The sequence below is a fragment of the Botrytis sinoallii genome, assembly GCF_014898435.1.
Source record: "Botrytis sinoallii strain Bc 23 chromosome Unknown BSIN_011, whole genome shotgun sequence".
Lineage (NCBI taxonomy): Eukaryota > Fungi > Ascomycota > Leotiomycetes > Helotiales > Sclerotiniaceae > Botrytis > Botrytis sinoallii.
The window spans coordinates 1-202,007 of record NW_024066038.1 but is presented as its reverse complement, the minus strand read 5'-3'; the positions used below and the strand labels follow the sequence as shown (position 1 = coordinate 202,007).

The window sequence follows — 202,007 nt, the reverse complement described above, 5'->3', positions numbered from 1 at the left end:
GGAAGTCCGAAGAAGGAGTTTTATAGTGGTGTGCACGTGCTACATACGTGCTACACATGTGATTTCCAATATCCTCTTTATAGTAGGAATCTATTATCTAAATCATATAAACTCTTTATATATATATATTTGTGAAAAGCCTCATTAACTCTTGTGATAATGCTAACGTTCCAGAGTTGCCTATGGTGTTTATATCTCCAATGGAGTTCGATAGCCCTACAATTTAATATCATATCGCAGTACAAGAGTACTCTTTGTTTGAATTCTGTTTTCCCTGTCTATATCAGATTGGATTCAATCTATTTAGCAGTTCGAATATCAATCTGCTTTTGTAAAATCCTTTTTGTGTGTATACCAACGGATTGCTTCGGATTCGTTATCTTCGGATCGTAGAGTCACCTTTTTAGTATAATAAACGACCCAAATCCAATCTCATGTGAACAGATCTTCAGTTTATCTGTTACTCTATATGGTTTTCTTAAAATGGTTAATTTGGTCAATTTGGTTAATTTGGTCAATTTGGTCAATTTGGTCAATTTGAATTAAATCAATCAAATCGACTAGAGTAACTGATTTGATCAAATACAACTATTGACTCTTTTTAATACATTCGTATTCAGCATTCCAAATCCAATCCTAAACCTTTTTTATAAGTTATAAAACCAGAGTATATAAACTGTTTTGTAAGGATATCGACTATCTGTTTAGTTTCTGGAATCTATATAATATATAGTCTTTTGGTATCAACCATATCTTTTCAAATATAATACTATCAAATATCGATATGCTTTGCCTTACTATGAAACTTATTCTCTTGCATTCAATTAATTCCACTAGCATTATTGTAATATAAAGTTGGGATAAAGAGCTCTTTCTCAAAGTATTCTCTTAAGTTTTTTATTAGCTTTTTTATCTAAGCTAATTCTTTTGCATCCTCGTTTGCTGTTATAATCTCAGCTTCTATTGTATAGAGAGATATTGATTTCTATTTCGTTAAAGATTATACTATAGCTCCTCTATATTTAATAAAAACTATTCCTTAAACAGATTTTCTATTGACTATAGATCTCCAAGTCGAATCTGTATAAGCTCAATATTTGTATACAAGCATATTTAATCGATTTGAATAGACTGTGCCTACTGAGTATGTGCCAGCAAGATATTAAAATAAGTATTTCGTAAATATTAGATAACTTTCCCCTGGTATATATATAATACGAGCAAGCTAGCCAATGGTATATGCTATATTAGATTGAGTACAATTTGAGAGATAAATAATGCTACCAATAATCTGAAAATATAATGTTGTATTGTCTTAACAAAGGAATTCATTTTCATTCGCATCTTGTATAACTGTACCAAGAGGTAAGGGCAAATTTTTTGTGTTGGTGAGGTTGATCCTAAATCTTTGCAAGATCTTTTTCGTATAATTCGATTGGTATATCTTAAATAATCGATTTTGTTGATATTGTTTTATTTGAATATCTAGAAACATATTGATTTCGCCTAAGTCTTTGCATTTCTATTAACTTCCGATTATCTTTTTTATCGAATTCATATTGATGTGATTTCTTATTATTAGCAGATTATCTATATATAGTAGGATATATATTCCCTTTTCTGTAAAGAGATTTGGATTCACTGTCGATTCTTCAAGTCCAATCTCTTTAAAGAATTTTCGAACTATAATCCACCAAACTCTTAGCACTTGTTTTAAGCTATAAAGTGACTTTTTCAGTTTGAGGTATGGTTTGCTTTTGAGTTTGATCTCAAAAAAGATTTTTTCGAAAAATTCTAATACTTTTATAAGGATTTCTGTATCCATTAGCTTATTATTCAAGAAAGTAATATCAATATCTATATTATCAATCTCTAGATCTTCTACTACAGCTTTTGTTAGTAAAGTGTGTAATGTCGAGTACCTTGTTATATCAGCGAAAGTCTCTTGATAGTTTATTCTATATTCTTAAAGATACCCCTTGATTATTAATCTTACTTTTCTTCTAGTCAACTTGCTAAAGCGATTTAGTTTATTTTCAAAATGTATCTATTACTTAATAGTTTTCGGCCTGCGGATATAGCTCCATTTATAATTTCGAAGGTGTCACGGTGTGAGCTCACGTGATATGCTGGTCCTATCGGAGAGAACCGAAAGGAGCGCTCGCATTGGAGCGCAAGCGAGCTAGGGCCTGATCGGGCTAGCTCACTATAAGAATTCCGTATATCTTTAATTCAGAAGATTCTATATTGTAGCTCTTTGAGCTATATCTTAATTCTCAATCTGAATCTATTACCCGAATCAGTATAACCTTACCAGATTAGAGCAAAGTTATTAGAACCCTATCCAGCCCGTTTGCCCCGTAATACTATGTAGCTCCTACCCATTAAAATATCGCTTTTGCAATAACTGCTCTGCACTCGCTTGATTGGCCTGGGGATTCCTCGGAATTTGGCGTTTTTATATTAAAGGACCCCCAGGTTTAGTACTAATATCTTCAATCGGCATTTGTATATTATATTGAGCTGGAGGAGACCAATAAATCGCTCGAACACGAAATTTCTGAATCCCTAATCCGCGAATATATTCAAGCTGCTTTATATAAGCAGATTATTATTCAAAATGTTTATCTACTCGATTGTCTTATCAAATCTATATCTACTATATCTACTTGTTTGGAAATTGTATTTTCTGAAACTCCTGTTGACTCTATTCCCGAATCCATTATATCTGCTTTGATCATTCGATTAAATAAGTATATTCCTAATTCGAAAAAGTTTGATAATATTCGTTCCGATCTGTACAGATTTGTTTAACAAATATACAGAAAATTGAATACAAATAATAATAGATTTTCAACGATTTCTGCCCATTTGATTTATACTATTGAAAGACTTATTAGAAAGGTATACAAACTTATACTATCTAAGATCTCCTATAGGATTTTTTAGTTCACTGATTATACCGTACTTCTCGAATATCTTGAAAATGCTTTTGGGGATCCTAATCGAATACAAAATGTATAGAATAAACTATATATATTGAAATAAAGATATTTCGATTTTAGCACTTTCTTCACGAAATTCCAGAGATTTGTTCTAAAAGAAGAAATGCTTGATAATATTCTAACCCCACTCTTATTTCAAGAAATCTTTTGTGAATTATAAGATATGCTATTGTATAACCCTATTTTGATCTATGAATTTCGTTAATATGCTAATTATTTATAATAATTTGATAATCGATTTTGTTAATATCAATAATAAGTCTATTGTATTCGTTCTATTGCTTTTGAAATTTCATTCTGAAGAATAATCGCTGCTCTGCCTTTACAACTCGCTAATCCAAAGTCTACTCCTGAAGACCCAATAAACCTGAGCTTAGGAAAAAAGGAATACATTACTAGAAATCTAGGTTTGCGATAGGAATATAACGAATACTATTATTGCGGTTCTGCCAACCACCTGATACGAGATTATCTATACTCCGATACCTGTTCTGTTCAACTCCAAGTTATTATTATTACAACCAGCCCTACGAGAATCAGCCCTATACCAAACAATCCTTTAAGAGGCTGAGTCTCTATCCATTCTTTACCTCGTTTTTCTCCCCGCTCGCCAACTAGCTCAATCAATTCGGGAAACGGGATACACCTGACCTAAACCGCGATCAGAATGATCCTCCGTGTACCCTCCATTTATTTATTGCTATTATTCATAGCCTTCCTTTGAAAAATAAATTAAATAATTATACAGATCTAATAATTCTACCTATTATCTTGTTTTTGGAAAAAGATACCCTCCCGACATACGCTATGGTCGATAGTGGATATGAAGGAATTGTCTTCGCAAATCGAAGTTGGGTGTCTTCCCAGAAAATATTAGTATACCAATTATCTACAGTGTTCGAAATTATAGGATTCGATGAAAACATTCTGTCCGATAATCGAGTTACCTTTTATATTCAAATAGAACTCAGAATCAATGATTATATCGAGAAGAAGATCGTTTTGTATATAACTAAGCTAGCTTACTATCCTATTGTACTGAAGATAGCTTAGCTTAAGAAACACAACCCCTATATCGACTTCACAACAAACTCGTTCTAATTCGATAGCTCGTTTTGCTACAAATTTTGTAACACTCCATCCCACCCGTTCCATATAAAAGCTCTATCAGATATTCCTCCAAAAGCCCAACTTATATATCTATCTACCTATCTCAAAGAATTAAAGAATAAGGATATAGCCACAATCTCCCTAAAAGCCTATTCAGCTTATACCCATCGGAAATATGAAATATTCTAGATATCGATTAAATAAATCGATAATATTCTAAATAAGAAAAAGAAGATATTCAATCCCAAAAACCTATTACTCGAATTCCGAAATTGGAAAGATATCTTTTTCTCAAAGAATACAGAGAAGCTATTTCTTTATCAACCATATAATTATGAAATCCGTTTTAAAAAAAAAGCTGTTTTTCTTTTTGACACCTTGTATTCTATATCCTGCTCTGAATTAAAAGCTCTGAAAGAATAGCTGGAAAAGAATCTTAGAAAAAGATTTATCCAACCGAACTCCTTCCCTACTGCTTTCCCTATTTTATTTGTTAAGAAGGCTAATAAAGATCTTCGATTTTGTATAGATTATTACACTTTAAATAACTTATTGGTTAAGGATTGATATCTCTTGTTATTAACAAAAAAATCTCTAAATAATCTAAAAGAAATGAAGTATTTCAATAAGATTGATATTATCTCTGCTTTTAACAATATAAAAGTAAAAGAAGGGTAGGAATATCTAATTGTATTCCATATCCAATTCGGATTATTCAAATTCTTAGTTATACTGTTCAGGCTGATAGAGATTTCCATAACCTTTCAAAGATTTATCAATAATTCTCTACAGGAATACCTGAATATATTTTGTATTGCTTATCTAAACGATATTCTAATATACAATCAAACTCAAAAGGAATATATCCGTTATATCCAGAAGATCCTGTAAGTATTAAGAAAAACCAGCTTGTTTACTAAATTCGAAAAATATGAATTCCTGAAATCCGAAACCAAGTTTCTAAGCCTTATTATAGAAAACAATAATATCCAAATGGATTTAGAGAAAATCCGAATAATTGTAGATTAGAAATTACCTGCTAATGTAACCGACATTCAAATATTCATTAGGTTTTCGAACTTTTATTAATGGTTTATTAGAGATTTTTCGAAGATTATCAATCTGATGGTAGATCTAACCAGAAAGAATATTCTGTTCTTATAGAGCCTTGCCTGTTAAGAAGCATTCAACCAATTGAAGCAAGTGTTTATTGAAGCATTTATCCTGACTTTCTTTGATTGGGAAAAGGAAATGATTATAGAAACCGATATCTCCAATTATGTATTTGTTAGAATACTCTTCTAATATAACGATAATGGAGTACTTAGACCTATTATATTCTTCTCTAAAAAACACTCGGCAGCTAAATGCAATTATAAGATTTACGATAAAGAACTATTAGTTATTATTTATTACTTTAAAGAATGGTGTTTCGAGTTGGAAGGTGTTGCATTACTAATTCAAGTGATTACCGATTATAGGAATCTGGAATACTTTATTATAATAAAGCTATTGAACTGCTATCAAGCCTGTTAATCCGAATTTCTATTTTGATTTAATTTTCGAATCATTTATTATCCCAGAAAGCTAGGTGCCAAACCCGATGTGTTAATCAGAAGGTCAGAAGATCTCTCTAAGAAAAAGAATAAATGTTTTCTGTACCAAAACTGTACTATCCTGAAACGAGAGAATCTGAATCCCGACCTGTTTTTCGCTGCTGTTACCCTAATCGAATCCAAGATTGTCAAGAGAGTATACTTCGCTATAACTACCTATAGCTAGAGAAACCCCGACTCTACCAATACTACCAACCACTTGGATTCCAATAATACTATAACTTTATCAGAAAATAGCAAAGTTATAAAGTCTGCAATCCTATATACCATATCTGTACCTAATCCTACGATACAATTAAAGAATCCAGAAAACCCTCTAAACCTTTCTGCTGATCTACTTATCTTATTTCACGAAGGCTATTAAGCTGACTCTGTACCCGAATCTATTCTGAAATCCCTATGAGAGGGATTCCTGAAACACCCGAAAATCATTCTTGCCAAATATACCAAAAACAATAATCTACTATACTACCAAGGGAAACTATATGTTTCCGATCACAACCCCCTGAAAACCTATCTGTTTTGTTTATACTACAAATCGCCCGTTATTGATTATTTGCATTGTATCCGAACCTTCAAATTACTGTTCCGAAATTATTATTAGTCTGGATACTATAATTATATTATGTAGTGGGTCTGTAACTACTATAGTTGCTATTGTGTTACCCCGAATTGCAAAGGCCAGAAGGGAATTCTCTATCCGCTTCCGATCCTGTAAAGAACTTGGCAAAATATCTTAATAGATTTTATTACACACCTACCCGAAAGTACTGGTTTCGATATTATTATAGTAATAGTCAATCGATTAATAAAAATAAAACATTTCTTGCTTTGCTATAATACCTGCAACTCTAAAGAGATCGCCTGCCTATTCCAGAAGAATATCTGGAAGCTCCATAACTTATCCCTAACCATTATATCTAATTGTAAAGCTCAATTCGTCTCTGAATTCTGGAAATATATCTGTAAGCGTTTAGGCATAACTATCAAACTTTCAATCACTTATCATCCTGAAACTAATGGACAAACCGAGAGGGCTAATGCAATACTGGAATAATACTTTTGGTTGTATGTAGCCTATCTACAAGACAACTGGGCAGAATAGCTCCCACTTGTTGAATTTTCTATTAATAATACTTAGTCCGAAAGTACCCGAATAACCCTATTCTTCTCAAACTACAGATTCCACCCCCACCTGGGCTTTGAGCCTATACCATCCCAGAGTAACTGTTCTGCTGTATAAGATGCTAAAGAATTCGTCATTAAAATGAAAGCTATCTCCTTATACCTATAAATCGAATTAACTATTAGTTAAGCCTGATATTCGAAGAATGCTGATATCCACCGTTCCCCTGTTTATAGATATTTGCTCGGTAACCTGATCTGACTGAATACCAGAAACATCAAGACTCTGTGTTTACAGAAGAAACTCGATTGAAAGAATCTTGGATTTTTCAAAATCCTGAACCCGATAGGCCTCTATGCTTATAAACTAGAGTTCCCAACTTCAATAAAGATTCATTCTGTTTTTTATATCAACCTACTATATCCTGTATACAATAATTCTATTCCTAAATAGTGTAATCTATTACCACTTCTTGTAGAAATAAACAGCCTCGAGTGTTTTGAGATTACCGAAATTCTGAACTTCTGTTGGGAAAGAAGAGGTTGTAGAGGACTTTGCCTGAAATATACTATCCATTAAATCAGTTATGATACACCAATCGAAGAACCTGTAAGCTATCTAGAAAATGCACAAGAACTGATCCGCAACTTCCACTATAGATATCCTAACAAATCCGGTCCTGCTTGATCGAGCCCTGCCTGCTTGTAGATTGTAAATCGTAATATATCACCTCAACGGAGTTCGATTTTTAGAAGAGGGATAATATCATAATATAAGCTTATATAATATACTGGTTCTATTGGAAAGAATCGAAAGAAGTGTTTACACCAGAGTACAAGCAAGCTAGGGCCTGATCAGGCTAGCTTGCTATGAGAATTCCGTATATCTTCAACTCAGAAGATTCTATATTATAGCTCTTTGAGCTATGTCTTAATCCTCAATCTGAACCTATTACCCGAATCAGTATAGCCTTGCCAGATTAGGGCAAAGTTATTAGAACCCTATCCAGCCCGCCTGCCCCGTGATAGAAGGTACCATTATCCTTGAGACTCTGTAATTCATTTCTGATTGTTTCTATTTATACTTAGGTATCCCCTTGTATAATATCTTCAAGCTCTACTGATTCCTCAAATATTGAATTATAGTTACTAATTGGAAGATTTTTAAAATATGCAGAGGTAGTGTACAGTATAATTATATACTGAACAATCTGATTACTAAAGATCTTTCTTAGTTGTTTTTTGCAACTTTCATTTAGAGCATCTTGAATTAGAGTAGTTGTCGGAATAGGTTTAGCTTTTGGAATCTCTATAACTATTTGTACTTTTTGTTTTGAAGATAGAGATACTTGTACATTTTGTGCTGGATATCCAATTCCCTATAGTTGTTGTTATTGTAGTATTCGTGAAGGATAGTGTTGAACCTTAATGCCTTGTATTTAAGGTTACTAGGAATGAGGGGTAATCAGGATTGACAGAGGCTTATAGAAGATTCTAGTCTTATAGCGATAACGATATTGATTAGAAATACAAGAGATAAAATAGAAGGTTCTAGATAGTCCTGAAAAGCCTATATATACAGATCCTCTATTATTGTAAATAAATAATCAAATTGAAATCAATATTCAAGAAAGAATAATATTAAATCTGAATCACTATTTGTGTATATATTATATATCATTTATATATATATATATAATAAACCTCTGAACAAAAGATTATAAACCCAGAATAGCGCCAGGACTCAGATATTTCAATTCGATCAATCCGAAGAGGAGCTTATAAAATCGACTTATAAAGCTCAGTACACTTAGACTACAAGCTAGAATGAAGGAAGATTACGGTTTCGAGAAACCGAAGATCAGTAAACTCACTGATACGAATTATAGACCATAGAGTATCCAAGTAAAACAACTTCTTAAAGGCCAGAGCCTTTAGAATATAATAGAGAAAGGTACAGATATCGGAAAAGAGGTTTTAGAATCAAGGATCCAAAAGTTATAGACATAAAGACTAGTATAATCATTATAAGCCTTTATAGAAGAAAAGCTTTAAGCTTTATATTACTCTACTCAACTGTTAAGAAATAATAGAAAGTATTGAAAGATATATATCAATTATTAAAATAATAACAATTAAGCTTTAAGATATAAGCTTTTATAGGATATAAGATATTAGAAGGAAGTTCAGCTAAAATAGTAGAGATAGCTAATTATCTTAATACCTTGTAAGCTGAAATAAGTGAAATATTATTAATAGAAAAGCTATCGGATATATTAAAGATATCGATCTTTTATAAGATAGTTAGGAATATGGATTTGCGGTTTGATCTTTTGATTTTTTAATTAGAGGTTAGAGATGAATCATTAAGCTTTAATATTATAGTAACTAAATTCATGGAATTCGAGTGTCGAATAAGCCCTAGAGAAAGTATAAAAGAAAATGCTCTAAATGCAAAAACAGATTCAAAAGGATTTAAAGGAAAATATTTTAATTGCAAAAAGGGAGGGTATAGAAAGGCTGATTATAGAAAGGCTAAAAAGGATCTGGATAGTTCTAATTCGAATAATTCAATTATTAGATTATTATCGATACTCAGTAATAATAAAAGTCTATTACCAAAAGCGGAATAAGCAAAATCAGCTGAGATTAGTTGAATAGCTAATATAAGCTAAAAGTGTTCTTAAGAATCTATATGGATAGTGGATTTAGGGTACTTAAGGTATATAATATATACTAAGAAGGAATTTAGTGATTATAAACTATTAAATGAATTTATCGATATTATTATAGTATCGGGAACTGTAATTAAGGTTATTGGTGAAAGGACTATAGTTTTAAAGATTAAGATTGAAGGGGAAATTAGGCTTATATTCTTAACTCGAGTTTTATATATTCCAGAACTAACAGAATTGTTAATCTCGGTTTTATAGTTTCAAGATAAAGGACTGATTATAACAATTATAATTAGTTCTGAAAAGAAGCTACTGATATAATATCAAGGAGTAACTGTAAGTACTACCTATCGAATAGGGCATGCCTATATCCTTGAAGGATCTAATCAATATAGGATTAATAGTCTAAAAGCTTTTAAATTGATAAAAGCCCCTAAACAAAAGGAAACGGTATTGTAACATCGAAGATTAGGCCATTTGAGCCCAGAAAGCCTTATTTATTTATTTATTTATTTATTTATATTAATTAACGTCTGTTTTGGACCTCCCTAAGGGTATTTAGACGTGCTAAGATAAGGAACTATTTGAGCGGCGTGATCGTCGCGACCGAATTTAGCAATTTAACTTCAATGCCAGGGGCTATTCGCTCCTCTGCGGGTGCGATCCGCTTCTGTTTCCAGAAGGGAACGTCTGATCCGGGTTGTTGTTGAGGCAGAGCTTGGTTCCCGGGTGGATAGGCTCGTTGTGGGCTTCGATCCCTATGGTAGAGGAGAAGAAGCGAGAGTGGGTTGCTATTTGTTTAGCCGAGCAGCAGGGCTCTTGTGTTATATATTGGGTTTGCGGTTTTTAGGGTGTAGTGTATTCGAGTGATCAGTTGAGTGATGAGTTTATAAGGGATGGGCAGCAAGCCAGAAAGCCTTAGTATGTTGTATAAAGCTATTAAAGGCTTGAAAGAATTAATTAAAGGCTTAACAAAGCTATGCGAAGTTTGTATTACCTCGAAATCAGTAAGGATAATAAATCGGAAAGCTTCAGAACGTTGTAAAAGTCTATTAGAGAGAGTTTATAATGACTTTTGGGATCCTTATAAGATATCAGGCTTATTCGGAGAGCTTTATATACTTACTTTTACAGATGATTATATTTGCAAATCATAGGTTTATTTCATTAAAGATAGGAAATCATTGTGAAGTATATTTCAGGTTTTTAAGATTAGAGTAGAGAATGAGATAGGTTTAAAGTTCAAGATTTTTAGAGCTGATAATGTTCCTGAATATAAGGCATTAGAGTCTCAAATAGCTACTACTGGTATAGTATTCGAATATATTATGCTATATACACCTGAACAGAATGGAGTAGCGGAAAGGCTAAATAGAAGCCTAATATTGCTAGTTAGAGTTATGCTTCAAGACGCAGAACTATTATCGAAGTTTTGGCCAGAAGCAGCTGCTATAGTCTGTTATGTAAGGAATAGAATTTCTATTGGCTCTGATGGCAAAACACCCGAAGAAGTATATAGTGGCAAAAAGCCATATATCGGATATTTTGAGAGTATTTGGCTGTGTAGTTTATGCTTATATTCTAAAGGAAAAGTGTTCTAAATTGGAATCGAATGTTAGGAAAACGGTATTTATAGGTTATATATTTATAAGTAGATAATATAAATTATATAATATTGAAAAGGGGAATATTATAATATCAACAAAGCCTAAATTCTTGGAAAACAAGTATTTGAGATAGCTAGAAGATTTAAAAGATGAAGGAGAAGTATTAATGCTTTTCGATTTAATAGAGTTTGTATTATTTATTAATAATAATAATAAGGGATTTACAGAATTTTAATTAGAAGAAGAAGATATTAGTGATACAATAGTGGTAGATATAGGAAATTGAATAGCTGGATCTAGATCTCCTGAGAACCTTAGATTTAGAGAGATAAAAGCTTTTAAAAAAGAAAAAGAGCCTAAAAGCGAATTTGAAGATACTTAATAAGAATTGGAAATCTAGGATCCTCAAGATATATTAAGCAAAGAAAGGCTTATAGGATATACACTCAGAGAGCGAAAGCCAATAAATTATGTTTTGTCGATTATATCGAAAATCAAAACACTTGAAAGTTATAAAGAAGCTATAAACAATCCTGTATATAGTATATATTGGAAAGAAGCTATTCAAGAAGAGCTAAATAAGTTATAAGCTTTTGGAACTTAAGAATATACGAAATTGTTTAAAGAAAAGAAAGCAATAGGGTGTAAATGGGTATTTACAGTCAAATATACCCCTACTGGCTTGATTGACAAATTCAAGGCTAGGCTAGTAGCTCAAGGATTTAAGCAGATTCCAGGGGATGATTTTCTAGAAACATTCAGTTCTACAATCAGATAAGAAAGCTTAAAAGTTTTATTGGCTATAGGAGCCTATGAGGACCTGGAAATACACTAAATAGATGTAGTCAGTATTTATTTAAGAGCTGAACTATATGCTACGATATACCTTAAGCTTTCAGAAGCATTAATAGAATGCCTAAAAGATAAAGCTTTACTTCTGAAAAGACTATTATATGATTTAAAGTAATCAGAAAGAGAATAGTATATTGAGGCTTGTAAAGGATTAAATAAGCTAAGGTTTAATTCAACTTATAGCGACCCAAGTGTATTCAGAAATCCGGAAACAGGTATATTAATAGGATTATATGTAGATGATATAATTCTATTAGGATTCAACTTAAAGGATATTCAAGAAGTCATAAAAGGAATATCGAAGATTTGGGAAATAAAAGATTTAGGGGACATAAATAAGATATTAGGTCTACAAGTCATTAGAGATCGACAAAAGAAGACCCTGAATATAAACCAGAAACAATATATTGAAGATCTAATCGAGCGATTCAGAATGGATAGAGCTAAACCTGAGAAACTACCAGCAAATAATCGAAATACATTGGTTATAGGGCTTCCCGATAAAGCTCAAGCAGATCAAGCTTTATATTAGAGTGCTATAGGAGATATATTATGGGCAGCTAAAGGTACCCGTATTGATATAGCTTATATATCGGAACAAATCAGCCAATATTGTAGTAGGCCTACAATAAAGCATTGGAATGCTACAATGAGGGTATTGCGATACCTTAAAGGAACTATTGATTATAGTTTAGAATACGGCCAAACAGATAAAGCTACAAAACTATAAGGATATTGTGATGCCGACTATGCTGGGGATATAATGGATCGAAAATCGATATCAGGATATCTATATTTACTATTAGGAGAATCTATAAGTTGGAGCTCAATTAAACAATACTGTATCAGTATTTCAACAACTGAAGCTGAATATATAGCTTTATCGAAAGCTAGCAAACAAGGATAATGGTTGAAAGGGCTATTGAAAGAGCTTTATAAGGAACAATATCTAGGCAAGAGCTTAGAAGTGCTAGTCTATAGTGATAATCAAGGATGTATAGCACTAGCTAAGGATCCTATAGCTCACAATCGCACTAAGCATATTGATATCAGATATCACTATATTAGGGATCTAGTAGCTTATGGAAAGACTATAATTGAATATTGCCCAACTAAGGATATGCTAGCAGATTTACTTACAAAGCCATTGCCAGCACCAGCATATATGAATTGTATCAAAGGGCTATTAAAGATCTAATAAGGATAGGAATATTTATAAGATATAGGAAGGGGACTGTTGAACCTTAATGTCTTGTATTTAAGGTTACTAGAAATAAAGAATAATCAGAATCAACAAAGGCTTATAGAAGATTCTAGTCTTATAGCAACAACAACATTGATTAGAAATACAAGAAATAAAACAGAAGGTTCTAAATAATCCTGAAAAACCTATATATACAGATCCTCTATCATTATAAATAAATAATCAAATTGAAATCAATATTCAAGAAAGAACAATATTAAATCTGAGTCACCACTCGCGTATATATTATATATCATTTATATATATATATATGATAAACCTCTGAACAAGAGATAGATCCAAGCTTTCTCTTACTTATTTTGAATCTGAACTTCCTTTTGTTTATTAATGTATATATTTTCTTATATATTTTTTTGTACTGTTAATTGCATTTTTTTTTTGTAGCCTTTTGCTTGTTATATAAATGAGATTTCCTTTTCCTCTTTATCCCAGGCAGTTTTGGAATACTCTTTTCTTTGAATTCTTTAAATGAGTATCTGTATTTATTGAAGTTAGTATCTGCTATTCTAATAATAGTTTTGGTATAAAGATTGAGGAGGCAATAGATTTTATTTCTATTCATTCCAATTATAATATACTTTTCTTTGAGTACTCTAAACTCGAATTTCTTAGTTATCAGATCTGATTGCTAGGGATTCCTGGTTTATACTTTATAATCAAATATCCTGAGCTTTTTAAAGTTAGGCTATCTACTGTATATAGCCTTATATAGCATTATCGATATAAAGAGCATTTCTGTCTTTCCAAAAGATAATGCTTTGATAGGTAATCTGTTCTTTAGATATATAGCATATTTGATGGTGAGTTTCCATATATTAGGTTTAATATCTAATTCGCTTAACAGCGATCTTACTATAGTATTAATATCTTGAATCTTCTTTTTGGCTATTTCATTTATAAAATGCTTTTCAGGGGGTGAGGGTTCGAATATCAATTTTCTTTTTTCAATCTTTATTTGAAAGGATGTTTCAAATTTACCTTTCCTGTTGTTTACTCTAATAATAGCAACCTTGTAATTAAACTCTTTTTCAATCTGATTAATAAGATCCATTAGTATGGGTATAATAATCTCTGCAGATTTATCTTTTGTGAATCTAAGCTAAGTTCCTCTTATTACATTATCAATAACTGTAATAAAGTATCTATTTCTATTTTCAGAAGGTTCTTGAATTCCTGATAGATCTATATGCAAGTGTTATAGTTTTGTAGGTATATGGATAGCTATATGTTTGTTGAAATGCTTATTTATTCTCTTTGTAAGGCAAGGCTTGTAAGCTTTTCAATCAGTACTTTTCTTTCTTTTAGTGTAGTATAACCCATTTGAAGCTTTCTTTAGCTTATCCATCTGGTTGTAGTTGAGATGACCTAAGTGTCAATATATAATCTCAGCTTTGTTGTTATTCATATCAATCTCTTCTGTTTCTAAGTCTATATCCGCTATATATACTTATTGAATAAATGGTTGTTGAATGATATAACTGCTATTGATGCGTTTTGTAGCTATCTCTAGCTGACCATTTTTCCAGTATGACGCTGAATCCCCTTCGAAGATGACTTTTCGATCTGTTTCGGCAAGTATTCCAATTAAAATGAGTTGATTATTCCGAAAGTCCTTGATATACCAAACATCTCTCAGTGTAAAGTTTCCAATAGTAGCTATTCCATATACAGTGCTTATAGAATATACATTATTCACAGTTTTGACTCTTCGTAGAATACCCCATTGTACAACATTAAAGAGATTTTCAATAGAACCAGTGAAGTGATAAAAGGCTCCCGAATCAAGAATCCATATATCATTTTGGACTTTAGCATACATTGCAGTATTAGGATATAGGGAACCAGTATATTCGTCTGCTATAGCTATTTGCACAAAACCATCATTCTCAGTATTTTTATTTGAATACCAGGCTTCTCTGACTTTATTGTATTCCCAATAAGCATTTTGCCAGTGTCCTTTCTTTTTACAGAATTTGTAAGTGTAAGATCCAGCCTTGGTAGCTTTGTCAGAACTTGGTGAAGTATTGTTGCCTTTCTCAAGTGTATATTTTCTTCCATTTCTATAATATTCTCTACATCCTTTTCCACCCCTTCCTCGAGCTCTCTTATTACCTCTTCCTCTTATATTTCCTTGTACAGTATTAGCTATTACTGAATGATTTGTTATACCTTAAGGAATTCTCTTAGCTTGTTATAGAGCATATAGTGTATCTCGTGTATTCATATTTAATGATGTGATAAAGTTTTGCTATATCTACCAGACTTTTATATCTAGTAATACATTCAAAAGATAAGAATAAACCTTTATTTCAAATAGAGATTATATTGTTACAGATAATTTATATTGATAATCAAGGAATCGATCAAAAAAGAATTGAATTATCTTTATTTTAGAATCGAATTGCTTGCGGATGAACTATTACCAGAGATTCTGAGTATATTGAAGATTCGTATTATTATTGAATATTAAGAGTTTCGTTCAGATTCCTGTAATATCTTTTGTATCGATTATATATATAAGTTGAGAGCGGTATATAGGAATAATACAGAAATTGATAATAAAGAATACAATTCCTACTTTTCTATTCCATTCAGCAATATCGGCTTGATTATTCGCTAATCTTACACTTCTCCCCGTACATAGGGACAGTATAGATGCTGTTATTATAGTAGTTCGAATAGCTTTATAGAAGTCTATCTAGTTATAACCATTAAAAGTAACTAGTATTCCCTATTTTGTTTGGACTATATCGACAGTGGTCTTGCTTGCTATAATATCAAAAGTGGGGGTAGCTGTAGGGGAATGAGAACTCGAGATTCAGGGGATACAAAGGTATAAAATGAAGCTTATAATGACGCGGCGCTCATAACCTATCAGAAATAGACAGTAAGTTACGCATAAGGAGTGATATATTGAAAAATGTATATCAGATCTATATATCCGGGAAGTCCGAAGAAGGAGTTTTATAGTGGTGTGCACGTGCCACACACGTGCTACACATGTGATTTCCAACAAAAATATATGCGAAATCATAATTAATAGTTTAGGCATATCAAGATACAGGCAAAACTACTATTTTGATATAATCACTAATTATTCAATATATTAGCCAGTATATTATACTTGTACTTACTGTTATTTTGTAAGTGTTAAACAAGTATATTCAGGTCTATTTACGGGATATCATATAGGTATACATTCAATCAACCACAACTTTGAACAGATCTATTTATATGGAAACATCAGAAGAGATTGGACTTGATTTCGGATATGTGCTATATGTCATAAAGTCCTTGTATGGTGTACTAGAAGCAGGAAATCACTAATTTGGAATCTACTACAATCACCATAGGGATAGGCTAAATATAACGCAATCTATATATAATCCCTGTTTACTTTATTCCAATAACAACATCAGCATCGTAGGATTACAAACCGATAATATTCTTATAGTTGCAGACAAAAGATTTGTATAATTAGAACAAGAGTAGTTGGAGAAAGCTGGATTTATGGCTAAAAATAGAGAGCAATTCACTGAAGATTATTTATTTAAGTTTAATGGTAGTTTAATCACTTTTAAGGGTAATAGAATCTATCTGAATCAGAAAAAACAGTGTGATAATCTCCGAATGGTTATGCTAGGGAGTGTTGATATACGGGGAATGAGGGGAAAAATTCAAAAGAATATCACTTCGAAGAACCAATATGTTGCTCAACGTGCAAGAGGTGCGTATATCGCAACAGTATGTCAACCAGAGGCATTATACCATCTTTCAGTTGCTGCTCAGGTAGTAAATCCGAAGGAAGAAGATGCTATTAAGCTCAATAAGGTTATCAAATGGCAGATGGATAATCCAAAAAGAGGATTAACCTTTATACCTCTCGACATGGATTCTATCGATTTAGTCATCTTTACCGATGTATTCTTTGCTAACAATACTGATCTATTATCGCAAATCGGCTATATTATATGCCTTGTAGACAAGCACAGCAATACTAATATCATTTATTGGACATCGATCAAATGCAAGAGAATCACTAGGAGTGTACTAGCTTCTGAGCTATATACATTAATTCTAGGTTTTGATATCGGAGCTGCTATTAAGGGTACTATCAATACTATTCTCAAACCTAAAAAGCGAATACCACTCATGCTTTGTACGGATTCTAAATCACTATATGACCTATTAACTAAGCTCGGTACAAGCACGGAAAAACAACTCCTGATCGACATTATGGCTCTACGACAATGCTACGAAAATAGGGAGATCACAAAGATTAAATAGATTGACAGGAAGTCGAATCCTGCGGACGCCATAACTAAAAACGGTGTATGTCAAGCTTTAAAAGACTTGATTGATACTAATAAAATAGTCATTAAAGTAATGTATTAGGTGGAAAGAGAATAGTGAAAGGGGAGCTAAGGGAGTAGGAGTAGAACACTGTGCTTAAGATTGAATAATAGACTTAGGCTTAAAGCACATAATCCATTCAACTTAAGAGTTGCCAGTGTCAAGATATCGATCATGTGATCTAAAAGGGCACTATATTGCACTAACGTATGTACTAACGTATGCACTAACACTAGCACTTCTACTATATTAAATACTAGCTTCCCATAGTTAATAATGATCAAGACAAATAATACAATCAATCATATTGATAAGACTGAAGTACTTTACACTTTAATCAACACCAAGTTGATACCAATACAATAACATCATACCTCGTACAAGCACCCACCCAGATCATTGCAGCTATAGGCACGGCTTATCGCACACTTTTAAGCTTTCGAAATGGCCGACATTACGGCATTGAAAACATATTACGCAACCACCAATTATGAATCTCGACCTCTCTTTCCTCATTTCATTGGGTCGAGACCAGAGCAAAACTTCACATGATACATGTTGATCAAAAAAGTTTCGCGTGCACGCTTCAGCAATCTCGCTCGCTTAACCACATCCAACTCGCGTAAATTACCCCAAAAAAGGCCATGGTGTCGGAGATGTATTGAGTCTGTAACTTCGGCGTCTATCATGTAAGGAATCAAATCTGCACAAACAATACATGTATATCGAGGTTATTGATTCATAATTTGAATCCCATGTACATATTTTAGCTTGCAATACAAAAACTTCGAGGAATTACATAAGATTTTCATTGGCTACATCAAAGTTTGGTGGGGTAGCTAAGCAATCGCGGGGTTGATACCATGAAACTGAATGCCCTGAAAATAAGATCTTACAATTATAAATGAATTTATGGGTTTCGAAAGTACTGTAGGAATTTTGATATGATAATGTGCGTGAGATTCGTGCAATAAACAAGCACGATGATTTCAATACTTCAATGATTGCAAGAAAACATTTGTGGATGGATCGAGGTACTTGTGAAATGACGTGAAAAATGATCTTCTACTGTGACTAGTGCTTAAAATCAGAAGTAGTAGACAGACCAAGAAGTTCCAAGCTGTCTAGTGAAATTTCTTAGCACAATAGGAAGTCCAAATAGAAATCTCAAGCTATATATATGAGAGATTTTAACCTTAACCCTTTTTCTTTCTTAATCCGCAATACCACCGCATACCCACTCGACTTTAGATATCAGTATCATAACTATTTATCTTCACTTGAAATAAACAGATTATACTATCAATTTAACCACCATCACGACAAGAATACGGACAACAATGACAACTCCAAGTCCAACAGTAGAAGCAAAGGCTAAAGTTCCAGCCACACTCTCTTCTTTAATCGAAACAGGAGCAATGTTTCCAATCCAAAAATCAACAAAAATAAAGCTCCAGTTTAAAAACAAGAAGCCTGCCTTGCCTAACCTTCTGAAGATCCACCAATTAGCGCTATTTCTTCAGGAACAATGTCATCGACCGAGAGATCGACGGAGGTAGAGAATCTGCTCAAGAAAACTGCCTCTACCCGCCCTTTTACATCGCCACCAGAAAGTCAGCGTGTGCATGATCAGCCTTCTTTGAAGTCTTCTTCGAAGCCTACCTCTTCTTCCTCGGACCTTGCCTCCTCTACAATCAATGCCCCTCTCTACCCATCGCCGTCGACCCAGAACCTATTCGTTCAAGGTGGGGACGAGAGTTACGCCAGACGGAGAAGGCAAAACAGGGGAATCCCGGAAACAATGCAGTAGCACAGAATGCAGTTGCAAACATTGCAGGCCAAAAGAGAAAGGCTACTAAAGCTGCTACCTCCCGAAGAAGCGAGTTAAGTTTGCGGATACCGACAATCACGAGTCCGCAGAGACCACTAGGCCACACAGCGCTACAGTGGCTCAACGAACACGCATCAGAATTGGAACGCGCTTCCCACCCCTACGACGCAGGGCTCGAGTGCAAGCAGTACTTGAAGCATCGAGAGAAGCTCAACACAGGGCCCAGATGTTAGTATGGCAAGAAGAGCAAGAAGCAGAGAACCGTAAATTAAGAACTAAGATGGGGAATGCTCTCCGGGCCTGGGAAGCTCTCGAGAGACAGAGAGAACTTGAAGCCCAACAAGCAAACATAGGAGCTTTCTAGACACTGAATACGACGAACGCCAAAGGTACTGCCTCCAAAATGACGTACAACAAAACTGCTCTTTCTCAATTGGCCATCGGTTTCATGCACCTAGTATGACCGGCAGGTATGATTCATAGCCACAGAAAAGGAAAGCGCTAGCTGGTTTAGCATGTACGACTGCAATTTGTCATTGAGGTGGCCTACAAATACTCGAAATTGTTGGGGAAATAGTAACGTGTTTTCGTTGCCCCCGAAAAATTTGTTTTCATGATTTATTGCGTTGATTATTTTTGAATTTTTATGGAGGTTTTGGTAAGGGCATACCTTCCTGATTAATTTGGATCTGGAACATGTGGACCCCATGTTACCTGACCTTCACAGCGCCCAAGTTGGGAATGGTTTTGTTTGATATTTTCGGCCGTATCTATGAATACTCGGTTCTCAATGGGTTTTCTGGTACATATATTGTAATTTGTCGAATCATATCAGCGAAGGACTCTTTTTAGCGGAATTGTCTACAAAGCGGGAGTGTATAAATGGAAGGATGAGCGTACAAATGTAGTTTTGCATGTTATATAAAATGGGACAATTGGAATGAGCGTACACATGTAGTTATGCATGTTATATAGAATGGAAAAATTGGAATTATACAAATGAATCCCGTGAAGTTAACCCAAATATAAGTGACTGGTGAGTTCCAATCATAGCCCATATTGATATCAGAGCACCTGTGAAAGAAGTGGAATCTTATGCGTCTGAAGATGGAAGGCACAACTTGAATCGTATGAATAGTTGTATTTACATCAGAGGATTGAAAATAAAAATCTGGCAAATTCGCATAGTGCGTTTTGGCATATGTGCTTTACCGAAATTGAGTGCAGAGCTTCAGCAATTATCTCTATCTAGTGGGCAAAAATGCAATGAAATATAGGAAATTTGTATGAAATTTTACGATTGAACTTGCGACTCCAATATCACCATTTCATACATCATATCTCTCATTTTCGTTCCCATTGTTGTATTCACAGTCATCTGAGCTCAAATAGGCCTTAGTTCGAGACGACGTCAAAGAACTCTTAAATATTACATAAGCAGATAAGATAAGCAAGCGAGGCTGAGGAACCTCATGGAAAGGACAGCTTTTGGACTTGGGTAATTATTTTAAGGACACACATACAACCCATCATAATTGCGACCAGCAAAGTCCTGTCGACAACTTCTCAACTCAAGAATCTTGACTATCAATCAGACCATCGCAATCGACAACATGGAGGAAACTGAGACTTTTACCCTTTTACCATTACATATCGATTATCAATCGAAAGCCCTGTCCACCTCCTCCAATTCCAAAGCCCTCAATGAAGAGTTAGAAGAAATCAATACACTCTGTCGCACTCTCCTTGCGATAGAATCACCAATCCCTCCTCCACCTGTTCCCGTAAACCCAAAACGTTCCGCCGGAATCACCAAATTGCGAGAAGCAGGCAATGGCGAGTTTCGAAAGGGTAGACATGGAGAAGCTATAAAAATGTATACTCTAGGCTTGGAAATGGCATTAAAAAGACCACTTTGGGAACCATGTGGCTTGGTTAGAGATGAGGTGTCAGGATTGTATGCGAATAGAGCGCAGGCGCATATGGCGTTGCAAAATTGGGTTGAGGGGGCTTTGGATGCGGAGAGCAGTGTGGAGGCTAAGAGGGGTGGAAATGCGAAAGCCTGGTGGAGGAGAGGAAAGTGTTTGATGGAGATGGGTAGGTTAGATGAGGCGAAGGAGTGGCTTGGACGGGGATTGGAAATGGAGAATAATGAAGGCGATCTGGTGGCTTTGTTGAGGGAGATTGAGGCGAGGGAAAAGAAGACGTTACATGTTTAATTTGAATGGTATGTGGATGGAAATGGTATGGGGATATCTATGGCATAGAGATATGGAGTCGAGGCGTTCTTTTGCTGGGTTCAGGGACTCATTTACTTCTAGCATGTATATGAATTAAAGATCGGGTTGACTTGGCTGGGAGTCCAGTATGCAATACTCGCAGAGATTTATGCTATATGCTTCCGAAAGTTTGAGAGTGAAGAACGGCATTGAAATATCACTCTGTCTGGCCATTGATTACTTGAGCAAATTTAGTTTTGAATCTTTACACTTACACACAAAGAAGTCATTCTTGCTTCATATCTAGGAGATGAGCCTGAGCGAGTCGGGGTTGTATCAAAATTGTAGTGACATTCTATATCCTATTAATTTATATGTACTTCCGATTCAACAAATCCCAATAATCATTATTATTTCAAGTCGCCACTCAAATTTGCCAAATATCAAGCATCTCCAGACTCCCGTAAACACATTCTACACTGCCTCTGAGATTCATATTTCAGCCTACACCCCCAAAAGCACGAGTAACCTCTCAATGCCCAGCCCCATTTCCGTCCCTACCTCTGTCTTGATCTCGTAAGACTCTCCACCGAAGCCCCTCCATCGAACGCTTGAAACATCTGTTCTCGTTCCTCGGGCACCAAATCCCATTTCAACATATATTCCACCAACACACGTTCAACACTCGATCCATCCGTTGAGAGTGCTTGGTGCTCCCGTGCACTCAGTAACCCATGTTGGTCCGCAAGTGCTATTTCTTCCAACTTCAGTCTATGGAATATATCCTTGCGTTGGGCATTATTCGATTCGTCATATGGTGGCTTGAGATCGATAGTATCCAGCTTGGCGATTCCTCTCGCAATATTCTTAGCTAGGTGAAGAATCCGTGCTGTAGAATATCGGTTGTCTTTCAACGCAGCAAGCATATCCCATTTTTCATCGAGAAAACTGATCTCCGAACCGAAATATTCTCGAAGAGTCTGTGATGTGACATCTCCAAAAGTGGATGCCGCATCGATCGTTTCCGCAGACGGAAATGGATAATAACTCGTTCTCGTAACAAGATACTTGACACACTCTACATCACACCTCACACTCATTTTCCAGTCTCCAAACCCCCGACTCAATCCCTGGATGATCACATGCATGAAAATATCCATCGGACACAATCCTAACGCTTCGTGATACTCATCAATCGGCGACTCCGACAAGTAATCTTTCCACAGCAACACGTAATGCCACGCCTCTCTCGCATCCAACCCATCTTCTCTCATCAGTCTCAAAATCTCCCGGAATCCATACGATGTATTCGCAGAATAAGCAGCCAGGATCTCCTCGTCGGATCGGGGACTTCCACTTACATCTCCAATGGAACGCGCGCTGGTAGATGCGGGGATTAATGTGTAGTTTCCCAGGCGAGAACTCCATTCTTCTGGAATCCGGGAATCGATTCTCGTAGCTGAATTTTCGAGGTATAGCTGCCATTTGCCTAGATGATCGAAAACCGAAATGGCAGGCTTCTGGGGCATCTCTATTCTATTGGCATTCGCAGCATCTAATTCTCGCTGCGCCCGCGGCAAGAGATTGCTTCGATGGGCGGGAATCGTATCTCGCGCAGCCCCAGTAGATAGCGCAGCGAGTTGTCGCTCCAAACGCAGATTCTCATAACTGGTACTTGGTCGTAAGCGCGGTGCACGCGAGAGAGTATTCGCGTTCTCTAGAATGTAGGGCGATATATCTCTGCTTTCTATCGGGAGCCCAGCGCGGATTCTCGTTTCAATTAGTCGTAGCTCGGCTCTGCGTCTGGCGAGTTGGGTTCGCGTAGTGATGTTTGACATGTCGTCTTGATATCCGGCTAGGATTTGAGAAAGATCTGGGAGTTCACTATTGTCGTGCGGCGAGATGTCTCGTGGGATGTCACGATTTACGATGGTCGACTCGGGATTCGGATGATTCCTTGATATTTGATAGGCGGCGAGTTGTTCTGCCATTGATGGTTCGGCATCTCCATAGTTTTCAATACTGCTCTGTCGTGATAGTGGTCTTGTTAAATCCAGGTCAAGATCGATATCTACGTCCTCCACTTCGGCATTGACTCCACCATTCGATGGAATCTCAGGTCTCGTCAAATCAGTACCCATAATTTGATCTCGCACCCTACCGACTTGTGACTCTAAGTCAATGAGTAGATCCTGTACAGAAGGACGAACATTCTGTGCTTCAATTACAGATGGTACTTCTGGAGATAAAGAAGCCAATTCTCTTCGTTCTTGAAGCTCAAAAAGATATCTTTGACGGACATTTCGCACCGACATCTCCATCCGAAATAAGCTACGATTAATTTCCGATCGATTGGGTGCTGGTGAATCGGCCGTGTAATATGCATTGGCCGGCTCAAGACTGGGTAAAGCTGGGAGTCCGCTTCGAGCTCTCCTAGCTGCAGCTTCTGCATTGATATCCTCCTGAACTGATGAATCTGAGTTGTTCACAGGATTGAGAAGTGCCCGGCGTTGAGGAAACGAAATAGTGCCGTCTTGATTAAAGGCAACAACTGGTGGTCTTGAAGTGGCATTCCCAGAACTTAGATCTCTGGCTTCAGAATTAGCGGCCTGAGATATCGATGAATTGGCAGCTTCGACTCTATCATCTGTGATGACACCTCTCACCGGCTCCCGCACTTGATTCTCCCAGGTTTGAGTCACCAAAATTGTCAAAATATCACGTATTCCTGCACGCGAGTCGGGACTGGCTTCACGAAGTCGCTGGCTTTGAAATCGAATCTGAGCCTGGAGATCGCTGTCCGAATCTATACCTGTCGAGCCTCTATTCTCAGGCTCGACTACAGATGATGGGGCATTCCTGAGCGATCGAAGCGAGGTTTCCTGTTCTACTCTTTCTCTAGCCATATTATCCTGGCCTCCCGTCAGAGTAATAAGCCGATCATCGCCGCTTACCCGATTTCCGTATGGTGATGGTGAAGGCAATCCTGGACCTGGTCGCCCTGTTGTTGGGCTTGGGCTCAGAGGTGCTAGTATCGGGTGTCGCCAATGGGGACTGGTGAATTGTCCTACAGAGTCTTGATAGCGATAATGTCTTCGTTCAGGACCTGGTGCTGGTGCTGGCATCGACCGCGTTGTGGACGTGGATGAAGAACTGAAATCGGAGTCTTCGTCTGCGTTATTTAAAGTATGCCTCTGAGATTCTGGCGCAACCGTCTGGGATTGAGCATGTAATGGGTGAACGTGCTCTTCAAATGAGCGTTGACGCGCAAGACGGTATGCAGATATATAGTTGAGGATCGTACTTTGAGGAAGAGATGTGATGTGAGCTAGAGTTAGATTAGGCTCTAGGTTAGGATTGAGATGGAGGGGTTCGAGAGATTGCGTGGATGCTGATGTTGAATCTGGTGTGTATGATCTCGTGTGTGGAATGTTCGTGACAGTTGAAGCGGATGATGAAGCTACAGTTCTTGGTGTTCGTGTGCGTCCCCTTTGCTTATCCTCGCTCTCGTCATCTGCATTTTCATCAACTGGATTTCTATCCATCGTCGCATCCATACTAGCCAGGCCCGCAGATTCTGAAACTGTGTGTTGTTCTTCCTCGTCGAAGGAGGTAGAAGGATGGAGTATTGGTGTAGATGGGAGATCAAGAAGATCCTGAGAGTCGAGACCTTCTGGGTGGAGACTTAGTGATGACATTCTAAGTTACGAATAAGTTGTATATTGATTCTGCTAGAAAATGGTAAATATTGAGACTTTGTAATAACTTGATAGTTGATACTTTTCGTGTAAGCTACAATGTCAAAGTATTGATTGATGTTTTTAATGAAGAAGAAGAGCAGACCCAAGAGATGCTTTTAAGCAAAGAGATATTGTATCTGGTAAGATCTGGATACGGTGATTAACACTAGTGTTATTCGAAATTGATATTCACTCTGAGGTTCGGGCACGAGAGTGAATTGGCTGTGTATTTCGAAGGCCGTATTTGTTAGGCGGCAGTATTCACATCTTAGTATTCGGTTGGATTGGATGACTGATCCACTGTATATATATATTCTTTTCAGATGCTACAATGGCTCGTTATCCCACGGTCAAGCTCCGTCATATGACAATAGCATAAATATAGAAATTACTTTCATTCCAGGAAATCTAGCTACAAGTTTTTTCTTTTCGGAGATAGATACAGACATACATGCAAATATCCAATAAAGTTGATTTCCGGCACAGCGCATCTCCAAAACTCCCAGGATTAAAAGCGCTGCAATTTTATTGCTAGACGATTAAATGCAATGAAATACAACGCAACAAAACACAGTAGGTATAAAATACATACATCTCAAATGCTTGGTATATGGAGTACACAAAAAAGAACAACCACATTCATCGTTTTCATTTTAATCGTTTCCATTTCATAGCATGGCTTTAAATACCAAACGTTTCGTCCCCCAAATCCGTATCATTTCTAACCAGTAGAACATTTCGACTCCTAGAACCCGCTAGTAAGCCACTTGCTTAATCTGACACACAAAATCTCTCTCGCACCCACTCCAAAATTTCTCATTATCTGTTTATCCACTACCCAAGATCAGCGGAGTCTCCGTACTTCTCCTACTAATTCTTGTTCTACTACTTTCTCCTCTTTCCCTATTCCTATTGTCGTCCCCGGGAACTTCAATCTCATCTTTGATCCTACTAGTAAGATATGCAGCGAATAAAGTACTGATACCACCCGCAGCCATAACAACCGCAAAACTTCTGTCTCCTGGGGTCCCACGTGGCTTTTGCATGAATTTGAAAATGATACTGCTGCCCAGTGTAGCGAGAATTTGAGGGGCTGCAACGGACATGTTGTGAATACCGAGGATGATGCCTGAGAACATTGTTAGCAATTGACAACAAAGAAGAAACATGCACGGAATGACAATGTAAGAGCAACTTACCAGCTTGATCTTCATCCAAATCATCCTCGCCAACTATCGATTGCTGGCGTGCTCTACGTACAGCATCACGTTTACTAACTTCAGCGCTGATGATAGCAAATGGTGCCCATAACGTCATAGCCCATGATACACCAACTAATGCTATTAAAATAGTGGCTGCTGTAATAGATCGTACAATGAGAGTTGAAAACATGCATGCTGCAAAAAGAAGATGGCTTATGAGCCATGCACGACGAAGGGTCAGGCCAGGGATGGCGAGATTATCCATAAATCGTGAGAAACGTGTTGTGTAACTTTTATGAGAGTATGTTGATGCGGCTGATGAGTGTGCATCGTAGGACGGAGTAATGAAGAATGGTAAGACGACATTGACAGTCAACGATGTAATAGCGTACATCAAAAGAGCGAAAGTTCCAACACGAGTAGCTTGCTCGTAGAGCTTATCGATTTCTGCTGGAGTCATGTCGGGATTTTCTCTTAGATATGGCTGAACATAAATATCACCGACATAGGAGCTCGAATAAAAAAGTTGAGGGAAAAAGCCAATCCAAGCGAAGAACTCCACTTCACAGACTTGACGAGTCAAAGGAGGTAAACGCCTGATGGAGGTAAAAACTTGTTTGAAGAACGGGATAAGTCCTGATTTTGCTTCAGGTGGAATTGGCTCGTTACTTGGATCACGTTCTTTGATGGTAACACTGCTTATGGTGACAGTGGTAGAAAGAGCCACGCAAGCCATTAGAGAAAGTATCTTGAATTGGGTATTTCCGAAAAACCATAGATACTTTGGTAGATCAATATAACCAGCGAGGTAAGCAACAATGTTACCAATACCTATGACACGGCTAGCGAATGAGTTCGCAGTTTCTAAAGATAGGAGTTAGCTCTTTTCAGGAAACATTACACGAGTGTTTCTAGTAACAAATACCTTGTTGGTGACTAGGGGCGCAATCAAGAATATAAGCTCTGATAGCAGCTTGTACTAAGAGATGTCAGTGAGTTCTCTACTATTAGTATATTGGCACAAACCTGTAGCTATAGCAAAATCTAAAATATAAACTAAGAGAACAGCGACAACGATGATTGAAACTTTGACGCCTTGAGATTCTTTGTCCGCACCGAATAACCCTAGAAATCCACCAACTATTTCTCTTACCCAAGCTAAGAAAACTAAAGACAGGACTGTAGCGACAGTACCTATGGCCATAAAGGGTCGTCTTTTACCCCATGGTGATCGACATCTATCACTTAGTATACCAATATATGGCTGGACTAAAGCTCCTGACATTGGTCCTGCGATCCATACTAAAGCCATTAATGACTTGCTCAGACCGAGTGATAGAAGATATGGTGTTCCATTGGACAACTCCACTCCCCAAGCCACTTGTAAACCGCCTATGCTGAGGGTCAAAAGTATCATGTACCATATCCCCTTTGTTTCTGAGAAAGTATCATTGTCATGATTTAATATGTTGCTGCCGTTAATGAGACCTTCTTCCTCTTCTTCCGATTCAGATGCAGACAAAAGCGGTGACTGTTCGTTTGCAGGTTTGTGGTCCTCCATTCGAGTATCTTGATCCTTCTTCGAGTCGGCACTCTGCATTTCATCATTCTCCTCCCCTCGAACATTACGTGTGTCACCTTCTGCCATATTCTTCGTTGTAAGAAAAGAGTACGAGACCCAAGTCGAGGATTCTGTTCAACAACTCTCAAATCCACTTTCGAGTTGACCGCAAGTCCGTGGAATCACTGCAGTTGTCGTTTGCTTTTGGAATTTGTTTGGAGTTTGCGGTCTGTTATAGTATGAATCAACAAAGTTGTCAATGGAGACGCAAGGCGCAATGACAACAAGGGGTCTCAGACATGAGTTGGTTCCTATGGGTTCTGGGCATCACGAGGCTGGAGTGGGCTGCTGTGCACGCGGATCAGCTTCGTCTGCTGGGATGGTCTGGTGGATCAGTGCGCAAAATCAAATAGGTATGAGGTGCATCGGAAAATTCGAGATCTGTACATGTGCGTGGTCAATACGATGTAACACAGCTTGACATGTTAGGATGATTGGAGATTGCGGAGATGAGTTGAACGAATTGTATTTTCTAGAACGAGGCTGCGAAATTCAAATATGAACAGTATGTAATGATTCAAGGTCCCTTGTCAACTGATGTGATGTGATGTGACGTGAAGGTTGATGACTAGGTGAGATGCTGTACCACTGCAAGTGACATAATTATGTAATCAGATCAGATATCTCAGCCTCACCAATCAAAGTAAGGCTGTGATGTACGTAACCAACCAATCAAAAGAAGAGACAGGAAACCTTCATAAGATCCGGAGCCTCTCAGACGTTATATGTACGATGTACATGTACAGAGGAAATGGCTGTGGATTCGTGGAGATGGACAAATCATACGAAGTATCAGGGAGACAGACGATGGGCCATAGCTCATGGTATACGCAATGAGAAACAAACGCGACATGACAATTTTATATCAATTTCATATGTAACCGCCCCCACTATCCATGAGTGTGAGTGCGAGTGAGAAGAACATCTCTACAAAGTATAACTGCCCGGTATGAGGGAATCCGGAGTTGAAGACGGTACAATGTGAACAATTGAACAGGAGCAAACATCAGACTCCTGGTATTTCAGTATAGAAGGAATTCGAATACAATGAATTATGTCTTCCTTTGTGAATGATACATTTTTTAAACAAACAATACGATATTTTATTCTGCACCATTCGCAAATTTGGATGCTTTGTCGTAATTGTAATATGATAATAAAAATGACAACCTGGCCAGAGAGATACTGCGTGCTAATCATAATAATATCATGTGCCTAGTAGGAAGTAGCTTCATCCAAGTAACACGGAACCGAATGTTTGACAATCTACCTACCTACTTCGTACTACCCAGTATCCATCTGCCTTTCCCTACCTACTCCACCAACTATCACCACCACGAAACCCACATACTTCAGAATTACTTCGTACATCCAGAACACCCCTCTTCACTCTCAAACTAATAGATATACATGCGTCGTTCTCTCGCTATTCGCTGCTCGTCTCTGAGCGACTGTACAGTCTTTCGCAATTCTTCCACATAACTTCGATAAAGTTCGCGATATCGCAATAGCTATCTAGATACCACTCCATCATGTCTGCGGCGATCGCCGGCTCCGTCTTTGAGCTTCTGAGTAAGTTTGCGATTCTGTCCATCAGGTTCGTTTGTGCGTCAGCTAATGAGTGTGGTTTAATAGAAAGACAATCCGAGGAAGAAGATCCCGACGGTATGCTATAGTGTTTCCAACATCAGAAGACAATCCCCAAATGACAACTGATCCCATTTCCATAGCACCCGATTCATCACAGAAGGAAATATTCTCATCATGGGCTCTCTTCATCTTGATTATGCTACTCATTGTAGCCCTCTTCACAAGTTACTTGCTTCAAATCAAGAAAGTTGAAGCTGTTCATGAAACTTCCATTTCGATCTTTGCTGGTAAGTTATGTTGATCGGGCGGTTCATAAGGTATATATTAACCAATTAGGTATGACCATTGGCTTAATACTTCGAGTCAGCGCTGGAAATTCTATACAAAGTCTTGTGAGCTTCGATGAACAGATATTCTTCAATCTTCTCCTGCCACCGATTATCCTGGCTTCCGGATACGAATTACACCAAGCGAATTTCTTTCGCAACATTGGTACTATTCTTACATTTGCGTTCGCCGGGACTTTTATATCGGCAATTGTGCTAGGATTGGTATTATGGTTGTACACGAGAATTCCCCTCGATGGGGTCAGTATGACATTCGTTGATGCTATATCTGTTGGAGCAACACTTTCTGCCACCGATCCTGTTACGATTCTAGCGATTTTCAACACCTATAAAGTCGACCCGAAACTTTATACAGTAATTTTCGGAGAATCGATCTTGAACGATGCTATCGCAATTGTCTTGTTTGAGACAGCGCAAAGATACAAAGAAGGTGGTAACGCAGGAACTTTGGGTCTCCTCAGTTTATTCGAAGGTATCGGCATTTTCTTGGCAGTGTTCTTCGGAAGCTTGATTATTGGAATCATCATAGGAATTGCTACAGCCTTGGGATTGAAGTACACATACGTCAGGAGATTTCCAAAGATTGAAAGCTGTCTGATTGTGTTGATTGCCTATGCCAGCTACTTCTTCTCTAATGGTCTTCATATGTCTGGTTTGTATTCCAGCAAATCCCTCATCCAAAGATCAACACTAATATGAAGTAGGAATCGTCACACTTTTATTTTGTGGAATCACCCTAAAGCATTATGCATATTATAACATGTCTCGCCGCACGCAACTTACTACTAAATACTTGTTTCAAGTACTTGCGCAATTATCGGAGAATTTTATCTTCATCTACCTCGGATTATCTTTGTTCACTGAGAAGGACTTACAATTTAAGCCGCTCTTCATTATAGTTACCGTCATTGGCATTTGCGTAGCCCGATATGCCGCCGTGTTTCCTCTCTCGAGACTCATCAATTGGTTCCTCAGATACCGTGCAAAGAAAAGAGGGCAGGAAGTCGCAGATGAACTACCCTACAATTATCAAGCAATGCTGTTTTGGGCTGGATTGCGTGGGGCTGTAGGTGTCGCCTTGGCAGCCGGAATGACTGGCGAGAATTCATGGGCATTAAAGGCAACTGTACTTGTGGTTGTAGTGCTTACTGTCATTATTTTCGGTGGTACAACAGCACGCATGTTAGAAATTCTCGGCATTCGTACTGGAGTGATCGAAGAAATCGATAGTGATGACGAATTCGATATTGAAGCTATTTCGGGCGGAAATTATTACAAACATTCCGGATCAGGAATTGGAAACGATCCACGACGAAGCAATGGAGCAATGCAGCTTGATGGTCTTGCTAGGCCAGGACATCGTAGAGAAGCAGAGCGTGGAAGCTATGCAAGCGGCAACGCTAGTCCAAATGTTAGATCAGCAAGTATGAATCGGAAGGGTTCCAATGCAAATGGGAGAAAGGAAAACGAGAGTGAACAGGATCTTCTTGGTAGGACCGGTAGCACAAGCGATGAAGGCTTTGATAGCGATTCATCTGATCTTCCACCACCAGCCAATCGACCACCGAAGAGAAGGCCATCGCCACCTCAGGATAGCGGTGATCTGGGATCACCTTACCCAACTTCAGGCAGTACAAGTCGTCCTGAAGCACCACATATTACTGCATCAGGCGCAATCAGTCAATTGCTGCATGGAACGGCCGAGGATCATGCAGCATGGTTCAAACAGTTGGATGAAGGATTTATCAAACCAAAGTTACTTCTTGATGGTGGTAAAGGTCCTCATGGTGGGCCAAGCGGAAGCTAAGGTCCAGTCTCATTACAGTGAACAACAATTTATTCAAAAGGCAGGATAGGGCAAGAATGGCGTTCTTTGGTGTACAAGAGGAGTTGGAATTTTGGCAGTCAGCGATTGCGTATGCATGTATGAGAATTAGATAGAATTTCCGCCCGATACTTCTTATGATATAATCATCAGGGAAGAAATAGAATAGTATTTGTATCGCAATGAGTTTTTGGTTTGTGTCATTTTTACATGCAAACTTGGAGACCGGGGTTGGATTCTGTTGCCAAGAGTTTGGCTCATCTTGATATACGTATGGATTGTAGTCCAACATCATTGCGTCAAACAACAGGATAAATCTGGTGATATATGCGTCCAGCCGTACCGATATTCAATCAACAGCCAACAATCCCTCAATTACACTTCATGCATGTTACACAATGAGAATGACTGTTGAAAATAGGAGTATGGTGTAGGTGTGGCTTATTTACTTATTCGCCTGGATAAATACACTACCGGGATTAGTAGTCTCGAAAGTCTGCATAATGCACTTCAAGGAGAGGTGGATGATTGGGAAAGCGAAGAAAAGGGGTAATAGCGAGGTACCTACATAGGTGGCTTGGGGAAGATTAAGTGGTGGTATTGATACGAGGGAGAGGGAATAGGATGCTCTTGTTTTATACTTTTAGGATCTAGCTTGCTATATGCAAACTCGGGTACAACTATCTTAGATGATATATACATTATTACTAATTGATTGGATAGCTGGTCAGACTGTGAGTTTCTGTGCGGGGTGGTCAAATGATTTTTTTTTTCTTTCAATATTCTTTGCGTACTCGTTGTGTGAAGGCAACAGTGTCTTTACCTGATAAGTAAGAATTTGATCACATTCATAGGATAGAGGTTCGTTTTTTAATCTTAATCTTTTAATTCATTACTACTCGAGGTTCTAACTAAAATCTGAACTAATGTACAAAAATAAAGTTCTCTAATTGTGACTAATAATACTCAAGCCGTTCTAAACTTTCTATCCTCTATTCCTAGTACCATCCAGTGATGCTTCCAAAATTCCATTATTCATTTCTCATTCCATTTACAATGCATTATGTCTCCTCCTGCTCTCAGAATCCTCAACTTCCAAGTGATGAGCATCAGCGCCGGTTGTACCCTTCTCCTCCCAAACCATACTGTCCTCTCTCTTCTCAGCTGACAAATCTGCTCCTTCATATCCAATCTTGGTGGCACTGAATCCATCAAGTTCCTTTGCGCAGACAGTGTTGAGGTAGATTGGGAATGCGAAAGCGACGAAGAAACCGATCAATGGAACAGTCATGGCAATATGATAGCCCTTCTTATCGGCAAGAAGACCAGTGAGAGCGGGGAAGAGAGCACCACCTGAGACGGCGGCGACAATCCAAGAAGAACCTCTCTTAGTGTGGCGACCAAGACCACGAATCGCAAGGGTGAAAATTGTGGGGAAGATGCAAGATTCGAAGAAACTGATTAAATTAGTCGCTGATTTCATAATGGGGGAAAACGAGGGAACTTACAGAACAATAGATAACATAGCAACACCAGCCTCGCCCTTAACACCAATAGCAACTGAGATGAAAACCATAATGGCAGTCATGAATATCATGAGTACATAACGGGGTTTGACAATCATCATCATACCAGCGGCGGCAAATCTACCAATTGCAAAGAGACCTTGAGCAATAGCAAATCTATCGGTAGCAACTGCCGAAGAAAGTGAAGCACTCTCCTCAGCATACTTGATGAAGTTGGCTGCAACACCTACTTGAGCACCGACATAACAGAATTGAGCTGCAACACCGAAGAAGAGCTTGTATTGTCTGCGCATGGGTTTCTCTTCGAATCCAGTAAGACCGGCGGATTGTTCGCCTTGGAGTGCCATATCAGCATCTGTGATTTCTGGAAGCTTGCTGAAGAAGAATACAACAGCGAGGAGGAAGACGAAAGCGGCGATACCGAGATAGGTCCATTGAACTTTCGATAAATCTTCACCTTCACCCTCTTTGAAGAAGACTCTGGAAGCCAAAAGAGGGGCGACAACTGAACCGACCGCCTGGAACGCTTGAGAGAGTTCGAGACGGAACTCTGAAAGACGAGGAGGTCCGCAAGTGGCGATGAATGGATTTGCAGAGGTCTCAAGAGTACTGAGTCCGGAGCCGACAATGAACAAACTTCCACAGAAACCGGGGAAGGATCTGTAGACTGCGGAGGGCCAGAACATCAATGCTCCTACACCGTAGATGCAGAGACCGACGATGAAGGTCCATCTGTATCCGAATCTTCGTACGATCCATCCGGAATATGTTAGGGGACCGATGAAGTAAGCACCAAAGTATGCTCCTTGCAAACCTCCGGCCTTGGCAGCAGTAATGTTGAGTGCGGTCTGGAACTTTGCGTTCAAGACATCGAGTAATCCGTAGGCGAAACCCCAGAGAAAGAATAGGATTGTGACAAGGGTGATGGGGTAGATAGATTGTCTGACAGTTAAGGCTGCAGCGCCAGTCAAGCCGGTATTACCAACCGATCGATTGTCCATTACTTCGGCATTGGAAGGACGACGCTGTTCCAAGACATCTTGAACTTCGGGTTCTGTTTTCCTTCCGAACATGATTACGTCGTGAGTTGGTTTGAGGATGATATTGAAGAGTTGATACAAGTGATTGTATATGAGTTTGGATGTGGCGAGAAAGATGGGACAATGAAAGAGAAGAGAGCAAGAAGTATCAGTCAGATGAGACTTGTCGAACTGTCTGGTCTTCCAAAAAAGAGGATATTCTCTTTCCTATTTATCACCATCTGGAGATATCCCCAATGCCCACAATATCCCCAACATTGAAATTTTCGGTGAAATGCTCCTTGGCCCTTCTAGTCGCGCACAACCCGCACTTTCTTGCCTGCGCTAATTGATCAAGAGTTTCCAGGAAGTATCCGTACATAGATGGCGTGTGCTACTACCCGACTACACCAATTGCAGTTACAAATCCAAGACATTTCCTACCCTTAACGCAAAATGAAGACGCGAAAGGGGTTCTTCCCGATTCCCATTGTTGTGATTGGGTCACTAACCCAAAAGCGGGTCATAGATGTCTCTAGAGTTCGAAGGACTCGCCGCACCGCAAACACCAAGGGATTCGCGTCAATACACCCCCATGTCTGGAGTAACTACCACAAGTCGAGCATAATTCCCTCGAGCATCCTTGTAGGAGAAAAGTTATATCCATATTTGAGGCTGTGCTATTGGCCAAGTCTTGCATTTCAGCGAATTTCCCCCGCACCCCGTGGTGCCCCGCGTTCTTTTAGACGCTTGGCGCAAAGTCTGTTTCCACTTTTTTTTCCATCATCACCATGAACATGGCATTTAAATTCCAAATGAACGAATTTCAGAAAGTTTGAGGAGATCGAGAATCTGCGCATCGGATTGATCTCTACCGAACCGCGTGATTTGATTGGTCTCCATGTTCCCCACGGCGAGACCGGTGCCACGCATGAGGCTCTCTGTCGAAGAATATCTTGGCCCGGACTCGCCAGGGCCAAGAGCTTTACTTACTTGCTTGGCTGGAAATAGTTTAAAATTTTCGGCGAAATTATGGATTCGTTGCTTCACCAAACATCATTAGGCTTGTTAGGAGAGAATTGGCATGCATCAATTGAGCGATAGAAAATGATCTCGAACAATTACCTTTCGATAGATATCGACAACACGGTACGCATTGACACTTTGTTCTTGAGGAGAAAGTTAGAGTTTCCAAATCAGCATTCCAATCTGTTATCTCACGAGCTAGAACACACTAAGAAGAATGTCATTTAAGAAGGCCAAGTAATTGCTTAAAAGTGGTGGTAGATATTGTATTTCGTTCTAGCCTCTGACCTAGCGATGAGGTCAATATTGCCCAGAGATGTGGCCACCACAATCTCATATCTAGAGTCAACAGATTCTTGTTTGTCAGTCAGTTGACATACTACATGACAAGAAGGCGACAAAGCTTTCATTTTCGTTCGATAACATACAAAACCTTCTCTCAAGCTCCAGTGCCATGCTACTCATTACCCAGTGATTTGATACAGTTTTTCGTCTCAAATGGCTTTCTTCTAGCTCCATGTGCATGTCCAAGTCCAAGTCCCCCAAACCCCATCCAGTTCCCCAGATTACCTCCTCATTTTGACCAAAGCTTCGCGACAAATCCTTCGAGACCTTTCTTTCCATCTCTCCTCACAAAATCGCGATACTTCTCCAATTCTATCTCGTATTCGTCTTTCATGTCTTGGTATGCGCATTCTCCGTCCTCATCTGTTCTGAAGTATCTTTCAAACTCCTCTCCAGACCATCTTCTCAGCTTATCCTTCATCTTCAGGCTCTGGCGCGCAAAGACTGTGTATTGAAACTTTTCTTTCTCATAATACGGCTGCTCATAAAAGAAAGCCATAGTTCGACGCCAACTAAGTATGTCGAGAAAGCGAGTGCAGTGCTTGCTGGCTAGGACGAAATCGGGATGAAAACCAGCGTACATGCGTTTATAAACTTCCACGTCCGTCCGCTTATACTTCCCAGCAATATCTTGGTATAAAAGCGCGTCTGCGATGGCGTTGCCAATGTTGAGTAGTTCCTCTCCAGACCCTGCGATCCTGATCTGCAGCGTCGAATCCATCTTCATCTTTTCCGTCGATACTTTGTGAGTTCGTATCTGGGCGCCGATTTTGAGGAATGGTTTTCATGAGGTTTGCCTCTCTCGTCAGGGTTTCGACTTGGTCTTCTAACTCGCGGACTTTTTTTTCAGCTTCGCGCAACTTTTGCTCTTTGTCGCGCAATTTTTGGTTGTGGATATTGTGGAAGATTCTATCTGATGCGACAAGTCGATCTGTGACTGTACTGCATCCTATACAAGGTCCAATGGGTAACTGGCCAGGAGTATTCATACTGAGGATAGATAAAGGTGGAAGTGTCGTTGGTTGGTAGAGTGGTTGGTTGGATCAAATTTGCTGAAGATATGTGTCAGAGACTTTGATGCAGCACAACGGCAGACGTGACGCGACTCAGGTATTGTGAAAATAGAAGAACTTACGTATTGAATTTGACGCGCCTCCGAAAAAGGTGAATCGATAAATGCGAGAAGGCCAAAAAATATATTGAGGTGATTGGGCCAAAAGTGAATTTGAGTGAATTGATCAAATTATCTCTGGCTGAGCTGTTTTATTTGTAAGTTAACTTGAGATTATAGTCCGGACAACAATATTGGATGATATAGTTTCCAATGTAGAAGCTATCCAGAAACATTCTGATGACTTCGAAGAGTATCAGACGCGAATACAATCAAGTCGCCATGATATTGCTTTCATACTCGATTTTGTAATCTTGCTATGCGTATCTTCCAAAATTCTCGCAGTATTGAAGTCAAGGAGGTTGGAGAGAGACACACGGTTGTCTTGAAAGTCACAGGTCTGTCGATAAAAGAAAGTAATATGAATGGAATCAAAGACAGATAAAAGATTGTCGCTAACAGGAGAAGCTAATAAGTAATGTTCAAATGGATTGCTTCATAGGAAAAGAGGAGTACTATCTTCAACAAGATAGATGAGTATGAATGACTAAGATGATACACGTTGTTCATTCCTTCCTCGGGAGTTTAAAATTCAAACTTAGATCTAAATTGATCTCTCATTCAGCTCTATCAGACCTCAGCATACAAATCGTTCTTCAAGAAAGGCTCAGGATGTATAGATACATCAGTGGCTATCGTATCTTGTGATTTAATTGTTTCTGAGGTTTCCTTGATGCTTTTGAAACTCTCTTAACCTCAGCTCTGTCTTTGTCATTTGTTGGGAACTGTCAATATCAACAGTAAACGCTTTTTCCTGAATCAGACAAATGTCTGAACTTTCCTGTCTATCTCTGAATTTCAAATCAGAAGCATGCTATCCTCCAATTTATTGGATCTCTAGATGGTATTTTGTATGACCGAGTGGTCATTCTTCCTCTGTTTACACATACCTAGTCGGCGTAAATATCATGATTGTAGGATTAGAAATTCTGACTCGCCATCTATTTTATCCGCTGCAGAAATATCGCAACACTTCATCTACCACTTAAGCTTCCTTCGGATAGTCCATTATTTCATCTCCGTGGTATATCACCCGCTTGAAGAGGCGTATTTGTCGACCCAAACTCTTTTCATGGCCGCACTTCTCCCCTGGTAATTCCGTATTGCTTCGCAAATCCTAAGGAATCTATACTTATAAACCAGGGAAGATGAAGTCTCAGTATGTCAGATTGAGTGGCCAAGAGCTTGAGTGCTCAAAGCTCTTTCTCTTGTTTAACTTGGAACTTCTTCACCTTCAAAACCTCTCTAGAAATTAGATGCACCAGCTAGTTTCGTCAAATGCGCTTGGAAACATATTGACAATGTAGACTGTGAACCTTATTCTATTTCTAATTATGCTTGGTTCTATCATTCTAATAAATTGTTCGGTCCACGATCGAATCCCCCATGTTTTGACCGTTATGTCCGAGTTTCATATAACTAATTAGCATTAAGTGTGTGAAGATAATGAAATTCTGACTTACCAATCCGATTTTCGGCGCCTTTTCTCGTATTCTGCAGTTTCATTGTACTCAGAACATATCGACAAGAAGATAGGATCCGAGGTAGATTCTAAACTTTCATCTCCATCGACATGACTTTGAGATGACGTAAGTAGTTGGCGCTCTTCCATTCCTTCGATAGTCCACATGGTCTTCTGAAAATTCCGCTCAAAAGCTGTACCGAAAAGGTGGACAGTCTTGAACTTCTTCATTTCATATCGCATGTCAAGAAGCTTTTGTATTCTTGGAGAGTCCTTGTGCTTGGCGAAGGTCTCAATGCTAATACCGTACCAGAGCCTAAACCATTCGTCGTCTCCATCAGTTGGACTTAATTCTGTCCTTCTCAATACAGCAAGACAGCTGATTACACAGAATTATTAGCCGACATTCTCATATGGCTGATGCTAGAATAGAAGATACAAACTTACTTTCCACCATGTGCAGCAAGATTTCCCTGATCTATGATCTCCTCGTTGCGTGCTCTGGGATGCTTACACCACTCAAACTCGCGAGCCAGGACACTTTCAGCAAGATCGCGATACGGAAGATGCTCCTTCTCGACTTCCATGATTCGAGTTTCGCAGTTTTTATTCAGAGCGTTGATATCTGTCTCGAGTTTCATGATTTGAGCTTTGTAACTCGCATGCAGGGACTCAATAGCCTTCTGGTGAGCGTCTTTGAGCTTGTCTTGCTTGATTTTTTCTTCCGTGCGCTTTATATTCGCTTCTTCTTTCATACCATCTATTAACTTGCCATGAGATGCTATCAACTTTTCCTGGCAGTTTATCGTTTCTATTTTCGGTGCCGATAATTCGTTCCTGAGACTTGTAATCTCTTCGTGCTTCTTACAGCCCATCTTATATTGATACTCAGACTGGCAGTAAGTTGCTTGCAAGATTTCGATGGTTTCCAGATATGAATACGAAGTCTGCCACTTTCTGACAAGAACTCTGTAGTCCTATAGAATGATATCAGCATTTGGTACACGGTCCACTACATTCTTTCAACATATTGGAAGACTCACCGAAGGACCGTTTTTTTAACTTAACATGCTGGTTCGCACCATCTTGGGTAGAGAATATTGCCAACCCCTTTTTCTTTCAACCTGCATTGTGTTGTATTCTACCCCCACTGACGTCACGCCGTTATCTGTATTGAAGTAAAACCCTGTCAGAATGCCGACATCGTTTTGGGTGAGTGACAGAGAGAGAACGGCTAGATCTATTTTCATATATTTTATCTGAGCTGATTGTAATACACAGTGCTCACAATCGGCATTCGCCTTGTCTGTAGAAGCACTAGGAATACTTTTTTCGATGTTTGAAGGCTCTGGTTTTACTTCAATATCTTTAGACATGTTCTTTCGCTGCAGTTCGAGTATCGTTGCTGTTAGCCTTTCCACCTCGCTTAGATGGGTCAATCGTTCCTTGTCGAAATCTTGCTTCAATACTTCCGTAGTGATACATCCAGTTTGTATGACAGACTTGAGCTCCTTTACTGTTGCTTGTAGCTTCTCCTTCTCTATCTTCGAGACCCTGATCCCACCCTCATAATTCAACACATCATCTCCATATTCTCCCTAAAGCTCTGCATAAGCATGATTTTTGGTCTTTAGTTCTTCTCGTGTATTCTCTAAATTTGACTCGAATTCTTTGATGACAAGGTTTAATCCAGAGATTTCGACTTTTGATTGTTCACGTGTATTTCTGAGTGCATCCTGTGTATCCTTGAGCTTATCCTCTAGACGTCGCATTTCACTTCGCAATGCATTCGAATCCGTTTCTTGACTCTGGAAACAAGTTTGCAGTTTCTGGATCAATTCCATTTAATTATCAATGACGGGTGTCTCCTGGGTAGTTATGCCCTCTGCAATTGTCTCCATGACAGGTGTCTCCTCGGTAGTTGCGCTCCCTGCAGTTGTCCCCTTGACAGGTGTCTCCTGGGTGAAAGCTAATTTTGCATCGTTGCTGGTATCATTGCCAGCCTTTTTCTGGCTGCCATTCTTGTTGTTTCGTTTTCCCATTTTGAGTTTTTCAAAAGATTTATGGAATGAAGATGGTTTCTGAGTTGTTGATGATATCGAAAATAATGGAAAATATGGAAAAACCAGATTATCAAAAGATATTGTTAAGAAGTTAATTAATATTCCAGAGAAAGCATCTCCTAATTGATGTGCTCCTACTGCAGTTGATGATCTTGATACAGCTCCTGTTAACCGAGAATGTGCCTAGACCTTTGGTCCACATTAGTTTCAATAAGCGATGCTCATTCACAAATGTGGGTACTGTAGATATACAAATAATTGAAGTATCAAGTGTAATAATTATGATATCCTGAGATGTTAATTTGTAAGAAATAATAAACACTAGTCATTTCAGATTACACTACAGACTCTTGAGAGATTGAACAATAGCTCATTTGTAATTGATATAGATCTAGAGCTGTGGTTATAGAGATACATAAATAGTGACATTATATAAACCCGACGTTTCTTCTAATTGTTGTAAATCTTCCTTTGGTATCAGTATACTGAGTTAATCTAAGCTAGTTCATTATCAATCTTCGTTATTGACCAATCTAATACAGTTGATATACCTATGCTTTCAGGGATGAACTTGGAGTGAAACATAAAGAAGTTATGGTCAGAAAGCTACAATTATCAGTAAAGTTAAACTAGAATCTGAGCAATATCATCTGAACTCCCTAGTGAGTCTTCCATCCAAAGGTTATCTCTTAAGATTCATTGGAGCATTTTGTGGAATACAATGATCATTATGGGTAAACCCCACATTTAGGTCAGGCTGTATGCAAGTCTTAGCAAACAACTACGACAGCGGAGGAATCTACCCAGACCTTACGTGTTATTTGATCGTTATTTGTCTCCCTTCCTCTCTTAAATAGTGACTGCCGTTTCTTGGTTTTTTGCCAATTGATGAGTTATATTTGATTTAATTACAGTGCCATTGATCCAAGATTTTAATTCATAAAAGTGACAGACCTTTAATTACTACCTATTCCCTTCATAAAGATTAGCTATACTATATAGAGAAGACATTAGATTGAGCATGTAGGTCTATTAATAACGTCACTTCACTCCGTTCATATTATAGATGAGCGAAATTGAATGCAAAGATAGGTAGTTGAAGTATTTTATTCAATTAACAAGTTTCCAGAAATAAAGTAGTAGAGACAGAAATGCGTAGATGCATTGTGATATGGCCCCTCTGAAGATGGCCGTTATGCTAGTAACAGAACAGATATACCAAAGACATGTAAAACCAATAGTTCGCGAATTGAGTCTGCATTGTTGAGATCCTCTTTTGCGCCTGGTATTTAATCTTAATGCTTAGTCCAGGGTAAAGCATCTTTCGCAGAGGAGAAGAATTCTTTGCCATATTCCTCGATTTGGTCGAGTTTGCTTCTTCTCTGAGTCTCTGCCGTCCAAACCGAGGCATTAGATTTCACGCTTCTGAAGCTTCCTCCGAAGATAGATTTCTTTTTCCTGCAATGAATTAGTAAAATATTTGATGTGTAAATATCAGGGTACTTACGGATCTCTACTCTCTCGGAACTGCTTTCTTTGGCAGACTCTTGCAATATCCCAGATACTACATAGTTTCTGGAACATTTCTCTTCCGCTCTTACTTTCTAACAGAAACCTATCAATCGACTCCGGTGTTACTTTTGAATGTTTTTCCAGGCTTCCAGCGAGTAGTTTCTGAAATCCCTCTTCAAATTCTGTATCAACAGCCCGGTTTTCTGCGCCGCATCTGTACAATTCATAACGCATGTTTATAAGCTTCACAAACGCTGCGCTTTTTCCATATCTCTCCACCGTGTCTATAGATACACCATATATCTCTTGGAACCATGCTTGCTCGTTGATATCAGGATTGGATTTGATTCGAAAAACGTCGGCCAGAGAACTACACGAATATTAGCAAGTGAGTCCATGAGGAATAAGAGTAGATTTCACTTACGTTCCACCATGTGCTGAGATATTTCCTGTCTCAATAATGTAGTCGTCCCGAATCTCATGTGGCTTCGTCAGCTCTCTCTTTCGGTTCAAGATGCTGACAGAAACTTCACGATGGGCAGCTAGTTCCTGACCGACTCTCTGCATCTCAGCGGCTGAAGCTAACTTTTCTTCTTCGAGTTTGGCGATTATGCTTTCTTGTTCCTTTAGCTTCTGCTCATATTCTATCTTCTTCTCGGCTGCCAAAGATTTTTTGTTCTCTTCAAGGTTGGCAATAACCATGCTCTGTTCTGTCAACTTCATTTCATAGGTGTTTTTGACTGCAGCTACCGAGTTCTTGGCTTTCTGTTCGATATCGGCGACAATAACTTTCAGTTCGTTCAACTTTGCCTCATACTTCCTAGTTTTCTCGGCCACTGATAATTTCTCCTTTTCCTTCAAGCTTGCGATAACTTTATTTTGTTCCTTCATCTCTTTCTCATGCTTACTTTTCATTTCAAGAATCGAAATCACTTGGGTTTTCTCTCTCTCCTGAACGCTAGAAAGAACGCTAGCTTGCACCTTCAACTTTTTTCTTGCTCAATGCTGTTTACACTTTAGCTTTGTGTTCTCAGCCGAAATCTCGGAATGCTCAGAACTGATTTCAGTGCTGCTTTTTGCTAAGCGTCTGATTGTTTTATCGAGCTTCATAAATTGATCTTCGAGCCCCTTGTTGCTAATAATTATCTCAAGGTCATCCCGTCTAGTGTGCGTCATCTGCCATGATGCAACTGCCGATTCGTAATCCTAAAGAGACTATTAGATTTTCTCACACAACTGTTCACAGGGGGTGGAAGTTACCTCGCGATCTTTCCATAAGCGTGTTGTATCGAAAGTTTGTCTCTTTTGAATGATATCGCGAATGAGAGGTGCCCAAGTCTCTCTAGCTTTAAGCTGAGCGTCGCTGTAAACTATATTTGATTCGGCGTCGATTTTCTCAAATATGCCGGTCCTGATTTTAGTCAACCTTTTCTCTGCTCCAGCTATCTCATTGGCTATACCCAATTCCCTGATTGCTACTCGAAGCCATCTGTTTTCCGTTTTCAATTTGAGATTAGCTTGTTTCAGTTTATCGATCTCTGAGATTTGGGGCTGTTCAACGGGCAGGTTCGGGACGTCATTCCGAAACGTGAGTTGGGTGCTGGTCGGAGCGTTTATAGGCGGCATTTTAGACTATGTCGAGTTTGAAGTAAGAAATCGTAAGGCTTGGTTGACTATTGTAGGGTCGCGACCATAGTTTTATCAGTCGTAGTTAAATATCAAAATATATGGAGAGTGTGTCGTGGAAACTTTATGGGTATGTTTTCTGAAAGACTGGAGTGACCGCTTTTTACTACCAAGTTAAGCGAAAATTATAAGTTTCACTACTGCTAATTCATAAGGATGTTTCAATTCACTCGAGATACTGTCTGCCAAGCATCAATACAGACTTGTACCTAGGAGTAATAGCAATCTAGCTAGGTATTTTCAATAATCACATACAGGCAGATACTGCAACACATAAGACCTAAGCTATGTCGTTTGTTTTGAGCTATCTGGGTGATAAAGAGGACTAGAATGATTTTCAGAGAATATTGTTAGAGCATACAATGATCATATTCAAATCATCTTGGATTAAAGTATTGTAACCCTTGATGGATGTATGACTAGAGCACAGCCACATGCGCATCTTTGATTACCTATACTGCGGTCACTTGGTACATCCATACATATAGTGAAAGTCTAATCGTGTTGATCCTTGCTTGTAATTTTCGACAATTCTGTTCTCTTGCCGTCTGCATTCACTCTCTGGGCCTTTCAGGCAGGAGAGTTAGAGTAATGTGACCGATAGATTACAAGTATTTGAGAATTACATTATACGCTTGCTGAATTCACAAAGATTTATGAAATTTTGAACCAGATAATTTTAGCATGTACATAATTAGGTAGTGGCTAATCTAATGAAGCAAATTGCTTTTTGGGGATAAAACAAATGAATCTGTACAATGAAAAAATAAGGTTTCGTCAAAAACCAAGAATACGTATGCGTAGATTCATACTAAATGACCTTGTCATAATTACAGTTCTAGAAAACCAAAATATGCACATACTATATATTATATGAGTGAGGTTGAGTACATCAAATATAAACATTATCGGATTACCCAATTGTTCCTATTAAGGTACAGATATTTCTTGCGGTATTTCGTCCTCCCACAGAATGCAGAGGTCGAAATAGGCGCGTCTGGGTTCCGTATCCGTATTTCCCACAAGGATGCTTTGCATTGATTCGGTTCCCCGAGCCTTGACCAAAATCTTCTCCAACAGCTTTTGAAAACCCTCTTCAAAAACATCAGCAATATTCCAATGTTGTATTTATAGCGATAAACCTCGTATCTCATATTAATGAGTCTTCTGAATGCCGTGCTGCTTTCGAACTGCAATACAATATCGGGAGTTGTACCGTAATATTCCTTATACCATTCCAAATCGTGTCGCAAGTGGACTTGATCCGGTAAGCATCTGCGAGACACCTTCTAAATGTTAGCAATTAGATCTTCAATTTGTTGAGAAAGAAAGAGATTAACTCACGTTCCTCCATGCGCAACCTTGTTGCCTTTTCAATGATTTTGATGTCGCGTCGATGAGATGATTTGCTCCATTCGCTTTTTCTCTTCAGAATACCTTCAACTACTTCACTGTAAAACTTCAAGCACATGATCCAGGTCCATAAGCTCATTATTCCGATTCTGAAGAGTACTTCGTAGTTCCTCCCTTTCTTTCTTAAGACTGGTAATGATATGATCCTTTCTGCTCAATTCCTCGCATGAATGTTTCAATTGAGTACGTGCTAATTTGGCAAACTTGTCACTTTGCTCCTTGGCTTTGTCAGCAGCCGATGTCCGCGCTGACAATCCTTTGCACTGGATTTCTTAAACCATCCAAGCGATTGGTGAGCAGGTGGGTCAATTTGTTCTCTTCAGACAACTTCTGCTTTATACTGTCTAGCATCTTATCTACAAGTGAAAATTCCTCTCAGCCAACACCTTCGAGGCGTTGCAACGGGACTGGGTCAACGCGGACTGAAGGAGTCTGTTACCCCTACGAAGTGCTAACTTCTCCTTGATAAGTCTGTCTCGTTCTTGTTGATGCTGAGATCGAATTTTCATACTCTGGCGTCTGGATTTCAAGTAAAGATTTTTCCAGTCAGTTGTATCTTCGCCTAAATAACAGTCTTCCTTTTTCTCAAGCATTGAAGTATTCAATTTCATGGGATTACCGCTCATACTTTCATGACTAGTAAGCTGGGATATATTCGGTAGTGATGCTGGCAGGGAATTTTGAGATCTTGGGGTGGGAATCGGAGTCTTTCGGTCCGTCATTGTTGATTCGTTAGCCAACAAGTTTATATAGTTGTAGTGTTGATTTGTTTGTGTGATCGAAAACTTTTGAGACAAGAGACCGAAAAAAAATCAAAAGGAAGTGGTTATGGTCGCAGATTTGGAAGACTAGTCCGTGAAATGATGATCAATAATGAACGAAAAGAATGGAATCAGTCTTGTAAATGTTTGAAGATTTTATACTAAGATTTAGATGTTGGCACAGTCATGTGGTTGTACTGACGATAGCGCTAGCGACTCGAAACTACTGTAGCAACAGTTTTATGTACTTAGATACGTTCAATTACATATAGACTGGTTTCATTCCAGTAACATAAACATCGTGAGCTGCAGTATTATATCGACCGCAACACATCTTTGGTAGATGGCCTGTCTGTGTCTTAGCTGCTTTATACATGAGGAGTCGCATGTCCGCGAAAACTTTCGATTAAATTATACGTCACCATGGCTACGAACACACTTCCTAGCTTGGTTTCAAATTCCGACCCTTCCCATCGTGTATGTAACACCCAAAGACATGTAATATAGCAGTACGTAGGTACTATTCGTAAGTCCAGGGGCATCCATATAAGGAATTAAGCGAGATTCACGTGTTCTGTTCAGGTACGGTAGGTGGAAAAAAAAGATTAGGCTAGTGATTTCCTCTGATAGTTGAAGGCTGAGCGAAGATATTATCATCAATTATTAATTTTAGAGAAGAATCGAGTCCAAACTCTTAAGTTTGAGTTTTCCTACTCACTAGCGATAGCGGGCGCATTATCTGTATAAGTGTTATCTTCACTTATTGGTTTCAATTCGTGTGTGTAAATTTGACTTGTGAAATAAGTTGAGAATTTTTATAGATACAGTAATCTATTATTTTGCCAGTATGACCCATTTGTATCGTGTAAATTGTCCTTATACAATCGTAAGTTATCAAAAACAAGTAATCTCCCTCATCACAGGCCAGCTTTTTCCACACCAAACTAACCGTCCAGGCTCCAGCCTAGAGAATCTTCTCTATTGCACTCTTCACGCCCTCACTGATAGTTCCCATGATACTGCTACCTTGTTTCCATCTAGAACGATTTGTTCTTCCAGAGAAGTTAGATCTTCGTCCGAAAGACATCGTTTTGCTGTTTTGTGTCTAGTTAGCATAATAGAAGAACAAGATTGGAAGTCTCTTTGCTTACGGATCCTTCCTGATCTCCTTGCGAGTGGTCTGATCTTTATCAATTGCTGCGACCCAATTGCTACAAACTTCCTGAAATAATGCCTTAACAACTGGGTCTTTCAACAGCAGCGCCTCCATGATATATGCATCATCTTTATCAGTTTGGCCTTCCGCGGGTAGACTTTCGTTGATCTGCGTCTTTATTTTCTGGAACGTAGTCTCAAACTCGCTGATAATCTGCTGATCGATGTATTCGAGATTTCGCAAGTCGAATCGCATATTAATGAGTTTTCGAAACGCAGAACTCCCCTTGAACCTCTGAGCACCTTTGTCTGTTACGCCATACCCCTTTTCAAACCAGTCTGAGTCGCCATCCATAGGCTTGATTTCCATTCTTTGCAAGTCTGCTAAGCATCTATTAGTTTGATTAGTAAGTTTACAATTGTCTTTCATCAATTGAAATCACTGACCTTCCACCATGAGCAGCAGAATTACCTTCCTCAATCAGGGGTGAGTTTCTCAGATTGCCAGGTTTGGAAAGCTCTCTCTTACGGCCAAGTATCTGAACTGCAACTTCGATTAGTGGCTCGTGTTTTTTATCAAGAGTCGCAACATCTGCGAGGAAGATGTCTGAAGATTGGCGATCTCCACATTTTTTGTCTGGAGAGATGTCGCATGTTCTTTTGCCATATTCTCAACAAGAAAGCTGTTTTGGTTCTTCCATGCACGTAGCTGGGCAATTTTGGTGTCCTGTCTCTGGATAATCCTGTCCGCTTCTATTAACTCTTTGCGAGCTATCTTTAATTCTGTTTCCTTCGAGTTATCTAAGATAGGACTGGTGACTGGCACGGTCGTCTCCTTGGCATGGTGATTTTTATGCCCAGAGAGTGGTTCAGAATCGACATCACGAGCTTCGTTGGTCACTTTTGTTCCGCGTTTTTGAAGTTCCTCCCAAGTCATTTTCTCTACCCCATGGTTCATTGAGAACTGGGGTAGTACTCGTAGTAGGCTGTGCTGTACATGGCTCGAATACATCTATGATTGTAGGAAGCTCGGTAGTGTTGGGTTGTTCGTTTGTTTCATCCACGGTACTCCCCTTTGTGTTGAACGCTACCTTTAGCCTACGAATGACTCCTTCTTTCATGTGTTCAGGGGACTAAACTCAAGTTAAAGAACCCATGTGCGAGATCTATCAGGAATATTTTTCGGTCTGCTTCGGGGATGTCCATAAAATTGATGACGTTGTCATTGACCGAGACTCCGTTGTTTCGGGAAGAGGACATCGTAGCAATTGCGGAAATGCGGACTATATTTGGAAGTAATTGTTGAATAGTGGAGAGTTGAGGCTATCACCACGTCGGAGAAATACTTGAGGTAGTGTGAAAGAAACAGCTTTCAAGACTTGATAGGAAATTTTGTTCGTATTATTGAAATCAAAGTTAATGTTGTAGTCTTAAACAAAAGGAAGTAATAAAAGTGTCAATATCACTCGAGTATGGTTCTTTCAGTATCTATTTCAGAAGTTCTTGTTTCCTGAATATACAACTGTAGTCATACAGGGTTATATTTCCCGGAGATTATCCCTTTGCCTCACTAAAGCATGCAATCTCGGGTGCTTGATAAGCTTGTGACTCTTTTCAAGTAGTGAATTTAGTGGAAACTATTGCATTTTCCAATGTAATAAAGATTCAACAAAATTGAGGGGTGGAGGACATGAATGTCAAGAATCATGAATAATAGAGAATAACAAGGCAGCCAAACAAAAAAATTCATAAGGAACCATGCAACAATGCACTGGTAAGGTCGAGTTAACTATTTAAAGGCTACAATATATATATATATATGTGTGTGTGTGTGTGTGTGTGTATATTTAAAATCAAAACTTGCAACAGCATATTTGATGCCCTCTTTTCTGCGGAGTTAAGTCTCAGCTTGTGTCTTTCATCAATGATGTATTTCACAACTAGGCGAGGTTGTCAGGGGGTAAAAGCATGCGGAAAATGTCGAGAGTAAATAATGTCACATTGTAAACCAGAGATCTCAATGAAGAGACAAACTCGGCGAGAGTCATTCTGATTCAACTTCTATCTCGCAGGATAAAGTTGTCATGGTGGAACTGTTCTGTCAAATTTGGCATGGGTGACTTGTCGTTCCGGGTGGTTTCATTACAATTTGGGATGTTTTTTACATACTCAGACCATTAGCTATTGACTACGTAGCCGTCAGATTGTTTGTCAATATTAGACGCATGGTAGTTGACAAGTCATTATCAGATTTAAGGTAGATTGGATGATGTGGATTGTTCGACCAAAATGCTAAGGCGAACTGAATGCTGATTCTATCTTAATACCTTCGTATGAATTTTCTCCAAACCCCACCAGTTAGCAGATACCCAAATTGCTCTCGAGGGGGCTCCAAGTCATCTTCAGTTCGGCTTTCGAAATCATCCTTTTCCTTTTCACTTTATCTATGGTGCCGATTAAGTTTTCTTTTATCAGCGTAAAGTTGACATTTGATCTCGTTCAACTCTTCAAGCTCCTTGCATACTTTAGCATCCGCAGCCCACTCAACATCATTCTTAAGCTTTTTCTGCGGGTGTACCTTAAAAATAAGTAAAGCCACTCGACATTGCAGCTGCTCATGGTTCAAGTTCCTCGCAGACTTCAAGTCTAGAGGCAAATAAAGTCTGAAGCTGCCATGTATGTTGACCAGTCGAACAAAACTGTAAAATGATGACTTGGCAATGATGACGCTAGGTTCAATACCATAGATATCCTTGTAGTGTTCCGAGAAGCTTTCCCTGTACTCGAGCAGGGACGGATGAAGAACAGCAAATGCATCTGCAACTGGGTTTGGACCATGTGCAGCAAAATTGCCATGCTCTTTGAAACGTTTCTTAGGGATTGAAGGATTTTGGACAGATCCTGGCAAGCTGGAAGTTATCAATCGATGCCGGATTAAGAGACCGATCATAGACAGTGCACTCATTTCTTCCTTCTGCCTCTTGAAATCATTAAGTTTAACTTTCATATTCTTAATGATCTCCCTCAATGTGTGCCGTCCTGCCTCATTTTTTATTTCTATTTCATGCTCGGAATCTTTCAAGTCGGTCGATTCAGAGTCGTCAGAGATGTCGGAGTCCTCATTTTCGTCGGAGTCGTAGGAATCCTCTGAGTCGCTGGAATTATCGGAGTCATCGGAGCCGTCAGAGTCGTCGATATTATTGGAGACTATTGGGTCATTTCTGTTGATAGATGCTTGTTCTTGCAGCTTGATGACTTCCCTGAGGCTTTCGATGCTGGCATTTTTCTCCCTAATGGTCTGTCGCAGTCCATCGATGATGCTTCTGTTGACTTCGCTTTCCGTCTTTTGTGCCGCGAGTTCGCATCGAAGGGTGGCAGTAATGCTCTAGGGCGGAGGATATTAGCTCATGTCAAGCAATCAAAATCTGAAAACATACCTTGAACTGCATAAACAGTTCTTCTTCCTCCACCTTGGCACGCTCTGGATTCCCTTGATGTTATAGGACTCTCGATGCCACAGGGCAAATTGCGGCGTTGTTGGTGACAAGAGAAGCTTGAAGGGACACCGATCTGAGAAAGGTTCGATTGTTTTTCTCGATTTTTCTCTCAAAAGATTTACGCGATCTAGTCGCGGGTTTGAACAACAAGTGAATTTACATCTAAGGTCGGGAACGCGGCGCAATCAACTATACCGTTTCAATGAAGAAGATCTCACAGTCATTTCAATACTTGATTCTTATGTTTGCTACCTACGCTCAAAACTCGGGAGCAAATACTAAGAATTCAAAAGAATGCATGTAAACGAAATAATTAGTGAGAGGTTTTTGTCTTTTCCAAGCGAGTTATTTACCATACATCACGGTATCTCCAATAAAAGAATCGTATATTTTTATTACATCCACTCGTGATGCTCGCAAGCCTTTGTGACTGAGCACTATGTTTGCGCGGTATTGCTTATGCTGTTTTTGAAATTCTTCTCGAACGCTCCAAAGCTTATGGCATTCTCTAGACAAGGCCTCACATTGGCGAGGATTGTCGTTCATATTATATCTCTCCCTAGACTTAAAAAAAACGAGTTTTTAGAATGTTCTAATTGCCCCCTATATTCTCGGCGTTCATAGTATGTCAAGCTTCTACAGTACCATGATTTTAATTTCCAATAAAAGTTGACCATATTTAAAATATGCGGCCTGTTACTACCGGGATATGCGAGCCCAAGAACAATTTCGGGTGTAAGAGATTTATCTAGTCATACTAGCTCCTAAAAGCAGGATCTGGGCAGCTTCCGAAATTATGCTGCGGGTTTGACATCATCGCCATATGCACATCACAGCATGCATGAGCATCGGGTGCTGCATCATTGTCAGATTGTATGATGCCCTCCCTACGGACAGCGCCAACCAATTCTGAGTTCAGATTCCAGTTCTATCCTTCAGGCCCTAGCCTTGAGGTTAATGCGATCTGTTGCATCTATTCGGGCTCCGTCATCTCTCGACTCGATATTCAAGTGCTCAAGTACTTACTTCCAGTAGATAACTTCCGGAATCTATTGCTGAGCTATTTCATCTCATAGCTTCTTCCGTCCTTTGCTAAGCATCTTCCTTTGTTTAGACACTGTTTTAACATCTTGATCTGGAAGGAGTAAATTCTCCTTCCGCAATCTTTTTATTTTTCTCTGCGATGAATTTCTGGAACCCCCTGATATTGGTTCTATGATAATGATTCAAGGAGATCAAGTCCTGGAAATAAAGTATTCTACAGGTCTCTAGCTCCATCTTCTTTTCGGCCAACTTCCGCATTATATTGAAAATGCTAACCTAAAGGCAAGATTAGCATAAACGAAACCGAAAGAATGTTTCACTGAGTTTTTTAACATATTATTCTTTCATTGTTTGGCTGTCGTCAAAATATGTGAAGTTGGGGGTTCTTGTTTGGGAGGAAAATCAGATGCCCAAGAGAACTGGAAGAAGAAACTGAGTTGAAGGGTATCGGTGGCTGAAATTCTGTAAAATATCGATATTACAAGTACGTAGAAAAGTAGCTAATTGAAAGCTAGCCAGCGTACACACTATGTACCCTCCCTCATCTGAAGTGTTACATTTATAGATAGAATGAGCATCATGTTTCTCTCAACTTTGCTTTGACCTTTTGCGGGAGAGACTTAGATTTGCACGGAAACTTCTATGTGCAGCTTTCAGCTTGGACATTATACGTTGTAGATCTCCAAATTCCTTCACCACTTCTTCGTCCTCCTCAAAATCATCATCATTTACAAACTCTTCTAGAGTAGAAATCCTATCGACAAGATCTTTGATGCGCTTTCTGAGCATACAGTATGTATTACCTACCATACCGTCAAGATTCCACAGCCTGAGATTCTCATACCAGTTGATCAAGTAAACCAGGTAAGAGAATCCTGTATCCTGGGATGAATGCGGTTTTGATGACTTGAATACAAGCTCAGGAGAGACAATATAATTCAACAGGAATTGCTCCCTAAGTCCAGGGCACCGATTCAAAGTCGCATTCCCGCTTTCGGTGCCAACTTCAACGGTGGGGTCAAATTTACCAATCATATGAGCATCGGAAATTGCATCTGCGCCATGTGCAGCAAAGTTTCCGGGGTTTAAGATATTATCTCTAGCTGTAGAGCCGGTTCTGGCTGCGAAATCAAGCTCCAACTTGCGAGCTCGAATCTTAAGACCTATCTCGGATAATGGCTTTCTGAACGATTCTGTCTCTTCGAGAAACTTGTGGCCGGAACTTGCACTGCTTTCCTTTTCGCAGATATACGTAAGTTGACTGGACAAGTGTTCAATGACATTCTCATTAATTGCCTTTCCCTCGGCATCCAGCTGCACCACCTTGTCTACGTGATGGAGTTTTTTCTCTGCGACACATCACATTAGTATCAGTAGATATTGATCCAAACTGTAAGCTTTCTTACCTCGATTCAATCCGTCTGCCAGTTCGAGGACTTCCAAACTACCAAAAACTGGTCCAGAATTTGGTTGCGCACTTGAAGGGAGTAGAGCTTCCTGCGCTATGGTTCTATCTTTGTCTGCCAAGATTTGATTTACGCTCGAGATGATACGATCCTTTCCTGCGATAACTCGGTCATTGTTATCGACGTTTCTCTTGAGGGCCTCGTTTTCTTCGCAAATGTTCTTGAGAGCGTCGGTCTGCTTAGGCGCTTTAAGTTCTTTGGTTTGATTCTCGTAGACAGAGTGTAGTATCATATATCCTTTTTGCCAGTGTTCTAATCTAGAGCCAGCATCAGAGACTTCCTGCTTGGGGCTTTCATTAGAGGTCTTATGAAGATAATATCCCTCTTCGCAACTCTTTTCTTGCCATGCAACAACTTTTTGAAGTTTCTCGATGGTGATGTTTCGGTCCTTGATAGTTTGATCTTTTTCTGATATAGTCGTGTGAAGTTCTTTGATCTTTCGATGAGTTTTGGGGGCGTCGATCAAAGCTGATCTAAAAGAGCGAAGAATGTAGTCATTATCTTCTTTCGCCTTTTTCAAAAGAGCATCCTTCTCCTCGAGCTGCTTTTTCAAATCGCATATCAGAGCCTGTCAAGTAGTCAGTCACACGCAGCTTCACAGCAAATTTAAAATGCAAACAAACCTTAATGGGCTGAAAAATCTCATCTTCTTCCATCTTATGAGATCGCCGACGAACTTCCAAATGCAAGGTTGCGAATTTTGTTCTCTTGGTTATGAATACGGGGCAAAATAACGTCAAGCAAATCCGCCGCCAAACCCGAATTTGTAAAGATCGAAGTGCGAATCAAATTGGTAAACCAAGTAAAAGCACAGTATTGAAGAGTGTCGTCAATATTGTACATCAATTGAGCCAAAGACACCGATAAACAAATTGTCGTGGCGCGATTCCTGAGCGCGACAGCAAAAGAAAGTGAAATTGAGAAATTATGCGACCAAGATCGAAGTCGCAGAAATCAATCCGCGCCTCTGATAAATTGATCTAGAGATAGCGCACTCGCGGTTGCTGTCGTCAGTTCCTATCCATCAAACGAATTTTGGTGTCGTCGAAATGTTTCGTGTATTGGGGCAAAGTGGACAGAAGAGACGAGACGAGAGATTTTGGATTAGACGAAAAGTTGCGGAGAATTTTTATACCGGATTGAGAATTGAGGGATGTGAAAAGTAAATTACTTGCCATTCCTGACATCTCGATGGCATAGAATATATTGATTTAAACTTGGGAGACTTCATTTTGATGCTGGTTGAGTGTTAACTTTGTTAAATTCAAGGATAATTTTGTGGGCTGCTCATCGTGGACTGGACAGAGGAAGAGTTACTCTTATAAATGGGGGATGGACATGTTAGAGAATCGCTTGCACACATTATTAGTCTGACAAAGCAATCAAACGCTGTTTGTAGATCGCCAATAAGCAAGCTAGAGCAACATCTCCAGCTTTGTGATGGATTCTGGAGAATCATGTTTGTGTATTGAGTATTTTGATTCTTGTCTATGATCTAACTACACTGTTTTGTGACAGCTCAGGGCAAGAAAAACTGTAATGTAACGTTCCACTCCATCGCCGTTTGATATATGTCAATTCCAGCCATCATGATAATAATCCGAAGTTGGCCAAGGCTCGATGTAATATTCCTGTAAATCTGCAGCTCTGATGTTTCCAGGACTTTCAGATTGTGCTGATATGGATCATTCTTACTTACCTTACTCCTAGTTTCTCTGTTTCCCCTAGATGCCCTACCTCCTCTAGTTGTCCTCCCTCCTCTAGCCGTTCTACCTTTCCAACCTCTCATCGTCCTGTTCCAGTCTTCATGCATTGACTTTTGATATGGAACAGGAAGAGTAGCGGGACTAGTACCCCGCATATCTTCCAGCGAACTTTCTTTGGTAGTTACGGTACACGGTCCCCAACCATCATCTATCGGATTCTGACTTTCATCAGATGCTAATCTGACGCTGGATACCGATGGAAGTCCATTCCAATCAAGAGGAACCGGCTGGAGAGGGAGACCAGAATTCATATGGGGAGGAGTATCAATTCGATCCTCAAAATATTGACTTTGACTCATACCAGGCTTCGAACTTTCTTCCGTTGGACTCTTGTTGTTGATGGGAGACTCTGCTCTATGAGTAACCTTGATTGCCCAATCCTGTCCACCGACTTGGACGTGGTCGACTTCTAAGAAAACAGGTTGATCGACTCGTTGATATTTTATCTTGTTCATATTTTCCTCCTTTAGGTACAGGCTTTCTAGTTCTCGGAGGATAGAGTCCCACTTGATTAGTTTCAGCCAATCTTGCTTGTGAGCTGTAAACGGGTATATGCCAAATTTTGTACTCTCTGTAACGAAATCCGTCCTAAGATAATCTCGGTTGGTGCGCCATTGTTTGATGCGAGCGAACCAGTTGATAACTCTGATCAATGGCTTTGAGTGATCATAGCTAGCCATTGAAATAATCTCGATTGGAGAATGGTAGTAAGTTTGTTGGTATAGCTCGTCATCATGAGGCTTTTCGCACTTGTTATCAAACAGTTCAGGGACAAACATTACAGCGTCAAGTAAAGCGTCAGCATAATGTGCGACCTCGCCTCCCTTCTCAATGACAGTCATATCCCTTCCTTGCGGAGTCTTCAGCCATTCTAAATGACGACTTCGGATTGCAAAGCCGGCTTGTTGTGGAAGTGCGCGTAATGTGGCACAGAACTCTTTCTTTTCCAGTATTGCCTCTAGTCTCATGCGATCCAATGTATGCCGCCTTGTCAATTTTTCATGGGCTTGAGTGCTATCACTATTATGCGTTCTTTCGATCTCAGTGAGGGCAAGATTCAGATCGACAGTCGTCTTGAAAGTTTTCCGGACGTTTCTCAGCCATGCAGTAACTTCTTCAAAGTCTGTCTCATCGAAAGAGACACCCATGCGCGACCAAACTTTGAAGAAAGTCGTGGAATCAAATGTTTGCGGACTGTAGCTCTTTGCTAAAGCATATTGGTTTACCAAATCTGCAAAGTTAGGAAATTTTTCAAATCTTTTGGCAGTAGTCCATTTGATACCATATATTCGAGTAAATGTTTCGCCGTCGGCACGATGTCCTGGTATTTGAGGATCAAGGTATAGAGTCATGTCGGCAAGAATATCAAAATCATGAGTCGATTTAGATCCATATGGAACAAGTGCTTGGGTAGGGGCGAAAGAACCTGGGTTACGCAACCGATGACTCTCAACGAAAGTCGTTCGCACCTCTAGCCCAACGGTGTCAAACTCTGTGCTTTTGCAGCTTAATGCTTTTTCCACAGCGTCCTTCATAACAGTTTCAAACTCTGTTCTCTGACGACTCAACGCTTTATCCACGGCCTCCTTCACAGCAGCAGCAACGTGTTTCTTCGCTTCCAAATCTTTGTTTCGGTTTTGGTTCTCCCAGGACCACTTACAACTTTGATGCTCAAGCTTCAGGTTGTTGATATCTTTTTTCAGCTTTTCAACCTCGCTATTATAGTAATCGCAATGGTCCTTTGCGAGTTGCCTGAGAGACTCCACTTCCTCCTTCAACTTCCCATTTTCTCTGACTAAACATTGCTCCCATGTCCATTGTCGCTGCTGAAAATGTTTGGCTTGCCGAATTGTCTCCAGGTAATGATCCTGCGACAAAATTTCTCCAACAAGTGTATCGTGCGCACTCTTTGCAGTTATCAACGACGCTCTTTCCTCCGCCAATTGAGCGCCCGCTGTGTTCATTTCCAACTTCTTGCGGTCGAAATCCTCTGCGCAACTGCGAATCTTCTCTTCTTTGGCTTCGACTTCTTCTCTCAAGCTAAGTAGTTCGGTTTTCTTTGTGGATAGTTTCTCTTTGATTGCGGTCGTTGGATCTGGAAATTGGTAATTATGGAGGGATGATATGAAATCGCCTTGATCTTCCAAGTCATTGTCTTTAGAATTCATACTTGAAGCTTGATTATGAGGAGATAAATAGGAATCATCAATTCCCCATCCGCCGCCGTCATTGGGGGGTGACCACGACATGGTGCTTTGTGTTTTGAAAAGCTTATCTTGATTTGTATTGTGACTCAAGAGGGTTGAAATCAAGACGAAACCGGGAAGCGGGAAATATATATCTTCGCCAGGCTACCAGTATTTCCAAAGTGAAAATACGCTAAGCCAAATGGATTTTCAAGCTTCACTTACTGAAGCGAAGTTTGAAAATTAAGGATGTTGGCGATGGCGATCATCTCGTGAGCTCATGTGAAGAGACGTAACAGTGTAACCAATAAAAACGAAATCGTCAACGTCAATGACTGAATGTTTATCTTATACATCTTGCGAATTCGCATTTGTGATATCAAAATCTCACAATTATATAAGCGTAATTGACAGTGAAAGGTCATCAATAAACTGCTCTCGATCACATGATTTACCTACGGAGCTCACTTAAATGGCAGATACACTTGTACCAAGCACTTGATCCTCTCCTGGTTTCGTGAACACTCTTCAGCGTTGTTTTCACTCGGAAATATGTATTTAAAACACGCAATCCTATATCGTTGCGTTTGTAGTTCACACTCATATTTTTCACACTGGGTAATTATCTTGTGTTTGACTTGAGTGAAGGTACTTCCATTCGTCATCGCACTCCTACACTCCCACGTTCTACCCGAGAGGCACACTTCAAAGCACATAGAAGTCTCCAATTCCAAGCAAATCATAAAGCACTCATCTATCTCTGGACTTAAATGTCATTATCATTTATCTGAACCGTCCAATCTTCAGTGTCATCAAACTATATACAAAAGAGAACTAAAACTCCTAGTCCATTGGGTATTTTCTGTTGCTTTCTAAAGGAAATTCGTATGCAAGCGTTATGCAGGTGTATCTGTTCGGTCCGTCTAATATAAGTTTCGTGTAGCCAAATTCGTTATCATAAATGTCGTAAAATCCGTCCATATCATATTCCATCTCATTCTCGTTTCCATGTTTCAAATTGATGCTTCGTCATGCGTCATGCCTTCAAGCCAGCGAAATCTTTCTCATGCTTCACGCCAACACTATTTTCTCCGCTCATTTCCAAAAGCACAAACTGCGTAAGGATCTTTCAACGCGTGGGGAATTCCAGTTCCAATTCCAACCTCGACGCTGTGCAGTAAGCGCTGCACACTCACCCGCCAACCACCCCAACATCAACCCAGTTCTCACACACACCAAAATATCTTCCATCTCCAAATCCAATATTCCCATTCCACACCATTCGAGATCAATCTCAAAATCCACGTCCAGCAAATCTTCCAAACCGGAACTAATCCAGTCATTTTGCTCCACCCACCACACTATCCAGAGCATGAATTGACAAAGCATAATCAACGCCAACATGGTCCACCTAATCACACTCTTCACGATACCTCCTTCCATTCTCATCCCCATCCCGTCTGCAAAAAATTCCATCCCGCTTCCAAAAAACACACCCACTTTTCGCACATTCAGTATATAATATGACATCTTTAAAAATAATTTATGATACAGTATCTCTTCTGCCGAACGGCAATCTCGATACCCGAGTGGACTTTGCTACTTTCGCAACAATAGTTTCAAGTGGAACCTGAAGCTGTTCTCCACAATCACAAGCACAAGGAAGATAATCAGACTTACCATTGCCTGATCCCAATCCCACGCTGCGTCTAACCTTCATGTTTCTTCTTTTCTCATCGAGATAACATGCCTTGAGCTTCTTACGGGTAATGTTTCCGCAATATTCGCGCACGGCGTCAAGATCCATGTCCTCGAATGTTGTGTCGATGTTCTTGGTCCAGGTTTTGAAAAATTCGGTTTCCATGTAGTCTGATTTGCGCCAGGCCTTGACAGATGAATGCCAGCGGAGCATTTCAATAAATTCGGCGCAATCTTGGAGACGAAGGACGGTTTGCCAGCTTGCCCAGTACAATTCCTTGAAAGTTTCCTCATCTGTACGTTTCTCGAATGCAATACCCGGAACATGAGAGAAGAGAGTGGCATCAGTAATAGGTCGTCCATTGTAAACACTCGAATTACCCAGTTCGTAGATAGCGTTGCGTTCCTTGGCTTTGGGATCGTATGCGGAGTTTCTCTCGAGGAAACGGTTACGGACACGTTGGCCGACAAAGAAAAGATGCTTCATCGATTTTCGCTGTTGGCTAAGAGCAGAGCGAACAGTTTCGGCGATGTATTCTTGAATCTTGGGATTTTCTTTCCACTCTGAAACTTGGCCTTCGGGATTGACAAAGGTGGTTTCACTTTGAAGTTCTTCGTGTGGAGGTGCACCATAGTCGAAATCTGGGTGAGTTGTATTTTCAAGCTTGCGCTTCAATTCAGAATTTTCGACTAGCAAGGCACCAACGTCGATTTTGCCTTTGTGGTTCACGGCTTCTTCGTAAAGTCTGACTTTCTCTGCCAATTTTTGATTCTCCTCGGACAATTGCTCGCATTCTAGTGTTTTCATACCGAGTGATGACTCCAGATTGAAGAATTTGATGTTGGTCTCTTCTTCCCGAATCTCAGTTGATAATTGTCCATTTCTCTTGATGAAGTATTGAACAATTTCATTCTTCTCTAGTAACTTGGAGTTGACTTCCTTGAGCCCTGATTCGATTTTCTTTGCCAATGCAGCAAGAGCCACAGCTTCAGAATGTTCAGAAACCATGTCTTCAGCGCACTTCTTGAGATCTAATTTCTTCACTGCGAGGCGGTCTTCTGGCGTTTCTACTGGAGTGCTCTCTTCCTCTTCGAAGACTATTTCAGTCTCATCATGAGCGTTTTCGTCATCTTCAAAGATAGCGCCGAGACGTTCTCCAGGAGTTTCATCTGGGTAATTATCTTCATCCTCGAAAACGACTCCAGAGTCTTCCATGAGGTCATATTCGGGAGCTGACGAGGTGGGTTCGGCCATGTTAAAATATCCAGATTCTGACATGGTGAATTGATATACTGTACGAAAAAGAGTGTCGTGATATTTTTATTTAAAGATTGAAATATTTAATAATGAAATGAGAAAAGTATAGACAAGATCAACAACAAAGCTCCCACAATTGGTTTGGTGTTGTGTGCGAGGTTGGATCAAATGTGGAAGCTGTGACCGAAACTAGATATGTGGAAAAACCGGTGTAGAAAAAAAGAAAGAAAAAATTCAAGAAACAACTAAATGACTTGAAGAGTTGGAAGATAAATAAGTTATCTACGAAATGAATCGCAGAGTGATGATGGATGGGGGTGGGTTGTGAAGAGAATAATAAACCAGCGGAACCCAAAGTACATGTATAAAAAATAATGCAGGTACGAACGGTACAGTCAGTCATAGAGTCATCACAAAAAACTTGGTCACCAAGCCGACCCGACAACAAAGCAGCAAACAATGTGAGGGTGTATTGGGCGATAAAGAAACACTTCACTTCTCTAGGTAAAGTTTCAAGGTTTCATGTACCTACTGTTGCGATGCCACGTGTTTCATCTCATTCGTGGTTAAAAACGAGGCGGTGGATACGATCGACCAGATTCTTTCGCAACCGCTGGGCCAACAGATTTTTCGACATACTCCGATGCATATCAAAGGTGGTAAGGGTGCTAACGGGTTCTTCTCAGGCCTCGAGCTGAATCGGACCATCGACGATTGGAGCCTCATTGTTTTTCACACCCGCGATGTTTAGAACTTGGCGGTTTATTGGAAAAGAGAAGCAGTAAGCTGGAAAGTTGGAGGGAAAGTTGGAAGGAAAGGGCTGGGAGGGGGCGGGTTATCCTACGAAGGACGAAGTCGATAAGCTGGCTGGCTGGCTGGGCATCTGCTGGTGGTGGGGCCAAATGCTGTACGTTCCGTGCTTCACTCCTAAGGCCGCCAAATGATATTGAAGAATCGCGGTGTGATTCCCCACACACCTCATGCAGCAAAAAAAGTCCTTTGAATGAACCAAACGTAAGAAGTGCAGTTAGCAAGATTAAATCGAATAGGAATAAGCGAACATTCTGGGTCGTCGTTTATGCAGAGAATCGAGTGGAAGACGATGCAATATAACGGGTCAAAAGTGGTCAAAATCACGAAGGTTTAGTATGTAGATCACAAATTTAGGAAGGAGACGCGAAAGACCATCCACACATGCAAGAATGGGTGACGAATCTGACGATATCTCCAGCTTGTACTCGGGAAACGATAGTAAAAAGATATTGGGACACCCCATTTTGCATCTGCATTTATGCATTTTATGACGAAGCAACTTGCTTCTGGTTCCATTGTACACATTCATCAAATGTGACACCGGAGCCTCCGAAGACATCCAGAGCACTTCCGATTGTAAGATCAACCTTCCCATCACTAAGTCTCTTGACATTATCAAGATCTTGAAGGTTTCTTCCGCCACCAGCATAAGTGACCGGGATACTACACCATTGTGCTAGTTTCTCGACGAGTTGTTCATCGATGCCTTTTTGCAACCCCTCATTGTCGGCTGCATGGATTAAGAACTCGGAGCAATATGGCTCTAAAGATTTTATTGATGCTAGAAGATGTATGAGTTTTCAATGACGAAGAGAGGAAAGAAATGAAATACTCACCCTCATTCACCTCCATATCTGTGATGGTTTGCCATTTATTCATAGCCACAAACCAAGTATCATCTCTCTTTCGACAACTCAGATCAATGACAAGTTTTTCTTTATCACCACCAAGAGATTCCAATACGGAGTTTAGTCGTTCTTGGGAGAACTTCCCATTAGGAAAGAGGAAAGAAGTAATGATGACCTACTATTCCCATCAATATCGAACCTTCCACCTCTAAAAACACGATATAAACATACCCTCTCAGCACCCCATTCAATCCACTGCCTAGCATTTTCATCCGTAATACCACCTCCAACCTGAAGACCATTCTTCCACTCTCCTACAGCTTGTTTCGCAGCCTCCTCATTGCCAGGTCCAAGCATAATGACATGAGCACCTGTAAGATCATTGTCCTTGTACAGTTTTGCAAAATGACCAGCCGGTAATTTCGATACATAGTTGGTCTTCAAGTCAGATGAAGCAGTTGTTAATGTACCGCCTACAATCTGCTTCACCTGACCTGAATGCAAGTCTATACAGGGACGAAATTTAGTCATTGTGAGAAGTTTCTCGACGTGATATCTTGCTGTGTGAAGATATTGACCGACAAATTTCTATGTCGAATAATCCCAGGAGAAAGAAAAGAGAGAATCAACTAATTCCGAGATGTATTGTTGACCCTCTGCCTGTGTAACTAAAATCGTGTTTCGTCTTCCACCAAAATCATATCGGCAGAATCCCGGCACATCACCATAATTTTTTCTTATCCAGAACATTTAATATTCTGGGAAGCTACAAACATCAAATTTGCGAAAATTACCAAATCCCAGACAAACAATCTTCAAGATGCCTGCCTCACTCGGAAAACGAAAGCGCTCATCCGCGACTAATCCTACCAGCTCGAAACTTTCAAAAGTGCCTAAGACTACCCCAATTATACCAGAACCAGTATCTGAACCCCAATCGGAAGAAGAAGCTTCAGATAGCTCTTCAGAAGGCGACGCAGAGGGGGAGGAAGATGATACTGAGGTTCTCGACCCCCAAGAAATATTCCGTCGTCATTTCGAAGCACAGTTCAAACAGCTTCCTCCTACAACCAAAAAGCCTAAAATCACTCCAATAATCGAGAATCCCGACAATGAAGACGAAGATTGGGATGGCTTATCAGACAATTCCGCCGAAGACGACGAGCAGGAAGAAAACGGCGTACAAGTAGTCGAACATGTAAAGAAAATCGATTCCCGGATCGCGGGGATGAGTAAAGGGGAATTGAGGGCTTTCATGGTATGTAATATGTACAACCATTATTTTCCCTCTACTATGTTTCATCCATCTCCCAAAAATCTAACACACTTTATCTAGTCCTCCAAAATCCCCAAATCACGCCCTACACCCTCCCTTTCCAAACTTGCCGAACTACCAGCCGGCTCCGCAGACGACCCAGGCGCAACCGAAGCACTCAATCTCAAAAACGATCTCGCGCTCCAACGACTCCTCGATGAATCGCACCTCTTGACATCGTCCTCCTCTTCCTCAGCGGCAAACTCCCATGCCGTTCATACTTTACAAGGAAAGAATCGATTGAAAGCCCTGGATATGCGTGTCCAAGCATTGGGCGGGAAAACTAGTATACATACACAAGAAAGTATGCCGATGAATATGCGAAAGGGGATAATCAGGAAAGCGGAGGAGAAGGAGGAGAAGCGAAGGAGAGAGGCGAAAGAGAATGGGATTGTGCTTGAGACGAAAGGAAGAGGAGGAGGAATTAGCGGGGGAAGGGAAAGAAGGAAGGAGAGGAGTGGGACAGGAGGGACTTTTGATTCTGGTCCTGGGGTTGGAAGGATGAGGGGTGCGACGTTGAGTTTAAGTGAAAGGGATGTGGTGGGAATTGAGGGGAGTAAAAGGGGTGGAGGTAGGATGGGTAGGAATGGGAAGAGGGGGGGGAGGGGGAGAGGAAGGGGGAATAGGAGTTAGTGGATTGGTTGTTTGAAACCAATAGGTTTCTATGCAAGAAGTAAAGGGGTGCTGCATGAATACATATTCTACAAAGCAAATAAAGAATTGATACCCAACCCAAGCAAACTACATCAAATGTCACATCCGAGATCACAAACAGACATCACGAGCACTTCGGATTGCATCCATCCACATACAAACGCAAACGAGGTATGAGTCAATTTCATAATGTACAAATTTCCATTCTCACCAAACCCGACGCTCCAGAATTCACCAATATTGATTCACAAAGGTAAAAGTAAGTGCCATACAACCCATCCTTTCAGGTGATTTGCAGTTGCGTTCATTTAAACAAACAGTTCAGTTCAGCCAAATAACGCGCCCAAGCCCTACCCCTCATGAACTCCGTCCTTCAGTCCCTTCAAATACCAAGGAAGCCTAGGAAATGTATGTTTTTATAATTTCTCCTGCCAATAGCTAGAAAATGCTGGGTTTTGCTAAACTCTTCTTTACTGCTTATTTGCATATTGAAAATGTCCGAACGCACCTCCACCATTACTTGGTGTTAGCGGGCCTAAACCATTTCCTCCATTATTATTATGCGCAGGTGTAGTTGCTAAATTGGCATTTCCATTATTCGGAGTACTGGGTGCGCCATTTGCAAACGACGATCCTGAACCATTTTGGTTCGGAGTAGTATTTTCTTGGTATTGATTGTAATGTTGTGGGGTGGTTTGCTGGGTAGCAGCTGTATTGGCTTCTTGGAGATTGATACCGAAGACACGACCTAAATGCTCATCTCCAATCTCGCCGTCAAAAAGACGTTCGCGGAGTTTGAAAAAGACTCGACCGTTGACGAGGGAATCGGAACCAGCTTGGTGGACAGCACCTACACGTTTAACTTTGAGGACGTCGATCATGGTTTCAATGTTGGGATGTCGCTCGGTGCGTTGAAGGAGTTCTGCGGTGACGGCGTCGACATGAGAAAGCTGGCCTAACTTGTTCATAATTGTTCCTTGTTGCATGAGATATTTGATATCATATACACTTGGAAAGAACTTTTTCATGAGCATATCGAATTCTCTTTCGTCATCCGGTAAGGGTCTCTGAAGCAGAATCTTTGTAAGATATCCAAAATCGTAGCCGGCGTGCCCTGAGATCCAACGTTTCTCCTCATCACATACAAGTCCGGAACTAATCAATACCGCACCAAACTCGAATGGATCGATGCCTTCTTCCTTTAATCTGTTGAAATCCGTACCGGCAATCTTCCTTTCGTCAATGCCCTTTTCTGCATACATATCATCCGATAGCGAGAATTTAAAGTTGAACTGCCATGTACAAGGTATCTGTCCCATGCCGTTGCCAATTCTTCGTCCTGTTGAGTTCCGATCTAGTCCCGAGTCCGAGGGAGGAGTCGCAGGTAATGATTCTCCATCCTCCGAATATAATGTTATGCCCAGTTGTATAAGTTTCAGTAAGTCTACGTTGCATCGTAAGCATTGATAGTGATAATCTCCTTTGCCATTAAATGATCCCATAGGCCGAGCAACGATTCCAGGAAATTTCGCGTCCTAGCAATGTTAACTCTGGCGTCAACAATCACTATTGGAGTATCTTACCATAGAAATGTAAGGGTATTTGTCCACTAGTTGCCGCAGAATCGCCATCTCCTCGTGTAAATTCCCCTTCCAAACATCTCGTATTCTACCCTTATCACGTATACCCCGCGTCCCTGAATCTGCCATTCCGTTGTGCCCTTGTTGTTGCAACGGTGCTGCAGCGAAGCTCATTTGTGCAGCTTGACTTGCTAATCCACCGCCTTGCAGCGGAATACCAGGTGCAGAAAATCCTCCTGGTATACCCATACTAGCTCCATTTGCGAATGCATTGCTCATGGAGTTCGCACTCATAAATTGATTTCCGATCGAGCCAGGCGGAGGAAGTCCTGCAGTATGTGGTTGTGTATGAGGTGGATATTGTTGATAATGAGATGCCATACTATTTGGGGCAGCCCCATAGGCTTGCATTCGTGGAGGCATTTTGTTTTCGTCGAGTATGTATGTTGGGTATAGAAGGTGGGTTGATGGCTTTCATGGACGCAAATTGCGCAAGGAGGGGAAGGGTTTCTTTTTCGCAGTCGAAAGCAACAACAATTCTGGACAAGAAAATAAGATGATTATCACTTTGTAAATTTTTATTTGCTTTAAAATTCAAAAACTCTCAACACCAAGTCTTGTGTTTCTTAAAGTTCAAGCTGGCTGCTTTGATCAAGCATGAACAATTACTGTAGCTAAGGATGGCGCTTAATATTAGACGCCCTAATCGTACCCGAACTATACCCGAGCTCGACCTCCATGTTCAATACATTGTTTACCACTTGCCAATAAATCATTAGGTGAAAGTTGTAATTCTCACAATGCAGTGCACAAGGTATGTGTTTCACTGAAGATAGATAATGGTAATTTCTATGTCTCAATCGCTGACTTTTTTGAATAGAATTCTTAGAGCTGCACAACGTGCAAATCTTACTGGTTTCGACCCAAAAGCATTAGCTGCCGCTTCTGGTAAAAATGCAGGCGACCCATGGGCACGACGGTGAGCTCGGAAGCGCATATCCCCAAATTTCGGACTCACCATACTGATAACTTTTATTAGTGAAGCTTGGAGATATCAAGGACAATACTCAAGGCGGAATCGATTTTCAAACACCTTCCCTGGATTAGGCATTGCGACGGTAGCTTTTGCAGCATATTGCGGATACGAATACTTGTTTTTGGCGGACGAACATCACGGACATGCAGAGGGCCATGGCGATGGACATCACTAAAGAACGAATTGATGGAAAGTTGTTGTACATATGGGTTAAATTTTATCCTTGAGACTGATCCCCTCATTCTCAACAAGCACTGCGCACGCTCCATGTATATGGATATGATTTGAATTCTCTATTTCTCTGTGAGGAGGCAAAACATTGACGACTCACTTTCCATACAAAGGGCAATATATTGGTAAGCAGGGACGAGAACAAGCACCCTATATTTTCAAAATTCATTGTGCGAGTGTGCAATGATCAGTTTGTCAATATTATGATTCTCCATGGCTCAATCACTGCCAGAGTTCGGATTCCGTTGATTTGAATGGGAGAAATAGGGTAATTTTCCTACATTGAATAGGAAAGGATGGAAGATGTTCACGAAATGATGTTGGAGATTGCTAAACACATTTGTCGATTATATGTTAAAATAACAAGATCATGTCTACTGTGAGAAGCCGAAGTCAAAAATTTAAGGATCCGGTTCGGATGATGCAAAGATTAACCGGGGATGGCAGGAAAGTGAATCGAGCTGGATCGAAAGTGTTGATTGAATAACGAAGGGTTCTCTGTTCCCGGAATGAATCTGCTATTTATTACCCAGAAAGTTCAAGAAAAGAACATACAAAGTGAACCAACTCGATCTCTTCGGCTTGGAACAATCTCCCAACTTTGGTCGATCGTCTTCATGATCACCTCTCTCAATACACCATATAGGGCCACAAAAAGATGCCAGAAATCATCACACGATATACGAAATGACTTGCATACTAAAGATGCCGTCTCTTTGGAACTTGGAAAACCAATTGAATGTATGTTTTGAGTTTTGTGTGTGATTCTTTCCATACATAACATCACCATCTCCCAGGCCAAGAGATCCTTTGTAAACAGAATTCCGCCAAATCTACTTGGAGTGTTCTCATCGGTGCGCTGTCAGTGATATATTGAAAGTAGATTCTGAGACTTCCTCCTCAGCACGCTCTGCCGTGTTTTTGACTATGAGGATCAGAAGGTTAAAATTAACTATTAGTACCTACCTAGTACATCCTTATATCCAATTTGCCGGCCCCAACTACCCCGTGCCTTCCTCGGGGATATGTGATCCAGCCTTATCCATCCGAGGTCTACCCATTTTCACAGGCCGGCGCCGCGCCTAGTACTAATTAATCCGCCGCCGAAAGCCAAAGCATTTCGATATGTCAGCCCGAGCATGACTCGAGGTTAGAATACCCGACATGCATATGGAATAGCCTCGTCAAAATCTGTCCAAATTTGAATGTTTCAATGTGATGCACAAAGTTTATTTAGGGAGACGAGATGAATCTGCGTGATTAAAGGTTAGGTACGTCTACTATATTTACCAAGTAGATACTAATAATAAGATTACTTGCCTCGTATCTAAGGTTACTCGATGCTTTTTTGTATGAAATAAAGAACTCTTGGCTCGTTATGTGCCCTCGTATTCTCGTACCTACATTCCATATACCATTCGTACGGTAGATGATTAGTAACCTTACCGATCAAGTATCAATTATCAACCTTTCATCCATGCAATAAATGACGTCGACCCAGTCAGCCACATTAATCAAAATCTCAGCCTCGTCCAAGGGTAAAAGCAAGCCACAAAAGACTGGACTATTCTACGAAGTAATGCCATAGGTAAAACCCAATTTCTAAGGTTTAAGCTTGTTTGATCAAACCCTGAATCTTTTTTTCTTCATTTGATTCTCTCAATTGATGTTAATTCGTTTTTGCCTCAGCAAGATATTATTTTTCCCCTATCTTGTTGGTAATACTAATATTGAAGTAACATTTGTTTGTTTCCTCGGAATCCTCAGGAATGAGAACGTCTTTTGGTATTCTTCTTCACACTAATACCTATCCGTCACCACATGGAATCCATGAATGTTTGTTCCAATGGCGATTTCCTCGGGGCTATTGAGGAAACCTCAATATTAACACAGAAAACCAAAGACATGTATGCTTCGCAGCGTGCACTCGAACTGAGAAAGTAAGTCTGATCCTTTTTAATTGGCTTAAAGGTGTGACCCTTTCATGGGTGTCTATTGGCCGTGTCTCACGTGCATCATGAAAGCGAATACTCGTGATTTCTTGACTAACTGCTTCATTCCTGTCTTTTAGATTTTATGATCCTTATCAAGCGGATATTAATCCTCATTCTTCTGAGGATACTCTAAATGGTCGACTCAATTCTGATGGAGCCCTCGACAATTATGCCGAGGTTGCCATATGGCGTTTCGGGGGCGTTCATTCTATGATCAGGTATGAGAAATGCCAACTCATTGACAAACCGATAAAGCTAATACACACTAGTATTATTGATGGCTCTACTCAATACTTCATTGCAGGAGCACGGCGCGATAAATCTCTACCCGAGGAAGATATCGTCAATGATTCATGGTTTGGTTGTTTTCAAGTGCCAACACCAGGTGGACTTTGTGAAGTCAGGACAAACCAACCACAATCCTAAATATATACTAACCGAGAATTTCAGAATACCTTGGCCATCAATGATGACGAAGATGATCCTTACCCTTGTTTTATTATCGATGACTTAAAGAAAGACCCACGATTTGCCAGTTTATCCATAGTTGATGGTACTTTAGCTTCATACGTTTGGTATGCTGGGGCTCCAATTACTACCAAAAATGGTATCAACATTGGTGTTTTGTGTGTCTTCGGTGATCGCCCTAACACTGGGTTTAATTTAGAAAGAAGAAGATGTAGGTTTGGGCCGCAGCTTACCTCACTAAGATCTGTGTTGATACTAACCCAACATCCAGTTTTATATCATCAAGCGAACAATATCATGAAGTACATGGAAACGCAACGAGAGGCTATCGAAAGACATCGAGTTGCGCTCATGTCGAAAGGAATTGCTACCTTCATAGAAAGAACTTCTCGTTACACTAACATTGTCTCTGACAGCCCATACTCCTCAACCATGTCTGTATCAAATACGACCAATGGGTCCGGTACTCAATCCGATAATGATACCAGAATAGACCTTTCTCAGGATGGACATTCTGACACATCAAATCAACCACACCAGTCTTCCGAATCTGTACTTGATCAGATACGAATCACTTTGGATCATGCGGCCGAAATCCTTCGGGAATCGCTTGAACTCAACGTTGGAGGTGTTGTCTTCTTAGACACAACTAATGGTCATACTGAAGTGGGGAATATGGATGCTTACATGGATACAAGCACTGATATAGGTACAGAGGTGAAGGAGGCTGAATTGAGGAGATCGCTCGTACAAAATGAAGAAAGACCAAAGTATGAAGAGTACCGAAGGAAACTATCTCAAGGCACCATACGAACTTCCACGGATAGACATAAAGTGGCAAAGGTCCTTTCTATGTCAGCGGCAAAAGTTGCAACCTGGGACTCAGAAGCTCATGTCCTGGATGGCAAAACCCTTCGGTCGCTAATGAATTCTTACCCCAAGGGAAATGTCTGGTATGGTTTGGACTACGTTCGATCTCTATAGGACCATTTAACTGACCCTAATAAAGGTATATTGACGACAATGGCTATTTCTCAAGCCTGGAACAAGTTAACGATCGGAAACGCGCGCCCTCGACCGATACTAGTCCTACTGAAAGGCCTAAAACATCTGGCTCTTTCGATGCTATGAAGCAAGAAGCGGAAGCAACTATGCTTGGCAAAGTATTCCATAAAGCAAGACAAATCATATTCCTTCCTCTTTGGGATTCTGCTGGCGGTATGTCATGCTTCTATCACGTCGCAATAGCCCCCTTCTATTCTCGGCTAATCAATTCACTACAGAGAGATGGTACTCAGGCCTATTTGTATGGAGTCAATCAGCAGTTCCTGTTTTTACCGTAAATAATGAGATATCTTACCTGTCTGCATTTACAAACTCGGTCATGATGGAGATTAGTCGATTAGATGCTCTGATTTCTAACAAGATGAAATCTGATTTTATTAGTAGCATTTCTCGTAAGTATTGGCCATTGCAAGTATTCACTTGAAAGCGCTAATGATGAGCAAAGATGAATTTAGAAGTCCGTTACATGGCATTTTGGCTTCAGCAGACTTCTTACGGGAATCGAACCTTGATATTTCACAAACAGAGTTTGTCTCAACAATCCAGAATTGCAGTGGTACTCTCCTGGTACGTGCAACAAATATTATAACATTTTATCAAGGTTTCCAATAGTTCGGACTACAGTCCGACGATCAGAAGCTGTCAGTTTCTGAAACTAGTTAGACGATCCAAAAGGTCTGAAATACTGAATTCACTTCAGATATTTTACCCTTTCTTAGCATTGAGATATGAAATCCCATCTGCGAGTCCGGGCTATTGGATTACCTTTTGCATTTGATCCCACTTGCCTCTTGAATTGTTGCCCCTAGAAACTTAAACTGACACCACATCATAGGATACAATCAATCACGTTCTTGACTACAGCAAAATCAACTCTTTCGAGAAAAGAGAAGGTTCTCTACAAGGTAGGTTTTTTGTTGTATGCTAGGCTAGATCATTCTTGAATTAACAATGTATCAGGGTCTTTCTCGAGCGAGCTTCATCAAGTAACCAACGTAGCTTTGCTATGCGAGGATACCATCAATGGTATGATTGCTGCTAACCACTTTAGAAGTGTTGCTCCCATGTATAATTTAGCACTTTCAAATGGTTCACCAAAAAAGAAAACTGGTCTCTCGCCAGACGTAACGGCACAACCATTGCAAATCATTCTAGATTTCGAAATGCGGGATTGGTCTTATAAGGTTCACGCTGGTATGTATTGGAAATCTGGCAGGAGTGGCACACTGCTAATATCCTTGATAGGTGCAATTCAACGTATTCTGATGAACATATTTGGCAATTCGCAAAAATATACAGATCATGGCTATATTCAAGTACAGTTGCAACTGCGACAACAAAAAACAGCCATCGACGTGCCACCTTCAGATTCTCATCCTACCGGGGACTTCATGTGTCTGCGTATTACAGATTCTGGCAAAGGAATGTCAACTGAATACATGGATCGCAAACTTTACCACCCATTTGCCCAAGAAAATAGCTTTACACCTGGTGTTGGCTTGGGTCTTTCTATTGTGTGAGTTCTTCCATCTATTTCACATGAATGAGCTAATGAGGAATCTAGCTGGAGCATTGTGAAACAATTAGGTGGAACTATACTCATCCGCAGTGAGGTAGGGATAGGGACCGACGTCGAGGTTCTCATTCCTGTGGAAAAATCTGAACCCCCTTCACACGATGAAGTAATGAGCGGGGATACTGTCGATACAACTGATGTCAGAATTGCTGCCGAAAAAGCAATGAGATCGCTCCGTGATAGAGCAGCAGGAAGAGTAATTTCTTTTGATCGTGGCCAACTCACATCTTCACAAACTAATGCATGGGATTGTATTCAAAAATACTGCTCCGAGTGGTATGGTTTTGATGTCCGAAAGTCTGATGGAAATTCACAGAGTGAAGATCTACTTCTCATTAATGAGACATGTAAATTTCCAGAATGTTCTCCTTGTCAGAGGATATTAGTGATACATGCCGCAATGAGCTATCCAACTATCAATAGGCCAGATGATCAGCATTTTATTGCCAATATTTCTCAACCAATAGGACCCTACAGACTTGCCCGATCAATTCTTGCTCTGTTGGATCAAACTATTTGCGAATCACGCAATAAGCACGCTACCACACAGACTCCTCTTGGATCACCAGAGGAATCACACCGCACTGAAACAAAGGAATATAGCTTTTTACCAGTGCAAGAGCCGGAGCCCAACAAAATAAATGATATAACACTTACTTTAGCAAAACAAAAAGTCCGCGAAGAATTCGCTGAATCTCTTCAAAACTTTGAACAGCTTCAACTCCAAGCACCTCTTGCTACTCCTCTGGAACCAATACCCAAACCGCAAATTCCCGAACGCAAATCATCAAAACATCCTTCGCCTCCGCCTCCGCCTCCGCCTCCTCAAGTCGCCCAAGTCGCCCCAGAAAAAACCCCCCTCCATATTCTCGCCGTCGACGACAACGCACTTAATCTCCAATTGATACATCGTTATCTTCAAAAACGCAAAATAGACACAATAGTGAGTGCGGCTGATGGTTTGGAAGCAGTAGCAGCCGTAAAGGCGTCAAAAAATGGATTTGATGTAATTTTCATGGATATTTCAATGCCAAACATGGATGGATTCGAAGCTACTCGACTTATCAGAGATTGGGAGAGCGAGTTATGTGTAGGGTTGGATGGTCTAATCGCTTGGGGGCATGGCAGAGAGAAAGAGAAGGAAATGGAGATTGAAGGAAAGACGTATGATGAACTACCAAGGGGCAAGGCTTATGTAGTTGCTATGACTGGTTTGGGAAGTCAAAAAGCAAGAGACGAGGCGGATAGAAGTGGATTTGATGATTTTATGACTAAACCGGTTAAATTACCGAAAGTTGGAGAGTTGTTGAAGAGATTGAGTTGTGAGAAGGCTGCTAGGTTGGAAGCTAGTAAGCGTAATACAGATTGGAATTAAATGGAAATGGATGGGCGATTGGACAGGCTCGGCCGGCTGGATGAGAGGGAGAGAGATACGGTACGGAGTTGATATGAAATATATGAAATGCAATATACGGATAATTGGGTCAACATGGGAAGGGAAATGGAATGAATTGTATAATAATCGATGATACCTAATAGCGAAAAGAGACGAGAATACTAATAGCTTTTTTACGGTTTGGGCATTAATTTCATAGCATATTCATATGTTTAGCGATTTCGCTAAATGGTTAGGGGAGCACATATAATAAAGACATCCTCGTGGTATGTACTTGATGGGATGGCGTAATGTCTCCAGATCAATGGTATAGATAATCTCAAATCGCTCGCTTTTCTCACATATACGTACATGCGTCCAAACATCGCAGAGTTTCCATAACGGGGTGCACAAACACTTCCAATTGTCGTCCCTTCAATTACAATTTCTCAATCGCGATTGCCTCACACATAAATCTAGGGATTCCATGTCGATATAGTAGATTCTTTGGTCAAAAATAAGTTGTGAAACCGTCTGAAATGCCAAATTAACATTTTGCAATTTACCATGCTACATGGTGCTTTTTCACCCCTAGATGATGAAGAAATCAAAGGGGGCCAATTTTTGACGCCATCATTTCGTCACTTGTTCCTGCCTAACTGTCTCATCTCAACAAACCTCAAACACCATCCAATAAACCCATCACGTGTATGCCAAGCTTCTGCCCCACCACTATCAAACCCCGCCATGCCTCAAGCTCTGGTGCTCTCCTGCTGTTTACACAGTCAATTCTGTATATAAAACTCGGGTCTTATATCTTTCTTGTTTTTCTGATCGCAGAATAATATTACTTGAAAATGGAATTTGATACCAAGACTCGTAAGTTCATTTTCTATCATGTGTGATTGAGGGGAGAGGGGAGAGGAGGGGAGGGAAAGATCTTATGAAAGAGGGAGGAGGAAAGACTAACGGTTAGTGAGCAATTAGCTCTCTATTCTACTCAGGATAAAACATCTTTCGCGTATATTTCTGCGAGAGATCGTTGGCCTGTTATTCTTGTAAGTGGCACTGTTTTTTCCTTGGAGATCGTCTATTTCATGGATGATGTTGGGAATCGATATGGAAAACCCCCAACCCCTTTGCTCGCTGCGCTTGAGGCTTTTCTACTCGCCTAGTCTGCCTCCACGGCAGTGGCCCCCGGAGGGCTAGCGGAGCGTCATTCACCTGTACCAAGATCTTTGCTAATACTGACTCTGATAGACTGGAGCTATTGATGATGTTCACAGAGCAGTATCCGAATCGACGGGTAGCAAACATGAGGAAGGAAAACGCATAGTCGAGACTCTCGCAAAGCTAAAATATGAGCTTCAACACGACAGGAAATTAACGTATGGAATTTTGTCTTCGCAGGCGATGAGAAGCTAATCCGAGATGTAGCCCTCTTCTTGATGATGGACAGCCGGATATTGAGGGCTATAATAAGGAATTGGAAAAATTGGGTTACCCATCATGGTTCAATATTCCATGGTTATTTGCGGAATGTTATCTCTACAGTACGAATTTGCCCTTTCGCCTCCACTCCTTTCGAATCATAACTAATAACTAGTCTGCAGACGTATAGCAACCTCTTTCTCCCTATCCAAAGAATGGAAATCCCACGATGTGTTTGCGCGCCAAAAGATGTCGACTTTCCGTTCTTCCCGTCCTGCTGTTCTCGAGCTCGCAAGTCGCTACCACGAACTCATAAACCAGATGTCAAATGACAAAACCCAAGACGAGGAGGCTGAAAAGATACTTTTCATGGAAATGTGCGAGATTTGCTTATGGGAAATGCAACGATCTTTCGCTTCTCACATCTCTCACCTACGAAGACATTCAAAAATTACAAGGATCCGAAGCACGAAAAAATTCAGAGAAGAATATCCTTATCAATGATTTGGGCAAAGCATATGATGTCCTTAAGACTGCCAAAAAGGAAGGAAGAAACCGTCAAGTCGATATTGTTCTCGATAATGCCGGATTTGAACTTTATGTCGATTTAATTCTTGCTGGATTCCTTCTCAGCGCAGGTCTTGCTACAAATATCGTTTTGCATTCTAAAGCCATCCCATGGTTCGTATCAGATGTTGTACCAAAAGATTTCTCCGATTTATTAAACGCATTGAATAATGCTCAATCTTTCTATTCCACACCTTCCGAAGACGAGCAAAGAGATGGAAAAACACCAGAACCACTTTCCAAAAAGGAAGAAGAGGAATTGGATTTCTTGTTCAGCACTTGGAGCGAATTCCATGCAGAAGGTCAATTGACTTTAAGAGCTAATAGATTCTGGACTGAAGGAGGTAGTTATTGGAGATTACCAGGCACGGCACCTCGACTATATGAAGATCTCAAGGAAAGTGATTTGGTCATTTTCAAGGGAGATTTGAATTATCGAAAGTTGACAGGGGATGCTACTTGGGATCCTACAACCCCATTTACAAAGGCCGTTGGACCATTAGGTCCAGGGTACGGTGTTAACGTACTGGCATTGCGGACTTGCAAGGCGGATGTGGTGGTTGGGTTGGAACCAGGACTGGATGAGAAGTTGAGGGCTATGGAGGGAGGGGGCGGAGATTCTGGACAGAGAAAATGGGGATGGAGTGGGAAGTGGGCGGTGGTCAGTTTTTCGGGAGGGAAATAGAGATGCTTTGTAGAAGGTGGATGATTACCAGATGGATGCATGGGAATGAGATGGATAGATTATTCGTACCTGGAGAGTAGCTATAGATAGGTAGATTAAGAGGAGTGGGGTTATGAGCTCTGGTACTAGGTAGGTAGCTACATGGTAGAGATATACCTAGATTCGATTACGAAAATATATTGTTTTTAACGTTTTATACTACGAATAGGGTATCTAATTATACATTATACATTGTGAAACGTGGAAATGATTTATTTGTTGGTTTGGAAGATATCGAGTTTCAACTCCCTAGACAAATTACTACTTCAAAGTCTGAAACTTCTTCCTTACCTACTGATTCTTATATCGTTTCGTTGAGGGGAGGGGGGAAGAAGTGTGTAAAACCATAATAGTAATAATAGTAGTATTAATAATATATAAATTAATAATAATAAATAAGTATAAAAGTATAAAAATATAAAAAGCCCCACGCCACCGCTAAATATATGTGAGTATCTACTCGTACCTACCTAGGTACCCGTGGACATAGATAAATACCCAGCCATAAACATAAACATGTAATAAAAAAAAAGAATTTTGCGTGACCGACCATCCTCAATCCATCTGATCCATTTCCATTTCCATTTCCGTTTCCGTTTCCATTTCCGTTTCCGAGAGTGTCATATCTTATATCCTGTTTCGCTGCGGTTTCATTCCTCGGTTTCGGTTCTGTTTCTTGAGTCTGGGTATAGTGTATAATGTATAATTGTGAGATGCTGTGATTCTGTAATTCCGATTGATTCCTCGTGTGGTTGCGATTTGGTGAGGTGTGCTCGTGCGGGGAGGTGGTAAGGTGGTGAGGTAGAAATTTGGTGAGGTAGGTAGGTACTCTTTGAGTTGGGAGGTGGGACGGGAAATTTGGGACTCGAGGAGATTTTTGGACCGATGGGGTCAGAAGAATGGATGGATGGAAGGTATCCTGTCCTATCCTATCCTATCCGGTGATTGTGTCTGATGTAATTAATGGGTATACGAGTTATTCCGTTGATTATTAATTTATATATGTGAAGCCTCCTCTTGACATCGAGGTTTTGGGCCGGCGTGGCCTGATTGTTGTTGTTCTTGGTTCGGGTATCCCATTCTCTTTTCTCCCCATCTTCTACTTTCGAATTCATATCCGTATCCATATTCACATCTAGTTTCGTATCCATCTTCCCTCATATTAACCATCTAAAGATCGCAATCCACAGCACCAGCAAACTACTCAAACCCATTCCTCCGCCCAACCCATCCATTCGTGATCCTGCACCGCCCGTCACCACTGCCGCAGCAGGTAAACTCGCATTCACAAATCCCGGCCCGCATTGTACATTCACCATTCCAGCGGCTTGGGCATACGTACCCGCTATCGCGCTCGTTCTGACCGCGCCCGCAGATTCAAAGATCGCCATTGTGTTTTTCAGACACTGATTGCAGGTGGGTTGGGAGCCGCCGGGGAGACTCGTGTTCAGAGGGAGATAGTATATGTAGCTATCTGTTGGAGAGGAAGAATTTGTGACGGCTTGCGCGTAGCAGTATGCGCCATTGGAGGGATCTTTGAGACAGGATGCGGTGAAGAGGGTGGAATAGGCGAGGAGACCCAGACGAGCTTGTGTGACGAGTGGATTGGCGGCGAGGAGATCGACGGAGCAGGCGGTGGTGGAGGTGATGTTGGAGGCGATGGAGGACATCAGGGTTGAGCATGATTGCGCGTTGGCGGAGCAGGAGGCATCGAGGGTTTGGGTGATGCGAACGAGGGATTTGGAGGCTTGAAAGAAAGAGTTGGAGTTCTGTGGGAAAGGGAGTTAGTTTTGGATTGGGTCTTGGTTGATTGTATGCATCAATTGGGTTTATTGAGCTCTGAGAATTAATTTGAGGGGGAATGAGATTCGAGGAACAAATAATGCCATTGTTTGAGCTTGCATACAATGACCAATCTTCAATTCCCCAATCCCTCCCCCTTTATCTCATACCCTCTTCCGAAAATGAAAATCACATACCTGCAATAACAATGAAAAAGGCAAACAAGCTTTAAAAGTCTCGTTTGCCAAAAAGTCCATCATAAAACTCGAACATGTTGAAGTAATATTACTCGTAAACCCACTATCGAACGGCGTGGGTAAATTGGTTGTTCCCGTAGCAGCGGACACCAGGCCGCTACTCGTTTGCGATTCCGCCAGTGTTGACGACGATGAGGCGGAATCGGTCGCGGTTGCTGTACTTGTACTTCTGGGAGGTGTGATTGTGGCTGTGGAAGTTATCGCCGCTACGTTTCTCTTTTTAATAAGATCGGATTCGCAGTCGGAGTCGAGATCTAGATTTGACGATTGAGGTTCAATTGGAATGTTGGTTGCTTTTTCTTGGTCTCCTTCAAGTTCTCCTTCGTCACTAGAGGTCCTCGATGTAATTTCCCAAGTCTTAAGTTCCGGAAGCGATTGCGTGGGAGCGAGGATCGGGTCGTTTGATCAACTAAAATAGTGCCAGATCTAGCTAGACGTGCGAGTGTGGATGCAAATAGTTCAGGAATCTCTTCTCGAACTTCAACCATTCGTTCTTCAATATAAAATTCGGCCGAACATGTGGTGATGAGGAAGGAGGAAAATATTGTCAATAGTATTATAAAATTAGTTGAAGAAAGAAATGTATGAAGATTACGAGTTTTGTAACTTTTGGAAGAAGAAGACGTCGATGGTAATGATGACGACGATGTGGTGAGAGAAGCTTGATTGCTTGAAACCCGTTTGGTGACGGTAGGGATGCGGATAGGGAGAGTTGGTGCCGCGACCGTTGGATAGTGCGACATGAATTGTTGCGAAGGAAAGGAAGGCGAATAAGATGGCGACTTTGATATCGACACCTCATACATCGTTTCCATATCTATATTCGTATCCATATCCATATCCATTTCCATTTCCAGATTCAGATCTAGATCTAGATCCATATCCATATCGTTCAAAGATGATAGGTAGTATATACAATGCGGTATATCTCTACAATCGTGGTTCCAGCATCACTTTTCGAAATTCAAATCGACAACCAGTATAGTCGTCGGTGGCAGAGAAGTTAACAATTATCGAACGTTCGTTCAAGAGGGTCGGTGGTATTGTATGAATTGTTATGAAACGAAAGAACAATCGATGATTCTTCTTCCTTCAATCCTTCCCGTCCCGATTGTTTCTTTTCAAGCCGGATCGATTGCGTCGAAGAATGATTGTTTGATGTAGTACCTAGGTATGATGTATTTTCGTCTGATGTCTACTCGATTGATTTCCTTGCTTGGATTTCTTTTCCTTTCTTCCGTCGTCGCTATCCAACTTATCGTACCGTGCCGTCTCGAATTTGAAGTTTATTTAGAAGTTAGACCAGAATGGAAGAAGGAATTATCGTAAAAAGGTGAAGACCTCAATATGCAATGCAGATAAAATCTGCCAACGACCCAAAAAGTAATTGATAAAAAAGAATGACTGTAGTTGGAAAGGAAATCTTCTGTTGGAAAATAAAAATCCCTTGTATGTTATCAAAATCTTGAAGTCGTTGATGATTCTTCCGCAGAAGGAGAAAAGTGGTATGCGGAGGGTGCTCTCGAATGATATTTGATCTTTCTTTCAATCCTTCACTTCCACATCCAGATCAATATCCACTTTCCAACTCTCCACTCTTGAATTTTCCCTTCAAGAGGCGTATGCCGGGCGCAGTCCAGGTAGGTAGGTAGGTAGGTAGGTACTAGGTAGTCCAAGCAGAGAGACTGATTTGATATCTTTTTAATATAGGCAAAATACCTTTTGAGTTTCCAGTCCGTAATTCAACCAGGCCAACCACAACGCAAGCAAGGTTTCTAGTTTCGTTTCGTTTGAACTTTTAGACAATGGATAGGTAATAGATGAACTTGACTAGAAGGAAGAACCATACAAGACGGCGAATATGTTATATGATCACCAAGTAAAGTAGACTCGAAGGAAAATCATTTAGATTGGAGATTGGTTCATGGAGAAAGATTTACATGGGAGTTCTGGATCCAATATCCGTTATTATGCCTCCATTCATCCAAGTACAAAGTATCACTATCACCATCGATGCAGACTCCCCTCTATCTCCTCCTCCATTGAGAGAATCATTTTGGGGGAGAATGATTAATATTCCGAAGATACTATACCCAGGTCCTGGGCAGTCACCACCTAGGACATACCCGTTCTGTATGGAAACATCCATCCCATGTGGCATCCAACCAGTCAGAATTCCATCTGGATGCGACTAGATGCTAAGATCATCCCTTTGGGAAACGCTGCAAGCCATCGTAAGCCATCATCTGCGCCATATGGGTTGGAGACTGCTTGGAGTAACCATATGGGCGAGACGAGCAAGCCTAATATTGAATTTTGAGGTGAAGCGTGGTGGGTGATACGATGTGCGTACTCCATACTACTGATGATTGGGATAACAGTTGGAATGGTCGAGCTAGTGAGATTATTGAACTTATAACATGGTTCTTTATACCTTTATGAAGTATACATATACATATAACTTTATAACTTTACATATATATATATATATAATTTTACACGTAAATTTATATCTCCATTCAACATCCAAACATTCCCCCATGCCTCCCCTCCCTCCTTCATCCTCTCGCCAACCAAAAGTAGTCCATCAGTCAGATCTCGACCACGGCCACCACCCAAACTTCACTCTCCACTAATTTGGCCCAGACCATACCCGACCAATTCTAGATCTCACTCCCGATGCCCCTCGCGATACCCCTGCATAAGTGGCATCTGAGCCCACATCCCACCCCCAACCTAGTAATATGCCCGACGCGCACGACCAATGCCCACCAGGATTTTCTCATCCTACCGAAATGAGAGTTGTGCGTTTATGGATTGGGAAGCTGGATCCATCATGGAGATGGCATGTTTGGAGTTTAGGATTCGTATCTAGGGAAATGGCCCAATGCAAGCACGTTTCTGAAGATATACCAGTTGCAAGCCACGGGTGCGGATCATGAATAGTTGGAAGGAAAAAAGTGAAGAGGGCTAAGATCTGGTGATCTCTCTCGACTGTACGATACGGAATGTGCAATCAACAATATCATGCATGGTATTATGTCATGTGGTGAACGGTTTGTCCTGAAAATAGCACTGAACGGTGCGTGAGATGCTGATGCCGATGCTGAGATGCAGATAAGATGCCATACTTCGTAGTAGGTATGTGGTAGACTTGTGGAAAGATCAACATGTCTGTCTCGGTAGTCTAGAACCTTTTCCTACCTCAGAGTAAATATCGTAAATATCGTATATACCTACATAGTAGCTTTCACAGGTACACAAATATAAAAACCAACGGTTCGGCTCCTCGCATCTATCGATCCCGAATTTCCTTACAATCAATCCATCAATGCCACGCGGGTTCGGAAGCCAATCCCGTAGATTAATATCGAAAAGACAAAAAAACAAATGATCGATCCAACAGTCAGTTATCCCATAAAACGCCCACGCCGTACGAAAGGCGTACTCCAGGCCTCCGAGGCGTTGGGGGCGTGGTGTAGCGGTAAGCAGACAAGCACAGAATGGCACTCTGTACATGAATCCTCATGTATTCCCCTTTTACTTACAGGACCAAGAAGGGTACGAGCCTAAGCATGTAAGCCTCTCTGCAGCACCACTTCGAAAGAGAGGCTTTGGGGTTATCTGCATTGCATGTGGAATAAGCAAATGAGCAAGCAGGTCTCTCGTATGTAGGTACGCGAGTGAGATCTCGATATCCAGATATACAATGAATGTCCGGCATCGATCGATGTATCTTACAATTACAATAAACAAAATCAACAAACTCTCATTTCCCCATCCAACCCTCAGCCAACACAATCAATAATACAATCCAGCCTTATCAAAAAACCAATCTCGCTATCTTGTATACTTTTTCCAGTCGATCCATTCAACCCATTCCATTTACACCGTTGAGAACACAACTAATGCAAGCGTCCGGAAAATTTCACCTACCCTTACCTTGTTTCCCTTACTTGCTTCTTCTAAGCGTTGTACGAGCCGGTGTCATAAACTATAGGGCGCCACCAATATTTTCGTGCAGCCATTGAGTCTATCTGGTCTGGACTCCTGGAACAGAAAATTGGTGGAGCAGATATATGGCAGTTTTTGCGACGAGAGAGAAGAATGAGTACAGTTGGAGGAATACCTACCTCGTAGTTAGAAGTAAAAGGTACGTGGAGATACGGGAGGATTCTTCGTACTGCGCCAGACGGCAGATTCAAATCCTCAAGGTTCACCCCATCTCCTCATCAAGAATCAACTCTTTCGTCAGTCAATCAATCAATCAATATTCGTACAACATATAGATAAGAAACTCCGATACACAATACAATAGCATCTCGATCGCGGATTTGAGATCTACCTATTCCTCAGATACAGTCGTAGTGGGCTGGTATGGTGTACACTTCTAGAAACGAAGTATTGATTCTGAAGTGAAGGCTGTACTGTAACCCTAATGAGATGTGATGTGATGTTACCTTCTTATCCGGAAATCGGGGAGAATTGATTGGGAAGATGATGGGTGTAGATGAATCAGCGAGAATGTCATGTGAATATGGGAAGAAGAAGAAAGTTTGAAATATATTGTAGATACCTCGTAGTATGTCCTCTCCATTCTCTCTCACCAAAACAGTCTTCGGGTTAGGGTTAGGAATTATCTGAGACAGGCACATAGGATTAGGGTTAGGAGACATGCAACAAAATATTATCGTTGCAGATCAATGCACGTGAGAAACAAGGGACTTGTCCAATGAGATTGTTGCACGCACAGACACGGGGTAAGAGAATCAGGTGAGTGCGAACAGAATGTGAGGGTTGAGCAAACAGTACCTAGGTATGTATAATAAATATTTGAGTACGATATGGGAGTCTATAATTATATTGCCAAATAAATAAATGGAATTCTGATGAATCGGGGTCATGATACACTGATAGTATCAAGGTAAGAACACATTAAGTATTGTCACGTTTCTCATTGAAAGCTTAAGCGATGTTGTGCCGACAGAGCTTGAGGAGGGGAGGGGTAGTATGATCTTTCCAATATCTAACACTAACATTCATCATACTCAACTTGAGCGCATCACTTCATTCGCTTGAAAATCATTCATCTTTGGAATGGCAAAGCAGAAAGGATACATGATCTCACAACGACTTATATAACTCATCCATCCATGAACACAATTTTATTCTACCTCAAAATCAAAACTGAAACAAATATTTCAAGACCACCGCCATTATCAAGCCAGTGTCCATCCTACTGGGAATCTAAGCTTTCGATTTGGAATATGATGAGAAGAAAACAGACGCCGCCAATTGAATAAGTCCGTCCGATTTAAGATATAACACCCAGCGTGACAAGGTGAAGTAGTACAAGACCTAGCATAATCTTCATCGACAGTCATTGAGCTCAAAGTCGAAGAACTGAGCACTTAGCATTATTCATTCCCTCTCTTCATGCTCCATCGATCCCTCTTTCAACTTTGGGAATTAGGAGACATATCAAACTCTAATTGACCCATGAATGCGAAGACAATTGGAAATTCATGTCAATTTCATATGGAGGCATTGCAATGCGTGGGAGAGATTTGGTGAATGGGAAATAGCACTAAAACTGGAAAGGTCATTAGCAATTCTGAGATCAACCTTGCGGGAGCAAGTTCGTGTGCGTATGACATATCAAATGGCTTCACGGAGTATTTCATCGAATTGGTCGATCTTGGTATCGTTTCTTTTCAATATTTTTAAAGAAAATTTCTAACTATTGAGGCATATAATGCTCCCTTGATACGCCAAGAGCTATCAGTAGTTTGAGCAGCTGCTGAGCGTTCTCGAAGGCGATTGATATCAGTCTAACCGGGAAGAGAAACCGCCATCTCCACAGGTATGATTGTTCTTGTGGGTAGTTGACCATGGACATCTGGCCGCGGATATCATAGGTCAAATCCCACTTCGGCTCTTTCTTCCATCAACCACAGCATTGAAAATATCACCACCAAACACAAAGACCCCATATTAACCCATTCATATATTTCCCCACACCTTACTCCTCGAAACTCTCCATCTCCGGGTCACGGGAGAAGGTCAACCACTTCCAACTATATCATCAAGGATGAAATCACTTAGTCGAGTCACCCACAAACATCAAAGGCTTGTGCATCCCGCGCCACCCTTCAATCTCATAACCTCCTCTTTTCTTTGATTCGCTCGTTCATTTCATTCCTTGCGTCATTTTTTCGCTCCATCTTTTGTTTGTTCAAATCGACGCGAGTTGTCGTGAAGAAAGGAAGGAGGAGCAGATTTGACGTTGGCTGAAGAGTCCAATAAGCATGCTTTGATCCGGATGTTGAGCCGACCATTAGCAAGGTACGGCCTTCAGACAGTCTTTGATGCTTGAGGCTGAAATATAGCGGCCAGACTGAATACTCTGCTGTGCTTCGACTAGCGCTTGAATTGATTGTAGATGGCGCATGCTTCGTTCAAGACACTCCGCTTGTTGACGCTTCTTCTATGCTCTGCCCTGCTTTGCAATGACTTCTAATGCGGCAATGGCTTCATCGAAAGCACAAGTCTGTGGCTTCCTGGTGATTCATAACAACCTAACAAATTCCATGGTCTTATGCCGGCCATGGTTCATTCAGATTTCTGGCCTATCAACTTTCATAGGTAGAATAGTGGTCTACCATGATGTCGACGGGTAAAGGTGTAGGCCGAAGTAAATTTAAGATAATAGTTTAACGACTTTCCGGTCGGCCGAGAGTAGAACACGGTGGTAAATACACGATCTTGTTCAACAATTCTAGGAGCTAGAAATGCGGAACAGTCTGTGCCAACTCTAAGAGAAAAAAAAGTTTGGATCCTTTTCAATTTGAGCATCGTTCACTTTCAAGAAAGTTTGTCGGCAATGGTGCTGTGGAATCGCGCATTGACAGTGTGTTATTGGGTGAAGAAAGAGTGCTTATGACTTGTGCTTGTTAAAAGGCTCCGCAATGGAGTTCCAAAGAGGGCAAGCAAGTGGTTGATAGCAAGCAAGCACCGTTTTGGCAGGAGAATCTAGAGCTCAGACCACTGTACCAGCGCCGAAAGACCATGGGAACACCAAGGTCAAAATGCCACACGAACAAGTTGCTCGGGATGAGAAATGAAGTTTTGCTGGCCGAGAAAGCACATGACTTCCCATTAACCGTCTAGAAGAACAAAGTCCGATTAGAGTTTCAAGTGCCAGGACATGCGATTGTGTTGAAAGATATATTGGTCCCAGAGAGAGAACGAGTCGACATCCTATTTGAGATTTAGAAAAACACTATCACAGGTCGGTTATGGTAATGCTCAGAGAAAACTAGCACGTACCTGAATGATTGTAATATTAAAATAGTGGAATGAACGACCTTAGTCAACAATCACGACATTGAGAGGGGTGGGAGCACGCCGAAGCGGCTAGAGGAAAGAATAGTTTATTTTGATATGAGACTAATAATACAACTTGAGTAACACAGCAATCTCCGGCCTATACCTATATCATCAGAGCGGTACCAATATTGTTTAATCTTTCCATCAGACAATCCTGAGCCGAAGCAAAGATCATGAAAACCTCTGCTTGCCTGCCCTTCAATTGCAGTCTCGCCTCAATCAGTATTTGAGACGGTTAGCTTCTTGTCCCCGTCTTCTTTGGAGGGAAATCTGATGTTGGATGAAAGAAGGGCCCCCAGGAAGATCCTCTTTTTCTTCTTAACAGCCTATCACCCTGAAATCGGTTTTGCCTAGAGCTAGGACTTAACGAACAAATGGTATAGCTCCCAGTCTATCTCGTATTCGATGCGCTCTTTACGTCCCTTGAAGATCCGTGGGCAAGTTTTGTCTCCCTACAACTCCCAATGTATGCCAGAGCTCAAGATCAAGTAAAGATCGACACCTGCCATTACAAGTTATATTACTCGAAGGAACCGAATTTGATGCCGCTTTGGCGGAAGATGAGGAGACCTCAATGAACTCTGCAGCAGTCTTGACAGTTGGTACCAGTAATTAAAACTCCTTCCAGTCCAGTTTTCGCCGCTTCGATGAGTAAGGGATGTTCCTGTAGGTGACAGCGCAGAGTAGGATCCGTCTGGGAGGCTGTTCGAGAGTGTGGAAGTGGGTGCATCACCTGACCCAGCGAGCTTGGGTGTATGAAGAGTTGGTTCCGAATGGTATACGTAGACCGCAGCTTAGATCAACGAAAAGGGACCGGTGACTGAATTTGCACGCATGGTATGCCGCGATAACTTTGTTGGTACGTGTTGAAGTACCACTGGCATCCGAGACAGGCGAGAAGCACATCATCGCTGGTAGTCGGAGCCGAAAGGCCGATTGTTGTTATTTTGACTTGGAATGATCAGCAATCAGCTGAACCACTGAAGAATCTTCATGTTGGCAATTTGATGACTCTTGAAGAACGAATTGCTCACATCTCTTGGGGAGACCTGTTTACCACAACGCGGATGCTGTTAGACGGGGTTGAAGTATACTACCCAACAACTTATGGGAGTGCTAGGAAAGTTGGGTGCATAGTTGCTGTAGCCTTGATGGTGAATATCCCACGATTTTTCTGTTGTCTGAAGTCCTGGTTTTGCGGGTTGAGGGACTTCCAGATGAACTTTTAAACGCCGAAAAACTGTCTTTGGCTTAGATCCAGCTTCCAAAAACCTACGGAGTTGGAAATCACAGGTCTTGGAGGCATTGACAGTAAATTCCATCAAGACCTGAACACTGCTTGCATCCACAAGAGATCCGGGTCTTGACTCCAATGGTGACTTGAGCACAGGAGTGAAAGTACTACTAAGAGATTGAGCAAAAGCATGGAAGCTCCAGAGTTCCAGATGGCGAATGCTCGCGCTTCAAAATCGTCAGCAAGATTCATCATTACTGATGTAAAATTCAGTTCTGGATGGTGGAAGGACTTACAATATCTTCAGACACCAGTTTCTCTAACCCATATTCACCATACGTTTGGTAAATTTTATCACCATCACCATCGAAAAGGCACGCCCGGAGGCGGCTACAGGAAATAATATGAATTTTTTCTCTATTGTACATGGCTGCGTTCTCCATAGAGTTTTTGCTCATATCCACAGTTCTCCAACTCGATCAGCCACACGTCGCTCTCCTTCAACCGGTAGCAGTCATCTCCCACATCCTCTCAGATACACATTGGCGAATGAAGCAACGCAATCGAAGTGTTCGGCGTGTTGAAGCTAAATTCAAGCCACGAAGGCAACAGTAATCTGTTGATATCATGATATTATTAAAGGTTCAAGAAAGTAAGGGGGCGGTTCGAAGGAATGTGACGCAATTGGCTCGTTCAGAAAACTAAGAAATTGGATATCTACTAACCTTATTGACTGAATGGACCGACTCTTCTGATTTCATCGAGCAGCTGGGGCATGGTTTGAATGAATCGCCATGAGGTATTCTTTCTCTGCTCGGTCTAAGCTGGACGAACAAGAACTGATCATTGAAAGGCGATAGGCTGGGGACTCGAGGCCAATGTAGGAGCTGTTTTAGTGGGCGAACAAGAATCTAGAGGGATCATCAACTTGCGGCAGCATTAGTAAATGTTTTGTGGTCAGAAAGTGTTGAAGGTCCGAAGCCTACTAAGACTGCGGCACAAATGCAATTTTACATTTGAGGGAAGACTCCATGAGCTCTTCAACACAGACTCACTTTTATTCGATCGCCGAGCTGCTACGTGTGATTTCGGCAGCGGTCAAAAAGCTATACTAATGGCCTGTGCATCGGCCAACGGAATCCCACCAGCCATAAAATGACCATTATGGTCATCTCAGAGCGTGGGGGTCCCATCAAGGCATGCTTGTCTAGTATAAGCAACTATACTGCGAGACTGCGAATGGCTCATTAAATCAGTTATCATTTATCTGATAGTGCCTTGTCACATGGGTGACTATCAATCCAGGCATATTTGGTGGCTAGAGTGGCCGTTAGCATACAAATAAATAAGGAGCTTGAGCGACTTACTTTCTTAAAGTAGTAAAACATCCATCGGTATTCAAACATGGACATGTCACTATCCTCGAGTTGCACGCCGAAGCGGGCTGCGGGTAACTTTGTGGATTATTATCTATCTAATGGGTACTCTAACATGTACCAGTGTGTAAAGATAAAACGGTCTTTGGTAAGCCTGTTCAAAGCTGACTTTGGTGGCAGGAATTGGCATCCAGTGGGCTAGAACAACCTATCCACCTCAGAAGAAGTGAGCGACATGCTTCCCTGACTTGCTCAAGAGCTTCTATCCTCTCCCCCGTCTTGATAGCACATCCATCGTATCATACCCAAAGATTGTACTGGCCCGCTCTTGATGCCGGACAACTTCTGCCCAGACTTTATCGTTTTCAATCTCTTTTTGATTGAGAGCATCAGTAATGATCAAGAAGCCCCTTCTCTTCGAAGAAGAGATGTTGCTCGCGAGTGACCGCGTGGATCATCTGCTACTTTCAACAATGGTAGTTAGCAAGTGACAGCAAAAATGGCACGCAAACTGTATTATCTCTTGCTCATTCACTCTCTCCTCAGTTTCAATTGCTTACTTTTGTTCGGCCATTCGCTTTGGGCTTCGCGAATGCTTACGCCCAGTTTTCTTTCGAGGTTGGCACACTTCAGCACAAATTGGCCGAAGCCTGGCTCTTGTAATTGACGCGTCCAAGTCTCTAGAAAGAGCCATCAGTGAATGTTGAGTCAAGAAAGATCATAGTTAGCTGACCTTGGTTTGATGAATTCTAGTTGGCTCTGTGTCTGATTTTGTGCGAAAGATCTACCGAGATTGATTTCTTTGTTGGCCAGACACAGAGCCCGTAAATTGAGAATCGTCTTGAGACTGTGAGGTTGCAAGAATGAAGCGGCGAGGGAATGGCAACCGCATCATCTCTGACGAAAGGTATTTGCTCTTTCGAGTTTTTCGTTTGTGTTTGGCTGGTTTTTGTCGTTTGTTATTGATGTTGATGGGTTTGTGGGAATAATTGAGTATACCTTCTGGAAAAAGATCGGAAGTGTCAGCTAACGCTCGCAAGAAAAGAGAATTGGATGAATTAGAAAGTTCAAATTGCAAGACGAAGAATTGAAAGATAGTTTTTCTCGATCCTCTTGATGAAATGAGATGGTAGAAGACTTACTTTGATAGTTTGGTTCTGTGAAGAAGAGTGAAGTCATCAGCTCAAGCTCCAAAACGGAGATATTTTGATGGATTGAAGACTGCAGAATAGAGAAATGGGTCGGGAAGGAGGGTGATCTATCTCTTCTCAGAGAAAGCATGGCGGAATGCTTACTTGAATTGAATTATTTCTATTTGAGAAGATCGAAGGTGTCAGCTCAAGCTTGACGGTTTGGATTTTGATCAAACTGAGAAAGCGGAAAGGATTTGAAGGTACGAAAAGCCTTTCGATAAATCATGAAGAAAGAATCGATAGATTACTCACTTTGAACGGATATATTTCTTTTTGTTTATCTTTGCTTCTGTGTTGAAGAAAGAAGGATTATTGATTCATGTAATGGTTTGTGGGAAAGAAAATTCACAAGAAGGTAGACTTTCCAATGACTAGAATGGGATTAGTGCCTAAGCCTTGCCGACTAAGCAATTTAACTTATTATTACTGGACAAGTTGGAATATCTAGAAGGTAGGTATCCAGAGCAATCAAATAATTATTGAGATCTTGATATGCACTGTTCGAGTTGAGTTGTTACTTCAAAAGGAAAGAGGTTTGTTCTCCTTATAGCCGATCATGTGACTGTGTGTTGACAACTTTTGGGGGAAGTTGGGAGAGGATTGGGGATGGGATAGGTTTTTTTAGATTTGATTTCAACTTTTTGATGGATGTTTTGATTTTTTGGAGGTGGAGTGGGTGGTGATGTTTAGATTGTGTCAATGATGTATCTTTAGGAAGTACTGTATATATATTGGGTTTCTTGATGTGATGAGATTGTTTTCATGATTTATTTTGTGTTTTGATGTCAAAGTAATCTCCTACATATGTCTGAAAGGCTATGTTAGTACAAAGTACAAAGTATATTAAGTACTAGTAAAAGGGTTTCAACATACAGTTCTCAACTATTCAACAACTTGATTGAGTCTCAAAATAGCATGAAATGATTTAAACCCAAGCAAATCAATCATGTATTATAGCAATTTTGAATAACTAAAGTTTCGATTACATAATTCAAGGTTATATGATCAAAAACTAATAACGAAAAAGATATTAAGTAAAAGGAAAAACGAGAGAGAGTATGTCAAGTATATCCTCTTATCTTCAAGGGACTCCTCTACTTCCGACTCTAGATATATTATATATCTCAAAATTGAGAATAACAAGAAGAATTTCCTATATCCATATACTACGAAGATATGTTATTTCAAGTAAAAGAATTCTATTTTGAGGGATTAATCTAGAAGTAATTTTTTTATATTGAAATATCATATTGATTTTTACATCTAGAATCAAATATCATATTAATATTTTATAATATATTTCACATCATCAGGGAAACGAATTATACAACCCGAGGGAAACCATTCAGTATCAAGAGACATTACTTGCTCCATCTGGGACCTATAGGAAGGAATGTATTTATACACATGCCGTATCATTCTCCATATAGTGTACCTTTAGTGTAGGTAAGGCTTAGACTCGATCCACAGATCATAAACTTTACATTCGAGCTATTCACTAGTCCCTAGCAGATTCCACAATCAAAATGCTTAATACTCCCCTCTATTTTCAATTTCTTTCCATGTAGTAGTATCATAAGAAGGAAAATTCCTTCAACATGGTCTGCGTAGATACTGCCATCCTTTTAATTTCTCTCAAGGGAATAACTTTCGCTATTTAACAACCTTTCGTCACTTTATTGCTGACGTTTCAACTAAGAGTTCGGTGAGCAATGTATTTGTAGGGACTATTTCTCCTCTGATTTACGCAACATCGTCCTTTACAAATCCAGTCGTCCCAACTTCTAACACTTGTCGATAAGACATGTGGTACTCAGATGATAAACTGTACATGTGCCACGGGTCGAACGTACTTGGTATCAGACTAGTGCCTCTAGATGTGAGTGGCGAGCGCACTTTTACTACTATCTACTGATCCGGAATCATCGTCGTATTTTGATATCCTATAATCCATTCACTTCTCTTCTTTACTTTTCATCAACTAGTAACAACAATCGTTCAACGAAAGGTGACAGCAAACTATGTCAACCAAGTACAAAGCTAAGATGAGATTTTCCAGGTAAATATGTAATTCATCCCTCTATACATGCTACGTATAACACCGGCGAGGAATCAGCATGCTTAGGACTGAATCTGTTTTAGCGTCAGAGATAATTTGAATTCGTAGCTCTCTTGTATATCCATTGGAGTGGCATGGGTATATTAAGTAGGACTCTATGTGTGCGCTATTCACTCATTTTCATCTTTTTATTGTTTGACTACCTAGGTATGGGGAATGATGTGTTTACCCCTGTTTACACGAAGTGTTATTGGTACCTATTCTTGGAACAAGATCGAGGTGCGGGGAAGGGCCAACAGTCCATGAGACAGAAGTGAAACTTGACACATTTCCACCAGGTAGTTACTTATACCTCGATGTTGACCTCGTAAGTGCAATTGCAGTGCTACCGCGTAGGCAGAGCCCATACTTTCATGTAGGATAATCCTTCTCCTAATGCCAATTTGGTGCTAAATCTATTTACTTTGCCGCATAATCGTCTATTAGAAGCCGTGTTTCATCTCATACCACTTGGTATCACCGTCGCTTGACTTCTCGCTGTCGTTAAATTTGCTTCTTCATCAGATGAATACTCTATCGTCAATACAAGTTGTACTCGCAGCGCCTCTTTACTTCTCAATTATCACCTTACTTACCCAAGATTATCAGAATGAATTCGCTCTACATTTAAACACATGGTGCTCTTCAGGTACTTACCTGAGCTATGGCCTTTGTTGTTAAATTCACAAACCATCTACCTAAGTACAGTATATAGAAGTCATTTATAAGGACCACCAGGACTTGATTGTGGATCTAAGAAGAAATCTGCTCAGCCTTCGCACTTCTCGCCCCACCTAAATTGTTTCTGTCGGTGTTACCTCATGCTAATTCACTCGCTAAGTCTACCAATTGAGCCGATTAGTTGTACTTACCCCCCTCATAGAGTGCATAGGATAGAATAGTAAGTTCACCTGCTTAATATTCACCTACCACTAGCGCTCTCTATTCGCAGTTCCTACAATACATAGGTACCCACTGGACTTCCACCTATCGATTCAAAAGTCTACAACAATATTCCGCCAAGAGACGAGTACGAAAAACCCCTAGAATCCATCATGACAGCTGCACATAGCTCGCTTAAAAGCCCAATAAGAAGCGTTTTAACTCGAGAAAATCAATCCTGTGCTACTATTTAATCTCCTGAGTTCCTTTACTGTTTGATGTTAAAGATCTTAGAATACTACAATAAGATAGTTAAGGATTCAGCCAACGATGCAACAGCGTGAAGGATTTCTCTAGAAACGAAAAAAATAGATAAAGAATGATTACAATTCTGGACTGTATCAAAATAATTCGAAGACAATATGAATATATTCTTTCTTATGAAAGTGCGTGAGATAAACCATAACACCCGAAATTTTAGTGACAGGAGACGAGACATTCCACTCGACAATAACTCAACTTAAAAAAGCCCCTTTCGGCGTCCCTCCCTCCCGCTTTTCTCCAAAGCTTCGCCGGTCTTTTTCAGACTACATCTGACCTATTCTAAAAATGTGCCAGCTAGTTGTATTCAAGAGTCTCTTGTCGTTCTTAAGCAATGTATGGAAGAAATATATATGCAGGTGCTGGTTTTTTGAAGTGCTATCCTCGAGCTACCCACGCATACGAAATTCCCACTTAAAACTCCTAAACATTCACTCTTTAGTGTCCCCCTTCTCTCTTGAACACCATCACAACTCTGCAAATCCATCGAATAGCCAAGAACCAAGTCAACCGCTCTCCTCTCCGGTATGGCACGTGAATTTATATTCACAAACCCAGTTCCAAGTTCCAACTCTCTAATCAAGACTAGAAAGAAAAAATCATATGCTATAAAAGCGGAATAGGTATTCTCCCCAGATACGATATCCCATTCACAGAAAAAACTTCTTTGGAGCAGAGATGTGAGGACCTTGCCAGATGATAATACTGTTATGCCTTTGAGGTCAATATCAATATACCATAAACACCACCCTAAGAAATAGTAATAAAAAAAAGAAACACGGAACGACAACATTTCATTAACCTTAAAAATCAATGACGAATAACCAACCAGCCGCGATAACATAACAAGAAACCCACACATATCCATACCAATACACCTCTCTGCAACATAACATAACACAACCCAAGAAAAATACTATATTAATAAACCTCCTCAAATCACCTAGTATCTATTTGATTTAATCTCACCACCACAATTTGAATTATAGATTAGTGAAAGAGGAATATAGAGTGCATAATCTACTTTACTCTGTTCTTGTGAAAATATCTATAGTTTAGGGATAGAGTGGATGGTTTTTATGTTATAGGTAGGTATGTGAAATGAAGATTTATTGGATAATGTTTTCACTATATACCTACCTTTGTAGATTACATAATGTATGAATCGCTTCTCTCCTCCCCCTCCTCCTCATCCTTCTCCTTTTCCTCATAACCACCCGAAGATAAAAACTTAAGCGAATAAAAAAGTACTCAAGTATTCAAATACTTAAAATATATAAACACATATAAAGACCCCCCTTCCCCCTCCCCGTCTCCCTTTTCAAAATCAAAAATTACCAAAACAAGAAATCAAAAAACTTGTTCTATGTCTTTTTCTGGATACTTTATATATTGAGAAAGAAGAGAAGGGAAGAATGTATGAGGGAGGATATAGCGAACGGGGGGGGGGGGGGGCGGTGTTGATATTTTGAGGGTATTTTGAGGGCATTTTAGGGGTATTTTGGGGTATTTTGGGGGGTTTGATGGGTTGAATTAATGGGTTGGAATTGATGAGTTGGAATTGGATGTTATAGGGAGGGGAGGGAGAGAAGGGTGACGGTAATGGTAATCATAACAATAGTAATGAAAAAAACAGCAATAAAACTATTCATCGCCATCACTCCTCGTCATCATTATCACCTTCTCACATTCCCAACTCCTCACTCAAACCCCAGATCTATCCATCCATCACCCTTTAAACAAATAACAAACAACAAACAAATAAAAACACACCCAACCCCAACCCCAAACCCACCGAGACTACAAAAACACTTCTTCTTCTTTCCTTTCTCTACTTATGTACTCCTCACACATCAACCACATTGCTTAATACCGGTACCGGTACTTGACCGAGCTATCCATAGATAAGGTATGTTTTCAAAAGTCTCAGATTAAATTATTTGCTATAGAGAAAGAAGGATGGATAGTTGAGTAATATATATACATTTATATATTAGGTAAGAGCAAATTATTGAATGTGTACACTTCATCCGACTTCGGGTTGTATCTTGGCCAAAGAATTGAATACTTTAGCTACGAGTATCAATCATCTCGTCGGGGGCACTTTTCAACTTCGCTTATACCCGAAATTTGATGAGTAGGTAGGAGAAATATATAAATCTAACTCTACATCTAAATATATACACATACACATATATAAACATAAACCCCACCACCCTCAAGCCCCCTTCAAACCCTTCGCTAAAGTTTGCGACCTCACAGCTTTCCGCTGCGCCTCCTCCGTACCCAAACCCCAACCCCTCAAAAACGCCATGCGCATCGCCGCCGCCACATAGACAAACCCAACATTTCCCCAGGCCATTTTATTCCAGGCGGCCACATTCCAATAGATGCTCCAACCGAGGTCCTTGACACTATACAGATGACCGAAATCGGCGACGAGCAGACCCAGCAGGAAGACTTTCCAGACGCGGAGATCCGAGGTGCAGCGGAGAACGAGGGCTTCGTTGAGGGCGAGCAGGAGATACAGATTGGCGAGTTGGGTGAGCGCGATGTGGGCCGAGAGCGGGATGTCGTTGGGCGTGGGGTAGGGTGATGATGCGGCGTGTGTGAGATGCAGATATTTGTCGGGTTGGAAGTGCGCGTAGTAGGCTCCGGCTAGGGTGGAGAGAGGCTCGATGATGAGGAAGAACCAGCTGTAGGCCAGGGGGAGACGGAATTCGGGTGCAGCCATGATGATGAAATGTTTATTTCTTGGGGTTGGAGATTGAGAACGTGGGGTTTCTCCGTTTTGAGGGTGAAGGCTTGAGCGTGCCAGAAGGCTTGGGTTTTTTGGGGGGGGTTTTGCTGTTTGGAGGGGAATGATAGATGACGATTTGGAGTCGATTGATGACTCGGGCTGATTTCGATCGATGAATGCCGATTTGATGGCAATTGACTCGGTTGATTCTTCTCTGCTAGTCTTTTGATCAGCTTGGAAGTTGTATGTGTGTATGTACTCGAGGAACTAACTATAGTAGGTAGGGCAGCTGTATGTACTCGAGTAACTCACGAACGATACGTAGACAGAGCTAGTACTCGTAAAGCATGAACAATGAACAATGACAAACTCGATTGGGGTAAGAAAGCACGAAATCAATATCTAGGTAAGCAGCCAGACAGAACGGTACCTTCCATTCATCCCACTCACGGATAAAAAATTTGCATCAAGGCAGTCAAAGTTGCAGTCAAAGTTCCCACGCTAATGAGCATTTAAGTCTGGGGGATCAGCGCATTAGGGTTCATGGTAACCCCTTTGATCAATTTTTAATCCCGAACCTGAGTATGCCATGCTGCTTTTGGGTGTTGGCATGTCGATTCTGACCCGAGTGTCGATGAGATGGGAAGATTGATGTGTGGGACCATTTGGAGGTTTACGTGGTCATTAAAGCAGCGATGGATGAGAATCGATTGGGGAGTTTGATCCGAGATGTACACATGTGAGTGATTGCGATAGCGTACGCAGGTGTGCAGGGCAGGCAATAATTAATTTTACCTCCTGGGATGGAATTCATAGACACGGACTAATCCGTTTGATACTGATGAAAGAATGTGAGAGATGTTTGTTTGTTTGTCTGTTGGTTCATTGATAGATTAATGTGAAAGGAAATCTTCAGATATATATAGTCATATATATATAGACACGTATAAGTATGTATACATATACTACCTAGTCAGATAGTAAAGAATGAAGAGATCTAGCTAATATTGTCCTTACTTACTTTGTATACCTACCTAGTAGATATATCCAAAGATTTCTACCTCTACCGATCTAGTCACCATCTCTTTGTCCTCCCTACCTCTCTTTCTCCTTTCCTCCCTTTTTTCTTCTTTTCAAGGCGGCGAAGAGAAAAGATCTACAAACGACTTTCGAAACTTTATTCCGTAGAATCAACGGCTGGTCCGAAGTTTGATGGAGATGCATGTATGCTCCTCGAATAATTATTAGTAGATGCTACCTAGGTGAAGCTATCAAGATAATAATACGGGAGTATTTGACTATTCTATCTATTCTATGAGTCTATCTCTACATTCTTCTACATTTCACATTCTCCTCTTCTAGAACAGATAGAACAGATACACAAAGCGCTTCGGATCAAACTTAATCTCTCCTAACCTCTCTCGAGCCACTCTCGAGCCTCTACCTAGACTGTACGAGTATGGTAATGTAATATAAGTAAGAAGAATAGAAGAATCATGCTCCCAATTCCCCTCCTCTCTCACCCAAATCTGGGAGAAGAATAAGATTTGCCTCTCCCTTGATAAGGTTTATCCCTCCTTCCCAAGCCCTTAGCTACTTTCTGAAATTTCCTTATCCGACGGAATATGAGCTGAAAAGAGAAATATCAAACAACGGCATTTCGCTTTTGATTAAAAAACGGATTCCTGATTGATTATTTATTACTTATTACTTATCGTTTATCATTTACTATTTATTATCATTCCTCTAACTATTTATATTTATTATATTGTGAATTGCAACGTTTTATCGATCCACAATTGAATTTGTTTCCTCTAGTGTCTAACCATCCGTCTTTCTCACATTTTCACACTATTCCTCTCCAATTCCTTCATCTTCTCCAATTCCTCCATCATCAACACATTCATTTAATTTTATAAACCGGTCAATCTATCAATTCTTCCTCATTTCACTCTAATTCTTTTCGTTTCTTTTCTTTCTTTCTGAAATCCAAAAACTTGACCCGAAAATCTTCATTCACACCGCCCATTGTCTCCTCAGACTATTACGCTGTTCCTTTCCCCGGACAACAAATTCATCCTGCAGGGACCATAAGTTTTGGCCCAATTATTTGAATACTTCAAGACCACTCAGCTATCTGCCAATTTTTTCAAGTCCCTACATACCCACCATAATTTCTCGATCCGCAAGCGACGACAATGACTCGAATCCTTCCAAATGACGAATATTCTCCTGTTCAGCAGGCACGAGTCACCCTCATAAGTCCTGCTACTGCGAGAGGATGGGATGTTCCAGCAGAGACAGCGAGCACAAACCGCACTCCCTTTCGCAGAGCGCGTCTTGGATCGGTCCCCTTAGAAGCTGATGTGTTGGAGCGAATGTCAGACCTGTCCGTGAATGAAGATTTGGAAGAACCGCTAGATGCGCGGCGGACAGGTGGCATAAGAGATTTGATTCGACGTGCTTCAGTATCCATAAAGAACAGAAAGAGGAGACATTCGCATGCTACAGAAGAACGTCCATCCTCTTCATCCTCCCCTTGGCACAGACTACGACAAGCTACAAGTTTCAACAGAAATTCGAGGATGATACCATCTCACTTCAATTTTGAGGGCCCTGTGGATTCTTGCTCAGAATTGGCTTCCCCGACACCTGGACATGGCGGCGCACCTCCAGTTATACCGATTGGGACTGGTGGGGCCACGAGAGCTACTGCAGCTGCCCAAAATCTCTTCAAGAATCGAAACTTTTTGAGATCTGAAGACACACAACAGAATGATAGGGAAAGTGCTATTGGCATAGCGGTCAGTACGTTAATCGACTCGATACACGCCCAAGACACGTCAATTAGTCGGGTTGATTTTATAGGAAGCCTTCCAATGGAACTCGCTACTCAAATACTATCTTATCTGGATCATAAGTCTCTACGGAGAGTGGAACAGGTTTCTCGCAAGTGGGCATTTATGGCAGGATCAAAACACGTTTGGCGGGAGACTTTCTTGAGAGAGAAATCAAGAGCTTATGCTATGCCCCATCCAGTTATTCCAGGAGTGGGAGATGGTGTCCCAGCTTTGGATCCTGAAACGGATTGGAAAGAAATTTATCGCATTAGGCAAAAGTTGGACGACAGATGGATTCTTGGCGAATCGACACCAACTTATCTCCTTGGGCATACGGACAGTATTTATTGCACCCAATTCGATGAGTAAGTTAATACTGCCCATTTCTTCACCCGAGGACAATTATTAATATTTTCATAGGCACAAAATCATCACTGGTTCTAGAGATAGAACGATTCGTGTGTGGGATATCAAAACTTACAAGTGTGTCTTGGTCATTGGACCTCCAGCTATTGTGAACAATCCGGCTCTCTTGACCGCTCCTGACGGAAGTCTTGCACATTATGCGACAGGTCCAGTCGAACGAGGTCCAGATGAATTACGACAACCTGGTAGTAAACCACGAACTGTCTCTTTCCCAATGCATCACAATGCATCGATCTTGTGTCTTCAGTACGACGATGATATCCTTGTAACTGGTTCATCAGACGGTACATGTATCATGTACGACATTAGGAAAGGATACGAACCAATTATGCGTCTGGAACACCACACTGCAGCTGTACTTGATCTCGCATTCGATGAACGATACATTGTTACATGTTCTAAAGATGTCAGTATCTGTATTTGGGATCGTCGCTCGGGTCAGTTGATAAAACAAGTTCGTGGTCATTCAGGTCCAGTCAATGCAGTACAATTGAGGGGAAATTCTATTGTAAGCTGCAGTGGAGATTTCCGAGTCAAGTTATGGAACATCGATACGGGGAAGAATATTCGAGAATTCTCGCGTCATACCAAAGGTCTCGCTTGCAGTCAATTTTCCGAAGATTCAAAATATATCGCGTCGGCTGGTAACGATAAAACTATTCGTATTTGGAATGCCAATACTGGGGAGTGCTTAAAATTAATCAATGCTCATGAGAATCTGGTCCGATCTTTACATATCGATTCAATTAGTGGAAGGTTGATTTCTGGAAGTTATGATCAGGATATTAAGGTCTGGGATATGGAAACGGGAGGTTTGTTACTAGACTTTCCAAAGTGGCATGCCAGTTGGGTGTTGGGGGCCAAGAGTGATTATAGAAGAATTGTTAGTACTGGGCAGGATCCCAAGATTCTGGTTATGGATTTTGGAGCTGGATTGAAGGGCATTGAGAAGTTGGAGAGTGGGCCCAGAACTGGGATTTGAGTGAAGTGAGAGATCGAAAGACGGAGTGTGGTGTTGTGCTGGGGAATGGACTTTGATTTTGGGGTTCTTTTTGGGCGTTGAAAAACTGGGAATTTTTTTGAGGGGGCGGTCAATTCGTTGCTTCGTCATTCGTTACATGATTAGAAAGAAGGGGATGAATGGACTTGCTTTTGAAGTTGGACATGGATAGATCTTCTCTAGAGGGAGATGGTTAGGTGCTTTGGGATAGGACATGGATTTGGCATGCATGGTAGGTTTTAATATGGAGGCGTTCATACACACACATGGGGGTATGAATATCTAGAGCAAAAGGGTATGCCAAGGATTCTCGACATGATTGGGGAATTGGTTTATGGATGGATGGGGATTGCACCACTTGAAACCTTTTGGGCTGTATGCGGTGCATGCATTTATTATCAGACACATTTTTGGGTTGAATTTTTTGTGTATAGAATTACCTTTTCGTTTTATAGATGTTAAAGATGTCTAGAGATTAAGCAAAATATGAGATATTTATGTATCTTTTGCATTGGCAAAGTTGAAGCATTGGTGTGATGTCTTGTGGTATATTTAAGATGTGTATTAATCATGTCCTGGATGAGGAATGCAATGATGGGATATTCTATTTCGTCAATCTTTTCTCTAAAGATTCTAGAGTTTTCTGAGATTGTTTTGTGGTTGCTTGTGTGAATGTTCCTGATATATATATAGATATATAGGTATGTCAGGTACATCCATATGTATAGGGACCGTTGAGAATGTTTGTGTAGATACCTACCTAGCACCTACCTACTATTCTGTACTAATCCTGTCCTTCCGTTTCACAAAATATTACCCCACATTGTAATCAATTCAATTGGACACAAATTATACCCACTAACCTAAATTATACTAGCTCTTCGCTTCACAATTCGCACAATCAATCTCAAAACTCTCCATCCAAAACTTTTGAAATTCGTCTCTCTCCATTCCCATCCATCGACAATCGACAACCGCAAGCATGTCTGCCATCAACAAGATCGTGGCCACCAGCCCTTCCCACGCCAACCCATCTGAGCTTGAGAACAGCATCGCTACTGCTCTCTATGACCTCGAGTCCAACACCCCAGACTTGAAGGCTGCTTTGAGACCTCTTCAATTCTCTTCTGCTAAGGAGGTTAGTTAACCATTTTTCTTTTGTCCGTGTGATTAACTCGCAGATGTACTTTCGCTGTGCTCTGTGTATGCTTGCTATTCTCGCAACATTTTCGCACTTCGCAAAATGGGAATGCAGCTTTTATCGACCTTCGATAATTTTACGATTGATGCCGACATTTCGAATTATCACTTTCGTATACCGTATACTAGACGACATTTCATCAACAATTAAACATTGGGTATCGATATCACTTTTTCTTCGAAAGTTTCGAAATATAAACATACGATGGAAAAGGGATATTCTTTGGTCAATTGGAAAAAACAAGATGAAATGAACTTGATGACGATACATTATACAAATTGAGAGTTGGGGATGTCGGTGTTGATGGTGGAATCGAACGGGCTGCGGACCATGTCTTGAGACTGGAGATCGCGAGCTGACTTTAATCAAATTTTAGATTGAAGTTGGCCACGGCAAGAAGGCTATTGCCATCTTTGTCCCCGTTCCTTCCCTCGTTGCTTTCCACAAGGTTCAACAACGGTATGTGTTTCTCCAACTCCATGAGATGTTGGTAACTCTAATAATTGAATAGTCTCACCCGTGAGCTCGAGAAGAAGTTCTCTGACCGTCACGTCTTGATCCTTGCTGGTCGTCGTATCCTTCCCCGCCCAAAGAGATCCAACAGATCCAGAACCTCCCTCACCCAAAAGCGTCCTCGTTCCAGAACTTTGACTGCTGTCCACGACGCTATCCTTACCGATATCGTCTACCCAGTTGAGATTGTCGGAAAGCGTCTCCGCACTAAGGAGGATGGAAGCAAGATCTTGAAGGTTATTCTCGATGAGAAGGAGAAGGGAGGTGTTGATCACAGACTCGATACCTACTCTGATGTTTACAAGAGATTGACTGGTCGTACCGTCACTTTCGAGTTCCCACAAGGAAGCTCCGCTGAATACTAAATTATTCATGCTTTGTTGAAATGGGTTCTCTTTGGAGGGTTACAAAAATGGGAGGCGCAATAGTTAGGCTTTATGAATGAATATCAAAAGCTTTCTGTGTCATACTGATATACCAATTTGTTTTACAATGGAGTTCAAGGATTTTTAGAACTTTATTGTTTGATTGATGTTGTTTGATTTTCGTGTCTGGTGCTTTATACATGTGATGTGATTTGAAGTTCACCTTGACATTGCAGATATTGAAGACATTACCAAGTGCCCACCGCAACGTTCATTAGTATCACCCTACTCTCCCATTCCATTCAGAGCTGTCCCTCGAACAAGAGATACTACGCATCAATCTACATGCATGCATCCCTTTCGCCCTTCTCTTCATCCTCTCATCCTTCATTCCCAACCTCCAGTATTCTCATAACGTACATACACATATATACCCACTCTATTCTATCCTACACATAAACATACACATACACATACACATACAGACACACACACGCATCACAAAAACGAAAAAAAAAAAAAAAAAAAAAGTCAAGAGCTGCATGTAGAGAAAAATCAATCACAAAGATAAAGTCACCACAAGTAAACTCTCGCGCTCGAGAAACATAGTCTATTGATTTCCTTTCCTTTCATCGCCTTCCTTTCTCCAAAGCCATGTAGCCACCATGTATGTAGATATCCCTATCCCTATCCATCTGACCTTTACCAACAATACCACCCATCCATTCCCCTTCCATCCCCCAGCAAACCACTGGCCCCCAGAGAAAGAGATAATAAAAAAGTATTACAAAAAATCAAAGAAATTATATCAAAAAGAAAGAAGAAGAAGAAAAAACAAACGCCCCTGACATGAGAATCCTCGTCTTCTTTTACCTATAACCCTAGTGTAGCCTAATGCCCCTTGAGTAGTATATCCCAAAATCGATCCGATTTCTATGGTATCCAAACATTCCTACCCCGTATCGCCTCAAAACCACCGTCGCCATCGCCATCCATATGATATCCAAAAATGCCTTCCAAAAAGACTCCATACATCGCCCGAAACGAAGAATGAACGCCCGACTACCTCCAGCCTATCACAAACATGTCGTATGACATCGCCCAAGCGTCTACATCCCCAACATAATAACTCAACGAATATAAATATCGCCTCCCTCACCGTCCACCCACCTCCTCCATGCAATCTCATACGCCTCCTCTAAATCCCTCACCCACCTTCTCGTATCAAAAAGTGCACAATCATATCGACTTTCATAGAGTAATCTCCTGAGATCTCCCAATCTCCCTCTGCCTACACCATACCCCGTAGCCGTATCATAGTAAAAGGTTCTGGCGAGTCTTATCGCAAATTCTTCATACTGTGCTTCATCCTTTGAAATGAGCTCCGAAGCGGCCCTTTCACCTTCTTCACTTCGAGGTAATGCGCCTTTGAGAATTGATGCTGCCATGCGAGAGCACATCTTATATTTGTAGCGTGGTAAGGTGAGAAGAGGTGTGCTTGACCAAAGAACATCTGCAGCTGTTGTATGCGCATTACATTCTGGAGTATCGAGGAACAGATCGCAAACTCGTGCTCGGGAAATATGCAAATGTTTGGGCGCTACATCTGTAAACCAAATTCTGGAAGCCACACTCTCTCCTGCCCACTCTCGTGCCGTTGCTTTCAAATTACTTTCACCGAGGTCAGGAAAGCGCAACAGCCAAAGAATTGCTTTTGGTACTTTATCCAAAATCCTCAGCCAAGTACGGAAGGTAGTGGGTTCAATCTGAGAACAATTAGCAGAAGCATCAAGCAAAAGAGGCTGGAAACTGTTTGACATACCTTGTAAAGTTGATTGAAATTCCCAAGAATGATAGCATCGTCAGACAAACTTGGAAAAAGTTCCTTTCTCATCTTCCATCGTGTTGTTTGTTCTTCTTCCCAGGATGCTTGCTGATCCCTTGGTTCCGATTGAGCATGATCACAGCAGAAGAAAGTATCCCTGCAGAATATAATATTCTCCGAATAAACCCAACGATCATCATTGATAGACTGCTCATCCTCAACTTGATCCTCCAAGTCAATATTTCGTCTCCAGGGTCGCAACGTTTCATGTGGAATAGCAGTCTCATCTGCCAGAAGATAATCACACCACTCAGCCCCTAAAGTTCCAGCGAAGCCCATGAAAGACATTTGAATAGGAGCTGGACGTGCAGCAAATACTTCATTACGAGCGCCTCGAGTGTATCCGTTGAGATTCACGAGAATGTGAATATTATCTTGAACAATTTGATTCACTAAGCGATCAGCAGACCATGAGCTGACATCACGAAAAACAGGGGCCTCGCGTTCGATTTGTTGCCTATGAATGGAAGTATCGCTAGCAGTTGTGGCATAGCAAAAGGCTTTTGCTCGTGACGGATTGTGGAATCCAAAGACAGATTGCATCCTAAAAATTTATGAGCATGGTGGTGCAAAGGGAGGTCGGAAAAGAAACTTACAAGTGTGCTAATGGATGATTGTTGAAGTCAGAAGAAACATATCCAATATTGAGGTGAGGTCTTGGAGGAGAGGGGGGAGGAAAGACAGAGCCTTGCATCCAAGGAGATCGCAGCGTAGAGGCTGAAATTCTGAGAGCGTTTCGTTGAGAAATTTGCCGTATATCTTTCGCAGACAATGGGCAAGTGAAAGTATGGAACGGTAACACGGTAGGTGCCGATGGTACCGACAGGCTGCTTGGAAATTGAGGCCGAGGATAAAAACTAGGAGGATATTCCCTTTTCTTGACATATCTGTCTTGAAACCATCGACGAGTGGCACGTTTCGTGGCACGTTCAACCAAACGAACAATTCGAGCCCCTTCCCAGCGATGTCCAGTCCAGGCGCCAAGCGCAGTCTGAATACTTTCTCTCTTCTCCCGCGGCCATTCCCCACCACAATCAGCGGCTTCGAGTTGTCGAAGAAAATGGTTAAATGCTTGGCCCTGCAAAGTTCCACGACCCCAAATCGATCCTTCCTTCAATTGTTTGGCAACAATATCAACAACTCGTTTCATCAGTCCTCCACCATGTTTATTCGGATTTGCTTCCGATATCATTCCATCATCGTCTACATGCCAACGATCTCGTTTACCGCCATCAAGGATAACGCCCCCTCTTCCTTTCCAGTCACATACTGAGTTCAAAGCGTTGGAAAGACCGCAAACTGCTTCCGCGAAATCAGGACTTGCTTTTACCGCTCTCTTGTAGTACACAATCGCATCGCTTGTACGTCCTTGATCTTTGACAGCATTTGCTAAATTTGCTAAAGCAATGTCAAATGTTCCATCGCAATGCACTGCTTTCTCGTACATCTTAATCGCAGCTGGAAGCTGACCGATATCCTTGAGTAGACTCCCCAAATTGGTGTAGAGGTGTGCATGTCTTGAATCCAAGAGCAACCCATAATTATAGTAAGCAAGTGCTAAAGCAACACCGCTACCAGCAACAACTCCAGGTATCGCAGTATTATTTGCGGTGTCTCGAGATGGAATTGGTCGATGAGCTGCGGGTTGTTGTACGCTTGCCAGAAGAATACCAACATTATTAGCTGTTGATGGACTGGGTTGCAACGATAAAGATAAATAATACAGTGCGAGGATGTCTCCGACACCTGTAGGCATTCTTGAAATCCGTTGTGATGTATTATTGGACATGGCATCTTGGAAGATCTTGGCTAAGGACAACAGAGAATTACTGGTAGTTGATATGGCAGCCTTTTGGGCTAATCCTTCGGGGATATATCGAAGACCAGGGAGTTCACCGTTTCTTGCAAATACCAGTGATTTTGACTCCAATGCCTTTTCAGGGGGTAAGAGCAAGGGTGCTGAGCTTGGCGTTGAGGCAGGGTCGGTACGCATTCCAGGAAAACAGTCAAGAGTCAGGCTATGGATTATCCTGCGAATGAGTCCTTGAATTCCGCCAATTCCTTTCCCTGCACTTATGACAACGGCATCCTCAAAAGCTTTAGATGCTGCACTGACATCACCAAGAGCATACAGCATATTTCCTTTAGCATGTATGAGAGCTAGCAGTCGACCATTTTCAGCTCCAGGTATTGCGAATCCACTTGAACCAAACCCAGCCTTTTCAGAACTATCTTCAAGCCTTTCACTCAAAATTGAGCGACGGTCCCTATCGTCGTAGTCAACAACTGTATCAGAAGTGGTACTCGCGAAATCGTGAAACTCTCGGTCAGTACTACTCGAGGTCTCGCTGTAATGATCATAATGATCATCCGGTTTAGGAATCCGTAAAGACCGCTCTACAAATTCAATGATAGCAACCGCTTCCTGACCGCGATGATCACCACATAGAAGACCTATCAGATGTTCAACAGCCTCAAAATAATTAGGACGAAGGTTGACAGATTTTCGCCAGTTTGCCTCTGCTTCATCGCGTCTCTGCAGGCACAAAAGTGTTGCCGCCAGGTTTGAAATTGCTTCCACATGCCTGAGATTAAAGTTAGCTAGGGTGTCATTTCAATGGCGTCTTGTAACGTACCTTGGATCTATAACGATTATCTTCTCATACCAATCTCGCGCTCTATTGTAGTCTTCTAAACCGTATGCAAGACACCCTCCCAATAACATGCCATCGACCCAAGTCCAGTGACTTTCCTCGCAAAGACTAGCAAGAAGATCCAGTGCTTCTTGAGCGTTAGATGTGGGAGATGCTATGCTGTGCTGCGACAGTTGGAAAGAAGGCACGTAGTGACCTGCTCCCATCACTTGATTCATAGACCGCGAGTATCTACCGTCCGATGGTTCCGTGAAGCCATAGGAATTACGGTGACTGAGACTTGGACGATGGCCTCTCAAAGGTGTACCGTCTTGGGAGGGCCCTGGTGAAGAGAAAGTTGAGCTCGGCTGCCTTGGTGGTTTGGGGTATATAACACTTTTGGCATAGGGTTTAGAGCCATTAGATAGCCGATTCTGTCGATTCTCCTTTTTCGTCTGATGCAAATAGGCCAACAGATCTACATAGATAGCATGCGCCCAGGAAAGCGTCTTTTCCTTAAATTGGGCATTTCCAGCCCTACTCAGTGGTTGGATCAGGGTACTCGAAGGATCAGAGAAAACTGCATTGCTGCTGCCACCAATTTGATACAGATTTTGTTGCATAGAATCATATGATTGTGAGTGATCACGCATCCGTGGAAATGATAAATCTCTATGAAGTGGTGGGTTAACGTTGTCGAATTCCGATTGCCGTAAAGGGTGGACCCCTCCAAAGTACTCCGATCCAAGCTTTACATGTTGACAGTCATGGCCTCCATATGTGTGGTCCCTATAAGCCGCGGGCCGGTAGGGAGTGTAACTTCCATCTGGCCAGTACGGGCCGTATAGACCTCCATCGTTTGATGCAGTAGGGCCAGGTCCGGGTTGGTAAGCCGGCTGTCGCGCAGTTGGAACGGAAACCCCAGCCGGTGAGAAATAAGAAGGGATCTGGTGCATAGGTGATACATGGCCCGGGGAACTATAAAAATTGTTTTGAAGAGGGGTAAATGGTGTCCAATTCTGCGACGATAAATTATTTACTCGCTGATCAAGATTATTGAAATTATTTGGCGAATTGAAATTCCACCCAGACCCTGCCATACCATTCGACCCATCTGAGTATGCTGAACCTCCCGAGGCATCAAGTACAACGTGCTTCAAAGCCGGTGCCTTGCTAGACCACTGCACAGGAGTTCCATCATACCCCGCGGCTAGTGTCCCATTTGGAGTTTTCCGCCTCAGCATGTGCTCTCCACCAAAGTCTTGATCTGATATACTGCGACTAACCGCTAGAGGTCTTTGATATTCATTGCTATCGACTGGGTAGGGGCGATGGAGAGGGGTAAGGGTGGAGGAACTGAGATTTCTAGAATTTCGAAATGGTAACGGCGCAGGTCGATCTGCTCTCCCATTCTGAGGGGGAGGTTCGAATGGAGGGTTTCCATATCCAGGAGTCGCGCCCAGGTGCTGCGAAAGATAACGTCGAGCAATTTGAGGATTCATATTTCATTACTTGTAAGTTTAGTTTAGTATTGGGAAAAACAACAAATGGGTATATATTGCAAAAACTTGGGTCATCAAATGAAGTAGGTCGTTGATTCATGAAAACCAAGGTGTGCCAATGCCTGCACGAAGGAGGGGAATTGTTTCTCTGCTGCTCATTTCTGCTTGTCATATGCAGTAGCCCGAGGGCGTAGGTCGTCTTGACGTCGCGGCAATACCGGGTTTCTCTTTGGGGGGCCTTTCCTCGAAGAATCGAAGTAGGGTGGTAATAAGAATAGGAATAGGAATAGGAATTGGAATGGTAAAAATTATTGATGGGAAGCTCTAAGAGTCTTAGGGTCCTACCAAACGGTCGAAGTGGAGCATTCCTTGGGTGCGTAGTGGGTGCGTAGTGGGTGCGTAGTGGGTGTAAGTGGTGCAGTGGGTGCAGTGCGTAAAATGATGCGGATGCGTTGCAAGGCTTATCGTAAGTAAAAACCTTTTGTGTAAAAAATCAATGCAGATGCCAGGGACTGGAGGACGACGAACAGTGGGGAAAGCAGATGCATTCAATAGAGGTCGGTCGGTCGTGAAGCGATAGGCAAAGGTCAGGGCAGAAAAGGGTAATCAGTAAGGTAAAGGTAAAGGGAAAAGGGAAAAGGTCGAATGAGAGCGGGATGAGGATTAATGAAGAATGGCTGATGATAAGTAGGTGGGTAGTTGGAGTCTCTAGTCTCTAGTGCAAAAGAATGTTTCCTTTGAGGGGAAAAGATCTATGATAATGAAATCATTTATTTCTTTTGGGAGAGAGGGGGAGAAAGGGAGCGTTCTGATTTGAAGATTGCAAATTGAAGAGAGAAGACTGAAACTCAAGAGTGAAGATTAAAGTTGTAAGAAGTAAGTTTCGGTTCGGGTGATGATACAAGGTAGGTGGTGGGTAGTAGATAGTAGATAGTAGATGGTGTAGATATATGTTGAGTTTGGGTGGAGGCTTGGATTAATAAAATTGTCAAGGTATAGATGTGGGTTGAGGTAGGTATAGATGAAGGTGTAGGTATAGATGAAGGTGTAGGTATAGATGAAGGTGTAGGTATAGATGAAGGTGTAGGTATAGATGAAGGTGTAGGTATAGATGAAGAATGAATTGTAACAGAGAGATGGGCGGAGAGAGAGGGAGCACCGATGGACGGAGGCAATAAAGAGAGAGGATAGAATAATAAGAATAAGAAGAAGAATGAAAACGATGTGATTACCATACAGATAAATCCCAGGTAGATGGAGATAGAATTTGGTTTGCATAGGTACATACATATAACTTGTTGCCTATCCCATATGGGTAGGTACATAATACATATGTATGAATTAAATCATCTACTCGATCTGTACAGATGTATACTAGGTAGGTAGGTAGGTAGGTAGGTACCTAATATCCAGTTATCCAGTTATCCAGTTATCCAGTTATCCAGATAGTTAAGCCTTGATTGTTGAAATGTTGAAATCTCAAATGCTTCTTTCGGTCAAAAAATAGATGACGGGTATGTAGGGTAAGGAAGGTACTATGTCACTACTACCTACCGGTACATATTACTACAGTACCATATTACCATATTACCATCTCATATATCCATCCCCATTACACGGATAATCAAAAAAAACCCAGACAGGCTTTCAAATCGTATTAACTTCATTAACTCGGATCCAATCCTGCAGGAAATGGGAAAAGAAGGCAAAGCACAGATAAAGAACAAGGTTTAATTTCAAGGAATTGATCCAATCATGCTCAAGAGAACAAGGGCCATGATGGCTGAAGCGCCTCTCAGCTTCTTTTGGCTTGGGGTACCACAAGTTCACGACGAAAAAAAACCCCTTCATGTCTTTCTTCGTGCGTCAGCAGGAGTCAGCGTAACATACAAACGATTCTTCATCCAAGGACGAAATATCTAGGTAGCAACTTTAGAATTCAAAGCAAGAAATGTGATAATGAAGCAAAAACATTGAAATGAAAGCTTTGATATCAAATTCCAAAAGGTGGAATCGATTTACTCTATGAATTCTAATTCTTTCAAAGGTTTGCATCTACTGTTTACACCACAATTTCAATAAAATAAAACTGCATCTACTCGGTCAAAATCAAAATAATGGCACCTCGGCGCCGTAGACTGCCATTCCACCCCCTCCACCCATCATCAACCATTTTATGCACTACCCCTGTTGTGATCATCGCTGCGCAAACCAATGAGTTGATATTACAGCCCAATTGGCACCAGTACGCCGAAGCGTATAACTACTATCTGTCAAGATGAGTGAGTATGCAGTCACAAACATGAAGCGAACTTTGAAATAGCCGGACAAATCAATTCATATGTGAATCAAAAATTCATAAACAGTTACAACCATTTCGGAAGAACGATATGCTGTGGTGACTAGCCGGACAATTGCTTTCTTGGTTTCCAAAGCTTGCTAAAACCACGAATCGAACCATCCAATAAAGGGGAGGAAATTATCGACTCGAAGCCTTGACAAGTATTGCCGGTCTCGTCGTTAGGGGGTGTAAAGATGATTTGCTGGGGCGTTTGACAAATACTGCCAGCTAGTGCCAGTATCGAAGCGTCCCTGTCGAGGATATATATAAATATTCTCGAATACTTTCTTGGCATCCTCTTGGGCATTCTCATATATTGGGACATTCACATCAATTCACGCGTAAGTTAACTGTAAATCGAGGAATCACCATGTATGAGATAGCAGATTGGTTTGTTGAATCATTGACATTGCTCCCCCAGCCTATTGTGAAGTATGTAGCCCGTGAAACATTGCGATTAATGAAGTAAATTTTGATTTATTCCTCAGGAACTAATTTACAGGGTTAGCAAAAGAACGGAAAAAGAATTCCTCTGAAAAAAATACTTACTCTCGATCTCTCCAGACTCGATATCGTCGCTAACATCCTTTGGACTTCTTCCATCAACTTGGCAACCAACGGAGTAAGCGGTACCCAAGATCTCCTTGACGGTACCCTTCAACTCCTTTGCGAGAGACTTGAATCTCATAGTTCTGGCGATCTCGATAACCTCATCAAGAGCAATTGACTTGCTGTGCTTGATGTTCTTCTCCTTCTTGCGGTCACGGGGAGGCTCCTTAAGGGCCTTGATGACGAGGGAGGAGGCGGATGGGACAACGGAAACAGCGGCTTGACGGTTTTGGATGGTGAGTCTGACGGTGACTCTCAATCCTTTCTACACAACACATATTCATCAGTTCTCGCTCCCGATTGCTATTCGTTTCTGCGGATTGTGCATACCCAGTCTCCAGTGGCCTTTGCGATATCTTCTCCGACTTTCTTTGGTGACAAACCAAGAGGACCGATCTTGGGAGCCAATGCTGAGGAAGCACCGACTTCACCACCAGTGGCTCTCAGGTGGCTATTAAATTATCGTTAGCATGACTTCGGCTGTGAGATGATACATCGAGGTTCGCAATTCGTATGTTGATCGTGGTGAGGAATTTTGATGTATTTTTCTCGTGTAGGTTACATACATGATCTTGATCTCATTGGGGTCCAACTTTGGAGCTAAATTTAACTTGTTAGTTACAATGAATTATCGTATCGATGATATGTGGTGGGCTCTTACGCATGGTGACTGTGGAATGGAATCGGTTTGGTGGGAATGGTGTCGACGATTGATTCTGTTGAGATCAAAATTCACAATCTGTAGAAATTCTTCAAATTGGTATGTGTGGAAAACTTTCGGTTAACTAGGCTAGTCCGGTTTAAGGCAAGGTTGACGTTGTTGATCCAGATGTATGTGTGCCTAATATACAAGGTCACAAAAATACAAGGATATGGATTACATCAACTACGACAAACCGCAGGGTTCATGGCCAGGCGTAAGGCTGACTACTCAGATATGTTATGCTTGAGTTACCTATAGCTAGGTAGGTAGTAGAAGATGAATGTTACAATATTGTTAATAACAATCAATCACCTCAATCAAAAATCACACAACTGAACCATTATTTAGATGATCTAATAGCTATTATTGTATACCTAATCAACATCGCAATCAAGTCAACGAAATTCTTGGATCAAATCTCATCGCGAAACTGCGCCACCAACGCTTCAAATGCCCCCCAGTTCTTTTTGGTAGAAATACTCCTCATCAATTCGTTCCGCTTACAGCCAATCTGTGAAAGAAAAAAGATGGGTTAGTTTTGTGCACTTTAGGATACAGCTTAGAGTGGAATAACTTACTTCATGAGATGATCCATGAAAGTTTGTAAAGAGACGTCGTCAGTAAAGATCGTTTGTGCTGTTTGAGCTCCCACTCCGCCATATGCACCCGTAGTATGTGTAGTAGATGGATTCAGTTTTGATAACAAGAAACGTGCTTGAGAACCACCGGCATCACAAACGATGAAACGCGGCAAGGGAAATCGGTCGGTAATCAAATCCTACTTGAGTCAGTATACTGTGTATCCAAATTCGTGTGACTTATAGCACTTACTCTGGCATCCTCCTTTGGTTGTTCCAGAAGTGATGCAAAATTCTCATATCCTTCTTGATCCTGATAGCCTGCTTTCCTCCATTCTGCAACGGTCTCTCCGTGGAATATCAGGATGTGGAAGAAAGTATCCAAAAGAAGAATATGAGTTGGTTGGATGGATGTAGAATCGAGTAGTACAGGTTGGCTACCATCTTGGTCGAATGTGTACGAGTCCAAAGTGGGCTGTATCATGATCAAGGAGTTACTAACATCCTCATGGTTGAGTACATGTCTATAGAATGCAGTCTCATCAGGTGAGTTGTTGAACACTTGCAAGAACTGACTTCTCCTAAGATGAAACATGAATTGAGGGTAAAGTGTAAAGTTCTTCTCGAGTCTGAAAGACGATGGGTCATCCTTTCGATAATCGGCAAATCGCGAACACAGACGGATAAGCATTCTATCCACCCATCGTAAAACGTCTGGTCCATCGTCAACTTCGGCTTTAAATACAGCAATTCTGGACATCAAAACCGCAGCAGCTTCTTGATCGAAAGACTGAGCAATCGCAGGATCTCCAGCTGGTCCACTCAAGTTGCGAGAAATTGTTGTCACACGGAGGTGGAATTGGCCTGAGGAATGCTGATAGTATGTAAGGAATTGCATCATTCCCTTTGCTTGGGCTTGGTGTTGAGCAGGACCAGCTTGACCAGCAATTTCGAAGTATATTCCGTAGCTAGAATTGGGGTCAATACCGCACATCTTCCATGAACAAGTATTGCCAATACCGCATTCTGTTTCTCCAACAGAAGTCGATTTCTTGTTCAATGAAACCGCGTGACCGATCAAACCAGTTACTTTCAATTCTTTGGTAGTCAAAACTTCTAAAGAAGCATTGAAACCCATCAGCAGGTTATCATCACCATCTTTCTCGAATACACGGACGAATGATTGTTTGAACATAGACGATGTGAAACTATCTGTCAAGATCATATGACCACCAGTCGAGTTTGAGAGGCCCTTCATTTCAAGGAGACCGACTTGATCTAGACATCCAGCAAATATGTCTATTATGTGACCATTATGTGCTGTTCTCTTGGCCAGGTTGTCATAGAACTGTATTCGTTAAAACTGACCATGGAAATTAATCGAGAAACATACCTTGAGAGCCTTCTTATAATACTTGATATTATCTCTGTCGATATCATGATGAGATCTAATTGGCTCCCTCAGTTCAGGACCAACCACTAAACCTGGACCTTCGGTAGCAGGTCCTCCTGCGAATAGCATAATACGGCCACCAGCATTCTGGAACGAATTCTCTAACAGTCCAACTGCTACGCTCAAAGCCACACCGGTACATCTTAGGTTTCTTCTGTCATTTGCGACGGGCCATGGATCCTTTTGTAGTTGCTCGAGAGCTTTGGTGAGCTGGAATTCGCATTGTTGGACAGGTAGCAGGAATCGAGCGGCGGGTCCCATTGGCGGCATTGGTTTACCAGGTTGCGGCTGTTGCATTCCAGGCCTCAATCCAGCCGCCGAAAGTCCAAGCATCTCCTGAATTTGCTTGGCAGTGTAGTCCTTGCTACCTCTAAACACATATGATTTTGGACATTCTGTGTAACCAATTTCGTGTACTTGCGCCTAAATTCAGAGGGTTAGTATAGAGCTGCAAAGTTGGGGATGCGAAAATATTCATACCATGGTTCCAAATGTAACTAAGCCAACCAATGCGTTTTCTGGCAGAAGACTCAAGCTCATCACAAGAGATTCCTTGAGCGCAGATAGACTATCCTCCTCTTGACAAGTGTCCACGACATATAGGAAAATGGGAGGACTTGGAGCTGGCCGTGAAAGTCTGTACTCTATCGTGGTATTTGCAGGATGAAGTTCGGGAGGAATTTGGTTGGGATTTATATCTTTATAATGAGGTGGGAGAGGATTTCGAGATAAGCAGAATGGGCAGATCCAAAGACGTGCTCTGACATCCACTTGACTATTGACAATGAGCTCAATTCGGAATTGTACTTCCAGTGTAAGACTTACCAGAAGGGGTTCAACACTGATCTACATGGCTGCTTGCAGATAACTGGCTCAAATTGTAAGAGTGGTGTATCCGGCTTCTCTTTAAGAGGTGTATAGAGTGCGCCGATGGGGACAACAAGCCTCGAGGCTTCCTATAATATATAAGCTCTTGTACCCCGCGGAGTAGAATCTGTTTGACGAACCATGCGAGAGCTTGGGAAAACATTCCAACTAAGTCGAACTCCATCACGATCCTCCACTTCACTCCATTGCTCCTTCAAAGCTTCAATATCCATCGTGCGCAACCCTTGAAGCTGGATATTATGTATTTGATAATCGACTGGTAGGAATGTGGGACGAACGAGAGCGGTCTGGGACAAAGTGGCAAATACCCAGATGCTGTGCGATCCCCAATCAGTAGAAAATCAGGAAGTGAAACGAATCAAAAGATTCTACTTTTGTTGCAGGAGAATGTGTTTTTGAGGTTTTGTTGTAAGTATCGAGGCCTCGTGGGAGATAATGCCAGGTAGTTGTTGACTTACCTAATCACGGTCCTTTCACAGGAAATAGCCGAATGACAGGTAGCCTCGCCGGGAATGTATCAGACAAATATCATCCATCACTGACAGTAGAAACTCCTATGAGATGATATTGCACATACATACATTCTTACCCCAAATTTGATGATCCTAGAATCAAATGATTTTGGGAAGATATAAATTTCCTTATGGATAACATTTTGGGTCACAGCTTGGTTCTGAAGAGCAAAGTATAACATTTCATTTCTATTCTCATGCTTGAAGAAAATTGGGCAGCCAGGAAGGAGCGTGCCAAAAATAATGTTCATCATCCTAGGTATGTACCATCAAAGAGGTAGATGTTGTTATTTAAGACAAAAATGCAAGTCACTGCACTCTTACCTAGGCATCGATCCATTTAGGCCTTATGATTATGGTAAAGATTCATATTTGTGTGAGCAACGAGCGTGCATTACATAAATTCATAGGTAGGTTACAGCAAACCGATGCAGTTTAATTCAATACATATCGCTAAGACAGCTGGAGAATTCGGATGTAATTCGGGTATTATCTCAGTTACAGTATTAACTTTTGTAGATGATTCTAGGTAAACAAATCTCTGAAAATTAATACAAATATCTGGCCTCCACATCCTTCAAGCTTTAGATCAAATTCAACGTTACATGTTCAATTCTATAAAGCCAGATGCACCTCTGCCGAGCCACACATTAATCCTTCTTTCCGCCAATTGGGAGACCTTCTGTGAGACCTTCAAAACCTGAGAAGCCTGGGAGACCTTTCGAAGAACCTTCGAGACCTTCGAGACCTTCCGAGAAACCTTCTGAAAGATCTGAGAACTCTGAGAAATCCGGCAAATCGAAACGCTTCTCAAGATCTTCACGTTTCTCATTATCCAATCCAGATTCAAGAGATTTTCGGGCCTTAGATTTGCTGGCAAGTTCCTTCTTTACAATCTCGAACTGCGCATCTACTTCACTCCCGAGCGCCTTGATCTTCGGTTGGTGGGGAGATGTGACCTTTTTCTGGCAAGTATTGTATAAACCGTCTACATTCTTTTGCAGTTTCTTAATTTCCGACGCAAAGTAAGTTGCATATCGGGTATTTTGAATCATGCTTTTCTATTCAAATTTGTCAGTACTGCATTCTAGTAATCATCTCAATCCACTGTCCGACAGAGCTGTCGTAGTGAAAAAAAGAGAGTATATGACAAAAGTGTTCAAGAGAAACTTACACGTTCTTTAAGAGCTTTTGAGATTTCTAAGAATTCGGGAGTGAGGTGTTCCAAAGCAGCTTCAACATTCGCGCTTTCATCCTCACTCATAGGTCCCGATTGGCTCGCAGCCTTTTCGGCCGACTGAACTGAACTGTAACAAGTCTTAAATTGCCTATAGAGTTTGATGGATTCGAAGACTCCGCCCTTGTAGTTTTGGCACATCTCTGTGACTTTGTGACCCTCGTCAACAACATTTTTGATCTTTTGACTGACATATTGAGTTCTAGATTCAAGGGGGACAGAGACATCACGCTGGTTGATTGAGATGGCATTTGGGCTTGGGGTAGGACTCGCAAGTGCAAGAGGTGCCAATAGCAGAGTGGAAATGTATGAAAAACGCATCTCGTTTGTTATGGGCGGAGTTATAGATGGAGAATTGGAGTGTGATGGAAAAGTGACCAAGAAGAGTTCTTACAGGAGAATCAGTCATGGATATAAATACCTACAGAAACAGCCAAGCCGCTTAGCTGGGCATGACATATACGATAAATTTAACCATGATCGAGTATCCAGATATCATACGGGTACATCTTCCAAGGGCAGTGGCAGCCGCTGGTACACGTTTTCATACGCATCTAGATTACAATGGCTCGAGAAGCTAACGATCTAGCTTTCCGAGAACCGGATAGAAGGAGCGACTCTACCTCATCGAATAAGAATTGCGCAAAGTTGAAGTTTATTAGAGAGAGATATCAAAGTAGGTAACGTTAGTTTTATCCAAATCTTGTTGATATTCTTCATGTTGATGTCCAAGTATCTATGTAAACAAAGTCCCCACATGCCAAGAGATGCAACCGCACTATCACTCGAAATCAATCGATGACCTACTAGGTAGGCTGCTGCAAACTCAAAACGTACCGATCCTGCCGGTAGTCACTATTAGGGCATCTTTAGGATGGAACCATTTTCAAGAACAGGCACCAAGATCATCTCAAGTCCTATATTGATCGACAATTGGCATTATAGCTGACAACTAAATTCCTCACAGAAGAATGATGCGTCATACAGTTTTGGATCTACCAAAAGATATGTGGGTAACAGTTTTCCCTCACTCATCTGTTGCCATGCATCTCAAAATGCAACATTGGCATTGAAGACATGAATAACTGAAATTAATTTCCCATAGCGCCCACGAAATTCACAAATACCTTCTGACCCTCTTCGATGATCATCGCTGGGTCTTGGAATTGTTTCACGCCTGCAAAGTTTGGAGCTTGGGCATTCACCGGTAGAATCTGGGTGATGTTTGATACCGATGGGGTTGCATTTGGATCATAGGTCTCAAATGAAGGGGAAGCCAACGTTCCAGTGCCTCGAGGCAAAGATGCTGTTCCTGTAGAAGATGCAACATTGACACCATTGATGGTCATCCGTTGATCTTGCTGAACCATAACAAATTGTGTATCCTGGGCTTGGTTATCTGCTTGGATTTGATGTGTCATATAGCGAACGTTTTTGTTTGATCTATCCCGAGCATCGACAATTTGTGTGACAACAATGATGATAATGTTCTGGGAGTCATATTAATTTCTGTACTTTTGGGTTCCGCTTGAAAAGAAGAAAATACCTGCTGCGAGTTCAAATTCTTGAAGTGATTTCTCCTAATGTTATCTCTAGCGATTTGTGTTCGATCGATGATGATGAGTCGCTCTTGAACAAGCTTGGTAAGTTGAATCTCGCGGTTTCGTGAGATTTCCGTTAACTGCTCTTCTTCTGTCTTTGTGATAATGATCACATTGTTTGAATTCGCCTTCGATTGCTGTCTTGAGTCCCTAGGAGCATAGACCAAGCCTCTTGCAATATTCTTATCAGTCTCCGGGACTGGGTGAGGATATGGGCCTGAGTTATGTTATTAAACGGGAACCATGCCATCAGCGTATTCAAAAGTCTCTAGTGTTGATCAAAAAATTGGACATCGTTTTATTCCTGAATTCAATCAAAACATTCATCTCCTCCAGAATGTTTAGACCGCTTCGAATGTCCACCTTATTTTAGACATTGATCTTCTTGCAGATATTGACTCGTTTCCAAACATTGACAAGCCAAATATGATCATCTAGTCCGGAGCACTGAATAATCTGGATGAAGTATAGACTGGTACTCACTTGCGATGATTAAGGTAGCCAGGCTCAAGATCAATGATGCCACCAGAGTGAAACGCATGATTTATATTATTAGGAAAGAATGTAATTAAAGATTGATATTACTTAAAAGGTAAGGCAGCCGCTGGGGCGCTCGACGAAAGAATAATAAAGTATGTGGTAAGAGAATGAGTACTGGTGAATGAGTGACAAAGTTTACGATATGTGCAGGACTTGCTGTCATGATGGGAGAGCCAGCTACTATTATACTACAATTCTCCCCTTCGTGATAAACCGCATTCAGAGCGGAATAGCATATACCCATCACGTTGTCAGACTGAATCGGTTACATTGAGGCTTATTGCACTCCTTGGAACACCAGACTCCTCTGGTAATCTTGATGTGATTAAAAATGCCTTGGCCAAATTTTATGATACTCATTGAACGGATGTGGATACATCCGGAAGGCTCCCAGTAAGTGAAGACAGAGCCAAGAGCATTTGACAGCTAAAACCACATACTGACACCATGTTAAAAACATGAGATGATAGAAGCGTTCATCGAAAGAATTTTTTGGGACATGATTGGATCAATCAACGAAAATCCTGAGAGTATTGACTTCCTGATGTAGTCAAATTAACATGGGATGCTTGGACCCCCCAGTCGTTGTGAGATCAGACAAAACGAAGCTTGTTTGATCACAGTATAATTGTGAGATATTGTCTTATAAGCATAAAAAGTGCTATGCATAATACGATATGATAAGGAATTAAGTTTGGGATTGTGAGGGTATATTCCAAATAGACTAGATGAAGATCAAATGCGCGGTCAGCACGTCATTTAGAAATGTACGGGCACATCTCATGATCGTAACATATTGCACCGGCCAGTGGAATGCCAAAGATAGAGAACACTTGTTCGGTCATGATCTTACAACAACGTATTAAGAGGACTATGCACCAGGAAATATCCAGCTGTATTCGCGAATGATGGCTGTTGGAATCTCCCTGATAATGCGATGAAGTATCCCCGAATTCAGGAATGCCACGGATCGTATTTCTTCAACTGTGAAGATAAACGATTGCGTCGCAACTTTACTTGACGAGTAATAAAGAGAGGCATACACGGAGAGAAATATGTAGACTCTCGAGAATCTTGTCAGTCCAAAATAACTCGCCTTGTGAAGGGAATCCCACCTAGCTTTTTCTTTCTAATTCTTCAACTCACTGTAGTCTCACTTCCTTTCAAATGTAGCAAATCTTGCTTATAAAAAAATCTAAACTCCCTGGCAGCTTTCATCGATGAGAGAGAAAAGGATGAATGCTGGCGATAGCTGCAGAAAATTCATCCAAAAAGTTACTGGCAAGGTGCGAAAGGTTCCCGGTGAGCCTCTTTGTGAAAAGCATAATGTTCCAACTCGAACACAATACAAGTCATAACAGGATGGTAAAAACACAGATGTATTCCCAAAAGTCATCCAAAACCAACCTGACACAGGTATAACATACATTACCAGCCGTTGATGATAATTTTTTATCCATTTCCCTTATCGACAAAAGGGTTTGCCTCCTCCAATAACATGCTAACGATAGTCCTAAAATGCTCTCGTGCATCAAGCCTAGCATACACACGTGATAAGTTGCAGGAGCTTTGACCTTTTCGCCTAAAAAAAAATCCCAAAATTTCACCTCCAGAATTTTTATTGCATCCAATTGACCCGTCGCCCAAGAATCTCGAATCGTCCGACAAGTATTTTTTCGGCCTCAATTACACTTTTTTCTGCACTTTCAATTCCTAAACTTTAAAGCAGAAATGGCATACACACCAAGAGGAGGTGCTCGTGGCGGCGACCGTGGAGGACGTGGAGGTTTCGGCGGGGGAAGAGGTGGTGATCGTGGTGGTCGCGGAGGCTTTGGAGGAAGAGGTGGTGGAAGAGGTTCGTATTTTTATATTTCCAATGCGATTTGAATCTTAATGGCTCAATGCGCATGCGCCAATGTTTTGATTGAATCCCGCTGACTTTGTAAAAAGGTGGTGGAGACCGTGGAGGACGTGGAGGCGGACGTGGTGGTGGAAGAGGAGCTCCTCGTGGAGGACGTGGTGCTCCAAGAGGTCGTGGAGGTGCTGGTGCCAGAGGAGGTGCTAAGACCATTGTCGTAAGTATTTGCAGTTGAATTGGACTTCAATTGAGTTCTAACAATTTTTTCAGGAGCCCCATCGTCATGAAGGAATTTTCGTCGCTCGTGGCAAGGAAGATATGTTGGTCACCAAGAACCTTAGCCCAGGTGAATCTGTATACGGCGAGAAGCGCATCAGTGTCGAGGGCGCCGGCCCAGCCAACGAAGATGGCACTCCAAGCACCACCAAGACCGAATACCGTGTCTGGAATCCTTTCAGAAGTAAGATTGCAGCAGGTGTTCTCGGTGGTATGGATGAGATTTTCATCAAGCCCGGTGCTAAGGTTCTTTACCTTGGTTCCGCTTCTGGAACTTCAGTTTCCCACGTTGCCGATATCGTTGGACCCACAGGAACTGTTTTCGCCGTCGAATTCTCCCACAGATCTGGCCGTGATCTTATCAACATGGCTACCCACCGCACAAACGTCATCCCAATTATTGAGGACGCTCGTCACCCACTTAAGTACAGAATGTTGGTCTCTATGGTCGATGTTATCTTCGCCGATGTTGCACAACCTGATCAAGCCCGTATTGTTGGATTGAACGCACATTTGTTCTTGAAGGTTGGTGGTGGTATTTTGGTTTCCATCAAGGCATCTTGTATCGACTCCACAGCCGCACCAGAAGCTGTTTTCGCTAGAGAAGTCCAAAAATTGAGAGAGGAGAGAATTAAGCCTTTGGAGCAATTGACTCTGGGTAAGCTTTTCCCCATGTCAACCCACTTGTTTTTCCACAACTAACCATGATCTACTACAGAACCTTTCGAGAGAGATCATTGTATGGTTTCTGGACGTTACGTCCGATCCTTGTAAACCTCATCTATTTCCTCATCTATTTACCACCATACTACCCGCGCATCAAGTCGCTCTTCAGCATAAACTCAATTGAAGTTTATTTCTTCGAAGAAATTCGAATGACTCTGAACACACGCTTCTTTGGCATGCTTCATCACAAATTACTACGGATTCTCTCTTGTTAGGTTATGGAAGGTTGTCGTTTTTCTCGTTTTAGTACTTTTTTCTATTAGGTGTACATTCAGGTCCTGGCGTACAGGTCTTCATTATTCATCGCATTACTCAGTAGCTTGTTAGAGAATGAGAATAAGAGGAGAAAATAAGAAAGTAAAAATTGTCCAAGAATTATAGTCTAGTTTATGAGTTCAACTGATGTCATGTTTGAATCTATAATGTGGTATCATATTTCTTCTAATTCTATTTTGTTCGCTAGATCAGAATGGAATGGCAATTGGGTATAAATTTCCATCCTTAAAATCAATGGTCTTACGCCTCCTTGTTGCTCACTTCATATCCACGCGCTGGCTCGCACTCTCTTCAAGTTATCATATTCCCTATACCAGTAGTACCCGCAGTATTCGGATTCAGTCGTTGGCCAGGATTTTAAAGGATTGCGGTCATTGTGCCCATTCTTGCTAAACCCAGCGCTGAAGCTTCAATGCCTAGGATTTCCTGTCTCTTCGATGCCAAGGTACTTGATACTAGACTGGTATTCTCAAGCGCGAAGTCTTCCAATCTAGGTGTCTTTCGGGTCTTTGGTCTGACAAAAACCAGGAAAACACTCGAAATTAAGATTGAAAGTCTTCCTACCCTCCAACTCCCACACTCAATTTTTCATTTACCGATCCTCCCCACGCCCACCACACACCAATAAGCCAGCTCCCTTTTTTCCCTCCCATCCCTATCCACCAATCCCCCCAATTTCCCAGCCCCATCTCCATCACCAGCCGCATCCGCCTCCCATTCCACTCTTACGAAAACCGCGATTTCGCACACGTCGGCGTCTTCTTCCACTCTTTCCTTTTGCACTTCTTCTTCCAATCTCCTCTGTTGCTCTAGTCCAGGCAATTTCGCCTTAAGTTTCCCGGGTGTGACTTCGACGACTACGCTTGTCCAATTGCGACCTTTGTCCCAGGGTTTTCCGTGCGCTTCGTTGCTGAGATCAATGCTCGCCATGCTGCCATGGGTAGCGGTCGAATGTTTCCGATCGTGGGCGGAAGACGAGGAATCCTGGAGGGCTTCGTCCCACATATCTGTGTTGGCGCCGACTTCAAATTGGGGACAAAGAAGGATGACTTTGGAGGCGTGCCGGTCGGTCGTGAGACCTTTTGTTGCGAGAGATATTTTGACGGGTTCGAACAGGGGGTTTTTGAAAGTTAGGAGGAATTGAGTTGGCTTGAGGGGGGTGAGGGTTATTTGAGCGGGAGTCGGACTGGGGGCGGGTTGAAGGGGGGAGAGGCTGATGGATGGTATGTAGGAGAGAGCGACGAGGCGAATGCGGAAGCGTGTGGTTGGGACCTTGGATTCAGGTTTGGACAGAATATGACGACAGGTACGGCAACGTTTGGAACGTTTGGTGCGGAGGAGGCAAGGAATTGGGCGAAGAGAGTCGAGGAATCGGGTCGAAGGTGATGTCTGATTTGTTCTTTGCTCGGTCGCAATTGTACCTTCCCAGCCGTCTTTGAGAAGTTGTGAGACGGCCACAGACTCAGCTTCAGGATCGTAGACTTGGAGTCCTTCGGTTGAATCACACGCTTCTCGCATACTTGCAGTTTTAGATTTCGCTTTTCGGTCGCCAAAACTTCCACCTGTGTAAAGGCCCATTATTCTAGTTAATGCTCCGGGGGATCCATATCCATAATCATTTGAAAATCCTAGCGCACTGCTTGGATTTGAATCTGCCAATTGGCCCTGATAAAATGATTTTAGGTTCGCATATTGACTTTCTGTATCGAGTCTCTCGTTTGGGTCTACATGTTTTTCTATGACCTCATCCGCCTCTTCCAGGATCGTTTCTGTAGCCAAAGATGACCGCCTTTCATCTCTATCTCGACGGCGTTCTTTTGCACTTATCAGTGGATCACCACCATTTTTTATCTTGGACAACTGTGAATATACGGAGTTCGGCTTCTCAAATCGTATGCCAATTTCGGTCGAACTCCACATACAGTAGGCGCAGTGAAGAATATAGGGTGCTGTCGGAGATGGCGAAACATTGGGTACTTCTGGAATTGGCGCCTCATTGACTGAGAGAGGCGATATACATATTGGGCATTGGAAACAAGATCGTGTGCATCTAAGTGATTGGTAGTAGCACATTAGGATCTAGACCTTTCTCTCAGGGAGTTGACACCGAAACAATAAATCGTAAGGCCATGTTTACTAACCTGTTACCTTCACTCTTCACTGTACTACTCGGTACCTCAAATAAACAGCTCGGGCAATACCAAGTGACTATCTCGTCTAATACACATCTCGAGCATCGAATTTGGTGACAATCCTCACAATATAGAAGATGTTCCAGTGGATATAAGCTATAGTTCGCGCGTGGAGCTCTTGGATCAAACGTGCGTTCTTCTTCGTGAGTTGGGGAATCCGGAGGTGTAGAAGAATTTGCAGGAATGGATGTATCAGAACAAGGACATTGAAAATAAGTATACGGCTTAAACGTCGACATGATGGAGTCTCAGTATTGGGATTTCCCAGTATCAATAGGTGGGATTTTTGGAGAGGGGATGAATAATATTTGACAGGGGTACGCGGAATAATAGTTAGTCCGAATAAAGCTTATTTTCGAGCTAAGAACCAATCAAGGAAAGCTTCGAGGTACACCAGCAAGACTTCCTGGTAATACTTCGAGACGACCAACTTTCTGTACGTTGAGCAACAATCGTACTATAATAATAAACCTCATACTCAAGCATCCTCGTTGAATGAAACGGGTTCTCTCATAATTCATTGCCGCCATCCATTACCATTGTTTATTTGACTAGGAGGGACTTGAATCTACCTAATATCCACAAAAATGTTGTTGCTATCACACTTTATCACACTCACTCTCACGTGATTGTGAAACTTTCTGTTGTCCGTACCTGCTTTTAGCGTTCGTAATACATACCCAGTATCTAATAATAATCTTCTTCAAGCGGGCGGCTGCTCTAGGCTCCATCTCCATTTTTGGTGGGCATGAATGGATGTTGATCCATCCTTTCCTTTCCTTTCCTTTCCTGCCATTCCAATTTGTTGGTTTGTATCGAATCATCCGAGTTATCTCCTTATCTAGAGCAGAGTTTACCCAGAACCTAATGCCTTGATGTGATGAACCCAGGTTGGGCGACGAAGAAAAAGCAAACTTCTCAAACGACACCTGCTGGGGATTCTTCTTGATTTTATTCAGCTTGTGTATCGAAATGCATGAATCCCACCTCAACTGCCCATCCCACGGACGATAATAAAGGACAATAAAGGACAATAAAGGTTACCATGTCCTTGCACCGCCACTAATAAGGTTCTCGTCAACAAATCAAGCTCCAGCCATACATACAGTTCAAGATCCAAAGCGAAATAAACAACAATAACACACAACCGTGCGGGACAATACAACTAATGATAAACAAACTTTGGTCCCATAATGCAAACAATATCATTGTGAGATTAGGACAGAGAATCATTCGTTTTTGATATTACCACTGTTCTCAACCTCAGACAGATTCTTGAATCTACGTTAATTGGCAATTGGCAATTGGCAATTGACAATTGACAATTGACATCGAGTAGCGATATTTCATCTTCGTCTCATCTCATCACTCGGGTTGCCCTATCAACTGACAGCACATTTCAGCGCCCAATTGCCTGGGGGAAGTTCTCACAAAGTCACATTCTGCCATTCCTCGTGGGTCAATGAACATTGGCGCAAATCAATAATTTTACAACGGCCTTCATGTACGTCAACACAAGAACCTGCTTCGATGGTTTGCTACAATATACGACTACCATTTGAGTCGCCGCATGTTAGAGTTGGGAATTGGTCTTAATCAAGGTACGCATCTAGCGTTTTTTTCAAAGTTGAATATTGTTTCCAAACCCAGCTTTGCGCAAAATATTATGTTATCTATGCTCCGAAGAGCCACTGACGCTATGGAACTTGTTAGACCATGCCTTCCCCCGAACCCGAAAAAGATGAGACAGCCCCGGCCCAACCCAAGTCTCCAACTGCCCCGCAGAAGACATCACCCGCCAGGAGCACCCCCAATGGTACAGCTATACGAAAACCGGGTGTCAAGCCGCGGACTCCTGCCAATGCGCCCATACACAAGCGACCACCATCCAAGAAATCGGAGCCGACATTGCTTACTGATTTTCTGCTGGGCAGACCATCAGCAAGTCGCCAAAGACGAAAAAGTCTTGACGCAGTCAAGGCGGAGATGCGGGAAAGCACTGTGAATAGGATTCAAAAGCCAGGAGGAGTACACGATCGGGTTAAGCAATGGCAAAAAGCTAGTGCAGCAGCTGCCATTGAAGAAGCTGATGATCCAGAGTCGGAACTGGATGAGATAATAGTGGAGGTGGAGGAAGAGAGTGTGGTTGGGCCCAGTGTTGTCACCGAGGATAACAGGCTTCATGTCAGAAATCAAAACACTCGACCTGGACGGCGGAAAAATAGAGACCCTGAAGATTGGGCCGCAGAAGTAAGGAGCAAAAGTGCGCCCCGAAAAAGAGTTATAAGCGATGATCATTGGGTGATGAATAAGACCAAGACCTCTCCAAAGAAAAAGGATATCAAAGTCACAATGCGAGCTATACCTAAAGACTTTCTTCAACAGACGGCTGCTAATCCCAAGTTGGAAAGCAAAATCGCTGATTGGGTCAAGCGTACGGAGGCTGAGTCGGGGAAGCATGGAGCGGCCCAATCTACTTCACGAGCGGGCAAGAACCCACAGCAAAACCCCCGTGGGGAAAATAAGGGCAAAATGAGGGCCAAGTCTTTAGGAGAAATTATAGTTGAAATAGAGGAGGAGGAGGAGGAAGAACCGACCCGGAAACCCTCAAAGAACAGAATGAAAGTCGAGTCAAGGAGTACCCCAAGCTCGCGAAAGAATTCGAACAATGGATCCAAGGAAAGCCTTGTTAGTTCGTCGAAAGGAAAACACACCCCTAAATCGGAACCATCTCGAACTCCAGCGAATGATGGCATTCGAGTCAAGGCATGTGGACCGAATGGTCGGTGGGAAGATGGCATTAGAGTAAAGCCTGTTCAAGCGAGATGGAGGGCTCCCGAGGCTAAGAAACAGAGTTCCGGAGGCAACCCTTTTCTCGATGGTATCAGCCTGAAACCTACACCTGTTCATAAGGACGGCAAGCAAACCCCTATGAAACCAGAGATCTCAGATGAGCATTCTCATAAGCGTAAATCATCAGAGAAGCATATCAAGCCACTGAAGGAGACTGAAAGGAAAGATATGAACGGTCACTCCGATGGCGACTTTGACGACACAAATGCAGAAACTCCCACTCGTCGTTCTCCAAGCTCCCGGAAACAAAGAAGGAAATCCCGTTCACCATCTCCATCGGTTGATGGGATTCCCTTTGGCGACTCTGCTTTCAGTACCTTGGATTTGCCTATTGGTGCCGAGGCGGGGAACACTGGAAATAAACCTAAGCCCCAAAGGAATCCTAGTCACCTAGTGCCCAAAGTTCTCAAGCGCGTCTACAATGAAGGGAAAAAGATTATGCATGATACGCATGATGCCCCTGAAATGCCTCCTAGAGGTGGTGTAAATCGGCCTCCAACAATTGAGTCTTGGCTCAATAGTACCCCAGATCCTTTCCTTGATGTACCAAGTCCTGTTTCGACTCCAGCATTAACAGAAGTATCTACAGAGATAGATGGTAGTGAGAGACATACTCCCACGCCTGACCAAGACCAGAAACAAGCACTTGAAGAAGAGCGCAGAGGAACCGGGAGTAGACAGAAGCGCGTTCGGAAAACTTCAGATACCAGCTTCAGAGGCCACAACGACAAATCTCCTCTGGGACGTGTTCTGGATGATCCAATCGAGTTCAAGAAGCCCCCAACTCCACCTGCAGCTGGTCTTAGACGCAGTCCAGCTTTACGTACTGCTTCTCCTCCCGTGATCAAGGCAGCTAAGAAATCGCCTTTCAAAGATGCTTTACTAGATGCTTTCCGAGGCGAGTCTACATTTGAGGGTATCCTAGACGCAGAAGATGATGAATACCACGAGAAAGAAAACCATGATGTAGACGATCTCAAGAATTCTGGTCGTAGTTTACAAACACCTGAAAATACCAATTCTCAGCGTAGTCGCTCTTCTGGTACTCACCTTCAAGTGCCAGACGGACACCGAGACATTTCCGACAGACCGAGGCGGAAGAGAAGAGGTGGAAGCTCTGGCAACCATCATTTATCAAAAATTGCATCTGTGGAAACTTTTAGCACTCTTTCGTCCGTAGACACTTCATCTAACCTCACTAAAACTACTCTCACTCAAGCCACTACCGAGACCGGGCGGACTGATTCCAACGTCTCACGCAGGAGAAGCAATAGATCGGGACTTAAAAGACGACTTACAAAGCACTCTGACTTGGTGTCTATGTTGTCATTACCCGATGCCCCACCAGCTGGTCGTACAAAAAGTATTAGATCGGCTCGAAGTGTGCGTACGGCTCGAAGCAGCCTAGAGACTGCTACTGAGATGGATCTGATGCGTGAATTAGCGGGCGACGAAGCTAAGTACATGAGAGAATTGAAAACTCTGGTTGATGGCGTGATACCAGTTCTCTTAACTTGCGTTCTGTCTAAATCAGACTCTGCAATTGCCGCTGGCCTCTTCAATCCCGACTCTACAGACATGAACGAAACATTTCTTACCAAGCCAATTGTCGATATGGGTGTTGCTCTCGAGCGTTTAAAGAGTCTACATAGACGCATACCACTCCAAGATCCAGACGCCCTCATAGTCTGGCTCCAGCGAGCCCATCGAACTTACCAAGACTACACTCGTGCGTGGAGATTAGGCTTTCAGGATGTTGTTGTCAATTTAGCACCAGCTTCGCGCAAATCGTCTGCTGAAGAGAAAGAATCACCTCTTGACAGTGTCCCGCGCAATGCTGATGGAGATATTGTGAACTCAAATGGAGAACGTGTTGATGTCGCTTTTTTGCTCAAGAGGCCACTTGTCAGGATAAAATATCTTGCAAAAACTAACAAAGGTGCGTATTTTAGTCTTCTTATCACCTCTATTCAACAAATTATCCATTGGCTAGGTTCTAACTTATCATAGGGTCTTGATAAACTCAACCATTCTGAACTCTCAGGTAAAGCGTTGAAAATATTTGAGGATTTGCAAGAAACGGCTCGTCGTCGTGTTAAAGAAGAACACGCTAGACTCGAAGATCTATATGCAAACAATACTGATGCGACTCGAGCCCGCAATCCGCAGACGCTTGCTCCAGTTGAAGATGCTCACATTGACCGTACTAGACAAGTCTCGGCTAAAGATTTCTTTGATCTCGACTTTCCTCATTCTAACGGCCAACGAATTGAGTGTCGTGTAGAATTGATACTCCGGGATAATCTTTCAGACGAAATTGACCCTGGAGATGTTCTGATCTGTGCATCAGAAATCACACCAGAAGCCACGCATCGTTACTTGCTATTTCCACCAATCGATAGAGATTTCATATCCGCTTGCGCTGGTGAGAAGCCTGATGAGCTAATAATCATGATCCGTGGGATACAAAAACCTATAGAATGGCGAGAGAGTTTACTTCTGAAAGGTGCTGAGCCTGAGACTGCTGCCGAGTGGATAGAAATGTTAGGGTCTATCCCAATGCCTCAACCAGTCTTGAGCTCGATACCAGACAACGCAGATACAGTATCAATGATGTCTATGGATCCGTCAGAAATAAGCGAGGCCGGCGATCCTGATGATAACGAGCTGCCAATTGGTGCTCGTCGAAGAAGAAGAAAGCACCATTCAAAAGAAAGACCGCGATCTTCAACCTTCTCTACTATGTCATCTGTAGAAATTCCAGCCCCCCTAAAGATAGACCGAAAAGAAACATCATCCCCGCCACGGAGACATCGAGATGTTTCTCATGATGAAATTACTGGTCAACCATCTAGAAGACATTCTAAATCTTCAAGGTACCATTCTCACACTCGTACTCGATCTACGCCAAGTTCACCTCTGTCAAGCCAACTTGTTCTTAACGATTCGGATGAAGAAAGCAGAGATAATGATGATTTTGAGGAATCTGAGAGTCGTGCATCTACACCAGGCAGAACATCTCGCCGACCCCTCACACCCTCTGAAGAATTACCTCAATACCTAAAGTTCGCAAAACAAGCTCTGCTGCCTCAATCGATAGCGAATCCACTACAAAAGATTGCATTCGCCGTACCTCGTATGATCCAGTAGATCCAGATGATACGTCTGAACGGTCTCGTAGCCCTGATTTTGCAGAGGAAGAGAGTGCTCCACCACCACCGCCAGCTCATCGTTCAATGTCTCCTAGTGGTCTCAAACAACCAATAATCATTGAGCCTCCAGCGCCAAGATCAAGGTCTCGACGTACTTCCTCTCCACTGAAACATGAATACCGACCTTCTGATATATCTGATATATCGGAGAGATCAGAGAGATCTGAGGTTTCTGTTTCCGAGGTTTCTGAAATGTCATGTTCATCATCTGAAGAATCCGACACGGAACAAGAAGAGTCATCATCTAGTTCGGATGAAGATGAACTAGATGAGCTCGACGAACTTGAAGCTGCTGATCTTCCCGAAGCTGAACCTGCTCCAACCATATATGGCAGACGTGCCATTTCACCTACAACCTCTCTGTACAGTCTGCCTAATGTTACTTTGCCACCTGTGAATTCTACGCCTCGAATTCCAATCGTACCAAAGGTCGACAATTCAGATATTAGAAGGCACGTTGCTACTGTTACAACCTGGAACAATGCCAAGGGTCGTTGGGACGATGTTCATTCGAAATCTTGTTCCATTATCATTCGTCCAGGATTAATCGAAGTACATGAAATGTCCTCCAGGCATTCCTCCCCTGCAGTTCTTTCAACCATTCAAGAGTCCGTTGTAGGAGGTCCAGAAGATACAAGCTCGAACGAGGACAAGCGACCATTACTTGGTCAGGTACTCACACCTGTTGTGACACTCAGGCAAAGTAATTCACTCGATATTGAAATCCATTCTCCCCCAACAAGTGATTCTCGAGTCAAATGCAGCCCTACCATCCGATATCACAGTCTACACAACCGTGCATGCGTTGATCTGTACAACTCAATTCATCAGGCTCGCATGAACAACCCAACATATAAGAAGCTAGAAGAAGAACGACTACTCAATTCCTATGGTGGTGCAACTTACGAAACTGCGGTTGCCAGTAAAAAACGAAGCTTCTTGAGCTTTGGACGAAAGAAGAGCTATCGTGCATCAACACGCGCACCATCCGTTGTCAACTCTGAGCAAAGTAGCTCTCCGTCTATTTCTCGTCTTTCCGAATCCTTTAAAAGATTAACAGGAAGTTCCTTTTTTAATATTGCAAAGTCTTCCATCGAATCAGGACGTGGATCTAGTCCATCAAGTCTGTACACTAGTTCCTCCGGTCTTGCTCCACCTCAAACACCCCATCCTGCAAGTTTGGCAGGTACTTCGACATCATATGGTGGTGTGAATCTTACCTCTGAGAATATCAAAATCCGCCTGTATTACCTAGAAACAAGATCCAAGTGGCGGGATTGCGGGAATGCAAGATTAACTGTTACAGCACCACCACCTGGTATGCGTCAAGCTTGTGCTGTAGACCAGGGTATTGAACGCCGTATTCTCGTTACTAGAAAACCCATGAAAGCTGAGGACCCAGATGAAAAGGTGGAGGTGCTGTTAGACGTTGTGCTAGGTGCTAATTGCTTTAGCATGATCGGCAATAAGGGAGTCACGTGTAATGTATGGGAGGATGTTGTGGGACCTAATGGCGAGGTAGGAATGGTAGGACCTATAGGGAGAGTGAGTGGGAGGACGAGGAAGTGGTGTCTGCAGGCGGGAAGTGTACCTGAGGCAAGCTGGATATATAGTTTGGTTGGCGTGGGGAGATGATGTTCCAAAGGGAGAGGAAGAGAGTGCATTTTGTTTTTGGTTCTTTTCTTTATTGTAAGAGTGGTTAGGAGGGATAATATATCTGTCCGATAATTCTGTATGTATGTATGTATGTATATAGGGGGGTGGACAAACGAAGTTGAGCGAGCGATGCATTAGAGGGGCTACATCCGGCGGTACACATATAAAGGGATGGAAAGGGTATGGATAGGCGGATGGAAGGAAGGATACCACTTGGAAATCGGGTCTCGGCGTTTATTGGATGAGATGAATGGAAATTTTTGGTATATCATTTGTGGTAGGGGGTTCTTGATACCTTTTTGACTTGGACAGATGGGTGGGTGTAATCTTGGAGATGGGAATAGGAGTGCTGAGGCAATCGGAATGTGGACGACGGAATAGGTGATTATAGGGAAATCAAGGCAAGCACACAACACAACACAAACGATGCCCTCATTGAATCGAAAAACGCATATACATTTTATGCGGAAACCCTCATCTCTACTGGAATCTTTGTTGGAATATAACTAAGGCTGTGACCTGGATCCAGAGGGCATACGAGGGTTTTGAGAGATTTCGTTTGGGGAAAAGTATTGTGTTGGGTGGAGAGGAAAAAGGAGGAGGAGGAGTAGATAGAAGTCAAAGGGAGGGGATGAGGTGATGTTTAGAGGTGTATGAATGATAATGGAATGGATTCTTTAATCGACCATTGTGCTTATTACGAAGTGAAATTATTGTGTTTGAATCATAATTTATATGAATTCCTAGAGCGTTCGATGGTCTGGTCTTACTTGATCAATACAATATTGATATATACCTATATACAGTACAATATATGAAAGCGGTATAAATCCTAAAGCGTTAGACTTATAATACTTCAAAGTGAATTTGATATGTGTTTCGAAATTTTAGGGTGCCCGAAAGCATAGCTATCCAATTATCTATCTATCTTCTCGTCGCCCTGTCTTCATACGTGTCCAATATTGAGATCTGAAATGACTTTCACGAAACACCTAGCAACTCAGTTATTGGTTAGTTCAATGCCTAGGTAGGTAGGTAGAGAGAAAAGATGCAGATAAAAGAATAATAAAAGTAGGTATACGACGAGTACAATTAATTTATCACTGTCACTTTCTTTATAACTTCAAAAATCATCTCATATTCCCAGATGGTATGAATAAATGATGTCAGCAAGATCTTTCAAGAAAGACATCCGATCTATTTGAATTGATTGACGATATCAAGACGGAACAAAAGTAAAAGAGATGCGTTCGCCGGGAATCGAACCCGGGGCCCATCGATGTTGTTTCGCGCTCTTCTGATGAAAGAAGAGTTTGATGGCAACGATGGATTTTACCACTAAACCACAAACGCTGATACGTGTTGATTTATGTTGAGGAGACGGCGCTGTTTTAAAATATAAAGTATAAATAATGGGTGGGGTATGTGGAGTCTTGATGACTTTGAAATACTACGGAGTATGGAAATGGTAAGTTGTGGGGCGGTGGATCATCTAGTCTGGTGCGGTTTAGCGATGGGGAACTCGTTATTCTATGTTTCAACTTCAAGAATCTGATCAAGAATAGATAACTATATTAAAATGAAGCCTTAACCTTTAGGTCCTTTTGATTAAATGTAAAATATTCATGAGATTAGTTGATTATTAAAGCTTTTACATTCGATAGATTATTATGTTATATTTCGAACAATATACAGCTATGGCTAGATATCCATCGTTTAGCTTCTAAAGGAGGGCCTTGCTTCAAACCTGTACTACGCCGCAAATAACAACAAGTTCTTTGAAAACCACAAGTCGTTATTAAAACTAAATTGCTTGAACTTGTCTGTATCAGGTCAAACGTAGCAGTCAACGGTGTAGCACTGGTTACAGGGGTAAAATCTGTCAAATCTACAATCATCGATTGATTACTGACACACTTGCTCATAGGGAGCAGCAGGCATCGGCGAAGAGACTGGCTTCGCATTCGCCGAAGCAGGTGCTTCAGGCGTTATCTTTGCCGACCTCAACATTGAGGGGGCCAAAGCGAGCGCAGAAAAGAGTAAAGAATTCGCTACCAACCCTCAACACCGAACCTTGGCCTTGGAGGTAAACACCACCGAGCCAGAGAGTGTTCAGGCAATGGTCGATCTCACAATTAAGGAGTTTGATCGAATTGATTACTTTGTCAATAGTGCTGGAGTAAGTGAAGCAAAAACTATGTTCGTGTGAATATGCTGACCGATATTGAAGGTTGGAGCTACATCTCTCGCACCAACGTCCGATATCGATATTGACAACTTCGATAAAACATTCGCTGTGAATGCTCGTGGAACAATGTTATGCCTTAGAGCTGTGACGAAAGCTATGACCGCACAAGAACCGAGAAAGGTCAAGGGCCGCCATGGGTATGAGCGTTCGCTGGGTCGGGGGTGCATCGTGAATCTTGGCTCTGGATTGTCATATGGTGCAAGTCCGGGAATGATGGCTTACGTTGCATCGAAACACGCAGTGATGGGAATTACTAAAGTAGCTGGTGAGTTCTCATATTGAGCTTCTTGAGTATAGCGACTGATGTCTTTGATAGCGCTGGATAACGCAGAGCACGAAATTCGTGTGAATGCGCTTTGCCCCTCATGGGTGAAGACCCCCATGTTAGAACGAAGTTTGGCTCGTTGGGCGGGACTCGAAAAAGTCATCCAGGCTGTCTCACCAGCAAGAAGAGCCGCAACGCCAGAAGAAGTAGCTAATGTTGCCGTTTTTCTTTGCAGCCCTTCGGCTACCTATGTCAATGGAACTGGCTTGTTGATTGATGCTGGAATGATGGTTACTGCGCACGCAACTTAAGAAATGCTTCGCTGCTGGTAGTAAATTACATACGATATCTGCGTATCAGAGTTAGAATAAGTAATCATGACAATTAGAACGAACTTACCATCAATACGACTGACTACCAGCCCAGACTACTAGTGGGTACACAGACTCTTGGGAAATTCCAAAATCGTAAAGATTGAGAGACATAACCATTCAAAGATATAAACGATTAAGTCAATCTCAAAACACCACTTAATACGAAAGCTAGTTATTCTGAAACTGTTTCTTCTAATGGAACTTTATGAAGACAATATGAATCATAAAGAAAAGCTGTGTTCTCCAAAACTAGTTCCATTCCGAGACAATTAGTCTTAATTTTCAGGGTTAATTTTGATCTTATGCACGAAAGTATATAACTTCTTTTAGAATGAACCAGATATTACAATGAAGATTGTGATATACTCTAACGCATTTCAAACGAACTCTAGTAACTTTAATAACTTCAACTTTCATAGGAATAAACATCAAGGTCTTTACTCCTTCGACACACTTTTAACCCTTTTTCTTTTTCTTTCTCTACAATCGGACGTCACGTATTGCCGGTTAAACCAAACTACCGGGAGGACTGCGCCTCATATGTGGACTTCATAGCGGCCAAGTCTGACATGCATTTACTTCATATTTCATATATAACTAATCTCAACAATACGTCCAGCGTCTTCAAGTCACGTGTCACTCGTACTGTGTCAAACGAGTCCTCGCGTAATGGTTTACGATGGTCATGAGATGCTATAATGAGAAGTTGCAGAGATCGATAAAATTGCAGAGAATAACGACTATGCTCACATCCGCCAGGCACTATCATGAAATGAGATACTTCTCGGATGTGCTTGCCTTCAGCTCCTAGCTCGCACGGCTTCGAGAATGCTATACTCTAGCTCTGTGTCATATTGATAGACTTTTGCGAGCTCAAGCCCTACGTCTCCGAGTAACTCTCGCCAACGTGTTATTGTACGCTCAGTCGAGCCGAGGAAAGCCATCATGGTGAAATCCAGCTGCATTGAGAAGGGAGATGCGCCCGTGTCTGGAATGACTATTTTGTCGATTAAAAGAATAGATTTCGGGGACATAGCGTCTTTAATGTGCTGTAGAACTTGCTTGGCCTCTTTGTCCGGAAAATCCTGGAGACATTGGCGGATGTAATATATATTGGCACCTGTAAAACTTAGGATGGGTATCAAGAGATATTTTGCATTCAGCACGAACCTTGAATTTGTTGCTTTTCATAGAAATCCTGAGCCATCATCTCGATGCCCTTGTATTTGGAGGCTTCAGCTAATGTTCCAGGAAGATCTTGAAGGATCACACGACCAGGGAGAACGTGCTCTGTGGTTACCTTGCGGAAGGCATCGCATTGATAACCATGTCCGCCGCCAATATCAACAAATAGAGGTACATCCGTGTCCGCTTCCCGTAGCTTTTCGACAAGAGGGACAACCGATGTCCATCATACAGGACTTCAATCATTCCACGTTTTCATATTTCCCTCTAACAAATCCCTGCTTTCCACAGTTGTGACCAAGGTCTTTCTTCTCTCATTGGTCTCCCTGGATATCTGACGGCCAATGGCCTGGAATGTCCCACAGACGTTCGAGATGACTTCTTCCAGAAGGCGGTTTCTACCTCTCCTGGATGCATTTTTCCACTGGCAGGTCGAGTCTCCGCCTCGCCATGCCTCACATGACTTCAATTTCTTATGACATGTGTCCGCGGCGAAGATCCGGCAAGGCTCTCTTGGTTTCCTGTGAGAGAGACAATATTAGAGGGAGTGCGCCAGCCGGGTGGTGCTGCATTGATAGATGTGGGTAACGGTAAGGGGCAGGATACAGTTGCATTCAAACACAGAATGAACATGGTGCTTTTTGGAAGTGTAAAAGCGGTGCTAGAGGATCTCCCGAATCCCAACTGTGTTAGATGATGTTGGACTTGTTTAACAGGTTGTAATCAGTGAATTCGTCCACGCCACTTTCGTGCTTCTCTATATGGTATGAATTCAATACCTGATTGGCTGATTTCAGGGGCACGTATCTACTAATTTGATAGGCATTAGTGGAATGGGGTTATTTTCAATAAAATCTAATCAGATGATTTGAGACCACCAGTGAACCTGGGCAGTAGTCCGTCCCGCTGTCATATTAAACTTGTCCCCCGTTTCCGCCATTGTAGGGACTAGTTTGGATGTACAAACCCGTACTGAATTCGTCGAATAATTCAAGCCCCGTGGGGTAGTCAAAGCCGAAGTGCTCCAACGTGCCGATTTTGCGAGACAAACAAGGCCTTTCTTGACCTGACCTGCTGGGCCGGACAACTGCATCTGCACGGACACCATAGAAACAGCATGTATTTGATGTTACCCACACTAGCTTTTTCTCATAATCTCCCCTATCCTCTAGGAGTTGGCTTTGTACAGTAGGCGACTCAATAGTTCGTAAGTAATTCGGTCCATCGTCAGGAGAAGAATGTTCGCAACTGCAATGCAAATACCCACCCTACTATTATCTTACATTGAAGAGACGCGCATCCTGCTCATCATATGCCTATGGCTGCCATCTGACTTATACAACAAGCCGACGTTACTTTCTTTCGTTCCTTTCTCGATAACTTTCGCTTGAAAACATAACGCCCCAAAGCTTTTGTCACGAAGCCAGAACGAATCAGACCGAAGACTCGACCAAGGCAGACCTACCGTAGGGAATGCACGACCCTGATCAATTCCCAGATGGCGGATTCACAGTTCGGTTTTGCGTCGCTGGAGACTTTTGTTGTGCATTCTGTTCCTTTTGCTGGAGTTAAGATGGATGCAAATTTTGAGGGCAAATTTCGTAAGTTGTGGGGCGGTTGATTATCTAGTGCTTCTTATTAGTGGAGAGGCTGGTATTTCAACCATTCGATCAACAACAAACGATGATTCTAAATCCCAGAAGTCATTACATCACATTCCGAACATATACAGCTGGGACTATTTATTGTCTAGATTCTGGAGCTTCACCAAATACATCTTTCCATGATATATTGAATGGGCCCTAGATCTAACGCTGAGTACCTACCTGGGTACCTATTAAGATTAGATGCTAAGCCCAAATTTTCTGCCTTGAAAAGAAAAGATCCCTGAAACCCCCAAAAACGCCCAAAGAGAAATCTCACGTGGACTTTGAGGACATTTCTTAGGGAACTCTGAACGGGAGTCGAACCGGAAACGACTTAAGCCAGTGGAAATCTTCGAATGCACAATTCTCTCGCAACGCATGGCTGTCAGATGTTCCTACATAATTCATCCCCGAGATTGGCAATCTGATCAATCATTTCATCCGTGGTATCATTCATGTTCCTGATGTATTTTTCAAATATGATCCAAACCTCGAGGTACTTGTGATCGCTCTCCTCAGTCGTGCCAATGTTCTTTTGGAAAGCCTTAAGCATCCCACCATGCTCTTTGAGTCTCTTGAACGACTGTCTGACCCTCTCCTTGTCCCTGTCCCCAGTTCGAAGCAATTTGATCTGAGCACAGTACAGCACAAGCGCAGCCAGTCCAGTGGCGAGCGCGGTAGCAACAGAGGAGCCGGTTTGGTATTCGATCTTCTCGTCCACATCCTTTCTCTCTACGTCGGTACCGGGAAATGTGAAGCCTAGGCTTTTATGATTGCCAACATCAGGGTTCGCCATACCTTTATCGGTAGCAGCTCCGATCCGAAATATATTGCTCTTGGCTGCGGCCCAAGGAAAGGTTGTGTCCTCGATTGGTCCCCCATCACTGGCAGAACAAAAAATAAGAATCTTTTTCTGGCGAGCTTCAGAGATAGCTGCCTCGAGAGCCTCTCTAGCTCTATTGTCATCTGATCGGGGTATAGTCCAAGACATGGATATGATGTGCACATCCTTAGCTACTGCCTCACGAATGGCCTATAGAAAGGTTAGCGTTATTCTGATCCGGAGAATGTTTGGCAACTTACTTGCGCGGCACTCAAAGGTTCAATCTGACGTTTGTTACCATACAAGTGATCATTCAGCTTCAGCACGTAGAGTTGGGCTCTTGGGCAGATCCGATATATTTGACTTGCCATTGCTGGTCCATGACCGAAGCTAGATATATAATAAGGAACGACATCTCGGTCTCGAGTACAAAAGCTCTGTCCTCCGTTATGCTTATGCTTTAGTCTAGTAATATCGATGCCGTCATCAATGAGTGCTACCCTAATGGGCTCCTCTAGTACTACAGCATTCTCGTCGGGATTAACTTGCAAGAAATTGTTTTCGGCTGCTAAAACAAGCGGTGCGAACTTATCCATACAATCGATCCAATCGTGCTGTGATAGTCGTCGAGGGTCTTTATTGACTGACCTTGCGCCTGGGTTTAAAATTCGATGCGGTACTTCTGGTCCGTCTGTAAATACTTGGACCTTATCACACAATGTTTCCATTCGTTTTTTGAATGAGTCGATATCAGATATTGTACGGTTGTAGGAATTTAAGTAATCCTGCAACTCTCAGTCAGCAAAAGAATACTAGGTATCTTCAGGGGCATAGAACTACCTGTCGTGTGTGGATATACACGGCTTCTAAGTGCTTAAGCTGCTTAAGTCCGCCCTCTTCGCCCCAACCTCGAAGCACAGCATTATTACCGCTCCAATAAAGATGTACAGCTCGTACCTTTGGGGCCACAGTCTCTATGACACCGGTAGAAATATCTATTTTCTGCCAGTCCCATGTCTCGACACCAAACCCCTCCAGTGCTTTTTCGATGCTTTCGTCACTATGAGCTAGACTATCCAGGTCTTTGACGCTGATACTCAGTATTGTTTTTACTTTCATTTTTTCTCGCAACCATCCGAATACGGATTCAAGATTAGAAAGCCCTTTACTTGAAGTTTTCGATGGGGCAGACGAGGTTCGGATCTTCCCACTATTGGCTGCAGGTTTAGGCCTTAGAAGAGTGAAACTAGCAGGAACTGACACTCGCTGGAGGATGTCATCGAACTTCTGATTCTCGAAAAACCTCTCAAGCTGGTCACTAGTGATTTCCGTTTTCTCATACACACCAAGATCGAAAAATATTTGAACATCTAATCGCCACAGTGTTAGCAGTTTTTATTCATCTTTCAGCTAATGAACCAGATAGATTCTCTGAAAATAAGGGATTGGCCCGACGAGAGATATATTTTGGGCATAATTACCAATTCCAAGTCTTGGGGGTCTCCCATGGATTATAGCATACGCATCATCATGGCTGCGGGTTCGTAGGTAGTGTAGTTTCAAGAAGGTCTTCACATTTTCGACAGATGTTGGCGTTCTCCTGGGGGCACGGCTCTCTTGGTCTTTCGTTCGTTTTGACTTAGACTTTGACTTCGATGTTTCTTCTCCCTGTGGTAGTTCGACTTCATTTACACCAGGCTCTTTCCAAGAGACGCTTAATGTTTCTGTAGCAGCGAAACCCCTTTCAGCTGAGAACTCTCCCTTTAAAAGTCTCTGTGTGTTGGAGCGAACTGGAGGCGTTGCTACAAAGTCTGCATCACTTCTGGGCTTTGGAGGCTCATTAGAAGCAGTCAAGGTTTTGGGTTTGCTCCCTTTCGATAACCCCTTCTTATCATGGCCAGATATGGAACTGCTGCCATTGTCGCGGGCCTTTTTTGCCTTCTCTCTTTGATAGTTTAGAGCAGTGAACACATGATAAGAATAAGGTGACATTTTGACATTGTTGTACATTGGGTTTTCACTGAACTTATCTAATCCCTCCGTCTCCTGCATTTCTATGTCGCACTTTTTGATTATTTTTTGGATCACTTGCAACTGATTGGGTTTGCAACGTCGGTATTCCACAGCGAGATGTAGCGGCGTATTGCCTTTCTCGTCCCTGGCACTGTAAGATCGGCGAGTCAGTATTATCTATTCAAAAAAGATTTTTGAGGAAAATGAGGAACCAAAGTTGTATTAGGAAGTAAGTGGAGTGCAATGCAAGGCATATAAGAATCGATTTTGAGATTGTGGAAAAGAATCAATCATGTATTGAAAACAAAGACTTTTGTAAACCCATTATGCTCACCTCAGAGTCTTAGGCCCTGCCTGCTCCACAAGCGACAGAAGAAATGGCACTTCATTCTCGACAGCCACATGGAGACAATTCTTCTTCCTATAGTTTTTTATCGAGAGAATTTCGTCGATATATTCAGGCGAGCGTGCCTGGCAAATGCAATCGACCAGATCACCTTTTTTATTCTTAATGGCATCGTGCAATGGAGTAGATCCAGCATTATCCTTCGCTTCAAGCAAATTCTTAGGATTCCGCACTAAAAAGCCAACCAATTGCGATAACTTCTTCTTCTCTAATTTCAGCTTTCCGTTCAAATCTCCCGTTGCAAGTAAGTGCAACGCGGTTGGATTTTTGCTGTTTCCCTCGTCGGTTATCCTCGTGAGGAGTTCAATCAGGTTTCCAATGGGCTTGCCGCCACGCTTGTAATCTTCGAACTGCTCATAACGAGTAAAGTCTTTACTCTCGAGAAATAGTTTGACCCATTCCTCGTTCTTTCCTTGGCTGAGGGCCTCAACAACCTCCTCTAGTAGCTGTGAAACTGGTGGCACGTCGCTCACATTTGTCTCTTCGTCATCATTGCTAACAGATTCATTGCTAGAGTCACTTTCATCTCCAGGACTGATGGTTTCTTGAGTGTGATAATTTGGGAAGCTCATCGTGGATATTCAAACTGATGTGCGTCAACTTCTTTTGTGGGTGATCCTTTTTGCTTATCTTACGGTACAACAATAAATGGAAACCCCGCTCGCTTTTTATTTATCAGGATATTATGCATGATGTATCCGAAATTGTCTCAACGGTCCACCATAGTAGTCACCCTGCAGGTGTCACTTGTATACATGAAATGCCTGATTAGGTTCAGTCATTCAATATTGGGGGCCAGCTGGATAGTTTTAAAAGTGGAAATATAATGTTTTCATCAACAAAATCAAGAGAACAATCATGATGAACACTTCCCCAAGCATTTTCAAAGTTGCAGTGCCTTGCAAGTTACCGGGCAATGTCGCCGGATTTGACGACACCTCTTTCAGCATTGATTTAGGCCATTTCGGCGAGCAAGACAGTAGCTACCGCACACAAAATCTCGGAAATCAGTTTCAGCGCGAAACTGTTACTCACCGTGAGAAAGGAGTTTTCGTTCAGTGTATCTCCCGTGAAGTCATTCACGGGCTTGTGGATCCTAATTCCAATAAACCAGCAAGTCTACTTGTATACGACTTCTGCTTTGACGCCAAAGGACCTACTCGTCGCATCTTATCGGCTGATATTACTTTTATATTCAGTAGCATTGACGAGGAAGTGGAAGCGCCACAGGTGCATAAAATTGCTCCCGTCGGAAAACATCTTTGTATGTTCACAAATCAAACCGAGTCAATAACGGCGAGTGGGGAGGTCAATGCAAGCGCAGGGTACTTGGGAGCGAACTTGGGGATAGGTGGCAAGAGGGAGAGAACAGTCTCCAAGACTACAAGCGATGCAGCATCTGTCACAGGTTTCATGAAGTGTGACACATTCGGCACCAATATTGGAGCAAGATGGTACATCGAGGAGAACTACACAGAGAGAAAGGGGATACCGCACTCTCTTCGGGTCGCTCTTCTTCTTCATCGAGAAGACCAAGCCAATTTTCAGTGTGTGACAACTATCAGTGTAAAAGCTGACTGGAAAACCGAGCTGAGACGATTTATTGGATCTTCGGAGGATAAAGACGACCCGATTTTGTTTGATACAGCTATCCCTCCAACAAGCACCCTACACGACATCCAAAATTTAGGGGCGATCAACTTGGAAAAAATATTTGACATCACCTCGTATGCTAAATTTGAAAGCTCTGTGAAATAGAGTGGACCTATGAATCACTACGGAATCGAGTTGTTGCCTCAGAATTTGGCTTGCATGATACGGATATTTCAAGAAGAGTTGGGATGCACATCCACCATATTTGATTTGATTGTTTCCGAGGCTGAAAACAGCCGTTAAAGTCGTTATCTTCGTAATAGGAAGCTAGATTGTAGAGCGGCCTGCAAAGGGAAATTATCGCAGCCTGTCATCAATTTCCGTAAGCCCGACTACTTTCAGCAATAAAGACCTATTTGGTTGTACTACTCTACAAAATGTTTCCATGGAGTTGAGTGTCGCAGCCTGATCAGTCGTTCATTTATCAATCCACAAATAACAATTTAAGTTAAATTATAGCTCTTTTGTAAATTTTTACCTGCCGCGAAATATCTGATAGATCATTTTCAAACCCCAAGCCTGAGTTGAACATCCCATCGTTAGGTGATGGAGTCGATGCCGTGCTAATTGACGAAATACAATTGGACTTCACAGGCTCTGAAGAGGAGAGCTTAAGAGTGGTCTCGAGTATTGAGGAGACTACCAAGACAGTCAACATTGAGTAAGTTTTGATTTTCATGAATTAGATCCGTGAAGACACTCATAGGTGATTAAATTATAGCTTTGTAGTCATCCATGGACTATTCGGTAAAGAGTTGAATAGAGATCGATGGTTCGATTGTGGACCGGATAGTTGGCTTACCCAGTATGCCAACTCCTTGAAATCGAATTCCCGGATCATCGAGTTCAAATATAACGCGAGTGTTATCGTGGATGGAGACTCGGAAGAGACCATTTCTGGAATTCGTCAGATTGCATTGAGTTTGTTGAGCAAGCTCAAGAATTTGAGGAAGGGTGAAGTTGTGAGAAAACCCAGCAAGATGGTCCACTTGTGAAATTCTGTGATAATTGACGAATGTTAGACTCGAACAATCATGTTCCTTGGTCGTGGCATAGGCGGAATCATCGTTAAAGATGTAAGACCTTCAAAGAATTCCACTCACGCAATGACTCACAAGTTATCACAGGCTTTAGTGGCTGCTTCAACTGGAATGGGGGATTGGGATGATATACTCGATTACAGTCGAGTCCTGGTAATTCCATGATACCATCACCTGATCCATGATAACTTGTAGCTAACATAGTAAGTTATTCTCCGACTGTCCCCACAAGAGTCGAGACCGAAATCGATTAGAGAACAGTCTGGGCTATACTTTATTTGCAACACGGCCAGACTTCTCCCAGAGCGCTAGCCCATTGTTTTTTACAGGATCGTTGATATCAAAGCTCGCTTCTGAGGTTATGGAGGTCAATGCCTCATTCATATTGTCCAAGCTTCATCTAAGAAGCCATCTCATCAGTATTTACGAGGAAAGAAAGAAAGCCGACTATGTTGATGATCATGTAAGTACCTATCTTTTACTGGTCTTAATTCTCATGCATCATTTGATCAGAACAATGGTTGGAGCACCAAAATTATTGAAAGTAATTATCACTGCTCCGCGATTTGTGCTCATTTTGGAATGTAGACAACTATATAAGTTGTCTCTCTCGAGGACTTAATGTTGCCGTATTTCAATGACATATTTGAAATGAGTGTGGTTATTATTGTGCGGCTGACATACAGTAGCTTGATAATTTCTACAATTATACAATAGGGGTGCCGCTCTAAAGACGCTTAGCAAGGTCTGAGGAAGATACCCATAAGAGTAGCGTCTTAGATCATCTTGATGACTTGAAAGAATGTAAGTAGATTCTCTTTGAAAATTACTGGTACTAGGTTGTAAGCTAACAATTATCTCGAGGCATAATACCTCTTCATGAGTCAAGACTACGTCATGAGCGCCTTCTTTTGTCTTTAGCAACACCGTTGCGACCTCTAATTACCCCTTTAAACGAGACTTGGTGGTTGAAAGACTATACGAAATACAAACAATGGCTTGATTCCCCAGGAACGCAGCTCTTATATCTGCACGGTAATGTAGATGACGTAATTCAGGAAGCGGCATCACAAGCATTCTATCACCTTGAACGAGTGCAGAGAACACGAGACAAACAATTTCCGGTGCTCTTCTTTGAATTCGACTCATGGGATGCCCGCCGTTGCTCTTTATCTCACATGCTGTCCACTTTCATTGCCCAATTGACATGTCACTACCCAGATTGGAAGAACAACATTGAATATATGAGCTCTTGTGTTGAGAAAGAGCGTGGCTGGACCTACCGTGACCTGGTTAGTTGGTTTACGTTATTTAATCGCATAAAACAGTCGATTGTGATTAGCCGTTTCGACGAATGTGACATAGAGTCTCGCAGGGCGTTTTTAGACTTGATATCATATACTGCTCGGATGAGTGAGCATCCTTGGAAGATTGTTGTGACGAGTGGAACATCTAAAGTGTTACTAGAAGAATTGCGAAGCTGGCCAGAGGTTGATATCGTTGCGCAGTCTCCAGAGGATTATGCAGGAAGCATGCGACCGCGGAATTCTCTTACGCATAGAGAAAACATGATGTTGCAAAAATATCTATTGCGTTTCCCTAGGCTGGGCGATCATGATCGTTCAATCATATTGAAGCACCTAGCGGCAATAAATATTCCACTGCTGAAGACTCAATTATGGGGAGCTCTATCTTCTATAAAAGTTGAAGACAGCGAAGAAATCTTAGAATCAGTATTGGACAGTTACTTTCGGGGCATACCAGATCAGAACGTTGCGAAATGCGCACTAATGTGGCTTCTTCACTCGAAGAGGCCATTGTCCAAGAGGGAACTTGCCGAGATCATGTTTCTTGAGAGCGAGAATGATCGTGGAAACGACAGATCTCCCGACCCATCAGAAGTTGATAATTTCGTGGTGAAGTTAGAGCTATGGTTTGCAGGGTTTATCGAAGTTGAAAATGATGAGATGTTTGTACGAAACGGCAGACTAAGAGAAATTCTCGGAAAACATGAAAGAAAATGTTCGGATAACTATTGGTGGATCGAGGCTTCAGAGGCCGCTCATTTCAAAATAGCAAAGACATGCTTGAAGTACCTCTCGTTACCGGACACACAAATTAACTTGAAAATCCCGAATGGTGCTATGAGTGAGCGGAATCCAAGACTCTGTTTAGGTAATCTCTTGTCATATGCTGTACAGTATTGGTTTCAACACTTTCAATCTGCAAAAGACTCACAAAATTATCCTCTGGAGATACTGATAGGTCTAATTCAAAACATTGACCTTGAGAGTTGGTCGAGGATGTTTTGGGAGTTATCAAGCCCAATAACAAGGAGTCCTTCTCCCTGGGAGTCACCATTTCCAATTTTTGCTGGCCAAGGTGAAATAGATCTCATCAAAAGCAAGAATGACGAAGACTTCGGCGCAGGGTTAGTTGAAGCAAGTTTAAATGGCAGGCAGTCTACGGCTCACAGAATGCTAGATATTCACGAGTGCCCGACGCCTATCCTTCTCAATGCTATTCAGTTATCTACTGCAGGAGGGCATGAGCAATTGGCAATTGACCTTTTAGGTCGTTTGCCGACTGAAACCAAACTGAGTATTCAGCAGTGGGGGACAAATATTCTTTGGAGGTCAGCCAGAGCAAACCTTCATCGTTTGGCAGACACTGTGCTCAGTATGGGATGCGGTCCTGATCCTGAAGCAAAGTATGGCAGTGAATGGAACATGACACCTTTGTCCCAATGTTCGATTGACGGCCACTTGGAAATGACCAAAGTTCTCGTGAAACATAAAGCGAACGTGGAATTCCCAGGCTTGAGGAACCGAACTCCGTTGGCAATGGCTGCTTTAGAAGGCCACGCCAACGTAGTTAGATTTCTAGCAACACAAGCCAATGCCAAGATAGATGTTATTGATATAGATGGTCGTAGACCAATAGACAGCTCTTGTGTGTGGGGGAATCAGGAAGTTGTGATGGAATTGCTGCGACTCGAACCATACCTAAAATACTCATCTGAAGATCAGAATTCACCACTAGTCGCGGCTGCACAAAATGGAAACGATGAATGTGTTAAGATTATAATTGGCGATGAGAAAGCTGATAAGGGTATTTCAAGCCGCTTGAACATTGACTTAGCTCTTTTTCATGCCGCCCAATGCGATAAAATCACGACATGCCGTACACTGCTAGATTATGGTGCAAATATCAATGCGATTAAGCACGGGAATTCTCCCCTCACTGTAACAGTCAGGGTCGGCAACGAAGGAATCGTCAAACTGCTGCTCGATCATCGCCCGCGCCCAAAGGTTAATCTAAAAGACGGGACCGGGAAAACTGCCCTTTATAAAGCTGTACTCATGAAGAATACTGCATTGATTCGTTTATTACTAGATAATGACTGCGATCCAGATGTGCCAGTTGATGGTCCATACGTGGCTTTGCACAGCGCAGTCGCTAACAATGAGATTACTGAAATGTTAGGGCTAGTTTGGATGTAAAATCCGTGCTGAATCCGCTGAAATAATCTGTACTTTATGCCATCACAGATTCCGTGATAACATCAATCCGCTTCAAAAAGAGTGGATTATTAATCTGTGGTTTTATAGTTTGAATATCAAATCCGCCAAATAATTTGTGGTTTTTTTAGAATATTCAATTTAAATTTCAATTCGATATTAAAACCCTATATTTAAAATTAAAAACCATATAAAAAGCTTTAATAAAGTAATGATCTTGAAAAAGTACTTAGAATTGGAAAAGAAATACATTTTGATTTTATCTTTCTTTTTTCTTTTCTTTTCAAAGAAAGAACCTTTTTTTGAAGTATTTTTGAAGCTATTTTCTATATATAAAATTATTTTAATGGTTAATAATACAATCATTATCCAAAATACCTTGAAAGTGTTTAGGAAGTCGAAAATTATTAATGATAATAGCAATCGAAGATTTATATTTGTATGAAAAAGAGATAGAAGATCTCGAATTCGAAGTCCCTCTCCCCCAATTCGTTATTCCAAATAAAAGCCTAAACCTATAGCAAAAGCAACCGAATCTCAAAGCCAACTTCGAGATTATAATACCTCCTTCTTTTTTTTTATTAGAGATTTACTATCCAGCTTTTTTTACAATAACGATATCACCTTTAATCAGAAGAAGATACCCTCTACAAAAAAGAAAAGCTATATATAGGTATTTGATTCAAATAAAGCTTATTTTAATTATATTAATTTATAGTATATAGTAGGATTCCGAAATCGATAAAAGGCTTTCAATAAATATCAATATAGATAGTAATAAGAACAATAACGACGAGAGGGATATCAATAATAGTTACAATATCAATCAAAATCCAAAACATAATATTTGTAGTGGTTTAAAAAGTAAAAAGAACCTTTTTACCGATATTATTGAAAGAGAGAATAAATCAGTAAATCTGGAAATTGAGATTAAAAATATTTTGAAGAAATCTACAAATTAGTTCAAATAGAAATCCTATAAAAAGCTTCTTTTAAATTTAATACAAAGTTATCTATAGAAGATTAGTTAATAATTAGATTAATTCACTGAATAGAGAATATTTTATTATAATTAATTTGCATAAGCTATTGCTTTAGAGTATAAGATACGCATTAATAATAATAAGAATTTAATTAATGATTAAATTAAAAAGAAAATCAATTTGGTATGAATATCCTCTTTTTTTATTATTTATTTGATTTAATTAATTTGATTTAGATTAAGGAACGTTATATAGAGTGTTGATATCTTTTTAATCTATCTGGTTGGGGTATTAGATTTAATGAAAAGAATGATATTATATAGCCTTATACATCTAATCATTTATGGAAAACGCTTCTATAAGCAAGCGAAGCTAATAATCGAAAATATCATTAATATCGAAGTCATTATATAGAGAGCTAATTGATTCTTTAATTTCTATTCGAAACTTATATAGCTAGTGGTAAATTTGTATATCATTCTATAACTTTAATATAATAAACAATTATTTCTTTGGATAAAAAGGATAATCTTACTGATTCAATATGCTCTATACTTTTTTCAGATAAAAATACTAAAAGATGGAATAAATATAGCTTTAGGATATATTATTTATTTTTTATTTTATTTATTTATATTAATTAACGTCTGTTTTGGATCTCCCTAAGGGTATTTAGACATGCTAAGATAAGGAACTATTTAAGCAGCGTGATCGTTGCGATTGAATTTAGCAATTTACCTTCAATGCCAGGGGCTATTCGCTCCTCTGCGGGTGCGATCCGCTTCTGTTTCCAGAAGGGAACGTCTGATTCAAGTTGTTGTTGAGGTAGAGCTTGGTTTCCGGGTAGATAAGCTTGTTGTGGGCTTCGATCCTTATAGTAGAGGAGAAGAAGCGAGAGTGGGTTGCTATTTGTTTAGCCGAGTAGCAGGGCTCTTGTGTTATATATTGGGTTTGCGGTTTTTAGGGTGTAGTGTATTCAAATGATCAGTTGAATGATGAGTTTATAAGGGATGGACAGCAAGCTTTATTGAAAAGATTGTTGCTTTCTAAGGGTCCTTTAGTAATTAGGACAAATCTGAGTGTAGAACTTTGAGTCGGTGATTAGCTGAATAAACTTACTAGGTGTGTGTAAGAGTTTCTTGATATATGTAATCGCCTGCTTGTTAGATTGCATTTCTATAGGGGCAAGGGGCCAGTCTGAACGCTTTAGGTTGTTTATAGTGTATTTAAAGAAATGATATGGTTTCTTAGCGTTGCTGTATGAGCAGTCCAGCTTGTTGTTTTGATAACCAAATCGCTGATAATAAGCGGTATAGTCGCTGTGGCCTGTTTTCATAACTATCAATCAATATAAGACTGCTCTTGGTAGAGTTAGTTCCTTTGACTCCTTTATACTGTATCTAGAAGACCACTCCTTGTAGCCAGCGGAGAAAGAGGAGTTCATCTTTTCCCACCAAGTAGATTCTGCGTGTAGGCACTTCTGACAGACGATCGTTCGGACCCCAGCTTTAGGATATACAAGATAAGGAATTCATATTTTTGAGATATATTTTATTATTAATTGATTTATAATTAGAAACAGAGTAATATAAATAATCTATTACGAGCTACACATTATCGAAAAGATCTCGAAAAACTGTTTCTTTTGAAATTGTAGATAGTTTATTTTATATTAATAAATCTTTAAGAGATTTTAATAAATCAAAAAAAAAACCACTCTAGCGCCTTACATATTCAAATCGACAATTCATTGCCCTTTTAGTATCAAGTATACTATATAATCATATAAAACTATTTTAGTAAATATAAATCCCTAGGGGCTGATATTGCTTTTAAACTTGTTAATTTTCTATAATATCCGGTATCTGATATTTATTAATTTTATAGTGAGCTACTAATATTTATGTGTATAGACTCATTTCAAGCAGAGTTTGTGGATAAGATCTATAGAAAGCTTAAAGAGCAGTATGAAAAGAAAAATAATGAAATGTTTTTATTATCCACTCTTTTATAATAAGCTTTAAATAAAGATAACTTCCAAATTCTAATAGTTTTTGATTTGATAGTTCTATTCACTCTGTTCTCTTTATTATATATTTTTATCAATATAACCTTTATATTTATTCAATTAGATATTAATATTATATCTTTTAATATCTTTATCTTATTTGATATTAACAATATATAAATATAAATAATATTTATTCATTAGTTCTAGATATATAAAATAAAGAATATAAGTATATAATAACTAGCTAATAAGAAATAACAAATAAGAAATAATTGGTAAAAAATAGTTAATAAGAAATGACTAATAAGAAAACTATAAAGTTTAGCCTCTCAAAGTATAATATCCACCAATAATAAGGATTATCAGCTCTATTATTCTTTAAAGAAAAATGCTATCTGTATTTTTAATAATTTGCCTTTTTATATGAAATACACAATATTATAGCACTATAAATTAAATCAATAATTTACTCAATTAATAAATAAAAAGAATAAAAAACACATTCTCAAAATAAGTAACTATAAAGGATTCAGTTGTCTTTTAAATTATTACAAAAACAATAGCATTCTATTTCTAATACTTTCCATTAAGTGCAAATTGATTCGAAACCTTTTTAATTAAATATTGAAAAAGGGCTTTTTTTAAGAGCAATTCGATTGATTTTTGATATTTTTTAATTTTTTATAATGTAATTACTATATTCAATTAATAAGAAAGAAGCTTATAAATCAAGAAAAGGTTTATTTACTCCTTGTTTTTTATTGATAAGCTTTTTTAGTAACTTCTGCTTTTCCTTTTTTAGACTGCTTTCTTGCATTTTGAACCTTTACTTTCGAAGTTTTCTTTATACTCTTATTTTTAAAAAAAGGTAACCTTCTATCTATACCTAATTCTTATTTATTTGTTGATCTTTTTTCGATATTAGTATGTAATATAGCTTCCCTATATAGTATGTTTATAGTTTATATTATAGCTATAGAATTTCCTGGAATATAGCGCTTTTAAGGCTTAGATTTGAATCATTTCAATTTATTATAGAAAGGTTTCAAATATTTAAGGAATGTATATCTAAAAAGCTTCAAGAATAAGGGCGAAAAAAATAAGTATTGAAAAATTAAATGTTTAGAAATATGTGTTTATGAATTAATATATTACGTATCATGTAATTCAACCAATAATACTATTTATTTCTTATGGAATATAATTATTCCGAATACGAAAATATTACAAACAGTACAAATAACGCGCTTTTAGGAATAATAATAATAACAATAATAATAAGTATTATATTTATAATATTGAATCTCTTCTAAGCTTTAAAAATCAAAAGATATTAGTAGTAACTAAATCTAATAAGAAGAAGCTATAGGGAAAACAAGAAGAATATTTGCAAAAGCGAAAAGCTAGAAATGCATACAATTGAAAGGCAAGAATAATATCTAAAGAATTAAAAGTCGAAAAAGAGAAAGATAGGAAAAAGCATCAGATTTCCTATGCTTTGAAAGTGCTTGCAAAACTTCTGATTTTTTAAAGGCATTGAAGAATAGACAAGATGAAATGGTTGCACAAATTTGATTGAATATCGAAATGCGATAATCCCAGTATGTGGATCCAAATGAAAATCTGATTTTAATTAACTTTATTTAGAAAAGTGTTGAAGGCAAAAAACCTTGTTCAAAATAACGATAATTCTGTATCAGAGTCTGAATCAGATGATTCCGAAATAGATTTTGAGGGTTGGGAAGTCGATATTGACGAGAAAAAGGAAGAGAAAGAGGAGGAATCTGATAATAAAAAAGAGAACAATGAAGTTAGAGAGCTTGAAAAGATTGATTTGAAAAATTTGAATATCAATCAAGAATTAAAACAAGTATGAAGGTATAATGTTTATTGGTTTTATAAATGCTAATATATAAGTTTAGGCAGTTGGACTTTCTGGGATTTTGATTTGGATTAGAGTTTGGAAAGTTAGTGTAAAGTAGTTTATGATTAATTTAAAGAATTTAAACAAAAAAATTGATGAAGAATCTTCGGATTTTTTATGGGTGAAAGATTTGTCTAGATAGGTTTATTTTGATTTTTTCTTATTAGCTATTTCTGTCACGGATCGCACCCAATCGCAGCTGCGATCGCTCACATGCACGCTTGCGCACATGCACGATCACATATATATAACTAGTATATAGGAGCGCTCTACAAGCGCTTTGCTCCCAATTCTGTAGTTATAGATTCTAAGGATAAATTATACCCTGCTCTCGCAGTTCTTCTAAAACAAAGTATCATATTATCTACAACTCATTATACAATCACACAGCCATCTGGTAGCCGATCAAATAATATCTTATAACTATAATACCTTCTTAGGTATATCGAGGACATTCGATATCACTTATAAAAAGAGGGCTGATTTCGAGTAAATCTACTCAACGGAAAACAACAAACCCCCAACATACAGAGTTACAAGTACTGCTATTATATCCGACCCATTTATCTCAAAGGGACTCCATCACTCTTCCCCTCTCGTTGGCCGAGTGCCTTTAGCTGATGATAGTCAATCTTAATAGAGCGATGGTTATAGTTCTTATAGTTTTAATATAAATACTGATAGATATGGAAAGAGTAAACAGTCTGGAAATGACTCCTCGATCAAGGCATTAACTCTCGAGGGTAGTATATTGATGTATATTCTTCTGTTACAAAAAGAATAAGTATTGATCCTTAAAGACTTTAAGGATTTGCAGAATGAAATCGCAAGACTCAAAGACGAATTGCTATAGTATAATCTTAGTATTACTTACCCATTTTAATCTCCAAGATATTGATAGCAACATTATATAGATTCCCTTACGAATCGCAAAATCCGGATTCCTAATGTTCCAATTGATTCTATTGAGAGGGTATCTTCTATTATTGGGAAAAGGAAGAACAAGAAAAACCCCTGCTCACGAAGTCAGTCTTTGCGATAATCCTTTCCGAGTATTGATAGTAGATCTCTTTTAAACCCAATCGTTTTACCAAGCAATCTATAAATTCACTGAATACTTTATTCTTATTCATTTATTATTATAGTAAAGTATCTATACATTCCAAAGCCCATCAATCTTTTATTCAAATTCAAAGATAATGTAAAGCCAAAAATAAGCTTCTGGTAGCTATTAATCACCAAGCGATTCGAACTTTATGAAAATTCGTTTATTTCGAAAGCGTAACAGCAATCTTATATAGTAAATTAGATAGAAGGAGAGATATAAGAATATGTGTTCTTATTGTACACTCAAGTCCCCTGCTTAATAGGACAGCAATTGATCGATCAGCTTGTAGCCATTTACAAGAACCCGGCCGAAGCTGATTATATACAACTGAATACGAATATTGGGTTATACCTAATAATATCTAATAAGGAAACTTCCTAATATAATATTACAGATTTAGATTTATTAGTTATATAAACAGAAATCACCAATTCAACAACTCTTCTTTGCAATCTGGAAAGAAAAATATCCGATTTCCTTCGATAAGCTATTAGCCTTCACATCAACGAATACTATACTATTGAAAACCTGGCTACCAAGTTTACTAAGATCGATGAATTCAAAGTTATATTTCGAGAACGCAATTGTCATAAAACGATTAAAGAGATATCTCTTAAAAGCCATCTAGTAACACTGATTTATCAATTACCTCTAGAAGCACTCTTTGTTTATCAAGTAATTCAAATCCATCTATTCAGTTTCACATCCAATATCCTCCTTGTATTTCTATTAACTATATAGAAACCTTCAAGCCAAATAACACTCCATCTTCAGAAAACAATTTCAATCGTAGTACTACCGCCTCTGCATTGAGAGTGAATCATAGTTTTACACTATGTATAGATAATGTAAACACTATGGCCAAGATTCAAAAGATTGGAGAAGATGAAGAGTTTTATGATGTAAAAGAGAATACTGAGGAGGATGTAAATCAAGAAGTGTAAGCAAAAGTTGTCAAGTCTATTTGTATTATCAAAAATTAATATTTAAATCAATATATTTAGATAGAAGTTCTCTTCTAAATACAATCTGGGATATAAGATTCTCGATTGATAAAACTAATGGGAGGTGATTCCATAAATCTATTATGCATACTTTTGAAGAATAGATATTCATATAATACTCAATCTTTTATAGATTTCGGAATAAATGGCTTCGCTTTTATCAACAAGATACTTTTTTATATTATTCCCTATATTCAAACCCCACTTCATATTATTTGAATTATTAATTGAAATTAAAAGCTACAATAATATACAAAATGAAACTATTATTTATTTCATATTTCTTAATTTCATGATTGATATTCAATAACAATCTTATTTACCATTTCTTATTACCGATTTAGATTTATATAATGTAATCCTAGGTTGCAAATAATTGGCAGAGATTTGAGTTAAAATCGATTGTTTAATTAATGCTTCGAATAGCCTTTTGAGCATTCTTTTATTGTTTCCTTATCAAAAATATATTTTTAATTAAAGACAATCTTCAACAATCCAGAATCAATTATTTGAAACAGAAAGATACTAATAATCAGAATGCCCGATTAGAAGAGATATACCATCGACTTAACAATAAATAACCGATTATAGCATTGATTATATCTGAGATACTTATTACCCTTCTTCAAGAGACTAATATAGTAATCTTAAATGTAATTGAAGCTTAAGTTCTAGTCAATCTGAAGAAGAAACCTACTCTCGGTTTAATCTTTATTTAGTCTATTTATGAATCCCTCTCGCTTTATATCTCCAATACGTTTGATATTTATACACTCAAGCCAACTCAATTTCAATTTATCTGTAAGAGAAGTAAGGATTATAAAATCTTTATAGTTATATATACAGAGATTGATAATATTATTTTGATTTATAAATCTAGTTAAAACAATAATTATCGAATCTCAATTGTAGTTGCTGCTTTAAATAATTCTAAATCAGAAATTATTGCTATTCTTAATTACGTTATTGCAGATGTCGAGATAAAGCCTCTGATCTCTGAAGTTTACTAGCAATATTATTAAGTATTCTCTAAGTACGAATCTGATATCCTATCTCTCTCCCAATTGTATAATCACAAGATTATACTTGAAGGAAAAGGTAAAAAAGCTTTCAAATATAGTCCCCTATATAAAATATCACTCGAACAGCTTAAGGTTATTAAAAATATATCACAGAAAACCTTGTCAAAGGATTTATAGAACCTAACTAAGCACTGTTTGTAGTGTCGATTCTCTTCGTGAGAAAGCTGAATAAAAGCTTAAGGTTTTATATAGACTTCTAACTATTCAATTCTTTAACACGCAAAAACAGATACCCTTTACCTCTCATTAACGAGATACTCGCACGACTCGCTGATACGAAGATGTATATCAAATTAGATATTCGATAAGTATTCTATCACATTCGTATAAATCCAGCTTCCAAAGAATATATTACCTTTTGTATTTGATATAATTCCTATAAATGTAAAGTTTTACCTTTTAGACTAACAAATGATCCTACGATTTACCAATAATATATAAATTTATTTATTTTTATTTATTTATTTATAGTGATTAACATCTAATATCTAACCTCCCAAGGGATATTCTAGATGTACTAAGAAGCGGGCCTATAGGCCGCTAGCATTTCAGTCGCTTATAGTAGTGTAATGTTAGCTAATCAGGGGCTTATTGCCTCTAATATTCCCCCGTTCAATATTGTTTATAGCGATCTTGCAGCTGTTTTATCTAAAGGTTTGTAATCCTGTTTCAAAGAGCCTTATTTCATATACCATCTGAATATCGGCGAATGATCAGATTGATCACTATCAATCAGAAGAGCGCTCGAAGCGCTTATAATTGTTCGGTGCGAGTCTTAGATTGATTGGGGTGGAGAGCTTATTCTCGGGGTATTAGAGTAGATTGGAATTCGCGTAGTTTTGTGTAGTTTGAGTATATCCTAATATAGAATCTGGATCTAGCAAGAAGATCAGTAAAGTTATATTGTATTTGTAGAATGCGATTGATATATATTATCGCATCCCATTCGGATCAAAATCGATTTGGTGCAAGCAGCCAATCGCCACGCATCTGATTATTGATTGAACATTGAAAAAAATACAATGGGCTTTTCTCAATCCCGTATATACAGGTATTTGTGCTATTTTCGTGATTGAATTTAATATAATAGGCTGCAAAGTCACTGTATCCAGTCCACATCGTTATAAGTCTGTGTAATACCCCGCGAGGGAGCTTGAGGCTTTCCGGCTTCGAGATATTATATATCGGTTTCCATGCATTGTATATTTCGGAAATCAGATTCCTTTTTTTCTTTTACTATCTATTCTCGGAATACCGATATTTGGTATATAGGACAAAGCAGAAGCTGCTAACTGTGAGAAGGCAGGATGAGCTAGGGTTAAACGGCCCAGCTGTATTCTAATCAGCAAGGCGATCAGTTGTTTTGTTGTTCTCAATCTTAGTATGCCTAGGGGACCACTTGATTACAATATTGTAGTGTTGTATTGCTTAATAACATTTGTAATATACCCATTAAGAGGAGGCAGCAGCGCTTCCTCGTATTCCCCAGATTACTAAAATGCTATCAATATATAACCATATTTGTTCCTAATAGAGACAATCAATAATACTTAGGAGACATTCTAGTTCCCACTATACACCAATCGCCTTAATATCAAAACATGTGACTATTCGTATACACAGTTATAGCTGATATCGATCTATTATTTGCCGCGGTAGATTGCAAAGCCGTACCCCATGTGGTGATTGTGTTCATTATATTATTCAGATCTGTCTAAAAATACAAAGTAGTCTTTTTGGGGGATTAAATCCCACCATTCCTTGAATACTTTTGCGGTGTTCTCTTTGTCCATACCATTTGTTGAATCGATACAGCACTTGGGAGAGAAGTAAGGTTGTAAAAGTTTGAGGTGCTTGATAACAAGAATTGTTTATCCCATTCTTTGCAATTTTGTATTGAAACCTTTCAGAGTACCTATACCTCATCCTTTCTTTCTGATGTACAGCTTTAATCGGTTTATAAATAGATGTTGTACATTTACTATCTAAAGCCAAAACGCGAACCTCAGTTTGGCTTGCTCTAGTGCAACAATTCCAGCTGGGAGATCAGCTTTTATGAGGAGTGCGGTTGTCGGGATCGTTTTGTAGACGGATAAAGCTCCCTATACTATACTATAAATCGTCTTGCTGATTAGATCGATGTATTTCTTAATCCTAATGCTGATCGGAATATAACCTACATTTGGATGTTGTTTGTATAGCCCATCAAACTATACTTCGAAGCCAAAAAGGGTAACAGGAAGTATACAGGTAATAATCGCTTTTCGCAAGTAGACTGCAGATGGTCTGTAAACTGTATAAACTATTGATCGGATATGGGATACAATATGTATAGCTTTCGCAATACGCATTTTGATATGCTATAGGAATATTAGACACCGATCAAAAAAAAACACCAAATCAGCATAAAGTCGATTGTATTCCATTAATGAGCCCTAAAGGAATCGGTATGATAACTAGGTCCCGACTTATTCTTATAACCGGGTTTGCAATTTCATACTTCCTTAATATATGAAGTAGCTCAAACTTTTCCAGAGCGAAAAAGACCTTATTCTGATCTCTCTATCGTAGGATGCGTCGAACGGTTCGGCGGAGCATACATGTATTCGTGGATAGGTCCTTAGATGTGTGATATATAGCTATATCGTCAGCATATCCGACAGAAATGAATTATATTATAACTACTTTCTAGAATATATTATAATACAAAGTAGGTTCGCTACACCTACAGACGCTTTCCCGGCTCACTTGTGATAAAGCTACTAGTACTAGGTTTCTATAGAATCTTCTGACTACATTAAACCACTTATTACATGATTACCTTCGGAAATTCCAGTCAGGACTAAAACCATTCCTTCACACCTTTATTCCTGTTTACTCCTTAAGCCTATCTGATATCTTCATTATGCCCTCTACCCTATAGTATCCGATTATAGATTGATACACATATTCGTCCTCTCAAGCCATATAGATAGTGTCACTATTGCTATCATTATATGCTATACCTTATAGCTAATAATCATTTCGCATTACCTTACCGAATCTTTTCTGTACAACAAGGCTGACTATATCTTGCAGACTTGCTATTTCAAACCTTTAGCCAGATAGTCCTTTTATAATGTTTCCAATTCACTAATTAAAGCTTTACTTGTAAAATCCATTCCCCCAATGTATAGTTTGTAATCGAAAATAGAATGCTAGAAGCGCATTATATATATATATCATAAGATTGATCTTTGTCTGAGATCCTCCGTTGTCATAATATCGATCAAGTACTATCGAGTATGGCTTACTAAAAGCATCCTTTCTATACCGGAGCTCCTTTGTTGTTATACTGCTTCCGTACACTCAAAAATAAGGTGCTAAAAATGTCCCTCCTTCTACTCTATATATACTCCCGCCGGCCTTAGTAGATATTATCCTAGCCTTTATATACTTTTTATTATTCCTCTTATTATTTATAAATATCCAATTCAGTATACCTACAGATCATATATATTATTGGATTATGAAAACTCTGCATGCTAGTGCTTTAAAAGTGTTCTATTGATTTTCGTTCATCAAGTTAAGGATATCAACCCTGCTCTCAATACAGGCTTTAATCAGACTCAGCTATATTATAGAAGCTTCATTATCCGTTATTTCAAGAACTAATTCCGTTTTGCAAACGTTCTGCCATAATATACTCTAGCTCTACTTCTTATATAGATTTGTAAAGACATGGTTTTGTATCAATTCTGCTTTTATCTCTTTTCCACCATCAAATAGTTTTCATCTCCATTTTACTAATAGTTCTCTATTCCGAGTATCTTTGTGATTACCTTTTGGTGATCAATTGCGTGTACCTTTGCTTTTAGTACAGCCTCCGATTAGTATATAACCATCACCTGGCTCCAGCTAACTTTACTTAGCTCTCCGATCGCATGATCGAAGGTTCGTAGGATACACCACGTACAGGTGAGAGTCATCGTATCCCCCAATAATATATAAACAATATCCTATTTAACTATTTAAATGACTTCTATATTACTTACCTTAATAATATTCTTATATATTCTGAAAACAAAAATGAATATAAGAAATACATCAAGCACATCCTCAAATAACTTGAGTCCGCTGACCTCTAGGCAGACCTCAAGAAGTACAAATTCAATATCAAATGTACAAAGTATTTAGGTTTTATTATCTCTACAAATAGTATACAAATCGATCCAGAAAAGATTAAAGTAATCACTACTTGAACTTACCCCACTACCGTAAAGGGTATCCAATCGTTCTTAGATTTTTGTAACTTTTATTACTGATTCATTAAGGATTATAGTATAATAGCAAAACCTCTTTATAAACTTATAAAAGCAAATATCAAATTCCATTTCGACGAAATCTATCAAATCGCATTTGATATACTCAAAGATAGACTCATTTCTACTCCTCTCCTATAGTATTATAACTATACATTACCCTGTATACTGAAAACCGATGTATCCGATAATATAATCGCTAATATGCTATTTCAAAAGTATGACAACGAATAGTTATCAGTTGCTTACTTTTCGAAAACGATAGTTATTACCAAACTAAACTATAAAGTTCATGATAAAGAAATACTTGCGATCATTAAATCCCTAGGCCATTGAAAAGCCAAACTTGCCGGATCCCTGTATCAGATTAAAGTGTATACCAATTATAAAGTGTTTGAGTACTTTATATTTACCAAATAGTTAAATGCTCGATAAACATGTTAAATAGAACTACTTGCTGATTATAACTTTATTATTATGTACTGTACTGGAAAGAACAATCTATTTGTAGATACGCTTACACACCACACTAACAAGTTGGATTAACAGAACAATATTAAAAAGAAGAATTGTTTTCAATAGCTTATAAAAGATGATCAGGTGGATACAAAGATTATATGCAAATCTCTATGGCAAGATCTGGATATAGTCGTAAATATCGATATATATACAATTACATTGCTTTTCGATATTGTAAATTGTATTATTGAAGTAAATAGATCTTATTCAAGTTTAGAAGCTTTATGTATTCAGATTATCAAATTGTATAAATATCTTATGCTTGAAAAAGGACTTTTACTTTATGACGATCGACTTTATATACCGGATACCGAAAATCTGTGAACCTATTTGATTTGTGAAGTTCACGATTCAGTTTTTACTATACATTTTGGTATCAAAAAGACTTATGCTCTTTTAGCCAATTAATATTATTGAAAGAATATGAACGATACAATTGATCAATATATACGGAATTGCCACAAATGCAAGTGTAGCTTTATACCAAGAGATTGCACTCCCGGTCTCCTTCATCTGCTCCCGATCCCTACTGCAGTTTCAATAAGAATAAATATGGTTACAACAATGTATTCGTCATTATCGATTGATTAATCAAATAAGCTATTTCGATACTCTATTATAAATCAATCGATTCAAGAGATCAGGCCTGCTTGTACTTATATTATGTATACAGATACTATAGTGCTCTGGAGACTGTAATCTCTGATTGTGATCCTTAATTCATATCCAAATTCTAGTAAGAATTCAATAATATCTTAGAAATGCAAGTCAAGTTATCTACCGCTCACTATTTGCAAATTGATAATTAAACTGAGATTTATAATCAATATCTCCAATAACGCTTGCAACCCTTTATAAACTATTATCAAGATGATTAATCTGAATTCCTACCAATAATGGATTACACTTAATTCATACTTTCTTATAAATTACTAGGTGGTCAAACCCCGTATGAAACCTTGTATAGCTATCTACCCCGCAATCCCTGGGATTGAAAACCCAACTCCATTGTGCCTATTAATGATTTGAATATAATCAATGCTAAAAAGTATATCAAATATAATAAATTAGTATTTGATTGAGTAAAAAAAAATATCTTGTATATATAAGAAAAGATATCTTAATCGGCTAACTTGTATCGCCGCTTAGTCAACTTCGATATAAAAAACTATATATAGCTCAATATAAAGGACTTTCCGATACAACAACCATCCAAAAAACTGGATTACTCTATTCAAGATAGATTTAAGATTATTGGTCGGGCTGGAGATTCCTTCGATTGGATTTATTGTCTATTATAAAAGTCCACCCTGTATTTCTATCTAATAAACTCTATAAAGCGATAGACGATCCATTTTCCGAACAAATCCTCAAACCACCACCCCTAATAAATATCATTAATAATACCAAATAGAAAGTAGAGTGTATTCTAGCTATAAAGAAAGTATACCGACAGCTTAAATACAAAATATTATAACTGAATACCAATAACAATCTCACCTAATACCCCATTTTTGACTTAAAAACTACTCCACACCATCTCCATGATTTCCATTTACGAAATCCCATTCTATCAGAATCCCCTGTGCATTTACCGGAGTGAATTCATCTCTATAAAAGTGAAAAGGATAATTACGATTTCACAGACAACAATCAATGTATAAATGAAAAAGACAGAAAGAATTTCTTTAATTTATTATTATAATAAAGAAAATCCTAATTGTATGAGAGGTTGAAAGCGATTGGATAAAAATGAAATATCAATAAAGAAAGTCTTTTCCCTTGCCTGATAGATTTAAATCAAACCAGAAAGAAAGCCTTTACGGGTATCAACGGTTATGGTCGGGCGAGGCACGATAGCAAAGATTGGATAGTTTAAACCGAAATACTAATCGAGTTTCTAGTCAACAGTGATGACAAGTATATACAGGACAACTATAAACTGAAAGACAAGATAATCCTTAGTTGCAGTACGCGTAATAATAAACCAAACTGGCATTCAGTCACACCTAATTGCTTGCGAGCTATCAAAAGCTTTGTTTTTATCTGAATTATGATAAGCTAATATTGTTATTCCAATTCGTCTCCCCGTATTGTAATCTCTGTTATACGATGCTTTGCAGCTTTCGAGTAAAAATAAAAGAAAGTATTTCTTTCGAAATACAACTCTTTAGCTCCTTTTGTATATTAAACTATCTCAAGAGTTAATTTTGCTAAAAACTAGCAAAGTTATAACTTATCTTTATTATATTGCCGTATTCAGTAACAGCCGATTGGTATTGGAGAAATATCTTGTGTGTATCCCTGTCAGGCAAGCGCTTACACTTATACTGCCAGCCAGACAAAACAGATAGTGAGATTGACCAAACAATTGTTCAGGAAGTCAATAGCAAACACCATCTCCTTTATCAAAAACATAACTATATATACAGCCAGCACAAATCCAGTTGTTTTCCCGAATACATTGTTTCTATTGTAATATTATCTTTTTTAGTAATCTCTTACTTGGAGATTCTCATTTGTTGATATTAATAAAGCTAATGCCTTTATAACAGGGTATATCGAATTTGCGATCAGGTTGACTTTGATATAAGGCCTTTAGAATGTCTTTCTCAACTATTTCGCTATCATTTTCGAAATCACGAAAATGATATACTGCTGTGATCAATTTGTTAGCAAACTTCTTTTTGTAATTATCAATATAATCGATTAAGGGATTATATTCTTCCTCCGAATTTTGCCTCGGAAAACAATAGAATGGATACATCCAATAAGCATATCGAAAATCGACCCCACTCTCAGGCATATTGCCTTTGATATCTATAATCGTATTTGTTAAACAAACCAACCGCAAGCCGAAGATACTAAAAGAAAGCTTTATTTATATATGTCTTCGTTGTCTAACCTATCTTCCTTATCATTCTCTTTCTTGCTAATAGGATTACTGCCATTCTCGTTATAGCTCGACTCCTCCTTTTTCTCAACAGGACACTTACCTCGTATAACAGAAAAGGCAAACGTTTTCTTTGTTATAAGCTGTAAAAAAGTATATTAGTAAAGCAAATATAAAAGAAAAATAAACAACTTATCACTATATGTATATTCTCCCATTGCTTTAACTATATTGGCAACAACTTACTCTTACTACTGCATTTTCTTGATGGTGTGGAAGGCATATTGATTATTGATTGAGGGATGTGAAGAAAATAAATAACCGAAAAAGATTTAAAAGAGAAAGGAAAATTCGGGCAATCTATATATTTCGAAGGCTTTATACTATTATTAGGCTACAGGATGGTTTCCTCTATTTCCTATACACCTTCCTATCGCGAAAAAAGCAAAATTTGCATATATATCTGTTTACTATATTATGCTACAATATAAACAACAATATCTTATTAGAATTGCCAATGTATCTACAGATTAAATAATCGTGAAGCTTGAGGGCAAGCTTTTTCGAAAGGGGGAATAGTGTCATGGATCACATCCAATCGCAGTTGCGATCGCTTACGTACATGCTTACACATATACACAATCATGTGTATATAATTAGTATATAGGAGTGCTCTACGAGCGCTTTGCTCCCGATTCTGTAGTTGTAGATTCTAAGGATAAATTGTACCCTGCTCTCGCAGTTCTTCTAAGGCAAAGTGTCACAATTTCTCTCTAGCCATTTCTCATTTATTATCTCTTACTTATTGTTAGAAAAGGTGCTTATACCGCATATCACGCTATGCTGTATCGGGATTAGCCCGCATGTGACTCTGTCGAGTCCATACATATATATCGTATCTCTATGTAGAACTTAATAATATTAAGGCTTTTCCACCAACTCATATATGATCTTCTAACACTTATTATTATATCAAATTATTAATATATTAATAGAGTATATTTGTATTCTAATAAACTCCCTTATAAAATATTCAATTGTTGATAATGTATTGTTTGGAGAAATCTTGTTTCTTGGAATTCTAATATTTTGAAGCTAAAGAGAGAGAGTGATATCAAGCTTTCTGGATCTAAAAAATAATGGATCTTTAATAAAAGCTATAATCCAAAAAGATATGGATTTTGGATTCCTAAAGATGGGGTGAGATATAAGCAAGCTTGGAATTTATTCTATTATATAGAATAGAAAGAAGATCTCTTTCAATTTCTTAAAAAATTCAAAGAAATATTAGAAGCTATAACAGAAAATAATAATAAATAAAGAAACCCTGATAATTACTTTCTATTCTAATTATATATACTTATCAAATTCTATTTCAATACGGTATTGCTTTTCTTTCTCTCACACTTTTCGAACTCTTTTTATTTTACAATAATCTCTCCACATAGCCTCTACAATTTCTTATCAAAAGTAGTTTATAAATTATAACGAAATAGAATCTAATTCATTATTACTTGAATTCATTATTATATTATCTATAATGCTTGGAATATAATCAATAATATAATCAAATTGAACTTCGAATAGATTTTCTTCAAAGCTATTTTATCGAATAAAGTTATATAGAGTATATAAAGCATAAACTATATATATTTGAATTATATATAGATATTTTTATTGTTGTATTAGAAATGGAAAGTGCATTTTGAATACTCCAAAAATTCTTTTAACCTCATTTTATAAAAAAGAGTGTCGAAGGTTGAAAAGCTCTTCTAATGTTTTGAATATCTTATTAAATCCCAATTGCTCTTATAAATGATATCTTACCTCTTTGAATAGAATAAGAATCTACCCAGTATTTATATATCCTATATTATCTAGATAATAATAATCTTCTGGAATTCATAAACCTTTTGAAATCAAAGTATTTGAAAGTACCTTTTGATTATTCACAAAACCTTCCCAACCGATTAATATATAGCAGAATTGTAAATTGAAAGTAATTACTACAAGAATATTCTGTGCAGTATACCCTTTTCGATTGAAATAAGCAGATCGATCTTCGAAAGGTATTGTTACTGAAATAAAGGTACTATTGAAAGCTCCTAGGCAATTCGCAAAATATATACGATATTTTTCATCTTCTGCTACTCAAGAAAGAGCGAATTGTATAGCTGGATCCAATAGTTTTACTACTAATAGGTATAATATTATTATAGCATTTAAAACTTGATAAAACCATTTTAAAGCGTATTAGAATAAACTAATAAGTAGATTTATATAAGGTGTTTTTCGTATCTATAGATTGTTTCTTCAGAATAAGAAAAGGCTTCAGCTATACTATATATAGTTCCATGCTGGCCTACAATATAAAGAAATACATATAGCTTTTGATCAATTGAAATATATTGAAAGTGTTATAGTTTTGTTTTTTCATAACAAAACTCAATCAAAAATCGAAAAGTGCATAGAGATATATATAGTTATTCTTGACAACATTAAGGATATTTAGAATCAAGAAGAGATTGTGTTTTAAATTCACCAGGAATACCAGTTCTTTTTTTCGAAATTAGAATATAATAAAAAGAGCCAATAACAGCAGCTAAATTATAAATCAAGATAGGAATAAACTATTCAGAATCATTAATCTCATCATCGCTCATTGTAAATAAGAAAAAGACAGTTTACAATCTAAATCATTAATAGAATCTAAAGCTATAATAAAAAGAATATTAAAGAATCTACTTTTAAACTAAGCTATATATATTCTAGTATATAAGGAATAAAAATATAAAGTAATCGAAATCGAAATCAGAGACGATTTAAAGAAAAATAAAGATACCCTATAAATTTAGGTATTTGAAGTACTAATATCATTATAATACTATATGGATATAGGGTGAAAGGCCTATAAAAACCTATAAAAACACGGATTATTTGTTAGATTGAAAACGAGGACTACTTTTTCTAATCCTCGTTTTCAATCCGCACCCTTGTTTTCCTATACAAATTTGGTGAAAACACGGATTATTTAGTGTCATTTTAGAATGATCCACCTCCTCCCCACCTCGAAATATACTAAATTCATTGAAATACGGATTATTTAACGAAATCCGCAATTTGATATTCAAATATGAATTCAAAATCCGTTTTCAAAAAGAGCGGAATATTCAGCGGATCCAGTGCGGATTTGTACATCCAAACTAGCCCTTAGCCAGAAAAACTAAGAACTTTGAAGCGCGAACCCCCCAGAACCTCACGGCACTCATGCTTGCAGCAGAGCGTAATGAAGAGTCTGCGAGAATTTTGATCGAACATAAGGCTGACGTCAACGCCAAGGTTCCTCTAGACAATGAGTTCTGGAAGGGATGGACACCTGTATTTTTTGCTGCTCAATCAAACAAACCAGCCACGGTCGCTTTGTTAGCAGAGGCCGGTGCAGATCTCAAGCACAGGGCCAAAGATGGCAAAAGTGCGCTACACTTGGCAGTGGACGGCGATGCTCTGAGTAGTTTAATGGAGTTTCACTCACAGATCGACTTAAACCAACCAGACAACCAAGGATACACGCCCTTACATATGATGGGAAGTCTCACATTGAGGAACGTTCAATATCTCGTTCGAGGAGGTGCAAAAATCAATATTCAGGCAGATGATGGATGTACACCGCTACAAGTTGCGGTAAGAGGCAATAAAAATAGCGCGATAGAAATTGTATCTTATCTGCCTGAACACGGGGCCAGCCCAAACTTATCTGGAACTGAACCAGGCAAAGATGATCCGCCTCTTCATCGTGCATGCGACAATCTGTCGCTGAAGCTTTCAGAACTGCTGGTGGAGAATGGTGCTAATGTTAATAAATCTTCAATTGGCCCTCTAGGAACGCCACTAATAGCAACATGCTTGAGAGTATATACCCAGGAAGAGTCTGAAGGCAAAAATACGGAGGACCTAATACGTTACCTTCTCGAGAAAGGTGCTGACATCAATGGAACACATAGCCGCTGGGGTTGTGTATTTGGCGTGGCTTCGATGTTCATGAAACCAAAAATAGTCAACCTACTGCTAGAGAAAGGGGCGTCGGTTCATACCCAGGACTTTTGTGGCAGGCTGCCCATTCACTTAGCTGCTATTCACGGTGGCAAAAATCTAGACATCGTCATTGAAGCCGGCGGTGATGTTACTGCCAAAGATAAGCTCGGTCGCACGGCGCTTCACTACGCCTGTCAAGCAGGCCGGTCGAGTACCGTCAAGAAGTTGTTAGATCTTATGGGGCAAAAGAAGGCGAACGAAACGGATATTGACGGTTGGACCCCTCTACACTGGGCAGTACGGGGTACAGGGAATATGATAAAAGAATGGGAAGCTGGTGAAGCTGCTAATGAAATTGAAACTATTAGAATATTGATAGAGCGCGGTGCGAATAGATGTGCCCAATGTCATGTCAGGGAGGAGTTCTGGTCACCGCTTCGGATTGCTAGTTATAGGGGAGCTGATGACAGTGTTATTGCTCGCCTCGAGAACTCTGGTGGCCCTAAAGAAGACGAAGGACTCGGCGGAACATCTTCAGAAAATTCTGGACAGTGTGGCGCGAATGTTTCCAGCCCTAAAAAAGCCTATCGTAGGATCGGATGGGCTTGTGATGGATGTTTATGGGTAGATCCCCCCTCACCCCCCAAACCCCCTTTTCACCAGATGTTATACAGTACAAACATTTGCTTCAAGTCAATAGACAAAATACTTGCTTATTATTATATAAGTAATTCCAATATAGTTCACTGACGTCAAGCTAGGAGATATGGGGCTTGTGCTACGAATGTATTGTGTGTTTAGATTTATTATTTTGTGCCAAATGTTACGACCACCGAGATATTATACACGTCGAATTTCCTGACCACGCGTTCAAGGAACATGGCCCCGAGTTTGAGCACGATGACTCGAAATCGAATAGCGGGGAGGCAACAGATGATGATAGCAGGTCAAGCATCTCAGAAAGCAGTGGTTCGGAGGCTGAGGAGATGACTAGAAATGAATCAGAGGAACCCGAAGAACTCGTAGTACTAGGAAATGACCACGAGCAAAGTGATTCTGATGAAAATGCTGATAGTAGCGAGTCGGAGGATGACAACTAGGCAGTGATTGTTTTATAAGTATATAAGTTATGCTTTGAAGGTTAGGCTTGACGAGTACAATGATTAAGACTTTACTTTCATCTTCATGTGTATGTGAAATGATGGTGATTTCTGCTTGCCGCAGGCCATTCAAAAAGTATACACCTCACATAACTCTTCATCGATCTACCTACCCACCGCCCAAACAAGCAAATATAGACAGGCATAGGAATAGCAATTCCTCATGTCATAATCAGAAACTTGTGGAAAAGAAAGCACACATTAATACTCAGAATAATCGGAATAAGAGAGAAAAAATCTATTTCGTCCTGTCCACCATTACAAGCAAAGTAAGATGCGATGAAAGTCCAGGTAGGTACCCAGAGTGAAATCCAACATAACCCGACCCTCCATATCATGACCAGCTAGGTAAGATCGAAGTAGGATAGAGAAACAAAGGTCATTGGAAATTGTGGAAAGAAGATACCCACAGCAAAATATCATTGAGATACAATACGTTCTTCAGTTCGTAAAGCTTCTCTCTGTAACTCACCATGAGCCATCTCCTTCATTAACCATTCTATAACACAAAACCGCGGTTCAATTCTGATCAGAAAATGTGTTTCTCATACAAAAATTGCGCAATACGCAGAATCTCGGAGATATTTTCTACATATCAAGACCGCTGAGTTAAATCCACTATTTACCTTTTCACTTCTCTTTTCTTTCTATGCATCAACAGTTTAAATGCAGTAGAATTTCAAACTTCAGGGTATTACTCTCCCATAACCATACTTGATTGTGATGTAGTGATATTGATTCTTTATATCTTTGATCAATCCTTAGATGGCTACGCCCACCGGTTCTGCATCCTAGAGTCTATATATAAGGTATGTGCAAGATAGAAGCATGCTATGAGTTTATAAGATTCATAAGCATCATCGTAAGGGCCACCCGATTTCTTCTTTTCCTCTGGTATACCTGACTGTTTAGTTTTCCTTACTTTTAAATGATCATCGTCCAGTGCGATGACTTCTTTGGTCTTCATGGAATGGATTCATTTGTTTATTGAATATATTTCGTGTTTATTGGCGGCGGCTTCTCACCAATTTGAGTCTCCCTCGTCGTGAGGAAGAGCATGCATGAGGCCATCAGGGCAGAAGGGCGAAAGGGAAAGAGAAATTTGTGTGGTTATGTGGCACACAAGTCACGAGGACCAAAACAAGATACTGTATAAGATGAAACATGTAAATCATTCCATCGTGTATAATTATCTCCGTAGAAGCAACCGTAGAGCAAGTTATCTAGATACATTCCTAAAAAGTACGATATCGAGCCAAGCCATGAATAATGGGCTAGCAAGCACAATGGCAAGACTCAAGAAACAAGTGACCATAGTCTCGTCAACATGTAATTGACTACGAAAACCCCATGCCATCCAGAAATGGATAAAGGGCAACAAATGAAACCGCCATATAACCGAAGAACCACTTTGAAAACAGGTAGGATGAGCCAAAAGAACCCCCATCAAGCAACCAGCATTTACCAATTAACCTGAAAAAAACAAGGAAGCAAAGAAATACCAAACACCCGCTTGAGAGTCAAGTCACAACCAACTATTCATCATCAACCTCATCAACGGCAACAGGCTTCTTTCCCTTTCTGTCCTTCTTTGGAACCTGAACACTGGTAGCCAGAGACTTCGAGCGTTTCAAAGTCGATCGTTCATCAAAATCAAAGAACTCTCGTCCATTTCGATTCCAATTAGATTTGCAACCACCAGGTGCTCGATGAATGCCATGGACAGAAGCAAGTTCTTCCGAGATGTGCTTCCAGAGAGGAGCATCGTAGAGTTTAACAAGATCAGGGTGCTTAGCTTCAACTTCTCGACGTTTGACAAGACATTCGTAGAGCTTGAATGTTTCGTCATCGGTCCAGGCGGCGCGACGGGGTTTACTGGCAGTACCACTTTTGCGAGAAGATCGGGGTGTTCTGCGAGGCTTGGAGGATGCTTTGCGACAGCTCAAAGTAGAAGAAGCGGAGCCAGATGTAGTGACTGGGGGAGAATAAATTAAATCACTAGTAGCTGAGGCAGATGAAGAAGCCGGTGTGTGAACAGATGGCTTAGTGACAGACTTCGTGCGCTTCTTGGTTGGCCGATGACTGGACTTAATATAATCTTCATTATCATGAGACTCGTCATCATCGTGTTCTCGCTTTCTATTAAGGGAAGATGGACACGAAGTAGTTTGTGGCGATGCGGGCAAGATGTGTTTTCCACTGGAAGATTGGCCTGGACATAAGATGGTTTTCCCACCAGAATAGTTCGCTGGTACAGTTGTCTTTTGCTGAGAAGGTGGTGGTGTAATTTGATTGCTTGTACCAGAAGATTCGCCGTTATACTTCTGTGATGAGTGCTCTTTCAGAGAGGCTTCGATGGTAAGAGTGAGCTGTTGTTCGTAGGATAGTCCATCGAAGTTGGTAACTGACTTCTCGACATAATCTTCATCGTCTAAATAATCGTCATCGGAAATATTGGATGTGCCTCTAACGAAATCCTCTGGCTCGGATTGGTATTCAGAGTAGTCGGCATCTGAAGACTCGTACTCAAGCTGGTTGACAAGTTGATCGGTAACAGGAGATTCTTGCTGAGAAGCCTCCAGCTCGGCAGTCTCTCCACAGGGTTGTTTTTCGACAGGCACTTCGTCAAGTTTTGCAAGTCGAGCTTTGAGCGCTTGCTCTACAAGGAATTGAGGGTGTATTGCTGCATAAGCAAAGGGCTTATCAAACGGGCGCGCACTCTTGCCTTTGCCACCAGTCGTAGGGGCTGGTGTCTCGTATGCAGAAACATCTTCGTCATTCGGATTGATGTGAAGACGATATGCGTGGTGGAGATCTTGGCAGACTTGATGTTGTGTTAGCTCCGGATCAACTAAGGCTTCGTTAACTAAACCATCGGCTGTGCAACCAAATTGGCTAAGATTATCGTTCAACCACTGCACTCCGCCTTCCTGAATATAAAAGAAGGATGCTATGACAGACAGAGCTTTTTTCGCAGAGTCCTCGTCCATATTCGCGAAGGAAAATTCGGTAGGCATGGTGAACACCATGATGAAAGAATAGGTATGGATTACAATTGAGAGATGTGAATTTAGAAATTGGTATGTTCAAAATGTACGATTGAACGGTCACAGGAAGAAGCTATCCAAGAATACAAGAAGAGAAGAATATAGGTAAAATTCTACCAAGCATACCATGGGTTTGAAGCTATATCCAGACAATAGAAGGTCTATTGACTCTATTGTTCCCATCGACATGCTCAACAAGGTGTTCGCCATGATCGTAGCGAGAGCAATTACAATAGGGAAAATTGAATTGTGCCGAAAAATTCTGCAACGACGACAGAATTTTCTCGCTACTGATTATTGTTTTCAAGAGTGAATTGACCTTGCAAGTACAATAGGAAAACTTTGCCGGTAAGACGCGAGTTGAGCAGAGATAATGGAACAATAGAGACTTGGGACGCAGATTCACTGGTATTGTATTGATTTGGATCCGCCGAAGGTGAAGGATAAACTGGAAGGCCAATGAAGACTTGCGCCTCTGAGAGATATGTAGAAGGTGAAATTCGGAGGGACTGCATCGCATCATTATACTAAGGTGTAATATTGATGCTACAATAGCTGTCTAGGATAATTGTTATCATAGTATTGAAGACGATGATATACTAGAAGGAGGTGGTAGGTCCAACAGATATGGTATATCGAACAGAGGTAGTATATCGAAAGGAGATATTACGTTGGAAGGAGGTGGTATAGGTATCGAAAGAATAGAAATATAGGACGAGTAATCCCAAAAATAAATCCAAATACTCAGACTTCAACACACTATGTGGAAGCGTTCGATTCAATTGTAAAGGTTATCAGGTCCTCGAGAATGAACGATGGAGGAGTTCAAGAAGGGTAGAGGCCAGCTGATCACGTGCCAAATACCCACGTGATCCCACCCACTTTCGACTTTCACATGATGCTCGAAAAGACCAGACAGCATCCACGTAAACCAGAGCAAAGACATCAAGAAAAAGTTATTAAGATGCCTGTGACTATCAAGCAAATATCAAAGAAAAGATAATTCATACAAAACCACTCAATCAAGATGATTTTGCAACTTTTGGGGCTGTGATTCAAAACCCCGCACCAGCGGTGATCCCATCATCAACGATCAAAACCTTACCACCAAATGCGGTACAAGCCAACCAAGGTACCGCGCTCAAATACCTAGATGTCACGCATATGAAGGATTACTACGGGAGCGCTCCTAGTCAACGGGTCGCGAATGCAGTCATGAACATGTTTGTATGCGCACCTCGTTCGCTTCTCCCGTCTCACGATAGCAATATCGGGGGGTTATTTCCGGTCACCATACTGGAAAGACATCCTTTCACGACTCAAACATTCATACCTCTCGGGATATCACCCTCGGAGCAAGAAGATGTATGTTACTTGGTTGTCGTAGCACCGAGTTTAACGCCGTCATCAGTCGATGAAACCTTACCTGTCCCCGTTCTCTCCCCCCAAACAAGCACGAGTGATGATAATGTTGAGAACCTGCCCGGTCGCGGTTTACCGGACCTGAATAGAATTCAGGCTTTCTTAGCGAATGGTTCACAGGCGGTCACCTATGGAGCGGGGACCTGGCATGCTCCGATGGTGGTCGTGGGGAAGAAGCCCATTGATTTCGTCGTGGTGCAATTTGCAAATGGGGAAGGAATTGAAGATTGTCAAGAGGCAGAGCTGGAGACAACGGATAAGGATATATGCGTGGCAGTCCCCAAGTTGTCAAGGAATGCGACGTGGAAATTATGAGTGCTTTCGGGTCTAGATCTCGATTTAGAATGAACGGGTACAACAAAATGACGTTCTTGTTTGCAATAATTACAAGTGAGATCTTCAACAAGTATCTACGCCTCATGGATTTTACTACCAGTCCCATTCTTTGCAATCCCGTGGTAGCAAAGACGTTGATGCACATCATCTCCATTACCTTGGTAACTATTGATCGTTATTGCTTTGGATTCAGGATAAAGTAGCACCAACGTTGATGAAATTTCAGGTATCTTTGGTATTTAATGTAGGTCGGCGACCTAGACTGTCGACCACGATATGTACCTATAGAGGTCCCCGATACTTCTGCAATGGAAGACTACAAAATTTTACATGTACATAAGAACTATGAGGATAAATAGAATGCCGTCCCAATGTGGGCAGCCCCCCAGATCTCGATGATTCTAATTGACAATGTATTCCGAAATGATACTCTCAGATGAAATCCGAATCTCTGGAGTCACAAAGTAGCGTTGCAATGCAGAAAGACCAAAAACCCGAGCGACAACATTATCGATATTGACCGCTGGAAACATCGAGTGGTAGAGAACGAAGGGGAATGTGCACTAATCATCGCAAAATTCACTCGTAAATTCTACCAATAAGTGAGACCTGTCTAAAGGTACCCCAGTATCCTTTAGGCATAGGAATACCGTACAGTGTACTTGAATCGCAAATAATCTGTCTACCGTTTTAAACGCCAAAATAATAATGTCGGCGATGTCTTTAAAAATTGGGGGGGAAACGTGAGAAGGACTGTCCCGTCCAGCCACTCGCCTTTTTGGGGATAGAGGCTAGAGCGGCTCATCAGGTGTGTATACATCGAGTAGGATTGTCGGCTTTCCACCTCGTGGTATATTGCTGATACTCCAAAGAAAAGCAACATTTTCTAGAACCCGTTATGCTTGCTTACCACCTACCAAGTTGTAGATTGGCGAGACCTCTTGTCCAAAAGGTTTCTGCAGATCCTTTCCGCCTTACCGGTTTAGTTTGGCTCTTCTAGGCCTTTTTGAGGGTTTCATTTACTACTGTACTTGATCGCATGCTTACCTGTGGGTAATGAAGCAGGTGAGGGGATAGCCAATGAATATAGAAGGCAACGGTCGGAACTGTACATGGCAGCGCAAACTTGCAGACGGGTATGCAACTCGATGTACGCAGAATAACATGATCAGCATTGAACAAACAATGTGCACACGCACACCTTCAGCCACATCTTCCACACCGGTTCTTAAATGGATAGTATCTCGCATGAAGCAATGAACAATGCCGTAGCATTGTTTCCAGGGCGAAGGAGATCTACACGAATCAGATTTGCCAATTGTCATGAGCTGAATAGATACCCCATAACGCAGGAAGCAACGAGCAACGAAAGCATTGCGATAAAAGTTATTCTTGAACTGTCAATTCTCTCTCCTGGATTCGATTCTTAGTCATGGTGATCAGGGAAATTCATACATGGTAGCCTCATCTGCTTTCTCGCCTTTTACGCAGCGCCTCATTCAAGAAATCGCCAAAATTAACCTAAAAGGGTAAGGTGCTAGGGCAAGGGTTCCTGTGGTTGGACAAGGGGAAGAGCCGTTTCTAGGTCAAGGCTTAGAACCATAGAGATTTCATACCTATTACCAAACAATCCCAACAACCATGATAATCCGTATCAAGGATGCATAACCCCAGCTATAAGATCTTGGTACTCATTTTCCATCTTGCTCTAAACGGAGGAAAAGTTTGCGAAGATGGGTACACATCTGATATCCGTCATTCAAAGTGTAACACTGAGAATGAAGATCTCTTTAAATCACCTTCAGGGTGCCCTGTCAAAGACGAGACTTTCGATCTGAAGATCAATAAACTGCCCCCGTTATCCCCATTTATATCTCAACCTCAATTTATTTTACGGAGATCCCGTGTTTATCATCCCCACATATAAACAGATCGGACTGAGCAGTGGTTTGGCGCAGGGCGCTTGAAGTATCTGTCCGATACCGACATTTCAAGGCTATGATGTTTTTTATTCCAAGGTTCTTAATTTAGGAACAGCAGTCGGTACATCAGTTTCAGATTTTGAATTGATTGAGCTTACTGGAGATAAAGTTGTTGCTTGTCAGAGATATATTGTAGGGGAAGAAGTGCTTCAAAGGTTAATATCAGGGAATATCACTAAGCCTGGAATGCTCCAAAAACTTCTCCATACATCAGCCTCACTTAACATAATACTACACAACACCACCACTTACCATCTCGAGCCTCACCAACTTCTACACCCCCTCGTACATGCGCCGACGGATAGAGCTGTGAAAGGATCCCGTCACAGGGGTAACCATTGCCATGGGATCCCCCATCTCTCGCATATCTGTCTCAAGGATGATTATTACCAAAAATAGCTTTCCAACGGATTTTTGCTTTTTCTCGGGCTTCCATTTCCACTCCTTCGACGGGTATCATACCGACGCTCATATCCGTGTATCTGGGTCCATTGCTGAGAGGCAAAAGAAAGAATTATACAAATCTCACATGCATCCTTGAACAATATATATATCAAGGGTTCATTAATTGTGGTGCCTAAATATCTATCCTGAAAGCGAATTTCTGAAACTTTTCTACAGTTGATGCTCCTTACATTGATATGATTGATATCAGGGATACATGAGCTGGAGAAATAAGAAGCGTAAACTCGAATACCCCATCTTGGATACCCAAGATCAATAATAGGATCTACATATAGATGGATACGTAGATGATAATTGGAAAGGCCCTGATCGACCAACTGACCCAGCAAAAAGTACACTTCCGTGAATCGAGACTCCTATCCATGTTAAGGAATTCGTCGCTCTTTTCACAGGCTGGGGCATGATGAGGGGAAAAAACAATCCGAGTGTAACACTTTTCTATCTGCCCTTGTTCTGAACTCCCATCTGACATCCATTATATAAAGCCTATCCAACTTTATGCCTAGTAACGATGCACGACTACGCCATCTGTTTCGGTGCCGACGTGCAAATCTCTGTCCAAAACTTTATCTGTAGACTATAATTTAGAGCCTGTAACATTTTGACATTAGCCCTCCAGTATCCTTCATATACAAGTTCAACCCAGCTTAACCTTTGACAGCTGGCAAGCTATTCGCCCTAACTAATCTAATTCGATACACTAGCGAACGTTTTCTCATCAAATATCTGGTGAGCTAGGGAGCATTCATTCGCTCGCTCGTGTTCGTTCAGACATGGATCAAGGCACTTCCACCTCCTTCTTCCAACCATCAGCCACTGAGCTTGGACAACCTTGGAATGCAATAACAACCTTGGAAGCAAGAAAATTATTCCAATACAAGGTGCAAGGCGGAACAACCCCACAAGCGCAGCGACGCAAAACTAGGTAGGCAAGCGAAAGCAAGTGCCCGTAGATCATGGCGTAGGCCCGGAGCAAAGCAGTGGTGATTGGATTGCTTGTGCGAGTAGTTCCTTTTTAAGTCCAAGGAGGCGGCAATTGAGGAGCTGGCCGAGGATTTTCCGTAAACAGTTGAGCAGTTGGACTACCTAATACCTACGGAGTATGTACCTAGCATACAATATAGACAATATAAGAGAGTCGTTTATACGAAATCAGCATTTCTTCTTCGGAGACTGTGTACAAATTCAAATTCATCTTGCGCACAACTTGTTCTCTTGGCTTTCGCTACCAAGTATTGAAATGATAATTGGAGATTTCGTTTGCTTTTTCCAGTTTGAACCCTATCCCCGTTCCCATCTCCGTTTCTTCAACGGCTGAATTTCGATCATCGGGACCAGCTAACAGGAACCACTCAAGACAAAAAAGCAAACAAAAACACACTTCAGTTCCCTGCACCTGAAACTTCATTCACCGATTCATCTATCTCTTGCATGCTCTACAATAGCCACAAGATTTACACAAGGTGAGTAATCATCAGCGGGAATCTTTCCGTAGAATTCCCATTCGGTGTGATATGCATCATGTTCGTTCACTTGCTTGCTTTTGCTGGGTAATAACACAACCCTGCTTCCATGTTGTCCAAATATTGGATTCGGATTCTGCAATAGTACTGGTACATGTGATTGATATGAGCCCGGGTATGAAATACTGTTGTTATGTTGATTCAGCCGATCATCATCATAACAGCAAGCATCGCCCGTCTCAGAAAGCCCAACATCTAAATGTCAATATCGATCATTAGCAATACCACCTTATCCATCACGAATTTCCATTTCTGCAACCCCAGCGGATGGTACCGTACTCTGCCGCTTTCTGTTGTCCAACCACTGTCATCACCATTTAGAGTTCCATTATCGTTGTTCCAGATCTCCTGGGACATTGGGGAATCGGCTTGTATGGCTCCAGGTGACAAAGTATTGAATTGATTTGCTTTCCTTGGATACCGGTAGGAAGGAACAAGAAACATGACCCCCTGAAATCCCGAGAAATTACTTAACCTCACGACGATAAACGTGCCGCTTCTGTTGTACCCGCCTGAATCACCGTATTGTACAACATTAATATCGACAAAAATCTCTCTGCACGTCGTGACTGCAGCAATCCCAATGACGGATATTACAGCAACATTGAAGAGCCCTTATGAAACATAACAATTCCGCACACAGCAGGATGAAGAGTAGCACAGCATAAAACACGAGTCACGATGTTAATAGTGCCTGCATTGCATGGCCCCTGTCAGCGCCAAGTTTTGCCAGGGGGATATCGGCGACCATATGCTACTTTCCTAAATGGATTGGGTGATGATTTGCAGACTTGGGGAGACCCGATGGGCTGGATCAAACGTTATAGTTTTGACGAGTAGGATCACGACTTTAAAGCTTTGATACTGTGTGACATTGCGATGAAGGGGGTGATGTGATGACACTGGCAGGGTGAGAAAAGTGGTTTCCCCGGAGGAGATTTATTGATATTGGGTTGCGATGGAGACTTCCTGGAGAGTCGGAAGGGCAGATCTACAAAATCGTGAATTACCGTAGTGCTGGAAAATGATCATTGATGAGATCTATTAGCTGCTGCTGATCATTGACCTTTTGTCTAAGATCACCAGTTGGGGCTGGGGCGGGTCTATTGTACCGAAATTCAGCACTCGTGGAATCTCTCCTTCCTTGCACGAGATATTCGAAGTGCCGGTTGTTTACTGCATCGTCAAAAGCTCTCAGCAAGTTCATCTAGGTCTACCTAGGTAGGTACTCAGAGTCAATAATACTCAACCCCCGAAGTAAACACAATTCATTTCGTTAGGATTCCTATTGAATGAGGGAACCCAATCCTATCAGACACCTTGTAAACCGTTATTTATCCACCCTCACCTCACCGTGTTCACGGCAGGTACTAGTACAACTTTCCAGCCCGTGAACCTTACTGCTGGATCCGGATAGGTGCAGCGAATACAGAAGAAGATGTATGTACGTCTGGCTCTATCTTGTACGCCAGCATGCAACAGCCAAGGGAGGAAGGTAAGGTTCCTCGGTATGATCGGTAAGGGCTCTGGTTGATCTCTGTCGCAAGCCTTACTTGATCAGATTATTTTGTGGGTGACATCAAGACTTCTTGGGTGGAGATACATACTGGAGAGTCAATAGTTTTGAAGGGGTGTAGAAAGCTTCTTTTGTACGTACGGACGTGCCTACCTAGGTACTTGATGTATAGTAATCACAAAATGCTAAATGGAGGAAGGGTATTGGAGATGAAGCTTGAGCGTCCGGGAAAGTTAAAATTTACGAATCTGGACCACAAATGATCACATTGTATCTATCCAGTTCAGCTAGCTTGACGACTGAAAGACAGAGATAAAGAGTAATATATTAAATTGCATCATGAGTTAGGCAAAACATATATTTCGAATTCTGAATATCGTGTTGAGAGATTCCCACCCTCGGGACTCGGGCGGGAGCGAAAGCGATCTGCAGTGCGGCGTGCCTCCGTAGCAGTTATTTTCCTAGCTCGCCCAGCCGTATATCGATGTTCCACAACGCAATGCAAATATCGTTTTGTCCCAAATGAAATAATGCGTAAATCATCATCCTTGGAGTTGGAGTGGAACGGAATATCATCTATTCTTCATTGTGCTCATACATATTATATGACATTGTGAACCTGGGAATCCCGACAGATAAACCAGAATCCCAGTCGAAAGCTGTGCCATCCATATCCATACATCTATCCCGGCGAACTGGCCGTGGCTGAGAGAAACGGAGAAAGAGAGGGATATTTGGGCCCGTGTTTTATCAGGTGAGGCATGGAATTCCTCCGATGTGAGAGAAATTGATATGATAAATGATATCAGGCTAATAGAATGGAGTATGATGCGCATAAACCATTGCTCACATTTCTCTATGTATCTGCCTACACAAATCAATAATCCATATGATGGCGTTTTTGTTGACAGGTACAGAAATAGCATGTGCATTGGGGTTCTCAGCAGCCTATACGTTCTACGCCATGGCATGAAGACGCCCCTAAAGCCTCGCGAACAAAAAGCATAACAGTGATCTCCCAGGGCTTACTGTACTTACCGTACCGACTGAATGGGCGGCGTGATGTGATGTGATGTGATGCGCTGCGCTGTGAGATCCCATCCCATCACATCATATCGCACCGTTTATTTCCGTCTTGAACTTAGTCCGTCCCAACAACACCACCCGCACCTGAGCACACGGCCGCACAAACACAAGCTGGAAAAGGGGAATTCCAGCGGAAGCAAGCGAGGTATTGGACACAACCGAAGGATATTTAAAAAAGGCACAAGGCGGATGCGATGGGACAAAGGGAGCGGTTCGGGATTAGGTGTTGTGGCATGATAAATGAATGGGAGAGTGAATGCAGAGTGTGTGTTACAAAAGGAGAATGTCTACATGTACTGACTGATGAATGACCCAAGAGCAGAGGAAGACCGACCCAGGAAGGACATGCTGATGACATGGAATATAAGGCAACGGAACCAGGTACTCACGCCTGCGAACAACAAGGCAGAGGTTTGAGCCAGAGGATATGCATATTTTAAAGTGCAATCTCTCGGGTTTCGAGAATGGAATTGGGAGGTGCGTATGAAGCTATCATTGGCTAAGGGGAATTATGAATGGCGCGGAAAGGAATTAATGCGGGTAAGCCTCAGAACAATGGGTGAAATATTGAAGTGATTAGAACATTCCAATTGCATATTTGTTTTTCTGGATAGTTACCAAGTAGATGAGATGAGATACCGGTAGCCACATGGCCAGATGACAACGGAAAATTCTAGAGGATGGGATTCATGATATTCTCGTTCTTTATTTCCGAATTGACATTAGTTCGATTAGCTGGCTTTCATCCCTCCCACGATTCCCATCTCATCAAATTAAAGTTGGTCCACACCTTTTACTGAGCAGAGGGGAGTGAGATTTGGTTGTTAATGATCTACGACGGGACTTTTTTTTTCATTTACTGCAGCGGTCGCTCGCTCGCTCGCCCTTTGCTTTGTGTCCACTATCCACTGTCCACATATGAGCCACTTCATGATCTCTTTGGAGTCTCCATCTATCGTGAGGCGATGGCTAGTGGCAGAAAGGAGGAAAGGCCACAATTCCATCATTGATGAAGGGGCTAAACTCGCTTTCGTTTCGCAGCACCGACCACCTTACCATTCTCCAATTCCAATAATGACCTAGTGTGAACAAACGCTTAATTCAACTAACTCCACTCTCTTACTGCAAATAGATACAAATATACATAGCACATGACCATCATTGTCCTTCATTGGCCTTCATTGGCTTTCATTGGTATGAATAAAAGTTAAAGATGATGTCCCTTGGTCCATTTCATCAAACCTGGCTATAATCTTCCGTTGTTATTATTATGATTTTTCAGCTGACTTCGGAATGGTCCCACAACCCCAAAGCGTTTTACCTTTTGAATCACGATTTCAGATTTCAGGAAGAAAGAAGGAAAAAAGCGTGCTGTGTATGCTTGGTAACTTGATATAGAAGACATTCGTCACTTTTACGAACTGTTGCATCGCATTGACGCCATCTCTCAGCCAAAAGTACCCGGAAAGATCTATTATGGTATCAACTCTACCGTACAAATCTCAAACAGCTCAATTTGCATTATTGAGATGAATGTCAATTGGTGCAAAGTGTCAGATTTGTTCGTAGGCAGACAGATGGGGAATTATCAGATGGCATGGCAGGGCATGGCATGGCATGGTGAATCATGCGATAGATGCGATAGAAATAGCTGATATCGGATTTCAAAAGAAAATAGTAACATCTGCGAGAAGAATACCTCGAGGGATTTGATTTAGAAATTTCAATGTATTCCTTCCCTTCACATTTTCCCCTTTTGGATGACGCCCAGACCTCGAATCGCTCAATGAGTTGGGAAGTTGGGAGGAAAAGTGGCAAATGCCCAATTTGTGTGAAAAGGATCTCCCGGCGAGCGTATGGTAAGTGCTTTTTTGTCTTCTCCATCCATTTTTGCTTCCCCCTTCATCGCCATATTCGCCATATTCGCCATATTCGCCATATTCGCCATATTCGCCAAATGTCCCAAGCCTCCGCTCCTCCACTCTCGTCGACATGTTGCTGCGATGAGGTGTGTGTTTTTCTTGGGTACGCACTGTACGGTATTCTATTTGGTGTTACATCGAAGTCCACACCCAAGTACCTGAGAAAGATCCTAGCTTCTAAGTTCTAACGACACATTTCGCGGGTAACTCCCTTGGTGGATGGAAGACTAAGATCCCGTCCAGACTCCAGAGCGCGCACTAGCCAGGTATGATGTTACTCAACTAGGATAAGCTAGGCAATAAATTTCAAATCAACTTCCCCATTTTGCTTTTTCACTCCCTTTCGTAGTTTCGCTCTTCGGTGTTTTAATCGTCTTGGTTTGCACGGATTTCTGTGATTTATCGTGCTGTGTAGGATACTGGAATGGATGGATTTATTTCCATTTGCAGCTTAGTGCAATTCGCGCGTCAATGATGTTCTAGGTATAAGACTCCTCGCATCTTATTCGGATGTTAGGTACGTTGCCAGCTATGTTACTAATGTAGCAGTGTAGCACATCCTGGGTTCAGAAGCCATCTTATTTACAGATTCGATGTGTAAACATGGAAGACATGGATGCTTACGGTCAAGATGGGGCAAAAGGAGAGTTGAGCAACCCGAAAGATTGGGTATTGTGCAGAAGCCTTCCCGCAACGCCAACGAGGATCATTCATCATCAATATATGATGTTACTCCTTCAAGAACCCGAGTTGGCCTAGTTTGCCAGTAAGATATGTCTCAAAGCATCAGAAACCCCCCAAAAAGTATTCTTCTAAGCTTTCCAAAAACTTCCTAGGTTCTAATCTATCCCTAGGTTTCCCAAGAGCAAGAGCGGGACGAAACGAATCTTTCAAGGTTTGCACAAACCATCCACTACACTTCTATACGTCTTAAGTCTTCATCTGCTATTTCAACCACCCCTACCACAAAACTCAAAACCCGCCCACCCATACCTAGACCATCGCACAACATCCACCGACCACACATCAATCACGTCCCCGCTACCCAAACAATCCACCCCGGGCCCAATACCAATACCCATACACCCACACCCACACCATACACTTGGACTAAAAACACCATTTACCATCATCCCTACTTTCCATTCTCATCCCAGAAAAAAGTCCCAAAAAATCTACCCATACCCTGAGTTTATCCGATCGAAACTGGTGTACAGGATCCGTGCTACCCATACCAAAACACGCATCACCCCTCCCCAGAAGCATCCTCACTACCCCCCTGTTAAGACCTTGATCGTTGTCGCGCCCGCCAATAAAATGTTTTCGTAAGAATCCCTACGTCCCTGGCTTACCTGGAAATCAATGTATATCATTGTCATACTTCCCATCGCCGACTATACTTTACAAGACATAAGCCCCATCCTCAACCCGATATTGTCTTTCCTATTTCAACATCTTCATACCAATCCATCGGTTTCCTGTTCTCAAATATAACTCCAGTCCATCCATCTTCAATATCATCGATAACTAGCATTTGCTTTCATCTCTTTTGAAAGAAAAATTCCCATCTACGCGACTCAGTCACCCATCAGAGCGTTGCGTTTCGAATCATTAAAATCTTAACCACACAGACTCTTCTGGCTCAAGCTTTCTCCCTACTTTCCGCTTCAACTGAAAGGGTCACCCTTCATCCAAAGAAAATCGTATTTTCTCATCGCCACTGCCGCCATCACAAGTCTAGATCAAGGGACGAGATTGAAGCATCCCAAGACCAGAAACCACCACAATATCTAGCGTCGTCTCCACTTGTAACATCTTCCTTGAGACTCACAGGACCAAGTACAGCACCGAGCGACGATTCTATAATAAGGGTAGTCGCGGAAACTTTCAGTCGTTGAGCAGCCGTTAGTTCGTGTCCCAGGCTCAGGTACACAGCGAAATTACATCCCTTGATCCCTTGTGTTTTGAAAAAAAAACATCCACTTGCTAGTCCGCGGCCCATCCGTGCACTTGAGCTCTTCGACACCTTTTCGAGACCTTGACCGCTCTTGTGGCATCCTTTCACGAACTTCCGATTCCATCTTAGGGCCGTTGACCGATTAGGAGCTTCCTATATCCCAACGTCTTTGCCCATCGACCTAACGACTGATTATCATCACCTTCATTTTGATTTTGATTTTCTGTCTTTATCTTCAATCTTTATCATTCAGCATCTAATATTCTTCAAAATGTCATCATCTCATCGACGCGGGCCTTGGTCGCCAGCCGAAGATTCGTACTTGGTACAACTTGTTCATACACAAGGAGCTTTGAACTGGGTGAGAATTGCACAGCTCATCGGTTCAAGATCGCCAAAGCAATGTCGAGAACGTTACCACCAAAACCTCAAGCCAACCTTAAACCACGACCCAATCAGTCCCGAAGAGGGACTTCAAATCGAAAGATTGGTAGGAGAGATGGGCAAGAGATGGGCCGAAATTGCTCGAAGACTTCAAGGACGCAGTGACAACGCCGTAAAGAATTGGTGGAATGGAAGTATGAACCGAAGACGTCGTTTGGTTCTTCGTAGAAGGACTTCGTCTCACTCACATTCCTTCAACGAGCAGTCTGAAACCCTATCATTCGCACGACCAGTTCACTCTCATTCTCACACCACATCTCGTCACATTGACACCTTTTCATCTCGAAGAATACACACTTCTCTTCCTTCACCATCAGTATCCGAAGCATCTCGAGCAGAATCACTCGATGGTGCTCCCTCCTTGATCTCAGACCACCTGCTCAAAACTTCTCCATCTCTCCCAGAGTAGCATCCTCACCCTCCCTCGAACTTCCACCTCTCTCATCATTCGACCGTCTCAACTCTCGAAGACCATCTCTCCCACAACTTCAAATTAGACCTAACACCTCACCATACGCATCAGAGTTTGAGTCACAATCATTATGTCATCCATCATTAGAAAGAGAATCGTATTACACTCACGCACATTTCAACTCGATAAAATCTTCTCATCACAGCAGAGGCCCGAGCGCTGCGAGCATATCCGTGAATTATCCACACCGTCGCTCAGAGCAACAATACCCTAGTCCCCTACCTCCATCTCCACCTCGCGACTCACATCATCAACGCGAGTATTATATCTCAGGGCATGCACAGCAACAAGAAATTCCAAGAGGAGCTCCACAGCCATTGACTGCGCCACCAAGTCCTCAACATATTCAGTTGGCCCCTATTCGATCGATCAGTCCTGGGAATACTTATTCTCGGGAGGCAAAGGAGAGGGACACGAGGATGCAACTTACGAACCTTTTACTATGATCGAGTGGAGTTGGATGGGTTTAGAAGATAGATATTTCTTTTGTGTATATCAAAAGTTACTTAAGGAAGGACGGAACTCTAAAAGAATCACAGCATCATTTCATGTACGCAAGCAAGCGAACGCATTTCTTACGTGTCTAATGCCTATATACGGCTGTATATCTTTGTTTTTATAGCATAGTTATTGTTTTACTCTACTGTCTACAGTATGGATTGGGAGGCTGCCGTCATTTTTATGCATTTGTAGATACCCTGGATTGAATGGACGATGAATGGACGATGGATAGGATAGGATAAGATAGCATCAGATAGTCACAAACAAGCAAACAAACAAATAATATAAATAATCAAAACATACTACTTTGGTACTCTACTTCGCGCAAATTTGACTGCTACCTCTCATACGACGGCGATCTGAACGCCTAGAAATCGAAGGAGGGATGAAAGCATAGGCTGTTCCAATAGACACATGCCATACATTACTGTGACTTTACAAGTAGCTCAATCACCGTATTGCACTCTCATCCGTTTGCAGCTTAGGTATGACCTATCAATCCTTAAGCTCCACTAGCTCACAGCCACCTAGCAAATCTCGGACGACGATGAAAATTTCTTCAACTCAATTCGTATTGCAGTACTCGTAACATCTTCAACTCAACAATCGAATCATCAAAGCTGCGACACCTAACGCTATCCCAGATTAAAAGTCCAAGCTCATCATCAAGTCTGTCAATACATCCGCTATCAACCAGCTGAAACCACGTCAATGCATCAATGCAATCTTCCATTCAAATCCACAATTCTACTCATAATATACTTCACTGCAGACATGCATGACCAGATGTTCCTGTCAATCAAGTTTGAATTTGATTCATTGTGGCTATTCAACTGCCAGTATCATCATAGTCGGTGTCAGTGTGTGGTCTACTTCCCATCTTTGAAACTACAACGCACCAATGCATGTTCTCCATGCTTCACGGTAACAGTCCACTGGCATGACCAAACGTTCCTGTCATGATACTGAAACTGGCAGTTTAACGGCAGTGTCAGTGTCAACTCAATCAACTTCATACTAATTTGTTGGACAAAAGTGTGTCTCACGCTGAGAGGTTGACATCTTACAGATAAGACTACACCATGCTTAACAACGCAATGACAATCAACTAATCAGTACAGCTTGAGTGTAGAAACTTGCAAGTTGCAGGCCACATACGGTTCCACTCTACTAGAATTGACAGTTCATCCATGTTTTTGATGTCAGATACAGCATAGATCGATGACCGAATGTGGGTGTATGCATCTCCTGCCAAGAACGGTATGTGATTACCCCCAGCTTCGTCGCTGCACCGAGTACCCTCGCTGCACTGCAAATCCCCCAGCAACTCGCAAATCATTGCAAATCATCGCCTCCGCTTCGCAAGACTGTAACATCCGCTTCCAAGCGCCAACCCAAATCTGCAATTTCCACATTCCACCAACTAGTCAACGTCCCCCTTTAAGCACATTGAGTAAGTATACTTATACACACTACGTGCTAGCTATACCTTCTGAAGAATTCTTTTCAATTAATCATCCTTCATTTCTTTCTCAGATATGCACTGCACACATCTCATCTGCAAAACTCGCCCACTGATGCACAACTAGTGCTCTCGAACCCGTTAGCAACCGATTATTCGTTCACTGCAACTCAAACGGTCACACCGAGTACTTAGCCACATTAGCTCCGTGATTCCCTTACTCCTTTAACTCGATTCACCCTAACCCGCAAATCACACCCAAGCCCACTTTCCACGAGGGGAGTGGACGAGGCGGGCCACGGTAATGAAGTTGTAGATCTACTTCAACGGGCACGAGTCATTCGTTTGGCGCTATTCCCAATGCAGTTAGCAAAATGGAGGGGGTGCATGTAGGTATGTGGTGATTTTCGCTAAGGCCAGGGTGGAAGTAGTTCGTGATTTTAGTGTATGCCTTATGCAGACGTACGTGCGTGCGTGCGTTTTTCCGCTATCCGCGTTTGTTGAGAAGAAACAAGGCAAAATAATGAGGAGGTTATTGATAGCGCCAATGATAAACTCCAACGAATATTTACTTCATGCAAAAACTTGGAATTCGAAGGGAGCATACAAGAAATTTGCTCGAGCTGTCCGCATCTAGACTAAATGACATAATTTTCTCTCTCTTTACTATTTCAAATATTCATTTCTCCATGTGCAGTAGACTCAAACACTAATGCATACCCATCTGTATCTACCAGTGTGAATACAGTCAAGTCGTCTCTGCTTGCTTCGATCTTGATTACATTTCAACTGCCACTACTCATGCTTACGGTTACCTTCCAAGTCTAGAAGAAAGCCTGAAGAATGGAAATAATTCGAAAGTCTCCGCATGGAATAAGGAACCGCAAAGCAAGTGCTCTTCGGTTATAGCATTCTGTTAGCAAAAAGTCTAGAATTGCAGGGAGAGCTAGAAAGAAGCTAGAACCTTCACCGAGTAGAAAGCGTTTGTTTTGCCAGTACTTAGTAGAGTTGCTACTCTGAAAAGCTACCATAGCTACATTACATTGCATTCAACCAGGCAAACTGGCAGTGCAGGTACGAAGTGCGCCACCATCTACAGAGTGTCTGGGTGTATTATACGTATATCTTGGCCAAGAAAGAACTTAAGCAAGAGTTTCGAGAATATTCTGCACCGTAGCTGAGTCGCCAGGCATGGGGGTAGAGGGAGTCCCCTCACGATGTGAGAATTCGGTATACCAGTTCTGGAATCCTGCAGTAGCAAGATCTTCGAGTGATATGCGCCATCTCCATGGTTGTACATAGATGCCCAAAGAATATTGATCCTTGGGATTTCAGAGAATATACCAAGCAAGGTCTAGGTTATAAATCCTAGCTACCATGTACAGATCTTAAGTATCATACTCATATCATCTTGTACTCCGTAGTTATTCGATGCTGAATAAACCATTGCTACCCAATATCCACAGATGGTGAGTTGAACATAAATTCCCTCGGTAAAGGTGGATTCCGGTACATTCCCCTCAACCCCATCCTCTCCTCTTTTGTTTTTCCGAACAACTTTTGCCCCCGTGGGATGCCCCAGAAAATAATTCAACCATGCAATTCGCAAGCCCGAATATTTTAATATTCAGAAAAAATCGGGCACTTGCCAGTTGATACTGCTGTCAGTCCTAATCCGATTTAGCCTCTTGCCAATTTCTTTCGCGTCGTACATTTTCCGAAGAGCGACAGGTGAAACACGCCGACACATGGTATGTCTATCTCTGCAGTCACTACTGGGGTAGTCGTCTTGCTCTTTGTTAATAACATCTAAAATTGTTACCATTCACCGTTAATATGCATACCGCTAGGGTTTGCTATCTCAATTGTCCCCAGGAATTTTTCACGCTAATACCATGAGCCCCCGGCAAAGAATAATAACTGCAGCGCCTTAAAAAAGTTCGATTAAGCTCGTGAAAGGATATCGAGGCCTTGCAGATATCTGTTGGTCTCATTGGTATTGAGATGCCTTTTCTTTCCATAGCAATGACTCCTGGCGATAGATTAATTACTCCAAATTGGCGGGACTAAGACTTCGGTTCTTTTTATGTTCCCTCGTGATGGCAACATCGCAGCGGTGTCTTGAGATTGGGCTCGAAATGTGCTTAGAGGGCTCCCATGATATAGAGGGGATGAAATTGTAACGAGATTTGTCTGTCGCATAAGTGACTCGCTAGAGCAAACGTCCCATTTGGCACACACACGCCTTAATTTCATAATGTGTTTCTATTATACTGCCCCGGAATTGAGTATCACCTGCTCAGTCATGCTTACAGTGAGATATGATATGATACTCGCCTCACATTGCCGAGCTCATCAAACCTGGCGACATTCAAGCCGCCATGGCTGTAAATATTACCATGTGATACTGAACTGACGGCCATATTTTCACCCCGTTCATCTCCGTAACCATAGTCAGTCTATTGACAGGACACGCGATTTCGACGGGATTAATCATCACCCTATAAATAAACCAATGAACTGGAAGAATGCCACATCGCTCGCTCTACCGCAGCATTCTATTTCTCTTTAGTAATCTCACGACTTCTCTTGACAAAAACGACACTATATCAAAAATCTGTAATCATGTTCGGCGACTTAATCTAGGCGCATCATTAGCAATCGCACCAGGAATTGTAGAAGATCGACCGAAACAAACGAGAAGAAACGGTATCTCAACTGGTAAGAAGGTGAAATTAGATCTTGTTACTGCAGCTGAATGGGCTAGTAGTAGCCCAGTCGTCGGTACTAGCAACGGTGGCTGTGATGTCATAACACTGTTTACTATAAGATGAGTTTCCAGTCAGTGAGTTTGCTGAGAATATAAGATGTGAGATAAAACGAAGAGTAGAAGATGAAGTACTTGTCTAAGCCTGTGCTTCCACCAACTAGGTTCATTAATTCCATGATTCGTCTAGATGAAAGGATGAGTTTCAAACAACAATAAATTCGCAATGTTCGCGGCAAATGAAGCTCTTAATCAAGATAAATTTTGGAGTTCAATCATTCTGAAACACAATTTTTGATCGAGATTTGTATGTACACCATTGTAGGACTCGGTTGATATAGTATATAGGATCTTACTGACAGAGCTCGTCTTGAATATGAGAACATAGAACATGAACCTGCGTGTCAGATAGTCCGGATTGCAATCCCACAATAAGATGCTCATGCTCATCGAAATAACTTGAAACAGTAAATTCAGTTTGAACATTAGAACAGTTAAACCCAGGAATTGTTCAAAGTGATCAAAGCATGCTCAGAGATTCAAAGCTCGAAACGTCTCAAATTGGACTGTATTTCAGATTCTTGGACACGGTGCTGTTATGAACGAATACAGAAGGCAGAATACATGAATGATGCAATGCGAGGGCAAAAACAACGGTATGTGTGACTTCAGACATCAGCAGCGAGAGTACTCTTTCACTACGAAGTCTGGGGATTTCATTTTTCCTCTATCCAAGAAAATATCACACTGAAAAAATCTCGTATCGTCCGGTTCCATTCCTTCGACTCTCACCCACGATTTTTGTGACAGGTACCATTTGATCCAGACACTTCCTTCTCGTTTGGCCTGTGATACTACCTTCAGTCTGTGCACACATACTGGTTAATCTTGAGATTTATCTTTCAATTGAATCAACTATATTCAATTTCTCCTTCGGCATCCGCCATTCCCCCCCTCCCTTCCCCTCTTTTCTCCTCCTGGGCTTTAGTGGCCATGCCCTCTCATTGATACACAATACAACTGCTCCATAGAGGCCAAAGAAAACACTTCGAGAGAATCCGTAACTTACAGAAACCTTTAGAGCATGGTGATTGGCGAGATCATCCAATGTTCCGATCTTGAGTTCGACAAATCCAATGGCCCCCATTACACTTTTCATCCTTTCGACCTAGATGTAGCAATCGAACACTGCGTAGAAGTAGGTTGCATTTAAGGCAAATGGTGCCATCAAACCTCATAATACATCAATGAGTTTGAGGGTGGAGTATATGGCGTGGTTGTGTCGGCACATCTAGGTACCTATATATGATGATGAATTGCTCCATCCACTTGTGATTCTCATGTGGCCTGTAACACATTTCAGTATTCCATGACAGATTTTAAAATCAGGTGGTCTCTGTCTTATACTTGACTGCTTTATATCGCCATTTCAGTCCAAACTCAACAATGCAAATGATGATGATCTAGGTCTTGAAGGCACAATTTCATCTTCAAAAAGATACACACTAAAATTTAACTCCGACCCCACACCGCGCTTACACTAACGACTTAGAAAGTTCGGCTTCAAAAGAATATCCTTAAGCTGCAGTAATAGGTTGATAACTACCTACCATAACTCTTTTAATTCACCATTCAATTATTTTGATATTTGAAAACCCTTTCAATTCAATTCAGGTCTTCTTAAAGGTGACCCTTTCGCGCGCAAACTTCAACTTTCCTTCCAGGAACCTCAAATAATCCGAGTCTGCACCACTTCCTGGCATCAAAGACCACCGGACGATTCTGCAGCTTGCAGCAAACACAATACATCTCATATTTAGGGATTAGATTTATTCCTCATCTTTGAACAATCAAACAAGCTGTACAAATACACGTCAAGGACTCCAGATACGCGCTCAAGAACCAACATTTACAACGAACGACATCTATAAGAATACAATACTTGCGACCCTTCCACATTCCAACATGGCGACCGACATGGATATCGATATGGATATCGACGTTGGAATTATTGAGGAATTGCCCGTTCCAGATATGGTAGACATTGAGCTGATTGTAAGTACTTTCGACGTTTGAATGTGCATGCGCCGGCGGAAGACACAAATGCCAGATCGGAGGCCTGCTCGATGTGTCACTTAGACAACATTTTCACCAACATTGCACTAACTTATGTATACAGCCGGATCAGCCTGCGGCACAAAACGAAACCTCAGCTCCAAATGATAACTCTGGTCCAGATGCAGAAAAACCCACACCAGAGAAAGTCCACATTCGCGGTTTGGACAATCTTACCACTCAGGATGTAAAGAACTTCGCACAGCATTATTTCACCGAACACATTTCACGAGTAGAATGGATTGATGATTCTTCATTGAATTTAGTGTATGGAAGCAGCGATATTGCTGAAGCTGCTCTTCGAAAGTTCTCTGCTCAAGAGCTTCCGGAGGATATTTCACAGCTTCCAGTCCTACAATCATTTCCTGCCAACCCTTTCCCCGAAAATCCCAAAATCAGCTTACAAGTACGCATTGCCGTGGTCGGAGATCGCAAACAGAGAGGGGCCCGAGAAAGAAGTCGCTTCTACCTTTTCAATCCCGAACATGATCCTGCAGAGCGCAGAAAGCGCGAGGGTGGACGAAGATATCGGGACCGAGATGATGACGGGTATAGAAGTCAGAGATATGACGAACGGGAACAACGCAACCGGCAGCGTGGAGATGCAGAAGCAGGGTTTAATGCAAGTCTTTACGACGATGACGAAACAGCTTTGGCAACTAGAGCTGCAAGAGGTCGTGGACGGTCAGGATCTGGCTCGCCCATTAGCGATTTTAGGGAGCGAACTGGCAATCGACGAGGCTCCGGTTCGCGAGAGTTGTTTCCAGATAGGAGTGGAAATGATGGAAGATTGAGAGATCGAAGCGCATCGCCCATGAGCAATGAAAATAGAGCTAGAGATAACAATAGACGACGTCGAGACATAGCTGCTGCAGAGAATAGGTCGAAAGCTAAGGATATTAAAGTTCGCCTTCGCAGAGAATCCGCTACAAAGGAACTCTTCCCGAGCAAATTAGGCACTACTCAACGAAAGTCCGGTGCTTTAGATGCTGCAGACGAAACAGCAGATTTGTTCGCAAATAGAATGCCTGTCCCATTTCTTGATGGAAGCTCAGATATTCGACCTAACAAACTCTCATTGGCAGAAAGGATTACATCAGAACGGCCACAGCAATCGCAAGGCTTTAGCATTCGTGGAACCGCAAAGCCTGCTTCTACTGGGTTCTCTATCAAAGGTTTAGCATCCGATAATTCAACCATGAAGGAACTATTTCCTTCTCGCTCGGGGAGTGGGAACACAGGGAAAGAGCTCTTTTCGGAGAGGATAGTTGGAAGGGGTGCAAGAAGGCAGAAAGCCGAAGATTTATTTTATTAGGTTAAGGAGGTCATGAAGCCACCCGTAGGCATCTAGTGATATTTCTCTGCGGTTGACAGGATTGCACATAGCGTTGGGGTATCTATGCTTTAGCAAATGGAGTTATATGGGAATGGATATGGAAATGGAAATGGAAAAGATACCATTATACTCTGCACATAGTAAGCAGCATTTCACAAGCAAACCGAAGCTCGTAGTCTATTTATATTATTCAATAATCACCTCTCAAAGCTTCTTAGTTACATTTTCGCAGGTCAATAAATTGTGAACCGTTTTCCAACAATGACGGGACTCGCGATATTGTAGCCAAATTCCCTTTTGTTCAATTGATGGATGCTATAAACTGAGTCACTTCACCATCAACGTCTTCCAAACTCTATTCACCTTTGAGACCATTGTAAATAATCCTCATAGCTCGACAAATGCTGCTATACAGCTAACTCAGAATGAGATATAATTGGCGCCAGTATCAAAGATTCTTGACATCTTACTTTTGTTGGTACGGCCGTCAATGGTTTGCTCCTTCTCTTTTCAGTTATATAATGCCTTCTAATTATTACCACCACATCATTTCAATCAGACTTCTCAAAAGTCGAACCACTATATGAATCATCTCCATCTCCAGTGAATCCCAACATCCAAAATGGATCAATGGCTCCGACCCGTCTTCGCAAGGACTCGAACACCAGTTCAATCCGCCCCAAGCAATCATTCTGATGAACCTCACGAAACCGAAGACACCATGAAATCTATCCGTCCTAGTTCGCGCGTTTCCTCCTACATTGGTTTTCGCTCATCAACTTCGAATCTTCATGCACCTGCAGGTGATACGTTTACCTTTCAACATGTCAATATTCCTGAAAACGTATATCATAAACCATCTGGAAGTCAGATGGCTGAAACACTTAAAGTGATTATGATGACAAGGAATTTAATGGAGCCGATACCGGTGGAGTACAACACGTGTATTTTACATGTTTTAGAGTCGTATAATGATCTACAGGAGATGTTGGCTGTTAAGGAGGGGGAGATTGAGGATATTAAGGGAAGGCATACAAAGGACATTAGGGAGTTTGACGGTATGGCTGAACAGTAAGTTATATCTGAATATAGACGAACATCTTTTGTACGAGTTGCTAATTATGCGTGTAATTCAAGGTGGAAGGCGAAAGAAAAAGATTATCAAAAAGAAATAAAGAATCTTGAAATTCTTCTCTCCAAGACCGAGGGAGGAATGGAAAATGTTACGATGGCGCGCTCAAAAAGTGTTGTTCATGGGACTAGAAGAGCGGCGGATTTGTTCGAAGACGGTATGGAGAAAATCAAGCAAAATTTCGCGCGATATAGTTCTGGGAGAGGTTGGTTGCTCATCATCTCCTTTTTGGCTTTACATCATCTAACTTCCTTAGATTCTTCTACTACCACAACTGACTGGGATATTGATCACGCACAACAAATTACTTCATCGCATCCACTAGAAACTCCTACAAATGCAAGTGAGCTCTCTCATGAGGAAGGAGATATACACCGCGAAGGAACGGTCAAATCTCGACGCAAAGAAAGTTCTTCAGTCCAAGATACCGAAAGTTTTTACTCGGCTATGGACAACCAATCCACCCGCTTGACATCTGTACAACTAGATGAAATAGAAAGACAACATGCTACCGAAGAACTCGGTGTAATATTCGACTCATCATCGGAATCAGATGATACCAGTTCCCGCTCGGCTCTTACTGAAGGTCAAGCTCCCACTCCCAATCGCACGCCCAAAATCCCCGGTACTCGCAATAGTAGTAAAGAGAAACCTCTACTCGATATTCCGACCAAACATCAAGAAATAGATCCTTTCTTTTCAGGTGAAACAGGCAATGCAAGACCATGGGTAGAACCACAAGACGACGGAGAAGTATCTTCCGTTGAATCCAGAAAGGGATTTTCGTTTAGAACAGGCGATGATACGCCGTCTGTGCTGCACAAACCCTCGAAAGATATTCTGCGGAAAAGTAATACGGTCTCGGCGCCGGGGAGTCGTCTGAGTTATGTTATGAATAATGAAGATGAGTTTGTGACATTACCTAGGCATCCCATCGCGGACGCAAATTCGCAAGTTAAAGCAAGCCCGAAAGCAAGAAATACGGGAACGAAGCCGATTTTGAGTACATCCCCAGGAAAAGAAACTTATGCTACGGGTTTGAGACAGCAGTTGGGAATAGGAAGGGCAGTGGGAAAAGGTATTGAGAGAGGTGACTCGAGTAGCAGTATTGTGACAGCTGTGAGGGATAATTCAGGCAGAAGTGAGAAGGGGAGACCGGTGAGGGGAGATGGAGGTGGAAAGGGGAATGCAAGTGGTGGGAAACAGAAGCAGAGTCAGGGAACTGCGGTTATGGCTGTAAGTAATTTTCTTCTTGGAGGTTAGAGTGTTGACTCTTAGATGATAAGATGGATTTACTTCCATTGCTCTTTTATCTAAGGTTCTTGATTGGACAAGCAACAAGAGAGAAGAACGGGAGAGCGGATGAGCGGGAATATTTAAATGCTGACAATCATCTGTGAATAGGCCGTGAGAGCGATAGCAGCGAGTAACAAATCGGCCACTGCTAACGATAGGATTCAAGCTCATGCGAATGAATCTGATAGCAAGGAGATTGATAGGAGAGAAGGGGTGCCTTTTAGCCCTGAAAGAAGTCCCACGGGATCGCAAGTCGGCGGTGATAGAGAGTGAGTGGGGGATTGGGATGGATTGGGATGGGGCTTGCGGAGATTGAGGGGGGTGGATAGATGGAAGTATGGGTATGGATGAGAGGGGGTTAGATGATGTTGACATTTTTGATGATGTTGACGTTGTTGATAGATGAGAAAAGATGCGCGTATGTGTATAGTAAGCAAGGGTACTTACTTACTTGCTAATACTACTAGCTGGGTATTAAGTTGTAGAGTTGTTTATGTATCTGAGGGGGTAGGTAGGTAAATAGCTGGTATTTATACTTGTACTTATACCTAGGTAGATAGGTATAAATAATATGACCTATAAATAACACATAATGGTAATGCAATATAATCTAATCTAATATATCATAATAATACATACCTATCTATCTACCTACCTACCTACTAAGCACCTACTAATCACCTACTCATCACTAATCACCTACCTACTAATCACCTACTTATCACTTATATAAACAAACAAACCCAGCAACAAACAAACCCAGAAACTAAATCGTAATAGATAGATAGGTAAGAATTACAAGTAAAGAAATATACAATTTATACACTTCATCTATTTTATTTATTTCATCTATTTTATTTATTTCATCTATTTTATTTATGTTATCTACTTCATCTATTTTATTTATTTTATCTACTTCATCCATTTTAATCAAATAACTACTAAGTACTCTCCTCCTATACTTAACTTGGGTACATACATACCTACCCGTCCATCCCGAGGTCTTATAAGCGAACTCGAGACTCCCTAATAATGATCATCTACTGGTATCGTAGCGCCCAAGACGCTCCCAGACAGACGCTTCAGGGCTTTCTCATTTATTCTCTTTTTTCGTGTTACCGACCTGGTTTCAGTTTGAATTTCGTAGATAGTAATTTAAGTACCACACAACCAACACATACTACATACTGCCTACCACATACACAATCTCAATGAAGAATAAAAAGTAAAAATCAACAATCAATTTATAATGGTATCATTGGATTCTATCATACATAGGTACATATTGAATGAGCATTACCATGCATTACCATGCATGGATAGCATTGTAGCATCGTAGTACAAAACACACTGCACGCATTGCACGCATCGCACGCTTAAAAAGACTAAAACCGCACCCCACCCACGACAATACGTACTCTCTTCTTCCGAGCCGAACGATTTAGTAACGCGCGCTTCTTTCTCGAGTTCATTGCCTCCCACCATACCGTCCATCCTGCACCCCAGTGACTTTATGTGTATCCGTTCCCTTGCTTGAAGGTTTTCTGTTTATGTTGTTTGTTTGTTTGTTTATCTGTTCGTTGATGTATCTCCTTTTTTTAATCCTGGTGCTTGGGGGATTTTCCCATACACCCAGACCCTATTGTCAAGTAGGGATCCTCTCACTACCCTCATCAAGTTGAATTCTTCCAAGTTTCTGCTATCCCCATTCAATTCTTCTCAAAGCCATTTGATAGCTTGCTTTCGCCTCTGGTCATCTCCCTTTCAACACCCTTCAACGCATCGAGTCCTGCCTTTTCCGCGGCTACGAAACTTGCTTTTCTGCCTGCTTTCTTTCCACTTGCTGTTGTTCTTCGGATGTAAGATTTAATGAAGAATCTTACGAAAAGGAAGGTCAATGGGGTAAGATAGATAACATTAAGCCAGATAGCGAAAGTTTGACCACTGGTATCGATACAAGGGATTGTACGAGTTTCGGTGACGTATGTTGGGATTTTAGAGTGCGATTTAGGGATAGAAGCAATTGGTGCTTGAGCGACATCTGAGACGGCTGGAGCGTTGACATTCTCGGCGAGACCTTCTTCGCCGACTGCGCGGTAGAGAAGTTTCTTGATCAGGTCGGCGACTCCGCTTGAGGTTGCGATTGCAGCGGCGGAGGTAGCGACAACGGATGCCGAGGAAGTAACTGAGGAGATGGTAGCTGGGATGGATGGAACTTGGACGGTGACTGTGTAGGAGATGAAGGAGTGGATGGTGGCATATGTAGCTCCAACGAGGAATTGAATGATTTGCATTGTTGTGAGACTGCGCTTAAGAGCTTGTGGGATGGGTACGGAGAATGCTGTAAGAGTATAGTAGGTATACTGAAAAGCCAAATGTTAGTCTCAATTACAAGATTTTGGGATGATCAAGAACTTACCATTAATGCGTGAATTCCAGAGTTAACAAACACGAACATCCAAATTGGTGGTGACATGAATCGAATTCCAGCCCACATGCACATCATAGCTCCCGCATGATGGTAGGTTTGTAGAGTAGAACTTCTCTTTCCCTTTGCCAAAATAATAACAGTGTCAAGAACCTCATAAAACTTGCTAAGATAGAAAAACCATCCATAGAAAGCAAGTCCCTCATTCCATAATCTTCCCAAATCGGTAGAGTCTGGAGTTCCGGCACTTGTCAATTTGAATTCAGTTGGCAATGCCGCGTTCCATTTTGACATGCTTGCATTGTAAGACATAGCATTATCCAAACCAGTAACACCATGGACTTTGCATAAACTATCGACGGTACCGGCGAGACCAGCTGGGCCCATTGGGTTTTGAATTGACCTTCTCAAAGCTCCAAACATGCCAACGAAAGTCCATCCAGAGTATACAGCCAAGAAAATGTTGTGTGCCACGACGAAAACGAAGAATGCCTTGGTTTTACTGATAGGCCAAGCTTTGTTTCCAGCGCGTCTGTTGTATTGATTGACCAGTGTAACCGTTATAGCATATACCGCAGCAATTGTGATTGGAACTCGCACATCGAGGGCGGCATTGTACCAGGAGGGGTCGATTTCGAATGGAGGGGCAGAAAGAGTCGAACCTGGTATTGGAGGAGGTAAAGTTTGAGGGTCGCCTTTTGGAGGAAATGTGAATAGAGAGGGTTCAGGGTGAGAGAAATGGACAGTTGCGGAAGCCATTTTGAGTAAAATTGTATAGGTATCTTTCTTTCGAAAGGTTCGAGGTGCAAGTTAGGAGTGAAGCCTTGCCTTGCGACGGGAGGGATGAAACCAAAGAATTTCAAAGAAATTTGATATCGATATCAAAACGAATATCAAATGAGGAAAGGGCCAAAATTGGAGAGAAGGAAAAAGTTAACTGGATCTCTCAAATTGGAAGAAAGTTAGATGTGAATTTTGAAGAGATCAAAACTCAATATCGTATGAGGAAGAGGATGAGGATGAGAAAGAGGAAGAGGAAGAGGAGGAGAGAAAGTAATGAAACTCTTCAACCCGTATTGTTGATATACTAGATAGGTAACGTAATGTATAATAAAATTCCTGACCTTCCTTTGGCATGCAATAAGAAAGATCTCAAAGGGAAGAAATAGAAGAACCGTAGATGTAGTAGTACTGTACCCTCCCTCTCCTTCTAAGTCCGGGCCTCGGTTTATTTTCTTGAATCCCGTCCTTTTTAAGAAATTAAATTGAAATGATTGAGTGAAGTCTCGTAATATTGAAGGTTTTACCAGGTAAATTCATCCATTTTCTCTTGGTTTCCCTCTTCATTTGATAGATCATAGTTTGATAGCCTCGCTTCAGCTAAAAAAAATTCCCAACAAATTTTGGACGAACAAAACCTTCCAATTCACCACACAAGGAAGGAGCCACAAAGGAAGGAAGCTGCAATCATCGGAAAGAAAAGATACTAGGATTGGCTGATTGGCTGATTGGCTGATTAGCTGATTAGCTGATTAGTTGACTAGTTGATTGGTTGAGTGGAGAGTGGGTTATGAGGTCTTTTTCAGCCTTATTTGGTGCATCCTCCCATACATACAAAGTACTTACATGAATGTTCAGTGCGCACATTGGATTTGATTGCGCATCGCATCTACCGCCTTTTGCTCCGTATACCGACACATTCTGCACTGTGGCATTGGTTAATGCGGTTAAACCGTTGACACCATACACGATACATGATACACGATACGATGCCGGTCCACGATACAGCTGGAAGATACACGACTCACAAGTTTCTATCAAGATGCATCTTCACTGGTCAATCTTGCAGCGAGCCTTGTGAATGCAGGGTAGCTTTGAAGCAAGCCAACAGGTACACACGCCAAATGTCAATTGAATGACTAAGCTTTATCCTCCTCTCTCCCAGATTGAAAAAAACCCACCTGGTTAATTCTTCGGAATAGTGGCGAAAAGATGTTTTTATCCAATTCCTGTTTTTTTTGGTTTTTTGTGTGTGTTTTTGCCTCTCGCGTCTCTCTTTTGCCTTCTGTCCGCTACTCCGCAGATATCAAAATGGGAGGAAAAGCGGGGCCAAATTCATCAGTTTGCTCTCAACAAAATGCACGAAAGTCGGATTTTGCCCACATTGAGCTTGCTAGTCCGAAATAAAATTTGGAGTTTGAAAAATTAAAGGTATGAAGGACAAAGTACAATGATACATCCGAGGCTAGGTTTGGGGATGTGCTGATTTCATGTGACAATCACACAGTTTAGGGTTTTTGTAATATGCTGTTACTATTGCGGTTGCTACTGTCGTTGTTACTATTACTGTTGCTGTTACTACGATGTCATCCAATTCAACATTAGTTGTTAAATATATGGCTTGGCGTGAGAAAATTCGAAAGATGCAGTTTTATTATGGTTATGACGGACTGCCAGGTAGCTAGTGTAACATTTGTGCGGTACACAAGGACTGATGTTACTGGCTTGGCCACTTGCCCCTCATTCTAACAAATCGTTAATTCTGGGGTATGCATTGGAGCCGCTCAAACGCCTCAAGTTCGTGTTTTCGTTCACGTGTTTTGGTGTAACCCTGTCACTTGGGGATCAAAGAAAGACCAAGCAGGAGCTGAAATTCAAGTGAGCGTGAGCATGAGCATGATATTTATAGAGCCTTAACTATACACGTGTATATCAGGATCTAAGATGTCGCTTCACAAAGTTGTCTATTATGATTCATTTAATAGTTGTTACTCAACTCATTCATAACAAGTGAGGACTGTCAGTCAATCACTGGTTTAGATATTGGATTATCTATAGCAGTCGAAACACTTCAAGGATCTATATCATCTGAAAGACTCGTTCCTTCAAAAAAGTCACATCGCCTAAAAAGATATTATTCTTCGAGGCGTTCATCTGAAATGTTAAATCATTTAGAGTGTGTGTTTAATCATAACTACCAGGTACAGGTCATCCCTTCCAGCGGGTTCTTGAACTCGTCTTCTCGTATAAGGTGGAAAATTAGGTTAAGGAAAGGCCGTGGTTCAATCTAACGAATTCTGGTCTAGTATATATCATTTGTTACAAGGTTTTTTTGTACACTTCTGAGTTGCTAAAGCTGCGCGATTATCATTATTTTCAGATACCTATGTCCATAAGGGATTCAAATAATATACCAGCCAGACCCCCCAGATGACCACTTCACTTTGATGCCTAATGTCTGGCTGTCCCAGATTCCTGTATTTCCACGATCCATTCCATGCATAAACTCATTTCTCAGGTTAACTTTGCTTGATTGCCTCCATCACCAGACTGCTTGAAAACGAAAATCAGAAAATCAGGCCTCGCTTTGCTGACTCACACGCCATAGAACCCCAGTGCTCCAAAATATACGAATAAACCTTGGGCAACTGTTGGTCTCCCGTTTTACCTTTCCTCACTTTCACCATCAATTAACTTTTTGAATCTCTCTGAGAGATCTATCTTTGTACTGCTCCAGCGCGAGTTTAGCTAGTAGCTAATTCTAGAGCGAAGATAGATTTCCAGCGCGCTTTTCCTTGGCTTAGTGAAGAGCTAGAGATCTTCTCGGACCAGATTTTCGGCTTCGATGTCACCATTTGGAGACACGGCGGGACTTGTGAATCGGTTGTTTTCGGTTGTCTTCAGCATATAGTCGTCTTGACCAAGTCGCTCTAGTGGCCCACGTGCTACTAAGGTGGAACGAACTCGGTTGTCACTCGACCAAGTTCTTGAAGCTTCTTCTGAGAAGGACAATTTTGGTACACTTTGTCGTATCGTAGCACGAGGTAAAGAGAAAGGGAAACCAGGGAATGCTGTGGTATGTATGGTGTTTCTAGGTGGGGATGGAGGAAACTTATCAGCTGATTCAGTATCTGGTTCGAGTCCTGGACGAAGGAGGAATAGAGGAAAAATGTGAGTTGGCTTGACGGCTTCGGGTCCATTCTGATTGCCAGTACCGGAGCGCGACAAGTGTCTAGCATTTGTATCCCGGAATTTTTGTTCGTACCAAGCGGCATTTTTTCTACAGACGGCAGCCTTTGCTGTAGCCTCGATCTCATCGTAACGAGGAAATTGCTCAGCTATATCTCGTAGGAAGCCAAGCATTGGTTTTCCGTCAACTAAGAGTATTTGGCCCGCCGCATTCATCGCCGGTAACCCAACGGAAACTCGCGTGGAGAGTAATTTTCCGTGCGAGTCGTAGTCAGCGGGAGCCTTGAGATGGCGCATCATCTTAGAGGATATGTACTCGGTACTCATTACAGCGCACGCAAGGTCCCCATAGAACCGACGGGTCGGGAGTTTGTTGTCTCGTGGAGACGGAACACATGAGTTGAAGAGAATGGGCCCTAGTGTGCCAATCTCGAACTTTACCATGTGTGGTAGTATTCTGTTCTATCCAAGTCGCTAAGGGGGTTTCTCGTTGCAGTCTTCGAGCCGCACACAAGTCTTGTGACTTAACTCGCGTGTTTTGGCGACTGCCTGTCTTTTTTCGGGATGCAGTATTAGAAAGAAGACGTTGGTTGATCGTTGGCCGAGGAGATTCCGCAGTGATGGCTGGGGTGTTGCAAATTATTTCCTCGTCGGTATCGAGCGCTCTCTTTTTGCGGGCCGGGGCCGGGCCACTCTGAAGACTATTAATTACTGTCTCGCTTGCCGCGTCGCTTCCCGAGTTGTTTTCAGAAACGTCTCTCGGTCCCTCTCTCTTTCTCTCCCCTGCTAGAAGCTGTACTGCCATATCTAACACATTACCTACGAAGCCCTGCACCTCTTTTTCGGTATAAGTGCGATGGTCTGAGGAAGTCCTGGGCATGGCTACCTTTGTAGCTGATGTGTCGGGAGCAGTTTGTACCCGAGGAACTTTCTTCTGGGATGATTGGTTCATGTTGTGTTGGTAAGGTCCGCTTCTGTCTGAATTGTAGTTGTAGGTGGTGGAGATCGGGGTTGGCCGATTTAAACGAGAAGAAAAATGCGGTTTCCCCGAGTGAGTACGAGTAGCGGGAAACGAAATTCGGACGATGCGGAACTCGAGGATAATATCGCATAAAGGTTTAGAGATTTGCGATGGCAAAATTGAAACTGAGGTTGTACATATAGGTACCTATGTATGCAAAGGCGCTAAGACTATTTGGCGTAGTTTCTTGTTATGGGGAGTGAATGATGGATACGTACCTACCTACTGACCAGTGAGATTTCGAGTGCATAGAGAGTTCGAGTGAATAGAGATTTGAAGTTGATAGAGATTTGAAGTTGATAGAGATTTCAAGTAGATACAAATTCAAAGTAAATAGATAGGCAGGTACTCAAAGTACCTACCTAGGTAAATAGAGATTTCAGAGTTGAGAATTTTGAGGGCAGAAGATTTTTCTCGCTGTGAATCATATATATTCTCCATCAAGATTTGTGTCTCTTAGGAATATGATATACATTTGGTATCAACAATTTCACCATTCTTTACACCCGTGTACTTTTCCGCCGCAAGCCCACCCTCATATGTCCTTTCCCACCTCTATTATCTCGAAGAGCATATGGAACAAAGTGCAGCCTTTGAATATCAACCTTGGCAAAATGGTCCTCGTTGCGGGCTAAGCATGGTCCTGAATATTCTGGAACTTGAAGCAGTGTAGCACCGTCGCGGACCGTCAATTCCTTATATGGTTCAGCGGAGTCAACGTCGGTTTCTGATATCTCACAGTCTGTATCGAGAACG

General features: G+C 41.0%; 48 protein-coding genes across 48 annotated transcripts; 21 read left to right on the top strand and 27 right to left on the bottom strand.

Annotated features, from left to right (window-relative positions):
- Positions 1 to 19,135: 19,135 nt before the first annotated feature.
- EAF02_006725 (uncharacterized protein) lies at positions 19,136 to 19,802 on the top strand (the record flags this gene model as incomplete). Its single annotated transcript, XM_038902773.1, has 2 exons — positions 19,136 to 19,413; positions 19,469 to 19,802. The coding sequence occupies 2 exons, from the start codon at positions 19,136 to 19,138 to the stop codon at positions 19,800 to 19,802; spliced, it is 612 nt and encodes a 203-aa protein (XP_038757094.1).
- A 1,249-nt stretch (positions 19,803 to 21,051) lies between these two features.
- Positions 21,052 to 21,657, top strand: EAF02_006724 (uncharacterized protein; the record flags this gene model as incomplete). Its single annotated transcript, XM_038902772.1, has 1 exon — positions 21,052 to 21,657. One exon carries the CDS (start codon positions 21,052 to 21,054, stop codon positions 21,655 to 21,657), a length of 606 nt encoding a protein of 201 aa, XP_038757093.1.
- Positions 21,658 to 22,214: 557 nt separating this feature from the next.
- Positions 22,215 to 25,355, bottom strand: EAF02_006723 (uncharacterized protein; the record flags this gene model as incomplete). Its single annotated transcript, XM_038902771.1, has 1 exon — positions 22,215 to 25,355. The coding sequence occupies one exon, from the start codon at positions 25,353 to 25,355 to the stop codon at positions 22,215 to 22,217; it is 3,141 nt and encodes a 1,046-aa protein (XP_038757092.1).
- A 387-nt stretch (positions 25,356 to 25,742) lies between these two features.
- On the bottom strand, positions 25,743 to 28,754 carry EAF02_006722 (uncharacterized protein). The gene is made up of 4 exons (XM_038902770.1): positions 27,626 to 28,754; positions 27,525 to 27,578; positions 26,597 to 27,463; positions 25,743 to 26,526 (listed from the first exon to the last, which is right to left on the bottom strand). The coding sequence occupies exons 1-4, from the start codon at positions 28,245 to 28,247 to the stop codon at positions 26,225 to 26,227; spliced, it is 1,845 nt and encodes a 614-aa protein (XP_038757091.1). The 5' UTR covers positions 28,248 to 28,754; the 3' UTR covers positions 25,743 to 26,224.
- A 998-nt stretch (positions 28,755 to 29,752) lies between these two features.
- Positions 29,753 to 31,964, top strand: EAF02_006721 (uncharacterized protein; the record flags this gene model as incomplete). Its single annotated transcript, XM_038902769.1, has 5 exons — positions 29,753 to 29,792; positions 29,856 to 29,885; positions 29,951 to 30,097; positions 30,147 to 30,809; positions 30,862 to 31,964. The coding sequence occupies 5 exons, from the start codon at positions 29,753 to 29,755 to the stop codon at positions 31,962 to 31,964; spliced, it is 1,983 nt and encodes a 660-aa protein (XP_038757090.1).
- Positions 31,965 to 33,033: 1,069 nt separating this feature from the next.
- Positions 33,034 to 34,581, bottom strand: EAF02_006720 (uncharacterized protein; the record flags this gene model as incomplete). Its single annotated transcript, XM_038902768.1, has 2 exons — positions 33,034 to 33,439; positions 33,491 to 34,581. The coding sequence occupies 2 exons, from the start codon at positions 34,579 to 34,581 to the stop codon at positions 33,034 to 33,036; spliced, it is 1,497 nt and encodes a 498-aa protein (XP_038757089.1).
- Positions 34,582 to 36,127: 1,546 nt separating this feature from the next.
- Positions 36,128 to 36,887, bottom strand: EAF02_006719 (uncharacterized protein; the record flags this gene model as incomplete). The annotated part of the gene is made up of 2 exons (XM_038902767.1): positions 36,128 to 36,588; positions 36,641 to 36,887. 2 exons carry the CDS (start codon positions 36,885 to 36,887, stop codon positions 36,128 to 36,130), a joined length of 708 nt encoding a protein of 235 aa, XP_038757088.1.
- Positions 36,888 to 38,421: 1,534 nt separating this feature from the next.
- On the bottom strand, positions 38,422 to 40,573 carry EAF02_006718 (uncharacterized protein; the record flags this gene model as incomplete). Its single annotated transcript, XM_038902766.1, has 7 exons — positions 38,422 to 38,488; positions 38,533 to 38,910; positions 38,979 to 39,508; positions 39,677 to 39,771; positions 39,820 to 40,129; positions 40,211 to 40,339; positions 40,391 to 40,573. 7 exons carry the CDS (start codon positions 40,571 to 40,573, stop codon positions 38,422 to 38,424), a joined length of 1,692 nt encoding a protein of 563 aa, XP_038757087.1.
- Positions 40,574 to 41,889: 1,316 nt separating this feature from the next.
- On the bottom strand, positions 41,890 to 43,732 carry EAF02_006717 (uncharacterized protein; the record flags this gene model as incomplete). The annotated part of the gene is made up of 5 exons (XM_038902765.1): positions 41,890 to 42,052; positions 42,102 to 42,476; positions 42,531 to 43,100; positions 43,122 to 43,312; positions 43,367 to 43,732. 5 exons carry the CDS (start codon positions 43,730 to 43,732, stop codon positions 41,890 to 41,892), a joined length of 1,665 nt encoding a protein of 554 aa, XP_038757086.1.
- A 965-nt stretch (positions 43,733 to 44,697) lies between these two features.
- On the bottom strand, positions 44,698 to 45,927 carry EAF02_006716 (uncharacterized protein; the record flags this gene model as incomplete). The annotated part of the gene is given in 5 exon segments (XM_038902764.1): positions 44,698 to 45,078; positions 45,137 to 45,218; positions 45,245 to 45,468; positions 45,531 to 45,549; positions 45,566 to 45,927. 5 exon segments carry the CDS (start codon positions 45,925 to 45,927, stop codon positions 44,698 to 44,700), a joined length of 1,068 nt encoding a protein of 355 aa, XP_038757085.1.
- A 1,003-nt stretch (positions 45,928 to 46,930) lies between these two features.
- EAF02_006715 (uncharacterized protein) lies at positions 46,931 to 48,242 on the bottom strand (the record flags this gene model as incomplete). Its single annotated transcript, XM_038902763.1, has 5 exons — positions 46,931 to 47,060; positions 47,118 to 47,513; positions 47,569 to 47,791; positions 47,827 to 48,021; positions 48,068 to 48,242. 5 exons carry the CDS (start codon positions 48,240 to 48,242, stop codon positions 46,931 to 46,933), a joined length of 1,119 nt encoding a protein of 372 aa, XP_038757084.1.
- Positions 48,243 to 49,561: 1,319 nt separating this feature from the next.
- On the bottom strand, positions 49,562 to 50,570 carry EAF02_006714 (uncharacterized protein; the record flags this gene model as incomplete). The annotated part of the gene is made up of 2 exons (XM_038902762.1): positions 49,562 to 50,506; positions 50,559 to 50,570. The coding sequence occupies 2 exons, from the start codon at positions 50,568 to 50,570 to the stop codon at positions 49,562 to 49,564; spliced, it is 957 nt and encodes a 318-aa protein (XP_038757083.1).
- Positions 50,571 to 52,250: 1,680 nt separating this feature from the next.
- On the bottom strand, positions 52,251 to 53,784 carry EAF02_006713 (uncharacterized protein; the record flags this gene model as incomplete). Its single annotated transcript, XM_038902761.1, has 3 exons — positions 52,251 to 53,011; positions 53,069 to 53,696; positions 53,752 to 53,784. 3 exons carry the CDS (start codon positions 53,782 to 53,784, stop codon positions 52,251 to 52,253), a joined length of 1,422 nt encoding a protein of 473 aa, XP_038757082.1.
- Positions 53,785 to 54,647: 863 nt separating this feature from the next.
- On the bottom strand, positions 54,648 to 57,143 carry EAF02_006712 (uncharacterized protein; the record flags this gene model as incomplete). Its single annotated transcript, XM_038902760.1, has 1 exon — positions 54,648 to 57,143. One exon carries the CDS (start codon positions 57,141 to 57,143, stop codon positions 54,648 to 54,650), a length of 2,496 nt encoding a protein of 831 aa, XP_038757081.1.
- Positions 57,144 to 58,175: 1,032 nt separating this feature from the next.
- Positions 58,176 to 60,057, bottom strand: EAF02_006711 (uncharacterized protein; the record flags this gene model as incomplete). The annotated part of the gene is made up of 2 exons (XM_038902759.1): positions 58,176 to 58,560; positions 58,652 to 60,057. The coding sequence occupies 2 exons, from the start codon at positions 60,055 to 60,057 to the stop codon at positions 58,176 to 58,178; spliced, it is 1,791 nt and encodes a 596-aa protein (XP_038757080.1).
- Positions 60,058 to 61,065: 1,008 nt separating this feature from the next.
- On the top strand, positions 61,066 to 63,645 carry EAF02_006709 (uncharacterized protein; the record flags this gene model as incomplete). Its single annotated transcript, XM_038902757.1, has 2 exons — positions 61,066 to 62,955; positions 63,034 to 63,645. The coding sequence occupies exons 1-2, from the start codon at positions 62,518 to 62,520 to the stop codon at positions 63,643 to 63,645; spliced, it is 1,050 nt and encodes a 349-aa protein (XP_038757078.1). The 5' UTR covers positions 61,066 to 62,517.
- On the bottom strand, positions 61,335 to 62,228 carry EAF02_006710 (uncharacterized protein; the record flags this gene model as incomplete). Its single annotated transcript, XM_038902758.1, has 3 exons — positions 61,335 to 61,630; positions 61,686 to 61,872; positions 61,929 to 62,228. The coding sequence occupies 3 exons, from the start codon at positions 62,226 to 62,228 to the stop codon at positions 61,335 to 61,337; spliced, it is 783 nt and encodes a 260-aa protein (XP_038757079.1).
- A 491-nt stretch (positions 63,646 to 64,136) lies between the features above and the next one.
- Positions 64,137 to 65,669, bottom strand: EAF02_006708 (uncharacterized protein; the record flags this gene model as incomplete). Its single annotated transcript, XM_038902756.1, has 2 exons — positions 64,137 to 65,201; positions 65,250 to 65,669. The coding sequence occupies 2 exons, from the start codon at positions 65,667 to 65,669 to the stop codon at positions 64,137 to 64,139; spliced, it is 1,485 nt and encodes a 494-aa protein (XP_038757077.1).
- Positions 65,670 to 66,046: 377 nt separating this feature from the next.
- Positions 66,047 to 66,457, top strand: EAF02_006707 (uncharacterized protein; the record flags this gene model as incomplete). The annotated part of the gene is made up of 3 exons (XM_038902755.1): positions 66,047 to 66,060; positions 66,127 to 66,225; positions 66,286 to 66,457. 3 exons carry the CDS (start codon positions 66,047 to 66,049, stop codon positions 66,455 to 66,457), a joined length of 285 nt encoding a protein of 94 aa, XP_038757076.1.
- A 1,877-nt stretch (positions 66,458 to 68,334) lies between these two features.
- Positions 68,335 to 72,991, top strand: EAF02_006706 (uncharacterized protein; the record flags this gene model as incomplete). Its single annotated transcript, XM_038902754.1, has 12 exons — positions 68,335 to 68,453; positions 68,585 to 68,725; positions 68,777 to 68,906; positions 68,958 to 69,186; positions 69,247 to 69,928; positions 69,985 to 70,193; positions 70,259 to 70,432; positions 70,486 to 70,567; positions 70,876 to 70,949; positions 71,001 to 71,234; positions 71,286 to 71,556; positions 71,605 to 72,991. 12 exons carry the CDS (start codon positions 68,335 to 68,337, stop codon positions 72,989 to 72,991), a joined length of 3,732 nt encoding a protein of 1,243 aa, XP_038757075.1.
- An 857-nt stretch (positions 72,992 to 73,848) lies between these two features.
- EAF02_006705 (uncharacterized protein) lies at positions 73,849 to 74,612 on the top strand (the record flags this gene model as incomplete). The annotated part of the gene is made up of 5 exons (XM_038902753.1): positions 73,849 to 73,870; positions 73,979 to 74,049; positions 74,252 to 74,379; positions 74,429 to 74,544; positions 74,605 to 74,612. 5 exons carry the CDS (start codon positions 73,849 to 73,851, stop codon positions 74,610 to 74,612), a joined length of 345 nt encoding a protein of 114 aa, XP_038757074.1.
- A 138-nt stretch (positions 74,613 to 74,750) lies between these two features.
- Positions 74,751 to 75,674, top strand: EAF02_006704 (uncharacterized protein; the record flags this gene model as incomplete). The annotated part of the gene is made up of 1 exon (XM_038902752.1): positions 74,751 to 75,674. One exon carries the CDS (start codon positions 74,751 to 74,753, stop codon positions 75,672 to 75,674), a length of 924 nt encoding a protein of 307 aa, XP_038757073.1.
- Positions 75,675 to 76,870: 1,196 nt separating this feature from the next.
- Positions 76,871 to 78,639, bottom strand: EAF02_006703 (uncharacterized protein; the record flags this gene model as incomplete). Its single annotated transcript, XM_038902751.1, has 3 exons — positions 76,871 to 77,482; positions 77,693 to 78,109; positions 78,232 to 78,639. 3 exons carry the CDS (start codon positions 78,637 to 78,639, stop codon positions 76,871 to 76,873), a joined length of 1,437 nt encoding a protein of 478 aa, XP_038757072.1.
- Positions 78,640 to 86,801: 8,162 nt separating this feature from the next.
- On the top strand, positions 86,802 to 86,990 carry EAF02_006702 (uncharacterized protein; the record flags this gene model as incomplete). The annotated part of the gene is made up of 1 exon (XM_038902750.1): positions 86,802 to 86,990. One exon carries the CDS (start codon positions 86,802 to 86,804, stop codon positions 86,988 to 86,990), a length of 189 nt encoding a protein of 62 aa, XP_038757071.1.
- A 7,473-nt stretch (positions 86,991 to 94,463) lies between these two features.
- Positions 94,464 to 94,979, bottom strand: EAF02_006701 (uncharacterized protein; the record flags this gene model as incomplete). Its single annotated transcript, XM_038902749.1, has 1 exon — positions 94,464 to 94,979. The coding sequence occupies one exon, from the start codon at positions 94,977 to 94,979 to the stop codon at positions 94,464 to 94,466; it is 516 nt and encodes a 171-aa protein (XP_038757070.1).
- Positions 94,980 to 97,183: 2,204 nt separating this feature from the next.
- On the top strand, positions 97,184 to 99,233 carry EAF02_006700 (uncharacterized protein; the record flags this gene model as incomplete). The annotated part of the gene is made up of 2 exons (XM_038902748.1): positions 97,184 to 98,190; positions 98,246 to 99,233. The coding sequence occupies 2 exons, from the start codon at positions 97,184 to 97,186 to the stop codon at positions 99,231 to 99,233; spliced, it is 1,995 nt and encodes a 664-aa protein (XP_038757069.1).
- A 1,000-nt stretch (positions 99,234 to 100,233) lies between these two features.
- On the top strand, positions 100,234 to 101,330 carry EAF02_006699 (uncharacterized protein; the record flags this gene model as incomplete). The annotated part of the gene is made up of 3 exons (XM_038902747.1): positions 100,234 to 100,389; positions 100,829 to 100,911; positions 100,964 to 101,330. The coding sequence occupies 3 exons, from the start codon at positions 100,234 to 100,236 to the stop codon at positions 101,328 to 101,330; spliced, it is 606 nt and encodes a 201-aa protein (XP_038757068.1).
- A 1,130-nt stretch (positions 101,331 to 102,460) lies between these two features.
- EAF02_006698 (uncharacterized protein) lies at positions 102,461 to 107,350 on the bottom strand (the record flags this gene model as incomplete). Its single annotated transcript, XM_038902746.1, has 4 exons — positions 102,461 to 103,096; positions 103,153 to 103,759; positions 103,812 to 105,800; positions 105,852 to 107,350. 4 exons carry the CDS (start codon positions 107,348 to 107,350, stop codon positions 102,461 to 102,463), a joined length of 4,731 nt encoding a protein of 1,576 aa, XP_038757067.1.
- A 2,818-nt stretch (positions 107,351 to 110,168) lies between these two features.
- EAF02_006697 (uncharacterized protein) lies at positions 110,169 to 110,965 on the bottom strand (the record flags this gene model as incomplete). The annotated part of the gene is made up of 5 exons (XM_038902745.1): positions 110,169 to 110,182; positions 110,241 to 110,565; positions 110,631 to 110,751; positions 110,867 to 110,900; positions 110,962 to 110,965. The coding sequence occupies 5 exons, from the start codon at positions 110,963 to 110,965 to the stop codon at positions 110,169 to 110,171; spliced, it is 498 nt and encodes a 165-aa protein (XP_038757066.1).
- Positions 110,966 to 111,489: 524 nt separating this feature from the next.
- On the bottom strand, positions 111,490 to 114,134 carry EAF02_006696 (uncharacterized protein; the record flags this gene model as incomplete). The annotated part of the gene is made up of 7 exons (XM_038902744.1): positions 111,490 to 111,514; positions 111,582 to 111,781; positions 111,835 to 112,929; positions 112,975 to 113,457; positions 113,515 to 113,809; positions 113,860 to 113,990; positions 114,042 to 114,134. The coding sequence occupies 7 exons, from the start codon at positions 114,132 to 114,134 to the stop codon at positions 111,490 to 111,492; spliced, it is 2,322 nt and encodes a 773-aa protein (XP_038757065.1).
- Positions 114,135 to 115,084: 950 nt separating this feature from the next.
- EAF02_006695 (uncharacterized protein) lies at positions 115,085 to 115,992 on the bottom strand (the record flags this gene model as incomplete). The annotated part of the gene is made up of 2 exons (XM_038902743.1): positions 115,085 to 115,495; positions 115,609 to 115,992. 2 exons carry the CDS (start codon positions 115,990 to 115,992, stop codon positions 115,085 to 115,087), a joined length of 795 nt encoding a protein of 264 aa, XP_038757064.1.
- A 445-nt stretch (positions 115,993 to 116,437) lies between these two features.
- On the bottom strand, positions 116,438 to 117,940 carry EAF02_006694 (uncharacterized protein). Its single transcript, XM_038902742.1, has 3 exons — positions 117,756 to 117,940; positions 117,218 to 117,489; positions 116,438 to 117,161 (listed from the first exon to the last, which is right to left on the bottom strand). Exons 1-3 carry the CDS (start codon positions 117,811 to 117,813, stop codon positions 116,763 to 116,765), a joined length of 729 nt encoding a protein of 242 aa, XP_038757063.1. The 5' UTR covers positions 117,814 to 117,940; the 3' UTR covers positions 116,438 to 116,762.
- Positions 117,941 to 119,543: 1,603 nt separating this feature from the next.
- EAF02_006693 (uncharacterized protein) lies at positions 119,544 to 120,720 on the top strand (the record flags this gene model as incomplete). The annotated part of the gene is made up of 4 exons (XM_038902741.1): positions 119,544 to 119,667; positions 119,763 to 119,887; positions 119,941 to 120,604; positions 120,665 to 120,720. The coding sequence occupies 4 exons, from the start codon at positions 119,544 to 119,546 to the stop codon at positions 120,718 to 120,720; spliced, it is 969 nt and encodes a 322-aa protein (XP_038757062.1).
- An 816-nt stretch (positions 120,721 to 121,536) lies between these two features.
- EAF02_006692 (uncharacterized protein) lies at positions 121,537 to 123,393 on the bottom strand (the record flags this gene model as incomplete). Its single annotated transcript, XM_038902740.1, has 2 exons — positions 123,090 to 123,393; positions 121,537 to 122,998 (listed from the first exon to the last, which is right to left on the bottom strand). Exons 1-2 carry the CDS (start codon positions 123,377 to 123,379, stop codon positions 121,537 to 121,539), a joined length of 1,752 nt encoding a protein of 583 aa, XP_038757061.1. The 5' UTR covers positions 123,380 to 123,393.
- Positions 123,394 to 124,856: 1,463 nt separating this feature from the next.
- On the top strand, positions 124,857 to 130,840 carry EAF02_006691 (uncharacterized protein; the record flags this gene model as incomplete). The annotated part of the gene is made up of 3 exons (XM_038902739.1): positions 124,857 to 127,932; positions 128,038 to 129,129; positions 129,189 to 130,840. 3 exons carry the CDS (start codon positions 124,857 to 124,859, stop codon positions 130,838 to 130,840), a joined length of 5,820 nt encoding a protein of 1,939 aa, XP_038757060.1.
- A 1,433-nt stretch (positions 130,841 to 132,273) lies between these two features.
- Positions 132,274 to 133,685, top strand: EAF02_006690 (uncharacterized protein; the record flags this gene model as incomplete). The annotated part of the gene is made up of 5 exons (XM_038902738.1): positions 132,274 to 132,329; positions 132,694 to 132,733; positions 132,789 to 133,040; positions 133,092 to 133,374; positions 133,426 to 133,685. The coding sequence occupies 5 exons, from the start codon at positions 132,274 to 132,276 to the stop codon at positions 133,683 to 133,685; spliced, it is 891 nt and encodes a 296-aa protein (XP_038757059.1).
- A 3,279-nt stretch (positions 133,686 to 136,964) lies between these two features.
- Positions 136,965 to 140,393, bottom strand: EAF02_006689 (uncharacterized protein; the record flags this gene model as incomplete). Its single annotated transcript, XM_038902737.1, has 5 exons — positions 136,965 to 137,612; positions 137,663 to 138,187; positions 138,243 to 138,772; positions 138,884 to 139,566; positions 139,750 to 140,393. The coding sequence occupies 5 exons, from the start codon at positions 140,391 to 140,393 to the stop codon at positions 136,965 to 136,967; spliced, it is 3,030 nt and encodes a 1,009-aa protein (XP_038757058.1).
- A 286-nt stretch (positions 140,394 to 140,679) lies between these two features.
- On the top strand, positions 140,680 to 145,830 carry EAF02_006688 (uncharacterized protein; the record flags this gene model as incomplete). The annotated part of the gene is made up of 9 exons (XM_038902736.1): positions 140,680 to 141,548; positions 141,974 to 142,135; positions 142,196 to 142,436; positions 142,497 to 142,667; positions 142,723 to 142,977; positions 143,028 to 143,058; positions 143,256 to 143,318; positions 143,379 to 145,625; positions 145,739 to 145,830. The coding sequence occupies 9 exons, from the start codon at positions 140,680 to 140,682 to the stop codon at positions 145,828 to 145,830; spliced, it is 4,131 nt and encodes a 1,376-aa protein (XP_038757057.1).
- Positions 145,831 to 165,127: 19,297 nt separating this feature from the next.
- Positions 165,128 to 166,992, top strand: EAF02_006687 (uncharacterized protein; the record flags this gene model as incomplete). Its single annotated transcript, XM_038902735.1, has 2 exons — positions 165,128 to 166,481; positions 166,694 to 166,992. 2 exons carry the CDS (start codon positions 165,128 to 165,130, stop codon positions 166,990 to 166,992), a joined length of 1,653 nt encoding a protein of 550 aa, XP_038757056.1.
- A 1,595-nt stretch (positions 166,993 to 168,587) lies between these two features.
- EAF02_006686 (uncharacterized protein) lies at positions 168,588 to 170,081 on the bottom strand (the record flags this gene model as incomplete). The annotated part of the gene is made up of 1 exon (XM_038902734.1): positions 168,588 to 170,081. One exon carries the CDS (start codon positions 170,079 to 170,081, stop codon positions 168,588 to 168,590), a length of 1,494 nt encoding a protein of 497 aa, XP_038757055.1.
- Positions 170,082 to 170,386: 305 nt separating this feature from the next.
- EAF02_006685 (uncharacterized protein) lies at positions 170,387 to 170,614 on the bottom strand (the record flags this gene model as incomplete). Its single annotated transcript, XM_038902733.1, has 1 exon — positions 170,387 to 170,614. One exon carries the CDS (start codon positions 170,612 to 170,614, stop codon positions 170,387 to 170,389), a length of 228 nt encoding a protein of 75 aa, XP_038757054.1.
- Positions 170,615 to 170,997: 383 nt separating this feature from the next.
- EAF02_006684 (uncharacterized protein) lies at positions 170,998 to 171,836 on the top strand (the record flags this gene model as incomplete). Its single annotated transcript, XM_038902732.1, has 2 exons — positions 170,998 to 171,025; positions 171,082 to 171,836. The coding sequence occupies 2 exons, from the start codon at positions 170,998 to 171,000 to the stop codon at positions 171,834 to 171,836; spliced, it is 783 nt and encodes a 260-aa protein (XP_038757053.1).
- A 10,743-nt stretch (positions 171,837 to 182,579) lies between these two features.
- On the top strand, positions 182,580 to 183,670 carry EAF02_006683 (uncharacterized protein; the record flags this gene model as incomplete). The annotated part of the gene is made up of 2 exons (XM_038902731.1): positions 182,580 to 182,984; positions 183,041 to 183,670. 2 exons carry the CDS (start codon positions 182,580 to 182,582, stop codon positions 183,668 to 183,670), a joined length of 1,035 nt encoding a protein of 344 aa, XP_038757052.1.
- A 4,045-nt stretch (positions 183,671 to 187,715) lies between these two features.
- EAF02_006682 (uncharacterized protein) lies at positions 187,716 to 188,021 on the top strand (the record flags this gene model as incomplete). Its single annotated transcript, XM_038902730.1, has 1 exon — positions 187,716 to 188,021. One exon carries the CDS (start codon positions 187,716 to 187,718, stop codon positions 188,019 to 188,021), a length of 306 nt encoding a protein of 101 aa, XP_038757051.1.
- Positions 188,022 to 189,919: 1,898 nt separating this feature from the next.
- On the top strand, positions 189,920 to 191,384 carry EAF02_006681 (uncharacterized protein; the record flags this gene model as incomplete). Its single annotated transcript, XM_038902729.1, has 2 exons — positions 189,920 to 190,009; positions 190,134 to 191,384. The coding sequence occupies 2 exons, from the start codon at positions 189,920 to 189,922 to the stop codon at positions 191,382 to 191,384; spliced, it is 1,341 nt and encodes a 446-aa protein (XP_038757050.1).
- Positions 191,385 to 192,027: 643 nt separating this feature from the next.
- Positions 192,028 to 194,106, top strand: EAF02_006680 (uncharacterized protein; the record flags this gene model as incomplete). Its single annotated transcript, XM_038902728.1, has 4 exons — positions 192,028 to 192,476; positions 192,543 to 192,742; positions 192,794 to 193,773; positions 193,942 to 194,106. 4 exons carry the CDS (start codon positions 192,028 to 192,030, stop codon positions 194,104 to 194,106), a joined length of 1,794 nt encoding a protein of 597 aa, XP_038757049.1.
- A 1,436-nt stretch (positions 194,107 to 195,542) lies between these two features.
- Positions 195,543 to 197,020, bottom strand: EAF02_006679 (uncharacterized protein; the record flags this gene model as incomplete). Its single annotated transcript, XM_038902727.1, has 2 exons — positions 195,543 to 196,196; positions 196,253 to 197,020. The coding sequence occupies 2 exons, from the start codon at positions 197,018 to 197,020 to the stop codon at positions 195,543 to 195,545; spliced, it is 1,422 nt and encodes a 473-aa protein (XP_038757048.1).
- A 2,832-nt stretch (positions 197,021 to 199,852) lies between these two features.
- On the bottom strand, positions 199,853 to 201,182 carry EAF02_006678 (uncharacterized protein; the record flags this gene model as incomplete). The annotated part of the gene is made up of 2 exons (XM_038902726.1): positions 199,853 to 200,512; positions 200,568 to 201,182. 2 exons carry the CDS (start codon positions 201,180 to 201,182, stop codon positions 199,853 to 199,855), a joined length of 1,275 nt encoding a protein of 424 aa, XP_038757047.1.
- Positions 201,183 to 202,007: the final 825 nt, after the last annotated feature.

Excerpts from the sequence above, each read along its gene's own strand:
- EAF02_006722 (XM_038902770.1), bottom strand. The coding sequence starts at position 28,247 with ATGGCAGAAGGTGACACACGTAATGTTCGAGGGGAGGAGAATGATGAA. Across the intron at positions 27,579-27,625 it reads AGATTTTGCTATAGCTACAG|TACAAGCTGCTATCAGAGCT; the intron begins GTTTGTGCCAAT and ends GACATCTCTTAG. Across the intron at positions 26,527-26,596 it reads TTTGGATGAAGATCAAGCTG|GCATCATCCTCGGTATTCAC; the intron begins GTAAGTTGCTCT and ends CAATGTTCTCAG.
- EAF02_006694 (XM_038902742.1), bottom strand. The coding sequence starts at position 117,813 with ATGCGTTTCACTCTGGTGGCATCATTGATCTTGAGCCTGGCTACCTTA. Across the intron at positions 117,490-117,755 it reads GGCTACCTTAATCATCGCAA|GCCCATATCCTCACCCAGTC; the intron begins GTGAGTACCAGT and ends AACATAACTCAG. Across the intron at positions 117,162-117,217 it reads AGAATTTGAACTCGCAGCAG|AACATTATCATCATTGTTGT; the intron begins GTATTTTCTTCT and ends TATGACTCCCAG.